Genomic DNA, 288,358 nt, shown 5'->3' with positions numbered 1-288,358 from the left:
AAAGGAGTTAGAAAGGCACCACTAACATTAAATCACTCAACTATTAATAAAATTCATTATGAGTGTTATAGGCTATTTTGTCTCATCAGATCAATCAACCTACTAATGGGATCATTCACATCCTGTTCCCCCTTTACATTATCATTGCACAAATCCCTATGCATGAATCTCTCATCCCTTAGAGTTTCTACCCTAATCTTCATCATCTGAATTAGTTTTAGGACCAACACACACTAGCCTCTTTCTAGACAACGTTCACCTATAGGCTACTCCACTCTAGCTTGTGTTGATCACCTACAGGTTGCTCCCCTTTTCACTTGCATTGGTTCTATAAATTTGGGAAAAGGAGAGGGAATCCCAAAGTCTCTATTTTTAGAAGCTTCCAGGATCTGTTGTAACCATTTATCTCAGATAAAACTTTCGAATCCTATCCTATCCTACCTTGGAGTTTCCATCCCTTATCTTTATATCTCATCCTCCCATCAAGAGTGGATCTCAATTCCAAGATTAGTAAAAGGATAAGAAATCCCAACTTACCTCACTGCTCTATATATTTATAACCTTCCATATGCAAGAGGTTGGATTTTGGAGAGTTATTATACCCTTATGTTGTTGTTGTAAGGTTTACCCTTTCATTCCTTTAGGGTGATTGGAGTTACACTTTGTGATAAAGGAAGGAAAATTCCACAATGTGGAGGAGCTCTTCTATAAGATCAACACCTATTTATTGTTATAACTCACTTCTATATCAATAGAAAGATTTATTTTGTTTTCCTATATATGATGTTGTTATTTCATATATTTCAAGATCATGTTGATCTGTTGAATGAAGTAGATAGATGATGCTACATAGATCTCGTAGTTTCTTGGCTTGTATTGCTTGGTTGTGTAGGTTCTAATTTTGGCCGCTGGAGCTAGGATTGGAGAATTCAAGCCAAAGAAGGAGCGAAACATATGACATATTCTGAGTAGGTTTCATCCCCTCATCTACTTACTCTAAGGAAAATATTGGGTCCTTTGTCATTATATTATTCTAAGTTAGCCACCAAGATTATGGGAGATATTTCTATCCGCGGTCATAAATCCCACATAACAAATTGGTGACTCCACTGGGGACGGTGTATTCCCTTGGTGTTTTCTTTGTCTATTTTGTTTGATTTATCTCTTTCATAAACCTTTTCTTCTTTAATAAGCAAAGAACAGAGCTAGGAAGTGATTGCATTGAGTCTTATTTGCAATTTTTTTCTCGGAATCCTCTTTCCCAGGATTAATGCACCCTCTGTTTTGATGACAGAGTGTTACACCCCACCTGGGCCCTCTTTGTGCCTACATTTCAAATCACTGGTGCCTCTTTTGCATTTGCGTTGATCCATGTTTTTGCACAAAATTTTCCTTGTTTGCTTAATGTTGCTTTGATAAGCCTACTTCTAGCCGACCTTCCCCGAGTCTTGAGTGTCTTGTGGTCTCTCTAAACCCTCCATTTGGTTTGCATTTGTGTTTTATTGCCTTTGGTAAGAATTGGTTTCAATTTTTCTTTGTTCTAATCATTAGGTTGCTTGCAAACATGTTTTGTTTGATCATTGATTGCTTGGGTAAATTGTTGATCTAGTCCTCATTTTGAAAAGAGAATTTGAATAAGTGATGAGACTTTGCATCTTAGTTTTCCTCATTTTAAAAAATAAAGTGGTGAAAAGAAAAAATATTGCATTTGCATTTAGGGTTTTTGCATCTATATTCATTTAGGAACAATTGCATGAAAAGGGAATTGCATCGAGCATCTTCTTTGCTGCATTTTTATGTTGCATATTTTTTGTCTCTTCCCTTCGTTAGCTAGATGAGCCGGATTTAAACAGGAACGCAACAAATTACAGAGATAACCATAAACACAAATATGCAGCAGAAATAATACTTCATTTCATTAATGTAAAATACTGAAATATGCTTACAAACAGTAATGGAAATAAACCAACTAGGGCGATGGTAGCTTACCTCTGAGAAGAGATGTGGTGGCTACATGCCTTTGAACTGTTAAAAACTGTGTTACAATGAGGCTCGAAGGCCAATTTATTGTTGAGAAACAACGGAAAACCCTTAACATCCAAAACGTAACCCTAGAATATGAAACGCCAAATTGTGGGCCCCGTTTGGGTAAATTGCTACATCAATTTCCCGAGGTTGTAACTTTGGCATACGATCTCCGTTTGACGCGTACAATAGCTCGTTAGAAAGATCTATCTCAGAACTACCACTTTGGGACCCAACCCATATTATGCCAGATTTCCCAAAAAACGTCGTTTAGGGCCTCAAAACGGCTCCGGAAGTTCACGACCTGAAAAACTGCTAAAAATAGTAAATTGTGCTACAATTTAGGAAACTGAAAATGCTGAAAGAGACAGTTGTGGGGGTCCAAATGGGATAGGTGGGTGGCCACCAACATCCACCTGGATCATTCCTCCCCCCTTAGGAAGCAATGGTCCCCATTGCATTGAGTTCCTCCTTGAGATGAGGAAGCTTTTGCTGATCTGGGTCTCTGATGAGCTGTTCTGCAATCTCTGATGTGTCCAGAAATGGTGGGAATGGTGGGAAGCATGGTCGACGATGGTCTCTATTGAACACTCGGTGCAAGCGAAGGAATGGAGGAATGTTGTGCTTCAAAGCATTGTTTCCCGTAGCCTTGGTATTGGTGTAAGGACCATGTCGAAGTGGTCTAAGTTTCTGATGGGTTCTGGTAAGGCGTTCTCTTTGCAGATGCAACCAGACTTTCTTGCCCACTTGAAGCTTGTGTGGTACCCCTGTGGGTGAGGAGAAGTTGTTCCTGTGTTCTGTCATGACTGTATTCCTTTGCTACTGCTTCTGCGTAGAGGAACCCTTTGCAGGGGTCATGGATGTAGCAATGATCTTCCCCTTACTTTGGGAGTGAACCAAATAGATGAATTTCCTGGTCTGTGATATGAGCTTGCTGCCTTTCTTGGTAGTGATCAAAGAGGTGGCGATAGGTGGGGCTACCTCCGGTATCCTGTGTAATGAATTATCCAAAGAAATAATGATAGCGCGAGGCCTTGACTCATACACAGCATGTCACCTCCACAAGTATGGCTGGCCTAATAGTACATTGCAAACATCCAGAGGTGTAACATCACACAATACCTCGTCTGTGAAGGGCTTGATGTTGTACGGAAGGCGGCACTACTGGCGAACTTTGAGATCTCGTCCTTCATGAAGCCACCCGATATTGTATAGTTGCGGGTGTGGTGTAGTCGGTAGGCCCAACCCCTTCACGACCTCTACTGAAACGAGGTTCTTTTGGCTACCACTGTCGACAATGAATTGTAGTGGCGAGCCCTTCACCCACATCTGTGAGTGGAAAAGATGCTCCCCCTCCTCTGGATATTCAAGCTCATTTTTCTGGATCTTGGCGGTGGCAATAGTGGCACTGGGATCCACATCAATGATCTGCTTCCCTTTTGCATTCCCCTTGTCCGGTTCTGGCTCAGGGTCGGAACATGCATCTGATTCGGAAGCCTTCAACTCGGCCACCAGTGACTGCTTGGTCCGACACTCACTTGTGTTATGAGTGGGACTCTTACAGAACTCACACCACTTTCCTGTGTCCTTCTTTGGCTTCATGGTGTTGTTCTTTTCTGGCGGCTTCGAGGGGTTGTCTTAGGTCACCCCGCCTTGGCTTTGTCCTTTGGGCTTCGGATTTGTAGACCCAAAGTCTCGTTTCTTCTGTCTGAACTTTTGCTCGATTTTGTTAAGATATGGTATGTTCTATGCTTATAACAGTTTACTTCTTTTTCTTATTATATTCCACCGATTAGCAATCACATGTACATAAAGTAAAGTGCATATAGAACATTAAACGATCTATAGAAAACAAGCCAAGACAAGAGACACAAGATGTGGCGGCTAGCCAGGGACAAACCCCACAATGTGTGGGGAAACCCTTTGACCAAATCTTCTTTTATCTTCAATAATTCAGCAGAGAGAAATAGTACAATAAATTTGATTCATATCAGCAGTAGAAAACCCTAGATCAGTAGCATCAGCATTAGTGGCTTCATTATCAAACTAGGGCAGACCATATCTCACAAACCGACAGTCAGATTGACTTCATTCCACCACCAAAAGTTTCAGCTTCCAGAGGAGGTTCAGATGAACCTACAGCGCAGTTCAGATAAGGAGATCTTCTAGGCCACGCAAGTCAATCTTTACTTCTGCAGTTGCAGCTTTAGTTTCAGCAGTTTCCGGCTTCAAACTAGGGCAGTCGATATCTTGCAAACCGTTCGTCGGATTGACTTCATTCCACCACCAAAAGTTGTGGCTTTCAAAGGAGGTTCAGATGAACCTACAGCGCAGTTCCAAAGAGGAGATCTTCTAGGCCACGCAAGTCAATCTTTACTTCTGCAGTTGCAGCTTCAAATTCAACAGCTTCCGACTTCACATGTGTGAGAGAGAGACCCATTTCAGTGCAGTAGAGAAGAGACTCATATCTGCGCAGTAGAGAGAGAGAGGGATGTGATGAGATGAGTGAGTCTAAATGAGGAAAAGTCCTCTTATATTTATACACAACGTTGGTGGGTGAATAGATGCGACTGTTGGGCTTCTGAGCCTACATGAGTTGTAGGTCGGCTTGATAATAATTCCATAATCAAAATAAATTCATATCTCCATGAATACTTATCGGAATTGGATGATCTTTATATCAATCCTACACCTTTCGACGAGAGGAATCTAATAAAAATATTATTAGCCATGAATAAGATGACCCACATGAAGTTTTTCCCTGGTTTCCAATTTTAACACCCTCTCAACCATGGAGATAATTTTAATTTTATTGCTATTATCTTTATCTTTTACTTTTATTTTTTTATTTATTCATTTTGAGTTATTTGTTTGTTTATTTATTTATTAGTATTATTATTATATATATTTTTTAATTTAATTAATTAATTAATTAATTAAATTATTTCTATTTTTATTATTTATATGTTTATTATTTTACTTTATTTATTTAATTATTTATTAATTGGTTTGTTTCTATTTATTTTTTTTTATTTATTTATATTTATATTTCTATTATATATATATATATATATATATATATATATATATATATATATATATATATATATATATATTAATTTATTTATTTTTATTTTATTTATTTATTTATTCATTTATTTTTATTTTTATGTTTATTTTTATTTATTTATTTTTATTTTTATTTATTTATTTATTTTTTACTTATTTTTTTATTTCTAATTTTTCTATCCATTATTTTTTATTAACTCTAACTAACTTTTATTTGTTATTTATAATTATTCAACTTATCCCCCTTTTTCTAGCTAATTGGTAATTTTTAATTAACAAACTATACCCCTTTTTAACTAACCTTAAACACCATTTAAATTAATTTTTATATATTCTTATTGGTCTCCTAATATAACTAATTTTGACTCTGGTCCTATAGTCAAAAGTAGCCGTTAGTCGTGATAGTCGTTGGAGGCTCTGCTCAAACTATTTAACATGCTAAGCTAGATCTGTCTCTTCAACTTGTCCTGACGATGAACCACACTAGTTGGTTCGAAACGCGTTGACAAATGTTTTATCTTGTGATTTACGCCGAAGAATTTCTCTTAAAAATGGAGAAATTCATCTGCAATTTGTCTATCGGTCGTTACTATTCATCCATCAAATGCACTGCCTTGTACAACCTGACCCTTGCCTTGCTCTGCTCTATTTTGCCTGTTCTGCTTTGTCTTGTTCTGCCCTGCACTGATTTGTATTGTTTTGTTCTGTCCTGCTCTGCTCTTGCATTGTTCTGTTCTACTCTGCTTTTGTCCAAATTATGAAGAAGAAGAAATGATCGAGGATGTATCATACTGACTCAAAGTCAGTCTCAGAGTATGTACCACTGGTCCCAGACCAGTCTCAACCAACCCAAAGTCAGCGTCATAGTGAGTACAACTCCAATGGTCCCAGACCAATATCATCTTCCACTGACTCAAAGTCAGTCTCAGAGTATGTATCACTGATCCCAGACCAGTCTCAACTGACCCGAAGTCAGTGTCATAGTATGGTACAACTCCTACCACTGGTCCCAGACCAGTATCATTGATCCCAGATCAATGGAGGTCATCCTAGCGTAGGGAGTACGGTAGTTACAACGATGCGTCCATTGGTACTACTATGGTCCCTAACTTCATTTCCCTGTTCATTGATCAGATGAGAGGTACTTCCCATGAGTCCCAGACTGCATGGGTAGAATACCTCGACAGGAGAACACATCAATCCTGTCCTCACAGGAAAACACATCAATCCTGCTACAATTGCCATGGAGAACACATCAATCTAGGCCTCATAGGAGAACACATCAATCCTGCTACAATCGCCATGGAGAACACATCAATCCAGGCCTCACAGGAGAACTAATCATCCTGCTACACAGGAGATCGAATCATCCTGTTCCACAAGAGAGCGAATCATCTTGTCCCACAAGAGAGCGAATCATCTTGTTCTAGTGTGCACCACCAGGGGAGGGTGAGTCACCCTGTGGTTGTATGTTGCTCCAGTAATAACCGCAAGCCCTCAGAGCTCCCAGAGCTCAATGTATGCAACATGCAGGACCCTTGTACAAGGGTTTCTTACCGACTCCAAGTTGTTTGGGAAAATCACAGATTAGATCTTTCCTCGGGGCTTTGACAAGGTGTATCAACCTGTACATCATCTTAATGCGATGGAGCCTCCTTGCTCATCAACTTACCATATCCAAGATGATTTCTATCTGCTGGAGCAATTGACGAATACGGGATTCCTCAATAATCGAATCCCACCTCTGGTTTTTATAGAGAATCACAGTGGTATCCAATGTAAATCCAAACAGCTCACTGAAGAGCTTTCGCAACCAGACTACCTCACACGAGGTTATGCTAGCAACAATATATCCTGCTTCGGCGGTGCTCAAAGCCACCGACTTCTACTTCCTGCTCATCCAGGATATCGAAGAAGATCCCAAGGTGAAACAGCACCCGGAAGTGCTCTTACGGTCCACCACACTGCCTGCCCAATCAACATCAGTATATCCAAGTAGTCTCACATCTCTGGCAATGTATCTTAATCCATGAGAGATTGTGTCCTGAAGACATCTCAGAAGATTGCTAGCATCAATCCAGTGAGGCTCAACCAAATATGAGCTCACAATGCTAACTGCAAAAAATATGTTTGGACAGAGGTTCACCAAGAACATCAATGCGAATGAGTTTATGAAACTCAGAGGCATTTCCCAATTCTGGTCCGACATCACTACCATATAACTTCTAAAAGTTAAGATCCTCGAGGTAGTCACAGGCTTGCAGTCCATTATACCAAATCTTTCCAATATCTTTAACACATATTTCCCTTGAGATAGGAAAATTTCCCTTGGCTTTTGCCATACTTCAAGTCCTAGGAAGTAGTGCATCAGTCTTAGGTCTTTCATTTCAAATTCAGAGGCCAGCTCCCTCTTACATTTGTGAATGAGAGGGTCTACACCTGTTAGAAAGAGGTCATCCACATACAATACCAGTATGAGAGGCTTGTCATATTCAACCTTAAAGTAAAGGTTAGGATCGGCTTCACACCTAGTGAATCCCAGCTTCATCAAGTAGCTATCGATCCTCTCATACCATGCTCGGGGTGCTTGCTTCAACCCACAGAGAGCTTTCTTCAACCTGTATACATGAGATTTTCGATCATAAATCTCAAATCCTTCGGGTTTCTCCACGTAGACCTCTTCTTTGATCGAGCCATGTAAGAACACAGTCTTGACATCCATCTGATGTAGGTTCCATCCTTGTGAAGCGGAAAGGGCTATGATCGAGCGGATGGTCGTATATCTGGCAACATGTGCAAATATCTCATCATAGTCTATACCTTCCTTTTGGGAGAAACCTCGAGCAACAAAACGAGCCTTATAATTTTCCGTGCTTCCATCTGCTGCATGCTTTATCTTGTAAAGCCATTTTGAAGTAATAATTGTCTTGTCCAGGGTCTGGGAACTACTTCCCAGACATCATTCTCCATAATAGACTCATATTCTACGGTCATAGCATCCTTCCATACTTAATGATTGACAGCATCTGAGAATGACGAAGGCTCATTTTGTATGATCGTGCTCATGATGGCCAGGTATCCTTGATACCTATTAAGTTTCTTACTTTGACGGAAGGTTCCTCAAGGTGCAGCATGTCCTTTAGCATCATCAAGTATCCCCCTAAGCCATGAAGGCCTCTTCCTAGAAGAGGAAGGCTCATGTGGATGAGAATCTATCAGATCCATGGGTTCTTCTACATCAGGCATTGATTCATCATCCTTTTCTTTCGGTTCCCTAGTGTTGGCTTCTTGAGAGCTCCTCAAAGTCGAAAGATTGTTCACCTTGCGGTGAACTTTTCTTTAGGAGTCTTGGAACCCAATGCTTGATGAGGGCATCAATTTTGTACATATACAATGGTGATTGTAGTTTCAGCCCATAGAAACATCAGAAGTCTTTGATCATGTAGCATGGCCCAGACAGCTTCCATCATCGTGCGGTTCTTCCTTCCCACCACACCATTCTGCGCAGGAGTATGTGGTGTAGTAGTCTCCCTCTTAATGCCAACCTCAGGTATGCCTGAGTGAACCAATTGTAATATATTAGAGGTCTTGCTTTGGCTTGAGGGGAATGGTCCCCTTTTGAGCTTTCCTTCAGCACATCCTGGACATACACCTTCATTCTCTATTCAGAATTCGGGCATCCCTATCACCATTTGTCTTACACCGAGTATAGATTTATAATGAAGGGGGGAAACCTCTAATGCCAAAGTTCGGACTGAAGAGATGTGTCATAAGACATGACACCTAGCAGACTTATCGACCTGATATAATGAATCAACACTAAACCCAAGAATAAAGGCATCTTTAACATTATTTTTCCATATACATACCTTGCCATCGTTGAAGGTTACCTTGTAGCCTTTGTCTTTCGTTCCCGAGATGGACACTAGGTTCTTTTTGAGGTCAGGTGCATTTAATACATCCTAGAATTTCTGGCCTTCTTGAATGCTTGTCCTCTTCCTTGATTCCCAGATCTCCTCTTACCTTTGCTGTTGAATTTGTCATTCCTTTGATTGCCATCAGAGGGATTTTGATCATCGTCCTAGAGTGAGTCCTTTCTATCAGGGCACCTTGCATAGTGACTTGCTTTATCGCAAATGTAACATCGTCATTTTATTCTAGCCTTAGGTCCAGCCTTTCCTTTTGATTTAGTCCCGGAATTATTTCTTTTCTTTGCATGAAAAGAAGAGGCAACAGGAGGACCTTTAGGCATGGGCATTTCTTACACTTCTTCCCTTGTTTCTTTTTGAATGCATCTAGCCATTAATTCCTCGAAACCAGGAATTACATTATATTTTAGAAGACTAGTCCTGAACACATACCATTCAGATGGTAATCCTTCAAGAGTTGTGAGTGCCATTTCTCTATCAGTAATAGTTTCTCCAATAGATAGGAGATCGTTCTCGATCTCGGTGATTCTTAAGAAGTATGCTTGCATACTTTCATCTTTACCCTTCTTGATTTCCCTCAGCTTATTTCTAAGAAACAAAACTTGATTTGCATCATTAACTTTAAATAAACTCACCAGTCTGTCGTAGATTTCCTTGGAGGTGTCTAGATCAGAGTGTAGGCCACCAAGCGCTTGTCAATAGAGTCCCGGATGATCTTCTTTGTTTTGACTTCTCCATTTTTCCATTTGTTCCAGGCAGCAGCAGATGCATTTGATGAAGGCTCAAAAATATTGCCTCTTACATGGTCCAGCACTCCTTGATCTTCAAGGGTTAGATCGATAGACATCTTTCGTCCATGATAGTCAGCTTTCTCACGGAGCTTGTCTTTGGCAAGAAAGAGTGTTGAGGACCCCATAGTTCTTTTAGGATAGCCTTGCCAATCTTCTCTTCAATGATTGCTCTTGCTCTTGCTCGGGCTTTGTCTTCACCTCAGCTCCGATACCATGTTAAGATATGGTATGTTTTATGCTTATAACAGTTTACTTCTTTTTCTTATTATATTCCACCGATTAGCAATCACATGTACATAAAGTAAAGTGCAGATAGAACATTAAACGATCGACATAAAACAAGCCAAGACAAGAGACACAAGATGTGGAAGCTAGCCAGGGACAAACCCCACAATGTGTGGGGAAACCCTTTGATCAAATCTTCTTTTATCTTCAATAATTCAGCAGAGAGAAATAGTACAATAAATCTTATTCATATTAGCAGTAGAAAACCCTAGATCAGTAGCATCAACATTAGCAACTTCATTATCAAACTAGGGCAGACCATATCTCACAAACCGACAGTCGGATTGACTTCATTCCACCACCAAAAGTTTCGGCTTCCAGAGGAGGTTCAGATGAACCTACAGCGTAGTTCAGATGAGGAGATCTTCTAGGCCACACAAGTCAATCTTTACTTCTGCAGTTGCAGCTTCAGTTTCAGCAGTTTCCGGCTTCAAACTAGGGCAGTCGATATCTTGCAAACCGTTCGTTGGATTGACTTCATTCCACCACCAAAAGTTGCGGCTTTCAAAGGAGGTTCAGATGAACCTACAACGCAGTTCCAAAGAGGAGATCTTCTAGGCCATGCAAGTCAATCTTTACTTCTGCAGTTGCAGCTTCAAATTCAACAGCTTCCGGCTTCACATGTGTGAGAGAGAGAGACCCATTTCAGCGCAGTAGAGAAGAGACTCATATCTGCGCAGTAGAGAGAGAGAGAGATGTGATGAGATGAGTGAGTCTAAATGAGGAAAAGTCCTCTTATATTTATACACAACGTTGGTGGGTGAATAGATGCGACTGTTGGGCTTATGAGCCTACATGAGTTGTAGGTCGGCTTGATAATAATTCCATAATCAAAATAAATTCATATCTCCATGAATACTTATCGGAATTGGATGATCTTTATATCAATCCTACACCTCTCGATGAGAGGAATCTAATAAAAATATTATTAGCCATGAATAAGATGACCCACATGAAGTTTTTCCCTGGTTTCCAATTTTAACATGACAGCATATCGGTATGTTGTGCTGAGTGAGGAGATGTTCAAGAACTCCATCTCTTCCTGGATGTATCTGTGTAGGCAGCCGCGATATTTGAGTACCAGATTCAACTTAGAATCTTTGATACCCAGCTGTGTGTGAAGGGTATGGAAAAGATTGGTGAACTCCGGCACGTCTTGGTCCCGCCCCTGCCGCAGTGTGGTCCATCTGATGTATTTGTCCTCATAGCTTTTGACAGGGTAGTACTGCGCCTTGACAACATCCCGGAATGAATCCCAAGTGGGTGCGGTTGAAAATAATGAGCCTGTGCTTTCATCCTTTTGCTCGCAGTACGTTTCCCACCATTCCTTAATGTGGGGGGCTGCTTTGAGAAGAGCAAAAACAATCTTTTCCCAACTTGAAAATTCATGAACAGAAAAATAACCCTCTAGCAGATTTAACCATTTATCTACGGCATCTGCATCTATTTGACCCTCAAATATGGGGATTTCAAAATTAACTCGTAGCTTAAATGGTGTGGTATTTCCAGTGTAGCTGTTGGAAGCCGATGCATCGCCTCTGGGCAGTCGCTGAAGGATCTGTGCAAAGTTGTCCATCATCGCATTCCGTTGTCGCTTGAGGGCTTCTTCAAGCAATATTTTGATAGGATCTCCTGCCCCCTCGTCTTTATTCTCATCCGCCATGGGAGGCTGTTGGGATTTGTGAGTCTGGTCTTGCAAAGGTTCGACCAGATCAAGCCCTAACTCCTTATATCCTGACCTCGTTGGGGACATGCAAAGAAAAACAGAGGAAAAGCAGACTGCTCTGATACCACTGATCCGAATTTAAACAGGAATGCAACAAATTACAAAGATAACCATAAACACAGATATGCAGCGGAAATAATACTTCATTTCAATAATGTAAAATACTGAAATATGCTTACAAACAGTAATGGAAATAAACCAACTAGGGAAATCGTAGCTTATCTCTGAGAAGAGATGTGGTGGCTACATGCCTCTAAACTTTTAAAAACTGTGTTACAATGAGGCTCGAAGGCCTATTTATTGTTGAGAAACAATGGAAAACCCTTAACATTCAAAAACCTAACCCTAGAAGATGAAATGCCAAATTGTGGGCCCCGTTTGGGTAAATTGTTACATCAATTTCCGGGGTCGTAACTTTGGCATACGATCTCCGTTTGACGCGTACAATAGCTCATTAGAAAGATCTATCCGAGCACTACCACTTTGGCTCCAAAAAAACGTCATTTAGGGCCTCAAAATGGCTCTGGAAGTTCAGGACCCAAAAAACTGCTAAAAATAGTAAATTGTGCTACAATTTAGGAAAATGAAAATGCTGAAAGAGACAGTTGTGGGGGCCCAAATGGGATAGGTGGGTGGCCACCAACATCCACCTGGATCATTCCTCCCCCCTTAGGAAGCAATGGTCCCCATTGCATTGAGTTCCTCCCTGAGATGAGGAAGCTTTTGCTGATCTGGGTCTCTGGTGAGCTGTTCTGCAATCTCTGATGTGTCCAGAAATGGTGGGAAGCATGGTCGACGATGGTCTACATTGAACACTCGGTGCAAGCGAAGGAATGGAGGAATGTTGTGCTTCAAAGCATTGTTTCCCGTAGCCTTGGTACTGGTGTAAGGACCATGTCGGAGTGGTCTAAGTTTCTGATGGGTTCTGGTAAGGCGTTCTCTCTGCAGATGCAACCAGACTTTGTTGCCCACTTGAAGCTTGTGTGGTACCCCTGTGGGTGAGGAGAAGTTGTTCTTGTGTTCTGTCATGACCGTATTCCTTTGTTTCTTCTGCTGTGTAGAGGAACCGTTTGCAGGGGTCATGGATGTAGCAATGATCTTCCCCTTACTTTGGGAGTGAACCAAATAGATGAATTTCCTGGTCTGTGATATGAGCTTGCTGCCTTTCTTGGTAGTGATCAAAGAGGTGGCGATAGGTGGGGCTACCTCCGGTATCCTGTGTAATGAATTATCCAAAGAAATAATGACAGTGCGAGGCCTTGACTCATACACAACATGTCGCCTCCACAAGTATGGCTGGCCTAATAGTACATCGCAAACATCCAGAGGTGTAACATCACAAAATACCTCATCTGTGAAGGGCTTGATGCTGTACGGAAGGCGGCACTGCTGGCGAACTTTGAGATCTCGTCCTTCATGAAGCCACCCGATACTGTACGGCTGCGGGTGTGGTGTAGTCGGTAGGCCCAACCGCTTCACAACCTTTGCTGAAACGAGGTACTTTTGGCTGCCACTGTCAACAATGAATTATAGTGGCGAGCCCTTCACCCACATCTGTGAGTGGAAAAGATGCTCCCCCTCTTCTGGATATTCGAGCTCATTTTTCTAGATCTTGGCGGTGGCAATAGTGGCACTGGGATCCGCATCAATGATCTGCTTCCCTTTTCCATTCCCCTTGTTGGGTTCTGGCGCAGGGTCAGAACATGCATCTGATTCAGAAGCCTTCAACTCAGTCACCAGTGACTGCTTGGTCCGACACTCACTTGTGTTATGAGTGGGACTCTTACGGAGCTCACACCAGTTTCCTGTGTCCTTCTTCGGCTTCATGGTGTTTTTATTTTCTTGCGGCTTCGAGGGGTTGTCTTGGGTCACCCCGCCTTGGCTTTGTCCTTTGGGATTCGGATTTGCAGATCCAAAGTCTCATTTCTTCTGTTTGAACTTTTGCTCAATTTTGACAACGTATCGGTGTGCTGTGCCGAGTGAGGAGACGTTCAAGAACTCCATCTCTTCCTGGATGTATCTGTGCAGGCATCCATGGTATTTGAGTACCAGATTCAACTCAGAATCTTTGATACCCAACTGTGTGCGAAGGGTATGGAAAATATTGGTGAACTCCGGCTTGTCTTGGTCCTGCCCCTACCGCAATGTGGTCCATCTGATGTATTTTTCCTCATAGATTTTGACCGGGTAGTACTGCACCTTAACACCATCTCGGAATGAAACCCAAATGGGTGCGGCTGAAAATAATGAGCCTGTGCTTTCATCCTTTTGCTCGCAGTAGGTTTCCCACCAGTCCTTGATGTGGGGGGCTGCTTTGAGAAGAGCGAAAACAATATTTTTGCGACTTGAAAATTCATGAACAGAAAAATAACCCTCTACTAGATTTAACCATTTATCTATGACATCTGCGTCTGTTTGACCCTCGAATATGGGGATTTCAAAATTAACTTGTACCTTAAATGGTGTGGCGTTTCCAGAGTAGTTGTTGGAAGTTGATGCGTCGCCTCTGGGCAGCCGCTGAAGGATCTGCGCAAAGTTGTCCATCATCAGATTCCGTTGTCGCTCGAGGGCTTCTTCGAGCAATATTTTGATAGGATCTCCTGCCCCCTCGTCTTTCTTCTCATCCGCCATGGGAGGCCCTCTGGATTTACGAGGCTGGTCTTGCAAAGGTTCGACCAGTTCAAGCCTAACTCCTTATATCCCGACCTCGTTGGGGACATGCAAAGAAAAACAGAGGAAAAGCAGACCGCTCTGATACCACTGATCCGGATTTAAACAGGAATGCAACAAATTACAGAGATAACCATAAACACAGATATGCAGCAGAAATAATACTTCATTTCATTAATGTAAAATACTGAAATATGCTTACAAACAGTAATGGAAACAAACTAGCTAGGGCGATGGTAGCTTATCTCTGAGAAGAGATGTGGTGGCAACGTGCCTCTGAACTATTAAAAACTATGTTACAATGAGGCTGGAAGGCCTATTTATTGTTGATAAACAATAGAAAACCCTTAACATTCCAAAACCTAACCCTAGAAGATGAAACACCAAATTGTGGGCCCCGTTTGGGTAAATTGGTACATCAATTTCCCGGGGTCATATCTTTGGCATACGATCTCCGTTTGATGCATACAATAGCTCGTTAGAAAGATCTATCTGAGCACTACCACATTGTGAGGCAACATGGGTCCATGGATTGCCCCAAATTTCCCAAAAAACGTCGTTTAGGGCCTCAAAACGGCTCCGGAAGTTCAGGACCCGAAAAACTGCTAAAAATAGTAAATTGTACTACAATTTAGGAAACTGAAAATGCTAAAAGAGACAGATGTGGGGGTCCAAATGGGATAGTTGGGTGGCCACCAACATCCACCTGGATCACTAGATTTTCATTGAAGAGAAAGATTCAATTTCCCCATGCTAGATTTGAATTTTAGGGAATTCAGGTGAATTCGTGGTGAGCCACAAAACTGAAACTTAATTCAAGATCAACTTAAAATTTACTAAATCAACCTAAGGAGAATATGTAACATTAACACAAATACATAGAGGTATAGGCTAGAGATGTGTTTTGGTGTCATTAAATGCAGTAGTTGTCATTGTTTTCCAGCGTTACATCCCAAGGGTGAAATCTCGTTCCATGTATGTGAGTGTATAGGATCATACTCCACGTACCTTTGGGTATATTGGTGGCGCTCCATGCACATAAATTATATGGGAATGCTCTCATCAAACGATTACGCATTAGACAATACTACTACAGACTGCACTCCCATGTACCGTCGAGTATATTTTGGGAGTGCTCAATAGGTTTCTATCCATACATAAGTAACCAAGTTTGTTTCCTTATATACCATGATACATCGAACACAACATTCAGGGAGATTGGATACCGTACGTTAAGTCCTTGGTTCTCCAAGGTATTGCTTGGTAATCCTTTATGCCTAGATTACCTTTTTTTTTATTTATTTCTTTTTGTGTTAATAAAATTTACTATCCAATGTGGAACAACAAGATCCCCCACTCCGTCATTTGTGTGGAATGAAAAATAAGCCTCTTCCATAAGAGGCTACTCTTGGCTGTCATCAAAATCATAAAAGAATGTAAACTACCAAATCAGGAAACTCAGGAACTACTTCTGGTCTTCCTCGTGAATATGATCAACCATAATCATTTGTCCCCTTGAGTACCGAACCCGAGGTTACATCTACTCTTTTCAGTGAAAATGACACAAATGATACTGAATTACCTCGAATTTTATTGCCTGAGGTTATAGAATCTAACCTTCCTGATTCATAAACTTTATTCCTGAGGTCATCGAACCTCAGGAGCCTTAGTAATCTTTACCTGTTACTTCATTTATTCCACATTCTCTTCATTGGTCTAAGAAATATGGACCTACTATATATCTCTGCCCCGACGGTGAACCGCTTCCACCTGGACTTGAGAGTATCGAAGATATCCTGCAAGAAGAGCCTCATACTTCTACTCATTTGGAGTGGATTTTCCCCTATCCAAACCATCCTCTTCTTCCTCCTCCATCTCCTATACAAAATCCTTTTCCTAGTTCTTTTGACTCACTCACAAATTTCACGTGATAACCTACATTGGGATTATCGGCCATGACTAGAACTGATATGGCTTCCCAGCCTGCATCTACCACTATGTTTGAGACACCAAATTTCACTTCCACATATATGTTTTCAACATCACTAGAGGCACATTTGTATGGTGGCCCGTATGTTCCACCAGGTTATCAGTTCTTATTTGGTACCTTCTCTGGTGCATCTTCCAATTTATGGACATCCTGCATGTCTTCCACTTTGGTAATTCTATCTAGGGCTGCTCTTATGAGTGTTTCTCAGCCTACTCCTTCTCCTCCTCCTACACCAAGAATTGAACAACATGCTAGCCCTTATGTTAGTGGGAAAGGTCCTTTTCAACAACCTAACTATCCTTATGTTGGGTACCCTTTGCATGGGGGGTAGTTGCCTCCATCATCCCCTCCCCCTTTGGTGGGGGGAAACATATTATTGGTATACCTAAAATTGGTAACCAACCTTATTATGGTCCTCCTTACCTTGGGATGGCTCCTAGTGTTTGGAAGCCTACTTTACCCATTCAACCTACTTCGATGTTGGGCAACCTTGCCAATATGATTCATCAATTATAAAAATTCTATCGCTGCTAGGATGCGCAAGCAAGCTCGACCATGAGGTCCGGAGGGGCTCGACTGGTGGGCTCCAGTATTGTAGTAATAATGCTACAACTCCTGGAGCTTCCTATCTCTAGTTTTATCAACCCGGTAGTTCGTAACAAACTTGGAAGCGACAGTGCTGTATGCACAAGTACTAGCTCTTGTCGCAGCTGTCACTTGGTCAGCTGGCACAAGTCCGCTAGGGCTCAAGCCAACTTCTATATGTTCTCAGAAGAAGCTTTCTAAATGATGGACGAAGGCTATCTCAAAGGAAATTAACTTACTTTGCAATAATGAACTGAAAGCCAACAAAACAGGGAAACCCTAGTAAACCCTAATTTGACTAGTCTAATCTCTATGATGCAATGGTGGGAGTGCAAACTTCTAGAAATGATGCCATTACTTCTAGTGATATGAGATGCGTGGATTTAAGCTACTTCCACTGAAAAGAACATTGTTTTTGTATTTTTTCTTAAGTGGTTGGAGTTATTATGATTTTGTTTCTTATTAGGGTTTGACCGTGCAGGGGTAGTTTGAAGGGAAAGAAAGCGTGGGAAAGGTCAGGAGGGCTAGGAGAGGTTCCAGAGGACCCAAAGAATCATTCCACAGAAGTCCACAATGTTCAGATGCTTGGCAACCAAGGTTACAAGTTTCTACAGGATGTCTGCAGGGGATCCTATAGGAAGCTCGGGATTTCTACAGGAAGTCTGCTAACTTCTACAGGATGTTCTGTGGTTGGAGTTTTGGGTGATGGAGAAGTGGAGGAGTTGTATGGGTGGATAGGTAGGATGGAAAGGGGGCTTATGATGGCTCAGGGACAGAGATATGAGATGAGGAAAGAATGGGTAAAGTTGGTTGGTGGATAGGAGGGTGGAAGCAATGAAAGGTCAAAGAGATGGAGCTACGTGAACAGTAGAAGTGTTGGAAGGCAAACGATCTGAACAGAGGTTGGGTAGGTGACTTTAGGCACGGTTGAGAAGAAGAAGAAGATAACAGAGTGATGCAATGCAGTGTAAAGGAAACAAATCTGCACAAAACCGAGAATTCATCAACCTATCCTAACTGTGTTATTAAATCAACGAACAACAATGTATACTTCAGAGAAAAATCGTGCATGGAGTTGGAATGAAGAAGTACTGCTCAAGATCAGAATGCATGGATGGATATACAATTGAAATGACTGTGTTGCAGCTTGAATGAAAGTATAAGACTGCGTTTTTTTGGTGGCTGGTATGGTATACACCCCCAATCTCTAAACAGAGATGGCAGTGAGTGCACTGTCAGCCCTTTTCTTGGAGCTCGAATGAATGATGATCCTCTTACTCTAATCTAAGCAACTAAAAGCACTTGAACTGTAAACTAATCCTACTCAATCACATAAAACAAATCAAATCAGCAGACTGTAATTTCTAAATGCATGTCAAAACAGAGGAATAAAGTGCTGAAAAGAAAGATAAGTAACAATACAAGGAAGAGGAGGTCTATTGCTCTTAGGTTGGGCCCTAACCTGAGAGCTATAGCTCCCTTAAAAACTCAGAATTGAATCCAAAGCTGCCTGTCTTTATTGAATAATCATGAGTCTAATAACATGCCAATACTGGCTTACAAAGAGAAAAAACCGAGCTGTAGCTCGTGCTTAGAAATTGCAACAGTAGTTCAAAAGTTCAAAAATCTCCTATCAAAGGCCACGGCCTTAATATTTATACATGATGAGGATCAAGCTGGCTTCCTCAATTAATGGAGCTCGGTTGTCCAACTAAAAGTAAACTGCTGTAGACTGCTGTTCCTGTAGAATCCGTTGGCTGCCTTTAAGCTCGGTGGGGAAAGCTGTTGGAGCTCAGAGTTAGGGTGGAGATCACGAGGGAGGTCATTTAAGGCTGTAGACAACCTCCCTATAAACCTGCAATGCCACCTTTGCTGTCTCCTTGTCTCCTTCTGCGTGGTCTTTGCTCCCTTTAATGCCAAAAAACCTAAAATCATCATGTATTAGCCACATAGATATAATTCCTGCCCTTCTTCCTACAAATAACACGAATATACCAAGAAATGAATGCATAAGTGATAAAAGATGAAGGGTTGAGCAAGGTCAGTAGGCCAAATGAGCCCAAATTGTTACCAAAAATTGGGGTTCATCATCACCCCCCAGCTAAAATATTTGCTCATCCTTGAGCAATTTCGCCCCAGCTCCTTGTCCTTGGACGAGAACTAGGCTCCGGAATACACTCTTTCTTCCCTACTCTTGGTGGCTCTGCCTGTTCTGCCCTTGGTGGCGATGAGGGTGCCGCTCCTTCCCTCTTCTCTGTTTCCTTGACCTTGAGCCGGGCTTTTGAAGCCGATTGGTCTATCCTTCTTTTCCAAGTAGTTGCTTTTGGGCTCCCCTTCTCGTAGGTGACCGATATCTTCGAGGGGGACCTCTCACTGGGTGAAGTAGGGGCATCCCCTGTAGTGACTTGGCTGCTGGATGGGGGCTGTGGCTTGCCCGTCTTTATTCTCGAACTTCAGAGTATAGAGGGGTCTCCCTCTTTCTCTTTTCTTTTGGCTTAGGTGGCGTGTTGAGGGCGAACATCACAGCTGCTGCCTCCCTTTCACGAATATCAGCTTTCTTCTCCTTGGGTTTCTCCTTTCCAGGGCTTCCTGTAGAAGACCCTGTTTTAGCCAATTTCGGGCTTCCTGTAGAAGACCCTGTTTTGGTAATTTTCGGGCTTCCTGTAGAAGCCCCTTTTTCAATAATTTTCGGGCTTCCTGTAGAAGACCCTTTTTCTGTTTTTGGGCTTCCTGTAGAAGCATGTTTCTGCTTTCTTGTAGACACAGGTGTCGCCACCTTGGCTTGCTTTGCTGCATGGGTTTTGCTTTTTGGTTTGGTTGCGGGTGCTGATGAGGTACTTTTGCTGATGTGGACCTTCTCAGCTTTGTCCGTTCTGCTCTGCAACCTTTTCTCTCTTGCTGACAAGATGGGTGTGTCACCTTTTTCTTCAGCATCCTTTTTCTCGTGCTTCCTCCTTTTTTCTTTCTTCTACACTGTGGTCGGGGTCTTCTTGCCTGTTTCTTTCTTTCCCGCGGCCACTGCTTCTTTTTCCTCACTGCTGGAGGAACCAGTTTCTTCAGTCAACATCCTTATGTCTCCATCTCTTGTCAAATTTCTGAATGCTTCCCATGAGAGGGGAACCTTATATGAATGAAGTGCATCCTCCACGAGAAGTTTGATCAATCCATGGTGGGCTACCTAATCTGGTATGCCTTCTTTTAACTTTGTGGCACACTCAATTAGAGATTGTAGAAAGAAATAAGGAATGCTCAGTTTGTTTTCTATAGGAAGATCAATATGGTGTCTCAATTCAGTGAGCAACCTGAAGTGATACGCGTATACGATGCTAAAATGACCTTCATAGGTTATATACTTCATGATTTGCAGGCTAACTTCATTCCATGGTGGCAGCAAGCTGGTTCTTCGCACCCCATTTTTGTCCTCCGTGAATTCCTCCTCAGGTGGAAAGAATTCTTTCTTTTCCTGCTGGCTCAACTTCCTTTCTTCCTTATCCCATGGCAAACCCATTGGAAGTTCAGTAATTCGACTGATATATTGTGGGGTGAGCTTGAGGCTTAGGCCCCTGAAGTTCATGGTGGCCAGTGTTTTGGATTTCGACCTCAAGGCTTGTAAACATTCTTCTGCCACTTCGTCGTCATGACCCTGCAACTTGTCACAAAAAGGATATCCATTATGCCCGTGTGAAGAGCTCCACCACCTCCTGGTTTTCTCTTAATTTTGATGAATCAGTGGGTTCCCGTCTAATAAACCCACCCGGCATGATAAAAACTGTTGCTAGAGGTGGCGAATGTGGAAGAAGTTTAGCTTATTGGGACAGAGCGTAGAATTATGCTTCCGTCGTGCAAATAATCCACAAAACTTATCCTTGAGGACCTTAACACAGTTTAATTCACTGACATCCTGTAGAACGACAGTCTATGCACAACAGATAAAACTTGCAACAACTTTCTACGACCAGACTGTAGACGACGATCCTGCCACCTTTAAAAACCAATTGCATGGAGAGTTCAGGGTTACCTTTTTATCTGCCACCTTTTTACGTGAGGAACCTGCCTTCCTGTAGAAACAGCTTTCCTGTAGGAGCAGTGCGTGATTCCTGGGGAAGACTGCAGTTGGTCTGCGCTCTCGATGGTGCTTCACAGTCGTTCTGATAGCCAAAGGCTCGGAGTTTCGAACTGTAGAGGGATCCGAATGTTCAGTCGAGGTTCAAACGGCAAATGATAAATGCATGCGACCAATCTAGTCGATTAGATTTGAATCGGCGGAATCCGTGGCGCGGGGGTGAGTTGTCCCCGCCGGACCATTGGATGACGTCGTTCCATCATTTTTCTGCGAGTTCACTTACTACCGCATCATCCCTCCAGCAGATCCGCCACTGTTTCTTCTGCTAAATCCGTTTTTTCCAACGGGGATTGTTCTCATGTGTGTGCTGATCATTCCTTTTGTCACGGCTGCCACCCAAACATCTGACGGGACCATTAACCGGTCGACGTGGCCAGTCAACTGGCCATACAGCTGCTCAACCCATTCACTTTACACTTTGGAAACAATTCAAAGTAAAATTCATGCGATCTGACGGAAGAAAGGGTCGAGACACTTACCTGCGCGGCTGCAACACGATTGTTTCGGGTTTTGGACGATGATGAATGGATCTATCTGTTGCTGGTGAATTTGCACAGGCCCGGAGGTTCACGTTTACAGGCTGCCAACGATGGAGTTGATGCTTGGCTACATGCGTCCGCGTTCATTGCATATGGCCAGCGCTGTGAATAGTATACACTCTAGTGGGCTTAACTGTTACAGGACTCCCGTGGGATGTCTTGTAACAGTTCTTCCTCCTTGGGTGCATGCTGCACGACGAAGGATCTGGCCTCCCGATCACGCTCCCAGGGCTTCTGGATGACTAGGATGGATATGGTATGAGATCTCAACGTTTTTTCATTTAAAATTTGCTTTTTCTTGATAACTCATCAATCTGCTTTGCTGGTGCAGGTAACTTCGTTGCATGTCGACAAGGATGGAAGGACGAGGTGACAACAATGTGCAAGGGGATAACAATAGCTTGCATTCGTCCAAACCAATCCTTAGTCGTTAGATCTCCTCATAAGATGGATTCTGGGTCGTCCTGAACTTCTATAGGAAGTTTCCTATAGAAATACAGAGCTTCCTGTAGAAAGGTTGCGTTTCCTGTAGAAAATCTGCATCTTCCTGTAGAAAATCTGCGTCTTCCTGTAGAAAATCTGCGTCTTCTTGTAGAAGACTCAAGCTGTGATAAAATTGCACATACCTTGGAGAAAATGAGTATTCTTGGAGGAGGTGCTGGTGAGGTCTCCTGACAGCATGATAAGGATCCTTGGCTTTGAGTTGAGAGGCTTCCTCTCCTCCATAGAACACCTGCAACTTGCATGCAATTTTACATTATGAATTTGCTAACCTTGTTTTTTTTTTTTATGTTTTTTTCTTTTTTTTAAAAGATAACAGGGGCGCCTCAATGAGGTTTTCACCCTTGCCATCTTCCCTGAGCGCCTCAAAGAGGTTTTCACTCAAGGATCTTTTTCCAATCTCTTTTTTTTTTTTTTTTGAAAGACAATAGGGGCACCTCAATGAGGTTTTCACCCCTACCACCTGCCTTGGGCGCCTCAGAGAGGTTTTCACCCAAGGATCTTTATTATTATTATTATTATTATTATTATTATTTAGATCTTTCAGGGTATGCCCAAAGGAGAGGCAGAACCCTTCTCTATGACCAGTACTGGTTTCTCCATAGTTTTGATGAACTCTTGTCTTGAGAGAGGCTTCCTGTAGATCTTCAATCGATGCCCATTGACAAGCATGGGGATGGCTTCCTCATCAATGGTCCGAATAAGAACAGATCCATTGTCATGACATTTTTCCACTGCATACGGTCCTAGCCATCTGGTTCTCAGCTTCCCCTTGAAATCTTTGTATCTGGAGTCATACAACAAGGCCCAATCTCCCGGCTGAAATTGCTTGTCATGGAGATGTTGATCATGCCACACCTTTCTCTGAAGTTGAACCACTTCTGAGTGAAGGAGGGCCTGCATCCGGTGCTCGTCCAGTCCATTCAGCTGCAATAACCTTTCTTGTTGTGCATGGCTGAGATCTAGATCTAGCTGAGCTGCCATCCTCAAGGTGTTGTATTCAAATTCAATGGACAACAAAGCTTTCTTCCGATAGACCAACTCATAAGGTGTGAAGACGGTGGTGGTCTTCCAGGTGGTGTTGTAAGCCCATGTGGCCTCAACCAGGCGATCTGCCCAGTCCTTTCTGCTGCTGCTCACCACCTTAGTCAAGATCCCTTCTAATGCTCTATTGGTGACTTCCACCTGCCCATTTTCTTGAGGGTGATAGGGGGTGGAAGTCCTATGCTTGATCTTGTGGTGAGCTAGTAAGTCTTCAACCAGGTTGGATGTGAACTGGCTCCCTTTATTGGTGACTAGCTCTCTTGGGTAGCGAAACTTGTAGAAGATGTTTTCTCTTAAGAACTCGGCCACCTTTTCTTCTGTTGCTGCTTTGATTGCTTTAGTCTCTGCCCACTTTGTCAGGTAGTCAGTACACACAATGATGTAAGACCTTTGCCTCAAAGGAGGGTTGATTGGACCCACAAAGTCCATGCCCCACTTCTCAAATGGCTCAAGAGTCACTTGAGGTTGGAGAGGCATCTCATCCCTTTGAGTCGGTTTCCCCATTCTTTGGCATTGGTCGCATTGGCTGATATATCTTCTGACATCTTGATGAAGTGTGGGCCAATAGTAGCCTGCCTGCAGGATCTTGAAGGCAGTCCTCTTTGCTGCAAAATGTCCTCCACAAGGCCCATCATGACAGGTGAGGAGGATATCAAGGACTTCCTCCTCCCTTACACAACGCCTTAAGATCTGATCGGGGCCAAGCTTGAACAGATTGCCCCCGATCCAAGTAAATGAGGCACTTTTTCTGATGATTCTTCTCTTCTCTCTTGAAGATAGGTGCAGAGGGAACTGTGCTGAAACAAGGTAGTTTGCTATATCAACAAACCATGGAGAGAGTGCTGAGATAGCAAACAGATGTTCATCATGCATCTGGTCATCCACTGTTCCATCCTCATCTGCAAACAAATCCAATCTAGATAAAAAGTCAGCAACAACATTTTCTTTACCTGGTTTGTCAACAATGGTCAAATCAAACTGCTGCAACAAAAGTAACCATCTAATAATACAAGCATTAACATCTGGTTTATTCATTAAATATCTAATTGCAGCATGGTCAGTATGTACAAATGTTTGATAGCCAGTGATATAATGTCAGAACTTGTTCAGTGCATGGACCACAGCCAAAAACTCTTTCTCAGTTACAGTGTAATTCAGTTCAGCTTTGGACAAGTTTTTACTAACAAAGTAAATGGCATATGGAAGTTTTTGTTCAACTCGTCCTAAAGTTGCACCTATGGCTTTGTTCGAGGCATCAGTGTGGATGTGGAAAGGTAGGGCCCAGTTTTGACCTCTCAGGATTGAGGCTGACACCAACTTGTCCTTTAATTCATTCAAAGCCCTCTGACAATCATCAGTCCACTTAAACTCCACATCTTTTGTCAACAGGCCAAACAATGGCGAGGCTAGCTTGCTGAAGTCCTTAATGAATCTCCTGTAATACCCTGCTAATCCTAAGAAACTCCGAACATCCCTTACCTTTTGAGGAGGTGGAACCTTCTTGATGAGATCAATTTTGTTAGGATCCACCTGTAACCCTTGGCAAGAAATGGTATGGCCTAGCACGGTCCCTTCAGTTATCAGGAATTCACATTTTTGAGGACTAAGGGACAGGTTCATCTCAATGCATTTGGTTAGGACTTTTCCCAGATTGGACAATGCTTCCTGGAAATTGGCCCCATAAGGAGTGAATTCATCCATATATATTTCCACTGCATCATGGACCAGCTCCGAGAAGATGCTCAAGACAGCTCTCTGGAAGGTAGCAGGAGCATTGCATAGCCCAAAGGGAAGAAATCGGTAGGCAAAGGTACCCCAAGGGCAAGTGAAGGTGGTCTTATCTTGGTCTTTCGGGCTGATTTGAATCTGGTTGTACCCGCTAAACCCATCCAGGAAAGAGAAGAACTTCTTTCCTGCCAGTCCATCCAACACTTGATCTATGAAAGGTAGAGGGAAATGGTCTTTCTTGGTAGCTTTGTTCAGTTCTCGGTAGTCCACACAGATTCTCCACTTCCCATTCTTCTTGGGAACCAACACCAGAGGGGACACCCATTCACTATCTGAGATGGGGTAAATGAATCCGGCATCCAACAGTTTTTGCAATTCTTCCTTGACAATGTCCTTAAGGGCTGGATTCATTCTCCTCTGAGGTTGCCTAACTGGTTTACAACCCTCTTTGATGTATATGTGATGGGTACAGACCGAGGGATGGACTCCTTTCATCTCCTTATAGCTCCAAGCAAAAGCATCTAGGTGACTGGCCAACAGGCTACACAGCTCCTTTTCCTGGGAAGGAGATAGGGAGGAGCTGATCTTTAACGTTCTCTCAGGGTCGAACTCCACACTTTTGACTTTGGGAGTGACAGGGTTGGTCGTACAAAGATCCACTAAGGTGCTGGCTTGGGCATCCTCCACCAATTTTTCTAAGGATAGTGCACTAGAAGGTGGATTCTAGATCAAGGTCTCAACCAAGTCATCCTCGGTTGGGGGGTCTCTTCTGGTGGTATCTAGGGTGCACAAAGGTGCTGAGTACACTTCATCCTCTTCTCCTTCCTCCAACCAAAGTGGTAAGTCATGCTCTAAGGAAGGTTGGGCAGGAGGATATAGGACTAGCTGCTTGGACATAGGACCATTTTTGATGGTCATATTTCCTGCACGACAACTTATGTAAGCATCTGCAGTGGCTAACCAAGGCCTTCCCAAAATAAGAGGATATCCAGTAAGCTTTGCCTTGGGTTGCAGAACCAAGAAATCTGCATGGTATTCCCAAGAGTCGACAGAGACCAAGACATCCTCCACAATCCCTTCAGGAGTCACAGTGGAGCGATCTGCAAGTTGCAGAACTGTCAAGGTCTTCCTCAAGGAACCCTGAAGATTGAGTTTGAGCATGGTATCCCTGGTCATCACATTAATGGCAGCCCCCAAATCAATCAAAGTGTGGGGTATGATGATGCCATTAATTTGGACATCTACTACAGGACTCCCAGGATCTAGATACTTTGGGCAGATGACTTGTCCTAACATAAGGTCAGACAGTTGTCCTAAGACATTGATGATTGAAGCATCTCTCTTTCGCCTGCCTGGGTGTTTGAAACACTTTTCCTTAACCAGTTTGTTGTATATTGGCACATCCTTGATGGCTTGGAGAAGTGGTATTTTTACACACAACTGCTTGAGCTCACCCAGAAGCTCATCCTCCTCTGGGCTGGGTTGTGTGGTGGCTGTTAGTCTCTCAGGAAAGGGTGGAATAGCCTTTGGTTCACTTTCCTGTTTATCTTCCTCATCCTCTGGGGGAGGAGGTTGGCGATCTGGAAGAGTCTTTACAGATCGAAGATTGATCTCATGGATCTCCACAGCATAAGTAGGGCATGATGTTTCCCCAGTGTATACCTGCTGGGCCTGTCTATTGTTGGGGTTCGGGTTCGGTTGAGCAGGTATTTGAGGTTGCCTTGGAGGAGCAGGAGGTAATGGTTGAGGTTGAACTGGTGGTGGATGCAAAATGGCAGGAAGAGTGTTGTATTGGGGCCTCCACCCCGACTGAGGTGGATTCCACTGAGGTTGTGGCTGGGCATGTGAATGATAGGAATGAGTAGTGGGTTGAGTAGGGTACTGAGGTGGGTAAGACCATGGAGGAGGCATGGACCAAGAAGGATGAGCAGGGGGACCCCAGGAAGGCATAGGAGTCGATTGGTTGGGGCTGTAATAAGCTTGAGGTGCCCCTTGCATCCCCTGCTGGTAAGGTCTAGGTCCTTGTGGCCTCCTTTGGTTGAGGTAATAGAGAGGTTCAGTGGGAGCTTTTGTCCCTTGGTACATGGCTTTAAATCCAGGTAAGGTTGGACATTGGTTTGTAGGATGGTCCTCCTCACAAACGAAACACACTTCAACCGAATGCAATGGACATTCATTCTTAGGGTGTCCCCTGGTACATCTAGGGCAGAAGATAGCCAAGGCTCTCTCCGCTTCTTCCTTCTTCTGCTGGATCCTGAATGTGTCCAGCTGCATGGCAATGGTCTGTCTCACCTCACTCTTAAGATCTTCCAATTGATTTGCAAACTCATGTTTGGAGAAAGGGACACCAGTTGAGAGGAGGTTTCCTCTACCTCGTTTCCGAGCTGCCCTGGAGTGGTTTCTAAACACAGTCTTGATGTCCTCATAAGGCAGTTGGTAAATGTCCCCCCCAGCTAACATGTGAAGGGTATCTAAGAGGTCTTCAGGGACTCCTTGGAGCAGGACCAACTTGAGGGATTCATGGTCAAGTGTGCACCTGGCCCGCTTATAGCTAAGTTGGAACCTCTCCTCATAATCCTCTAAGGACTCATCATTTCCCATGGTCATCCGAAAGATTTCTCCCTTGGTTTCCTTGGACCTACAGTAATCCCTGTACTTGGTATTGAAAGCTTGCTGCATCTGAGCCCAAGTGGTGATACTATTCCCAGGTAAGCCCATGAACCAGCGTAATGCTGCATCCTTAAGAGTGGAAGGGAAGAGTTTTAGCTTCTGCTCATCTTCAGTATAGTCATAGGTTCTACAAAGGACAACAAACTCAAACAGGAAGGTATCAGGATCTTCAGTAGTCAGTCCATGGAAGTGAGGTAAAGCGGAGGGGCTAATGTTCTTCATTTTCATCTCTCCATTGGTCTCTCGGATGGGGAAGGCACCTTCTATTCTCTCATCTTCTTTTCTATTGTCAGCCATAGCTCCAGATGGGATGGTCTCTAATTCTTCTTCTACTATAGGATCTTCGTATATCTCAGGAGGTTCACCTATAGGTTCTTCTGGATCACTGTCACCGAAGAAGAGAGAAGGGTGACTCAGTGATGTGGTGGGGGTGTTGGGTAAGAATTTGCCTGTTTTATCTCGATTCCTACGATGCATGAAATGGAAAGAATTTTTTGATTGCTTTTGTTTTTTCTGTGGTACCTGCAAAACTGAAACAGATTGATCTACAACTAACTATAAAGATGCAGAATTAAATTGAAAGTAGGAAAGAACTAATCTACTTTTCTCAAATGAAATTGCTAGAATGGAAATGCTAGTCTACGCTTGCAGAAATGAAATGGCAGAATTGAAATGCTAATCTATGAAAGCAGGAAATGCTAGTGTATGAAAGCAGGAAATGCTAATATATGAAAGCAGGAAATGCTAATCTATGAAAGCAGGAAATGTCTATGATACTTTTGCAGAATGGAAATGAAATAAACTACTTAGCAGAAGGCAAGAGTAAGGAAATAGAAGAAAAGCAACAATTACTAATACTCTGATGCTTCCCCAGCAACGGCGCCAAAAAGATGGTGGGGTCCAGTATTGTAGCAATAATGCGACAACTCCTGGAGCTTCCTATCTCTAATTTTATCAACCCGGTAGTTCGTAACAAACTTGGAAGTGACAGTGCTGTATGCACAAGTACTAGCTCTTGTCGCAGCTGTCACTTGGTTAGCTGGCACAAGTCCGCTAGGGCTCAAGCCAACTTCTATATGTTCTCAGAAGAAGCTTTCTAAATGATGGATGAAGGCTATCTCAAAGGAAATTAACTTACTTTGCAATAATGAACTGAAAGCCAACAAAACAGGGAAACCCTAGTAAACCCTAATCTGACTAGTCTAATCTCTATGATGCAATGGTGGGAGTGAAAACTTCTAGAAATATGCCATTACTTCTAGTGATATGAGATGCATGGATTTAAGCAACTTCCACTGAAAAGAACATTGTTTTTGTATTTTTGCTTAAGTGGTTGGAGTTATTATGATTTTGTTTCTTATTAGGGTTTGACCGTGCAGGGGTAGTTCGAAGGGAAAGAAAGCTTGGGAAAGGTCAGGAGGGCTAGGAGAGGTTCCAGAGGACCCAAAGCATCATTCCACAGAAGTCCACAACGTTCAGATGCTTGGCAACCGAGGTTACAGGTTTCTACAGGATGTCTGCAGGGGATCCTATAGGAAGCTCGGGATTTCTACAGGAAGTCTGCTAACTTCTACAGGATGTTCTGTGGTTGGAGTTTTGGGTGATGGAGGAGTGGAGGAGTTGTATGGGTGGATAGGTAGGATGGAAAGGGGGCTTATGATGGCTCACGGACAGAGATATGAGATGAGGAAAGAATGGGTAAAGTTGGTTGGTGGATAGGAGGGTGGAAGCAATGAAAGGTCAAAGAGATCGAGCTACGTGAACAGTAGAAGTGTTGGAAGGCAAACGATCTGAACAGAGGTTGGGTAGGTGACTTTAGGTGCGGTTGAGAAGAAGAAGAAGATAACACAGTGATGCAATGCAGTGTAAAGGAAACAAATCTGCACAAAACTGAGAATTCATCAACTTATCCTAACTGTGTTATTAAATCAACGAACAACAATGTATACTTCAGAGAAAAATCGTGCATGGAGTTAGAATGAAGAGGTACTGCTCAAGATCAGAATGCATGGATGGATCTACAATTGAAATGACTGTGTTGCGGCTTGAATGAAAGTATAAGACTGCGGTTTTTTGGTGGCTGGTACGGTCTACACCCCCAATCTCTAAACAGAGATGGCAGTGAGTGCACTGTCAGCCCTTTTCTTGGAGCTCGAATGAATGATGATCCTCTTACTCTAATCTAAGCAACTAAAAGCACTTGAACTGTAAACTAATCCTACTCAGTCACATAAAAGAAATCAAATCAGCAGACTGTAATTTCTAAATGCATGTCAAAACAGAGGAATAAAGTGCTGAAAAGAAAGACAAGTAACAATACAAGGAAGAGGAGGTCTATTGCTCTTAGGTTGGGCCCTAACCTGAGAGCTATAGCTCCCTTACAAACTCAGAATTGAATCCAAAGCTGCTTGTCTTTATTGAATAATCATGAGTCTAATAACATGCCAATACTCGCTTACAAAGAGCAAAAACCGAGCTGTAGCTCGTGCTTAGAAATTGCAACAGTAGTTCAAAAGTTCAAAAAGCTCCTATCAAAGGCCACGACCTTAATATTTATACATGATGAGGATCAAGCTGGCTTCCTCAATTAATGGAGCTCGGCTGTCCAACTAAAAGTAAACTGCTGTAGACTGTTGTTCCTGTAGAATCTATTGGCTGCCTTTAAGCTCGGTGGGGAAAGTTGTTGGAGCTCGGAGTTAGGGTGGAGATCACGAGGGAGGTCATTTAAGGCTGTAGACAACCTCCCTATAAACCTGCAATGCCACCTTTGATGTCTCCTTGTCTCCTTCTGCGTGGTCTTTGCTCCCTTTAATGCCAAAAAACCTGAAATCATCATGTATTAGCCACATAGATATAATGCCTGCCCTTCTTCCTACAAATAACACGAATATACCAAGAAATGAATGCATAAGTGATAAAAGACGAAGGGTTGAGCAAGGTCAGTAGGCCAAATGAGCCCAAATTGTTACCAAAAATTGGGGCTCATCATCGACCATAAGGTCCGTCAGGGTGCGTAGCACGCTCGACTAATAAGGCCGCCATCGGCTCGACTGTTAAGGAGACTAAACCCCGACTTTGAAACAGAGGGTTCATTGTTTGTTTCCCAATCTGTGCCATCTTCATCTCAAATTTCTATTCCTCAATATGTACCTGAATAAGCTCAAATTCATGTAACTCAACCTATATTGGTTGCAATCGCATCTCAACCCATTCGTTCAATATCTAATACCTCTCAGGTCCCACTTACTTAGCCTTTACAAGTTCTTGTACAAGGTATTCCTCAAATTCCAGTAGGACAGACTACGTATGACATGACATAGTCTCAATCGAACCCTCTTTATCATGGGACAATGCAAACTCACATCAGGCAACAGTATAGACCTTATCAGTTTATTTCTCAGGTGCCTTTTAAGGACAAAATATTCATGGTTACTTTGGGCCTGGTAAACAAGGTCACTTGTATTCTGGCTATCAGAATCCTCTTTATTTTGGTACCCAGGTTCCTTATTACTAGAGCCTTCCTTATCCAGGAATGCAAGTGCATGTTGCCCAAGCTATTCCTTCATATTCAGGTAATCCTCCACCAGACTTTGATCACCAATTTCCTTTTATGGCCACTCTTGATTTCCCAGATTTGAATCTCCTCACCAATGACCCCATCTCTCATTTTCCTTGGTGGCTGGTTATTCCTACCAAATTTCCTTTTGATATCCATAAATTCAATCGGAATCTAGGAGAAGACCCATCAACGCATGTCATGACATATCATCTATGGTGTTCATTGAACTCCCTTAATGATGATTCTATTCAAATTCATATTTTCCAAAGAACACTTACGGGTACCGTTGCTAAATGGTATATTGAGTTACCTAGACTTTCACTCCATGATTTCAGCTCCTTAGCCATAACCTTCCTCATGCATTGCTAGTTTCCCATCAAATATGAAATTGGAATGTAAATGTTAACCAACTTTAAACAATCTGATTCCACTCACATTTTAGATCACATTCATGAGTGGAGGAGTTCTTGCTGGTTGATCAAAACTTATGTTCCCAATCAATATATCATGAAATGGTTTACCAAATCTCTGTTGGCACCCATAACAAAATATGTGGCCAAAAGTGGAGTTGTGACTAAAGAGCAAGTAATTTCGCGCGCACAATATTTGGATTTAGTTTATACCAAATTTGGCACGCTCTATGATAAGATACCAAACATTCCTAGACCTTTGAATATTGTTCCTCCTCCTCTTGGTAAAGAATCTCATGATGCTGATGGCTTTCTTGGTTCTACCAGCTTGCAGGTGGAGAGTAAATCATATGGTATTTCCCCACTCATATCTACTCAAAACCTTCAATCTCATCCTTCTACGACTTCTGCTTCTAAGATAAATGTTGTTTCATCCAATAAAGGAAAGTCTTAACAACAACTTGGAAGCAAGAAGAAAGGAAAAGTTAAGAAAAAAAAGATCCCTCTTTGGAGGATAAACAAAAAAATCAGTCTTCTGATGAGAAATGAAAGCACGATATCCTTGCTTGATTTGCAACGAGGAATAATTTACATGTTATTATCCTCATGGCATTGAAGTGAATCAATTTCGTAAGTCCCCCACTTCTCCTGCAATATTGACTGACCCATTTCCTAATCAAGAGACTCATATGGTTTCTTGGGACCCATCTTCCTCTAACACAGTTTTGATGCTTTCATCTTCAAATCCGAGATCTAATGTTTTGGTAGCTACTCGGAATAAGGATTATGGTAATGTGGATCCACCGAACAGTCGTGCTATTGATCAAACTTCCAGTTTGACACCATCCTCATTAGATCCTACTCTACCATTGATTCCTACTAAATCGACTATTAAACCTCCAAAGGGTGTTATTCATAAGTCAGCTTTCAACCCTTGTGCAAGAGCCACTTAGAATTATAATGTAGTTGAAGACTTGGCTCAGTCTCCATTGGCTATGTCATCTATTGAGGTGTTGTAAAGAAGATCTACCGAAAGGAAGGCTTTACTTTCAGCTATGAGGTGTGTGGACCCATCGGATTCGAATCTTGGTGTTCTCTCTCATGAAAAATTTACCCCTCAGCTTCCAACTCAGTTAGCTTTTATAATTCAAGTCGTCATTCGTGGTAATAATATTCATCGTTATATCATGTTGGAGGGAGCCTCGACTTGTCCATGTATATTGGAAGGAAATTGGTTCTCCTCAACTGAGTTATTCACTTACTCCATTGAAAGCCTTTGACGAGAGAACATACAAACATTATGGGATTTTAAACTCCTTGCATGTTGAATTAGGGGGAAAAACTATCCATAGAAGTCAAAGTTATTAATGAGCCTCTTGATTACAATATTCTATTAAGACATACTTGGGTTTACGCCATGGTTGTTTTCATCTCGACTTACTTTGTATGATCACCTTTCCTCATAAAGGTGAGACTATAGCCATAGATCAACTCACCTTTATTTCCTTTGATTCACATGATACTCGAAGTGTCCCTCTTGTAGGGGAAGCTCTACAGTCATATCAACATGTTGGAGTTGGATTGTTGAAGGATTATTCACTCATGGGAACATTTTCACTCCCTTCTCCTCTCCTTCCTGAAAAATCATCCTCAGTAGCCTATATCAACATGATATCATCTTCTACAATCCTGGTCGATCCATGGATTGTACCAGATGAAACTTACATCCAAATTTTTGGCTACCGAATTCCGCTAAGCCCCATTGAGCTTAATTTACGAAGCCATTTATTCGACTTGTGCGGTTTCTTCCTTACGATTGGATTATGGCATGCCTTTGATCCATTCTCGTGTGTATTCCATACCAATGAAAGCATCATGGAAATCATGATTTTGGACGATGCACCATGTGATGAACATCAACATCGTTCATCCTTACCCGATTCCATTTAGGATAATCTCATAGATGTATACTTACCTAATTTTTTCTAGCCTTGTATGAATCTTGTTATCGTTGTTGGTCCTTTTGCAAGATGGAGTATCAACTTTCTGACATGTAACCCTCACTTCATTGGGGGGGATGGTTATATTATTGTCGCGGTTGACTACTTTACTAAATGGGCCAAGGCGATGCCTACATTTAACAACACTGGTAAAACTTATGCATACTTCTTTTTCAACCATGTTATTGCACGTTTTGGTGTTCCACAAGAAATGGTTATGGATCACGGAAAATATTTATGGAACCATATGATGACTGAACTAATTGCTAAGCTGGGAAATTCCCATGAATGTTCCACTCCCTACTATCCTTAAGCTAATCGACAGACCGATTCCATCAACAAAGTTATTAATACGATGCTTCAACACAGGGTAGGGGTCCAAAAATTTGATTAACATTTTCACATTTACGGTGCTTTGTGGGCATACTGAACTTTATTTGGGACTACTAATGGATTCACACCCTTTTAGTTGGTATATGGTCTGGAAGCTATCCTCCCAATTGAATGAAAAATTCCATCATTGAAACTAGCTATCAAAATTCTTCCTACAAATTTTGTAGAGGAGGAGCGTCTTTTACATCTGACTCGTTTAGATGAAACTCGGCGTGATGTTGTTATAGCTAATGAATCTCATAAAATACGCATTAAGGCATAGTATGAAAAAAGTGTCAAGCCTCATGTCTTCTCAGAAGGATACCTTATTCTTTTGTATGAATAGGAGTATGATAAGTTAGGTTCAGGGAAGTCTCAACCTATGTGGTTAGGTCCATACATTATCAAGTGAGTCCTTGCAAAAGGGACCTATGAGTTAGTATATTTTGATGGAATTCCCCTAGTGCAACCTAGAAATGGGTTGTACCTCAAAAAATACCATGCTTGATCTCAATTGTAGTTTTGACTATGTACGTACTATTTATAGGTGTGTTGAGTGTGTTTGTAGTGTGTATTTTCATATTTTTACATGGTTTATATTGATTCCATTTTTACGTTTGGTTTGTAGATGTTGATATCTCTTGAAACTTTTATCAGTTATGCTGATGGTGCCAGTCATAGTACTCAGAAGTTATCTTCTGCAACATGGGCTATCTTTTCTCCAAATGGCGAGTTAGTGAGTTTGCAAGGGATTTGTATTGGTCACTCCACCAACAACATCATTGAGTATAGTGCAGTGGTCGAGCTACTGTTTGATGCTATTGCACTTGGTATCCACCGTTTAGTCGTCATACTTGACTCACAACTCATAGTACTACAACTTGCTAGTGTCTTTTTCAGTTAGAAATTCCACCATATGATGCACGGTTTCAATATTTCGCCTTCTATAAAGACATTTCAATTTCATACAATATGAACACATTTCTAGAAAACTAAACACATTGATAGATGCCCTAGATAATCATGTTTTAGAGAGACAATTGCAACAAATGTAACTAATTTTCAACTCACATCACATGATATTGAAAATATAATGGAAAACCAAAAACTATATGTGTGTGCGTGTGTGTGTGTGTGTTTGTGTGTATATTAAGTTTGGTTTTACAAAAACTTGTGACCAAGACACATATGGCATGCATCACCCATATAGAAAACTACATGCAAAGATCTATGTAGACAAATCAAAGGTGCTCATGACAGAATGACACTGCACAAACCATCTTGCATAGTAGTCAACCAATACGACTAGGCACTCTTATGGTGTATCGTTGTCGTCACAATGAAATTTGGTCAATCAATATCTCATCAATTATGTATCTCAGCCGTTCCAGGTGGCGATCTACCTTTGATAGGACCTCTGTTACGTCAGGATCTCGTAGCATATCATGTCATACCGCAATCAACCGTAATGGTTTTACTGCCTCCTCCTATTGTCGTTCCTCTGCACGATGGAGATATGAAGCACCAATAGGTCGAAATGGTCCCACATTTACATGAAACATCAATGGTTTAGTCTCGGAAACATTGAAAAACACAAGAAAATTGTAAAACTTTCAAAACTTAAAAGGTCAAAATTTCTTACCTGAAGCACTCCATTCCTCACCCTCAGGAAACATGAGCTCAAAGTCATTGCGAAAATCCATGTCTGTGTAAGGATAGTCATTGATCATAATAAATTATCTATGCAACCATCCAAATAAGGTGGTGAAAATCTTATCGTTGATGGCCCTGCATGTTGGGACATGTGATCTATCCACCTCCTCATCCATGGCACCCTCGGATCAATAGGCTCAAGTGTGATCTACTGAGGTTGAAACAATGGAAATCATTCTAGTGCAAAGGAAACTAAGACCACACTATATCCAAAGTTCTTTAGTTTTCCCTCCTTTTCCTTAGAAATTTTTTCTTTCATGTTGACTAGAACTCTCTCACTCCAATTGAAGAGTGTTGGATAGAGACACTCCAATCCATATTTCATGTATGATCTGCTTTCCACATGCAATGTTGAGCTACCTGCCAATCTTGTGATAGTGAATAAGATCAATCTCAAATGTAACGGGGTCACATATTTTATGTTGATCTTTCCAACCTTACTTGGTTGGGCTCGAGGTCTACAATTGGTGGCAATGTAATATTTCATTTTCTCCCCACCACTTCTTCCACCTAGGAGAGATATGGGGTACCCCTCATAGACAGACATGTCAAAAAGTAGATATCCTCTACCTTTATCTCGAGCATATGTTCCCCAAACCTAAATCTTGTGCCTGAACATCCCACGAATGAACAAGGTATTTCAACAATTCCATCTATTTCCTCATACCTGGAAGCAAGAAGAATTTCAATAATCCACAACTCTTTAGTGCTTGAATGGTAGTAGCAGGATCATTTTCTGCATTTAAATCTTTTTCCTCATGTTATCTATCTCTCCATATGAAAGCCATTTTATGCTGATGAACCCTTGAAACATCAACAAGAGATTCATTAGAATCCTTTTCACGCAAAAAACTTAACAAATTTTGAGGAAAAACTACTAAAAAAACTTAAGGTTTGCGCCCAACGCACCCCAAAAGAGTAAACTAGAGCATTGCACCCCTTCCTAAAGTGCATAACTGCTTAGGTGCAATGCACGTTTTGACCCTCTCAGCTTGCGTTGGTCCTAGGGTGAAATTTTGGAAACCTAGGGACCTCAAAAAGTTATAAATTTTGAATGAAATCATAAAATGGAACCACTAAAATAAATATAAGGGTTTTAGCTCCTACCTGGAAATGAAGGTACTAAAAATCATCCACTGGATTGGCCGCAATTATCTGCATAATATCGAGGGAAAAGTTACTCAAAACTCTCACTGTTGAAGGTAAATGTGAAATGGTAAAGATGAATAATCATTTCTGAGTATATATGGTCATATTTTTCATCATTTATTCATATTTAATGTTTTGACCTAGTCGTGATTCATTTTTACTATGAAACAGGTATGTTTAATCCTTTATGTGTTGTTTTGAGCAGGTCAACAACTGTTAACGGATTTTGTTGTTATTTAAACAAGTTATTTTGATAGAAGAGTACACTTTTATCTCTTTTTTCTTACTCTTTAAACCTACGAAAAAGGAACCCCTTGGATTACTCTTTCATCTCTCTTTAGACTCCCAAAACATGAAAATATTTCCAAGCACTTGTCTTTTTGAGCTCATAAAAGCAAATGAAAATACTTCTACTCAGTACAATTTTAACCCCTTTCCAGACCAAGATAGACTAACTATGAAAAATGAATACCTTAGTCGAACATGGTTAAGAGGTTCTCTTGGGTATTTTTTCTACCTTTTCTGACCTAAGGGACTCCCTACAAAAAGGGACATTTGGAGTTTTCTTTTTGGCCTCCTTTTCAAAATCTCTAAACATGAAAAAGAAGTCAAGTTTTACCTTCGTTGCACTCATAAAAACATCAAACGATAATGAAATTATAAAATAGGACAAGACCGAACCACTCCTTCTTATGGTTAATTAAATATAATCAAAGGGATTCATCCGAAGGATGGACTTACAAATTAAGCATATGTTATTCTCCTCAATCTTGTTAAAAAATAAAGAGGTAATGACCAGTATGGTTGGAGAAATTGGGAAAACAAGGTACTCTATTTGTTAATGGCAGTAAGTCGCTCTTGAACACGACACTCTTCCACTTCTTTTCCGTGGACTTTTGGTAGGGTAATCTGTTTGTCTTTCAGTTCATCATCCCTTCACAGAACCTCCATTTTCGTTTTGGTTCCATGTTGCCAACTCCATTTCAGTGTCTTCGATGTGTTCAAGAGAAGTCATTCAACTTATATCCATTACAGTACTCTTAAGTATTCATTCCATGTTTTCCTTTCCTGATCTAGTTCCATATCAACATCATTCTAATCATTCTGTCTCAATCATCATACCTGTTTCGTGTCGTTGATGGGGGATACATCAAGGCCCTCCTTCTATGGGTCAGTTCCTGTCGACATCAGCACATTATCCAGGAAGTTGACTTAGAAACACCCATCAATACCTTGGTGCTTGCATACATCAATGGCAAGTTTCCTTGCTATTGGTGACAAGTTTACATCATTGGCCTTTGACTAAAAAACTCTGTGTGGTGTTCGACATCAACTCATTTATTCACACCATACGTATTGTACTTGAGTACCTTAAGAGCCATTAACATAATCGGTGGTTTCTCTTATGTCTTTTAACGACTTACATCATTTGTCCATAATCATATGGTGTATACCATGTTCGACTTCATTTCATTGACTCACATAGTTAGACTCGTACGTTGGTTGGTCATGTGAACAAGATAGAAGACCCCAGATCTAGTTTCCCCCATCTAGGCTGCGATTTCAGGATTATATAGAAATCACTATATATGATGGCTATGATCACACTAGAAGTCTTCCATTCATGTTCCACCATTAGTCATCTATGGACATGGATTTTTATAATTTTACATGTTTTGTTTTCTTATGTGCTGAGTATGGGTATGCCTCCCTCAACAAAAGGATGTCATGATGTAAATGTATTGTAACAGAAGACAATCTTGCCGATTGTTCTTGATCTTGAATTTCCACAAGGTAAAGCACTTCAGTCATCAGTCATCATCTCTAAATTTTCACTTTAGGTGGTACTTTATTATAGGATATTTTATCTCATCTGATCAATCAACCTCCTAATGGGATCATTTACATCCTATTCCCCCTTTACATAATTATTACACAAAGCCCTATGCATGAGTATCTATTCCCCTAAAGTTTCTTCCCTACATCATCATTTGAGCTAGTTTTATGACAAATTTAGCTTGGCCTCTTGCTAGACAACATTCACCTACATGTTTCTCCACTATGGCTTATGTTGATCACCTACAGGTTGCTCCCCTTTGCACCAGCGTTGGTTCTATAAATTCAGGAAAAAGAGAGAGAATCCCAAAGTCTCTATTTCCAAAAGCTTCCGAGATTTTTTGTAACCATTTACCTCAGATAAAACTTATTAATCCCATCCTATCCTACCTTGGATTTTCAACCCCTTATCCTTAGATATCATCCTCCCATCAATAGTGGATTTCAATCCCAAGATTGGTAAAAGGATAAGAACTCCCAACTTACCTCACTCCTCTATATATTTACAACTGTTCTTATGCAAGGGGTTGACTTTTAGAGAGTTATTATACTTATGCTATTTTTGTAAGATTTATCTTTCACACATTTAAAATAATTGGAGGTACATATTGTGACAAAGGAAGGACAAATCAAAAACTTGGAGGAGCTCTTCTACAAGATCAACACCTATTTATGGTTGTAACTCTCTCCATTTATATACTTACAAACAGTCTTTCTTTTTCCTATATGTGATGTCGTTATTTCATTTATTTCAATACCATGTTGATTTTTTGAATGAATTAGATAAATGATGCTACCTAAGTCCCATAGTTTCTTGGCTTGCGTTGTTTGATTGTATAATTTCTAATTTTGGTAGCTGGAGCTAGGATTGGAGAATTTAAGCCAAAGAAGTAGTGAATTCATCCCCTCATCTACTTACTTTAAGGAAAATATTGGGTCCTTTGTCATTCTATTGTTCTAGGTTAGCCACTAGACCTACGGGAGATATTTCTATCTGCAGTCATAAATCTTGCATAACAATGAGCACTCCATATGTGAGGGTTTTGAGCCTTAGAGACCCAAAGATTACAAACTAGAAGGATAACCTTTGACAAGAGGTACCCAATGCTATACAAAAATAAACTATGTGAGCCAATTAGAAGCAAATCCAATGTAGAGAATAATACAAAATGAAAAATTAGAATTTCTTAAAAAAAATACAAACTAAAAAACTGTAGAAATCTGGGAATGATTTTGAGTAGTCTATTGAAGAGGCATAATGACAACCTACAAACAATTTTTCAAAGTCAACCTCACACTTATCACCTAAATATTTGAGCCAAATTTGTAGGGGAATATTGATAACAATCCTAAATGAACTAGGCACACAGTGTTTGAAAATATTATAGGCAAAGGGAGTAGCTCCTAAATCGAAAAACTATAGAAGCCTCATTGAAAACTATGATACAAATTGATTTGTACTTCAGCCAACAACAAAAATACTCCACAAGAAGAAAAGTGCAACTAGAGAATAATCAATTTGAATTACACATATGATGCATTCTGCACATTTCATTAAATATATGATTAGAAAACTATAGTGGGTAGAGGTAGGTGAAGGGTTACATAGATGTAGGGTCATGTATAGGTGGGGTAGACTGGTAAATTATATTTACCTTTATCTCCTAGAGATAGAAGTTATAAATACAATATACAAATATTCAAATTTTCACCTAAAATATTCTCCTTAATAACCTTGCAACCTGTATTTCATCCAAATTCTAAACTCTAGATATTTGTCACTTTTGCAACTAGTACCATCACACTCATTCCATCTAGGCATCATTGTTTGAATTTTTATTGCATGTAAAAGTAAATACAGACACTTCAAAGAAGAAAGGAAATAAGGATCATAGAATGTACTCAATTCAACATTACTACATAGATAATCAGGTTCAACAAACAAAAAACATAGACTTCAATAATAATGTTACACAAAGGCATTCTTTGAAAGAAATAAGAAAACATTATATTCAACAGACCAAAAAATGATGCAGTTTCAGAAATTGTGGGGTAAAGTTAGTGCAGCTCGAAAAATTTAAAGTTGGATACCCAGGCATCTCCTCTAACCCTCAAATTTTGTGTTGTTGGATCTAGAAAATCATTTGTAACTTGAAAAAAGAAGGCCATGAAAAAATCATTACAACGGTGTCCCTAGTTTCTTCTACATGGAATCTAGAAACAATATGACCATTGTCTTGCATAAAATAAATACCACTACAAAAACCCAAATGAATATCATATGGAATGATATTTATTATTCCTATATCTAGATATATTATATCTACTGTGTCCATGGTTAGCTTATCATATTGTATTTTTAATCTCTCATCAAATTATTTAAACAATAACTTTGTGTGTGTGAAGAATGAATGTGCCAATTTACCCATTGAAGGACACAAGATAAGTAAACTGAAAATATGAGTCCTAAACATAGTTATATTTTTAGAATTTTCTTCTACATAAATATTATTTGAAAAAAAAATCCTTACCTCATTGTAGATTTCGAGATAAGAAACTCAAAGTAAAAACTCTTTACTAGGTGTCTGTCACAATTAAATCACTCATGTTCAATAATGTTGTACACATATGGAAATGGATACATTTTATGAAAACATATAAATTAGTAATTACCCTTGAAGATAAAACAAAATTATTGTAGAAATTCCCACTGTAGATCAACAGATTATGCAATATACTAAAACACAATACAAGATCTACTTCTACAACACTTTGCGGAAGCTCAATCGAATTGAGCAAGATCAAGAGACACATATAACTGTGAATGAGAAATCAATCACACATAACACAAAATAAATAACCTGGGGAAAGCCTCAGCCTAAAACCCCAATCTCTGTATTATCATACAAGTGGAAATCTTGTTCAAGTTACAAAAAGAATCAGCTCTCAAGCTATCCTGCTCTCTCTGCAATCAAACAATACAGCTCACAGACTGAATAGACATAGTATATGTCCTCCTCAAGCCCTCCAAGCCTCCTATTTCCTTGCGCAATTTTTCTTGGGGTCCAGTGAAGCCACATGTGTGAATTGGCCTCATCACACTCACTAAACATGAAGAAGTAACTACGCAATCCTCAAGGAAAGAATTCCTTCTGCATGCAAGGAATATTCACAATGGAATATTCTAGCAACTGATAGTACACTGCCCCTCCATCTGATCTCAACTGGGTCTTTGTCTGAACTGACATGCATGAGTTATTTATGAGAGAATATTCAGTTATCTGAAGTGCAACAGTTACATGCATGCAAGCATTAACTGACTGAACTTACATTAATTCAACAAATTGTTTGAATTAATCTAACTAGACTTGACTCAGTTAACTAAGTCAACTAATTACAACTCAATATTACAACTCATCCTTATCTCTTTAACTAATGGATAAATTCCTCAATTAATGTAGAAACTCTTGCATGTCCCCACATAGACTTCATGTTTGATTTTCCTTAACTAATTAACTCAAGATGAATTAATTAATTATTTTACAAACAACTGCTAAGATCAATTCGAATTTTACATCACTATTTTAGTTTAGGGGTAGACTAAAATAGGAAGGTATCCCGAAATGCTATTTATAGAATGCTATTTTTAGCACTTCCATTTTTCATTCCTTATAGCGATGTTCAACACTGGTTGAATTGATATTTATAGTAGTGCTATTTTTAGCATTTCTTGTTGCTATTTTCAAAACTCCCTCTCAACAAGAAAGGGATTATCAGTAACCCAAATCCTGTCTCTGTGGAACCCAAACTTGCATTTTGACAATGCCTTAGTCAAAATATCTTGTTAAGTTTAGGTATGTTCTATGCTAGAGCAATTTATTTAAATTTTCACAGTTAGCAATCACATCAGCATTACGATAAACTGTAGATAGAACATAAATATAATATGCAGAAGACAAGCCAAGAAAAGAGGACACAAGATATGGTGCAAGCCAGGGACAAACCCCACAATGTGTGGGGAAACCCTTTGATCAAATCTTCTTTTATCTTCAAAGTTCAGTAGAGAAAGAGAGAGAGAGAGAGAGAGAGTACAATTACAATAGAAGTCAACACTTTGACTTGTCTAGATCTAAGCATAGATCATCTTCTATAACAATGAGATCAGTTGAAGACATTCTGCTTCAACTGATTCTCCAAGGTGACTCCTTCACCTATCATCGTGTTGCATCTCGTCCATTTGCAACACTTGACCGTGTAGCACCATCATGCTGCATCTTGCATCATCATGTTGTTCATGATCTCATACATCATGTTTTCCATGTGATACATCATATTGCCCATACATCATGCTGCCCATGAGCTGCCCATGCTCCATGCATCATTGCGCTGCCCATGCACATGATTACATTTACCATGATGCTCATGATATCATACATCATGCTGCTCATACTACCTATATGCATCATGCTGCTCATACATATAAGTCCATATCACACTGTCAATAGGCTTCCATTAATACATTGACAATTTCATTGCTTTGGCCCAGAATGTAAGATGCGTTCTAGCTACATAAATCTTTCCATTGTGATAGCGTAGTTCTCATGATAGCGTTTGTATGCATGAGTTTCCATGAATCTGTGTGGAGTTCCTTTATCTCCACAGAAAGGTCTTTATGACTTTGTATATGGTCTACATATCTTCATGTAGCTGTGCGTAGAATCCTCATCATGTATAGGTTTCCATGACTGTGTGGACAACATACATGAATGTGTTCCAATGCCTGCGGCTTTATCTTTTCCACTTGACTGCGGCTATATCTTTTCCACTTGACTGCAGCTAAGACTGTGTGGATAGCGTACACGAACAGAACTGCGTTCCTATGCATATGACTGCATTTACAGTATATGACTACGTTCCATTGTGTTCCTTACCTTGCTGCCTTGACTGTGTTGCCTCTTGACTTCCATACACAGCGTATACCCTTGACCTGCATGGTATATCACCAAGACTTCCCAGCATATCATGACTGTCCAGCATATCATGACTATCTAGCGTTTCATATCATATGACCTGCATGGTATATCACCATGACTTTCCAACGTATCATGACTGTCCAGCGAATTCCTAACCAGCGTATATATATAACCATGAACAGCGTAGTGTATAGAGTTTCCCGTGTGTGCTCTGCGTATAGAGTTTATATGTGTATATGTGCTCTGTGTCGTATAGTAGGGCCTTTCCTTTGGCTACGTATGAGGTCTTCTTTATTGCGGCCAGATCTCAATAGCTAGGGTAACGTACAATAGCTAGGACATCACCAGTGTATCACTCATGGTGTCTCTTCCTTTTCCAAAAACCTAGACGTGGAGAGGAGGAGTGTGTTTCTCTTGATGTCTCACTCCTCCTCCCAAAACCCAAGACGTGGAGAGGAGGAGATCACTCAAGAGTTATGTGTAAATGATATCAAATCCTCATATATTTATACCACAACGAGGATGATGAATAGACACGTCGGTTGGGCTTCTAGAGCCTACATAAGAGCTGGTCGGCTTGATAATAATTACATAAACAAAATAAATTCATATCTCCATAAATACTTATCGGAATCGGATGATCTTTGGATCAATCCTACACCTCTCGAAGAGAGGGATCTAATAAAATTATCAGCTGCCATAAATAATCTGACCCACATGGAGTTTTGCCCTAGTTTCCAATTTAACACTCCCTCTCAACTAGGGGGAACTCCATCTGCTGATCCATATGTTCGACTGTACTATCTCTGCCATCAGTGCCCTGCAATGCTCTGCTCATCTTTTCTCAGCTCTGCTGGCTCTGCTCTACTCTACTCAGCTCTGCTGGCTTTGCTTAGCTCTGCTGGCTCTGCTAGCTCTGCTCTGCTCAGCTCTGTTGGCTCTGCTAGCTCTGCTCTGCTTTGCTCAGCTCTGCTGGCTCTGCTCTGCTCTGCTCAGCTCTGTTGGCTCTGCTAGCTCTGCTCTGCTCAGCTCTGTTGGCTCTGCTAGCTCTGCTCTGCTGGCTCAGCTCTGCTCTGCTCTTCTCAGCTCTACTCAGCACTGCTGGTTCTGCTAGCTCTACTCTGCTCAGCTCTGCTGGCTCTGCTAGCTCTACTCTACTGGCTCTGCTAGCTCTACTCTGCTGGCTCTGCTGAACTATGAAGAAGAAGAATTGATCGAGAATGTCTCATAACATTCTCCACTGACCCGAAGTTAGACTCAGAGTGCATACCAATGGTTCCAGACCAGTCTCAACTGAACCAAAGTCAGCGTCATAGTATGTACCACTCTCACTGGTTCCAGACTAGTCCTGCACCGACACAATTTCAGTCTCAGAGTATGTACCACTGGTCCCAGACCAGTCTCAGCCGACCCGAAGTCAACGTCATAGTATGTACAACTCCTACCACTGGTCCCAGACCAGTACTATTGATCCCAGATCAATGGAGGACATCCTAGCGTAGGGAGTACGGTAGATACAACGATGCGTCCATCGGTATTACTATGGTCCCCGACTTCATTTCCCTGCTCATTGATCAGATGAGAGGTACTTCCCATGAGTCCCAGACTGCATGGGTAGGATGCCTCGACAGGAGAACTTAATCAATCCTGTCCTCATAGGAGAACACATCAATCCTGCTACAATCGCCATGGAGAACACATCAATCCAGGTCGCCATGGAGAACACATCAATCCAGGCCTCACAGGAGAACACATCAATCCTGCTACACAGGATAGAAAATCATCCTGTTCCACAAGAGAGCGAATCATCTTGTCCCACAAGAGAGCGAATTATCTTGTTCCAGTGCGCACCACCAGGGGAGGGCGAGTCACCCTATGGTCGTATGTTGCTCCAGTAGATTCTGTAAGCCCCGCAGAGCTCCTAGAGCTCAATGTATGCAACATGCAGGACCCTTTTACAAAGGTCTCTTGATGACTCCAAGTCATTCGGGAAAATCACAAATTTGATCTTTCCCTCGGGGCTTTAGCGACTTGTATATCATCTCAGTGCGATGGGGCCTCCTTGCTCATCAACTTTCCATATCCCAGATAAGGCAGTATCTGATGTCTGTCCGCTGGAGGAGTTGTCGAATACAGGATTCCTAAGAAATTCCGCAACCATGCAGCTTCATACAAGATCATACTCGTAGCCATGTATTCGGTCTTGGCGGTGCTTATAGTGACCGACTTCTGCTTCCTGCATCGAAGCAGAATCCAAAGAGAACCAACACTGAAAAGTGCTCTAGTGATCCTCCACATTTCCTACCCACTCATCATTCGAATAATCATGTGGTTTCATATTTTCGGCAGTGTATCTCAATTCATGAGAGATTGTGCCCCTGAAGATATCTCAGAAGATTCTTGGTACCAATCCAGTGAGGCTCAACCAAATATGAGCTCACCATGCTAACTGCAACACATATGTTCAAACGGAGGTTCTCCAAGAACATCAATGCGAATGAGTTTATGAAACTCAAAGGCATTTCCCAAATCTGGTCCGACATCATTACCATATAACTTCTGAAAGTTAATATCCTCTAGGCAGTCACAAGCTTGCAGCTTATCTTCCCACATTCAGACTCCAACTCCCTCTGTCTTCTATAAATGAGAGGGTCTGCACCTGTCAGACATAGGTGCCGGTACGAGAGGTTTATCATCCACAACCTTCGAGAAATGGTTTGGATTGGTTTCACTCCTAGTGAATCTCAGCTGCATAGACAGCTATCAATCCTCTCATACTATGCCCGAGGTGTTTTTCTTCCACCTATATACATGAGATTCCTTGATCATGATTCTCAAACTCCTTGGGTTGTTCCAAACCTGTGAACCTGCTGCATGAGGGGAATGGTCCCCTTATAATATTTTCCTTCGGTACATTTCAGACATGTACCTTCATGCTTCTTTTTTGAATTCAGGCATCCTAGTCACCATTTGACTCACAGACCTCCGGAGCTGAGTCAATGGACATGGTCCCTAATGGACTTCCTGCAACTTGATACAACCCTGAACTCAAAAACATCTTTAAAAGATCTATTTTCAAACACGTACCTTTTCATCGATAAGTGCCACCCTGTAACCTTTGACTTCCATTTCCGAGATGGACACCAGGTTCGATCAGGTACATAAAAGAGATTTTGGGGTTCCTTGCTTTCGTGGAAGAGTATACCATTTCCTTGATGACCTGCATTACTAGTCAGTCTTTTGATCATTGAAGATGTGCCAAGAATGATTGTTATCTTCATCAAGAGATGTGTCTCTGCCATTCCGACACTCCTTCGCATAACGGTCGAACTTATTTCAACAAGGCATCTGCCTTTCCTTCCACCCTTAGATCCAAACTTCCCAATGAAGTGATCTTAAGATGGACCATCAGAATCTTCTGCTGCACCATTCTGATAACATTCTCTGCTTTGACTTCACCCTAGGTGAATTATGAGGAACCCATTGATCCTTTTGTCTTGTCCCAACTGTCTTCGGTGATTTCTCTTTCACTCTTGCTTGGGCATTGTCTTCACCTCTGCTCTGATACCATGTTAAGTTTAGGTATGTTCTATGCTAGAGAAATTTATTTAAATTTTCACAGTTAGCAATCACATCAGCATTACGATAAGCTGCAGATAGAACATAAATATAATATGCAGAAGACAAGAGGACACAAGATATGGCACAAGCCACGGACAAACCCCACAATGTGTGGGGAAACCATTTGATCAAATCTTCTTTTATCTTCAAAGTTTAGCAGAGAAAGAGAGAGAGAGAGAGAGAGAGAGAGAGAGAGAGAGAGAGAGAGAGTACAATTACAATAGAAGTCAACACTTTGACTTGTCTAGATCTAAGCATAGATCATCTTCTATAACAATGAGATCAGTTGAAGACATTCTTCTTCAACTAATTCTCCAAGGTGACTCCTTCACCTATCATTGTGATGCATCTCGTCCATTTGCAACACTTGACCATGTAGCACCATCATGCAGCATCCTGCATCATCATGATGTTCATGATCTCATACATCATGCTGCCCATGTGCTACATCATACTGCCCATACATCATGCTGCCCATGCTCCATGCATCATTGTGTTGCCCATGCACATGATTACATTTACCATGATGCTCATGATATCATACATCATGCTGCTCATACTACCCATATGCATCATGCTGCTCATACATATAAGTCCATATCACATTTTCAACAGGCTTCCATTAATACATTGACAATTTCATTGCTTTGGCCCAGAATGTAAGATGCGTTCTGGCTACATAAATATTTCCATTGTGACAGCGTAGTTCTCATGATAGCGTTTGTATGCATGAGTTTCCATGAATCCGTGTGGAGTTCCTTTATCTCCACAGAAAGGTCTTTATGACTTTGTATATGGTCTACATATCTTCATGTAGCTGTGCGTGGACAACATACATGAATGTGTTCCAATGCCTGCGGCTTTATCTTTTCCACTTGACTGCGGCTATATCTTTTCCACTTGACTGCGGCTATGACTGTGTGGATAGCGTACACGAACAGAACTGCGTTCCTATGCATATGACTGCATTTACAGTATATGACTGCGTTCCATTGTGTTCCTTACCTTGCTGCCTTGACTGCGTTGCCTCTTGACTTCCATACACATCGTATACCCTTGACCTGCATGGTATATAACCAAGACTTCCCAGCATATCATGACTATCCAGCATATCATGACTATCTAGCATTTCATATCATATGACCTACGTGGTATATCACCATGACTTTCGAACGTATCATGACTGTCCAGCGAATTCCTAACCAGCGTATATATATAACCATGAACAGCGTAGTGTATAGAGTTTCCCGTGTGTGCTCTGCGTATATAGTTTATATGTGTTCTGCGTATATGTGCTCTGCGTCGTATAGTAGGGCCTTTCCTTTGGCTATGTATGAGGTCTTCTTTATTGCGGCTAGATCTCAGCAACTAGGGTAACGTACAGCAGCTAGGACATCACCAGTGTATCACTCATGGTGTCTCTTCCTTTTCCAAAAACCTAGACATGGAGAGGAGGAGTGTGTTTCTCTTGATGTCTCACTCCTCCTCCCAAAACCCAAGACGTGGAGAGGAGGAGATCACTCAAGAGTTGTGTGTAAATGATATCAAATCCTCATCTATTTATACCACAACGAGGATGATGAATAGACACGTCGGTTGGGCTTCTAGAGCCTACATAAGAGCTGATCGGCTTGATAATAATTACATAAACAAAATAAATTCATATCTCCATAAATAATTATCGGAATCGGATGATCTTTGGATCAATCCTACACCTCTCGACGAGAGGGATCCAATAAAATTATCAGCTGCCATAAATAAGCTGACCCACATGGAGTTTTGCCCTAGTTTCCAATTTAACATATCTGCATCCTATTCCTGGTCGAAACATACAACAACAACATGATCCTCTTGACCACACAGTCTCGAAGATGGTGATACCAGATATCAATGTGCTTGGACTTGTCATGAAAAACTGGATCCTCAGAGAGTTTGATACAACTCTGGTTATCACAGTAGATCACTGTAGGATCCATCCTCTGACCAAACAATCCCACTAGAATCTTCCGCATCCATATTGTTACACAGTAATTTGCCACCGTCCCTGTTACCCCTTCTCCCGCACATTGGAGGACTTATTCCGGGACCTGTGAGAAGTGACATAACCTGAAAACACTTGCATTGTATCCCCTTGAGTATGTACTTCATATGCCCTGAAGACACCTTCTACAAAATACCCATAAAAATAGCCCTTTTTCCATTGGTGCGAGTTCAGTGTGCGAAGCCGCCAGAGAAGAAATAGGAGGGGCAAGGTGATTCAATTGGGAGCATAATCTAACCAGAGAGATTCTTCTCGCTCTCGAGAGGAACTTTAGTTGCTCGACCCCTGGGAGAGGAAGGCAGGGCTCGACTAACAGGAGAGGAATTATATATGTAATTACGCTTCATGATGAGATCTGATCTGACCTTACACTATCACCTTGGCGGAGGTTTTTCTTCCTTGATGCTTATTGGGTGGGGGTGGTGGTCGAGGAATCTGAGCAGCTATCCGAGCAGCTAAGAGCAATCCAACCTCAGCAAAGAGGGCAAGCCCATCACTCTCTAACAAAACAGCTCAGCGAAGAGGCAGCCGAGAAGATATGTTCTTGTGAACCCGTGCCAATGGAAAAAGGGCTATTTTTATGGGTATTTTGCAGAAGGTGTCTTCAGGGCATATGAAGTACATACTCAAGGGGATACAATGCAAGTGTTTTCAGGTTATGTCACTTCTCACAGGTCCCAGAATAAGTCCTCCAATGTGCGGGAGAAGGGGTAACAGGGACGGTGACAAATTACTATGTAACACATATGGCCTCACATGAAACCTGACTAGCAGCCATGTATTCAGCCTCTGCTGAGATAAGTGCAACTGATCTATGTTTCATGTTGTACTAGGAAATTGCAGCGGAACCAAGGTTGAAGATTCCTCCAGAAGTGCTCTTCTGGTCTGATGGACTCCCTGCCCAATCCGCATCTGTGAAGCCCTAAAGCTTCACTCCCTCTGTCCATCTGTACCACAATCCAAACTTAGATGTGCCTCTGAGGCATCTCAGCACATGCTTCGCTGCCTTCCAAAACAGCTTGGTATGCTGAACCATAGCTTGACTCAGCCGGTTCACCGCAAATCATAAGTTGGGTCGTGTGTTTACCAGATACATAAGTGAACCCACTAGCTACCGATAAACAATAGTAGCTACTACCTCACCTGAAGTAGCATCTTCCTTCCTCCAGTTCCCAGCTAGAGGAGTCTGCATGGGCTTGCACTTCTTCATGTGAAACTGCATGAGTATCTCATTGGCATACTTGCCTTGAGACACAAATACTTCACCATCTTTCTGCCACACCTCCATGTCTAGAAAGTAGTGCATAAGGCCCATGTCATTCATCTCGAACTCTCTTGTAAGGTCCTCCTTGCAAGACTGTATCAGCTAATCATCACCTGTCAAAATCAGATCATCGACATAAAGAACAATGATCAATGGTTTACCTTCTACCATGATGTGGTAAAGGTTTGGATCTGCTTCACTCTTGGTGAAGCCCAAACTAGTGAAATAGCTGTCAATCCTGGTGTACCAAGCACGAGGTGCTTTCTTCAGCCCATACAAAGCCCTCTTGAGTTGGCACACATGCGACTCATGATTGAAGGTCTCGAAACCCTCTGGCTGCTCAATGTACACCTCCTCCTCAATCTTACCATTGAGGAATGTTGTCTTCACATCCATCAGGTGGATCTTCCACCCCATCTGAGCTGATAGTGCCAACATCAATCTAATCGATGAGTACCTTACTATGGGAACAAAAGTCTCATCGTAGTCGATCCCATCGACCTGTGAGAAACCCCAGGTAACAAACCTTGCCTTATGTTTCTCAACACTGCCATCAGCTGCTTGCTTTACCTTGTAAATCCATCTGGAACTCACCACTGACTTGCTCTGAGGCCTTGGGACAACATCCCACACACTGTTTCGAATGATAGAGTCATACTCCTATACCATTGCATCAACCCAAACTGGTTGTTGCACTGCCTCCTCGAATGAAGAAGGTTCGGTATATACACACTCCCCATCCAGGGCCATGTACCCAGTGTACCACTCGGGTGACCTCCTCTGTCTGCGCTGAGAAGCTGGATGTCCCACATTCTCCCACGCATCTAGCATCAACCTGTCAGCTTCCCTTGAGCATTTCTTCCCATCTCTGGAAGTATCAGCATGAGTCGATGTCTCCACTCCCGAATCCTCTGCATGCGGCTGCTCCACATCAATCTGAAGCTCGTCCTCCATAAGAACTGAAAGTTCCTCCTCTGCATGCAACTTGAGCTCCCTCTCAAGTGACACTTGCATGGATTTTTTCTTATCAAACTTCAGATCCCGACGTACCACAGTCCTTTGAGTGGAAGGCAGGTACACCTGATAGTTGTGGGGTGTATCCGTGTACCCCACAAGTATTCCCAACTCAACTGTTGGGTCTAGCTTCTTCCTAGCATCTTTGGTCACATGACAGTAAATAGATGATCCAAAGATTCAGAAGTGACTTACATCAGGTCACTTCCTAGAATAGGCCTCCATAGGTGTCTTCATTCCCAGTATACGGTGCGGGCTTCTGTTCTGCAAGTATACTGTTGTATTGCATGCCTCAGCCCACAAATGCAGTGGTAGGCTTTGGTCATGCAACATTGCTTGAGCTGCTCCCATAATCGATCTATTCTTCCTTTCAGCCACCCCATTCTGTTGTGGGTTATGGGGTGCCATCAATTCCCGTTTAATACCTTCTGCAGTGCAGAAGTCTTTAAACTATTGGGAGACATACTCTCCACCATTGTCGCTATGCAAGGCTTTTATTTTCTTTCCAGATTCTTTCTCTGCCAAGGCTTTAAACTCACAAAACCTCAAGAAGGTCTGATCCTTCTTTTGCATAAATTAGATCCAGCATCTACGAGAAAAATCATCAATAAAAATAACATAGTACCTTTTTTTAGTGGCGGAGGCTGTAGAGAAGGGTCCACAAACATCTAAGTGAACTCGCTCGAGCATTGATCCAACTCTACTGTCTAGATCCAGAAAGTAATATTTTCATACTTACCAAAGGTACAACCTTTGCATGTAGTCATCGGCTCAATTTTTCCCTTGGGTAATCCAGTAGAAATCGGTTGCATGATCTTCACGGCTCCATGGTGCAAGTGGCCCAGACTTCTATGCCATAGCTCGCCAACATCTTGGATCTACACCATCTCAGATTTGGAACTCAATGCATCACAGTTGTCTACCTCCATATTGTAGAGATTCTTTACTCGAATCCCAATTCTCTTTGTCTTTCCAGGACCGATATGCCTCAGGAATACCTTTCCTTTACTAAAGACTACATCATAGCCTTTATCTTCTAGAATAGTGACAGACACAAGATTATTCTTCAGACCTGGTACATACTTTACATCAGTCAACGTGAGGGGAGCTCTGTGCTCCCTGTGAAACACAACCAGACCTTCACCTGAAACATGGTACTTTCCATCATTGCCCATCTCAATCCGCATCTAAAGATCCTTCTCCTCCAAGGTACTGAAAAGATTCTTGTCACCTGACATGTGGAATGAAGCTCCACTATCCAGGTACCACATACATCCCACCATGGATGAAACCATGCATGCGATAAGTGAGAAATCCAAATCAAATTGTGAGGTCAGTGCCTCACCATCATATCCCTTCGAGGAACCCTTATTGGATTTCTTGTGTGGACAATTCGTAGCATAATGGCCCACTTCATGACAATGAAAACATCGCACTTTCGATTTGTCAATCTTCTTCCCACCATGGGAAGAATCAGATTTGGGATGGGACACCTTCCCTTTCCCTTTCCTCTCCTTACTCGCTAAGGCTAGATTTTCCTCATCATCTTGCTTAGATGAGGATCCATCTCTGGTGCTTCTTCTTATTTCCTCCTACATCAGATCTAACCAAATTCTTTCCTAATCTGGCAGTTTTTCTCTTCCATTAACTGAGTCTTGGTAGCTATGCCAGCTCTTAGGAAAATCGAGTAGTGCAAGCCTCACCATGTCATCATCAGCGGTCGTGATCCTTACACTTCCAAGCTCATCCCTGCGGGTGGTGATCTTTTTTAGATATGTAGAGATCGTGTCGCCCTTTTCACACTTGATCTTACGAAGCTTGTCTTTCAACACCAGCTTCCTCTGATCGCTACTATTCTAATATAAATCTTTCAATGTTTTCCACATCGAAAACAGTGTCTCCTTCCCATGGAGGCTCGAGACAATGTGGTCTTGACCTCTCTCCAGGAGGATTCTTCGTGCTCTAGCCACACATTTCTTCCATTTCGCCAGTTGAGTAGCATCAATCGGCTTGGGGACTTCTCGATCAATGAAGTCCTTTAGACGGTTATCCTCTAATACTACCTCCACGTGATCCTTCCAAGCTATATAATTCAAGCTACCATCAAGGGCATACTCGAGTCTTAAATCACTGAACGCCATAGGTGAAATTGAGATGTGATAAGAACTAAATTTCTATATTCATGAACCAAAAACTTCGAACTTCTCCTTCTTTTATATTGTTCTTCGTCTTGATCACCTTTGTTCCGATACCATGTAGAAATTTCCACTGTAGATCACTAGATTATGCAATATACTAAAACACAATACAAGATCTACTTCTACAACACTTTGCGGAAGCTTAATCGAATTGAGCAAGATCAAGAGAACACATATAACTGAGAATGAGAAATCAATCACACATAACACAGAAGAAATAACCCAGGGAAAGCCTCAGCCTAAAACCCCAATCTTTGTATTATCATACAAGTGGAAATCTTGTTCAAGTTACAAAAAGAATCAGCTCTCAAGCTATCCTACTCTCTCTGCAATCAAACAATACAGCTCACAGACTGAATAGACATAGTATATGTCCTCCTCAAGCCCTCCAAGCCTCCTATTTCCTTGCACAATTTTTCTTGGGGTCCAGTGAAGCCACATGTATGAATTGGCCTCATCACACTCACAAAACCTGAAGAAGTAACTGCGCAATCCTCAAGGAAAGAATTCCTTCTGCATGAAAGGAATATTCACAATGGAATATTCTAGCAACTGATAGTACACTGCCCCTCCATCTGATCTCAACTGGGTCTCTGTCTGAACTGACATGCATGAGTTATTTATGAGAGAATATTTAGTTATCTGAAGTGTAGCAATTCCATGCATGCAAGCATTAACTAACTGAACTTACATTAATTCAACAAACTGTTTGAATTAATCTAACTAGACTTGACTCAGTTAACTAAGTCAACTAATTACAACTCAATATTACAACTCATCCTTATCTCTTTAACTGATGGATAAATTCCTCAATTAATGGAGAAACTGTTGCATGTCCCCACATAGACTTCATGTTTTATTTTCCTTAACTAATTAACTCAGGATGAATTAATTAATTATTTTACAAACAATTGCTAAGATCAAATTCGAATTTTACTTCACTATTTTAGTTTAGGGACTGACTAAAATAGAAAGGTATCCCAAAATTCTATTTATAGAATGTTATTTTTAGCACTTCCATTTTTCATTCCTTATAGCTATGTTCAACACTGGTTGAACTACTATTTATCGCAGTGCTATTTTTAACAATTCTATTTTTAGCATTTCTTGTTGCTATTTTCAACAATTATGACTAGATATTTTTTTGCATCATATAAAAAAATCCTATAAATATATAATACATTCTTTGTCATAGAATAGTATATAACGACATATAATTCCCCACTTAGAATAATATCGTCCCATGTTTCAACCTTATACATATCATTTCCAAAATTCAACCTCTATGTCATGCATGCACAAGAAGATATCCCATCAGGTCACTTCTATGATATCAATCTATTCGTATATACTATAAATTACAAAAAACCCAACCTACTCTCAACCCAAACCACATGTTGAAACTTTTATCATTCTTGAATGTTAAAATAATTATTACTTGAAAATATGCTTACTACATTGAGAGGAGAATGACTACAATTAAATTATGCAATACCATGTCTAAGGAGGAAACTGATAACACTACATAGATCTCACAAGTTTAATATAGATCACATTTAGAAGGTACAAAATCTGCAGGAGATGCAAGGACTTCAAAAACATTTACAAGAGAATAAACCTCAGAAGTTTACAAAGAAATGGTACAAGAAAAATGACATCATTTGCATAAAAATATTTTCAAGTTTTACAAAGGTAAAAGTACTCATATTTATGCTTGAGTCTATGATGCATGTGTCGAGGATCTGGGACTATGCTTATCACCATTAATCCTTGTACCACCATACTGCACATCACATATCGGTCCTAAGTGACATATCATTTCTCATAGGGCCTATGAGAACCATTTAAATCTCAAACTATGCTTGAGGTTAATTGATCCAACTATCCCTAGACAAAGTACATATGGGAATCTTTATATACATTTTAGCAATTTTTTTTCCAGTCACTGTGACCTCGTTTCCCACAAATAATAACCAATTTGTGAATTTCTTTCACTATTATTGTCTTCTTATATTTTTATATTTTACTTTTCCTTTGCTAAAGAATTTGTTTCTTCATATTTTTCATCATCAAAGATGCCATGTCCTTCTCCCAAAATTCCTTTCCTTCATTGTCTGCATCATCTGAATCACAATTTCCTTTTCCATAAGAGCTCAAATTGACATCTATAAAAAAATTGATGGGATATTTCTTAGTGCAAACACAACTAGAGGGTTTTTAGACTACGGAAAGAGAGAAAATCAAATAGATTAGATCAAACAATAAAGGATAATACATCTCCAAATATTTTGATTCTTTATAAATTGAAATACCAATCAAGAGGGAGATTAAAGTACCATACAACCCATAGAAAAATGTAGCCACAAATAAAAAAAAAAAATAGAATAGGTCCAACTTCCAAATAGTAAACACCATGATGCATTACCTCTATTCATCTATGTGCTTATGGCCCAAAGCATGTTATACAATTATGTACATCTTGAACATATGACCACGCAGGATTCTTGAGAACAAAACATCAGAGGAAGCCTTGAGGGGCGATAATCCACAAGCATATTATTTTCATATTATTGGTTGCTCACTTTATACTCATTTTATCGATGAGAAGATAACTAATTCTAAGCCCTCTAGTATTAATATATGATATTAGAGAAGCCAAGGGATTGTGTTTGGACATAACGAAATAAGGGTAACAATAAGCTAGTCATTGGAATCCCTAGAACTGGGATATAAAGTGGTTAAGTTGGTAGAAAAGAAACAAGAGTCTCTTGAGATTGGTGCACAAAAATAAGCTACGAGGTGGTAAGGCAAAGGCTATTAAGTTAGAAAGGTCTCCAAGATTGATACCCATGGGAATGAAATCTCATAGAGTGAGGGTCCTTACATTATGGATGGTTGTAAATTCCACCCAACTGCATACCTTTCTAGGAGTAAAATTCCATGAGGATTTTCTTTCATTCTAAAGGTGAAAGGGAGATCATTAGCACGAAATATGAGAAAGTTAGAAATGACACTTTCGACTTCACCAAGTTCATAACCACGGTCACCCAAAATAGTTGAGAAACTCAAAAAAGGGAGCTTTTTGTAGATTTTAAATTTGAAAATGAAAACTTTGATTATAATAAAAGACCTCCCAATTGCTAAAGAAGCTACAAAAACGAATGGGGTCATAAAAAAGAACCTCCATATTTTCTTGCACTACACTTGTGGCTGCTCTTTCCTTCAAGACACCATGCCATTCATTTATGCTAGGTGTAGTGTTGGCTTGTAGGGGCCTGACCCAAGTTTAGAGGTGATTTAGCCTAATGAAGCTTAGTACTACTGCCCCTTTCAGCAACAGTCCGTGGAGCGCGGACTGAGGTCTCACCCAAAGTAGTATGGGAGGGTGCTAGAACTAGGTTTCCACACCCCGGAGATGTTTGATGTTTTCAAATGGTCTGTGGTTCATCCCTGTGTGCACGTCACTACGTGCACCTGCTCGCACTTCGCAAACTAAGATGTTGCCTTTGCGAAACCTTACTCGGGTGCTGAACAATGTTATTACCCAATTCCTTACTATTAACCCGATATTAGTCGATCACTTAGCTTATCAGTATGTGTCTAGTTATATTTACCAGTGTTCAACATTCATATAAGGGCACACGATAAACAAAACAATATAATTAAACAGGAAATAGCACAAGAACAAATACACAAGATTCGGAATCAAACTTATCTTTATTATTCTTTCTCTTCTGTTATAGTCTCTATTCCACCCTGCGCACTCAGCTATGGACTCTACTAGGCCTCTGCACACTTAGCTGCATAGCCTCTTCCTACTACTATGACCTAAGAGACACTTAGACACTTTCTATTTGCTCGCTATCTTCTAGATTCAGTTTTTCCTTCTCTCTTCGTTGTCTTTTTCACTTAGAGCTTCACTCTATTTATAAAATCCCATGGTCCACGGACCATAGGTAGGCCAAAATTACATTCAAAACTTAGGGTGGACAACCCTATGACTCTAACATACACTTTGCACTCTGCGCCTGCAATTCGCGGAGTCTTTACAACAATAATACTCAAAACTTGGGCTTTGAGCCCCAAAACATGCTATGGGGGGATTCAATGCCCAATAGGCCCCCAACACAAACATCATGACTCGCCCTCAAGTCACTTTGTTGGTGCGGTGATCTTGGCATAGAGTCCCTCCAGATGGTCTCGAACGACCTGAATGTTGGTAGTGCACTGAGCTACTGCCTGCTGAACCTACTGCATTCTTGCTTCTAAACCCTTAGTTTCCGGCATGTTGTGCCGCATCTATGCATGCATTCCTTGAATTTGTGCAAGATTTCCTTCAATATCCGCCATAATTATGAAGGCTTCATCAGTGCATGACTGTACACACACTTTTAGAACTGCTTGTTGGTGGTACACTGCATCCACCTTCTCTTTTAAAGCCTTGGCCTGTTGCATCCTTGCAAGTCACTGAGTAAGGACTACTATCTGCTTAGTCCCTCTAATGTTGTCATATTGTTGCTGGAACTTGCGTGGCTCAGTATCCAGCCGCTAAATGTTGGGGTCCTCCTGTAGTGTAGTGAGGACCTCCAACACCTGCTCCAAAATGTTGGTACAGTCATGTTGGCATTATGATTCAGGTGTTGTCCTTGATGGCAAACCCTTTCAGGTGATAAATCAAGAAGGACGCAGGAAATATGTTCAGCCAGTGCGTCCCCGCAGGTATACCATACAGAACCCGCGTCCAGGGACGCAGGCCAGCCGTTCAGGAGGTGCGTCCGCCCAGTGCACACATTTCAAGGCAGAGAAAAGCACGTGGGGGTTTCTTGTGTGGTATCTAGCCGACGGTTTTGTGTTTCTATGGTGTCGGCTCGTGGTTTTGTTCCATGTTTTGGGGTGAAGCTTGCCTATATAAAGCAAAGGAGTTCATTTGGATTATGAAATCATCTTGGTTGAATATCTTTTGGTGAGATCTAGTCCAGATCTATGAAGGCGAATCTTCTAATGGACTGTGATCGCTATGGCGCATGATCAGATCTGTGGATCTGAGTGTTTGGGTTTGTTCTGAAGTCCTCATATCTTTTATATCTGAAGGGACGCAGGTTCAGTGAAGGGAAAGTGCGCCGGGACGCAGTACAGTAAAGGCTCAGGTGCGTCTCTGAGGCAAAGGACGCGGCGCGACTGTGTTATTGGGTGCGTCTCTGAAGCAAAAGACGCGGCGCGATAGTGTTTCTGGGTGCGCTGGTCGCAGCAAAGCATAGAGGAACAGTGCGTCGGCACGCAGAACTGTGGAAGGTAGACTGCGTCCAGTCGCAGGTCACAGAAAGAAAATATGCGTCCCTGCCTTGAGATGATCTGTTAACTGTATATTTCTATTCGTAAGGTGTTCTGGGTTATTTCTGTAATTACTGATCTGATATCTGTAGTGGACTGTATCTGTTGTATACTTGTTGATCATTTATGAAAAGAAGTAGGGGGTTGTAGCTCCCTTCCAGGAGAGACTGGAAAACGAGAGAGAGTTGTAGCTCTCTGCAGGTTGCAGCCTGCGTGCTGGTAAAAGACTGCACCAGTACAAAATCATTGTAAAAAGAATTTCTTGAAAGAAGATAGAGACATATTGCAGCAGGTGGTTTTTCTCCCGCATTGGGTTTCCACCTTACATCTTGTGTTCTTTGGTGTGACTGTCTATTTTCTTTATTCATGCTCATTGTTTTATGGTACTGATATGCAAGAATATTTCAAAAGATCAAATAAGGAAGATTTGGTAAATTGCTAGATAATACTGATTCACCCCCCCTCTCAGTATTATTTCCAACAATTGGTATCAGAGCAGGTCCTTCAGAAAAGCTTGATCGCTTGAAGGTAGATCGTTCATCATGAGCAACTACGAGAGAGAAGCATCAATCAGGCCACCCGTCTTCGATGGGACAAACTTCAATTATTGGAAGGTAAGAGTTACTGCATATCTTCAATCTCTTGGTACAGAAGTTTGGAACATTGTAGAATCAGGCTATGCCTTTCCTTCAGCTACTCCTACAGATCCAGCTGAGAAAAAGCAGTATGAAACAAATGCAAAAGCAGTCAGTACTCTATTAGGAAGTATATCTCAAACAGAGTTCATGAAGGTCATGCACTTCAAATCAGCAAAAGAGATATGGGACAAAATGATCACTAGCTATGAAGGAGATGAACAGGTAAAAGAAGCTAAACTTCAAACTCTCAGGATTCAATATGAGACTCTCAAGATGTATAATGATGAAAGTGTGGCTAATTATTTTCTTCGGGTAGATGAGATTGTTAATTGTATGAAAAATTTGGGTGAAGAAATAAAAGAGACTATAGTAGTTCAAAAGATTCTAAGATCTTTATCCCCCAAGTTTGAATCTAAAGTATCTGCAGTAGAAGAAAAGGAAAATCTCCGTGTTCTCACTATGTCTCAGCTGCATGGAATTCTAACTGCTTATGAAATGAGAAAGGGAGGTCCATCAGACAGAAGGGAAGCTGCTTTTAAAGCATCAGGCAAAGAAGATCACTATGAAGCAAGTCATGTTCCAGAAGAAGAGGAAGAAGAATCAAATTTTGTCAGAAATCTTCAAAGAGGTTCTGGAAGGTTCAGAGGTAAGCTACCTTTCAAATGTTTTGCTTGTGGAAGAGTAGGTCATTATGCTGCAAAATGCTCTTATAAGGATAAAGGAAAGGAACCAGTTAGATGGAACAAGAAACAAAGTGCAAATAAGAAAAGCTACTACACCCATGAAGATAGTGATGGCTTATCAAACAGTGATGAAGATGAACAAGGTAACAAATATAGATTGTTAATGGCATTTGAAGATGATGATTATGAGGATGCTGTAGATGTGGATAACCTTTATGATGAAATTACTAGACTCAAGAGATGTATAGAAGAAAAGAACATGATTATTGATACTCTACAATTTCAGATTGATGAAAAGGAAAAACATCTTGAAAAATTAGAAGGTGAAATTGTTGGTCTTAGAAAAGAAATTGAGAAAACAAAAACTATTAATCTCAAGTTTGTCAAAGGATCTGAAACGTTGAATGAGATTATCAGTGTGCAGCGGTCTCCACTAAATAAGACAGGTCTGGGCTATAATGGAGAAACTTCTCAAGCCTCCACTTCAAAAAGTTATCTTGATGCAGCAAGAAGAAATGAGCAAGAGCACAAGGAAGATCATCAGGTAAAGCAGGGACAAACGTCAAACAGAAACTATCAGGGGCAATCCAGCTTAAGGGTGAACAAAAGCCACAACCAGCCACAGGTAAAATCTTCCCAATTTGGTTCAAGAATAGATGAAAATAGAAATTACAATCAGTTGGCTGGTAGATTCAATAATCGCAGAAACTTCTTCAATGGACAATGCTTTTCTTGCCATAACTTTGGTCACAAAGCAGCTCAATGTGTTGCGTATAAAACAATCATGACTAGGGAAGCTCAAAAGCAAAGAAGTATGACAGGGATTACAAAAAGGACCTATAACAATTTTTCAGCTCTTGAAAATGAAGTTGAATGCTCTATTTGCAATAATTTTGGACATGAAGATTTTGAATGCAGAAGCAGGTTTCCGGAAAGAAAGGTACAAGAACAAAAAAGGGAACAAACCTCAGGTACCAAAACATGGAAAATAAAGGAACCTCAAACAGAAAGATGTGGGATAGCATTCTATGCAGAAGGACAAGAAAATCTATGGTACATTGACAGTGGATGTTCAAAGCATATGACAGGTGATAAAGAAAAACTTGAATCTTATTCTAATTTAGAAAAGGGAAAGAAAGTCTCTTTTGGAAATGATACTCCTGCAACTATAAAAGGAAAAGGTATTGCTCCTTTAAAAGAAGATGTTAAGGCTGGAAATGTTTTGTTTGTTGATGGACTAAAGCATAATCTTCTAAGTGTAAGCCAGATGTGTGATCAAAGAACCGAGGTTATATTCAGATCAAATGGGTGTCTTGTTCGTGATCTTGATACAGGTAAAACAGTTCTCAAAGGTAAAAGAACTCCAAATAATCTATACATATTTGATGAAGGACAACAACAATGCTATCTAAGCAAGGATGAAGAGCACTGGTTATGGCATCGAAGGTTGGGACATCTAAGCTTCTCACAAATAAGGAAAGCTTGCAAATATCAGGCAGTTCGCGATCTTCCAGATATCAAAATTCCTGACAACACCATATGCAGATCATGTCAGTTTGGAAAACAAACCAGAACTAACTTTCCAGAGAAAGAAGGATCAGCCAGCATGCCTCTTGAGCTAGTACATACAGATGTATGTGGACCATTCAGAAAAAGAACACCTAGAGGAGAGGAATACTTGATATTATTTATTGACGATTTCTCCAGGTTTGTTTGGTTAGGTCTTATGAAGCACAAAGATGAAGCATTCGAAAAATTCAAAACCTTCAAAGCCTTGGCTGAAAATGAATCAGGTCACAAAATTAAGTGCCTCAGATCTGACAGAGGTGGGGAATTTACTTCAAATGAATTTTTCGATTTCTGTGATGAACATGGGATAAGGAGAGAATTTTCTACAGCTAGAACTCCTCAGCAAAATGGAGTAGTGGAAAGAATGAACAGAACAATCCAGCAAATGGCTCGTGCTATGCTTGATGAATCAGGAACTCCTGCAACCTTCTGGGGTGAAGCTGCACATGCGGCAGTTATTATTCTCAACAAGACAAATGTCCGAGTGAACAGCACTCAAACTCCTCATGAGCTCTGGAGTGGTAAAACTCCTTCGGTAAAGCACTTCAAAATCTTTGGGAGCAAATGCTATATCAAGAATACTGAGGAGCAGCTTGGCAAACTTGATCCTAGAGCAGATGAAGGAATTCTTCTTGGCTACTCTCCACATAGCAAAGCATACAAATGCTACAATAAAAGACTTGGCAGAATTGTTGACAGCATTGATGTAGTGGTTGATGAGAAGGGATACATTCCTAGGCAAATACATCGTGAAGACATTGAAGAAGATGAAAGCTACCCTCAAAGACAGAATGATGAAGAAGAAGAACCGCAAGAACAATCTCAAGAAGGACCTCACGAAGAAGCAGAAGAAAGAACAAGAATAGAAGAAAAGACTCCATCCAGATATGTTCAAAAGAACCATCCAGAATCTCAGATCATGGGACAAAAAGAAGCAGGTATACAAACTAGAAGAACAGTTGCAGAAGCTTCAAGTTATTTGGCATTACTCTCCTCTACTGAACCACAAAATGTGAAAGAGGCATGCAAAGATGAATGTTGGGTGAAAGCAATGGATGAAGAACTTGAGCAAATCGAAAAGAACAACACTTGGGAGCTGGTTCCTAGACCAAAGGATAAGAATGTTATCGGAACAAAATGGGTTTTCAAAAATAAATTGAATGAAAATGGAGAAGTAATTAGAAACAAAGCCAGACTTGTTTGTAAAGGGTATGCGCAGCAAGAAGGAATAGAATTTGAAGAAACTTTTGCTCCTGTTGCAAGACTTGAGGCCATCCGAATGTTCCTTGCTCTCTCAAGTTTTCAGAACTTCAAAGTATTTCAAATGGATGTGAAATCAGCCTTTTTGAATGGAGACTTGGAAGAAGAAGTGTACATTGAACAGCCAGATGGGTTCATTCTTGGAAATGATCCAAATCTTGTATGCCGATTGAAAAAGGCTCTCTATGGTCTCAAACAAGCTCCAAGGGCTTGGTACTACCGGTTGGACAAATATCTTCATCAACAAGGTTTCTTAAAAGGTTCAGCAGATAGTAATCTGTATATAAAAGTTGAAAATGACAAATTACTAATACTTGTTGTGTATGTAGATGACATTATTTTTGGCAGCAATGAAGAAGCTATGAGTCAAAGCTTTGCCTCAGTCATGCAGAAAGAATTTGAAATGTCCTTGCTAGGAGAACTGACATATTTCCTTGGTTTGCAAATCCAACAGAAGGAAGGAGGAATCTTTTTATCTCAAACCAAGTATCTCAAGCAGATTTTGAAGAAATATGGCATGGAAGATGCAAAACCAGTATGTACACCCATGGTCACAGGATGTAGTCTCAGTGCAAATGATGAATCTGCAGCAGTACATCAACCAACCTACAGATCTATGATTGGAAGTTTACTATATTTGACAGGTACCCGACCAGACATCATGCATGCAGTTGGAATAGTTGGAAGATTTCAGGCAAATCCGAAGGAGACTCATCTTCAAGCAGTGAAGAGAATTTTCAAATATCTTCAAGGGACTCAAAATTATGGCTTATGGTATCCTAGAGATACAGATCTTACTCTTCATGCCTATACAGATGCAGATTGGGCCGGAAGCGTGGATGACAGGAAAAGCACAAGTGGTGGTGCATTCTTTATGGGTCCCAGACTGGTCTCTTGGTTCAGCAAGAAACAGAGTTCAATTGCCTTGTCTACAGCTGAAGCAGAATATGTTGCTGCTGCATCTTGTTGCACCCAACTCCTTTGGATGATGCAGAATTTGCAGGATTATCAAATCACTTGTACTCCTCCAATCCCTATCTTATGTGACAACACAAGTGCAATCAGCATCTCAAAGAATCCGGTTATGCATTCAAAAACCAAGCACATACCAATCAAGTACCATTTTCTCCGGGAACAAGTACTTGAACAGAAGGTCAAGTTGGAGTATGTTCCTTCTAAGGAACAAGTTGCTGATATTTTCACCAAACCGTTGCCCAGGGACACTTTTGAATACCTCAGGCAAAAGCTGGGGGTTGTTGATGCATCATCTTACTATTGATCATCTTCCTAGTGGTGGTATAGGCTCAGGGGGAGCACATAATGCATTGTTGGCATTATGGAAAAGGAGATCTTGGAAATAGCTGTAATATGTCTCTATCTCCTTCATGATGGATTTCTGGTTACAGATCTGGAGATGCATGAGCATAGGGGGAGCATACCCTTTGCCCTTGATGTCAAAGGGGGAGAATGAAGCTGAAGATTATGTGGTTGCCATCAAGTCCAAAGGGGGAGATTGTTGGCATTATGATTCAGGTGTTGTCCTTGATGGCAAACCCTTTCAGGTGATAAATCAAGAAGGACGCAGGAAATATGTTCAGCCAGTGCGTCCCCGCAGGTATACCATACAGAACCCGCGTCCAGGGACGCAGGCCAGCCGTTCAGGAGGTGCGTCCGCCCAGTGCACACATTTCAAGGCAGAGAAAAGCACGTGGGGGTTTCTTGTGTGGTATCTAGCCGACGGTTTTGTGTTTCTATGGTGTCGGCTCGTGGTTTTGTTCCATGTTTTGGGGTGAAGCTTGCCTATATAAAGCAAAGGAGTTCATTTGGATTATGAAATCATCTTGGTTGAATATCTTTTGGTGAGATCTAGTCCAGATCTATGAAGGCGAATCTTCTAATGGACTGTGATCGCTATGGCGCATGATCAGATCTGTGGATCTGAGTGTTTGGGTTTGTTCTGAAGTCCTCATATCTTTTATATCTGAAGGGACGCAGGTTCAGTGAAGGGAAAGTGCGCCGGGACGCAGTACAGTAAAGGCTCAGGTGCGTCTCTGAGGCAAAGGACGCGGCGCGACTGTGTTATTGGGTGCGTCTCTGAAGCAAAAGACGCGGCGCGATAGTGTTTCTGGGTGCGCCGGTCGCAGCAAAGCATAGAGGAACAGTGCGTTGGCACGCAGAACTGTGGAAGGTAGACTGCGTCCAGTCGCAGGTCACAGAAAGAAAATATGCGTCCCTGCCTTGAGATGATCTGTTAACTGTATATTTCTATTCGTAAGGTGTTCTGGGTTATTTCTGTAATTACTGATCTGATATCTGTAGTGGACTGTATCTGTTGTATACTTGTTGATCATTTATGAAAAGAAGTAGGGGGTTGTAGCTCCCTTCCAGGAGAGACTGGAAAACGAGAGAGAGTTGTAGCTCTCTGCAGGTTGCAGCCTGCGTGCTGGTAAAAGACTGCACCAGTACAAAATCATTGTAAAAAGAATTTCTTGAAAGAAGATAGAGACATATTGCAGCAGGTGGTTTTTCTCCCGCATTGGGTTTCCACCTTACATCTTGTGTTCTTTGGTGTGACTGTCTATTTTCTTTATTCATGCTCATTGTTTTATGGTACTGATATGCAAGAATATTTCAAAAGATCAAATAAGGAAGATTTGGTAAATTGCTAGATAATACTGATTCACCCCCCCTCTCAGTATTATTTCCAACAAGTCACGGGCTGCACCTCCAATCTCTTCCATCCCTACTACAATAGCACTACCGTGCTGATCTCTGACCTCTGGGGGAGTGGAAGGTTATGCCTTCAACTGCAGCTCGACAATCTAGAGATTCAGCTCTAGCTCCACTCTTGTTGTTTCCTCGCGCGTGTTTCAGACTCCACTTGCCAAAAAATGGATCTGCACTTCTGTTAGTAGGTTCGCTGCAATGGACAACTCTGGACACATTGGCAAGCGTCATCAACTGTGTGTACCATCTGTTGGTTATGCGACACTAACTCATCACACTGCAAGCTATGTTATTCTATATTAATCTTCTACTCGCTCAGAACCTGGATTGCACGACACTCTCTGGCGCGAAGTTCTGCTATTATCCCATCCTGTAGCTGATAAAGTGTGTCGCAGGGAAGGGCAACCAAGTTAAGGCCAATGCCTTTCATTGTATTCAGCATCATCCGATCCATTGTGCTCTCCGAGACTAGCGCTCCCTTTGGCAAGGTTATCATATTGGCCATCTTCGCACTTGCTGCTGACGTGCCTACTGCGATGTGGGTAGACAAGGTACCCTCTTGTGGGGGCCACACCTGTAACTCCTATAGCTGCGCCCTTAGGGCCCCCAACATAGTTTGTTTCTCCGTCATAAATTCCTGGAGCACTTCACTGGTGACATCGCAAACCGTCTTGCCGAGGTCATGGATATCACCTTCAGTTAACATGATTGGGTCAATGGCCAGCTTTGAAGCCTTGACCTTCTTTTTGGGACCCGATCTTTTTATGATGCGCGACTGTTTGAGCTGTGTAGAGGCAATACTTGGGTCTGCGCTCTCCTCTGCAAGTTTCGTGTCCTCTACCTCCTGTCCTATAGACCCTGCTTGGCCCCCCTTTTCCTACATTGTTGTGGCCTCTACTGTCTGCACTACTGCTGCTGCTTCAACGACCTTCTTCTGCTCCATGGCTGCCTGTGCTGCATTGCATACTGCCCTGACCTCAGCTGCCGCTTGTTTGTTCTGCCTTCTCTCGACCAGTTGCGTGACGCACAGCTTGGCATCATCCTTCCTTTTTTGCATTGTCGTCTTCTCCAACTCTACCAAATCTGGGGTGTGCCACTCAGGAGGCCACGTCTCTAACACTGTAAAGATCGCTTCGTCAGCGGCTATGAATGGGAGCTTTATCCACTGCTGCACTGGATCTTTTCGCGCCCCGATGTAGATATTGTGCATGTCCACCTTAAAGTCTGCAAAACTTTGTAGGCTATTATGCACCGTGGGGGACAAGCATGGTCTTCTATTAATCCACATTCGGATGCTCGTCTCCATGAGCACCCAAATTTTTTTTATGTTGCGAATCCGTTTCACGTCCTTGGTGGCCTAGAGCGAAGCGTACTTCGCGGCCTCTGGTAAGTCTCGGTCGATGCTCAAGAACTGGCTATCCTTCGGTAGTTCTCTTACTACCAGCATGATGGATAAGAGCAACCACGTGTAGTGGAAGATCTTACCTTGTTCTTGGGCCTCCTGGCAGTTGAGAAAAAGTTCTTCGCAGAGGAATTTGGCCCAGTTGAACTGAACCCCCTCCACGCACTGCTTGGCCAGCACAACCACCAGCGCTGGTACCTCATCAGCACGGCATTTTCTCATTACTTTGTTAGCTAGGAGTTGGGTGGCTATGCGCACCCCCTTATCCTTGATGCTAGAGATGACGTAACCCCTCTTCTTTTTCTCCAGCTTATACTTGGCCTTCATGGCCTCTACGAGGGCCAGATCGCTGCTTTTTCTGGCTATTGTTGTGGGGTCCATTCCTTTACAGGAAAGCCGAGAAATCTGGTGAATGAGGTCTGTCATGATGGGAATAGGCTCCTCTAGCCATAGATACCCATCATGTACCAGGCACAGTAGCTACCTAATGATGAAAATGTAGATGATCACGCAGTGGAAATGTGGTATCCATAGCAGATGAAGCAACCCAACCTTTTCCACACTGCGCAGCCATTTTTTCGGTTCTAACGTTATCGTCGGCCCCTCCATATTCTGTTTCATCAAGTTCGTCGTTTCTAAGTGTGGGAACTTCACACTATCCGCGTGGTCCCAGTATTCAAATTTCAGGGTGGGCATGCATCCTAGGATCGCACCCTCAAAGGTTATTCCATCGAGGAGGAGAAAGGTCTGGAGTGCACTCTTTGTTGCATCCAGATCCTTTGGTATTTTGGTTTTCCCTTTCGCGGAGGGACATACTCGGGTAATTTTGCTGCAAAGCGCAATGATTGGATGTCCTCATCCACATCTTTTTCTTCTTCTGCAGTAACAATTAGGGCCTCCAAATCTTCCTCCTCCTCCTCTGTTTTAATTGTAACTGATTTCCCCTTCTCTTCCATGGATAATTTGTGCTGCGGATTCCTTGGGGACATGCGTACTGGTCCCATTGCCTACTTATCTTTCTTTGGTATCGACGTCCGAGGTGATTTAGGGATTTCTATCATAGCCCCCGTACCTTCAGGAACATCGTAGACCATGGGGTTCTGCACGGCCTTGACGGTGGTTCCTTGTTCAATGCCCAACCCATCCTTAGTGGCCATCATCCTTTCTGCACTATATGTGGTCATTCACGAACTTAAAGGCTCTATTATCGCTCAGCTCTCAACACTTTGTTCTCTGTTCAACAACTTAAATATTAATTAACCAAGTGTTGTCTGCTGGCTAGTTCTTGGAGTTTTATAGCGCATTTCAAATTGAAATTCAACCGTTCCCGCCAATTACGGGCCATCAATGCTTTCTTGGTGACAGATTTTCCGAAATCCTACTCATAACTCTTGTCTTAAATTCCCACCACCCACTCCATTTGGCCTCAAATTGGACATCTCGTCATGAACTGTGACACCAACGGTCACTTCCCGACTTATCCTCACAGTAGCGCATCCCCCCCTACACGGGCGCGAACCTTATGACACGCTATTCCCGCACATACCTATCCAAGTGCGCAGTTCCCAAGTAGGATAATTTATAGTCTCGTACTTTGTTTCAGGTGCCTGGAGTGTTAAGACTATTCTTCCTACAACTAGTCAAGTGGTCGCACCACCTGTGCAAGCCTCCATCTCTCCCCCCCCCCCCCCCCCGCATATAGTCCGCAGAAAATCCTCATTTGTCCTCATGGCAGTCAGCACTGCGCACTCTACTATATGTAGTGCGCTCCCCTGATTACTGTGTTTGGTGATATGTGGTCCTAGCCATGGCAACAGACTAATTAATTCTCGACGATAGTCTTCTAATTCATTAGTATGATCATCCACACCTTGCCTTGCCATCCTTGGTTTATCGATGAGACATGCTTACTTGATCTCGTTTTCCAGCCTCTTGACCTCTACGTCCATCAAAATGCTTTTCTTCCTTAGTCGTACCCAGTCCTTTTCAAGTTTGTGAAGTCTAAGGTTCCCTTGCTAAATGGCTTCCTGAAGCCTTATATGTTCTACTTCGCATCGCTGTGTGATTTCGTCATCTTGGGCATCGCGTACTATCACACCTGAGTGTGCTATTATGTGTGGATTCATCTTTGCATGCTCCTCAGAGATTATAGTCCTTACTTCATTTCGCCATCTTGGAATTGTTTGTGGTCATGGTTTTGCACTTGGTCCTATAGGCCCATCGAACTGCTGGTACGCGTAGGTCCCAGTCGATGTGTTTCACATGGTGGACACTGTTTACCAGTTCACACACCTTGTCAAAGGCTTCCCCATCTATGACATTTGGCGCATTAGGTTGTATCATGCTTCGTCATTCGCGCACTTGTATTGGCTGCTTTTGCTTGTTGTTCTTGTCTCCTATCAAGAGAGCAGCGTGCGTTCGTGTAGGTTGCGAACCATACGCCTGTACCCATCTACAAAGGTGGGCGCAGGCTATTTCGTCCATCCTGCCTAGCTTCCATCCTCCTCTGAGGCTTCCCAAATTGTAAGCACATCATCTTTCTTCATCTGCGCCAATCCTAAAAGCTTCGTTGATGCGTACCCCACCATCTTGGGAGCGTAGTGCATAGTGCCCATTTCAGAGCGTCAAAACGCTACTGTTCCAGCACTTCTTTTTCAAATTTGTCCAGGAATTCATCCACCGCTGTCAATCGTCATATCTGGGCAGATCCCTTATCTCCGTGGTTACACAGCATAGTGATCTTATCATTGTGTTTCAATTAAGCGTTGTTACTTCGTGCAGCCGATTATACCATCGCTCTATTTCTTCATCCGAATCTGAAGTGCAGGAGCTTTCGCATTCCCATGAAATCCTACCATCTGCAGTCAAATTCACCTAATCCTGTTCAGACGTAGTTAGCTTGTAAATGAAATCGAGATTATCATCACTATCATCGTCGTGCACCGGTTTAGTGTATCCCGCTCCCTCAGCCGGATCTAGCGGTACCACTATGCGTAGTGACTTTTTCTCAAAGATCATTTTGCGCTTCTTCAGATTTATGACTCCATTCATATCAGTGGCCCAGTCTATGCCTAGTAGTGCAGGATAGGGATTGCTATCATCGAAAATCTCTCTATCACTTTGAAATCTGCCAATGTGCTCACACCTTCAATATCCACCATTACCCCTTGCAATCTCCTCATGGATCTTCTGCTAGTTTGCCATTCGCAATTGAATAGGGGACCATTGCAACGTGGGCCTACCCATACGCTCCCATGTTTGCTTTGGAAGCACATTCATGTCCAATCCTAGATCTAGAATTACTTGATCCATTTCATATTCCACGATTTGCGCAATCAATCTCATTTCCCTTCCTATTCGCAATGCATGCTTTCCACATTTCTGGGCCACGTGTGGTTCTCCTAATCCCGCACACCTAGTGATAAGTTCCTGTAGTCCTTTTACCGCCTTGCTGTCACGCAATAGTTTCATACATGTCTCCAGAAAGGTAGTGAGCATTGAAGGATGTTGATCCTTACTACCTGTAGTGGAAGCCTCCATGAAGCTCTTCCTAGATTCCATGGATGTCTCCTTCACGTGCTCCAAATCAAATTCAAGTTCCTTCGTAGGAGCTTTGTGAATCCATGCACTTTCTTCTGGCTGCTTACCTTTATCATCTCTGTTTGCGATACCACTTCTGAGCACTATGTTTACATTCGGGTCTTCTTCACGTGGCTCAGACCTCATCATTTGCAAATTCTGAGTCGGGGGAGGCTGGAGTACCCATTTTTCGTGCAGCCTTGCTATTAAGGTAGGGCAGTCTTCTGCCTCATGATCAAACTGAGTACAATACAAACATGATGTTCTTTTTAGATTCATACAGTCGCGGGAATAGTGTCCGAGCCATCCACAATTGTGGCAAATTAGTTGTCCGCGACCCCTTCCTGGTCCCATTCCACCTCCTCCTCACTCGCGCCCCTGAAATCTAGTGTGCACCATTCTTGCATTTGGATCGAGGGCTCACATCTCAGTCTTTACCCTACATGCAGGAGTCTGATCCATCATTAATTCGTAGCTTCTGCAGGTGTGTTGATCATGGCCTACCGACTTGTAGAAATTTCAAAACAATTGTTGGGATGTCTGGGTATACTTTTGCAATAGATGACAATTATCCATAGCGTGTTTTCCTACTATCTGACAAATCGCACACCATAATGCAGGCGTCGCACTGGGTCTTGCTTATGCCTCAGGTCTTAATGGCATCGACCCTCCTCCCTCCAAGTAATTCGTGAATACTAGAGAGTGGTACTTGCCATGCCCTGCCCTTTGCATTTTATGCACCATACCTCCTCGTGCACCTCTAGCTTAGGTGTCCTATCCTGTTTCAAACTCTGCATTCCCAGACACAAATTTTACAACTGCGCGTGGATTTGTTGGACTCCTAGACTAGGAACTTGTATAGGGGTCTCATGCAATCTCATTGCCATCTCCAAGGCTTTAGCCTGGGTGGAAAGCTTTTTGTTGGGTAGCAGAGGGCCCACGTAAGGGTTTTTGGGCTCAAAGCCCACAATTTTAGGGTAAAAGGATGGTAAAGACTCTGTGAAGTGCACAGAGGGCGAATTCTAATGATTCAAGTCAAAGGGTATTCCACCCAAGAATAATGTAAAATAATAGGAAGTGAGTCAATCTGCCCATGGTCCACGGACCATGGGAATGTATAAATAGAGCAAGGCTCTATGGCTAGAAGTCAGTTTGGAGTTAAGTTTTTGTTTGGATCTGGATGCTTATGGGTTTGTGAAGGCAATATTCTCTGCGTCTATAAGTCCGAGTCAAGGGTGTTGGTAAAGAGATAGAGGCTCTGCAGCTGTGTGCGCAGAGGCTTGGTAGAGTCTGCAGTTGTGTGCACAGGGATTATCTGGTTGTATTGACAGAAGATATTAATAAAGATAAGTTGTTTTCTGAAATATTGTGGATCTATTGTGTTCTGGTTTATGCATTTGTTATATGAGTTTATATCTTTAAAACATGATTGCATGCATTGGGTTTTATTGCTTAATGTTTTCTTAAAGACGATAACAAGAAGATCAGATCTATAATAATTTCCTTGATAAGAAAGTACAGTTGTAGTCCAATAGCAGTACAGAAGTGGAGCAAGGCCACAGAACGGTTCGTGACCCCCTCCAGACCACATCAAGACATCCTTAGGGTGTGGAAACCTGGTTCTAGCACCCTCCCCTACTACCTCAAGTGAGACCTTAGTCCGCGTTCTATGGGCTATTGTCGAAAGGGTCGGTAGTTGCAGGATTTGTTTTTGCTAAAAACTCTTCCAAACCTAGGTCAGGGCCCAATAAGCCAACAAATGGTTCCGCTGTCAGGACTAGGATCTGCCTAAGGGATGTATGATGTCGGAATGCTAGAACCCTACAAAGAAAGAGCTTGAAGACTGGTTGGATCAGAAGCTTCACAAGTTCGTGGTACAGGAAAACAGAAATCCGCGGATCCCTGAGGAAAGGTGGCTGGATCGCTACATATACACAGAAATCCATGAGATCTTCTTCACGTCTTTCTCAACAGAGTTGTACGAGTGGATCACAAGGCTAGTTGACAGCGTGGGAAGGTGCAGAATTGATCAACCAATAGTGTGGACTCCTGAGTTGGTGCGCAGGCTAGAGGCATATAAAGATAAAATCGCACAGGCAGTAGATCACTGGTTGGATCAGATAATAGGAGGGTTTATCACTGAATTCACGATAGACACAATTTTGAGTTAGAGCGAAGCAGAGAGGCGATTTCTCCATGGACCGGGGGGTATGTACATCAAATAATTGAATACTTGGATTAAAATGTTGTTATGCGAAAAACGGGTTATGCGCATCCATTAATGTCTGGGGTAACAAGGAGCAGAATAGGATATCGTGGGATCAAAGGATTAGAAAATAGTCCTCTGATTTCACTTTCGTGAGAAAGCGAGGAGGAGCTCGCAGGGTTTTCTTTAAGAAGCGCAGTCCGACTGATCAATCAAGACATTCCACTGATATCACTACCATCCATGCCACCACCTACTTCACCTACATCAAACCCATCTGTACCTACCCCACCGCCGCCACCACCAAGGGTTGGGATGGTAGGTGCGATCAAGTTGCCGGTACTTAGAGGCATAGGAAATGAGGAACCAGATCAGTTCTGGTTCGTGGTAAAGGTTGTATGGGAAGCCCAAGGAGTAACAGATGAGAACATCAAGAAGGCTTCTCTGGTTAGCGCGCTACAGGACCATGCATTGACGTGGTATATAAAGTACTTGAGCGATCACCCGAATGCGGGAATAGCGGCAATCCAGGATGCATTGAATAAAGAATTCAGTCAGCCTAAATCAGAAACGCAGTCGATCATCGGGTTCAAGGAAATTGCGATGCTACCTGGTGAAACCCCATGGGATCTAGATCAGAGATTGAAGAATACAATCTGTGAGGTTAACATGATGCTGGAAGATGCGCAAAACTACGCGTGGTTTGTGGCATCTTTGACACCACACCTGAGGACGGCGCTATCACAGCAAAAGATCTCAACCCAAGCTGAAGCATTAGAGATAGCAATGAGGTTGCATGAAACTCCAATTCAGGATCCAGGGTTGGGAGTTCAACAAATCCACACACAACTACAAAACCTATGCTTAGAAATGCAAAGATTGAAACAAGATAAAGCACCTCGTTCAGAAGCGCGCGTAGAGGTATGGTGCATAAAATGTAATGGCTAGGGCCATGATAAAGATCACTATCCGATACTCACGAACTATCTGGTAGGAGGGAGACCAATGCCATTGCGACCAGCGACACGAGTAGGGTTGAGTGTGGAGCCCGTGCTCTAGTGTGCAATTTGTCAGGTGGGAGGAAAGCACAACATAGATAACTGCCATCTATTACCGAAACTGATACAACCCCCTCAACAGCTATTTTGTAATTTTTGTAGATCGATGGGCCATTACAAACGCAATGCTGAAGTTATGAGTTGCTAATGGAACAGACACCATCTTATAGGATGCAAACTGAGGTGCAAGGTCAGGATCCAGCTGCAGCGACAGCATGGGGCGGATTTCAGGGACACAAATGTGGACAAGGAGGAATGGGACCTGGATGAGGCTGAGGACAATTAATCTGCTACAATTATGGAGGACCTGGGAACTATGCACGGGATTGCACGAACTCGAACAAAACATGTTGCTCGTACTGTTACCAATTCGATAATGGAGTAGTAGATTTCCCCACACTAATTGCACACATGCAGGAAAAAGGGGTGCTTCTGGCTACTCCCACTCAGAACGTCTAGATGATGTAGGAGGAACCGCGCGAGGAGGATCCTAATGTGAACATGATGCTCAAAAGTGGTGTAACTACAGGAGAAGCTAAGGGGAAGCAACCTAAGGAGGATGCATGGGTTCGCAAGGCCCCTATGAAGTAACCCAAATTTGATTTGGAGCGCACGAAGGAAACATTTATGGAAGCTAAGAAGGGCTTCACGGAGATTTATAATTCAGGTAGCAAGGATCAAGCTGAGCTGGAGATGGATACTTCCATGGTAACTACCCTTTTAGAAACATGCATGAAGTTACTACAGGACACTAAGGCAATGAAGGGATTGCAAGAGCTGATAACTAGGTGCACAAGGTTGGACGAACCACACATGGTCTAGAAACTAGGAAAGCATGTTTTGCACACTGAGCGGGAAGTGTGGTTGACTACCCAGATTGGGGATTATGAGATGGATTAGGTTGTTATGGATTTGGGGTCCGATGTGAATGTCCTACCTAAACAGACATGAGAGCGCATGGGTAGGCCCGCACTACAATGGTCTCCTATCCAATTACGGATGGCAAACCAACAAAAGATCCTGCCTATGGGGAGACTGCAAGGAGTCACAGTGGATATTGAAGGTGCAAGTACACAGACTAATTTTAAGGTAATAGAAATTGTGGATGATAGTAATACTTACCCTGCGTTATTAGGGATAGACTAGGCCATGGACATGAATGGGGTTATTAACCTAAAAAGTCGAAAAATGATATTCGAGAAAAAGTCTCTCTGTGTAGTGGCCCACTGGATCCAGTTGACGGGGCGCACTATACTGAGCCTATGCGCGATGAGGACAGTGAAGACGAATTGGACTGCATCTACCAGATCACAGCACAAGATCAAGATCAGGTGAACCCAACAGCGGATGGGGGAATCTCAGGGGAACATGATAATTCCTACACATCGGACTCCGATGAAGAGATTGAGTGATGGCAGAATCGATTACATGAGGTCACAATGCTAAATTGTAATAGGATGGTTAGATCATTACGCTGCATAACAATAGAAGCAAGGGAGTTACTCATAGACACAATGCACATGGAGGAACTGGTAGACTGCTGCGAAATGACAATTCTGGAGCAGAAGCAGCCAGGTGCACATCTGGGGCCGCTGGGTGAATCAACGGCACAAGGGTGGAGGACATGCCAACAGAGTGGGAGAACATGTCACGGATGTAGAAGGCAAATGCACGTAGGCATTGGAGGACAAAGTGGGGGTAGTGTCCTTCAGTGGCATAGGACACAGGTGTGTAGGGTGCACACGCCGAATTGGCTAAGAGTGAAGAATCTAAAGATGCCACAGCAAGGAATTCTGCCAGCTGATCGTGACAAAGCCAGTACAAAAACTGGGGGGAGCAGGACCAGCGTCCGTCTGATATGACCACCCAATAAGAATATGCGGATACCAGGGGTTCGATGGGCCTCTAAACTCGGCAGCAAAAGGAGAGGGACAAAGGTAATAGAAGTAACTCCTCAGACCGCAAAACCCGCAGTTCACGAGGTCTTGGGCAAAGAAATTCGGTGGTTGCAGGAAGCTATTCAGCATGGCACCAGTAGGCTCCATGCAATAGAGGAAGAGTGGGATGACTGAGGAGGAAAAGTGCGATGTTGGAGGAAGATATGAGAAAAATAAAAGCTAGTGTCGCACAAGCAGGCAACACGAATCTTCAAATAAGGGAACTAGGCAATGCAGTCTAGCTTGGCACTAGGACGAGCAACGACCCTGCTATCATGGTTGCGACCACACCAATGAAGAAGTGTACCATCTGCAATAGTGCCCGATGGGATAACGGAGACAAAGGCATGCGAAAGGTGCCTGCAGCACGGGCTAGCAGGGACGAGGAAATCTCGCACCTAGGGTGTGACCACCTAATTAGCTATGGAGCGCATAGTCTCAACACCCAAAGCAGCTGAAAGGAGGCACGAGACTATAAACAAGTCTATAGGAGGCCTGCGCAGAAAAAGGATTCCATGTAGGGCCAGTCGATCCGCAAAATTGTGGTCAAACCAAAAGTGTTGCGCTGCGACGTGGAAAGGTTGGGAGGTGACCATTGAAATCACTATTCATGAAAAGAGGTTCGAGTTACGACAGAGAGGAGCGAGCGGCGGGTCATTAAGAAAGGAACCCCGAGCTAGATATTGAAGGATCTACCACTCAAAAGATATGAATAAATTGAAACAGGAGGGAAGGGTTTTTTTCAAATATATGCATTCATCTAAAAACCCTTGTATAACACTGGGATATTTGAGATTTGAGCTAGTACAGATCAACAGGCCTCCCATGAGTACCATGGCTAGAACCCAGGCACAGTTCATGGAAGAGCTGCATCCAACCCAGGAGGAGCCAGAAGAAGTGGCTGCGGCCCCCGAGGTTCCAAAGTCCCCACGCACACAGCGGCCCCGAAAAAACAAGTAGATAATGGGGCCAGTTAGGGTATCACCAAGATTCAGCAAAAGGTTAGTAGCCGAGAAGGGCAAAGCAATCACCACCGAACCCAACAAGGACGACGAAGACTTGTAAGCCCTGATCACTCAAATTGAAGCACAGGATGAGGATGAAGAAGAGTGCATTCGAAATACCTCCATTAGCCCCACATGTCTCTCCATGGAATGACATGGCAAAGATACCGAAGGACCTGGATGCTGTGAAGAGTACGCTACAAACCCCACTTCTTCCGGATGAGATAAGGTTTGACTGTTTGTTGCTAGGTTGAGTACCGAGTATCAAGTTCAAATATTACAATCTAGCGGACAACAACAAGTTCCCCCAATTGGCCACAAACAAATTACTACCGCGAAAATGGTTACTAGGCATGGAAAAGGTGGGCCTACTTCATTTGAGGTGGATACCCCACTATCACCGTGTGACCATCACCATTTTTGTGATTTGACAGTTACTTTGTCTGGTACATGATGGGTATCTCTGGTTGGAAGAGCCAATTCCGATCACAGCCAATTTAGTACACCGGATTACTCACCTGTCGATTAAAGGAAGTGACCCCACATACATAGCCGGAACAAGTAGCGATATCAGTCTTGCAGATACAATGATGGCTAAATATAAGCTGGAAAAAGGAAAGCGTGGGTATGTAATAGTGAGCATCAACGACCGAGGGGTGCGAGTCACCACCCAGCTACTAGCCAGTAAACTCATGAGAAAATGTTGCGCAGATGAGGTGCCAGCCCCTGTTATTGCGCTTACAGAGCAGTGTGCAGAAGGAGTCCAATTCAACTGGGCGTAGTTCTTATGCGATGAATTTCTAACAAATTGTAAGGAAGCACAAGAAAAAGGTAAGACTTTCCATTATGCATGGTTGCTACTATCAATCCTTCTGGTTGCAGGAGAATTGCTGCAGGGTAGCCAGTTTCCCAGCATTGAGCACACCCTACCTGAAGCAGTGCGGTTTACTTCGCTCTGGGCTATGAAGGATGCCATGAGGGTCTGGGAGATCAAGGTATTTTGGATATTCATGGAAGAGTATCCGGAAATGTATCACTCGCAGACCATAGATGTCCCCAATAGTCTACAACAGGTTGCTAACCACGGCCTAGTTCAAAGCAAACATGCACAACTTATATATCCGGGCGCAGAAGGATCCAAAGCGAACATGGGTCAAGCTACCGTTCATTGTCACATACGATGAAATTTACAAGGTATTGGAAGCATGGCCTCCAGAATGGCACACCCCAGATATGGCCGCATTAGAAAGGATGGCAGCACAGTAGTGAAAGAAGGAAATCCAGCTACGACTCACTAAACTGGCGGAAAGGACACATCAGGGACAAAAGGCCACTTCGCTGCAAGAGGTGACCCAGGAAGTACTTGTCGACAAAATCATGAAGGATCAGGGAATGTCCTCGGAACAGGACATGCAGAAGGAATCAGAGACACAGGAACACATAGACTTTACCACAAACTCGCCCCAAGGCAAAAGGCCGCGCAGTAAGGAATTGCCACATGCACGCAAGAAGTAAAAAACAACAAAGACCTTGGAGAAAGAATTTCTTGACAACAACAAATCAGCGCACAATGTCACTGCTGAGAGGAGCTGATGACGGAATAGACAATTGTGTTGGGGGAGTTCAAAGCGCGGCTGCAGGCATTACAGGGGTGACCCTATGGAGGGATGTTACCAAACCTCGCAGATGATATAACCATAGCTGTGCATATAGTGCGTAATCACACAATGAACACTTTAGTGCTTCCAGTAGGCACTTCCCTAGCCGAAGCCGAGGGGGATATGCAAATTTGGGAGTTGAATTTGATCGCTCTGCCTCACAAAACCCTCTACCAACTGCAGGATAAGATAACCGCTGAGCTGCGTGCTAGGGAAGGCCACGCCCTCCAAATCTTAACGGAGCATAAGGCAAATTTGGAGCAGGTCAGCTTACAGTGTGATGACTTGGTTATCCGCAACCAGGAGGTGGAACAGGCTATGGTGGACGCTTGCAACAAGGTACTAGAGTTGGTTGTCCCAACGGAACTTCCAATAACTGATAAGATCCATCACATGGCGGCAGGATTCTGTATAGCTTGGGAGGAGGCCGCGAAAGCTCAGTGGGAATTAAATTTGTAGATTGTGAAGCTACGACTGCAGACGCAACCACCCACACCCCAGAAGCTCGCGAGCAGTGATGTAGTGAGATTCAAGCAGGATTGGAAGTCATAAAGTGTGCCGTCCAAGATTGCTCAAGATTGTTGGATAAGTCCCTCCTTACACTCACATCCCTATAGGACAACCCAACGCTACAACAGGTAGAAGTTGAAGCACGAGAGTTATAACAAGCGTATGACAAAGTCCGGGGGACTGTGCAAATGGTCGCCATAACACAACGACTAGCCAAAATGAGGGAGGCCCAGGGCCTCAAGGCACAAGTTGACGCCGCTCGGCAGAAGGAGGCAGTACTTAAAGAATGCATCCAGCCTTGGCTTGATGAAGCCTTCGCGGTCTCCACCAACATTGAGGGAAAGTTAGCACACATGCAGGAAACATTGGAACTCAAGCAAGCAACAAAATCTGATGATGATGCATCAGTGGCTCACGTAGAATGGATAAAGCAGGTGGAGAAAGATTTTGTTGTGAGGGTAAGCGAAGCCCAGAGTTTGTTGAATGACCTCCGCGTGAAGATTGTTGCACCAACCGAGTGACTTGGGACAAGTCACATTGATTGTGTTGGGGGCGTGTTGGGTAGTGGAGGGCCCGCGTAAGGGTTTTTGGGCTCAAAGCCCATAGTTTTGGGGTAAAAGGATGGTAAAGACTCGACGATGTGCACAGAGGGTGAATTGTAATGAGTCAAGTCAAAGGGTTGTCCACCCGAGAATAATGTAAAATAATAGGAATTGAGTTGGCCTGCCCATGGTCCATGGACCATGGGAATGTATAAATAGAGCAAGGCTCTATGGCTAGAAGTCAGTTTGGAGTTGAGTTTTTGTTTGGATCTGGATGCTTATGGGTTTGTGAAGGAAATATTCTCTGCATTTGTAAGTCCAAGTCAAGGGTGTTGGTAGAGAGATAAAGGCTCTACAGCTGTGTGTGCAAAGGCCTGGTAGAGTCCGCAGCTGTGCGCGCAAACCCTTGCAGCTGAGTGCACAGTGCGGATCTGGTTGTATTGATGGAAGATATTAATAAAGATAAGTTGTTTTCTAAAATATCATGGATCTATTGTGTTCTGGTTTATGCATCTGTTATATGATTTTATATCTTTAAAACATGATTGTGCGCACTCGGTTTTATTGTTAAATGTTTGCTTAAAGACTATAACAAGAAGATAAGATCTATAATAATTTTCTTAATAAGAAAGTACACCTGCAGTCTGATAGTAGTACAGAAGTGGAGCGAGGCCATAGAACAGTTTACGACCCCCTCTAGACCACATCAAGACATCCCCAGGGTGTGGAAACCTGGTTCTAGCACCCTCCCCTGCTACCTTGGGTGAGACCTCAGTCCACACTCTACAAGATATTGCCGAAAGCCCCAGTAGCTGCGGGATTTGTTTGGCTAAAAACTCTTTTGAACCCGGGTCAGGGCCCAATAAGCCAACACTTTTGTTGTGACAGTGTCGTCCTTAAATGCGGTGTTAATTACACAACAAAACATGTGCGGTGTTGTCCATTTGTTAAGTCATGTTGGCTTCACGAATCATACTATTTAGTCTCTGGTCCAAATCCCAGGGGGTCTTTCTCGGGAGCATCGCGATCTTCTTAAACCCGATAATTGATTGTGTCTCCGACTTTGGCCTGCTAAATTACCTGTTCAACACGGCCTGGATTTCTACGATTCCTGCGTTTGGATGGTCATTAGAATTATTAATATACCATGTGAATGTGCGATCCTGCAACACGCTAACGTAGCCTTTTTTATATTATCATCCACGACTCCTTGTGCTTGCCGTACTGCTCTTACCATGAACCAGGATTGATATGGATCTTCATTCCCTACTCCTCTGAACACGATAGTTTGATTGCACTTGCCATACTGAACTGTGGTGGTGGCGGAAGTGGGGTGGGTGGAGATGGAGGTGAAGATGGTGAAACAGGTGGCGGTGTAGGTGGAGGTGGTAAGCATGGAATTTGCTGCCTTATCAAACTAACCGCGCTTCTCGGAGAAACTTTTGTGAGTTCTTCCTCACTTTCCCGCGAGGGTGAAATTAAAGGACTAATTTCTAACTCTTCACTACTTTCATTTCTATAGATCTTCCCACTTCACGTTGTCCCAAACATTAATTTATTTGCATAGCCCTCTTTTCACACAATAGCATCTTAATCCAAGTATTTAGAGATTTAATATACTTACCTTGCGGTCCTTTAAGGAAGCATCATTCCACTTCACTATAGCTGATGGTCGTATCTACCGTGAACTCAGTGATAAATCCTCCTATAATTCGATCAAGCCAATGATCCAAAACCCACGCAATATTATCTTCTAATGCTTCTAACCTGCACACTAATTCCAGAGTCCACACGATTGGTTTGTTGAGACTACACCTTCCTTGATTGTTTGCTGGCTTCGCGATCCACAGATACAACTCAGAGGAAAAGGATGCAAATAAAATTTCATAGATTTCCATACATGGAAAATTTTAGGGGCTAATCTTCGCCCAATGGGCTAATTTTCCATCATTTTCCACAAAATAGATTCGCCAATTTCCAATTTTTATAAAAGACGATTCGCCCAAATTTTAGAATATAAAATTATTTTACCTTAAAAATCGCCAACATTGTATAGAGACTATATGTAAAATCATTATAAATTTTAATAATTTTACAAATATATCAATAAAGATTTTATAGTTTGCATATTAGGAATTAGTGAGATTCGCCAATGTTTTTAAACTTCAAGAAAAATTTCCATCCTTAAAATTTTCCTTGGACCATATATAAGTAGCACTCCAACCACTGTTCCTTTGATACTTGTGGATTCCTATTTTCCTGCGCTGTGAACTAGTGAATCTTTTTGTCCAACCACCCTTCAATTTCCTTCTTCGTCAGATTCTAGTGACACGACATCAGACTTCCATTATGCAGATCCCAGTCTCATCAATGGAACCATTTGTTGGCTTGTAGGGTCCTGACCTAGGTTCAGAGGTGATTTAGCCAAACAAATCCCGGTACTACTGGCCCTTTTGGTAACAGTCCATGGAGCGCGGAATGAGGTCTCACACGAAGTATTATGGGAGGGTGCTAGAACCAAGTTTTTGCACCCTGGAGATGTCTAATGTTCTCAAGTGGTCCGCGGTTCATCCCTACGTGCATGTCACTACACGCACCTACCCACACCTCGCAGCCTAATATGCTGCCTTCACGCAACCTTATTCGGGGGCCAAATAATGTTATTACAGAATTCCTTACTATTAACCTGATATTAGTCGATCACTTAGCTTATCAGTTATTTAGTTATATTTACTAGTGTTCAGCATTCATATAAGGGCGCACGATAAATAAAATAAGATAATTAAATAGGAAATAGCACAAGAACAGACACACAAGATTTGGAATCAAACTTCTCTTTATTATTCTTTCTCTTCGGTTACAGACTCTATTCCACCTTGCGAACTCAACTGCAGGGGTCTGCGCACTCAGTTGCAGACTCTACTATGCCTCTGTGCACTCAACTGCAGAGCCTCTTCCTACTAATCTTCTAGGCTCCATTTGGTTTTTCCTTCTCTCTTCGTTGTCTTTTTCACTTAGCACTTCGCTCTATTTATACAATCCCATGGTCCGCGGACCATGCGTAGGCCGACATTATATTCAAAACTTAGGGTGGAAAACCTTATGACTCTAACATACACTTTGCACTCTGTGCCCACAATTCACGGAGTCTTTACAAAAATAATGCTCAAAACTTGGGCTTTGAGCCCCAAAACATGCTGTGGGGGGATTCCATGCCCAACATGTAGGCTTTCTTAAGAAAAATAATAAGCTCAGTCCTAGCAGTAATTCTCCGCTCATTGACATCAACGATATAACCAACATGATGCAACATAAGTTAAAGGAAGTTATGGAGATGCAAGGAAAGAGAACTCATCATCATTCAAGCTCCTCTTGCACGAGTGGAATAGGGAAAACATTACACTTAGAAATATGAACAATGTACTAGATAGATACAATATGTCCAAATCATCCTCAAACATGCAATACGAGATCTAATACTCCATCTATGCCATAAACATGTCTACCATAGAGTTGGAAAGCGTTCTCACCCACATCGACTACATAATTAATGACCTCTTCAGAGTTCTTATCCCTTGGGGTAGCAATGTTGAACAACCTTTGTACTCTCTCTACATGATAAGACCAATGCATGCCATTACATGTACAAAGAAAAGGATGCAACATTCATTGAATCCATGTCCTTTTACGAGAATATACATGACTGCAACATATACATTTATAGATACAGATCAAGTCAAAATAAATAAATTACTTTTTACTGGATATTCTTATGGTTGAAAGTATTGTTGGGTTTAATTTCTGGGAAGATATATTAGTTGGGTCACCATTCCAAAATCACATGATTAACCTTTTCTTGATATATAAATATAAATTCAAATCAAAATCTAGTGATTTTATTCTACTGGGTATACATATATACAAACTGGTTGTAAATATACACACTTTAAAATATCCATTTCTAAGTTTCCATGAGTGCTTGCATTTGTTGTCATTATTGATGTGCACCTAGATTAATGGATTTGTTGTCTACTCAAATAATTTTATTTAATATTCTTAAACATTTTTAATCACCTAATGTGTCTTTCTATATTAATAATTTTAAAACTAAGCCTAATGAAACATCAAAGGAAGCCTTCAATGGTGAAAAGCCACAAGCATATTATTTTCGTATTATTGGTTGTCCACTTTATACTAATGTTCCCAATAAGAAGAGATCTAATTCTAATCCCTATAGTATCAATATATGATAACATAGCAACCAAGGAATCGCGTCTCGACATAACTAAATAGAGGTAACAATAAGTTAGGTAGTGGAATCCCTAGAACTAGGATGGAAAGTGGTTAAGTTAGTAGTGAAGTAGTAAGAGTCTCTTGAGACTGGTGCATAAAAGTAAACTATAAGGTGTTAAAGGAGAGACTATTAAGATAACATGTTCTCTGGGATTGATATCCATGGGAATGAAATTTTGCAAAGGGAGGGTCTTTACATTATGCATGGTTGTACATTCCACCCAACTGCATACCTTTATAGGAGTAAAATTCCATGAGGATTTTCTTTCATTCTAAAGGTGAAAGATAGGGAGATCACCATCATGACAGATGAGAAAATTAGAAATGATACTTTCAACTCTAAGTTTTGCACCACGTTCATAGCCATGGTTACACAAAATAGAAGATGGAGACAAACTCATAAAAGGGAGGTTTATGTAGCTTTTAATCCATCTCTTCATCAATACAGAGCATCTCACTACAAATCTAATGTCTAGATGTGATAACATGAGATAGATAATATCATCTGGTAAGAAACTCAGTCAATGTTTTACAAAATCCATTGGGGATAAAAGGAAAAAAAGGCACTTCACACAACTGTTTTATCCATAAGCCATGACAAAGGGAGATATCATAATGGAAATACCTTATTTTCAAGATATCAAAAACATAAGCATAAAGAATTTAACATCTATTTAGGAATCAAAATATTAGCCTCAAGAGATAAGATTACTTAACCTATTTATTCCATTTCCTTTGAGTTCTTTTAAATATAGCAATGCATTCTGAAGTATTATAGAGAAATAACACTCTAAGAAAGGTCAAGAAAAGAGACATACCAACACTGCATTGTACAACTCGGGTCAAGAAAGAAGACAATAACTTCATCCTAGTTAATTTATTTCATGCGAAATATTTTAAATGACAATCTTGAATAAAGTATTTGATAATGTGTCTTAAAGTATTCTACAACAATAACAACAGAAGAAATTTGAGGAAAAGATATAGGTTGACACTACCTTGTAGTTTTTCAAAGATAGGAAGGTTGGACCCAAGTCCTAAACCCCTTAAATCCTTAATCGATAAAGGCACTGGAATGAGAGATAGAAATCTAATAGAAATATTAAAAGAAGTAATGTAGAACCAATGTCACATAATTTCAGTTATTTTTCTAAGTTTCATTCATTATAAATCCATGACACCTCCCACTTTAAGTCACAAAATAAACATAAATACATTTTGAAACTGTTAGTGCTATGTGTAAAGTAGGTCTTGGATCACACACAAATTGTGAACTATTTCAAAAAAATAACACAAAGAATATGAAAATAATATATATGGTAAAATTAGGAATTTCATATGATATTTGAGGAATTTATCCTCATATTTTGGAAACATATTTAAATTTGACAATGAAAACATCGATTATAATAAAAGAACCTCCTTATTTCTAAATAAGCTACAAAAACAAATGGGGAAAATGTTATCGAAATTGAAATGTTTATCCATGAGAAACCATGCATGTTTGATAAGAATGCTTCAAATCGAGAAGAGACATGAAATATTTAAGAAAACAAATACTTCACACCTTGCACTAAAAATGGCATTGAAATCATTTTATACAAGAGAAATAAATCTTACCCCATAGAAGTTGCTAACTCACCTAGAAAATTAGTTGACTCTAATCTTGAGAATCAACGCAGAGTAATAAGGAACATAAATAAAAACCCTAAATACCTAAATAGACATGTTCTGTCTTGAGGGAAAGCTCCATGATAAGTCTATATAAGTTTTCCTCATCAATTAAAAACCCTCATATTGAACCCTGAAAGGAGAACAGGTCAAAAAACCATTGGATTCAAAATTTAAGAAAATCAACAGGAAAACCCTGAATAATTATTGGATAGTAAAGATAGTTGTGAATGGATCTTATAAAAACCCTAAGAGACTCTTACAACAATTCATCACATGAATAATATTTGCTTGTGTCCAAGGCTAGCCTCCATCCGGAATTGACCGAGATTTTTCTTCAACTAACAACATATTCACTGAAACTTCTACATGGTTTTCCAGTTAAAATCCTTATAATGAAAATTTTGGAATGGGTCGAAAACAACAAAAAAAATCTTAATAAATAAAATTTGAATACACAAATTTAACTCTACTGAAATTACACAAAAAAAAAATCCTCATCAGAGGCAAATCTTAGATTTCATTCTTCATGACGAGGAGGGAAAGTCTTGGGTGATTGAAATGTTGGATGCTATTGATATCTACATATCATCACTAATTGTTCTCAAATATAGGGATTTGGATAAAGAGAAAGAGGTTCGATGTGAGGGGTTTGGGCGTGTTGATTCCTGGTCCACCACAGGGTCTAAAGATGGTGTGCTCGATGTGTGGTTTTGCACAAGATATGTTAAATATATGTGCGTGAAGCCTACAATAAGGGTTTTGATATGTTTTATGAGGAGAATTATTTGTGCATAGTTGTTTACTTAGGAAACACGATAATTTTTTATTTTTAATTTATATGAAATAAACAAAGTGAATAGATGGAGGTACCTTGTAATTCAACTATTCTAGACATTGGGTTTCATTGCTACTTCTCTTCTTGATGCAGATGCCACTATCATGTTATAGTAGGGTTTGACCCTGATTGCTCTGAGAAAGTCAAAGTGGGTAGAAAAGGCTATACTTCCCAAATGGGTTTCTCTATTTCCTTACCAATGTATTCGATGAACAAAGAATCTATCTCCTTGCACGTGTTGACCAAAATCTCCACGTAGTGTTTGATCCTGTCCATCTATGGTAGAGAATAGGATTTTGAACAAGGAGGAGGAGGCAGATTCCTTCGTCCAGGAGAAAATATGGGTTTGGAACCTTCACGCCCACCTGCAGGAGGAGGTGGATTCCCTTGTCCAAGTAGCGGAGGAGGATCACCCCCTTCGGGAGGGAGGGGAAGAGAGAGCTACTCCGAATTAGAGGGAGTAATAGACATGTACGGAGGGAAACCAGGGACTAAAAAGCGACATAACTAAAAATAATAATTTAATATAAAAGAAAGAGTTCAGAAATACGAAAATTCTAAGATGAAATAAATAATTACATTTTAAATAAATAAATGTCTTAAAACACCCTCTATGTAGTAGTGCAAGTATTTATAAAATTTTAATAATTATAAATAAAATTTATTTATTTATAATAAAGAAATTATATAACAAATGAAAAACTATATATACTTTTAAACTTAATCCATAATTTTTTTTTTCATATATCTATATATATATATATATATATAATTTGAATATAGAAACTTAACTCCACCTAAGTTATACAAAAACAAAACTCCTTAGAAGAGGAAAATCTTTGATTTCATTCTTCATGACAAGGAGGGAAAGTATCATATCATTGAAATGTTGGATGATATTGATATCTACATCTCAAAACAATGTTTTCCCAAATCTAGGGATTTGGATAAAGAGAAAGGGGTTTGATGCAAAGGGTTTATGCATGTTGATTCTTGGTCCATCATAGGGTCTGAAGATGGTATGGTTGTTGTGTGGTTTCGAATAGGATATGTTGAATATATGTATGTGAAGCCTGCAAGAAGTGTTTTGATATGTTTTATGAGGAGGTTGCTTTGTGGATAGAGGTTGGCTTAGGCAACCAAGAAAATTTTCAATTTATATGAAAGAAACAAAGAGAATAGATGAAGGCACCTTAGAAGTCAGCCATTCTAGACATTAGTCTTCATCAATACTACTATTCTTGATGTAGATGCCACTATAATGTTTTACATAGGGCCTAACCCTGATTGATCTGAGAAAAACAAAGAAGGCATAAAAGGATCTCTTGCCCACATGGGTTTCTCTATTTCTTTACATATATATTCGATGAAAAAAGACTCTAGCTCCTTTCATGTGCTGACCAAAATCGCCACGCAATCTTTGATCCCTTCCATCCATGGCAGAGAATAGGATTTTAAACAAGGAGGAGGAGGTGGATACCTTCTTCCAGTAAAAAATCTAGGTTTGGAACCCTCAGGCCAACCTGCAGGAGGAGGTGGATGCCCTCATCCAAGCAACAATAGAGAATAGGATTTTAAACAAGCAGGAGGAGGTGGATACTTTCTTCCCATAAAAAATCTAGGTTTGGAACCTTCAGGCCGACCTGTAGGACGAGTTGGATGCCCTCGTCCAAGCAACAGAGGAGGAACACCCCCTCCAAGAGGGATGGTGAAAATTAGAGGGAGTAATAGACATGGGCGAAGGGAAACCGAGGACCGAAAAGCGACATATTTAAAAATAATAATTTAATATAAAATAAATAGTTAAGAAAAAATGAAAATTTTAAGATGAGAGGTATAATTTCGTCTTAAATAAATGTATTAAAATCTCCCTTTATGTAGTAGTGCAAGTTTATAAAATTTATAAATTTTTAACAATTATAAATAAATTTTATTTATTTATTTATAGTAAAGAAATTATATAACAAATGAAAAACCATATATACTTTTAAACTTAATTCACAATATAAATATAAATATAAATATAAATATATATATATATATATATATATATATATATATATATATATATATATATATATATATATATATATATATATATATATATATATATATATATATATATATTTCCAAATATTTTCTAAACTTCCAAAACAATTCATCATTTAAATTTACTACTAACACAACATCGTGGCATATTAAAACATATTCAATTCTCGATACATAAATAGTTAATAATAATTATATTCAATTTTCTAATTAAAAAATCAATTTTTAATTATGTCCATAAATATGTTTCTTTTCTTTTTAACTAGAATGAGAATTTTGTATTTATATGAAAGTTTGCACATGGATCATAACAAATACATCAGGCAGTAGAAGACTATATCTTTAAAAAAAATCCATGAACCCTCTTATTAAGTGAAACTACCAATTTTTCAGTAGGGACTCCAAATTGGACAATAAAAATCAAAAAATAAAATTTATGTGTCTCACTATAACAAATTCATAATGCAATCCTTCATAAATATGCAATCTGAATCCATTTAGATCTAAGGAATATGAGAGATCATAATTCATCCATTGATTTTTAAATCTCCCAATCTTAATTTACATCCTTCATTAGCACATAAGTTTGCATAATTATTGAGATCGCGGAGAACAAGGAAATATGTTCTTGAAGAAAACCCTTTCGCTTCTTTTCTAATTCTTTTCATAAGACTTTCTAATATTTTGTCCCTCGAAGAGTAGCCCTCTACCAAATGATGAATAAGGAGAGAGCATCCCAAAACAATAAGAGAAACTACTTGATTTTTTTTTACTAAATAAATTCCTTGGAAGAGAGCATGAGCTTCAGCTTGGTTGTGTTTCATGCATCCTAAGCCCCATGAATACTTTGCAACTTTAATTTCCTCAAGGCCATAGAGAACCCCTCCCCCTCCAGCCGCCCCTAGATTCATTTTTGAAGCCCCATCAAAATTGAGGGCCAATCCTTCTTACCATTGATTCCAAGATCATAATTCCGCCTCTCTCAATCTTAACTTCAAAATTAAATAATAAATTTTGTTAGCTCATTCCATAGTTGAAGGTTGTCTATCTAAAGTAGCAAATTTTGAACACCATTTCCTTTCAAGCGTGTTTAATACTTTTTTTGAGGAGTCATTGACAAAATGTAAAGCCCCAAAACTAGAGTACAAAATAATGTATTTCATGTCTGTAGAGTGTGGAAAGTTTCTAAATTATTGAAGACTACATTGTTTATGGTTATCCATACCTTCCAACAAATGAATTTTGCAAGTGGTATCCAATAATTTTAAAAAATATTTTTGAGAGATACTCCCAACACAATTTTATGACCATGATGTAAAATACTACTAAAGGAAGTTGGTCATTTTGAATGGTTTGAAAGAAGTGAAAACACATACAACCAGACCACTTTTCTATAGGAACACTCTAGAACAATTTGTTGGATACACTAGTAGAAAATGAGAAATTAGTGATTAGGTGACTAAAAAGGTTAGTCACCGTAGCTTTTTCAAATGAATTGCTACCAAAAATAAGGAATCTTATGTGACCCAACAAAAAATGACTAATTTAGTCTCGGGTTAAAATATATGACTAGATAATAAGTAACACAACTAAAAATGACTAACGTGAATGGCTAATTTAGTTTAAGAACAAAAATATGACTACCTAACAAGTACTACAATAATATGAATTATTTGTTTATGTTATTCATTTTAATTGTGCATGGAAATTTCAAGATGATGGATGAAAATCTATGTGAAGAGAACCTAGTCAATAATATTTGCCTAAAAAAAAAACTTGAGAGTGTGCTTGGGTTTGTAAAATAAACACATATCAAAACATTAAAAAGACAAAAGTGTCCCTATATTTTTAGCATAAACACATATCAAAACCTTCACGACAATAAATTTAACCTCTATTTCTAAGGGCCCTTATGACCACTTCAAGGTACTATGCAAATTTTAATGTTATTGATGCAAATATAATTCATAACCTCTGGTCACTATATAAATTCAACCCTAATTCAAGAAGCCTACATAACCATTAGAAGATGATGGACACTTTTTTAAAATAACACATATAAATAAATTTAAGTTTATATAATGTGAACACATAGTATAACCTCTTGGTGCCATGAATTCAAATCTAGGGTCATTTACCGTTATGGGAACTCAAGGTGTTGGGAAAAGATCCACTTGAATATAACCTCATCCACTCCAAGACAAAATTTTATATTGAACTTAGTACAAGGATATCAATGCAATAAGTTCACTACCAAGTGATAAACCAAATTTAGTTTGTAGTATCTAAATTGCAAGAAGACAGATACCAGGCTATGCAAGTCAAACACCTTCCACTCTATTGACAAAATCCAAATAAAAAGAGCTGACACGTAGTAGGTTTCTTAAGGTCCCAAGGTGGATTTCCATTTACTCGATATTCAAATGAAAATAAAGTTAAAAACGTGAGCAAGGGAGGGATTTTCTAATGTCCTTGGTTTCTATTTACTTGGCTTTCAAATGAAAATAAAGTAAAAAATGTGAGTGAGGGAGGGATTTTCTAATGTTCCTAGTGCCCACTTCTGCTACTGATATCTATTTACATTTGAGGCGGTCCCTAGAAACACAAGAAGTCATAAGTAAAGAGATAGAAAATGATTTTTTGTTAAACTTGGTGGTAGGAAGTCATCAATGGACCCTTATAGGAAGCCCAAAACCCAAGTCCATCACAATGATAATGGAGATGTTAACCCCAACTCCACAGGTATTCTCATTCTCATTCTTCTAGTTATCATGTATCTTTTATTTATTTCTACATATGTTTTCTTCTATTGGTAAGGCCTCCTAGCTTGGCATTTGATTAAGTAGAGAAGTTGTGCGTGAAGAGGGATATATCAGTCACACCCATTATCATTCCCTTCATGTTTCTTTTAGGGTAATGATAAGTGAATGTCATAGTAACTACCATGTTCTTCCTTTTATGGGTGTGTATCAACAGTTTTTTTAAGCATGAAAGAACTCAAACAAATAAATTTTCATAAATGATAGACTAGGTCACATCATGATCCACCCCCGTAAAATGTCCAAATACTCTAAAAATACTCCCAACTATCAGTAACTAATAATTCAGATGATCCAGGTGGATGTTGGTGGCCACCCACCTATCCCACTTGGACCCCCACAACTATCTCTTTCAATTTTTTAGTTTCCATAATTGTAGCACAATTTACTATTTTTAGTAGTTTTTTGGGTCTTGAACTTTCGAAGCCGTTTTGAGGCCCTAAACGACATTTTATGGGAAATCTGCGAGCAACATGGGTCCGTGGACCGATGTTGCTCTTCCCAAAGTTCTAGTGCTTGGATAGATCTTTCGAACGAGCTATTGTACGCGTTAAACGAAGATTGGGTGCCAAAGTTACAACCTCGGGAAGTTTATGTGCCAACTTACCCAAAACGGGGCCCACAATTTGGCGTTTCATCTTCTAGTGTTAGGTTTTGGGATGTTAAGGGTTTTCCATTGTTTCTCAACAATAAATAGGCCTTCGAGCCTCACTGTAACACAGTTCAGGGGCATGTAGTCGCCAAATCTCTTCTCAGAGATAAGCTACCATCGCCCTAACTAGTTTATTTCCATTGTTGTTTGTAAGCATATTTCAGTATTTTACATTAATGAAATCTGGATTTAAACAGGAATGAAACAACTCATAGATATAACCATAAACACAGAGAAACAACAAACATAATACTTCATTTCATTAATGTATAATACTGGAATATGCTTACAAACAACAATGGAAATAAACCAGCTAGGGCAATGGTAGCTTATCTCTGAGAAGAGATGTGGTGGAAACATGCCTCTGAACTGTGTTACAATGAGGTTCGAAGGACTATTTATTGTTGAGAAACAATGGAAAACCATTAACATCCCAAAACCTAACCCTAGAAGATGAAACGCCAAATTGTGGGCACCGTTTTGGTAAGTTGGTACATCAACTTCACGGGGTCGTAACTTTGGCACCGAATCTTTGTTTGACGTGTACAATAGCTCATTAGAAATATCTATCTGAGAACTACAACTTTGGGAAGAGAAACATCGGTCCATGGACCCATTTTGCTCCAAGATTTCCCAAAAAACGTCAGTTAGGGCCTCAAAACAGCTCTGGAAGTTCAAGACCCTAAAAATTGCTAAAAATAGTAAATTGTGCTATAATTACGGAAACTGAAAAACTGAAAGAGACAGTTGTGGGTGTCCAAGTGGGATAGGTGGGTGGCCACCAACATCCACCTGGATCATTCCTCCCCCCCTTAGGAAGCAATGGTCCACATTGCATTGAGTTCCTCCATCTGCTGAACTTGGTCCCTGGTGAGCTATTTTGCAATCTCGAACGTGTCCAATAATGGTGGGAAGCATGGTCAAGGGCGGTACACATTAAACACTTGGTGCAATAGAAGGAATGGGGGAATGTTATGCTCCAAAGAATTGTTTCCCGTAACCTTGGTATGGGTGTAAGGACCATGTCGGAGTGGTCGAAGCTTCTGATGGGCTCTTGTAAGGTGTTCTTTCTGCAGATGCAACCAGACTTTGTTGCCCACCTGAAGCTTGTGTGGTACACTTGTGGGTGAGGAGAAGTTGTTCCTATGTTCTGTCATGACCGTATCCCTTTGTTGTTGTTGTTGCGTGGAGGAACCCTTCGTGGGGGTCATGGATGTGGTGACGATCTTCCCCTTACTTTGGGAGCGAACCAGACAGAAAATGAATTTCCTAGTCTGGGAGATGAGCTTGTTGCCTTTCTTGGTAGTGATCAAAGAGGTGGAAATAGGTGGGGCTACCTCTGGTATCCTGTATAATGAATTACATAAAGAAATAATGACAGCACGAGGCCTTGACTCATACACAGCATGTCACCTCCACAAGTATGGCTGGCCTAATAGTACATCACAAACATCTAGAGGTGTAACATCACACAATACCTCATCTATGAAGGGTTTGATGCTGTAAGGAAGGCGGCACGACTGGTGAACTCAGAGATCTCATCCTTGGTGAAGCCACCTGATACTGTACGGATGTGGGTGTGGTGTAGTCGGTAGGCCTAACCGCTTCATGACCTCTACTGAAATGAGGTTCTTTTGGCTCCCACTATTAACAATGAATTGCAATGGCGAACCCTTAACCCACATCTGTGAGTGGAAAAGGCGCTCCCCCTCCTCTGGATCTTCGAGTTCATTCTTTTGGATCTCAGCTGTGGCAATAGTGGCACTGGGCTCCGCATCAATGATCTGCTTCCCTTTGCCATTCCCCTTGTCGGGTTCTGACTCAGGGTCGGAACATGCATCTGATTCTGAAGCCTTCAACTCAGCCACCAGCAACTTCTTGGTCAGACACTCACTTGTGCTGTGAGTGGGACTCTTATGGAACTCACACCACTTTCCTGTGTCTTTCTTTGACTTCATGGTGTTGTTATTTTCTTGTGGCTTCGACAGGTTTTCTTGGGTCACCCTGCCTTGGCTTTGTCCTTTGGTCTTTGGATTCACAGATCCAAAGTCTCTCTTCTTCTTTTTGAACTTTTTCTCAATTTTGACAGCGTATCGGTATGTTGTGCTGAGCGAGGAGATGTTCAGGAACTCCATCTCTTCCTGGATGTATCTATGTAGGTAGCTGTGGTATTTGAGTACTAGATGCAACTCAGAATATTTGATACCTAGCTGTGTGCGAAGGGTATGAAAAATGCTTGTGAACTCCAACACATCTTGGTCTCGTCCCTACCGCAGCATGGTCCACTTTATGTATTTGTCCTCATAGTTTTTGACAGGGTAGTACTGCTCCTTGATGGCATCTCAGAAGGAATTCCAAGTGGGTGTGGCTAAAAATAGTGAGCCTGTACTTTCATCCTTCTGCTCACAGTGGGTTTCCCACCAGTCCTTGACGTGGGTGGCTGCTTTGAGAAGAGAAAAAACAATCTTTTCCCGACTCGAAAATTCATGAACAGAAAAATACCCATCTAGCAGATTTAACCATTTATCTACAACATCTGCATCTATCTGACCCTCGAATATGGGGATTTCAAAATTAACTTGTACCTTAAACGGTGTGGCATTTCCAGAGCAGCTCTTGGAAGTCGATGCATCATCCCTAGGTAGCCGCTGAAGGATCTAGGTAAAGTTGTCCATCATCACATTCCTTTGTCGCTCGAGGGCTTCTTCGAGCAATATTTTGATAGGATCTCCTGCCCCCTCGTCTTTCTTTTCATCTGCCATGGGAGGCCATCGGGATTTGTGAGGCTAGTCTTGCAAAGGTTTGACAAGTTCAAGCCCTAACTCCTTATATCCCGACCTCATTGGGGACATGCAAAGAAAAACAAAGAAAAAGCAGACCGCTCTGATACCACTGATCCGGATTTAAACAAGAATGCAACAAATCACATAGATAACCATAAACAAAGAGATACAACGGACATAATACTTCATTTCATTAATGTAAAACACTGAAATATGCTTACAAACAACAATGGAAATAAACCAGCTAGGGCGATGGTATCTTATCTCTGAGAAGATATGTGGTGGCTACATGCCTCTGAACTGTGTTAAAATGAGGCTTGAAGGCCTATTTATTGTTGAGAAACAATGGAAAACCCTTAACATCCCAAAACCTAACCCTAGAAGATGAAACACCAAATTGTGGGCCCCGTTTTGGGTAAGTTGGCACATCAACTTCCCGGGGTTGTAACTTTAACACCCGATCTTCGTTTGACGTGTATAATAGCTCGTTAGAAAGATCTATCCAAGCACTAAAATTTTGGTAGGGGAAACATCAGTCCATGGACCCATGTTGCTCCTATATTTCCCAAAAAACTTCGTTTAGGGCCTCAAAACGGCTCTGGAAGTTGAGGGCCTAAAAAACTACTAAAAATAGTAAATTGTGCTACAATTACGGAAACTGAAAAAACTGAAAGAGACAGTTGTGGGGGTCCAAGTGGGATAGGTGGGTGGCCACCAACATCCACATGGATCATCAGATTTATTGGATAAGAAACTATGATGTTTTGAAGTCATAAGAGCCTATTCAAACCCAAGGTATATTCGTCTTTCTATTTTCCTTTCCCCTCCCCTCGATGGCTTTGTGTCTCTTGCAACACATGTGAGAAAACACATAGGAAACATCACTACAGTAACTAATAATAAATGGGAAACACCCACAATAGATAAGATGGGTTCCCTCTATTGTGTGCCTATAAGGCCACATAAATCATCCAATAGGAAAGTAAGTGGGAGTGGGAAATGGTCTCTAGATCCGATTGACTCCCATTGGTAGACCAAATTCTCACCACACCTCTCGAGGAAGTAGGATTTTAGTTTCCATCTAGATGGAGGAGGGATGCGATGTGGGAATCGATCCTCATATTCTTCGTCTTCCAACAACAACAAAAAACAACAAAGGAAGTAGAAGAAGTAGAGGAAGAATGACCAATGCATTCCACCTATATTCTGTCTTTGATGGAATTGTTTCATATTTTAGTAGCCCATCTAACATTTTCCATGTACAATACTGGAACCCCATGCACCATGGAGACTCTGTTTCTGTTTATGCAATCCAAAGTATAATTGGGTTTGAGGTTATTTGATTATATGTCATTGGGGTTCAATATTATTTTTTATAGTATGTGTGGTTGTTTGGGGAAGCCCAGGTTTGACAGTCATGATCACATTGCAAATTGCTTTGGATCGAATACATACACACATATTAAATAACTGAATTCTTAATGATCTTTAAACCCAATAACTTTGATCAAAATCGTCTAATATAAGATAAGGGGTCCCATGGATCAGGAAGGGATCAAAGGATGTTACACACACATGTGTATTATTTTATCTCATTTTTTCATGGCCCCTCGGTGTTGGGGGAAAACTTGATTTTTTTTAGTTGAAACTAAATTTGACACCAATTTTGTTGGGCCATTTCTGGTTTTGTACTTCTACAACCACATTTTGCTCATAAATCTATATTTCTTTTCTCTTTCCATGTTGGGAACAATTCTGCCCTTTTTGTAAAATTGGGTTAATTTTTTATAACTATGTCATCAGGTATTTTGGGGTAGTTTCAATGATTTCTAATCCAATCACACAAGTGAAATGCAATACTAGTATTTAGTTTGATGGATGGGTGTTTTTGTTCACACAACAATAAAAATAATGATGATGTTAGAGCCTAACTAGATACTAAATTAATGTATTGAAAATACCTTTCCTTATTTTTTCTTACATTGGGATTAATTCTTATCTTTTGTAAAATAATAATAATACGTTAATGTTAAGCTCGCAACATAGACATACAACATGTTGAAGTATTAGACACTTTTATTTGGGGGAAATCAATGTTAAGGTCGCCTAGCCAGACACCAAATTGGTGTACGAGACACTTTTGTTTGTGGGACAAGGGACCCATCTGTGCAACAAACCTTTATTTGTTTTCTTTTCATATGTTGAGAACATATCTTCCTTTTTTGTAAAATTGGTCTAGTTTTCCAAAGTCATGTTGCTAGGTATTTTGGGGTAGTTTCAATGATCACTAATCCAATTACACAAGTCATGTCTGGTTAACAAAAAATCCACCAAATAAATAAACGTAAAATGGTACTATAACTTTATTTTATTTTTCATTTTGATTTTGTGATGGTGATGTTCTTTTTGATGTACTTTAAACAAGACTTTTAAAGATTTAGATTCTGTTTAGGAAAGCTCATGGTGTCAAACTCCATACTTATTAGCGAAGCACACAACAATTAAATTTGAATGCAGATCAATAAAAACAAAGAAGTGCCATCGAAATGAGATATAACTCTAGAAATGGATAATTGCTACATTTTTTTTGCTAATGCAAGAGTCGGTCCTTTTTCATTATATCGTAAAAACAAATTACATAAAGTACATACATTCCCAAAGGAGATGTGGGCCATAAAGTTATCGAGCCTCACAAAGCCTTGGGGGCCGAGCCAAAGGCCCACACTCTGGGCCACGGGCCCACAAAACATAACATAGTGACCTCCAAAATTCAATCTTTCGCCAAGACCATTCGATCCGCCTCCAGAGATCTGATGGACGAGGAACTATTTTAGAAAGCTAACAAGCAAACTCTTTAAGCTTTGAATCAGACCTGATGAGGAAATAGATACCGCACTAAAATGATTTCGGGTCCGCCTAGGGGATAACCCTCGAGCATGTAATCCGCCTGAAATCCACCGATCCTAACCTTGCTGAGTAACATGAACGTAATTAACAACGCGCCCGGACCCGAAGTCAAATAAAGCCATCGTTTAAGTTAATTTCGAGTCCGCCTGGCATGGTAACCTCCTTGCAATTTTCCATGCGAAATCCCTAGGATTGCCTCAAATTTGCCTAACTGCCAGCACATTAACCAAGTGCCTGGCATAGCTAATTCAAAGGTAAATTTTAGAGAATTTTGTTTTCATAAAAAGACTTGTTCTTTATATTGACTCCCGCCCAATAACTTTGGGTTTGTAGAGTTTTGGGTATAGATTCCCGCCCGAAGACCAGATATCCTGTCTGCATAATTCCATGCATTGCTTCACCATAAAGATCAAAATTCCCCTATTTCCTTTAGTCTACATCCTTCTAGTTTCCCCTGCTTTGATAGAATTCCCTGTCCGCGTTCGCCTGTCTGAGACACTCTTCCCTCAATCTGCCTTGGGGGGTCTCTTTCCAATCATATATTTTATTGCTCTTAGCACAGAGTACACCTTCATTAGCTAATATGTCTGCTAATTTGTTGGTTGTTCGGTGCACATGAGTAAAACTAAGGGTTCTCATGTTCTGCAGGTGGGATTGAATCCGTTGATAAACTTGTAGAAGCTGCCAATGTCTCGAGACTTTATCTGGAGCTGAGCCATAACAAATTTTCTTGACCGAATTAATAATCAATTCGGAATCAACTTCAATTATGGTATTATGAAGATTTGAGTCCCTCAATATTTCAAGGCATTTCTCAAGGGCCATGAGCTCTGCCATATTGTTAGTGGCTTTTCCCAAATGACTATGAAATATGGTTTTTATGAAACCCTTTTCATCTCTTATTACTCCTCCATACCTTGCCATACCCGTGTTTCCTTTTGAGGCCCCATCTATATTCGATTTCATAAAACGCTGAGGGGGAGGTTGCCAAAAATCCTTATCAGTTATTATATGACTTACATTCATGTTTTTTCCCTGTGGGACAAGCCCTTGAAGACCCAAATGCAGTAGTATCTGCACATCCGAATCTTTTGGTTGGTCCTCAGGGGGGGTTTTAATGAGGGTCCCAACTGTCTCATTGAGTTGTCTTAAAATATGAGCCATGATGTTCTGGGGAGAACCTTTCCTGTTCTTGAATATTCTGTTATTGCATTCTTTCCAGACATCCCAAATTAGAAAGCCCGGAATTAAAGCCCAAGCTTTGTTGATTATTTCATTGTCAGAGAAATTTTTCCTCCACTTCTTCAAAGTACTGGTAATGCTACCCATGTCCCTGTCTGTTTGTCTAAATATTGAAGCTACCCAGTTCCACAAGGTGGATGTGAATGGGCAGAAGTTGAGTAGGTGCTCCATAATTTCTTCTTGTAATTCACATCACTAGCATCTTGATCTAGGTCCGGGTGTGAAGAAGGACCCTTCCAAGACCTTTTACTTTCATGATGTGATAAAATTGCTTTTAAAAGAACATTAACAAATGTAGCTGCAGACTATAAGGAAGAGGAATATAAGAATCATCAGCACATGAAAACAAAAGCCGTTGATAACGGAGTTCGTCTAGGAGGGACAACGTCTCCGGGCCCCGTGTTAAGATGGTGTAGGCCGCTGCATTATGTGTCATTAATAAAGATGATGTACACAGAGATGATGTCTCAATCATACAAGGAAGAATGCCCTCACGCAGGAGTGGCTCTAAGAGATGTTCCATAGCTAGAACTCTTAATCAAAAGACTCCTATCACTATGACACAAAACAAGCATGGTGTGCATCCCGCCAACATGGCACAAAAGGGATGTCAAAGCAAAACACATGCATGACGACAACAAGAGTATCCCAACAACATACAACAAAGGATCTCAAAGCATAACATAAAGAGTTATGACATAAAGTACATCACATAGAAAGATTCCGCATAACATAAAGTAAGCAATCATGACAACATGAAATAAATAAGATCTCGCATCAATCATCAATCATGGATCTGTACAACATAATGTAGAAATAAGAAGTACATGAACACATCATGTACCTCACCACTAAGTGCCATCTAAAGCAAAGGCTATCAAAGTGCTAAATCTTGTTGAAACATCGATCTCATGGCATCGATCGCTAGAAGAACATTGTTCGCACATGAAGATGAACATCTGCACTGGCACTTAGAAAAGTGACTGAAAGAAGAAATGAGAGAAAGACAAATCTGAATACACCATCATATTTATGGCGTCGAGCAGTGCTGAAACAACTGTCCAAAATCTGAATTCTGAGAATTTGAGAATTCGGAGCTCAAGGAATCTTTTAGATTCCCTTGAGATTCCTCAAAGATTTTGTTTTAGGGATGACCTGAAAATCCGTTGCTCAGATGTCAAATTCGATTTCACCATTAGGATCCCTGCAGAAAACCATGAAAAATAAATATAAACTTGACCATATTCTAACAAAGTGAAATTTTACCTTCGTGGGAAAATTTCATGGCTCATGGTTCCGCTCCCTGTTTTCGCTGAAATCATAGTTCTGCATGCATTCTGGAAATGACTGGAAGATGCAGAACTCAAATTGAAAAACAGATAGGGCCATCGTGTTCGTGGCGACGAGAGGTGTAAAATCTATATAAAATTTGTCAATTTTTGAGAAGTTGAAAATTTTACCCTCCTCAAAATTCATGATTCCCGCATTAAAAAAATTATTAAACTGCGTCAATTTACGTGCCGCGCCTGTCTCGGAATTCGTGTAGTCCTTTTCCTCCCTGGTTCTGGCGGAAACTGAATTCTTAAATAATATTCCTGATGAAATTACATACGTGGCCGCCTACCCGAGGGTGGCGGGCCGCACCCATCACCACACCATACACAACCGCATTGAAATTTTGGATCTGCGTTGATTTGAGGGGTTGGTCGTTGGGTGGCGGGACCACCTATCCGGCCACCTACCCGCACCCCGCGCCCGTTCCCAATGGTTAACGGCTGTTATATGCCGGCGCCCAAAATTTATGTGGCTATACATATGTATACGGTGGCCCATAGTTGGTTACATTAAACGGTTGGCTTTATATTATATATAGTTTTGTTTTAATTCGTGCCAACGTTTATACCAACATTTTGGGTTTTGACTTTAATATATATATAAACCTTTTAACTAACACCCTTCCACGTGAATGTCACGTTGGTTTCTTAATGGAGTTTTTTTGTTATAACATTTTAATATAACAAAAATGATTTTTATTATATTGTTTGATTTTGGTTAATATACATATGGTTGGATGTGGAAATATATATGTTTTTTTTGTTATAGTTTTGTTTAATATATATTTGGGTTTGGTTATATAGTTAAAGTATTAATTATATAAAAACTATAACTAAATGTTGTTTGTCTCTTGTGTAGGTTTAGTAGGTTATTGGGAAAGCCAAGTGTCGAGACTTAGAAAGACTTGAATGTTGTCATGTGGGTCTCACGTGCCGACTGAGATGCCATGTGGCGCACTCTGGGCCCCACTTTTCCTCTGTCATGCCAAAACTTTGAAGAGCTCTATCTGTTGCATATGAGCTCAAATTGAGGAACCGTTCGCGCCACTGCAATCAAGAAGACGAGCCCTACGCTCTGGTCCTAGGTTGAAGTCATTTTGATGACTTTGATTTTTGAGCATCCCTGAGTCCTCCTTGTCCTATGTGTGTTCCTGAAGATCCACCTGGATCACATCTAGATGGGCTGGATACCCGTCTTTTCCTTAGGTTTTCCCAGGTCCGAATTTTTTTATGCTGCACTAACCACATGAACAATTTGATTTTCATCCAGCTTTGGTTTTGCCATAGGTCTTTTCATACACAGTCAAGGATTGGATAGTCAAGTCCAAGGGCTATGCGCTTGGCCTCTTTGAGGTTAAAGTTGCCTTCATTGTTTTTGCCCCATCTCAGTTGATTTCAGAATCTTTCTCTGTTCCAAGATGGCTGTTAAAGCTTCTGCCTATGCCTTCAACAGGGAGTCGTCACTGTATACCAGGTTCTTCCATATTCTCCATTTTCCCTCGCTTCTTTCCTGATCCCAGAAGTCATTTACCCTGAGTAACCCTTTGTTATCAACATCGTTCTTGAGGTTGGCGAATTCTTCTCTTAATAGTTTAGGTTCCTGTTGGCAATTATCTTCCCAAAATGAAACAAGGTTTCCAGCTCTTATTTCCCAGAAACTGTGTTTCTGAAAAATGGCTCTATTCTCCCAAGCTTTGTTCCAAATGTGGGAGCCTTTGATGTGCCCAAACATTATAATGTGATCCCTTTCTTGCCAATTGTTAGCATATTTTTGTTTCCAAATTTTGGCCCAAGGTGAAGCCGAATCGTTTAGCCATCTCCACCATAGTTTTGCCCCTAAAACTTTGTTAAGTATTTCAGGGTCATCAAGTCCCAAACTTCCATGTGTCTTAGGTTTACAGATCTTTTCCTAGGGTACCAAAGCCCACTTTTGTTTCTCATCCCCTTTGCCCCAAAGAAAATCTCTTTGGATATTTCTGCATTGTTGCATAACTCCCTTAGGAACTAGAAGGGCTAAAAACATAAATATGGGAACAATTTGAAGGAAAACTTTTGTGAGCACTAGTCATCTTGCTAAATTCAAAGACCTATTTGTCCATTTCCAGATTTTGTCCTGGAGCTTATTAGTCATAGGCTCCCAAACTTCCTTGCTCAGAGGTTTGTCTGTTAGAGGTACTCCCAAATATTTGGAGGGTAGCATATCTCTCTGAAAGCCTAGAATTCTAGAAATATGTCTCTGAATAGCAATGTCAGTATTAAAAAAGAATATCTTTGATTTGGAAAGGCTTACCTCTGTACCCGCAGCCTTTGCAAAGTCATTCAGGATTTGTTTGTAGGCTAGAGCTTCCTTGACCGTGGGTGTACCCTGCAGCATGGTATCGTCCACAAATTGTTGATGGGTCAAAGCCTCTCCATTCATGGTAAGTTTGAGACCCTGGATTTGGCCTTCTGCTTTGGCAAATTTGATAGCATTTCCAAGCCCTTCCATCATGAGAATAAAGAGGAAGGGTGAGAGTGGATCTCCTTGTCTAAGACCTCTCGAAGGTTTGAAGGTTGTGGATGGTGAACCATTTAACAGGATTGAAAAACTAGAGGTAGTTACAAGGGCCATTACCCATCTTATCCAGTTATGGTCGAAGCCATAAGCTATTAGAACTTCCCTGATGTAAGCCCAGCTTAGCTTATCATAAGCCTTTTCTAGGTCAAGTTGTATAATCATTCCTGCTTGCCTATTGTTCTTAAGTGAGTGAACCACCTCATGAACTTGAATGATATTGTTGAGAATTTGCTTGCCTTCCACATATCCACTTTTCTCCTCAGACATGAGAATTGGAAGAAGGGGCTTAAACTTGCTGGCAATTATTTTGGAAATAATTTTGTACACCACATTGCATAATGCTATTGGTTTAAGTTTGTCTAGTGTCATAGCATTAACCTGCTTTGGAATCAAGGATATGAAAGAGGTATTGAGCACCTTCAAAATAGTTTTGTTTTTCCTTGAGTCCTCCACCACATCGATGATATCGTGCTTGACTATTCCCCAACATGCTTTAAAGAAGTCAACATTAAAGCCATATGGACCTGGCGCTTTTCCTTTTTGCATCTCTTTGATGACTCCGCTGACCTCCTCTTCATTCACTGGTCTGTTTAGATTATAATTATCTTCTCTTGTCACAAGCTTAGGAATGTGCTTTGTAAATTCATTGATGAATTGAGATCTGTCTAAAAGAGGTTCCTCAGCTATGCCTTGGAAATGTTGAACCAGAACAACTTCTATTTCTTTGTGGGTATTGAGTTGATTTCCTTGAGAATCTTTGATTTTTGAAATCTTGTTATGAGACCTGTGATCCATGGTAGATTTGTGAAAAAACCGAGTATTCCTTTCTCCTTCTTTTAACCATAGTACCCTTGATTTCTGTTTCTAGAATATCTCCTCTTGCTTGCATAATCCTTCCCATTCTTGTTGATGATGGTCAGCTTGTTCCTTTCTCTCCTCGTTGAAGCCATCTGTGATGAGGATCTGGTTAATTTCTTGTAGTTTCCATTCAACTATTTTTTTGGCTTCAAAAATGTTGCCAAACTCATTCTTATTCCAATCTTTAAGCCTTAGTTTGATGTATTTCAATCTTTTATGCAGGAAGAAAATTTTAGTGCCTTGAACTTACATATCCTCTGTCCACCATTTTTCAATATTGCTAATAAAGTCAGGATGGGTAAGCCAAATGTTTTCAAACCTGAAAGGTTTGTTTCTTGGAGTTCCTATAAAGGACGCTTCAAGTTGAACATGCCAGTGATACGAGCCACCAAAAGGGAGTATCGTAGCTGACAAGTCAGGGCCTGTAAGGATGAGGTTCTATGAGATAATAAATCTGTCCAGTTTTGAGGCCACTTGAGACTCTCCTCCCATTTTATTATTCCAGGTGAAGATACCATTACTTGTCTTTGTATCTACTAGCCTCATGTTGTTTATGAAATTCTGAAATGATATGGAATCTCTTCCTAGTGATCCGATTCCACTTTTTTTTTTTTTTTTTTTTTTTTTTTTTTTTCTGATAAGGACCTGATCATGTTAAAGTCCCCTCCCAGAATCCAGGGGATACTCGAATGCCTGTTTCTTAATTCCTCCAGTGAGGTAAGAAGCCTGAGTTTGTCTTCAAGCTTTTGTGGACCATAAATATTTGTAATCAAATAAACTTCCTTGTCCCCCAAAGGTTGGATGACCATTGATAAATAGTTCCTGGATGCTTCAACATAAAGGATTCCTAGTTTCTGAGGGTTCCAAAGTTTGAGGATTCCTCCTACTGTTTTATCTGCTTTAACTTCTAGATATTCATATTTAATCAACCATTTGCTGTGTATTTCTCTTATTTTTTCTATTGAACATTTTGTTTCTTGAATAATTATCATATTTGGTTTTTCTGCTTTCATTCTATTGCTGATATTTCTTTGTTTCCTTTTGCTTCCTATAGCCCTAATATTCCATGTTGTAAGCTTTATTAAGAAAGATTTTTAAAGGAGTAACTAGTTAGGTCTTTCATCTTACCTGAGTCGATCATGAGTTTTCCACATTCAATCAGCAACTCATTCTTTTTTTTTCTTCCTCTTTTCCTTCCTAGATTCTTGGGAGCTTGTCCTCCTATTGCCTCCATAGTTTTAACCCCTTCATTGTCTTGACTACCATAGACTCTTTTGATCCCTGCACCCTTTGCCTACGTTCTCCAGAGAAAGAGCTATTGTACTCTATTAAATTCATCTTGAGGTAGCAAATCCACTCCTTTGGTTGTTCCTTCCTCCAGGAACTTTTCTAGATCGAGATGCTCCCTTTATAGTATGAACTGCAGTTCATGATCCTCCGTACCCACTTCTCTTGTGGTCATCTCTTGGTCCCTATCAATTTCCATAGTGCTTGGCTGATCCTCCTTTTGCTGGCTCTTATCAGGTCTATCCTCCATGCTCCCATCTTTTTCATTCTCTACTGGATTGTCCTTAATTACTTGATTCATTCTTTCATCCCCCTCTTCTTCTTCTAATATCTTGAACCTATTATGACTAGGTTGTTTTTCCTCATAGCTTTTTTATTTTATTTGTTCTCCCTGCTTTTCCTCTGCCCCCGACCTTGGTAAAGCTTTTAGTCTCTTTACCTGAGGTTGCGTTGATGTTGCACTTCATTTTACTTAAAGGGCAGTCTCTGAAGAGGTGCCCGTGTTCATGGCATTGCCAACATCTGAAGGGTACATGCTCATAGTCCACTGCCTATACCCATTCTTCATCATATATTTCTAAAATTATTTCATCTGGTAAAGCCCCAGAAAGGTCCATTTCCATGCATATTCTGGCAAAGGAGGTATATTTTCCTCGCAAAGTGGCTTCGGATATTTTTAAAAAATGCCCTAGTTTATTACCTATGGCTTTTAACGATTCTAGCAGCCAGTAACTAGAGGTAGGGTATATAGTCTTACCCTCACCAGAACTATGTAAATATTTCTCTCTCCAGAACAAAGTTCATTACCCATGGCCTCATATAGAGGCCTGCAGCCACATAGAAGTAAGGACCTCCTTCAAACACCCTATCTTTATCCACTAGGTTCGTAAACACAACTATGAAGAAACCCTTGGATCCAAGGTGTAGCTCTATTTCTCCCTTAGGTTTCCAATGGTTCTTTATCCATGCGTGTAGTGCCTTCTCCATTGGCTAGAACCCCATGAATTTACATATCATTGCATAAGTCGCCATGTGCTCTCTGTGCACTTGTAGCGCTGGAGCACTTAACACCACACGGGGTGTGATGGATGCCTTAGGTTTACATGGTCCTGTCCTACTGCTGGGGTCAGCCTTCTGACTGTCTACTCTTGTATGCATCTCTCTTCTGACTTCCTCCTGTGTTTTTGCCTGCCTCTGTGCTTTGTTGTTTTCTTGTTTTCCTCTATCTGTACCCCTGTTTCCGCTTCCATGGGCTTCTTGAAGCGGTTTGATACAACATGACTATAGGAGGGAGTGGAGCTGCCCCCTTCTCGCCCCTCCATGGCGCCCAACTCTTAAATCCTACAACAAACCCTAGTTTCGCGTGTTTTCAGAGCTCTCTCCTACCAGCTAATTGATGTCAAGTTCCACTAGGTAGTCCAGATAACTGCTACATTAATATTAAGATGATAGCATTTTGTTTTTATAATTACAATGGTATCACTTTCTTTCTCTAATTATTACCTAGAACCATCCCATTTTGGCCATAGCACTTACGAAAGTCTTGGAAATTATTCCCCAAAATATGCAGTATGAAAGGAACTGCACTACGAATTGAATTGGGCTGGTTGATAACCAAATTGGAACCATTTGCAGTGAACTACTAGCACCTTACCACGAGACCATGACACCAACCCACACACAACCCTTAATTTAACAATAGTAATACTCTAAAATGATTCATCTATTGGGCCCAAAACTTAAATCCCAAAAGGATTTATTACAATAATGGTGCATGCAATGCTTCAATAGTTTTTAGTTAGGCTTTTTACCTCCCCACCTTGAGGCTTAATCTCACTAGTGTAAAAAATTACTTCTAAATGCCCTACCATAGAATACTGTGTTTCTCTAAAACCCATCAATATGGGAGGATGTCAGGCTAATGTTGTCTACTTATATGAGTAGGTATTGGCATCTTCTCTCTTATCAGAAATATTACCATGGCCCTTAAATAAGGATCATAAGGATATTATCCCCATGTTAGAAATCAAAGGTCCACTTCCCTACTAGTAAATTGAAAAGTAAAAATCCTTGAATCAAGACAATACCTTTCAATACAAGCCTTGTCAAGAAGGGATGTACAGGATGTATGGGATGTATATATGAAGTAGACTCTATTTGATTAGATATGCAAAAGCAATAACACAAAGAAGAAAGAATCAATGACAAAATGATGCAGCGTTCCAGAAATGTAGAAAACTAATTGAGAAAATACCATGATACCCCACAAGTTCCTTCTCTTCTGATACACATCTTATCTCTAGTGAAAAATTCAAAATTATGATATCATAGTCTTTCTATTCATAGAAATCTATTGTTTGCATAAAATCTATTCATCTTCTCTATTGACACAAAGACCCTTTATTCATTTACCACAATGGTTTTCATTGATGTGATCTCTGATTCCCATCAAAATAGCCTCCTCTCAGTTGTTGGTCTCTCCAACGCTCACTCCCAATATAATTTGGAAACAACAATCAAAATGGTGAAAGAAGAGGAAATTTGGGCAATTAGCTAGCCATACCATATATTTCCTATGAATAGGAACCTTATTTGTAGGTAATGTACCAGTTTCCCAAGAACTATTAGACTACTATGATCCTGATTGAGACCACCAAGCTCATGTAGATTGTTCTAATGGACTTTAGGTCCTCTGTATCTACCCGGGAGGGCAATGAGATGGGTGCCTACAGGCCTGATAGGGTAAGTCTTGCCACTCTAGTAACCCTAGGTTGTGCAGTTGTGATGGGTTTGATCAACGTAACATGGACTGCTTTGCTAAGGGATAGATGGGATATTGTTTTTACAAAGGATGAGAGTGTCCTAGCCTTATCAGTGGTAGTTATCTCCATCATGGGCCTATGTGAGTTGGGGAATAACCCTCAGACAATAGGTTGTGGTGTATTGAGAGGTAGCACAAGGCCCACTATAAGGGTCCATATCAACTGGATTCCTTTTACTTCTGTGGCACTATTGTCACCATGGCTCTGGCATTTTTATAAGATTTGATTTGGGGGTTTGTGGTATGGCTTGCTAGTTTCCCAAATTTCTTGTTCTCTTTCTATTTTGTTTGTTGTTTTGAAGACACATTGGGAGTTTGAGGCATTGAGAACCCATAAGCTAGTTGGAGGCTATGTAGATGGTTTTTTACATATGACATCAAGAAAAGTCAATGACGTGGATGAGGAAGAATAACTTCTATCAACACAATAGTTCAGCAACCCTTGCTACAAACCATAGATTCTTTATAATGCCATGAAAATAATTTCAAATTTGCACCAGAGATGAAGTTGCATATCAGAAGAGGAGCTTGTGTGGTACCATAGTATTTAGTTGATCTCTTTTATAATGGTAATTTTACATGTCTTTGACTTCCAATTGGGGGATGGTATCCAAAGGAGTCTTTGTTTATGGGACATTTCAATGTCTCCTACACAAAAAGAGAAGATACTCAATCTTGTTCCCTCACATAAGATGTCAACATGAAGTTTATGTCCCCTTAACCCAAATTAGATTTTAGAGAAGAAAAGTCTTGCATAGTAGGAGATCTAGTCTTTAATATGAAGGAAAATGGTCTTAATCCAATCCATTATAAGTCTTCCTTCCCATTGGTGAAGAAGCATTTTTTTTAGTAGTGGAATTTGATGAGGGTTTTGGCATTTTTCATGTTTATGATTTGATGTTGCATGTATATTTTTTAAGCGTGATTGGGCATTGGGTACTTAATAAGTATGGATGAAGTTTGAGCAATTATTTACACATTAAAATAAAAATTAAATTCATTTGATTTAAACCAACCTAAAATAATACAATTTTCAATGTATATTTTTATTTAATTGGCCAAAATATATATTGTTAATCAATTATCCAAACTAAAAATAATATCGTTGTCAATGTGTATGTTTAGTTCATTGGCAAAAAATATATTATTAATTAATTAGCCAAATATTGGCATCTAATAAGCACAAGTCAATGTTTGAGTCCTAAGATAAAAAAATGATATAGTATTTATGTCATGGTATTGTCTCTACCGATTTATAGGTACAACCTCTTAATTAACTGGAAAATTATGTTTCTCCATTGGGAGTATCTATCATGAAATATTTGAATATAAAATTGTAAGAAAATTATATATTACAGAGCAATGGAACACATAAAATATTGCATAAATATAAACACAGAAAACGCATAAGACAAGAGAGACACAAATATACATGGTTCACCCAGTTTGGGCTATGTCCACGGAGAAACAACCAGTCCTTCTTTTTATATTATCCAGTAAACTGAAGAGATACAACCTACAATAGATCTGCTGTAACTCCCTCTTCGCTCTCAATATCCTCTCTCTTCCTCACTCAGAATACAGATCTACATAGATGCAATACAATTTGCTCATATATAGTGAGGGGTTGCCTTCTAGGGAAAAAAATCCTAAATTAAACATAACTTCTACCGTCAGATCTCTGCCTAATGAACGACCCAGATTGACTACGAAATTACAACATTTTACAAGGCAATTTTACATATATTCTTAGCTTCGAGGGCGACCCCCTGGACCCTCCGTGGACCCCCCTTACAGTGAATATTTTATGGGCGGTGTTGCCGCCCCATTTCGAATTGGGGTCCAAGGCAGCGATACCTTTGAGTACAAAAGATAATCAGGCTCCACACCCAACAATCTCCCACTTGGAGACTGATTATAGCAGCTCCACTGCTGCTTCATTTGCTCGACAATGAATCCACTTTGGACCTGTGTGTTTCTCATCTTCTTCATCATACTTGAAGACCAATTGAAACTGAGCAAATTCTTAGTTCCTCCCTGGTTACAACTTTTGTTAACATATTTGCAGGATTCTGGCTAGTGTGTATCTTTTCTAGCTTCAACTGTCCATCATCCAATGCTAACCATATGAAATGGTACTTGAGATGTATATGCTTAGTCTTGGAATGAAATGCAGAGTTCTTTGCAAGATGTATGGCACTCTGGCTATCACTGTATAACCTGCCCAACTCCTGCTTCTTACCCAATTCATACAGAAACCTTTTCAACCAAATCATTTCTTTACTAGCCTCTGTAGTAGCAACATACTCTGCTTCTGTTGTTGAGAGTGCAACAACACTTTGCAGTTTTAAGACCCAACTGACAGTTGTTCCACCTATAGCAAACACATACCTTGTTGTGCTCCTCCTGTTATCTCTATCACCCGCCATATCTGCATCATCATATCCCTGTAGAGCAATGTTTGCTTGATTTGTGGTACCTCTCAAATACCTGAGAATCCACTTCACCACCATCCAATGTTATTTTCCTAGATTGTTCATGTACCTGCTTACAACTCCCACTGCATGTGTAATATTAGGCCTTGTGCAGACCATTGCATACATTAAGCTTCCAATTGCTGATGCATATGGAACTTTAGACATATGAGCCATTTCTTCCTGAGTCTTGGGACACTCGTCCTTACTTAATTTGAAATGGCTAGCCAAAGGTATATTAACTGGTTTTGCATTCTGCATATTAAACCTTTTCAACACCTTTTCTATGTAATCACTTTGAGACAATGTTAATTTGCGATTCTTCCTATATCTAGTTATTCTCATACCAAGGATTTGTTTTTCATCACCTAACTCCTTCATTGCAAATGAGTTTGCCAATTTTCTTTTGAGCCCATTTATTTCTTGCATGTTAGAACCTGAAACAAGCATGTCATCTACTTACAATAACAATATAATAAAGCTGCCATCATTTTGCCTTTTGAGATAAACACAATGATCAGAGTGACATCTAGTATAACCTTGTTCAAACATAAACCTGTCAAATTTTAGATACCATTGCCTTGGAGCCTGTTTTAAGCCATACAAGCTCTTCTTCAACCTGCACACTAGTTTCTCCTTCCCTTTTACATGATATCCTTGTGGCTGCTACATATATATCTCTTCCTCCAAATCCCCATGGAGAAAGGTTGTCTTTACATCTAACTTCTCATGATGCAAATCTTCAACTGCTACTAGACTTAAAATAGTTCTGATTGAAGTCATTTTAACAATAGGAGAAAATATTTCGTCAAAGTCTATACCCCTTTTCTATGCAAACCCTTTCACCACAAGTCTAGTTTTATACCTTTTTCTACCTCCATCTTCTTCCTTGAACTTGTAAACCGATTTATTCTGCAATGCTGTTTTACCCACAGGCAACCTGACTAAGTCCCAAGTCTGGTTATGTGCTAAGGAGTCCATCTCTTCTTTCATGGCTTGCTCCCACATCTTCCTGGTTTCTACCTGTACTGCTTATTCATAACATTCTGGCTCACCAGAATTAGTCAACAATACATAATATAATGAAGGAGAGTATCGTTCAAGGGATCTACTTATCCTGGTAGATCTTCTAACACCACTTTCAGGTCTTTGAGGTTCTTTTTGCTATTGTGGTTGTTGTTCTGGTTGTTGATCATTATGATTTTCAAGCACCATCACTTTTTCTGTGATCTCGTCAAGCACTGTGTATTTTATATTTTCTTTTTCCTGTTTCTTTTCCTACAGCCGATCCTTATACAAAAAATTTTCATTGAATATGACATCTTTGCTCCTAATTATTTTGTGTTTTTCATAATCATAAAAGTGATAACCAAAATCATTAACACCATATCCAATAAAGGTACATTTCTTTGATTTTGCCTCAAGCTTCGTTTTATTTTGTTTATTAATGTGGACAAAGGCTTCACAACCAAAAGTCTTTAAAAAAGAGTAGTTTACCTTTTTACATGTCCATGCCTCCTATGGAATACCACCATCCAAGGAACTTGAAGGCCCTCTATTTATTAGATAAACAACAGTATCTACAGCATCTGCCCAAAATTGTAAAGGAAATCCTGCATGCAATCTCATGTACCTTGCACGCTCCATGATTGTCTTGTTCATCCTTTCTGACACACCATTTTCTTGTGGTGTTCCTGGAACTGTCTTCTCTCTATGAATTCCATTCTCTAAACAATACCTATCAAACTCTTTGCTGCAATATTCACCCCTATTGTCTGATCTGAGACACTTCAACTTTTTTCTTGTCTTATTTTCAACCAAAGCTTTCCATTTCTTGAAAATATCAAATACATCAGATTTATTTTGAATAAAATAAATCCAGTTTTTTCTGGTTGCATCATCAATAAAAGTAACATAATAACAAGAGCCACCAAGAGATGATCCCTGAGCAGGTCGCCATACATATGTATGCACAAGCTCTAATTTTTCACTTTTCTTTTCTTTCCCAACTCTAAGGAATCTGACTCTCTTTTGTTTTCCATAAACATAATTCTCACAGAATTTTAAATCAACATGCTTCAAACGTGGCAACAAATTTCTTGAGTGAAAAATCTGCATCCCCTTCTCACTCATGTGCCCGAGCTTATGATGCCACAATGTTGTATCTTCTCCCGTAGAGGTTAAAGCATTAACAAAATTAGAAATACCATTGCATAAATACAATGTACCAATCTTTCCTCTTTTCGCTATTACCAGGGATCCTTTAGTGACCTTCCAGGTTTTATCTGTGAAAGTAGTTACATAACCTTCACCTCCCAACTGCCCTGTTGAAATCAAATTTTTCTTCAAATCTAGAACATGCCTTACCTCCTTCAATAGCCATTGATTTCCATTTTGCTGTTTTATGAAAACTGTACCCATTCCAATGATTTTACAGGGTTTATCATCACCCAATCGAACTTGTCCAAAATCTCCTTGAACATAATCATAAAAATGTTTCCTATCAGGTGTGGCATGGAATGAGGCCCCTGAATCTACCACCCAGGCATCAATAATATTTTCTAATGAAAGAATCAAAGCATCTTGCAACACATCACCTGTTACATTCGCTTCATGATTAGTTTCTTGCTGCACATCTCCTTCTTTTCCCTTTCGAGGCTTGTAGTCTTTCTTCAGGTGTCCTTTCTTCCTATGTTTCTAGCACACTATCCCCAATCTAGACTTGGATCTACCTTTTCTTGACTTAATTCGATATCCAGGCCTCTTTCCTCTTTCCATTTTTCTTCCCCTAGTCTCCGCAGTTAAAGCATTACTTGATGTCTCACTGGAGCTTTTCCGTTGCATTTCCTCGTTAAGGATTGCACCGAAAACATCATCAAAATTTAAAGTACTAGATCCAGAGACAGACTTACTAATGGCCATAACTAAACCATTCAACTTTCTAGCAATGAGCACAGAAATAACAGATCCCTAACTTCATCATCAAAAGTTACCCCTACAGAACTTAACTGACTGGTAATTATATTAAATTCATTTAAATGATCAGAAACATATCCACCTTCTGACATCTTCATATTAAATAAACGTTTCATAAGAAATACCTTATTTGAGGCCGAGGGTTTTTCATATAGTTTGGCCAATGTCGACATTAAACCCTCTGTTGTCATTTCCTTTGAAATATTAAATGCTACCAACGCCGCTAGGAATAGCCGTATTGTTCCTAGTGCCTTTCTGTCGAGAATATCCCATTCTGTATCTGTCATACTTGTCGACTTCTTTGTCTTTCTGCTGAATGGTTGGTACAGATCTCTCTGATACAGATAATCTTCCATCTGCATCTTCCGCAGCTGGTAGTTTTGGCCGTTGAATTTTTCAACCCTAAACCTACCATCTTCTGCCATTGCTCCCACTTGAACCAAGAACCCTTCTCTCCTGTGAGTTTATTAGCCAAATAAACCTTCGGGTCTGATACTAGTTGTTAGAAAATTATATATTACAGAGCAATGGAACACATAAAATATTGCAGAAATATAAATATAGAAAACAAGTAAAACAAGAGAGACACAAATATACGTGGTTCACCCAGTTTGGGCTACGTCCACGGAGAAACAACCAATCCTTCTTTTTATATTATCTTGTAAATTGAAGAGATACAACCTATAACAAATCCACCGTAACTCCCTGTTCACTCTCAATCTCCTCTCTCTTCCTCACATAGAATATAGATCTACATAGACCCAATACAATTCCCTCATATATAGTGAGGGGTTGTCTTCTAGGGCAAAAAACCCTAAATTAAACATAACTTCTACTGTTAGATCTCCACCTAATGAATGGCCCATATTGACTATGAAATTACAACATTTTACAAGGCAATTTTACATCTATTCTTAGCTTCGGGGGCACTGCCCCCGATCCACCCACCAGGGGGGGCTCCTGAATGGTCGCAGCCACCCTCCCCTGGACCCCCCCCTACAGCTAATATTTTACGGCCAGCGTTGCCGCCCCATTTCGAACTGGGGTCCAATGTAGTGATACCTTTGAGTACAGAAGATAATCAGGCTCCACACCCAACAAAAACAAGGGCAGAGTTCTCATTTAAAAGAACAATTTTGAGCAAACCAAAAGGATTTCATCTAAACATGGCTACAATGTTTTTTAATTTAAGCATTTATGAAGTGTCTACTATGGAGAGCTAAGGGATGCCATATGTGATTAATTGAATGAATTTCCACAAAGATAAAGCCAAAATTGCATTATGTATTCATTTATTATAGAAGTTATAATCTTGTAACATCCCAAGTTTGTTTGGTTGTCATGACATCCATGATTTTTGGAATAATATTATGAAATACAGGTTTTTAGATAGTACAATTATTTTAGAAGATCCCCTATATGTAAGGAGGTTATACGAAAAGTACCAAATATCTCTAGAGTATTTCTTTTGGAAGGGTTTCATTGTAAATTTAGACTATTCTTTAATTATTGATTGGAAATTTAAATGAGAAAGTGTTATATATATTTATATATATCATAATTACTATGAATATTTACACTTTTAGTTGAAAATTAATAGCATTTACAAGGATTCAAAGTAATGTAGTGTTTAATCTCCATAGCTTTTGAGTAGCTTGAGTAATTGTTTTATCTTTAGAACAAACATTATATTGTATAATCTGATTTAACAGGTCATTAGTGGAAGCTTCTTTAAATTAGAAAATTAGTCAATTATAATGAATTTATGGCAACTACCATTTGTGAGGAAGGAAAACTGTCGATAATACAAGATTAGGAGGTGGAGCAATATTAACCATATATTATCCCACTTCAATTTGGTTATGGAGTGCTCCACTTATGGAAATATTTACTTAGTTGTAGTGAATCATGTAATAATGTTGGCTTATATGTACATTTTCTTAGCTCCAGTCCACTTGCTTGGTTGTAATGGGTCTCTTCAGTGTCATTTGGGTTGATGTTGGGACAAATGGGCTATGGAATAATATACTTATAAAACTTAAGTGTCCTAGCCTTCATAGCAGAAGGTATGTCTATTAGGGGACTTTATGAGCTGAGAAATTACACACAAATAAGGTCCCTCTTCACATACCATTTTCTATGGTATCGACATCATATTGTGTGGCTAGCTAATTTCCCAAATTTCTTCTGCTTTCGCCATTTTGTTTTTTTTTCCAGGATAGATTGGGAGTGAGGTTTGGAGAGAACAATAGATAAGTTGAGTCTATTCAGATGGGAATCATAGATCGCATCAAGGAAAACAATTGAGGTAGATGAAGAAAGGGTTCTTGTGTCAACAAAGCAGATGAATAACTTCTATGAAAACAATTGATTCCTATGAATAGAAAGACTATGATATCACAAATTTTCAATTAGAAATAGAGATAAGATGTGTATTAGAAGTGAAGGAACTTGTGGGGTAGCATGGTATCTTCTTAATTAATTGTCTACTTTTTTGGCATCTTGCATCATTTTTCTATTGATTTCTTATTGCTTGTGTTATTCTTTTTGCATCTGCAATCAAAGAGAGTCTACTTCATACATACATCCCTTGCTTACCTTCTTGAAAAGGCTTAGTACTGAAAGGTCTTGTCTTGATTCAGAGGTTTTTCCTTTTTAATTTACTGCTAGGGAAGTGGTCCTTTGATTTCTAAGAAGGGGATAATATCCTTCTAATCCTTATTTCAAGGCCATGGAAATGTTTCTCACAAGAGAGAATATGCCAATACCTAAGTTGACAACATCATCTTGACATCCTCCCATCCTAATGGGTTTTAGAGAAAAATAGTCTTCTATGGTAGGGAATTTAGAAGTAAATTTTCACAATAGTAAGCATAAGCCTCAAGGTGGGGAGGTGAAAATCCTAAATAAAATCTATTGAAACCTTCCATGCACCATTCTTGTAATAAATCTATTTGGTATTTAGACTCTACGCCCTACAAATGAATCATTGGAGAGTATTACCATTGTTTAATTAAAAGTTGTGTGTGGGTTGGGGTCATGGTATTGTGGTAAGGTACTAGTAGTTCACTACAAATAGCTATAATTCGATTATCAACTAGCCTACTTCAATTCGTAGTGCAGTTCCTTTATCACTGCATATGTTTTTGGGAATAATTTCCGAACGTTTTGTAAGTGCATTGGAAAAAATGGGATGATTATAGGAAATGATTAGAGAAATAAAGTGATACTATATGATTTAAAAAAAGAAAATGATAAAATCCTAATATTAATGTAGCAATTATCCATTTATGGAGTTATATTTGGTTTCAATGATAATTCTTTGTTTTTTTCTCTTTTGCATTCAAATTTAATTATTGTGTGTCTAGCTAATAAGTATGGATTTCGACACCCTGAGATTTCCCAAATAGAATCTAAATATTTGAAAATCACGTTTGAAGTACAACAAAGAGAAAATAACCAACAAAAAACAAAATGAAAAATAAAATAAAATTATAGTACCATTTTACGTTTGTTTATTTGGTGACCTTTTCATTAATCAGACATGACTTGTGTAATTGGATTAGTTATCACTAAAACCACCCCAAAATAAATAACACCATGATTGTGGAAAAACTAGACCAATTTTACAAAGAGGGTAGATCAATTCTCAACATATGAAAAGAAAACAAATAAATGTTTGTTGCATAGATGGGTCCCTTGTCCTACAAACAAAAGTGTCTCATACACCAATTTGGTGTCTGGATAGGCTATGACCTTAACATTATTGTCCCACAAACAAAAGTGTCTCATACTTCAATTTTTTGTATAGCTATGTTGTGAGCTTAACATTAAAGTATTATTATTGTATTACAAAAATACCAATATAGTGTCTAGTAGCTTCTGAAGACCATAAGACGAAAGAGAGTCATAGAGTTTGGTGGTGACTTTCTAAGTGTTTTGGTATATATTTATGAATAAAAGTTAATATTGATTATATAGAACACATTAGATTTCAGAAGAACATGACATTGGCACACTACTTGAATGGACTCCTTATTGGAGCAATGGTTACAATGGGAGTGACCCTTTTTGTGCTCCTTGTGTTCTTATCGATTTGATTTTTTTGTAAGAAAGGAGTCAAAGAGGAAAAGGAATATATAAATATGGAGCAACTACCCAAGAACCAAATAGGTATAGACCTTGCAAATTGAAAGTGATATATAAATTTATAGATATATCAACAAAATTGTTCTCTTTGATCATTTTTTATGTTCTAGGAAATATTTAAGGAGTGATCTTTAGGAATCGATGACTTCTTTGGAAACCTTCCAAACACTAGATTGTGATAGGTGAAAATTCCTCTTTCAAAACACAACTTGTTACATTCCATGGAGATTTTCCATACACATCTGAGGATATTATAAAAAAAAAGATAGAGATGCTTCATGGCATTGACATCATTGGTTCTAGGGGATTTGGAATTATGCGCAAGGTCGTGACGGACAATAACATCTTATTTGTAGTGAAGAAAATTGATAAGTGTGATGTAGCATCCAATCAGATATTTGAGAGGGAGATGGATATTTTAGGAAGCATTAAACACAAGAATATTTTTAATTTGTAGGGTTATTGTAAATATCCATCAGCTAAAAGTCTTATCTATGCTCTCTTTCTCATGGGGAGCTTAGATGAATTTCTCCATGGTTAGTACTTTGAAAATTAGATAAATATTTTTATTGATGTTGTAGTTTTCAACCATGATGTATGCCTGCTTATAAGGTTTTTGATTTTATTCATACTGCAAACAACCTACTCCACATTTAAACTGGATGGCCTGATTAAATATAGCACTTGAAGCAAGCAAAGGCTTGGCTTACTTGCAACATGACTATGACCCTAGAATTTTCCACTATGACATAATGTCTAGCAATATACTCATTGATGAAAGGTTGGAGGCACATGTATCAGACTTTGGTCTTGCAAATCTCTTGGAAGATGGAAAAGCACATGTTACCACCATTGTTGCAGGCACACTTGGATACTTAGCTTTAGGTATTATGGCCTTCCTTTTGCACATGAGGTTAAGTTTATTAATATTTATTATGTGCATTAGAACACTTACTTTTATAATCTAATGTCAAAATAGAGTACTTGAAAAGTGATAGAGAAACATTGAAATCAAATGTGTACAACTTTGGAGTAGTATTTCTAAAATTGCTTAGTGGAATAAGACCAATTGATCCTTCCTTTATGAATGAGGGAGTGAATTTGGTACGATGGGTGCGTATAAATCCATATATTTCCTTTCATTTTGAAATGTGAAGTTATGTTTCCCATGAATTTAATTATATATGCACAATAATTCTCTATTGTAGTTCCTTATCTTAAATCTTCCTTGATACTTGATATTTTCTTGGTCTGCAAACTACCTGTGGAGTACAACCTGTTATGCAGTTTTCTGATGGCCATTTCCACTTGAATTTATAAGTTTAAGATTGTGTTGAAATGTAACTAGTATTGATCTTCATATTTTTTCTTGAGTCATGACTTGATGTAATTATTGATGTATTTGTCAAAAGAAAAGAAAAGAAAATTTATTTGTAAAAGGAATATTATTTTATTGAAATGAGTTTCTTTCCCATTATGATGAGGTCGTAGGTCAAAGCACCCATTGTGTGCTCTAATGGTCTTGTTGTCAGGTCAAGGATCAAGGTCATGATGCCCTTGGAGGGACCATGTAGCAAGAAGGAAAAAAAATGATGTATTATGTCATGTTTAGAAGCCTCCAAGTGATGAGTCGGCCAAACCTCTTCAAGTTGGCCTAGAGAGGCCTAATTTTCTCTCGTGGAGGAATATAAAAAGAATAGACTCACCTAATTTGATACACACATCAATCAACAAGTTATCCTTGATCCTTACAAAGAAGAGAGAGGTCTGATCTAGTGAAATTGTGTGGGAAGAGGAGAAAATTCTTAGGAGCCAACAAATTTATGGAAGGAAGCGAAGTTATGTCTTTGTTGCTCACATGTGTAAGTTTGAAAGGAGAACTAGGATTTCCTCAGTCTAGTTTTTAAACAGATTTATTTTGGGGTTTGGCTGGATCATCACTCGGGGTTTGTTCAAGATCAAGGTTAAGGTTTTGGAAGTCTTAATTGAAATTCTATAAGAAGAGAATTTTTCAGGTTTTCCTCTCTAGGAGAGGTTTTGGCCATGGCTAGCAGTCTACATATGGTGTTCTCGTGTTTGTATTGTAATCTTCTTATTGGCATTTGTCTTTATGATAAAACATAACTAAATGATAATAACAATGTCACAATAAAATTTCATGGATTAAAGAGAAATCAGATTTAAAATAAACCTTACTATTATTCCCTAGATTTTTCAACATATTATCATAGCTAGGGATTTGATCAGAGGGCAGAAAGATGGTTAGGTTGGCTTAGTCTCTTCACAAGAAAATCAAATATTGTAGACTGAATTTGTGAGAGGAAAAAGATCATTTTTCTGGGCACATTTTCTAGACCTATTTTAGAGATCATGTCACAGTATTCAATGCAAGAGAAACATTATTGGAAGGGTTTATAAGCCCTGATATAAGGAACCTAAAGGCTAATATAATAGTCCTCTCAAACTTTCACCTCTTAACAAGCCAATGATAAGAATATCAAAGTTTTTTGGGCTTTCCTATTAGCCCTAATATTTATCACAAGGCCACATATCTACTTCAACCGAGTGAGGTCATAAGAAGGTAATTTATGAAGGATGATACCCTTACCAAGCATCCCTCTGAAAGTCACACTCTTTGGTATAGGAGCAAAGTTCAAAAGTGGCATCACAAGATCTAAAAAATATGAGCATTTTTTCATCTCTGGCATGTATATTACAGTTTGTAAATTCATTACAGTTTTGAAAGTTACCAAGACTTCTAAAATAAAATAAAATTGGAGCATTGTCTTAGGCATAAATGTCTCATTAATATCCCTAAAAATATAGTCAATAAAGGAATCAAAATTCTCACTCTACATGTGTGGATAAGGAGATCTGAGACAAAATTAATTAAGGATTCTAGTCAGAAGGTTTGAAACAAATTCTCATACCCTTCTTCTATGCATTCAAAGAAAGTTCTAAGCACGGTTTGCAAAGTAAAATATGAATTGAAGAAGCCAAATTATAAAGTCTCAAGTCTATCATTTAAAATAAATCAAAATTGTGAGCATGTTTGTAAAGGAGCCGAAAACACTATTTGAAAGAAGATAAATGTGTGCATAAACGATAAGCTTCTGAGAATACATATAAGATGAACCAAATTGTGAAGTGGTATGAGATCCTCTAAGGTATGAAGGAACTATGGATGCACACACACACACACACACACACACACACACACACACACACACACACACACACACACACACACACACACACACACACACACACACACACATATAATCTAAGTCAACAAAATTTAGTAAGTTGACCTACAACAAAAAGGTACATTCATTTATCATTAAATCATACGATGACATTATTTCAAGAATATATATCTATATCTATATATATATATATATATATATATATATATATATATATATATATATATATATATATATATATATATATATATATATATATATATATATATATAGATATATAATCTAAGTCAAAAAAGTTTAGTAAGTCAACCTACAACAAAAAGGTGCATTCATTTATCATTAAATCATACTATGGCATTATTTTGAGAATCAATTTTGAGTATGGGCCTATATTAAAATGTTTGTATAGACATAAGTGAGAAAGTCACATATCGACTAGACATATAAGCTATATAATGTAAGTAGTTCCATATTGACAACAAGGATTCCTCCTTGGAGTTAGTGAAGTTATGACAAGAAATATTCAAATTTGACATTTTTTTGAGGAAGACTTTATAGTAGCAGTCAGCTTTGTGTGACTTGTACAATAAAAAAATTGCTAACAAAAAAGCATCAGTATTATTAGAAGGAATAATAGTAAAGAGGTAGTGAGAAGGGTCATTAGATCTCTCTGAAGAAGGGTTATGATCAAAAGATTATCATTTCATTAGTAGTTGACATCAAGATAAGTTTTGTTGACATTCATTATCGACATATTGGAAACTTCTAGACATTCTTCGGTAAATGATATACCATTGCAAACAATTCTCTATATTTGTGCATCACTGATAAAGAGTAGTAGCATACTGATCCTGAACCAAGAAAAGGGAAGCAGATAAATGCAGTAAAGAATCTCTTAAGTTGATGTACACCTTGAGGAAAAATGATGAAGCAACCATGGCATCTAGAATAACAAATCACTAGAACAAATGCTTGTAACATTAAGGTATGTATGACATGTGTTATTAATGATCCAACATAAAAATTGTAGGGTAGGTTGAGTATATTAATCTAGGATTTGTCGTTAAATTTTTTAACATTGGTAGAACCATAGTCATTTGGAAACCCCAACTTTATTCCCTCATAGAAACCCTAACCCTTGTATTTAGGGTTTGTATGCAATGTAGGACTCATAACTAAGCATGACAAATTTGTCTACGGTTGGCACCTTAAAAGCCTAGGAATACATCCTCTACATCTCATGGTAATCCTAGATTGACATATTGACATCATGATTTTATTATTGAATATTTTTTTTGGGTGTACTTGTCAATAAATGTTGTAGGTAAATGAAGCAAAGAAATAAGGATGAGTAGAGCCTCTATTTTGGTAAGTGTGATGGAAGGAGGGAACTGTAAGGACCCTTAGATCCTTGGGCACTCTAATAGATTCATGATGTAATTGTGCAACTATGGATGCTTGGAAGAGTTAATAACAACATATGGAAGAATTCATGAACCTGATATAGCATTCAGCTAACAAATTTGTTGCAAGCCGATCATAAGGATCATTTATGGATCCTCCTTCGTGATGTCATGAAATTAGTTCTTCATCTTGGGAAGAATGACCATGATTATATCACTGTTATTTTCTACTCTCTCTATCTTTGGAGCAAGCCTTTTAAGAAGCTTGATGGTTTAGTTGCAACATGATGGATCTCATCCTAGAAACGATGAGTAGGGCTAGATGATTGACTAAGATATGTTCCACTAAAGACTGTGATGAATATTGAAGGAATACCATGATGTTGATGAAGACATGATATACTTTTAGGTTCTACATGTTCTTGCTATATGAAGAAGATTCAATTTAAGAAGGATATGATGACTCCGTTGGGTTGTTTCTTTGGTACTTAGTATGAGCAGCTTATATACTCCACAAGAAAATATATGATATTAGGTTGCATATGATTTAATAATCATGTTCAAGAGGGATACATGTTCGAGCTCAATGATGATTAGTTTGTGAAAAAGGGCCATCATAAAGAGGCAACTTTAATTTGATGTTCATTTTAATTTTTGAACTCATATGTTTGGGTTGAAACAAGGCTACCAAAAGAGGGTTGTAGAATATCACTTAAAAAATAGTACTCATGTGATTGGATGGAAGATCCTGAAAGAAGCATGAATTGAAATAGGCATTTGTATGAAGGATAGATATATGTGGACTAAACTATCAATTTCTAAGAAAGAAAAAGGATGACATAACTGCTAGTTCGACACTATGGTTTGCTGAAGAGAAGTGATGTGGAAGATGGCCTATGCCTTACAAAGGAGTTATGAAAAATACAGGCTCCATGATGAAGTTGAAGTTTATAACATGATGATGTTATATTCAGGGGAACCTGTGAGGTTCAAAGAAATTTTTTCATATGTGATGATAACGATAGAGCCCTGAGAGCTGCGATCATAGTAGTTTATGATTGACACTTCTCCCTAGTTGAGAGGGAGCTCCTCCCTGGTTGAGAGAGAGTGAAGGGTATAGTTCTTAGCTTCATGTGTCATGAACTAGACCAAGATTAACAACCACAAGTCTTAGTGAAGGACATGAGGAGATAATGGCATCCAAAGGGTTGGGTAAGCATCTAAGATAGATAATACTTGAGTATTCCGAATTAGAGATAGGGAATAGTCAGGTGAATGATACTATTTGAGGATGGGGTAGGGAATCCAATAGGTAAGAGTAGTCAAAGAGGAAATTCATTGAGGATGTGTAAATCCAAGACATTATTAGTCCTATAGGGACATACCTCGTGAACATCCAAATGGGGTATGTTCCTTGAGAGGTAGTGTGGTGTCCCATGTAAAACTTCCCAACATTCTTATGTGATCTATTGAGAGATAGAGCATGTTATTCAATGCCTTGCTATGTTGACAATGCTAGTTGTATATTGATAATAATGTTGATTCTTAAGATGGATTACCTATATGAATCTTCTTATGAGAATAATTCAATGGATGTATTTTCCTTGTACTTGTAGTCAATTATGAATACCTCCATAGTTAAGAGGGAGTGTTGAAATGTAACTAAAGTCGGTATTCATAAGTTTTCTTGAGTCACGAATTGATGTAATTATTTATGTACTTTTTGAAAGAAAATAAATGAAAATTTATTTGTAAAAAAAAATATTTTATTGAAATGGGTTTCTTGCCTAGTATGTTGTGGTCCTAGGTAAAATAACCCATTGTGTGCTCTAGGGGTCTTATTGCCAAGTCAAGAGTCAATATCATGATGTACTAGCCTTTGGAGGGCCCATTTAACAAGAAGGAAAAATATTTAATGTAATATTGTTGAAATGGCAACAAGAAAATTCTGATTTAATTTTCCCTTGAAACAAATTAGGAGAAAATTGTAACTCCATATAATAAGACAACAAGAATGAGTTAAATAAGTTAGTTTCACTTAGTTGTCTCATTCAGTTCAAGTTGAGGGCCTAAATTGAGTTATGTAGAGTGGTTCCTAAATTTTAAGAGCCTAGGTTGAGTTTCATTTGAGTTGTAATAATTTAATTCAGTTAAACTGAGTTAATGTGAGTTAAAATAGTTCCAACAGTTGGAGGAACTAGTAGGAGGTCTAGTAGTGAGGTGCAACTTAAGTGTTAAACTAGTTTTTTTTCCGAGGAAAAAAGCTTAACTTTTTATTAAGAAACCATAAAAAGTTTTGTACAAAATGTTCAAGAGCCAAGCTGTCAGCTCAAACGTACACTAACTGCTCAACCCTCAGGGAGCTGTACTGCTGTTAAGAAACCAGTTAAAGTCTTCCTCACGGGAGGATGTAAAGACGTAAGTTCAAAAAATTACATGAAGATACCTGGGGCCTCCTTCGACGAAGGATAACCGACCCCAACCAAACCAGAAAGTATGTCTGTAACCGATAGTATATATAACAAAAAATAAACAGAGTCTGTAAACTGTATTCTAGAGCCGGATATTAAGACTAGAAAGAAAAATATATACAAAAACCCAAAACTGTAGAAAAATCTCTGAATAAAAAGCTTTCAAAACCGGAGAAGAACTGCTGTGGTCAAAAATGCTGAGCATATGGAGGCTGATCTGATCTGTAAGACTGCCCCTCTCTGGTCTCTTCTATCGCCCAGCTGCCCGGATCCTGTTGTAGACCAGCCTTAGATAGCTGATCTGCTTCTTCATTCCTGTCCCTGTAGATATGACATATAGTAAACCTGTTAAAAAGTGACTTCAAATAATAAATTTCTTCAAGAATTGTCTTCAAAGTCTGATTTTGACAAGAAGCAGTTTCATTGACCCAGTTTATGACGTTGAGTGAATCCCCAAAAATCTGTATAGAGTTGATATTTCGGTGATGAAGCCAACATAAAAGGTATCGTAAGGCCGATAGTTCAGCATAGTTGTTTGTTCCATAACCCAACCCAACAGAAGCTTTTAAAGAATGTTCCGGATTTATGTGTATGCACAAGCCTGCACCAGCCCTGTTGTTTTGGGATGCCCCATCAAAAAAGCCACAGGGAATGCCCTCCTGTATGGTGATATGTCTTTGTTTTTTATTGGTTTTTTTTTCTTCAGGTGGTGGCAAGGCAGAATATATAGCAGTGATATTAGTAGCAATTACAGAAGAGGGTGTATCCTTATCTTGGAATAAGCTTTTGTTTCTAGCAAGCCATACACCCCAACAGAAAATAAGGGGTAAGTTCCTCAGATTCCCTTCCGGATAGGTCTGCCACCATTTCCTCCAAGCATTCTCCATATGATCTTGCCCCCACTGAGCTTTAAACTTGAGAAAGCCAGTGACCTCCTCCCAGATCTTCCTTGTGAAAACACAATTGATAAAAAGATGATTGATGGTTTCCTCGTCTGATTTACACAAAGGGCATCGACCTGGTCCCGCTAAAAACCTTTTCTGCAAGGTATCCCAAGTTGGAACCTTCCTTTTTAAAATGCACCAGAGAAATAGTCTGGACTTGGCAGGGCATTTAAGTTTCCATATATCTTTGGCCCACCATTCCGGATCTCCCCAGCCTTTCTTACCCATTAGAAAAGAATAGCCCTCTTTTGGAGTATATACCCCAGATTTGCTTTGAGCCCACATCAGGCAATCAGGTTCCTCTTTGATCCTGACATTGGATCGTTGTAGTTCTTTGATGAAACCCTCCCATTCACGCTTCCATCTTACATTTAGCCCTAATTCTTCATCATCCTTCCAAGCTTGCCCCCAGATAGTAGACTGTCCTACTCTTTCCACCTGATTTAAAGATATAATACCTTTAGAGTCAAGATGTCGAAGAAAGCCTGGGGATAAAGCAAAAGCTTCATTGCATCCAACCCAAGGATCTCTACCAATCCGGATCTGTCTACCATCTCCCACCTTCCAGGCTAATCCTTGCTCGATCACGAAGAATGCGTCCATCGTGGCCTTCCATATAGCTGAAGAATTTTTAACCTTCTTATTTTGACTCCGGATCCATTCTTCCAACGGCATTGGGTCAATATACTTCCTTTTCACTACTCTTGTCCACAGGTTTTCCATGGTTATTAGTCTCCATCCAGATTTTGCTGCTAAAGAATTGCTGAACTCGGGGAGTCTTTTTATCCCCCACCCTCCCCATTCTTTTGGTTTTGCCACTTTATCCCATGCCACCCATGGTAATCCCGCAGTATCCTTTGTTCCCGCCCATAGAAATCTGCAGCATACTCTTCTGTTTTTTTCCATGACTCCCTTTGGTATCCAGGTAAGGGCGGCCCAATACACTGGGATGGCTAATAAGACTGATTTAATAAGAGTCAACCTACCAGCTCTGGACAGCCATCTAAAACTCCAATGTGATATTCTGGATTCTATCTTTGCAATGAGCCAATTCCAATCTTCTTTTTTATATGCAACAGGCTTTAACCAAAAACCCAGATATTTGAAGGGAACTTCCAGAGATTGACTGGGGAAAGGAAAGAGATCAGCCATTTGATTTCTTTCCCTTCTATCAAAATCTGCCATACAAGCTTGTGACTTCCCAGAATTAATCTGCATTCCAGTTGCTTTTAGAAACATATCAAAGATGCATTTTAACTCCTTTAGTTCACAGCTATTACCATTGGTGAAAATTAAGATATCATCAACGAAAAGAAGGTGAGTGATAAAGAGATTGATTGCTACCTCGATACCTTTTACCTTTTCCTCCCTCCTGGCTTTGTGAATCAGTCTGCTGAGCCCTTCTGCCACAAGGAGGAACAAGAGAGGAGATAATGGACAGCCTTGTCTGAGGCCTCTCTGGCTGTTAAAGAAAGAGGAGGCTGCACCATTAACCAGAACAACAAAGCTGACATTTGTGATGCACCCCATGATCCAACTGACAAAGGGGTAGCTAAAGCCCACATGTGTTAGCAGCATCCTTAGATAAAGCCAGCTAATCCTGTCATATGCTTTGGATAGGTCGATTTTGAGAACCGCTCCCTTCTTTTTCTTCGTTTGTACACTGTGAATAAACTCCTGGGCTACTCCTATAGCTTCGTGGATCTGTCTACCATCCAGAAACCCAAACTGTTCCATAGATATATTTCTTGAGAGGATTGGTGCAATTCTGAGAGTAATAACCTTTGAAATAATCTTGTAAATGCAGTTACATAGAGAAATTGGTCTAAAGTCTTCAAAACTTTCCGGCTCAGCCTTCTTAGGAATAAGAGCAATAAAAGTTGAATTAAAAGGTCTATAGACAAACCCTTTCAGCCTAGATTCATCTACCACTTCAGATAACTCAGCTCCAATTTGTTCAAAAAAGTGTAGAAACAGTTCTATTGTCCAGCCATCAAGGCCTGGGCTTTTATCTTTTCCCATTAGCTTCATAGCTGTTTCGATCTCCTCCTTGGTAACCGGATTTGTAAGGTCTTCTGCTTCATCTTCCTCTATGAATCTAGGAAAGCTTTGCACAGTACTAAAGACTTCTGCAATAGTTTCCTCTTCCTGGTCTGCAAAAATGTTTTGAAAATGTCTTTTTCCCAAGCCTGAAAGCTCGGGAAAGGAGCTGACTTCTCTTCCTTCTTCATCTTTAAGACGCCAAATAGTGTTTAAGGATTTCCTTCCTTTTGCATAATTGTGAAAAAATCTAGTGTTCTCATCCCTAGATTTTAGCCAAGTTGCCCTACTCTTCATCCTCCACTCTTCTTCCCTTTCCAATAGTATTTTATTTTGCTGCTTCTCCAAATGAAGGATTCTGTCCTTTGAAGCTTGGGTGGAGTATCCATCTAACTCCATACTCTCCATCTGCTTCAATTCCTCCCTTATACTGATTATCTCCGCATTTTGTTTCAATTTTCTGTCCTTTGCCCATGAAATTGTGGCTTTCTTCAGTCTTTTTAAATTCTCCATGAACAAAAAACTTTTATCCTCACCTGCATTGTGAACAGGGTGTATCCAAGTATCTATAAACAACTTGCAGAAGGAGGAATCTTGGAGCCATGCGGGATTGAACTTAAAAGGGGCAGGAGGTTTGTGAGGAGGAGAAGATATGTCTAAGAAGATCGGGAAATGATCCGAGTTCCCAATTTCCTCAACCCACTGTCTGATCAAAGGAGCTTTTGCAGATAAAGACTCCGTTAACAGAAAACGGTCTATTCTTTTTGCAATTCGGTCTTCTCCTATCCTTTGATTCCTCCAAGTCGGCTTAATCTTGAGCGGGGAGGGATCAATTAAATCATACTCCGAGATGAGGTTATAGAAAAAGTCAGTAAGGGGGTCTTCTCTCGCAGATGGACCCCAAGCTTCAGCTCTGCCCATTGAAAAATTTAGATCACCTCCGATAATCATCAAAGGTGATTTCATAATAGATTTAGACATCAAATCTTCCCAGAAAGACTCCCTGCCCTGACAAGGCCCGTAGATATTTACTAAGGTGATGGGAAAAGCGAAATCTGGAGATGTCATCTCCATGCCCATCACATTTTTCATCCCCCAATGGTTGTTGACTTTTACCTGCCCTTCTTTGTAACCAATTGCAATGCCCCCCGAATGACCAGAGGCATCCAATGCAATGAAAACCCACCCAGGCAGAAGGGATTTAAGCATAGATTCAATCTCAGAGGCCTTCCCCAGGGTTTCTTGCAAAAATATAACATCTAAATTGGAATTAGATATCCAATCTTTCAAGGCCATTTTTTTAGGTTTGCTGGCCAAACCTCTGCAATTCCAAGATGTCAGGATCATTTGATAAAACCCTCATGGGGTTGAGCTGCTCTAAGAACCCCAGGAATAGAATATTGTTTACCGTCTGCAACATCCAATTTTGCTTTTAGCTTTGCCTTGGATATATCAGATTTTCGTCCTCGTTTGTTTTTGGAACAGATCAGTGAAAGGGACGGTCCCAATCCACCTACAGACCTTTGATCCTCATGATTCCCTCCCAGGGATCTCAGGTTATAAGGGCAAGAAGGCCGCGTTACAGGGATTGAAAGAGGAGGCCAATTATCTTCACAATTTAAATCCAGAGACGGTAAGGCTACAACTATAGTTTCCACATTCGGGCAAGACATTGGAAATTCCCTATTATCAACATTATTATTTTCTTGCTCTTGGAATGATGAGGATGCATTATTTATTTTTTCAGAATTTTGCTCAGGAGAAAAAAGAGAGGAGATATGGGACCCTGAGCACATACCCTTTGCCGTATCGTCGAGTATGGTTTGATTTGCCTTGTCTTTCTCAGCGACCCCTTCCACAGCTTCCGCTCCTTTAGCTCTGTCCTCCACAACCACCACCGGGTGCATGACCTCTGCCTCAGCTTCCTCCTGAAGATGTTCACCTTCGGCCTCTGTACCCTGCACAACCTCCTCTGTCTCCATATTTTTTGGATCTTGCGTCTCCGGCAAACCGAGATCCGTCGACATCTGAACATCTGCTTGTACATTTCCCCTGTGAGCTGTAGTCCTTCGGAAATGTCTCCTTCTTCGCATCTGAGGGCAATCTTTTGCCAAGTGCCCATACTCGTGGCACCTATGGCATCTAAATGGCAAGTATTCGTAGTCCAATATCTGTTCATATACATAATCATTGAATTGTAGGTTAATTTTTTGTGCCAATCCTCCGCTCGGACTGAGCAAGACTAGTATGCGCGCTATTGCCCTGTTTTTCAATGTCAGGAAGGTCATATCTTCTTCCATGAATACCCCCAACCTATTACCAATTGATTTGAAGACTTCCTCAGTCCACAGAAAGGATGGAAGGCCTGGAGCACGCACCCAGACCGGAAATTCATCCGTTCTCTCCTTGATTGCATCAAATAGAGGGGTCCATTTCTTCATCAGAACTGGAATGTTCCCTATGTGCCAGTTTCGTTGAAGAACCCATTCTGCCGATTCTCTATCCTCAAATCTTAACTTAAACCATCCCTTTGCCAATACTAGGGCTTCAAACTGTAAAGTTCTATCTGTTACAAAGCATTTCTCACCCCAGTATTGAAGAAAATCAGAGGTAAATTTCTTACCTCTAGCTCTGTCGACCAAAGTACAATCCGCCACAGCTAGGGCTTCTACCATAGACACCTCCATCCCCAGGACCAGATTGCCCGCTATCGCCTGAGATCCAATGGGTCTTTGAGGTTTTCTTTTCGCTCCTTTATATCTTGATTCTTCCTCCGACCGTCTTATTCCTTCTCGACCATCATTCCTTTCAGATGTTAACTGTGCTGTGCCCAAAAGAGGATCTGTCTCCAACTGTGATGGGTGTTTATCCAAAGGACCCGAGGCGTCCTTCCCAGAGGGATCGAAACCCGACTCCAGACCATCAGTACCTGCCTGTTCCCCCGCTGAAAAAACTCCGGGATCGCTTGCTGCACCACCTATTTGGAATTGGGGTTCTCTTGGGAGAGTAACCCTCGTAAACGAGGGAAAAAATCCTGGAACCCTAGGTTGTTCGAAACCAGCAGAGAGCCCTAAAAGATTAATGTCTTCTAAACCCTTGGATGCTGAAAACCGGGTTATCTGAGATTTACCCTTTGGATCTGTAGTCAAACCTTCCACATTCACCTCGCCCGACGCAGTTTCTTTCGCTATTTGGTTGTGGTCGCCCGATGAACCAGCATTGTGAACCACACTGCCCGAATCCTTTCCATGAGATAAGAACTGAAGAGTTTCCACCTGTGGCACAGTCTCCAGACTTGGCAATTCGAAAGACCCAAAGTAATGTTCCACGTTCTGCGCAGTTATATCCTTCCCCCACATGGAGAGGATGTCTTCTACTTCTGGGTCCAGTGCTAAAACATTGGCGGGGTTAACCATGGTTCGAACCGTTCCAATGATACACAACCATCGACAAAGCACTGTAGGTTACCTTCATGGGAGCTTGGTGGTTGGAAACGGCACCCAGGCGGAAAAGAGTGACAGTAAAAAAGGTTAGGTTACAAAATAAACTAAATGCACAAACCAAAGCACCGATAACCTACACCTGCCCGTCGTCTATGTTGAAAAATGGTCCCTCGCGACGACAGCTGTGCAGTGTTACTGACCCGCTCTACCTAACCAAGACCTGTGCGCAATTCCGTCATCTGCCCAGGAATCGAAACCCTGACCTGCTCCATCGTTGTCGCCTGTTTCTGCTTCGCAAGATGCCTCGAGAACAGAAAAAATTTAACCAAGTGTTAAACTAGTTAACTGACAAATCAGCCATAATTAACTCATGCATGCATGAAATTCAATTTACCCAGTTTATATTGGAGTTCAAGGGCAATGTACTATCAATTGAATAATTTTTTGAGTTGTATAGGTGGTGCATGCAATCAGAGAGGGGCCTATAGGGATTGTGCAATTCAGGATGGGGATTTTCATAATTAATAGGGGGCTAATTCCCAAGGAAAAACACAACGAAATAGCGACCTGGGTAGGACCGTATTTGGTTAAGTATTGACCATAACTTGTCTAGGAAGCAGCGAGATAGATTATACTTGTGCAGAGATTGTTCATGTTGAAAAAGTATTGTATTTCTTCTCTATTTTTGGATCTAATGAAATATACATATAGGAAGGGGTTTTAAGTAGCTATCTTTCCCTTTAGATAGATCTCTGAGCATATGTGATTGAATCTTATCTCATGTTTATGTTGTGATTTCTTGATCGATTAATTATTTCCGCTAATGGGTAGAATAGATTCAAGTCTTTTGTTTTAGCATATTACATAAGAAATTTGAATCTACAAGGAATTTATACATGGTCTCAAAGCTAGAATCACAATAGAAAAGAGAATTAAAAGTTTGTGTAGGAGGTTTGAATTACAGGATCAGTGTTGCAAGTTTTCTCTGGGGTTGAGAAGATGACTTCCATTAGACTCAGGCTCGAGTATGATTTGGAAGGAACCAAAAATTTTGTAGCATGGAAGATCCGTAATGAGGCAGTATTAGATGATAACGAGCTAGTAGATTACATCAAAACATATGTAGCTAAACACCTAGTAGTTGATTCCCAAGATCTCACTTAGTGGAAGAAGGATGTGGCTAAAGTAAGGAGGATCATATTGGAGGGAGTTCGATATCATACTGTATCGAATCTTAACGGGAAATAAATTTCATTCTTGATGTGGAAAACAATGACAAACTTATTTGAGAATAATATGACCACAAGAATTTGACACCCAAGGACAAGCTTTGGAGTATCAAGATGCAAAAGAATGACACAATTCTATAGTAACTGAGAAATTCTATACAATGTCGTGATGAACATTGTGAGATCTGTGTGACTATCCCTGAAGAAGATTTAGTAGCTCTAGCTCTATTTGGTCTTCCCAAGAGATGACATAGTTATTAGGATTCTTTTGACAGTATTGGACCCGCCAACATGTTAGGGGATCTCCCCGATAAGAAGTCCCAAATAGACCTTAGACCGTTTGGTGTAGGAGTTCGAGCAGTGGGTCATACGATATTTCCTTGACTGTGGTTGTGTACAGAGGCAAGTAAGATGTCCCTGTTGGTAGCAAGGGTGTGACGTATGTAGCAAGTCAAGGAAGGTGCATGAACGGTTCTATAACATTGAGGGTGATGTGAGTGTGCCCCTTGGAAACCTATGAAAGCACATGGCTAAGAAGGGAACACATGAGAAAAGATGCATCACAAAATAGAAAGAAAGTAAGATAACAATCCAAAGTGATGGTTAAACCAACAACACATTTCAGTAAGATTCATACATACTTATACAGAAAATTCCATAAGCAAACATAAACATATATCATTAGAGTAAACAAGTTAGCTGAAATACAATAACAATATATGCATGAAACATGTTGGCTCTATTATATTAAGAAGTGAAAGTTCCAATCATACAATACAACCATGAACAACCACTAGTCCTGATAGCGAAACGTTATAGTCACTACCGCCTGCTCCTACAAAGAGATGTACTAGCTATGTACTGTGGAGAAGCCAAGGCTCATTACAATACTCTCCAAGCTTTCTCTAAGATACTCCTATCAGAAGCTTGGCTAACGAAAAGCTTATACAATGAGTTATGAGGGACTATATATAACAAAGGGCAGGGTGACCCTTGACATTCCCCTTTGTGACTATTCATCTACCCTCATGACTCTTCAACTACTCGATGACTATTACATTCAACTATCAATACTTGAAATTCCACTTGATGTGATGTTACATACAATCTACACATGTACTCATGTGAGACAAAATAGACTTGAACAAGTCATCCAAGACATCACTAACACTTGGACAGTTGTGGTAAGACCAACTCTTTGACATCCTTACGATGATCGATGGTGGAAAACTGATGCTAAGCTTAGTCGTTTGTGATGGTGTTCGTGCGCTCAATGGTGACATCCTGCTGAAAGAAAACTCTTTCCTCTATTGCATCCGGGTACACTGATATGGCCCCTCTATCCTACTCATTTGATAGCATGCACATCATCATCTTGAGTGTAGTTGGACCAACAATATACTGATGCATAGTGTCTGTGCTTATCTCCAACTGTGTGTTGGTGACCATATGCATCAAATTGTCGAAATACATGTTCAACTCCAGTAGGACTTGCTTCTTGTCTTCGCCTCAGTGAGTGTGCCAAATGGGTGGGATCACATGTGTGCACACAATGAAATCCATGCTCTTGAATACCCTTGCATGCAATCAACAACATTTTTCAACTTGTCTACTCCATGCCAGCTGTTGGATGGGTCCATAACCTATATGGGTGCAGTTTCATCACTTTGTATATGTTGCGCCTCCTGTTGTGCCTGTTCCCACTGAAAATACTTCTATTGTCTATGCAACACCTATTACTCCTCTATTTCTCTCTCTACCTTTGCGCTGTCGCCTGATAGTCTTAATCTCCAAAGCTGCTTTCATCACAAGTGGATCTGCTTGAGCTTGTTGGAAATAATACTGAGAGGGGGGGGGGGGTGAATCAGTATTATCAGATCAATAAAATTTTTTCAATGCTCAGAAACATATACGCTACTTCAGTTAAGTGAACCAGCGTGTACACGCTACTGTGTCTAAAGAAACCAACGTATAACCATAAATCTTATAATTCAGTTAGTTTATCTTCAGTTAAATGCATCAGGACATTGTTCATCATATTAAGAGTAAACAGATGCAGTATAACAGAATAGATCATCACACAAAAGCCAAAAACATGAACACCATGATATAAGGTGGAAACCCAATGTGGGTGAAAACCACCTGCTGCAAGTCGTCTCTATCTTTCTTTAATAAGAACTTCAGTTTACAATCTTTTGTACTGGTGCAGCCTTATACCAGTACACAGGCTACAACCTGCAGAAGGCTTCAACCTTCTCTCATTCTCCAAACTTCTTTGGAAGGGAGCTCCAACCCCCTTTGCTCTTGTACTAGCTAAGATACTAGTACGTAGGTGCTGGCCTACAATCTTCTTTCCTTCAGGTACCACTTTTCATCAATTTTCAGACTGGATACTCCTGAAGCACAACATTACAATCTAAAGACCATAATTCATTCAACTTTCATAGCAAATTACAAAACAACCAACAATCACTGAACCACTGAAACCCTGTCAAACCCAGTCACCAGAACACAGAGCAGACTACAAAACTCTACAATAACAGTCAGACCCAGCTGCAACCCAAAAATCAAGCTCCAAAAGATATACGCTACTTCAATGAAGGCGACCCGTGTATACACGCGGTTTTACTGAAGACAACCTGCGTACAGATCTAAAAATAATTTTTCATAACTTGCAGCTGTACCAGACATCAATTATACCCAGAACATAACATTGCGCCAGTATGCAGATCTAGAAATACGCATGATCAACTATATAAAGATCATTTCAAACCATTTTATCCCTATCTCTCCTTAGATCTTGTTCTCCATCAACCAATGAGATCTCTCCTTAGCTCAGATCAAGAAATACATCATCAACCAATAACCTGCATACTAGATCTAATACTTCATCAGATATTCAAGACACTTCAGATACACTTGCCTAATGATTTCCTTCTCCTTATACAGCCTTAGGCCTTGTTCAATACCAAGGGCCAAAACCATAGAAATCCAATACCATCATCTTCAAAACTAGGGATCAACACGTCCGTCGAGACACCAAGGTCCAAAGCCATAGGCACAACTTCCAAGGAATAACTGCCGTGGACCAAAGATAAGTTTTCCACATACACGCGCTTTTACTGAAGCCAACCAGCGTGTACACGCGACTTGGTATATAGCGAACCTGCGTATATGCGACTTGGTATATAGTGAACCTGCTTGTATACGCGACTTGGTATATAGTGAACCAGCGTGTATATATTTTTCTTCATACTTGTAGACTGATCATCAATTCCTTGCTGCTATCCTTCTGCACTATGATTTGTTATCAGTGTGATTTTCCATCAAGGACAATACTTGTCTCATAATGCCAACAATCTCCCCCTTTGGACTTGATGGCAACAACACCAAATCGAATCACTCTCCCCCTTTGTCATCAAGAGCAAAGGGCTGTGCTCCCCGTGAGTACATGCTGATATCTTTTGCTTGGCTGTGCTGAAACATGCTCCCCCTGACTGTAGGCAAGATCTGCAAAAGATGTTCTTCAAAAGAACCAAGACTTATACACCATAAGGGACCTCCCTATCACCAAAAGACTCAATCCATATTCCCAACCAAGAGGGGATACATCAGAAACAACCAATTATATTACATCATTCATCCCAGGCATAGTGGGGAAACCAACATAGGCCGTTACATGACCTTGACACCATAAAAGAGATATTACAAGAAAAATACATGACATAGAGACAACAGATCTAGACCAAGACTTATGAAGATCACAAGCAGCATCTGATAAACATCTTTTTAGATCAGCAACCAAGATTTCCTTCTGAGCTCCTTCTCCTGAAACCAACAACAGTTGTGTACTAGAACCAAAAGTATCTAAATGCCAACAATGCTTTATGAGATTTTAAGCTGCTCCCCCTGAACCTGTGCCTACTGCATTCTGGCATACCCATCTCAGACCTTCTCCAACCAGAGTCTGCCCTTGCTGTTCAAAACTCCATATACGCGACTTCTCCTGCATAAAACAACGTATGCACGCGGATATGCTTTCTGCAACACACGTACACCATACACGCTACTTTCCCAGCATAGATCGGCGTATATACGTGGATATCCCTTACGTAACTTGCATATACCAACTTTTCTGTAGAACAGACAAGCTTCAACAGCAGGATGAAGCATCAACTACTCCTAGCTTTTGTCTGAGATATTCAAAAGTTTCCCTGGGCAGTGGTTTTGTGAGAATGTCAGCAACTTGTTCCTTAGAAGGAACATACTCCAACTGGACCTTCTGCTCAAGCACTTGTTCCCGAAGAAAATGGTACTTGATTTGTATGTGCTTGGTCTTTGAGTGCATGACTGGATTCTTTGAAATGCTGATTGCACTTGTATTATCACATAAGATAGAGACTGGTGAAGTGCAGGTGATTTGAAAATCCTGCAAGGTCTGCATCATCCAAAGAAGTTGTGTGCAACAAGATGCCACAGCCACATATTCTGCTTCAGCTGTAGATAAGGCAATCGAGCTCTGTTTCTTGCTGAACCAAGATACTAATCTGGAGCCCATAAAGAATGCACCACCACTTGTGCTCTTCCTATCATCCACGCTTTCGGCCCAATCTGCATCTGTATAAGCATGAAGTGTGAGATTTGTATCTCTAGGATACCATAAGCCATAATTTTGTGTCCCTTGAAGATACTTGAAAATTCTCTTCACTGCCTGAAGATGAGTCTCCTTCGGATTTGCTTGAAATCTTCCAACTATTCCGACTGCATGCATGATGTCTGGTCGGGTACCTGTCAAATAAAGAAAACTCCCAATCATGGATCTATAAGTTGGTTGATGAACTGCTGCTGATTCATCATTTGCACTGAGGCTGCATCATGTAACCATGGGTGTACATACTGGCTTTGACTCTTCCATGCCATAGTTCTTCAAGATCTGCTTGAGGTACTTGGTTTGAGACAAGAAGATGCCTCCTTCATTTTGTTGGATTTGCAATCCATGGAAGTATGTCAATTCTCCAAGTAGTGACATTTCAAATTCTTTCTGTATAACCAAGGCAAAGTTTTGACTCATAGTCTCTTCATTGCTGCCAAAGATAATATCATCTACATAAACAACAAGTATTAGCAATTTGTTATTTTCAACTTTTATATAGAGATTGCTATCTGCTGATCCTTTTGAAAAGCCTTGTTGGTGAAGATATTTGTCCAACCGATAGTACCAAGCCCTTGGAGCTTGTTTGAGACCATAGAGAGCCTTTTTCAATATGCATACAAGGTTTGGATCATTCTCAAGAATGAAACCATCTGGCTATTCAATATATACTTCTTCTTCTAAGTCTCCATTCAGAAAGGCTGATTTCACGTCCATTTGAAATACCTTGAAGTTTTGAAAGCTTGAGAGAGCAAGGAACATTCGGATGGCCTCAAGTCTTGCTACAGGAGCAAAGGTCTCTTCAAAATCTATCCCTTCTTGCTGCGCATACCCTTTACAAACAAGTCTGGCCTTGTTTCTAATTACTTCTCCATTTTCATTCAATTTATTCTTGAAGACCCATTTTGTCCCTATGACATTCTTATCTTTTGGTCTAGGAACCAGTTCCCAAGTGTTGTTCTTTTCGATCTGCTCAAGTTCTTCATCCATTTCTTTGACCCAACATTCATCCTTGCATGCCTCTTTCACATTTTGTGGTTCAGTGGAAGAGAGTAATTCCAAATAGCTTGAAGCTTCTGCAATTCTTCTTCTTGTTTGTATTCCTACTTCTTTCTGCCCCACAATCTGAGATTCTGGATGATTCTTCTGAACATATCTGGATGGAGTCTTCTCTTCTATTCTTGTTTGCTCCTCTGGTTCTTCTTGAGGTTCTTCTTCTTCTTGAGGTTCTTCTTCATCATTCTGCCTTTGAGGGTAGCCTTCATCTTCTTCAATGTCTTCATGATGAACTTGCCTAGGAATATATCCCTTCTCATCAACCACTACATCAACGCTGTCAACAATTCTGCCAAGTCTTTTGTTGTAGCACTTGTATGCTTTGCTATGTAGAGAATAACCAAGAAGAATGCCTTCATCTGCTCTTGGTTCAAGTTTTCCAAGTTGCTCATCAGTATTCTTAATATAACATTTGCTCCCAAAGGTTTTGAAATGCTTCACCGAAGGAGTCTCACCACTCCAGAGCTCATGAGGTGTTTGAGTGCTGTTTACTCGGACATTTGTTTTGTTAAGAATAATAACCGCAGCATGTGCAGCCTCACCCCAGAAAGTTGCGGGAGTACCTGATTCATCAAGCATAGCACGAGCCATTTGTTGGATAGTTCTATTCATTCTTTCCACAACCCCATTTTGCTGAGGAGTTCTAGCTGTAGAGAATTCTCTTCTTATCCCATGTTCTTCACAGAAATCGAAAAATTCGTTTGAGGTAAACTCCCCACCTCTGTCAGATCTGAGGCACTTAATTTTGTGTCCTGATTCATTTTCAACCAAGGCTTTGAAGGATTTGAATTTTTCGAATGCTTCATCCTTGTGCTTCATAAGTCCTAACCAGACAAACCTGGAGAAAACGTCAATGAATAATATCAAATATTCTTCTCCTTGAGGTGTCCTTTTCCTAACTGGACCACATACATCTGTATGGACTAGCTCAAGAGGTATGCTGGCTGATCCTTCCTTCTCTGGAAAGTTAGTTCTGGTTTGCTTTCCAAACTGACAAGATTTGCATATAGTGTTTTCTGGAATTTTGATATCTGGAAGACCACGAACTGCCTGATATTTGCATGCTTTCCTTATTTTTGAAAAGCTTAGATGCCCCAACCTTCGATGCCATAGCCAGTGTTCATCATCCTTGCTCAAATAGCATTGTTGTGGTCCTTCTTCAAATATGTATAGATTATTTGGAGTCCTTCTTCCTTTGATCACTGTTTTACCTGTGTCAAGGTCACGAACACAACATCCATTTGATCTAAATATTACTTCTGTTCCTTGATTGCACATCTGACTGACACTCAGAAGATTATGCTTCAATCCATCAACATACAAAACATTTCCAGCTTTGACCTTCTCTTTCAATGGAGCAACACCTTTTCCTTTTATGGCTGCAGAGATATCGTTTCCAAAAGAAACTTTCTTCCCCTTTTCTAATGCGGTATATGACTCAAGCTTTTCTTTGTCCCCTGTCATATGCTTCGAACATCCGCTGTCAATGTACCATAGACTTTCTTGACCTTCTGCATAAAAGGCTATCCCACATCTTTCTGGTTGCGGTTCCTTTATTCTCCATGTTCTGAAATTTGAGGTTTGTTCCTTATGAGTTGTCTTTCGGAACCTGCTCCTGCATTCAGAGTCTTCATGACCAAAGTTATTACAAATAGAGCATTCAACTTCATTTTCAAGAACCGAAAAGTTGTTATAAGTCATTTTCATGGTTCCAATCATTCTCCCTTGCTTTTGAGCTTCTCTAGTCATGATTGTCTTGTAGGCAACACTTTGAGCTGCTTTGTGACCGAAGTTATGGCAAGAAAAGCATTGGCCATTAAAGAAACTTCTGCGATAATCAGATCTATCATCCAACCGATTATAGCTTCTATTCACATTCATTCTTGGAGCAAACTGGGAAGATTTTACCTGAGGCTGATTGTAGCTTTTGTTTGTCCTTAAGGCAGTTTGTCCCCGAATTTCTTGATGGTCTTTATTTGTTCTTGAGGTAAACTGTCCCTGATTCACCTGATGACTTTTATTTGGCCTTTGCTCGCTTCTCCTTGCTGCATCAAGATAGCTTTTAGAGGTAGAGGCTTGAGATGTTTCTCCATTATATCCAAGACCTGTCTTGATCAGAGGAGATCGCTGCACATTGATAATCTCATCCAAGGTTTCAGATCCTTTAACAAATTTAAGATTAATCGCTTTTGTTTTCTCAATCTCCTTTCTAAGACAAAAAATCTCACATTCCAATTTTTCAAGATGTTTTTCCTTTTCAGCTAGTTGACATTGTAGAGAATCAATAATAGCACTCTTCTCTTCTAAGCAAACTTTGAGATCTTTCATTTCTTCACAAAAGCCTTCTACATCTATAGCATCCATATAGTCATCATCTTCAAAAGCCATTAAAAGTTTATATCTATTACCCTGTTCATCTTCATCACTATTTGAAAGACCATCACTATCTTCATGAGTGTAATAGCTTTTCTTCTTTTCATTTTGTTTCTTGTTCCATTTAACAGGTTCCTTTCCCTTGTCATTCTTATTTTTGTGAGGAAATCTGGCAGCATAATGACCTACTCTTCCACAAGTAAAGCATTTAAAAGGTAACTTACCTTTGAACCTTCCAGAACCCCTTTGAAGATTTCTGACAAAATTTGATTCCTCTTCTTCATCTTCTGGCACGTGACTTGCTTCATAATAATCTTCTTTGCCTGAAGCCTTGAAGGCAGCTTCTCTTCTGTCTGATGGACCTCCCTTTCTCATTTCATAAGCGGTTAGAATTCCGTGAAGCTGAGACATAGTAAGAATTTGCAGATTTTCCTTTTCTTCTATGGCAGACACTTTAGATTCAAACTTGGGGGACAAAGATCTTAGAACCTTTTCAACCACAATAGCCTCTTTTATTTCTTCACCCAAGTTTTTCATGCAATTAACAATCTCATCTACCTGTTGAGGGCCCCGAAGTCGGGTCAACAACAAGGGGGATACCCACTCGGTCCGGAACCTGGTTGGCGGCTCCTTGCCCGTTTGGAGTAGCGGGCTCGACTGGGGATAACGGGACCAGCTTCCCGATGCATGGGATGTGTATGTGCGTGTGTGTGGAATTTTGGTTAGGTTACTTCTAAGAAACGTTCTAAAGACTACTGTAAATCTATCTTACAAACTTGAGCCTAAATTACTATAATCAAATGAAAACAACACACAGAATTTACATTAACCCGGGACGTTTCTTTTATCATGCGATCTAGAAAGATTTCTAATAGCAGTTGGTAATAAAGATCATTCAACTGATATCATAATATAAATCAATAAAGATAAACCATTCTGCATAAGAAGTTAGACAGAGCGGTTGTGAACAACACATCGCATAATCAAATCATTCGCATATTAAACATGAATAGACAAATCCACCGTACAGAAGCGCCAAATGATAACTTATATATTCATACACTAACATGCAAACAATATCAGCTGTATATCACTTTAAGAATACAAGCAGAAATTAATCAAGAGATAAAAGTACCATTAATGACTAATTCTTACTCATAGACTTCAAACAATAACGATCTACCTCTACTTGCTTCTAACGTCTACCAAGAGTACAGAAGTGCAACATCAGTAGCAGACATAAGAATGCAAACATAAATAAATCACGATCCTTCCATTCATCAAAACCTCCTCTGAGGGTGCAGAAGTGCATGTTCTGAGGACAAGTTTTTGACAAATATCTGGACCCTTCTCCAATGCAATGAGAAGGGTTGAAATACTACTATCTAATCCTAATAATAGTATTATTACAAAATTTTAGGATACGGCTCTCAAATGACTGTCCTTTTTCTAATTCAGTAAAACAAAAAGAAAAACAACTTTCTAAATTGAAATTACTTCTTAATCTGGTCCCTGAAATTGCAGTTATCAAGCATGGGCTTGAGAAGAGTCGGTTGGCCGACTTCCGTGCTTAGTTGGGCTGCGAAAACAGCGTCCATAAGAGCTGGCACTATTTTCTCGGCTGCGTTCATGATGCACCTTACCATCATGCATTGGCTGTGAGGCTTAACTAAGTAAGTCCAGTAACTTTCCCAGTTTAACCTAGCCAATGCCTGAATTGTCTTCCCGCTTGCCTCTGCTTTCTGCTTCCATTCTGCCTCCAGCTGTAACGCACTTGGTAAGTATCCCGGGGTGGATTCTGAAATCAAATTAGCTTTGTGCAAATTTTCATTTACACAATTGATAAGTATGGTCGCCTGTGTTGCTGCTGACTCTGCTGCCTGCTCCGCCTGTGTTATTTGCTCGTCCCATTTGTTGAAGAGCAAGTCTTTGTGATTTTCATTAATCTTAGGCGCCCCTACTCTTTTCCCTTCCTCGTCATTTTGCCAAGCTAGATATTCTGTTACTCTTTTGTTGGCCTGGTCATAGTCATTCCGTAGTTCCACTACTTGGCTGGTGATCTTGTCGCTCAGCTCACAAAAATCCCTCCACTGTGATATTCTACGTACCATGTCCTCCTGTTGCTGTGACAGTTGGTTGTTCAAGCTGATGGACTCTGAAATAAATTCTGTCAGCTTGGGTTCATCCTTGTGCATTTCTTGCACCGTCTACAGTTGCCTTTCCTTTTCTTCAATATTTCTTTGGTGGCTCAGCTGCATCTGGCGAAAATCTTCTTGTAGTTTTTCAAGCTGCTTGGAAGCTTCAGCGTTTATATTGGCTTGTTGCAACTGTTGTTGCAGCAGTTGTATTTGACTCTCGCGTTCTTTTAGAAGTTGCTGAACTTCAGAGGCCTTGTCGATGGTCGCAGAAGCATATGCTCCTGCAATCTGAGACAACTTAGTGAGGTTTTCAGTTGGATTGCTATTCGGGTCTTTCCACAAGACATCTAGGTGTTCAACATCTTGAGCTAGTGCATCCGCATGCTTTCTTTTCTTTCTTTGTCTTCTTACCACTGCCCTGTGCTGTGGGCTGTAGAATACGTCTAGTGGAGGGATCTCTTCTATGCTAAGTAGAAGTTCTGAGGATGGGGCGATAGGAAGATGCTCCATCTCTGTGGTGCTACTGACGATGGTTGAGAGGACCTCTTGCGCCACCTGCGTGTTGTCCATAGGTGTTTTCGGGACCTGACCTTCAAGATTAATCAGTTCATTGAAGGTCTCCCATTCTTTATCTAATTCTACTGTAATAAGAGGTGCTTCGGTGACGGGGGGAGGAACTTCTCTTGATGACGAGGCGGCAACTTGCTGTTGAGCCATCGAACTTGACTGAGCTGTGTCCTTGATTGTTTCTTCGTTTCTTTCTTCTTTGTGGACAGACCCTTCAAGATCTGGAGATATTTCTTGCACGGCACTGGAATCAGATTTGGAGGCACCGGAGTGTTCACTGAGGCTGACGCTCGGAGTCGGTTCTCTGGTAGCTATTCGCAGTCCTTCCAGTGGAATGCAAGATAGCCTTCTTTCTCTATAAGAGGTGAATTTCCGGAAGTCGTCCGGGGATAGCCTCGATCGTGCTTCCTGCAAAACTTCTTCGAGCGAGTTCTTTCCCTGAAAAAGATCGTCAAACAGATCTTTTTGCCCAGAGAACACACTTATCCTGACGCTAGTTGTAAATTCCTGGGCCACTTTATTTGGGTCGAATGGCCTTGGTGGGAGTTTAAATAGTTTGAGACACGTCACATTCTCCACCTCGCCCAAAGCGTGCCCTACATCAAATAAAGATAATACCCCACACGTGACTGGGAATGGAGGCCAAATGGCCTTCTTTTTGTTTTTTAGGTCTTTGGTTAAACCACCTTCAGAACAAGTCTGGTAAGCGATTTCTCGGGCCAATAATTTATCTGGGACATATAAGGGTAGGACGTGCAGGGGTACTGTGGTTTCGAAAACTCGGATATAGGTAAACCACTCTTCCCCAAACCATCTTGCGATGGAGGTGATATCAATTTGTGCCTCAGGAGAGCATCTTGGGGGATCTTTACCGTATATTATCCTATGCATGGGTAATATAAGACCATGGCAAATCTGATAAAAATGGGGGGCAAACTGGGAATCCCACAGAATTTTATGATAGACATGAATGGGCAATGGGTCCTGGGTAGTGCATTGCCAACCCATGGTAGGGAACTTGGATACAAGACAGGTAGAATCCATTATATAGGCAGACAAATAAAAAGGCGGATAGACTCTTTGGGAGTGGGATCTTTTAGAACGGTAGTGGAGGATCGCCTTATACAGAGTGTCAGAAAGGATTTTGGCCCAATCTACTATCTCAGAGTTAGTTGCAGCATCAATTAGGGGTAACCAGTCGGTTGGAAATTTATTGATATCTGGCTTACCGAATATTCTACATAGCATAGCCGCAGCGAAACAATATGGAGAAGTAAGAGAACCAGTGCTATACATACAGTTCTTATCCTTCTTCAACGGTTCATCTCTTTTCGACCACTCCTTAGTAGTATCTGATAGGTTGGGATTCTCTGCTACGAACTTTGTAACGAACTCTGCACTGTAGGTCGTCTGCGGCTCAGGTAAATGATACATGAGCCTTAGGTCTTGAGCTGCAAACACTGCTACAATCCCATGTCCTTGGGATCTGAACTGTCTCTGGTGCAACTCCGCATCATCTAGTATCCATTTGATCATATCTGTGTATGGCAGGATCTTTGGCCTCGCTGCAATTCTATGGAGGAAAGAACATGCCAGGTCTTCCAGAGATGCTTCTGATGAACGCGATGCATCTGCGACAGCCGGAGTTGCTTTGATTATTCTCGGATTCTCTTCCTCCAATATCCTATACATGCCTTCCCAAGTTGAGATACCCGCATCCTTATTGCATGCAGTGTCTGTGTAGAGGGGCGCCATCTCTTTGGTCTTTTCCCTTGTCTCTGAGCTCTGAGCTTTGTTCTTTTTCCCCATCTCGCTTAGCGTTTCTATTTGGTTTTGCCTTCGAGCTTTGCTCCTGCAAGTTAAGAGTGAAATGGAAAGATCGATCAGAAAGGTGATGGGAAGGCGTTAAATGCAAGAGATAGATTAGATACGCCACCTTACGTGAAGCAAAATCCGCATTAAGGCACGCGTCTTTATGCCACTTAATAACTGACAACCAATTCATTACTAACATTGAATGCGCATAATTCCCAAGTCAGTTTATGGTAAGTGGATTTTCTTTGGGTGGCGTGCCCGAAAGAGTCGTATCAAGGTGCTTTTATGATTTGCCAACGCATCTTTTCATATCGCGCGATCGCAAACGGCAGTGATCGCAACATCGCAGATCGGCATATCGCAGATCGCAACAATTCAATGTTCGCCAACGTACCTTGCCTGGTTTCTGCGATATGCGATCGTGCGATCGCAACATCGCAGATCGGCGGGTTTATAAGTTTTTCTTTATGGAGGCTAGTGCATTGCGATGTGATGTTGTTTTCTAGAGAGGAACGAAGGTGTTTTTATCTTTTTAGAGATGCACTCTTAGAGATTTGCTTTTATGAACATAGGTTTTAGGCTTAAATCGTCTAAGGACCTTTTTCTACGTTTTATGCTTGTAATTTCAAAAAGAAATCTTTTGTTTTTTTTAAAGATTAACTAAGGGTCCCCAATTCAATCTATCATCATGACTGATATTAGGCTGAATAAGGGGGGGGGGTTGTTGCTGGCCACAACAATTGGCGATTCACTTGGGAGAACCAGTTATCTCTGCTCTTTTTCTATTGATGTTTTCGGACTTTTCTAAAAAAAAAATTTCTCAGGGAATTCGAACTTTATTATAAAAAGATAAGAACAAACAATACTTCAAAGCATCAATGATGTTTTGTTTTATCCCCATCTTATTTCAATTACTTGCATTCCCAGGTTGTTTTCCGAGTTTAGATCAGTTACTACTTGGTCTTGTAAGACATAAAAATAAAGAGTTCTCTTATGTATCAACCCCTTTTTAAAGAATGCCCTTTAGTCGCAGGTAGAGCCACTGCTGCCAGCAGGCGTCCATAGCCTCGACAGGGTTACCTATTATCCAGGAATGATCCTTTGTCCTGCTTTGGGTTTTTTAACAACTTTTTTCAAAAGAAATATACCTTTCTTGATGCTGTTTCCTTTTTTATTCTCTAAAGAACAATGTCTTGGTTTGGTGGCCAACTTATGACACAGTCATTCACTGGATTTATACTTTCGCTGAACAAGCTGGCTCGTGATGAGACCCCTTGCCTTTTGATCGCAACAATCTTGAGTCGTTGCCCTGTTTTGGTAGACAGTTTTGGCAAAGTCAGCGAGTTATAATATCTGTGATCATGATAAGTCGGCTCGTGATGAGACCTCTTATTCTTTGAGATATAGCATCTTTCTAGGTCATTTCTCTGAACGTTGCGTTTTCCTTTAGCAGGGAGGAAGTCAAATTCTCTTTCCTTAAGAAAGTTCTGGACGACAATGATAGGGTTGCTTTTGATAATGGCTGTTCTTTACAGAGAATCTTTATTCTAATATTGATACCTTTCATTGTGCTGATCTAAAAACGAATTCCTTACTGAGATAACTTTCTTTGAGAATTTTCTGGGTTTAAAATTTAACATCATCTCTGGGTTAAAGATCTATTGATAATAAAGGCCAGACTCTCCCAGGATTATCCGTTCATAAGAGCCGAAATTCCAAAATCTTTAAGAGAGACAAGGTTTCTTTGGCAACCGTCAAATACTGTTTTAGCCAGAACAAACTTTATTTTGGATAGGAAATTGTTATCTAGGGTCATGTAGAGAATACGACTGACCTTGCCTATCTTTATTTGAAGCAAGCTAATATCCTATCTAAATTACCACTACTCCTACTCTAATTATGTACAGGAAATAGCTAAGAAAAATGGTATTTCCAGTGGAACCAATGATTCATTATTATTCCTAGCCGCATAGATTTCCTAAGCATAAAAAAATGAATCGAATTCCCCATGGGTAGGACTTGTTGTTTAGGGGATAAGGAATCATGAATCCAGTTGGAATCTTGTTTGATTTTATTTTCCTGTGATAGGTTTCTTCCAACTGAATACCTATCGGATCACAGAAATTGGGATGAATTTCTTTTGTGAATGGGCGATCTTTCGATGGAAAGGACAGAAAGCCAATCCGTGAGGTATGTTCTTCGATTTTGGTGGCTTGTGACCCGTCGATCGTTAATTCTGAGTTTTTAGCGATCTCGTTTGAAATGAAAGTTTTTATACATAAATCGCCAAAATCTAATCTATCAAAATTTTGGAGTTTTAAAAAGAAATTCGATTTCGTACATAAAGAACATAAGTGAGAAAGAAAATATTGGGTAGCTGTATATACAGTGGGGTCGCATGTCTGGGAGTTATCTGTAACTTTCTGTTTTTCACAAGAACTGGCCGGGTTCTGTGAATCAGGATTTGAATGATGATTGCGATCAGGGATGGAGATCTCCTCTGGATATGAATCGTAGATAGGAGCATCGTCGTGGATAGTAAAATCATCCAAATGGGATTTTGCTTTGAGATGAGGGTTAGATGGGATTGCTACTGATTTGAGATGTTTCTTATGATCTGACCCTAATTGGATTACTTGTGATAATTTGACACTATCACAGTTATTAAAGCAATTATCTCGAAAGACTTTACTATTTTCCCTATGATCCTCTTTTTCATTATGTGTTTTTAGACAAGGTAGATGAGGTAGCTCTTGTTCGATATAAGTCGTAGGCTTTGATATGATGGTCTCTTTACTTTGAAAACCCAGCGATGTCTTGTTTGAATAACCCTCTGATGGAATAGACTTGACATTATGAGGGAGAAGAACGTTGTCACTGAAAACATCAGGGTAAAGAGAAAAGTGTGGTTCCGGAGCAATATATTTAAAAACATTAAACAAATCTCGTTCATCAGATTCACAATAAGTATCAGGCCTTAGATCATACCTTCTTTTGTCGATATCTTTCGAAAGAGAAAGAGTGGATGGATCTAACCTTGGCATCAGCATATGTTGATTTGAAAAAATACTGTTTGACTTTATTTCAAAGTCGTCTTCTGGTGTCAGGGCGCTTTCCTCTCCAGTACTTTCGCCTTCGTCTTTTGGTGTCAGAGCATGCAGAACTCCTAGGCTAAATTCTGTTTGGTCAGGTACGGGGGGTAGGGAAACCTCATCATAATCCGAGGATTCTTCATCTGTGAGCTCATCCTCAAGATCATATTGTAGGCATTTAAGATGAAATCGTATATTGAAATCCCTCACGGGTTCGTCTTGTTTTCGCAGATAGTCGATTTCATCATACACCTGGTCGTATTCATAGCAATCAAATTCCAAGATGAAAGCTTTAACGAGTTGGTCCCAGCTGTGGACTGATGCAGCTGGGAGGTTCCTGCACCATCTCCTAGCTTCTGCTGTGAACGTGAGAGTAAAAATCCTGCACAGAACGCCTTCGTCAATTTTCTGAATATCAGCACTAGAGACTCTATGAATGAACTGTAAGGCGTGATGAAATGCAGAATAATTATTCTCACCATTAAATTTTACCTGAGATAATAGTCTTACCACGTCCGGTGGAGTGTTGGAAGATGTAGGAACCTGGATGCAACTCCAAATGGGAATTCTGTGAGTAGACATCCTTTTCCAGGACTTGTAGTTTTAAACATATCCCAACAGAAAATATGCTCAGGCCCTCCTTCTAGCGCCAGAAATGTTGAGGGCCCCGAAGTCGGGTCAACAACAAGAGGGATACCCACCCGGTCCGGAACCTGGTTGGCGGCTCCTTGCCCGTTTGGAGTAGCAGGTCCGACTGGGGATAACGGGACCAGCTTCCCAATGCATGGGATGTGTATGTGTGTGTGTGTGGAATTTTGGTTAGGTTACTTCTAAGAAACGTTCTAAAGACTACTGTAAATCTATCTTACAAACTTGAGCCTAAATTACTATAATCAAATGAAAACAACACACAGAATTTACATTAACCCGGGATGTTTCTTTTATCATGCGATCTAGAAAGATTTCTAACAGCAGCTGGTAATAAAGATCATTCAACTGATATCAGAATATAAATCAATAAAGATAAACCATTCTGCATAAGAAGTTAGACAGAGCGGTTGTGAACAACACATCGCATAATCAAATCATTCGCATATTAAACATGAATAGACAAATCCACTGTACAGAAGTGCCAAATGATAACTTATATATTCATACACTAACATGCAAACAATATCAGCTGTATATCGCTTTAAGAATACAAGCATAAATTAATCAAGAGATAAAAGTACCATTAATGACTAATTCTTACTCATAGACTTCAAACAATAACGATCTACCTCTACTTGCTTCTAACGTCTACCAAGAGTACATAAGTGAAACATGAGTAGCAGACATAAGAATGCAAACATAAATAAATCACGATCCTTCCATTCATCAAAACCTCCTCTGAGGGTGCAGAAGTGCATGTTCCGAGGACAAGTTTTTGACAAATATCTGGACCCTTCTCCAATGCAATGAGAAGGGTTGAAATACTACTATCTAATCCTAATAATAGTATTATTACAAAATTTTAGGATACGGCTCTCAAATGACCGTCCTTTTTCTAATTCAGTAAAACAAAAAGAAAAACAACTTTCTAAATTGAAATTACTTCTTAATCTGGTCCCTGAAATTGTAGTTATCAAGCATGGGCTTGAGAAGAGTCGGTTGGCCGACTTCCGTGCTTAGTTGGGCTGTGAAAACAGCGTCCATAAGAGCTGGCGCTATTTTCTCGGCTGCGTTCATGATGCACCTTACCATCATGCATTGGCTGTGAGGCTTAACTAAGTAAGTCCAGTAACTTTCCCAAATTAACTTAGCCAATGCCTGAATTGTCTTCCCGCTTGCCTCTGCTTTCTGCTTCCATTCTGCCTCCAGCTGTAACGCACTTGGTAAGTATCTCGGGGTGGATTCTGAAATCAAATTAACTTTGTGCAAATTTTCATTTACAAAATCAATAAGTATGGTCGCCTGTGTTGCTGCTGACTCTACTGCCTGCTCCGCCTGTGTTATTTGCTCGTCCCATTTGTTGAAGAGCAAGTCTTTGTGATTTTCATTAATCTTAGGCACCCCTACTCTTTTCCCTTCCTCATCATTTTGCCAAGCCAGATATTCTGTTACTCTTTTGTTGGCCTGGTCATAGTCATTCCGTAGTTCCACTACTTGGCTGGTGATCTTGTCGCTCAGCTCACAAAAATCCCTCCACTGTGATATTCTACGTACCATGTCCTCCTGTTGCTGTGACAGTTGGTTGTTCAAGCTGATGGACTCTGAAATAAATTCTGTCAGCTTGGGTTCATCCTTGTGCATTTCTTGCACCGTCTGCAGTTGCTTTTCCTTTTCTTCAATATTTCTTTGGTGGCTCAGCTGCATCTGGCGAAAATCTTCTTGTAGTTTTTCAAGCTGCTTGGAAGCTTCAGCGTTTATATTGGCTTGTTGCAACTGTTGTTGCAGCAATTGTATTTGACTCTCGCGTTCTTTTAGAAGTTGCTGAACTTTAGAGGCCTTGTCGATGGTCGCAGAAGCATATGCTCCTGCAATCTGAGACAACTTAGTGAGGTTTTCAGTTGGATTGCTATTCGGGTCTTTCCACAAGACATCTAGGTGTTCAGCATCTTGAGCTAGTGCATCCGCAAGCTTTCTTTTCTTTCTTTGTCTTCTTACCACTGCCCTGTGCTGTGGGCTGTAGAATACGTCTAGTGGAGGGATCTCTTCTATGCTAAGTAGAAGTTCTGAGGATGGAGCGATAGGAAGATGCTCCATCTCTGTGGTGCTACTGACGATGGTTGAGAGGACCTCTTGCGCCACCTGCGTGTTGTCCACAGGTGTTTTCGGGACCTGACCTTCAAGATTAATCAGTTCATTGAAGGTCTCCCATTCTTTATCTAATTCTACTACAACAAGAGGTGCTTCGGTGACGGGGGGAGGAACTTCTCTTGATGACGAGGCGGCAACTTGCTGTTGAGCCATCGAACTTGACTGAGCTGTGTCCTTGATTGTTTCTTCGTCTCTTTCTTCTTTGTGGACAGACCCTTTAAGATCTGGAGATATTTCTTGCACGACACTGGAATCAGATTTGGAGCCACCGGAGTGTTCACTGAGGCTGACGCTCGGAGTCGGTTCTCTGGTAGCTATTCGCAGTCATTCCAGTGGAATGCAAGATAGCCTTCTTTCTCTATAAGAGGTGAATTTCTGGAAGTCGTCCGGGGATAGCCTCGATCGTGCTTCCTGCAAAACTTCTTCGAGCGAGTTCTTTCCCTGAAAAAGATCGTCAAACAGATCTTTTTGCCCAGAGAACACACTTATCCTAACGCTAGTTGTAAATTCCTGGGCCACTTTATTTGGGTCGAATGGCCTTGGTGGGAGTTTAAATAGTTTGAGACACGTCACATTCTCCACCTCGCCCAAAGCGTGCCCTACATCGAATAAAGAGAAGACCCCACACATGACTGGGAATGGAGGCCAAATGGCCTTTTTTTTTTTTTTTAGGTCTTTGGTTAAACCACCTTCAGAACAAGTCTGATAAGCGATTTCTCGGGCCAATAATTTATTTGGGACATATAAGGGTAGGACGTGCGGGGGTACTGTGCTTCCGAAAACTCGGATATAGGTAAACCACTCTTCCCCAAACCATCTTGCGATGGAGGTGATATCAATTTGTGCCTCAGGAGATCATCTTGGGGGATCTTTACCGTATATTATCCTATGCATGGGTAATATTAGACCATGGAAAATCTGATAAAAATGGGGGGCAAACTGGGAATCCCACAGAATTTTATGATAGACATGAATGGGCAATGGGTCCTGGGTAGTCCATTGCCAACCCATGGTAGGGAACTTGGATACAAGACAGGTAGAATCCATTATATAGGCAGACAAATAAAAAGGCGGATAGACTCTTTGGGAGTGGGATCTTTTAGAACGGTAGTGGAGGATCGCCTTATACAGAGTGTCAGAAAGGATTTTGTCCCAATCTACTATCTCAGAGTTAGTTGCAGCATCAATTAGGGGTAACCAGTCGGTTGGAAATTTATTGATATCTGGCTTACCGAATATTCTACATAGCATAGCCGCAGCGAAACAATATGGAGAAGTAAGAGAACCAGTGCTATACATACAGTTCTTATCCTTCTTCAATGGTTCATCTCTTTTCGACCACTCCTTAGTAGTATCTGATAGGTCGAGATTCTCTGCTACGAACTTTGTAATGAACTCTGCACTGTAGGTCGTCTGCGGCTCAGGTAAATGATACATGAGCCTTAGGTCTTGAGCTGCAAACGCTGCCACGATCCCATGTCCTTGGGCTCTGAACTGTCTCTGGTGCAACTCCGCATCATCTAGTATCCATTTGATCATATCTGTGTATGGCAGGATCTTTGGCCTCGCTGCAATTCTATGGAGGAAAGAACATGCCAGGTCTTCCAGAGATTCTTCTGATGAACGCGATGCATCTGCGACAGCCGGAGTTGCTTTGATTATTCTCAGATTCTCTTCCTCCAATATCCTATACATGCCTTCCCAAGTTGAGATACCCGCATCCTTATTGCATGCGGTGTCTTTGTAGAGGGGTGCCATCTCTTTGGTCTTTTCCCTTGTGTCTGAGCTCTGAGCTTTGTTCTTTTTCCCCATCTCGCTTAGCGTTTCTATTTGGTTTTGCCTTCGAGCTTTGCTCCTGCAAGTTAAGAGCGAAATGGAAAGATCGATCAGAAAGGTGATGGGAAGGCGTTAAATGCAAGAGATAGATTAGATACGCCACCTTACGTGAAGCAAAATCCGCATTAAGGCACGCGTCTTTATGCCACTTAATAACTGACAACCAATTCATTACTAACATTGAATGCGCATAATTCCCAAGTCAGTTTATGGTAAGTGGATTTTCTTTGGGTGGCGTGCCCAAAAGAGTCGTATCAAGGTGCTTTTATGATTTGCCAACGCATCTTTTCATATCATGCAATCGCAAACGGTAATGATCGCAACATCGCAGATCGGCATATCGCAGATCGCAACAATTCAATGTTCGCCAACGTACCTTGCCTGGTTTCTGCGATATGCGATCGTGCGATCGCAACATCGCAGATCGGCGGGTTTATAAGTTTTTCTTTATGGAGGCTAGTGCATTGCGATGTGATGTTGTTTTCTAGAGAGGAACGAAGGTGTTTTTATCTTTTTAGAGATGCACTCTTAGAGATTTGCTTTTATGAACATAGGTTTTAGGCTTAAATCGTCTAAGGACCTTTTTCTACGTTTTATGCTTGTAATTTCAAAAAGAAATCTTTTGTTTTTTTTAAAGATTAACTAAGGTTCCCCAATTCAATCTATCATCATGACTGATATTAGGCTGAATAAGGGGGGGGGTTGTTGCTGGCCACAACACTACCCTAAGGAAATAGTTAGCCACACTTTCATCATTATACATTCTGAGAGTCTCATACTTAATCCTGAGAGTTTGAAGTTTAGCACGCTTTACCTGTTCGTCTCCTTCATAGCTCGTGACAATTTTGTCCCATATTTCTTTTGCAGATTTATAGTGCATTACCTTCATGAATTCTGATTGAGATATACATCCCAATAGAGTATTGATTGCTTTCGCATTTGTTTCATATTTCTTTTTCTCGGATGCATCTGTAGGAGTAGCTGAAGGAAAAGTGTAGCCTGTCTCTACGATGTCCCAAACTTCTGTACCAAGAGATTGAAGATAGGCAGTAACTCTTACCTTCCAATAATTGAAGTTTGTCCCATCAAAAACCGGTGGCCTGATTGATGCTTCTCTCTCGTAGTTGCTCATGATGAACGATCTACCTTCAAGCGATCAAGCTTCTCTGAAGAACCTGGCTCTGATACCAATTGTTGGAAATAATACTGAGAGGGGGGGGGGTGAATCAGTATTATCAGATCAACAAAACTTTTTCAATGCTCAGAAACATATACGCTACTTCAGTTAAGTGAACCAGCGTGTACACGCTACTGTGTCTAAAGAAACCAGCGTATAACCATAAATCTTATAATTCAGTTAGTTTATCTTTAGTTAAATGCATCAGGACATTGTTCATCATATTAAGAGTAAACAGATGCAGTATAACAGAACAGATCATCACACAAAAGCCACACACATGAACACCATGATATAAGGTGGAAACCCAATGTGGGTGAAAACCACTTGCTACAAGTCGTCTCTATCTTTCTTTAATAAGAACTTCAGTTTACAATCTTTTGTACTGGTGCAGCCTTATACCAGTACGCAGGCTACAACCTGCAGAAGGCTTCAACCTTCTCTCGTTCTCCAAACTTCTTTGGAAGGGAGCTCCAACCCCCTTTGCTCTTGTACTAGCTAAGATACTAGTACGTAGGTGCTGGCCTACAATCTTCTTTCCTTCAGGTACCACTTTTCATCAATTTTCAGTCTGGATACTCCTGAAGCACAACATTACAATCTGAAGACCACAATTCATTCAACTTTCATAGCAGATTACAAAACAACCAACAATCACTGAACCACTGAAACCCTGTCAAACCCAGTCACCAGAACACAGAGCAGACTACAGAACTCTGCAATAACAGTCAGACCCAGCTGCAACCCAAAAATCAAGCTCCAAAAGATATACGATACTTCAATGAAGGCAACCCGCGTATACACGCGGTTTTAGCGAAGACAACCTGCGTACAGATCTAAAAATATTTTTTCATAACTTGCAGCTGTACCAGACATCAGTTATACCCAGAACATAACATTGCGCCAGTATGCAGATCTAGAAATACGCATAATCAACTATATAAAGATAGTTCATTTCAAACCATTTGATCCCGATCTCTCCTTAGATCTTGTTCTCCATCAACCGATGAGATCTCTCCTTAGCTCAGATCAAGCAATACATCATCAACCAATAACCTGCATACTAGATCTAATACTTCATCAGATATTCAAGACACTTCAGATACACTTGCCTAATGATTTCCTTCTCCTTATATAGCCTTAGGCCTTGTTCAATACCAAGGGCCAAAACCATAGAAATCCAATACCATCATCTTCAAAACTAGGGATCAACACGTCCGTCGAGACACCAAGGTCCAAAACCATAGGCACAACTTCCAAGGAATAACCGTCGTGGACCAAAGATAAGTTTTCCACATACACGCGCTTTTACTGAAGCCAACCAGCGTGTACACGCGACTTGGTATATAGCGAACCTGCGTATACGCGACTTGGTATATAGTGAACCTGCTTGTATACGCGACTTGGTATATAGTGAACCAGCGTGTATATATTTTTCTTCATACTTGTAGACTGATCATCAATTCCTTGCTGCTATCCTTCTGCACTATGATTTGTTATCAGTGTGATTTGCCATCAAGGACAATACTTGTCTCATAATGCCAACAATCTCCCCCTTTGGACTTGATGGCAACAACACCAAATCGAATCACTCTCCCCCTTTGTCATCAAGAGCAAAGGGCTGTGCTCCCCCTGAGTACATGCTGATATCTTTTGCTTGGCTGTGCTGAAACATGCTCCCCCTGACTATAGGCAAGATCTGCAAAAGATGTTCTTCAAAAGAACCAAGACTTATACACCATAAGGGACCTCCCTATCACCAAAAGACTCAATCCATATTCCCAACCAAGAGGGGATACATCAGAAACAACCAATTATATTGCATCATTCATCCCAGGCATAGTGGGGAAACCAACATAGGCCGTTACATGACCTTGACACCATAAAAGAGATATTACAAGAAAAATACATGACATAGAGACAACAGATCTAGACCAAGACTTATGAAGATCACAAGCAGCATCTGATAAACATCTTTTTAGATCAGCAACCAAGATTTCCTTCTGAGCTCCTTCTCTTGAAACCAACAACAGTTGTGTACTAGAACCAAAAGCATCTAAATGCCAACAATGCTTTATGAGATTTTAAGCTGCTCCCCCTGAACCTGTGCCTGCTGCATTCTGGCATACCCATCTCAGACCTTCTCCAACCAGAGTCTGCCCTTGCTGTTCAGAACTCCATATACGCGACTTCTCCTGCATAAAACAACGTATGCACGCGGATATGCTTTCTGCAACACGCGTACACCATACATGCTACTTTCCCAGCATAGATCAGTGTATATACGCGGATATCCCTTACGTAACTTGCGTATACCAACTTTTATGTAGAACAGACAAGCTTCAACAGCAGGATGAAGCATCAACTACTCCCAGCTTTTGTCTGAGATATTCAAAAGTTTCCCTGGGCAGTGGTTTTGTGAGAATGTCAGCAACTTGTTCCTTAGAAGGAACATACTCCAACTTGACCTTCTGCTCAAGCACTTGTTCCCGAAGAAAATGGTACTTGATTGGTATGTGCTTGGTCTTTGAGTGCATGACTGGATTCTTTGAAATGCTGATTGCACTTGTATTATCACATAAGATAGAGACTGGTGAAGTGCAGGTGATTTGAAAATCCTGCAAGGTCTGCATCATCCAAAGAAGTTGTGTGCAACAAGATGCCGCAGCCACATATTCTGCTTCAGCTGTAGATAAGGCAATCGAGCTCTGTTTCTTGCTGAACCAAGATACTAATCTGGAGCCCATAAAGAATGCACCACCACTTGTGCTCTTCCTATCATCCACGCTTCCGGCCCAATCTGCATCTGTATAAGCATGAAGTGTGAGATCTGTATCTCTAGGATACCATAAGCCATAATTTTGTGTCCCTTGAATATACTTGAAAATTCTCTTCACTGCCTGAAGATGAGTCTCCTTCGGATTTGCTTGAAATCTTCCAACTATTCCGACTGCATGCATGATGTCTGGTCGGGTACCTATCAAATAAAGCAAACTCCCAATCATGGATCTATAAGTTGGTTGATGAACTACTGCTGATTCATCATTTTCACTGAGGCTGCATCATGTAACCATGGGTGTACATACTGGCTTTGACTCTTCCATGCCATAGTTCTTCAAGATCTGCTTGAGGTACTTGGTTTGAGACAAGAAGATGCCTCCTTCATTTTGTTGGATTTGCAATCCAAGGAAGTATGTAAATTCTCCAAGTAGTGACATTTCAAATTCTTTCTGCATAACCAAGGCAAAGTTTTGACTCATAGTCTCTTCATTGCTGCCAAAGATAATATCATCTACATAAACAACAAGTATTAGCAATTTGTTATTTTCAACTTTTATATAGAGATTGCTATCTGCTGATCCTTTTGAAAAGCCTTGTTGGTGAAGATATTTGTCCAACCGATAGTACCAAGCCCTTGGAGCTTGTATGAGACCATAGAGAGCCTTTTTCAATCTGCATACAAGGTTTGGATCATTCCCAAGAATGAAACCATCTGGCTGTTCAATATATACTTCTTCTTCTAAGTCTCCATTCAGAAAGGCTGATTTCACGTCCATTTGAAATACCTTGAAGTTTTGAAAGCTTGAGAGAGCAAGGAACATTCGGATGGCCTCAAGTCTTGCTATAGGAGCAAAGGTCTCTTCAAAATCTATCCCTTCTTGCTGCGCATACCCTTTACAAACAAGTCTGGCCTTGTTTCTAATTACTTCTCCATTTTCATTCAATTTATTCTTGAAGACCCATTTTGTCCCTATGACATTCTTATCTTTTGGTCTAGGAACCAGTTCCCAAGTGTTGTTCTTTTCGATCTGCTCAAGTTCTTCATCCATTGCTTTGACCCAAAATTCATCCTTGCATGCCTCTTTCACATTTTGTGGTTCAGTGGAAGAGAGTAATGCCAAATAGCTTGAAGCTTCTGCAATTCTTCTTCTTGTTTGTATTCTTGCTTCTTTCTGCCCCACAATCTGAGATTCTGGATGATTCTTCTGAACATATCTGGATGGAGTCTTCTCTTCTATTCTTGTTTGCTCCTCTGGTTCTTCTTGAGGTTCTTCTTCATCATTCTGCCTTTGAGGGTAGCCTTCATCTTCTTCAATGTCTTCATGATGAACTTGCCTAGGAATATATCCCTTCTCATCAACCACTACATCAATGCTGTCAACAATTCTGCCAAGTCTTTTGTTGTAGCACTTGTATGCTTTTCTATGTGGAGAATAACCAAGAAGAATGCCTTCATCTGCTCTTGGTTCAAGTTTTCCAAGTTGCTCATCAGTATTCTTAATATAACATTTGCTCCCAAACATTTTGAAATGCTTCACCGAAGGAGTCTCACCACTCCAGAGCTCATGAGGTGTTTGAGTGCTGTTTACTCGGACATTTGTTTTGTTAAGAACAATAACCGCAGCATGTGCAGCCTCACCCCAGAAAGTTGCGGGAGTACCTAATTCATCAAGCATAGCATGAGCCATTTGTTGGATTGTTCTGTTCATTCTTTCCACAACCCCATTTTGCTGAGGAGTTCTAGCTGTAGAGAATTCTCTTCTTTTCCCATGTTCTTCACAAAAATCGAAAAATTCGTTTGAGGTAAACTCCCCACCTCTGTCAGATCTGAGGCACTTAATTTTGTGTCCTGATTCATTTTCAACCAAGGCTTTGAAGGATTTGAATTTTTCGAATGCTTCATCCTTGTGCTTCATAAGCCCTAACCAGACAAACCTGGAGAAATCGTCAATGAATAATATCAAATATTCTTCTCCTCGAGGTGTCCTTTTCCTAAATGGACCACATACATCTGTATGGACTAGCTCAAGAGGTATGCTGGCTGATCCTTCCTTCTCTGGAAAGTTAGTTCTGGTTTGCTTTCCAAACTGACAAGATTTGCATATAGTGTTGTCTGGAATTTTGATATCTGGAAGACCACGAACTGCCTGATATTTGCATGCTTTCCTTATTTGTGAAAAGCTTAGATGCCCCAACCTTCGATGCCATAGCCAGTGTTCATCATCCTTGCTCAAACAACATTGTTGTGGTCCTTCTTCAAATATGTATAGATTATTTGGAGTCCTTCTTCCTTTGATCACTGTTTTACCTGTGTCAAGGTCACGAACACAACATCCATTTGATCTAAATATTACTTCTGTACTTTGATCGCACATCTGACTGACACTCAGAAGATTATGGTTCAATCCATCAACATACAAAACATTTCCAGCTTTGACCTTCTCTTTCAATGGAGCAACACCTTTTCCTTTTATGGCTGCAGAGATATCGTTTCCAAAAGAAACTTTCTTCCCCTTTTCTAATGCGGTATATGACTCAAGCTTTTCTTTGTCCCCTGTCATATGCTTCGAACATCCGCTGTCAATGTACCATAGACTTTCTTGACCTTCTGCATAAAAGGCTATCCCACATCTTTCTGGTTGCGGTTCCTTTATTCTCCATGTTCTGAAATTTGAGGTTTGCTCCTTATGAGTTGTCTTCCGGAACCTGCTCCTACATTCAGAGTCTTCATGACCAAAGTTATTACAAATAGAGCATTCAACTTCATTTTCAAGAACCGAAAAGTTGTTATAAGTCCTTTTCATGGTTCCAGTCATTCTCCCTTGCTTTTGAGCTTCTCTAGTCATGATTGTCTTGTAGGCAACACATTGAGCTGCTTTGTGACCGAAGTTATGGCAAGAAAAGCATTGGCCATTAAAGAAACTTCTGCGATAATCAGATCTATCATCCAACCGATTATAGCTTCTATTCACATTCATTCTTGGAGCAAATTGGGAAGATTTTACCTGAGGCTGATTGTAGCTTTTGTTTGTCCTTAAGGCAGTTTGTCCCCGAATTTCTTGATGGTCTTTATTTGTTCTTGAGGTAAACTGTCCCTGATTCACCTGATAACTTTTATTTGGCCTTTGCTCGCTTCTCCTTGCTTCATCAAGATAGCTTTTAGAGGTAGAGGCTTGAGATGTTTCTCCATTATATCCAAGACCTGTCTTGATCAGAGGAGATCGCTGCACATTGATAATCTCATCCAAGGTTTCAGATCCTTTAACAAATTTAAGATTAATCGCTTTTGTTTTCTCAATCTCCTTTCTAAGACAAACAATCTCACATTCCAATTTTTCAAGATGTTTTTCCTTTTCAGCTAGTTGACATTGTATAGAATCAATAATAGCACTCTTCTCTTCTAAGCAAACTTTGAGATCTTTCATTTCTTCACAAAAGCCTTCTACATCTATAGCATCCATATAGTCATCATCTTCAAAAGCCATTAAAAGTTTATATCTATTACCCTGTTCATCTTCATCACTATTTGAAAGACCATCACTATCTTCATGAGTGTAATAGCTTTTCTTCTTTTCATTTTGTTTCTTGTTCCATTTAACAGGTTCCTTTCCCTTGTCATTCTTATTTTTGTGAGGACATCTGGCAGCATAATGACCTACTCTTCCACAAGTAAAGCATTTAAAAGGTAACTTACCTTTGAACCTTCCAGAACCCCTTTGAAGATTTCTGACAAAATTTGATTCCTCTTCTTCATCTTCTGGCACGTGACTTGCTTCATAATAATCTTCTTTGCCTGAAGCCTTGAAGGCAGCTTCTCTTCTGTCTGATGGACCTCCCTTTCTCATTTCATAAGTGGTTAGAATTCCGTGAAGCTGAGACATAGTAAGAATTTGCAGATTTTCCTTTTCTTCTATGGCAGACACTTTAGATTCAAACTTGGGGGACAAAGATCTTAGAACCTTTTCAACCACAATAGCCTCTTTTATTTCTTCACCCAAGTTTTTCATGCAATTAACAATCTCATCTACCCTAAGGAAATAGTTAGCCACACTTTCATCATTATACATTCTGAGAGTCTCATACTTAATCCTGAGAGTTTGAAGTTTAGCACGCTTTACCTGTTCGTCTCCTTCATAGCTCGTGACAATTTTGTCCCATATTTCTTTTGCATATTTATAGTGCATTACCTTCATGAATTCTGATTGAGATATACATCCCAATAGAGTATTGACTGCTTTCGCATTTGTTTCATATTTCTTTTTCTCGGCTGCATCTGTAGGAGTAGCTGAAGGAAAAGTGTATCCTGTCTCTGCGATGTCCCAAACTTCTGTACCAAGAGATTGAAGATAGGCAGTAACTCTTACCTTCCAATAATTGAAGTTTGTCCCATCAAAAACCGGTGGTCTGATTGATGCTTCTCTCTCGTAGTTTCTCATGATGAACGATCTACCTTCAAGCGATCAAGCTTCTCTGAAGAACCTGGCTCTGATACCAATTGTTGGAAATAATACTGAGAGGGGGGGGGGGGGTGAATCAGTATTATCAGATCAATAAAACTTTTTCAATGCTCAGAAACATATACGCTACTTCAGTTAAGTGAACCAGCGTGTACACGCTACTGTGTCTAAAGAAACCAGCGTATAACCATAAATCTTATAATTCAGTTAGTTTATCTTCAGTTAAATGCATCAGGACATTGTTTATCATATTAAGAGTAAACAGATGCAGTATAACAAAACAGATCATCACACAAAAGCCACACACATGAACACCATGATATAAGGTGGAAACCCAATGTGGGTGAAAACCACCTGCTGCAAGTCGTCTCTATCTTTGTTTAATAAGAACTTAAGTTTACAATCTTTTGTACTAGTGCAGCCTTATACTAGTACGCAGGCTACAACCTGCAGAAGGCTTCAACCTTCTCTCGTTCTCCAAACTTCTTTGGAAGGGAGCTCCAACCCCCTTTGCTCTTGTACTAGCTAAGATACTAGTACGTAGGTGCTGGCCTACAATCTTCTTTCCTTCAGGTACCACTTTTCATCAATTTTCAGACTGGATACTCCTGAAGCACAACATTACAATCTGAAGACCACAATTCATTCAACTTTCATAGCAGATTACAAAACAACCAACAATCACTGAACCACTGAAACCCTGTCAAACCCAGTCACCAGAACACAGAGCAGACTACAGAACTCTGCAATAACAGTCAGACCCAGCTGCAACCCAAAAATCAAGCTCCAAAAGATATACGCTACTTCAATGAAGGCAACCCGCGTATACACGCGGTTTTACCAAAGACAACCTGCGTACAGATCTAAAAATATTTTTTCATAACTTGCAGCTGTACCAGACATCAGTTATACCCAGAACATAACATTGCGCCAGTATGCAGATCTAGAAATACGCATAATCAACTATATAAAGATAGTTCGTTTCAAACCATTTGATCCCGATCTCTCCTTAGATCTTGTTCTCCATCAACCAATGAGATCTCTCCTTACCTCAAATCAAGCAATACATCATCAACCAATAACCTGCATACTAGATCTAATACTTCATCAGATATTCAAGACACTTCAGATACACTTGCCTAATTATTTCCTTCTCCTTATATAGCCTTAGGCCTTGTTCAATACCAAGGGCCAAAACCATAGAAATCCAATACCATCATCTTCAAAACTAGGGATCAACACGTCCGTCGAGACACCAAGGTCCAAAACCATAGGCACAACTTCCAAGGAATAAACGCCATGGACCAAAGATAAGTTTTCCACATACACGCGCTTTTACTGAAGCCAACCAGCGTGTACACGCGACTTGGTATATAGCGAACCTGCGTATACGCGACTTGGTATATAGTGAACCTGCTTGTATACGCGACTTGGTATATAGTGAACCAGCGTGTATATATTTTTCTTCATACTTGTAGACTGATCATCAATTCCTTGCTGCTATCCTTCTGCACTATGATTTGTTATCAGTGTGATTTTCCATCAAGGACAATACTAGTCTCATAATGCCAACAGAGCTTGCAGTTTTGTTTTGCCTCGGCGCTATCAACAACCTTCCTCTTGCATTTTTCGCATGCAGGTGTGCTACCTTCTGCTATTATTGATGGTGCTACTCGCCATTTCATCTTGATATCCTTGTCCATGAACAACTTTATCTCTTCATAGATAGGCAAGTTCATAGACACTTGATCGACTGCATCCCTAGTTGTGCTTTGAATGGTGTCTTTGAATCTTCTCTCCTCGAAGCCATTGTACCTGTGCTGTTGAGAGGTAGACGAACACCTATGATACTTGGAGACATAGAAACACTCATGACAAGCAATCTATCAGTAGAAATCCAAAACAAACTAGAGGACTGACATGCAACATACCTGTGTGACTGGCTGTGAAGATTACACAATTTTCACCGAGAAGATGGGAAACTGACTCCCAAAACTGTGCAAGGCATAGTCTGGGCTATCGGGAGGTTGAATAACTGCTGGAACTACACAATGCACAATCTAGATTGGCCTGCTGAGGGATGAAACTACACAATGCACAATTTTAGTCAGTAGTGACATGCAAACCAGCAAACTACATTACACAGTTTTTGGGGCCAGCAAGGCACTGCCTCTCAGAATTGCACAATGCAAAGTCTGGAGGTTAGTGCTAGGCTAGAATTATGTAATTTATGGAGGGAAGGTAGAGGCTTCACTTCAAAAAATGTGCAATTCTAGCCGGGAAAGGCAAGATCCGGGCCAAGGCAGTCCAAACCCACTAACAGGCGACTGAAAGCATGATAAGTCTGAATGCATATTGATATTGAGTGTAAACAAGAGTGAATGATCATGCATGCAAACAACAAGTGAAGTATTCAGAAAATGGGAAAATATGCATGTGTGTGAAATGGGTCACCGGAACGACGACTGTTAGTGAAAAAACAATGTCATGCATGTGATAGCAGTGAGATGTGAATGAAAACTAAAACGATGCTTCTAGAAGATAGCATACATCAAAGAGACAACAAGTGCTCATTGAAATCAAGTAGACAACACTCACAAAAAGCGAAACACAAAAAGCGACAGAAATGCAGTGCAAGACATGAAAATAAGACTTACCCTGAAACAACTAAGCTGAAAGTGCTGAAGACTCCTGGATGCAATGTGGGATGTCAGAGCTACAACGTCAATGTAAGGAATGAGATTTGTAGTGTCTGGTTGATCATTTTTTATAAGGTCGAGGTTATGATGTGAATGTCACAAATCTAGGAAAAAGTGACACTTGGCAAGTGGTTTTTGAAATGAGCTTTGCATGTAACCTCCAACTGCTAAAAATAGATCCCTAGATCTAGGGATGCCTTTTGCATGCTGGCTTTTACTATTTTGGGAAGAGTAGCCCGTGCATGCAAATCAATTTTTCTTGGTTCTAGAGGGAATTGATCAACTTGAAGGCACATGCAACAACCTGCTTGACTGGGAGAGGGATTTGCGCAATTTCTGAGAGGAACTGGGCTGGCTGTCCCATAGGGATTAAGCAATTTTTGGGAGGAGTAGGTGACTGCTGCCCAGAATAGTGCAATTTCTAGGTTGAGCTACAGTGCTGGCTAGATTGTACAGTTTTTCCAAGGAAGCCTATCTGACTGCTCTATGTAATTTTGGAGCTCAACAACCTACCCAACTGATTTTTTCAATTTCTGGGCTGAGCTGCAGTGTTCAGCCATATTGCGCAGTTTTTCCAAGGAATTCTGTCTGACTACTCTACACAATTTTTGAGCCCAGTAGGCTGTCCAACAAATTTGCGCAATTTTTTGGGGGAAGGATGGTTCCCCTCCATAATTGTGCAATTTTATAAGGGATCTACTCAGCTAGCAACTAGCCCAAGTCAAGAATGGCAACCTTTGAGGGGAGAGAATAAAATTAACATGCACAAGCTGGAAAGATGTTGAAAATCTAATGAAGCCTATGTACTTCACAGTGCAAGACATGCTGCTAAGGATGGTTGTTAGGGAGGCTCTAAAATGAAGCTAAGGAAAAATTTTGGAGGGTGGTTGCAGCAGCTACAACACTTGGCGACACACCGGTAGAACTCCAGCTCTCTAAATGGACCTTGTTCATAAAAAACAATTCTAACACCTCTAGAAGTATTGTTCAGTTCTTTGTTCGTCTTGGTTTCTACACTTGTTTGATCGTAAGATGTAGCATCTACCAAGATCTTGGTCGATTGAAAGACATTCTAAGCCAAGAAAACACAGTTGTTTTGATTTGGATGATGGGTATATTTGTGCACTAGATTTATGGTCGTCAGAGATTTAGTTTCATCTATGGTGTTGCTCTGCTGCCAACAAGCCTAGATAGTACCCTGACAGAGTCACACAGGAACAAAGACATCGCTCCACTGCTAGTGAGCCTGGTTAGTACCCCAACGGATTTACTTGCATCAGCTCTCTGCGCAGGAAGCCTTTATCTTCTTTCACCTTATTCATTTTTCATTTTTTTCAATTTTTTTACACATTTTAATTTTTCATAACTCTGCATAGTACTTATTCATTTTAGAGGCAGAGGAGGGATCCCTACTTATTGAGAGTCAAAGAGGTTGTTCCTTCAGAGAACTAGTTTATATATACCTATGACGTGCTTGTTAACATTTCCCCCTCATCTTACTCTACTTGACTAAGCTAAAAAGGATTAACCCAAAAAAAAACCGAATAGAGTAGGTGATACGAATTAGCGTGCAAGCATTGTGTTTTCACCAAGGTTCACTTTGAACAATATGTATTTTCCATCAGTGTATCATGGACTGAAGATAACAAGTTCTTCATATAGAGGCAAGATGACAAATAACCAAGTATTGATAACTGCACAAGTCCTCTTATACTTTACCCGACTTGTTTCAAGAGTCGTGAACGGTCTCATGCGAAACTAACCTATGTATGAAAACAAGCATACAGAAAACAAAACAAAACAAAATAAGAAGTAAATGCATAAGAAAAGTGAATAAGAAAACAAGCATGCAAGAAAACAAACATGCAAAGTAAGAAGCAAACATGTAGGAAAACAAACAAACATGCAAATTAAGAAGCAAACATGCATGCAAGCAAATAAACCAAAAGAAAACACTACTCCTACTCCTAAACGTACGGTGCATGGGTTTGCTCACGTGAACTGATACTTCCAATGCAGCCACTGGCGCATTGGTCGACCTGTGTTGGTGAAGCCATGGTTCACGAATAGTACAACTCTGTGAACCAACAAACATGAAAGATATAATGATGAAGACAAACACACTCTAGGTTTAAGTGCATCCACATAAAAGAAATGAATGAAAGCACATGACATGCGCTCTATGGACTTTCCATGGTGTTGTGCTACACTGCATGCATATGTTGAGTGTATTCATTCTCTTGACTATGACACGCAAGAAAATGTGAGAAAGGTAGACCACTTACGTTGTGCAAGTGTGCTTTCTGTGTAAGATTCCTCCAATGCATGAGCAATGGGATCGTGTAGCTCGAGTGGAGGAAGCTAAATATGGGTGTTTGGTTGATCTTCAGTGCAAAGCAGAGAGTGATGAGGAGCCTTGTGTGTTTCAAAATTTTCCTCATCAGAAGTGAAACCAACCTCAGGACAATGAGAACCTGAAGTTCCTCGACAGTCTGTGGGGTTTCGACTTCATTGACAGATAGATCATAGTAGACTAGTGTCTTAGATAGATTAATAATGATTGAATCAACATCGTGATCATATGAATAAGTAGAGAGATCATGACAACAAAGATTAGAAAATTCAGGATGATTGTCGACATCCTCATGATTTGATGAATTGTGTAGGGAGGTAGATGAGAAGCAAGTATGTTCACCCTCTATGTTTTTAGAAATGACATATGACAGATTGGACAAATTTTTAGAGGAAGATGTCTCCTCTCCACAATGTGATGAGAGACTATCATCTGATGTGTCATGTGAATGATCAGAAGTAGAAACATCTAGAAATGAGTTTTGACACGGGAAATCAATAGTGGTAGAATCGCAATTGATGTTAGGATAGAGCGGGTGAGGCACGGATGGAAGGGATTTATCCTTCATCGCAAGTTCTTCTTTAGATTCCTGCACACACTCATCAGGAATGATGGTGTAGGTGATCCAAAATGGATCCAAGAACTCTCTAAGTCTTCAAAATTGCTTAAAAGATCAAAATAATCGCATGAGAAAATCTTCATAAAATAGAAAAAAAAACTATCAGGACACAAAAACACCAAGAAACAGTGGAAAACAAGCTTATCGTTGGTCAAAGGAGTGATGCACAGTAGCCGTCAGATCTGGCCGATCAACGGTCCAGATATGGTCGGAAAATCACAATCGGCAATGGCAAGTGAAGGCTATCGGTGGAGACCACATGGGATACATGACAGTGATTAGCAGGGTCAACAAGGACCGTCGATCAAGTGCGCAGATCGATGGCCCACGTTGCATCGCAACATCGCGTTGGCAAACCACAATAGAGCACTCACCAAATGGGCTGGGGTTATCACGATATGCGATTGCGATCAATCACATCACGATATCACAATCGGAAAACACAATGTAGTAGACACATACATATATACATATGTGTGATGTGATAGCCGGATCAGATGGAAATATAAACACTATTTTATAAGATTTGAGATCCGCCAAATGGAATTTTTAATGTACTTTCGCATGAAGGGAGCACCGATGTGATGAAAACCAAACCCGAAATGGTTTTGGAATTAAAATGAATAATATTTCAAATCTACCCAAAGCCATTTTTACAGGATTTTTAGTGTTTTTATGTATTTTCAAAATGTAAAGGAAATCCACGAAACAGGTGGGATTTCGGGAGGAATAAAGCGGTAAGTGGTTTGGGCCAGGCTCTGCCCGAACCCATACATTGGATGCCACGTGCCGAGGCTAAGGAGAGAGAAAACCACCCTCATCGAGTGGTTGACCCCCGTACGAAAGGGCCACTCGAAATGAACCACAACCGTTGGATCTAGATCTCCTAGATCAATGGTGGAGATGCGAAATCAACCTAAAGGCAGATTCGATAGAAATATAAAGTGGATTTATGAAAGTTTGAAGTTCGAAAGATGGTGTTGTGGTAGATTTTCCTGAGTTTGAATGCATTTCTCTGTGTAACTAGAGAATGGCTATTTCAGGGATTTCAATGGCCAGTTGGACTCTTCCATTGTAGAACAGGTGGCCACCTCCCCTAAAAATGTTAACAATGATTATTTAACGCCTAGAAGGGGGATTTGAGCAAACAGAGGCTGGGAGCCAGAAAACCTGAGAAGAGGAAATGAACATACAACACAGATTGGCTTTAAAGCCACAAAAGATAGAAGACAGGACAGGCAGTGCTGAGACAGAGATCAACAGAGACAGAGAGTCAGTAAGGAGAGTCTGTGTACTCAAAGAGACTTGGGGGATCCAAGTAAAAGCCTTATTGTTTTGTATCTATTGTGTGAGTCTCAATTTGAGCTCACTGTTGTAAAACTCTTCTTCTGAAGACATAATAGAGAGGCCACCACTGAAGGCTAGACCAGGAGATGTAGCCTAGGAGTTTTGGGTGAACTCCATATTAAACTTGTTGTGTTTGTGTGTGTTGTCTATTATGTTTCTTTAAATGCTTCATTGTCTATGTATTTTTCAATCTTATCGATCCATTTCACAAAGTAACATAGGCATATCCATGCAAATGAGTTTGTAATACCTTAATAAATGTCTTAGATATCATTTACATATCAATTGGTATTAGAGCTTTAGGTTTGCTAAGGTTGGACAAGCTTGTGTTGGATTGTTGAATGCTAACTAGGTCAAAGCTCCAATTAGGTGAAGGTGAACTGGTTGAGACTAACCCAGAAATAGGAAGAGTCTATCCTAGGAGGAAAATGGTAGAAGAAATTCCCTCATAATCAGACTCTCAGTTCATGGACAGTTTCATGACCATGAGAGCCATGGTAGAAGAGATGTATCGAGAATTTAAGAAAAGTAGAGGTGAAAATACTTCAACATCCAAACAAGACAAAGGAATAGAAGAACCTCTTCTAGATGGCCATTTTGAAGGAAAAGGGAAAGGAGAAAAGCCTCTTCTAACAACACCTCTTTCTAGCCCTTTGATTAAATTAGATGTAAAATTTGATTTGCCAATATATGATGGATAATTAAATGTAGAAAATCTAGATAACTAGATTAGACAAATTGATGTATATTGCAGAGTGCAGGACATTGATTCAAAAAGGAGAAAGATTCAGCTAGCCAGTCTACGCCTTGGAGGAACTGCCCTAGTATGGAGGGAAGACAGGACCCAAGCTAGTTTGAGGAAGCATGGTAAAATTCTTTCTACTCGGAGTGAATTTGTTTCTGCCGTTAAAAAAAAAATTCGATCCACTAGCTTATATGCAGCAAGCCATGATTTGTTGGCAAACTCTTCACCAGTTAAAGGGGCAAAGTGCACAAAGATATACCTAGGAATTTAGAAAAAGAGCTTTAATTCTAGGCATTTATTTAGACTCACCTAAAACTTTGCTGAAGTATATAGGTGGTCTATACAACTATTTGAGGCACACCATTCTCATGTTTAACCCTACTAGCATAGATGAGGTATCAGTTCAGGCTACACATCTAGAGGCTAGAGGCAAGAATGTGAACCCAGAGATTGGGGGATCATCAAAACCCACTGTAAGAAAGAAAAAGGAAAAGAGGAAGCAGAAATAGAAAGAGAGGAAGGCAAACACTGTACAGAAAGAAAAACCTTCATGCAATCACTGCAAGAAGGTTGGACATGATGATGAGCATTGCTGGTCTTTGCATCTGGAGCTGAAACCCAAGAAGTTCAATGGCAAGAAGAAGAACATTGCTGCTGCTATTCAGAAAGACTTGGGGTCAGACTGAGGTGATGAAACAACAATCACAGCCGCAGGTATAAAAGGTAAAAATTCTGAAGCATCTACTAGTAATTCTGCACAATCTATTGATAATGAAGAAAATGAGAGGAAAATACATGAGCTTTTTCATATGAGAGTTATTTCCAAGCATCAAAAGATTGATACTTTATTTGATAGTGGTTCACAAGTAAACTTTATTTCTGAAGTAATTGTAAAGAAGTTGGGACTACTAACCACACCTCACAAAAGCCATATCCATTAGGTTGGGTATGTGATAAAACAAAGCTACAAGTGACTAGAAATTGTAAACTTAGGTTTGCTTTTGGGTCAGCATTTCTAGATGAGGTTGAGTTAGACATAGTTCCTCTGGATATATGTGGTATTACTTTAGGAAATCCTTACTTGTATGATATAAAAGCCATTTTCTATAGAGCTGAAAATAAGTATCAACTTACAAAAGATGGAATAGAATATACTGTAAGAGATCATCAACTCAAAAATAACAACACTCTCATAAACTCAGGGTAGATGAAAAGAATTGTAAATTCATGCAAGAAATTTTTACTAATGTCTGTAAAAGAAAAGCAACCTGATAAAACCAATGTATTTGAGGGATGTGATGCTAAACAGAAAGCTGATTTAGAAAAGCTTGTTTCAGAATATGATATCCTATTTCAAGAACCTAAAGGTCTGCCACCCAAAAGGGAAATTTTAGATGATATTCATTTGCAACAAGATGCTCCATTGCCTAACTTCAGAATATATAGGATATCCACTTAGAGAATGCAAAGATCAAGAAGCAGGTATAGGAGCTACTCGAGAAAGGGTTCATAAAGCCAAGCACATCACCATGTGGATCTCCAATCGTGTTGGTGAGAAAGAAAGATGGTTCATGGAGGATGTGAATTGATTACAGAGTGCTAAATAAAATAACAATTAAGCATCGTTATCCCCTTCCTTGCATTGATGATCTATTGGATCAGTTGAAAGAATTTGTTTACTTTTCCAAGTTGGACTTGCATAGTGGCTACCATCAGGTCAGAGTTGCAGAGCAAGATGCATGGAAGACTGCTTTCAAAACGAAGCAAGGGTTGTATGAATGGGTAGTTATGCCTTTTGGCTTAACTAATTCTCCTGCCACATTCATGAGAGTTATGAATGATGTACTCCAACCTTTTATTGATGATTTTGTAATTGTATATTTAGATGACATTCTTGTTTTTAGTAAAATGTGGGAAGAATATTTGAAGCATGTAAAGCAGACTCTAGATGTTTTGAAAAAAGAAAATCTCTATGTTAAGTTATCAAAATGTGAATTTGGCAAAACATCTTTGAATTATTTGGGTGATATTGTAGGGGGTGGTGAATTGAAGATAGATCCCTCTAAGGTCGAAGTCATTGTGAATTGGCTTAAACCCAAATATGCTATAGAAGTTAGGAGCTTCCTAGGGGTAGCAAAATATTGGAGAAAGTTTATTGCTAACTTTTCCTTAATTGCAGCTCCCTTACATGTTTTGAAAGGATTGAACAAGGTGTTTTAGTGGGGAGGCAAACATCAGAAAGCCTTCAACACCTTGAAAGAAAAGATTAGTGAAACAACAGTACTAGCATTCCAGATCTTCAAAGACCATTTGAGATTGAAACAGATGCCAGTGACTATGCCATGGGAGCAGCGTTGATGCAACATGGTAAACCCATATGTTATCATTCTGAGACATTTAATTCTATAGTAGTTAATTATCCCACATATGATAAAGAATTGTATGCATTAGTGCAGAGTGTGAAAAATTAGAAACATTACCTATTGGGCAAAGAAATAGTTATACATAATGATCATCAACCACTTCAATATTTACACTCACAAACTAATTTGCAGGAGTCATGACACTATAGGTGGATGGGTTTTCTACAATAGTTTCATCTAGTCATCATATATAAGAAAGGCATACACAATAAAGTTGCAGATATGTTTTTTAGAATCTGAACTCGGATATTCCACAGTTTTCATCTTTGCTTTGTCAACGTTTTGAGTCTAGACCAAGACTCATCATCAGGACTTGTTTTACAAAGGAGAGAGACAGTAGTGATAAATAAGGTTAGGTTGAGATGTCCAGTCTGAGAGCCGACTAGCCTAATGATTTGAATATAATCACCATAACAATATTCTGCACCTGCGTATTTCAAGGCGAATCACAGAAATCTACAATCCATTATCTTTCCTTTGTATTTTAACCCTTGTCTTTTCGAGATTACGTATCTTCTTACATGTTTCCCCTCCATACAAGGTCAAGATAATGGATTGTAGATTTCTGTGATTCGCCTTGAAATACGTAGGTGTAGAATTTTGTTATGGCGATTATATTCAAATCATTATGCTGGTCGGCTCTCAGACTGGACATCTCAACCTAACCTTATTTATCACTACTATCTCTCTCCTTTGTAAAGCAAGTCCTGATGATGAGTCTTGGTCTAGACTCGAAACGTCGACAAAGCAAACATGAAAACTATGGAATATCCGAGTTCAGATTCTAAAAAACCAAACCACAGAAATCTACGATCCATTATGCAGATATGTTGTCTAGACCAATCATAAATGCATCTACTATACTTAAGCATAATTCAGTATTGCATGAAAGCTACATTGAACAAGATGCTCAAGATGTATATGCAACTTTAAGTCATGGCAAACAAGTAGAAGAATTGGATTATCATATTAAGGACCAACTCTTGTATCATTTGGGAAAGCTATGCATTCCACAAACTGAAAGAGTTAATATAATATGAGAAGCACATACTTCTCTAATATTAGGTCATTTTGGTGTAGGTAAAACAGTTGCACAACTGCAAAGATTCTGCTATTGGCCAAGAATGCTTGAAACAGTTTCTAAATATATTAAAGGGTGTACCATGTGTGCTAAAAGTAAGCCTAGCAATAGAAAACTAGGCTTGTACACTCTACTTCCAGTTCCTTCTCATCCTTGGGAAAGTGTTTCCATGGACTTTGTTGGGGGACTGCCAACATCTAGAAAAGATAATGACTATTTATATGTTATTGTGGATAGGTTCAAGAAAATGTGTATTTTAATACCTTGTAACAAGTAGATTACAACTGAACAAACAGTAAAGTTGTTCTTTGAGCATGTTTGGGTGCATTTTGGGTTACCCACTTCCATAGTATCTGATTGAGATTCTCGATTTGTTGGGAAGTTTTGGTCAAGTCTGTGGGTATTGATGGACACCAGACTGAAGAAGAGCACAACATTTTACCCACAAACAGATGGCCAAACAGAGGTGGTCAACAGGACAGTGATCCAGTTGCTCGGGGGCTATTGCAGCAAGCATCCCAAGCCTTGGGATGATCATTTATGTTATGTGCAACATGCTTACAACCATGTTAAACATTCTTCTACACAAAGATCTCTTTTTGAGACTTGTTTTGGGTTTACACCATGATCTCCCTTGGATTTTGTCTTTAGTAAAGACATAGTAATTGATGGACATAGTGATGTGGACAAAGAAACCAAGTTCATTGAATAGATCCAAGAAATTCACCAGATAGTGTAGGAACAATTGGAAAAGAGCTAAGAAAAGTACAAGGCAAGGCATGATAAGCATTGAATTGAGCATAGCTTCCAAGTTGGTGATCAAGTCTGGCTGTACATCAACAAAGATAGAATGCAAGTTGAAGGTAAGAAGCTGAAGCCAATAAGGTATGGGCCTTTAAATATACTTGAGAAAATTGGTGAGAATGCTTTTTGCCTTGATTTTCCAGCTTACATGCACATCTATTCAGTGGTTAACGCAAAAAAACTTGAGACTATTTGAACCTTCATTGATTGAAGATCCAAAAGAGAAAGTCAGTTGCCTTCTATTGATGATCTGTTGCCTAAATATCTCAATGAGTTATAGAAAGATACAGTTCTGGATAGGAAGGTGAGAACTAAGTGTAGAGGGAATGTTGAGTACCTCATAATTGGACTCAAAGGTTCAAAACCAAGTAGTGCAAAATGGATAGAGATTGGGCAAGTGAGGAAGCTATATCCTCACTTGATTGATGCTTACAAACCAAATTTTGGTGGTCCAAAAGCTTTTTCAATGGGAAGACGTGATCCAAAATGGATCCAAGAACTCTCTAAGTTTTCAAAATCACTTAAAACAACAGAAAACACTATTGGGACCCAAAAACACCAAGAAATAGTGGAAACCAGGCTTATCGGTGGTCAAAGGAGTAATGCACAGTAGCTGTCAGATCTGGTCGATCAATGGTCCAGATCTGGTCAGCAAATCACAATCGGCAGTGGCAAGTGAAGGCTATCGGTGAAGACCACACGGGATATGCAATAGCGATCAGTGGGGTCAACGAGGATCGTTGATCAAGTGCGCAGATCGACAGCCCATGTTGCATCACAACATCGTGTCGGCAAACCACAATAGAGCGCTCACCAAATGGGCCGAGGTTATCGTAATATGCAATTGTGATAAATCGCATCACGATATCGCAATCGGAAAACAAAATGAAGCGGGGACATACATATGTACATATGTGCGATGCAATAGCCAGACCTGATGGAAATATAAACACTATTTTATAAGATTTGATATCCCCCAAATGGCATTTTTAATGTATTTTTGCATGTTTTTTTTTTAAACGAAACCTGAAGGGGAGCACCGATCCGATGAAAACCAGACCCGAAAGCGTTGGGGAATGAAAATGAATAATATTTCAAATCTGCCCATAGCCATTTTTATGGGATTTTTAGTGTTTTTACATATTTTCAAAATGAAAAGGAAATCCACAAAACAAGTGGGATTTCGGGAGGAATAAAGCAGTAAGTGGTTTGGGCTGGGCTCTGCCCGATCCCATACATTGGATGCCACGTGTGAAGGTTGAGGAGAGAGAAAACCACCCTCATCGGGCAGTTAACCCTCATACGAAAGGGCCGCCAGAAATGAACCACAATCATTGGATCTAGATCTCCCAGATCAACGGTGGAGATGCAAAGTCAACCTAAAGGCAGATCCGATAGAAATATAAGGTGAATTTATGAATGTTTGAAGTCTGAAAGACTGTGTTGTGGTGGATTTTCCCGAGTTTGAAGGCATTTCTCTGTGTAACCAGAGAATGGCTGTTTAAGGGATTTCAACAGCCAGTTGGACTCTTCCGTTGCAGAATAGGTGGCCACCTCCCCTAAAAATGTTAGAAATGATTATTTAATGCCCAGAAGGGGGATTCGAGTGGACAGAGGCTAGGAGGCAGAAAGCCCGAGAAGAGGAAATGAATAGACAACACAGATTGGCTTTAAAGCCACATAAGATAGAAGATAGGACATGCAGTGCTGAGACAGAGATCAACAGAGACAGAGAGTTAGTAAGGAGAATCCGTGTACTCAAAGAGACCTAGGGGATCTGTTATATCTCCAAATATCAGCCTTGGTATTTGTGATGCTTGGTTTATGGCCTAGGGCATCCCCTCCTTCCAAACTTGGTCCAAATATTTTAAAAACAGTGTTTTACTCCCTGTATGCTACTTTTCCCTGTGATAAAAGCGTGTACACATGGGTTAGTCAATACCCAACCAGCTTATATGTGTTAAAAAACTTAAAAAAATTAAATTTCCTTAACTATGGGTGGAGTTCACGGGTTTTACCTATTGATTACCTCCTAGTTCTCGTGGCCCAACTGTTTCCCAACTAAAAAACTAATTGGGAGAAGTATAAATAGACTTCTAAGAGAAGGCCTTAAGGAGGAGAGAAGAGATAGAATTAATATACTGAGATTATCCCTTCACCAAGTTTGAAGTATCCCTGTGCTTCAAGCACTTCCCCAAGTTCAGGAAACCCTTGTTTCCTTGAGTGTTGATATTCTCCCACTTGCTTGAGATATCATGGTATTGGTTATGGAAGGAGGTTGTTGAAGACTAGGACTGGATAGATCTGGAGGACGGTTCCGCTTGGAGCCAGAAGAAGAAGATTCAGGTGAACTCTTTTTGTATCTATTATAGCTTTCTACAATAAAAAGAAACACTATCATGTTTTTGAGATTGACTTTATTTGTGCATCAGATGTTGTTGTTGTAATTCATGTATGAATGATTATTTTGATGTATAGCTAACCATTTTTTTATATGATATAAGTTGATTTCATTAAAATGCTTTATTATATGCTGCTATGTATGTTTGAATTGGTTGATTTGTAGATTCTAAGATCATTAGGAGTTGCAGAGGGTCCGAACCCTGCTGGAACTACCCAAACGAAGGACATCTAGGTATGATCGTTATCACATAGTTTGTTTATATAAGCATGTTGTCTGAGTTGTATGCGTGTTTCTTACTGTGGATTGGTTTTTTTCTGTTGGGGTTCCAACCCAAAACCCTAGGGTACTTAGTCCAGTAACAGAATTGGTGACTCCGCTGGGGATAACAATCTTGTTATTCCTAGTTTGGGTTGTTCAATGTCAATTAGGGCTCAGTTCTTGGTTTGCTTGCTGTGATAGTATTTCTCGCTCCTGTAGGAACTCAGACCTCAAGTTTGATCTTTTTGATCAAGCCTTGTTTTTTATTTTTCTTGCAAAAGTTAGTATACGCATCTTTGTCTGTTTACAGTAGCGTACACACGTTTGTTTCTGTGAAGTGAAACTGCATATACGTGAGTTTCTTTTGTCAAAAGTGTATGTACACACACCTATGCTGGAACACAGTCGCGTATACCATTTTTTTCATGCATTTTCCAAATCTCTCTACCCAGAAAGATTTGTTTCTTAGCTTGTTTGGTTTCTAAGTGGTCAGTTTCTGTCTTTACAATTTAATTATTCAGTGAGCTTACTGTTTTGAATTCTCTTCTGCTTTGAAAAGTTTTGGCCTAGGTTTGCTTTCGAGTGAGTTTTATGATTTGTGTTTGAACACACAAGACTTCTTATAGAGGTTCTTGATTGTTCTAGTCTTCTAGAACATAAGATTGTTTTCAATCTTTGTGTCAAGCTTGATTATTGGTCTAGTTGCTTTGATTTTTGTCGTTTCGTGGCCTTACACCTTTTCTTTCTTTTTGAAAGTTTCTTTTCGATGAATTAGAAAGTGTTTCTTTCCTACCTTCTTGGTCAGTTTCTCAAAGATCTTTTGCTACTTTTGGATCATTTAGTGCAAGTTGAAACCATTTTTTTTTAAGTTTTCATTTGTGTTGAATTGGTAACTTACAAAGTTTCCTCGAGATTTCCTTGCTTGTTTGGAGGAAAATTTGTATTTGAAACTTGCATTCTTTTCAAGCACTTAAGTTGTCTTATTAAAAGTTATAAACAATTGCCTTCGTTTCTTTTTAGACTAATCTACAATCTTACATTATCATGTAAACCTTGCACTAGGGGAGTTTTGCATTATTAAAGCATCAATAGTCTTATTAGTTTTTGTGAGTGTGAAGTCTGCTGTAAGAATATAAAAGGAAAAAGTTTTTTCTTTATAGAAGTTTCTTAGAACCCAAGTAGAAATTGCTTTTCATCGAAGAAAAAACAAGTGCATTTCATATAAGTTAGTTTTTCATTAATTTCTTTTGCATCATACAAACGCCATTGGTTTCATTTCCATATTGTCCCTTCGACTTAAAAGAATAGCCACTTAAAATCAAGCGCTTAATAAAATAAACTAGAACTTTTTGTATTGTCATCAGAATACGCTAACAAGTTTTAGGTTTATTTAGGGCCTTGGATTAGGCAAGAGGAGAGTAAAATCTCTAAGGCCACTCTAAATTGTAAAACATAGAAGTCTGATTAAAGAGCGAAATCCAATAGTGTTAGGGAGATCAGGAAAGCTCTGTGACTGGGAGTTAAGCACAAGGGTTCATGAAGATAAGGATGAGAGATACCCCCTCTCTTACTTGTTAGATCCTACCTCAGGACTGTTTTGCCTGGCTTCTGATATGAGTTGGTGTCTTTAGTTTCCTATCCTAGGGATCTACATAGGTGGTTGCGAAGGGGAATCCTGTGGCACCTAAGGTTGACGTTGCATCACGTTCAACAGTACTTCTGGAGGGCACCCTTGTGAAGCTTGGGGGTTTGCATCGTGTTGAGGGCCCCGAAATCGGGTCAACAACAAGGGGGATACCCACCCGGTCGGGAACCTGGTTGGCGGCTCCATGCCATTTTGGTGTAGCGGGTCCGATTGGGGGTAATGGGACCAGTTTCCCAACGTGAGGGGTGTGTGTGTGTGTAGAGTTTGATGGTATTGATCTAGGGGTATTTTAAGCTAATTTAATTCTAACTTCTAAACTAACTCTATGCTATTGTAATCTAATGAAAAACAATACATCTAATCTACGCTAACCCGGGGTATTTTTCTTCTATTATGCGATCTAAAAAGATTTCGAACAATAGCTGGTAATAAAGATCATTCAGCTATCATAAGAATAGAAATCCATTAAGATAAACCATTCTGCATAAAAGGTTAGGCAAAACAGTTGTGAACAACATATTGCATAATTAGTTATTCATATGTCAAGAACAAATAAATGACTCCACCGTACAGAAGTGCCAAATGGTAATACACACATTCATACATTAACATATAAAGAACTCAGCTGCATATCACTTTAGGAATATAAGCAGAAATTAGTCAAGAGATAAAAGTACCATTTATGACTGATTTCACTAATAAACTTCAAGCAATAACGATTTATTTCTACTTGTTCTAATATCTGATAAGAGTACAGAAGTGCAACATCAGTAACAGACATTAAAATGCAAACATAAATAAATCTCAATCCATCCATTCATCAAAAACCCCCTCGGAGGGTGCAAAAGTGCATGTTCTGAGGACAAGTTTTTTGACAGATTTCCGGACCCTTCTCCAAATGCCATGAGAAGGGTTAAATACTACTAACTAATTAATCTTAATTACAAAAATTTAGGGAACGGCTTCAAATGACCGCCCTTTTACTAAAAGCAAATTTATTTCTAAAAATCAAATCTAATTTCTAACCGTTTCTGTATCTGCTCCTTAGTGCTGTAAGCAATGCGTTGTTCGCCGTGAAAGAGTCAGCAGGTTGTCCTTTCCTTTTGTTCGAGCTTGAAAATTAGAAATAACAAGAGCTGACACCTCTTTCTGACAGACTAGAACATATTTTCGAAAACCTTTCTCTAGCTGGGTGTATTCGCTGTGCGTACACTTAGTACAACCCAGGTTCCTTTCGAATTGATTTTCCTGTTGCTATTTCGGTTTCCGGTCGTGTGAATGACTCAATGAGTTAGGAGTCGCGTTGTATGGACAATCCCCTGTATCGAGAATTGCTTCCGTTCTTTGTTCCAGGCTTTTCTGGAGCGTCCTCCTTCTTTTGCGTTTCTCTTTTTGCTTTACCCAGTCTAAGCTTCAAGATCTTTTGCAAACATGCTGCTTTTGTGTGCCTTTGACTCTGAGTCTTAGATAGTTTATTTTCATCAGTGCCTGTTGGGTGATACCCTGGAATCCGCGGTCCTGCTGCATGCGGCATCCATTTGCGGAGGCATCTTCTCTCTGTTACCCCATTGGCGCTTTCCTCTTTTCCTTAGATTTTTCCTGCATATAGATTTATATCAGTTACATGTCTTGCAGTTTACGCAAAGAAGAAGAGAAATGACAAAAAGATTGACATGAAAGCATTAAGTTCTAATGAATGCGTAATTCTAACACTCATCATGATTTGACTCTTCGAAAAACGCGATACAATCATTCTTGGATACTCAAGCATGCGATCATTAATTTCCCTTAAGGTGCGCGCTCAATCTTGGGTTTACCGTTTATGTCGGAGAATTCTTGCGATGAGTCCTTTCTGCGATTGGAATCGCAGTATCGAGGACTACGACGTCATTAAGTGTTATCGCAAATTGCCAATATCGCAGATCGCAGTTTTGTATGATCGCAGATCGCAAGGTTTTCACTTTATCACTCTGTGCTGCTTATGCGACATTGCGACGTGCGACGTCGCATATCGGCCGTCGGCGATTCCTTAGGTTTTCCCTTTTTGAGCGCTTTTAATGCACGCGATGCGATGGGTTCTCGCGTCGCTCTTTTTCAGTGTATTTATGTGCTTTGGGAAAACGCTTCTCTCTACCTTTGCGACGCGATATAGCTCTTAGGGAGTTAATACAAAATATTTTTTAAACAAAATATTTTTTGGATTTTTGGTTAAGGGTCCCCCTTTGCTTGATGTTATTACTAATATCAAACAAAGAGGGGGGTTGTTGGTGACCACAACAATGGCGATTCACTGTGAAGAACCAGTTATCTCTGCTTTTCTATTGACCGTTCACTTCCGAAACAACAAAATTTTTATATGTCTAAATTTTGTTATGGACAGATAGAGTAGATTACCCCTCACCTTGTCAACGATACTTTGTCTCAACCTTTTTTATATCCCAATTGCTTGCTTCCTCAGGCTTTTTCTTGCATTCGCACCAGACATTACTTGGTCTTGATTAAAGATAAAATAAGGTCTTCTCTGCGTACTGGCTTAAAAGTATGCTCATTTGTCGTAGGTAGAGCCTCTGCTGCCCGCAAGCGTCCATAGCCTCGACAGGGTTACCATGTTATCCAGCAATGATCCTTTTTCCTGCTTGAGGTTACTCTCAATATTCCAGAGAAAAATCCTTTTTGACACTTTTTCCTTTTTTTATTTTTATTTTTTATTATTCTCTAAAGAACAATGTCTTGGTTTGGTGGCCAAATTATGACACAGTCATTCACTTGATTTACACTTTTGCTGAACAAGCCGGCTCGTGATGAGACCTCTTGTCTTTTGATTGCAACAATCTTAAGTCGTTGCCCTGTTTTGATAGACAGTATTGGCAAAGTCAGCAAGTTATAATATCTGTGATCATGATAAGCCGACTCGTGATGAGACCTCTTATTCTTTGAGATATAGTGTTTTCCTTGGATTGTTTCTCTGAATGCTGCAATTTCCTTTTAGCAGGGAGGAAGTCATTGTTTTTCCTTAAGAAAGCTCTGGACGACAATAATAGAGTTTTTGAAAACAACAGTTTTGCAGAGAATACTTATTTTATTATTGATGATACCTTTCATTGTGCTGACACAAAACAATTCTTTACCAAAGGTTGCTTTTGTCAAAGTTTTTTAGAGGTTGAAACTAGCATCGTAATCAAGGTGAAGTTAACTCTATTTGTCAATAATAAATTTCAGATTTTTCAAAAATTTTGCTATTTGTATAAGCGAAATCAAAATCTGATAGAGAATTGGCGTGCTCTTTCATGAAGCCTTTTAAAGGATCATTTACAACCGGTTTTATTCATAAAAAAGAGAAAAACAAAACAAAATAAAAACTAAAAATTAAATCTATCCTACAAAAATTAGAAGATTTCTCTTCTATGGAAAATACATTTTGAGAATTTGTCCATTCACAGGCAGAGAATCTCTCCTGCCTGTTAAATCCTGCAACACAAAAGTCGATGGGCCTATGACCTCTACAATCTGAAAAGGACCAAGTCACAGCTTCTGGAATTTCGTATGTTTGCTCTTTTCTTCATGAGCCTTATCCCATTTTAAAACTAAATCTCCCATCTGAAATTTTTTTCTGGTCATTATGTTTGAGTCAAAAGAGGATTTTATTAGCACTTGGTGGTGAGCATGGGTTTCCTTAGCTTGTTCTCGTCGTTCTTCTAGTTTGGTTATTTCCATTTGTCTTAATTGTAAGGAGGAAGTAGGTACTTCATCAATGTATTGCACTAAAGACAAAGAGGGAATGACTAGGTGAGTCGGAAGAACCGCTTCTCTCCCATAAACTAAATTAAAGGGAGAAGTGCCGATAGAAGCTTTCTTTGTAATTCTATCTGCCCATAAGGCATTTACCAGCGTTTTGTGCCAATTCTTTTGGTTTTGGTCGACTGTCTTTTTAATAATCCTGATTAGGTTCTTGTTTGTTGATTTGGCCAACCCGTTACCTTGCGGATAGTAGTTGGCAGAATACTTCAGTTCGAACCCTCTTTTGAGCGCAAACTCAGTCATTGCATTTCCAGAAAAATATGATGCATTATCAAACATTAAGGTCGTTGGCAATCCAAACCTAGTGATGATAAACTGATCTATGAATTCAATAATGTTTTCAGAATTAGCTGTCTTGAGAGGAACTGCTTCTACCCATTTGGTAAAATAGTTAGTTGCCGTGAGGATATACCTATGCTGTTTAGAAGAGTGAGGAATGATCTCACCTATTATGTCCAGGCCCCATTGACTGAACGGTTGCTCAATGTTAACCGGCTGCAGTAGCATGGATGACTTCTTTTGTTTCCGTGCAGCAGTCTGGCAGACTTGGCATTTCCTTACGTAGTTGTATGAGTCTTTGAACAGCGTGGGCCAGTAATATCATGCATGCAAGATTTTATGGGCGGTGGCTTCTCCAGCATAGTGTCCACCTGCTAGTCCATCGTGAAGTTCCTGCAAAACCTTTTCGGCTTCAGTTTTCTCAAGACATCTAAGAAGCACATAATCGTAATTTCTTTTAAACAGAACATCATTTATGAGCTGGTATTGTTTAGCTTTCAATCTCAGGGCTCTCTTCTTGGTGTGATCTAGGTGAGATGGAGCATACCCGTTCTTAAGAAAATAAATGGTGTCAGCATATAATGATTCTGCGTCGTTTAGGCTTACCTCATACGTGTGTACCTCTTCAGATGAGTTTTCAGGAATTTGCGATGCTCCAGCTAACATCTTGCAGAAGCCTTGACCTCTCACGATGTGTGCTGGCTTGATCTCAAGATCATATTCTTGTAAGGCGGTGATCCAATTCGCTCTCTTTTCGCCCACGTCCTTCTGTATCAGGAGGTTTCTTACCGCTGGGAACGGTACTATGACTTTGGTATGGGTTTTTAGCAAGAAAGGTCTGAAATATTTGATTGCTTTGAAAACAACATATGCCTGTTTCTCTACGTCTGAGTAATTAAGTTCAGCACCTTGTAAGTTCGAGCTAAAGAATACGATTGGAGCTTCTACCTTTTCTTGATTCGCTTGAGTTAAAATCGCATCATAAGATTTCTCTGAGGCAAACGTGTATAAGATAAAAGGTTCTGAAAAATTTGGGGTTGCTAAAGATGGAGCGTTGATGATGGCTTGTTTGATCAAGTTGAATGCTTCATGCTCGTCTAGACCCCATTTAAAGTTTGAATTCTTTTTTATCATTTTTTGTAAAGGAGAAATAATACGTGAAAAATCCGGGACAAACCTTTTTACAAAATTGATCTGTCCCAGGAAAGATTGCATGGTCTTTTTGTTATGGGGCATGGATATCTCGGAAATTTCTTTGATTCTGTCAGGTTCAATGTGAATACCAGATTTTGACACTATGAATCCTAGCAATTTCCCTTCACTTAATGTGAAAAAAGATTTCTTCGGGTTAAGTGAGATCCCATACCTTAAACATCTTTGAAAGATTTGCTTCAAATCTTTGAGATGGTTGCTTCGTTTTTTGGAGTACACTGTTATGTCATCCAGGTAAATCACTACTGATTTATTGACTAACCCTTTAAACGCGATGTCTATGGCTCTCTGAAAGGTAGCTCCAGCATTGATCAGACCAAATGGCATCTTCCGATATGCATAAGTGCCCCATTTGGTTCGGAACGTAGTTTTTAACTGATCATCGGGATGCACCAGTACTTGATTGTATCCTGAAAATCCATCCAGGAAAGACATTAATTCTGAGCCTGCTACTGCCTGTAATATTTGTTCAATAGGTGGGAGGGGAAAGTTATCTTTCTGACATGCTTTGTTGAGATTTCGGAAATCAATACAGATTCTAATGTCTCCGTTTTTCTTCCTAACGGGTACCATATTGGATACCCATTTGGAATGCCTGACGGGGAAAATTATTCTGGCTCTCAACAACTTATTAAGCTCAGTTTTTATCTGATTTTCTAAGTTAGGGTGTATTTTTCTGAGCTTCTGCTGGACAGGTTTTTCATTGTCAATCATAGGGATAGTGTGTTGAATGATAGAAGTGTTGTAAGTCTTCAGCTCATCGTAATTCCAGGCAAAAACGTTTTTGTACTGTCTCAGAAGACGGATATATGCTGATTTCTCTTCAGGGGCTAGGCCGTGGCCTAGGTTAACGTTTTGTGGCTTCTGATCGGTCCCTAGGTTTACTAATTCATAGTTCAGGGTAGAACTGTAAAGTTTAGCATTGGCGGACCTTTTAAACCGACTTTTCAAATCATATAAATCTTCTAACTTGACCACTGATTTCGGTATAGCATTGTCAGTGCCATTTTGTTGTATTTGGTGATCATGATGGCCTTCGTCGATTATCTGATTTGAGTAGGATCCTTCAGAAGTAAGGAAATTTACGATGTCAGGATCGTCGTTGAATACTCTCCAATTGGTGATGTTGTCAGGGATGGATGGTCTAAAGATTAATTCTATTGAAAACCTATCAGGACTAAAATCTTCGGAAGGAATAAGTCTAGAGGCTACGTTAGCTAACAGGTATGCGCTCGCGTTTTGAACTCTTGGAATTGACGAGATGTTGAATGCTATGAAATGTGTAGTGAGATCTTGAACTAACGATTAATAGTGTTTTAAATGACTTGACAGGCAATGTATGGTGTTACGTACCTGTTTTACGACGATCTCAGAATCTCCAAAGACTTGAAGATACTTAACGTTCAATCCGATTGCTTTGTATAGGCCTTGAACCAAGGCTTCGTACTCTGCTGTGTTGTTCGTGCAATTGAACTCAAGTCTGCATGTGAGCATAATTTTGTTCCCGTCTGGGCTAATCATAACGCATCCTGCTCCTGCTCCCTCATTGGATTTAGACCCGTCAAAATATAATTTCCAAAATAAAGATGTATTTACAGAATTATCTAAAAAACTAAAACATTTTGAGTCATCAGTTTGGGAGAAATTTTCAACTTGGGATAAAACTGAATTCTCTAAGTAAGGTGAAATATGAGCATTGAAATTGCCGAGGAAAGAATCTACTGCGTAATTGCCTACAATGCTGCTATTGTATGTTATGGCTTCATTTTCTCCTTCCAGTTCTGTCACTATGTATTTTTGGTGCAACTCTCGTTCAACCTTTATCTGATTTGGTTTACCATTGTATGGTAACCACATGTGCGACCAGTCAGTTGAGAAATATCCGTGGAGTTTCTCCGACCAATCCCTGCTAAGAATCAAACCATAAAACTCAGGGATATCAGCTACTAGAATGTCGATAACCTGACACACTTTTGGGTTAGACAACAATCTTATGGTCACCTGGTTAAGTTCACCAATCACTTCAACTTGGGATCGATCAAGTTGAACTATACGTACTGCGGATTTTTGAGGTTTCACATTCAATTTGGCACATATTGACCTGGGTAAAATATTCGTTGAAGCACCAGAATCGACCAAGCAATTGTGCACGTTTTTATTGAAGATTTCATATGTGAGAAGAAAAGGAGGAGTATGAGATCTTGATCTTCCTCCAATCAAGGCGATGTCATTTGGATCAATATTATTGATCGCGTTGGTTGGAGGCCTTCCCAGATTGTGGGAAGCTACAGCTATAGGTAAAGATGTAGTAGGCACAACATGCAATTCCTTCATCATTATTTTTTGCTGGTGTTTCAATTTACTCAATTCATAAAGAGTGATGTTAGCCCTAGTCTTCTTCATGTCATCAATGATGTTATACTCCATTTCATCCGACACTATCAGTGTTCTTGATGGAGGTGCTTGATCAGATTGGACTGGGCTAAACTGGGTCGCTTTAGCAGTTTTCTTTTTTGTTGCGACATTATCTTTTGTTGCAGGGCTTGCGCCCTTTTTTTTTGGGTAGTTTGGGGAGGATCAAGTTGATTTTTGCTTCTCATGCTAACCGGAAATGCTTCTTGATCCTCTTCTTGTGGGAGGATGAAATCCCACATTCCTTGTAGTTCTACAACTTCTTCATCGTCGGTCTGCCCTTCAGTGGTATTCTCTTCTTCTTCTTCTTCAGATTCAACGTTTGAGACAGCGTTGGGTGGCTTCGTCTCCATGGGAGGGTTTCTTTTAAAAGTCCTGAAAGGCTTTCTTGAAGATGTTTCTGCCATTTGTTTTCTTATATCAATCATCTCATTGGACATGGCCTTTAATACTTTTTGTAATCCTTCCATATCGAAAGGATCTTTCGTTTGCTTCTTCTTGGTGTCTTCTTTGAAAGAGATCTTCTTAGATTTACGTTCTTCAATTGCAGATCTCTTTTCAAGGGCTACTACATGTTTTTCAACTGCTAACGCCTCTGTTAAGTTTTCAACTAAGGTTGTCTTGCTTGCCCTATCTACGAAGATAGCCAAGTTAGATGGTAAGGCCGTGATGTACCATTCACATCTTACTTCCTCGCTGGGTTGTGAAGCAGCGGGGATTTTGTTGAGGATCTTATTGAACCGTAAGTTAAAATCTTTAATGGGTTCTCTAGCCTCAGCCTTAAGATTAGATAGGTCATTGATCAATGTCGCCGTGGATCTGTCATCACCAAACTTGGTGAGGAACTGACTTTGAAAAATGTCCCATCTTGTGATGGATCCGGAAGGTAACGAAAAGTACCACGACCCGGCTGTTCCTTGCATTGTATAAGGGAAAAGCCGGACAACAGCGTCTTCGTTAGTAACTCCGTTGAGATTAACAGAAAGCATGAAATTATTGATATGTTCTTCGGCTAGCATGCCTGCTTCTGGATTGAATTTAGGCAGCCATTTCTCAGGATGGGCCGGTATAGGGCTCAGGGGTGGAGGCATTAAAACCACCCCAGGATTGTTCCATGGAGACTGGGCCATCGTTGAGCTGCTAGTCAATGGAAGTGCAGAAGATGATCTCTGATGCTGAGAAGATGAAGATATTAAGGTCTTTGATGTTTGAAGAGGAAGGGTTGTGGAAGATGAGTGAGTGATCTGGGGTGAAGATGTGGGTGGCTGACTTCGCGGTGAGGGAGTTGAAATGGACGAGGTAGATGAAAGAGTCTCTCTGTCAGACTCTGGAAGTGCTTTCCTTGCTCTTTTCCTAGTGGGGAGAGGGATTTCAGTTGGCTGGATGCCAAACTTTTCACTCTTCAATCTGGTCAGGGGATGAGCAGGATTGTACTGCGAAGTCACGCTGCCTTTAGATTTATCAGACCTCTGAGTAAAGATAGAGAATCCCTGGAGTTTACGAATCAAAGTTTGAAGTTTAGGGGGATCAATGATAAGTTGGTCTGATATATTAGAGTGTGTAGCAGCGGTGGATGCTCGAGTGACTTCTAGCTCCGAGTTTAATCATACCGGAGAAGTCGGGGGAGTTGGTGAGGGTGATTTGCTCTCAGAATGGTATTTAGATTTTGATTTATGCGCCATTCATAGCTCGTGCCCTCCTTCTAGCGCCAAATATGTTGAGGGCCCCGAAATCGGGTCAACAACAAGGGGGATATCCACCCGGTCAGGAACCTGGTTGGCGGCTCCGTGCCCGTTTGGTGTAGCGGGTCCGACTGGGGGTAATGGGACCAGTTTCCCAATGTGAGGGGTGTGTGTGTGTGTAGAGTTTGATGGTATTGATCTAGGGGTATTTTAAGCTAATTTAATTCTAACTTCTAAACTAACTCTATGCTATTGTAATCTAGTGAAAAACAATACATCTAATCTATGCTAACCCGGGGTATTTTTCTTCTATTATGCGATCTAAAAAGATTTTGAACAATAGCTAGTAATAAAGATCGTTCATCTATCATAAGAATTAGAAATCCATTAAGATAAATCATTCTGCATAAAAAGTTAGGCAAAACAGTTGTGAACAACATATCGCATAATTAGTTATTCATATGTCAAGCACAAATAAATGACTCCACCGTACAGAAGTGCCAAATGGTAATACACACATTCATACATTAACATATAAAGAACTCAGCTGCATATCACTTTAGGAATATAAGCAGAAATTAGTCAAGAGATAAAAGTACCATTTATGACATATTTCACTAATAAACTTCAAGCAATAACGATTTATTTCTACTTGTTCTAATATCTGCTAAGACTACAGAAGTGCAACATCAGTAACATACATTAAAATGCAAACATAAATAAATCTCAATCCATCCATTCATCAAAAGCCCCCTCCGAGGGTGCAAAAGTGCATGTTCTGAGGACAAGTTTTTTGACAGATTTCCGGACCCTTCTCCAAATGCCATGAGAAGGGTTAAATACTACTAACTAATTAATCTTAATTACACAAATTTAGGGAATGGCTTCAAATGACCGCCCTTTTACTAAAAGCAAATTTATTTCTAAAAATCAAATCTAATTTCTAACCGTTTCTGTATCTGCTCCTTAGTGCTGTAAGCAATGCACTGTTCGCCGTGAAAGAGTCAGATGGTTGTCCTTTCCTTTTGTTTGAGCTTGAAAATTAGAAATAACAAGAGCTAGCACCTCTTTCTGACAGACTAGAAGATATTTTCGAAAACCTTTCTCTAGCTGGGTGTATTCGCTGTGCGTACACTTAGTACAACCCAGGTTCCTTTCGAACTGATTTTGTTGTTGCTATTTTGGTTTCCGGTCGTGCGAATGACTCAATGAGTTAGGAGTCGCATTGTATGGACAATCCGCTGTATCGAGAATTGCTTCCGTTCTTTGTTCCAGGCTTTTCTGGAGCGTCCTCCTTCTTTTGCGTTTCTCTTTTTGCTTTGCCCAGTCTGAGCTTCAAGATCTTTTGCAAACACGCTGCTTTTGTGCGCCTTTGACTCTGAGTCTTAGATAGTCTATTTTCATCAGCGCCTGTTGGGTGATACTCTGGAATCCGCGGTCCTGCTGCATGCGGCATCCATTTGCGGAGGCATCTTCTCTCTGTTACCCCATTGGCGCTTTCCTCTTTTCCTTAGATGTTTCCTGCATATAGATTTATATCAGTTACATGTCTTGCAGTTTACGCAAAGAAGAAGAGAAATGACGAAAAGATTGACATGAAAGCATTAAGTTCTAATGAATGCGTAATTCTGACACTCATCATGATTTGAATCTTCGAAAAACGCGATACAATCATTCTTGGATACTCAAGCATGCGATCATTAATTTCCCTTAAGGTGCGCGCTCAATCTTGGGTTTACTGTTTATGTCAGAAAATTCTTGCGATGAGTCCTTTCTGCGATTGGAATCGCAGTATCGAGGACTACGACGTCATTAAGTGTTATCACAAATTGCCAATATCGCAGATCGCAGTTTTGTATGATCGCAGATCGCAAGATCGCAAGGTTTTCGCTTTATCACTCTGTGCTGCTTATGCGACATTGCGACGTGCGACGTCGCATATCGGCCGTTGGTGATTCCTTAGGTTTTCCCTTTTTGAGCGCTTTTAATGCACGCGATGCGATGGGTTCTCGCATCGCTCTTTTTCAGTGTATTTATGCGCTTTGGGAAAACGCTTCTCTCTACCTTTGCGACGCGATATAGCTCTTAGGGAGTTAATACAAAAGATTTTTTAAACAAAATATTTTTTGGATTTTTGGTTAAGGGTCCCCCTTTGCTTGATGTTATTACTAATATCAAACAAAGAGGGGGGTTGTTGGTGACCACAACACACCGACAAAGGCTATTGTCTGGAGGTCAGCGTTGTTATGCTCCTATACCAATAGGTGTCATATTTCATGATTGACTTGATGAGCTATGTAATATGTTCATACCTTTCCTTGTTGCAAAGGTTTTCCATATTGTCAAAAAATAAAAAAATTTAAAAAATGTAAAGAGGGTATACCCTAAAAGAAAAATCAAAGGGTAAAAAGAATAAGATGGTCAAAAAAGTGAAAGAAAATGAACCCCACCAAAAAGAAAAACCAAGGAAAGTGTGCAAGCCTAAATGCCACTACTTTTTACTCTTGTACAATAAACAATTGTGTGCAGCTTGTTAACTTATGCCACAATTGATGAATAGTCAAACAACTTAAGCTTGGCTAGTTCATATTTGAATTTCATGTTTTAGAAGTAGAGAATAAAATCTGACCAAACTGTTTAATCTTGGCAGATAAGTAGATAGGTAGAGTGAATAAAAAGAGCTCAACAGTTTAATCTGATCCCTTGGATGAAATAAGGCTAGACTTAGATAGATATCTACATGTAAAAGAAAAGAAAGTGTGATAAGGGTTTTCCAGTTTAAGTGCACCCTAATAAAGAAGTAAAAATGCTAGGATAAAGTAGGTAGGGTAAGTAGATGATGGTTGCAGAATAAATGTGTGGTGAATGGTTAAGTTTAATGCTTAAATATTTTGCTTTCATCACTTGGAAAAAGCACAACTCACATTGGAGACAACACATCAAGGAGACAAAGTCAAAATAATTAACTTCCTTACTCCATTTTTCTCAAAAAATTCACTAATTTCCCCAAGTGCTAAAGGTACCTATAAACAAGTTAGGGGGGCTCAAAGCATTTCTCTAACTTTTGGAGGGACCGGACCCTCAGCCCAATGATTTGAAATACCTACAGCACTTAAATCCCCTTCATCAATATTCACCCCTTCATAAAGTCACTCATTCCCTTTATAAAGCTTTTCTATCTACATGAAATCCTCATATATCATTAGCCTAAGGTATAAGTGTTGTATGATGAGATGCATTTTTAGAAAACATTAAACTTAGTGCTTTCCCATTCATTTGTTCATATTAACCACTAATGTTATTATTATGTGAATTCCCGAATAAAACAACTTTACCCTCTCCCGTATTATTATATTATACAAAACCCAAAATTTTTACATATCCTACCCCTTTGGTTAAAATATAACCATAGTTTGTTTTAAAATAGGATTAATGAGTTAATCAGTAACCCATTAAGAACCTCGACCCTCCGCTCCAATAAACATGATTAATTAACTCTCATGGTTAATTAATAACCTCAATAGCCAATCCCACCGCCCCCGATGCGATTAATTAATCCTTAAATGTATCAGGCCCGCCTCCATTATATCCCCATCACTTCAAAGCCCTGATAGCCATCCGATCAATGCGCCCAGATCCAACGGCTTTCATGCATATCGCACGACCCTTTGCGACCACACGTTAGCGCGTGATCGCAAAGCAGTTTTTGTACAGTGCCTCTGCCACGCGTCGAGTAATCTATGGAATCGCTGGCTCGAGGCTAAATACCACCCTTCCCCATAAGCGGTGTGATAGAAACCACTTACCACCTTCTACTAAACGACAAAATGTCTCATCATTCATCCTTTCACCCGCCAATACCAACCATTTACCCGTTTAAACACAAAAACCCCAGTGTTGCTCATTTTCACCTAATTGTGCAGTAAAACCCTTTGTAACCCAGCTGTGCCACCTGAAGCCTCTGTTAACCAATTTGAGCATGATTTACCTCCTGAAAATCATTTTGGACTCATTCCATAGACCTCTCCAGCTCAAATGAAACCTTTTCAACCTCCCCTGCAAACCAATGATTTCTTAACAATTTGTTTTGTTTTACAAGTGATCAGAAGACCACATCCTTGGATAAACAGTCTTAATACTAGTCATAAGACCTGTTTACTCCAAGATTGTTATCAAATCTATTCAAACAGAGATAGAAGATAAAACATACAGTAAAAAGACAAGCAGAGGAAACATGAAATTAAACGATTTACTGTTGAAATAGACAGTAAAAACCTAAAATATACAGTGAAGGTAAAAGGACACAGTAAAGAACAGTCAAAGTGTATCAGGATTAAAGAGTATTAGATTGAAGACCAAGTCAATTAAATCAGCTAGCATGAAGATAAACAGCAGGGAAGACAGTTACAAAACAGAGTATACAAATTCATGTCAAAGTAAAGACAATTGAAAAAACAAAGCGATAAAAGTAAAAAGTAAACAGTAAATAGTAAAAGTAAACATGAAGACATTAAGGGTTAAAAAAGATGAAAACACTTTCACCAGCTATAATGAAGTTTATCCAAAGTAAAAGTGAAAAACAGTTGAAAGGAATTTAAGGTTAAAAGATGAAATCAGAATAGAAATGGTACATTCTTCAGAAATTTCTTGTTTAAGTCATAGTTTTGCAGAAACTATTGTGGCCACTCCAAGAAGTATTTTGAGAAACTGGAGGAGGTTTTTGTTCCAAAAAGTCTCATCTACAAAAATATCTCTCACTTTTTACACAGGTATTACCAAGAGGGAGATAAGTGCATGTCTTCACAACCTATTTTTCAGTTTGTGCAAAGTCCTGTTTTTGACATCTTTTTGCAGAGAATATTATGAATAGCTGGAGATGAATTTTGGGAAACCGAGAGAGGTTTATCTCAAAAAAATTCCTATCCACAAAAACCTCTTTCACTTTTTACATATCTATTACGGATTGAGATATACAAGCGTATCATTGGACCCTGAGTTTGCAGAATTTCTGGGGCAGTATGCACGAAGGAAGGATGCAGTTAGTGACTGGGATGCCTCATCATCAACTAAGAGTTGCTACCAAATTCGACTTTCTCTTCTTTGTAACCATAAAACCATAAACATAGTGCCAAATAGATTCATTAGTTTGGAATGTCCTTTATTAAAGTTCTATTAATGTAAACAGTTGGAGATAATTGTGAAACTAATCTTGATATTTTTTCAAGATATTTCAGTTTACAATTAGTATAAATACTTCTCCATTTGAAGTATTTTGTGTGGATTCTTAGACATTGTTGTAATACTGATTATTTTGGAATAAAGTGCTATTGGACCAACTTTTGTATAGCTTGCTGGATAAAAAATTGATGCAAAGGACTTTCCACAGATTTCTTGAATCAAACACCAGATCAATAAGGCATCTATACCTTATGTTTTAAAGTTTTCCTCATTTATTATATCATCTATGTTTCATATCTAAATGATAAGCGAAAAAGAGTAATTCAGAATATGCTTGATTGAACTCTGTTTTCAATTATTATTCTCTATGTTTTCTTCTGAATTATGATAAACAATGAAATCTTAATTGCTCCTGTTTTCTAGTTCGTCCATTTTGATTATTTAGTAAAGAATACTTAACTACTCTTTATTAGTAATAATTCAAGTTCCCTCTTTAAATAGGCTGAAGGATTCTTAGCTACCCTTCACCCATTTTAAGCCCATCCCATCTATTCCAAGTTGTTATTTGTACCCTGTTTGACCATCTGGCCCTGTGAAACCATCTTTTGTTAAGAAACCAAATCCAGTTAAGCCATCTTTCTTTGACTCCATTAGCCCAATAGCCTAAACTACTCAGTCCTACCCGTCTACTATTGAATCTCACCACCCAAACTCAAACAAAACTCCTAAACCTCACAACTAGCCTAATATCTTTCAAAACCAAGCTAAATCATAAATAGAGAACCCTCTCTGGATACAAATTGGCTAGATTCTGTATCTAAAAGTTGGTTTGTGGTTACCTCAGACCCCTTTCCTCTTCCTACCAACTTCAAGGAAAATCTAAGTGATAACAAGCGTAACTACCTCTAATACCTTCGCTAGTAGACCTGGGGTGTAATTACCCAAGTCTATTTTCGGAAGGCCCTTATTATTAACTTTCTTGTATTTTCGTGTTTGGTCCTAATCACCCAGAGTAGAAATACTTGGAAGTTGTTTGATTGCTGATCTCTTTAGGGACATTTTTAGTGTGTGTTCTGTGCTCCTAGTCAGCCTAGCTTTCAATTTTCTTGAGTCTTTAAGTAGATCTTATAAAAATAATTCAAATTGGTTGTCCAAACATCTCAACGGTCCCGTAGACTTCGTGGGCTTTCACCTGCGAGTCCAGAGCCTTATCCTAGAAGGCGTAGGAGCAATTCTATCAGTGGTTTTCAACCAGTCATAGCAGGTGCATCGAAGATTGATCCTCCTCTTGGGGGCATTAATTGACAAGATAGACCTGGTACTACTACAGAGTTAGAGAGGAACACACCAGTTCTTTCTCGAGTACTCTTCCAGTCAGAAGAAAAAATTGAAGTAGAAGAGATTTCAGAGTCGGTTGCGGCTCCGAATTCTCCTCTCCCTCCTGATCATCCAGACTTATTGTTATACATTGGAACTCCGACTCACAGGCCTTGAAGCCCAGGTCCACACACATTTATCCCTTCGATGACCACTGCTAGAAGCATGGCGTCCACTACGAGTGTTGCGAGCATGAAGACTCCCATATCGGTGCAAGGGGGAGGAACTATTTCCATCCCTTCTAACACTCCCGAAACATCCATATTTGGGTCCAATTCCATTCCATCGACGAGTGGAAGTTCTCAGGCTAATGCATCCAGATTTGGATTTTTCCCTTTTGGAATGCCCTCTCAAGGTATTCCTTCAGTTCCATTGAATGTACCATGAACCGCCTCCACGTCCATGATGAGTGGATCAACTTCTTTTCAGGGTTTCCCATTTGGAAGTGGTCATATACCACATTCCAATCCGACAGTAGGGTCTATGCCTTTTCCTTTTAGAAGTCAAGGCAGTGATCCCTTTAAGAGTTAAACAAACTGTGCAGTTAGTGGTTTAGGAGCTAGGAATCAGTTTTTCGGCCAACAAGGGAATGTGCCGTATTCCTCGGTTACTTCATTTCATAGTTTTCCACCCTTAGCTAATGCTTGGAACCCTTATTAGGGGTTGTCATCTCCTTACAATACTTTGTTAGGGGGTAGCTTTACTAGTTACGGAGGATTTTCGGCTGGAGTTGGTCAAACTCTGAATTTTGCTAGACCACAAGGATCACCCTTTGGTGCAGTAGGTTCTATAAGTTACTTTAAGCAACCTGGTGCCTTTCAAAATCTAGGTCATTCTTTTCAGACTTTTGGGAACTCCACCCAATCTGGGTGGAATCCCCAAGGTCCCCCACGACTTCCTTTTCTGGCCACACTTAATCTTCTAGACTTAACTAAGTTGACAAACAATCCAATTAGATACAATTTGGCTTGGCCTCCGGCCCCAAACAAACTTCCATCAGAGATTCCAAAATTCGAAGGGAAGAATGGTGAAGACCCATGCGACCATGTAACCACGTTCCTTTTATGGTGCTCATCCAACTCCCTGATCGATGATTCGATCAGGTTGAGGTTATTTCATCGCACCTTAACTGGGAATGTGACTAAGTGGTATATATAGTTTCCAGGGGGAACCTTTACTTCTTTCGCTGATTTGGATAACATTTTTTTAAACCATTTTCAGTTGCCTGTCCGTTATGAAGTCGGAACTGAGCTTCTGGCTAATTTTCATCAAGACACGGCTACTCACTTTTCGAATCATATCCAAGAATGGAGATGGAGAAAAAGGCTTATCAAAGCCGAAATTCCACCAGAATTCTGTCTCGAATGGTTTCTAAAATCATTACAACCTGAGATCTCCAAGGATGTTTCTCTTTCTAGTGTTTATTCGGAAGAGCAGGCTATCTTTCGTTCTCAGCAATTAGAACTGATATATTCTTAGCCTGGGACTCTTCAGAAAATCTTACTTGATGCTCCTAGATCCATGGTTGATGTAGCCAAACCAAAGCCAATCCCTCACGCTGATGGTATAGTTGGATCAGTTGATGCAAATACGGTGAACCTTTTGAACCAATTGTAGCAGTTGTCTCTACAAGGTGCTTCTTCCAACCAGGCCGCAGTGTCTACTCCTTCACCTTCCCAACCTTCTTCCATAAACACTGTTTAGGCCTCTAACCCCAAAGGAAATAAACAATCCGATGGGAAGCAAAAGGGACAAGGTAAAAAGAAGAATCAGGAAGGGAAGGGTAATGCGAACAAGCCTAGCAACGGTGTTGGTGAGGGTAGAAAAGATTCTAAGAAAAAGGTTAAATTTCCATGCAAGTTATGCAGTGGAGATCATTTGACACATATATGCCCGAAAATTCTAGATGCTTAGTGCTTGTTAGTGCAACAAGGGTCTTCTAGCTCCCAAGCTATCTTAACTAACTCTTTCCCCCAAGGGCAGCAGTTTCTTGCTGGCGTGAACTCAAACCCTGGTACCTCTACAGGGGGAAACCAAGAAGGGGACAATTCCTCAAATGTTTTCATGAAGAGTTCTCATGTCAATGTGGCTACGCGAGCACGTGATTACGGTGAAATAGAAACATCTAAGGATAAATTTGTTCCCGGAACTATGGACCCACTTCATATTGAGCGACCCTCTATCGAGTCTATACCTCGGATACCGAAAGGTTCTGCTAAGCACGCAACTATTAACCCTAATGCTAGGGCGACCCAGAACTACTTGATTGTAGAAGATATGGCTCAAAGTCCTTGCGCTATGTCTGCTTTAGAGGTACTCCAGTTGTGTCCTGATCAACAAAGTGCTTTGATTTTAGCGATCGGGGTAGTAGATCCAAAAAATTCTTTAGTGCTCACTTTTGACATGCTCAATGTCAAAGAGAGACTTCCTCACCATATGGCTTTTCAAATAAAGTCTACTTACAGGAAAACTAATATTTTTCGAACAATTATAGATGAGGGAGCTTCCACATGCGTAATGTCTATGTCATTTTGGAAGGCCATTGAATCGCCTTTAGTCGCTCCTTCACCCACTCTCTTGACAACATTTGATGGACATTCTCATAGGCCACATGGGATTATCCTGGCCTTTCCTATATGTGTTGGAGGAAAGGTCATTAATATCGAAGTAGAAATCATTGATGCCAACCTGGATTACAATCTCCTATTAGGAAGGAATTGGATTTATGAAATGGATGCTATAGTGTCATATTTATTCCGCATCCTCTATTTTGCTCATGAGGGGAGAATTGTTAAAATTGATCAATTGGATTATTCTCTAAGTGACCCTTGTGAAACTTCGGATTCTATGGTTCCATTGGTCGATAACCCCCATCAACCTATCGAGAATTTAGGAGTTGGGATGTACTCTTCATTGATGGGTATATTTGATCTCCCCACTCCTATAGCTAGAATCAATGCCATTTCATCTTCCAAGGAGTCTTCATGGGAAGAGTTCTTTCAAACTCGTTATTTTTTAGAGCCTTGGACCTTACCTTCATCTGCAACCACATTAGATGAAGGGCAGGATAGCGGAATAGCATTCCTTATGTCTGCAACAAAGCTTAGATATCAATCGATCATTAACTCTACAAACAACCATCCTACTCCTTTTTCAGAGGAGGAGTTAGATGGTGATGTGGCTCTAGCTTGGACACTTGACTCTACTTCTGCTATGGATTGCTTAGATACAGTTTTACCATCCGAGGAAGCAATTTTAGAAGCAATGACTGGTGTAGATCGATCGTGGGAAGATTTACACCATCGTTCATATTTTCTTCCTCCATTGCAGGAAGTTGAATCTAGGTTCTCCAATCTACTTACTAGTGATGTTTGTACAATTTCAAACCCTTTGGCTCCAGCACACATACGTGCTGAAGGTAATATGTCAGTTATTTCAAAAACCTTACCAATAAACATCTCTAGGATCCCTAATGTGATAGAAAATGTCTTCATCAGGGCTAAGTGTTCCCCTGAAGAGATTCAAATTTGCACCGATCTCTTTAAAGAGTTTCGGGATGTATTTGCTTGGTCTTATGAAGAAATACCTAGTATTGATCCATCCATCATTCAGCATGAGATCAAGACATATGAAAACACCAAGCCGATTCATCAAAAGCTTCAGCCAGTCAATCCTATGAAAGCAGCAGCTATTAAAGCTGAAGTAGAAAAGCTGCTCAAGGTAGGTTTTATATACCCCGTTCCTCTAACGGAGTGGGTTTCTAATCCAGTCCCAGTTGATAAAAAACAAGAAACGATCCGAGTGTGCATTGACTTTAGGGATTTGAACAAGGCTTGTCTAAAAGACAATTACCCCACACCATTTATCGATTAGATAGTTGATGAATATGAGAGTAATGAGATTTTCTCATTCATGGACGGTTTCTCCAGTTATAATCAAATATCTATCCATCTAGAAGACTAGTATAAGACAACTTTCATTTGTTCCTGGGGTACCTTTGCATACAAAAAGCTGCCTTTTGGTCTTGAAAATGTTGGAGCTACGTTTTAGCAAGCTATGTCTTATTCTTTCCACGACATCAAGCATGTCATTGAAGCATACTTGGATGATTTAGCTACTCGTTCTCGAAAGAGAATCAATCATCCCAGTCACCTTTAGTTAGTTTTTGAGAGATGTTGATTTTACAAGATCCGGTTGAATCCAAATAAGTGCATTTTTGCAGTTACATTTGGTCGGTTGTTAGGGTTCATTATATCAACTGAAGGGATTCGAGTTGATACTTCCAAGGTTGAGGCAATAATTCAGTTTCCTCCCTCGTCTTCAATCCAAAAGCTTCAAAATCTCCAAGGAAAAACAAATTTCTTGAGACGGTTTATAGCAAACTATGGTGAGATAACTAAAGGATTTATGTGTTTGCTGAAGAAATGAGTTCTATTTTTATGGGACGACTTTGCACAATGATCTTTTGATGCCTTGAAGTAAGCGTTGATCTCTGCCCCACTTTTGAGTCTGCTGGATTATGGTAGAGATTTCTTTTTATATCTTGCAGTGGAAGAATTAACCATAGGTATGGTTCTGGTTCAGGAAGATGATGCTCTCACGGAGCATTTGATTTACTACTTGAGTTGAGGCTTGGTAGGCCCCGAACTACACTATTCTCTGGTTGAGAAATTGGCCTTGGTAGCTGTTCATGCTGTCCAACGGTCATCATTATATTTTGCTACACAAAACATTCGTCTTAGCAGCAGTCAATCCTTTCCAATTTGTCCTTAGTTGGTGAGTGATTTGGGGCAAATACAACCAATGGATTGTTATTTTACGAGAATTCGATCTCGAGTTCTTGTCAGCCAAGTCTAAGAAGTCATTTGCTTTTGCAGAATTAATTTTCGACCTGCCTTGTGAAGAAGATATTGTTTATGAGGAAAGTTTCCCAGATGAACATCTATTCCTCATCTCTTCACAAGATCCCTGGTATGGAGACATTATCATCTATCTCCAGACTTCGAAGTTCCCCCTTGCTTTCTCCAAGGATGGACATCGAAAATTACGTCACCTTGCTAAGAACTATGTCATCATTGGTGATATATTATATCGCCGAGGGGTTGATTCAATCCTTAGGCGTTGTTTAACTTTAGAGGAAGCAGAGTTTGTGCTCAATGATTGCCATAGTGGAGCTTGTGGTGGTCATCTATCAGGGCTTGCAACAACCCAAAAAATCTTGGGTGCCGGCTAAATTTGGCCTTCGATTTTCAAAGATTGTATTGAAGCAGTCAAACATTTCCACCCTTGTCAAGTCTATACTCGGAAGATGTGCGCGCATCTAGCTCCTCTTTTTCCTATTGTCACTGTCGGTACTTTTACAAAGTGGGGCATTGACTTTACTACTTGTAATCCACCTTCAATGTTAAATCACAAGTACATTATAGTGGCTGTAGACTACTTTATGAAGTGGGCTGAAGCTATGCCTACTTATAAAAATGATAGTGAGACAGCAGCATTGTTCCTCTTCAATCAGATTATTTCACATTTTGGTATCCCGAGAGAGATTATTACTGATCATGGTAGTCATTTCTAGAACCAACTGATGACCGAATTGGCTCTTAAGTTAGGCTTCCGGCAGCAGCATTTGTCTCTGTATTATCCTCAGGCCAATGGGTAAGTCGAAGCCATGAATAAGTCCCTCAAGATGATCCTACAAAGGACAATTGAAAAAAATCACTCCAATTGGCACATCATGTTGTCTCCGGCTCTTTCGGCATACCGAACCTCGGTAAAGACTACCACCGGTTTTACACCTTTTCAGTTAGTTTATGAGCTTGAATCTATTTTTCCTATTGAATGTAAAATTCCATCCCTTAAGCTAGTTGTTGAGCTTCTTCCAGAGACCTCTAGTCTCGAAGAGCGCCTCGTTCATTTGGAACATCTCGATGAGCAGCGTCGAGATGTCGCCATAATAAATGAGGCCCATAAGAAAAGGGTTAAAACTCAGTATGATAAAGTTTTCTGTCCTTGAGTCTCTTCTAAAGGCGACCTTGTCTTGGTCTACGACCAAGATAAAGACGCCTTGGGGGCAGGAAAATTCAAGTCGATGTGGTATGGTCCCTTTATAGTGAAACGAGTTTTAGGAAAATGGGCTTATGAATTAGTCGATTTTGAAGGGAACGAATTGGAAGAGCCCCGAAATGGGCCCTACCTCAAGAAGTATTTTTCTTAGGTTACAACCGAGCAATGGCTTCTTTGTATATTTTGTATTTTTGTACATATTTTATTGGCGATTTTTGTGATATGAACACTTTTTTGATCTGCTTTGGCAGGTGTTAATGGATGACTTGGTCTATTTTAGATTCACCGATAGTGATAGTTGGCACACTTAGAATCTCGCTTCCCCAACTTGGGTGATTTATGATCCATTTGGTCAGTTGATGGTGTCAAGGGGTGATCTGATATTCACCCTATGAGTGACATCAGTTAAATATTTATTAAACAAAGGTATTACAGACTCATGTGCTGGTGTGTGTTCTATGTTATTGAAGCAACGGATCAATCAGATTACCAACACACAAATAGTAAAATGGAAAGATATCAGAGACATACAGTAAGCAAACATAAAGACATAAGAAATTTTAATAAGGATTTCCCCCTATTCTCTAGGGCTATGGCCCCGGTCCAGATTTCAGTGGTGGCCTTATTTTATTATGCCTTTAAGTAGAGAAATTACAATACAGGGACTCAATGTGAGTTTCCTTGAAGTAGGTTTGCTTGGCATGGTGGTTTCTTGGATTCCCCAAGCCACTGGAGTACACAGACTCTTCTTCTTCCTACCAAATCTGTGACCTTCTGGTCTGCAGTGGAAAGAACAAAATGTGATGCTTAGTGCAAATAGATTCCTCTATGGGATGGCTTGAATCTTCAAGCTCTCTGGTGCTCAATGTTGCCACTAGTCAGCTCGGCCCTCTGTCTCTTCTACTTTGCTTTACTATTCTCTGTGTTCAGTCCTCCTCTCTGGGTTCACTATTCCACTTCGTCTCTCGACTTCTGTCTAACTCAACTGATTGTCTTCTTTCTCTATTCACGGCTTTAGCCATTCGAACCCTACGCCTGTTCAGTTCCTCTTCCGCCTCTGTCGATCCACCTTCTGCAGTTGAACTTGGAGTTCCCTGTTTGGTGTCATCATGAACGCTCAGGGAGTGGCCACTTGTCCTCCTCTAAACGGTGCTAGCCTGCTTCATCGGTTCATTTCTTCAGTTACATCGTGGATGCGTTCTTCCTCCACCGTGGCAGTCAAACGAATTCCAAATCCTTCTAAAACATGGCTTAATTCCCTGTCAATTCCACTTCCTCTTATTGGGCATGATCTCAGCCGTTTGATCTGGGGCCTCCAGATCCGATGCCATACGCACGTTTTGCACGGTTGACTTGCTCAACCGATAGTGTGTGATCAACGACAGTTTTCTCTTTCTCCGCCTGCCATGTGTCAATCGATGTATGGAATCAGTCCGCTCTCGTCCAAAACCTCTTATCGTTTAAGGGTGCCCCAATCAATACTGTTGGCTTTCCAGAGCGCGGGTCACGCCATTGTGTTTTAGTGCTTTTCCCTTTTTCTACCCGCGGTCCTCCGATTCCCCCACCCAACCGAGTGCTCGGGCTTTTCCTTCACGGCCCTGTTCTCCTAGCGCTGCACTCTAATTGCGCATCAAATTCCACCTCCTTTTCCCATTTCGGGGCTCGCAAGGGCTACTTTGGCCTCCTGAGCGGTTTACATGGGCCTCGGTCAGTGCGCTTTGACCGAGGTCCTCATCATTCCACGTTGGCTACCATTGCCACTGGTTCAGGGGTGTTTTTGATCGCTATTTTGGATTTCTTTAGATATTTGTTCGACCTGATACAGTCATGGTTCTTTGACAGTCTTCTATGGATCCAATTCGGATCACAACCTTCCCACTGAAAAAGCTTTTGCACCACCAAAAGTTGGTTTTCAAGCATCGACTAAGTGAGGATACTGTTTCTTCACTTGTCCAATCTCAATCCACTTTGCGCTGCTCGACTTTGAACATTTGACCCCATTTCTAAGGTACTCAACATCTCCCCTGTGCGTTGTCCTCACCTTCCTGTCCAACACTGTGTCTTCCTGCAACTCATTGAGGTATTCAGGTAGCAGGTCATTAATAGAAGGCAATTGACTTTGCTCTTTAGGGTCCTCAATCATTGAAGGTTCAAACAATCTCAAGCAATCTGCATTTACAACTGAGTAGATGTGCATGTAAGCTGGTAGATCAAGGCGAAAAGCATTTTCACCAATCTTCTCAAGTATCCTAAAAGGTCCATACCTGATATACTTTAGCTTTTTACCTTCACCTTGCATCCTTTCCTTGCTAATATATAGCCAGACTTGGTCTCCAACTTGAAAACTATGCTCCATCCAATGCTTATCATCCCTAGCCTTGTACTTGGCCTGGCTCTTTTCCAACTATTCCTGTACTGCCTGGTGGATCTCTTGGATCTGTTCAATGAACCTAGTTGCCTTGTCCACATCACTGTGTCCATCAACCATGGTATCTTTACCAAAGACAAAATCCAAAGGAGACCTTGGTGTGAAACCAAAGCAGGTCTCAAAAGGAGATCTCTGTGTAGAAGAGTGTTTGGCTTTGTTGTAAGGATGCTGCACATAACACAAGTGTTCATCCCAAAGCTTAGGATGTTTGCTGCAATATCCTATCAGTAACTGGATCACTGTCCTATTTATTACTTCTGTCTAGCCATCTATTTGTGGATGAAAAGCTATGCTTTTCTTCAACTTGGTGTCCATTAGTTCCCACAGACTTGACCAAAACTTCCCCACAAATCGGGTGTCTCGATCAGATACAATGGAAGTGGGTAATCCAAAATGAACCCATACATGTTCAAAGAACAATTTTGTAGTCTATTCAGCTGTGATCTGTTTACTACAAGGTATTAAAATACACATTTTGCTGAACCTATCCACAACAACATATAGATAATCATGACCTTTCCTAGATTTAGGTAGTCCTCCAACAAAATCCATGGAAACACTTTCCCAAGGGTGAGAAGGAACTGGTAATGGAGTGCACAAGCCTATTTTTCTATTGCTGGGCTTGCTTTTAGCACACATGGCACACCCTCTTACATATCTAGAAACTGTCTCATTCATTTTCGGCCAATAGCAGAATCTTTGCAGCTGTGCAACTGTTTTAATTACCCCAAAGTGACCTGATACCAGAGAAGTGTGTGCTTCCCTAATTATCTTTATCCTCTCAGTTTGTGGAATGCAAAGTTTCCCACAATGGTATAAGAGTTGGTCCTTTATATGATAGTCCAATTCTTCTACTCTTTTTCCTTGACTCAAAGTTGCATATACATCCTTAAAGTCCATATCCTGAGCATACTATTCTATCTATCTTTCATGTAGCACAAAATTATGCTTAAGTATGGTAGATGCATTTATAATGGGTCTATATAACATGTCTGCAACCTTGTTATGTATGCCCTTTTTATATCTGATGACTAAGTGAAACTGTTGTAGAAACCCCATCCATCTGTAATGTCTTGATTGCTGCAACTTAGTTTGGGAGTGTAGATATTGAAGTGGCTGATGATCAATATGTATTACTGTCTCTTTGCCCATTAAGTAATGTTTCCACTTTTTCACTCTTTGAACTAATGCGTACAATTCTTTATCATATGTAGGATAGTTAACTACTACAGGATTAAAAGTCTCAGAATGATAACATATGGGTTTACTGTGCTATGTCAACACTGCTCCCATGGCATAGTCATTGGCATCAGTTTAGATCTCAAATGGTCTTTGTAGATCTGGCAGTGCTAGTACAGGTGTTGTACTAATTTTTTTATTTCAAGGTGTCGAAGGCTTTCTGATGTTTGCCTCCTGACTGAAACACCTTATTCAATCTTGTTAAAGCATGTAAGGGAGCTGCAATTGAGGAGAAGTTAGAAATGAACTTCCTCCAATATTGTGCTGCTCCTAAGAAGCTTCTCACTTCTGTAACACACCTGGGTTTAGGCCAGTTCACAATGACTTCCACTTTAGAGGGATTTATTTTCAATTCACCTCCGCCTACTATATGACCCAAGTAGTTTAGAGATGTTTTTCCAAATTCAAATTTTGAGAGTTTAACATAAAGTTTTTCTCTTTTCAAAACACCTAATGTCTTCTTAACATGCTTTAAATGTTCTTCCCACGTTTTACTAAAAATTAGAATGTCATCCAGATACACAATAACAAAATCATCAAGAAAAGGTCTGAGTATATCATTCATTAATCTCATGAAAAAAGCAGGAGCATTAGTTAAGCAAAAAGGCATAACCAGCCATTCATATAATCCCTGCTTTGTTTTGAAAGTAGTTTTCCATGCACCTTGCTCTGCAACTCTGACCTGATGGTATTTGGTGAAATAAAAAACTTCTTTCAATTGATTTAAAAGATCATCTATGCGAGGAAGGGGATAACGATTTTTGATTGTTATCTTATTCAGTGCTCGGTAATCAATGCACATTCTCCAAGAGCCCTATTTCTTTCTCACCAAAATGATTGGTGATCCACATGCTGATGTGCTAGGCTTGATGAAGCCCTTCTTGAGCAACTCCTGCACCTGATTCTTGATTTCAGCATTCTCTAAAGTAGAAAACCTGTACATCCCAATGTTAGGCAATGGAACATCTTGCTGCAAAATAATATCATGTACTATTCCCTTTTTGGGTGGCAGACCTTTAGGTTCTTGAAACAAAACATCATACTCTGAAACAACCTTTTCTATATCAGCTTGTTGTTCAGCATTACAACCCTCAAATACATTGGTTTTATCAGGTTTATTTTCCTTTACAACCACCAGTAAGAATTGTTTGCATGAATTTATCATTCTTTTCATCTGTCTTGAGTTTATGAGAGTATAATTATTCTTGAGCTTATGAGCTCTAACAAAGTATTAGGTTCCATCTTTAACAAGTAGATACTTGTTCTCATCTCTATAGAAAATAGCCTTTCTATCATACAAGTAAGGACTTCCTAAAATAATTCCACATATATCAAAAGGAATTATGTCTAACTCAACCTCATCTACAAATGTTGACCCAAAAGAAAACTTGAGTTTGCACTGTCTAGTCACTTGTAGTTGTGCTTTATCATTCAACCATCCTAATGGGTATGGTTTCTTGTGAGGTGTAGTTGCTAATCCCAATTTCTTTACAATTGCTTCAGAAATCAAATTTACTTGTGAGCCACTATAAAAAAAAGCATCAATATTTTTATTTTTGGAAATAACTCGAATATGGAAAAGCTCATGTCTTTTTCTCTCATTTTTTTCATCAATAACAGATTGAGCAGAATTACTAGTAGATGCTTCAGAATTCTTACCTTTTATATCTGTGGCTGCTATAGTTGTTTAATCTCCCGAGTTTGAATCCAAATCTCGCTGAGTAGCTGTAGCTGTCTTCTTCTTCTTTCCCTCGGACTTCTTAGGTCTCAGATCTGGATGCAGAATCCAACAATGCTCATCATCATGCCCTTCCTTTTTATAGTGAGTGCATGAAGCTTTGGCTTTCTGTGCAGTGTTAGCCTTCCTTTCTTTCCACTTCTGTTTCCTTTTCTCCTTGCTCTCGCTTATAGTGGGTTGGGATGGTACCCCAACTTCTGGATTGCCATTCTTTCCTCTAGCTTCTAGATGAGTAGCTTATACATATACCTCATCTATACTAGTGGGATTAAACATGAGGATGGTATGCCTCATGTAGTTGTGTAGACCACCAATGGACTTCAAAAGAGTCTCTGGTGAATCTAATGAGATGCCCAACATCAATTCTATCTTTTTGAACTCTTGAGTATACCCTTGCACACTTTTCCCCTTCAACTGTCGAAGAGTTTGCCAACTCATCATGGCTTGTTGCATGTAGGCCAATGGATAGAACTACTTTTTGATTGCAGAAACAAATTCACTCCAGACAGAGATGGTCTTGCCATGTATTTTCATATCAACTTGGGTTCTGCCTTCCCACCAAACCAAGGCAGTGCCTCCTAGGCGTAGGCTTGCCAGCTGAATCTTACTCTTGTCTAAGTTTATGTTCTGTACCCTGCAATACACATCAATTTGTCTAATCCAATTTTCCAACTTTTTAGCACTTAGCTCTCCATCATATATAGGCAAATCAAATTTAACATCTAGCTTAATCAAAGATGCTTTCTTATTATGCATAGGGCTATTAGGAGATGTGAGAAAGCTTTCCTCTTCCCCTTTCCTTTGGAGTGGTCATGGAAGTGAGACTCATCTTCTTATTTTTCTTGTTTAGAGCCTGATGCATCTTCCACCTTTTGCTTTATAAAGTCTTTGTACATTTCTTCAACCATAGACTTTATAGCTAGGAAACTCTTTATGAATTGAGGGTCTGGCCCTACATAACCTTCCTCTGACATTGTCTTTCACGGATAGACTCTCCCAATTTCAGGATTAGTTTCCACCAACTCTCCTTCTCCTAATTTGAGCTTTGATCTTGTGAGCATTCACAGCTAAACCAACACAAGCTTGTCTAACCTTACAGCATAGAGCTCTGATACCACTTGATTTGATATTCACCCTATGAGTGACATCAGTTAAAGATTTATTAAACAAAGGTATTACAGACTCATGTGATGGTGTGTGTTCTGTGCTATTGAAGCAACAGATTCATCAGATTGCCAATACACAGACAATAAAATGGAAAGACAACAGAGAAATATAGTAAGCAAACAAAAAGACACAAGAAATTTTAATAAGGAGTTCACCCTATTCTCCAGGGCTAAGTCTTTGGTCCAGCTTTTAGTGGTGGCCTTATTTTATTGTGCCTTTAAGCAGAGAAATTACAATAGAGGGACTCAATTTGAGTTCTCCTAAAGCAGGTTTGCTTGGCAGGGTGGTTTCTTGGATTCCCCAAGCCACTGGAGTACACCGACTCTTCTTCTTCCTACCAACTCTATGACCTTCTGGTCTACAGTGGAAAGAACCAAATGTGATGCTCAGTCCGGATAGATTCCTCTATGGGATGGCTTGAATCTTCAAGCTCTTTGGTGCTTGATGTTGTCACTCGTCAGCTCGACCCTCTGTCTCTTCTACTTTGCTTTACTATTCTCTGTGTTCAGTCCTCCTCTATGGGTTCATTGTTCCACTTCGTCTCTCTACTTTTGTCTAACTCAACTGACTATCTTCTTCCTCTGTTCATGGCTTTAGCCATTTGAACCCTATGATTGTTTGGTTCCTCTTCTGCCTCTTTCAATCCACCTTCTGCAGCTGCACTTGGAGTTCCCTGTTTGGCGGCATCATGAACACTCAGGGAGTGGCCACTTGTCCCCCTCTAAACAGCGCCAAACTACTTCGTCAGTTTGTTTCTTCAGTTACGTTGTGGATGCGTTCTTCCTCCACCGTGGCGGTCAAACGGATTCCAAATCCTTCTAAAAAATGACTTAATTCCCTGTCAATTCCACTTCCTACCATCGGGCACGATCTCAGCCATCCGATTTGGGCCCTCCAGATCCGATGCCATATGCATGTTTTGCGCGGTTGACTTGCTCAACCGATAGCATCTGATCAAGGGAATTTTTCTCTCACCTCCGCTTGCCATGCATCGATCAATGTATGTAATAGCTCCACTCTCGTCCAAAACCTCTTATCGTTTAAGGGCACCCCGATCAATACCACCGATTTTCCAGAGCGCGGGTCCCGCCCGTGATCCTTCGGTTCCCCCACGCAATCGAGTGCTCGGTCATTTCCTTCGTGGCCCTATTTGCCTAGCGATGTGTGATTAGTGCTAAGCGCTAATCACGCATCAAATTCCACCTCCTTTTCCCATTCTGGGGCTCCCAGGGGCTACTTTGGCCTCCTACGCGGTCTCCATGGGCCTCGGTCAGCGCGCTTTGACCAAGGTCCTTGTCGTTCCACGTTGGCTGCCATTGCCACTGGTTCAGGGGTGTTTTTGATCACTATTTTGGATTTCTTTAGAGATTTGTTCGACCTGATACACTCATGGTTCTTTGACAGTCTTCTATGGATCCAATTCAGATCAAGGGGAGTATGTATTGGTTTTGCTTCAAACAATATTGCCGAATATAATACCATTATTAATTTACTATCCGAAGCTATTTCTTATGGAATTGATTCATTGGTAGTGTATCTTGACTCACAGCTGGTAGTGTCACAATTAAATAACATTTATTGGGTTTAGGATCCTTATTTATATCGCCAATTTTTGAGAGTGAGCGTGTTGCAATGGTCATTTGTTTATATTACTTTTTTGCACATTCCATGATCTGAAAATTCATTAGTAGATTCTATCGCTAATCAAGCATTAGATTGGCATATCAATCATTCATCAAGATAAAAACAAACATAAAAAATTTGGAACTATATATATATATATATATATATATATATATATATATATATATCATAAAACTACCCGTGTGTACATAAAGTGTTCAAAAATAATATACAAAATCGGGACTAAATGCCCATAATCATGTCCAGTCTATCTATTGACCCAGCTCAGGATGAGCGGCTAAGAAGGTGACTACTGCATTGGCCACATGCCGAAGTATGTGGACCTAGTCTCGTGGTACTCCTACCACGTGGCGCTGCATCTCCTTAGGTAGGTCCTCTATGGCCACCATCAGTACCTGGTGAGTCAATCTCACCAAGTTTCTTTGGACTGCATATAAGACCCTCTCTGTCTCAGCAACTACCTTTTTGACACCTCTTCCGCGACACCTGTGCCATGGAAATCAATCTGGTCTTACAAACCCACATCTCGAACATGATCATTATGTCAGTATTTTAATCCCACCAAAAATATTTCTAAGTTCATTTTCATATTTAAAAAACATAAAAAAAACACTTAAAAATTGATAAAAACTTAAAAAAATTGTTACCTATCTCTCCCCATGCTGCGTTTGGTGGCAGCACCAAGTCTGGATCTCCTCGGAAATCCATACTAGCATAGGTATAGTCATCCACATCGATGATTTGTTGTTCCCACCAGGCGAAGAAATCATCATCAAAAGTAGTCCTCGGCATGTCCTCGCCTCCAAGGCATTTCATCAAATCATGCCACCTACCCATCCGAGGATCTCGGGGGCTATTGATAGAGACTGATACCTTGGGACGTAACCCAGGCACCTTATCGAAGAAGGAGCATAAAATAGTCCCATATCTGAAATTTTTGGTTTTCCCTTTCTGAATAGAGGACAATTGCCTCTTCATATTGGTAAGAAGAGGTGTACACCACTCAAAAACAGTGGTGAGGCACTCCACGACTGTTATAGACATTTTTGTGCCTTACAGCCTCGAGCATTAAATGTCCATAATCTAAGGGATCCAAAGTCTCTAAACATGTTGTTCCTACCCCTAGAGGAACAAGGCCAACTAACCACAACAATTCACAGAAGTTCTCCACCTGAAAACACTCAAAAACAAGCCAATTCTGGATCATGTCAACTGCTCCACTGAGCATCTGCGCTGAATGTCAATTGCTCCACTGTCTACCTGCGTTGAATGTCAACTCCAACAAAGGCTACCTGCGCTGGGCGAGTTTGGACATGTGGCAGAGTCATTCCTCAAGGTGTCAATGCCCACGAAGCTTCCAAAATGACACTTGCATCAAGGAATTCGACTGGTGATGAGTAAGAGGTTCCAAATCTCCAAGTGGAAGCAAGAACCTCCAAGTGGACTCAAGAACTGAGAGAGGGAGAGGACACTAGTCACTTCTCAAGCTGACTCATCCTCTCTCCAATATCCCTATATATAGATCTCTCCTCTATGAGATCAGGGAGGCTGGAATTTGGTAATTGTAAAGAATTGTTGTTGGTTTGTGGCTAGAAACATTGGGTGTGTAATGCTTTGAAGGGAGCTGAAGAAGGAATTCCATTCTGCTGGGAAGGAGATGCTGGATTGGAGCCCCATGGGTTGTATCTCTTCCTGAACCCTGTTACTTTCAATAAAGCTATCTTGATTCTTTCCTATATGCTGGTGTATTTTGTATGATTGCATTTGTATATTTGATTTACTTCTAATCCTGAATCATTTATGAATATGTATATTTGCCTTTGTATGGTGTTCTTCTCTTGCCGCAAGTAGCTGTTCTCTTGTCACAGGTAGCTGTTCTCTTGTGATCTCGTGGGATTCAAGTAGCTGTTCTCTTGATCAAGCGAGGAGGCAAGTAGCTGTGGACATACAAAGGGAAGAGGATCTAGATCGAGGGACAGCCGGAAGACAAAGGTAAGTCTGCCGATCTCCCCTCTTTCACATTTCATAAAGGAAGAAATCGTAATAGCTGTATTCGTTTGTTGCTAAGGCGCTGTCACACCTTTGGTGGATAGGATTGTCCTGCATAGGCATTTTTCCCCACAACAAATTGGTGACTCCACTGGGGAAGAACTTGTTTATTCATTTCATTTGTGTTTCCGTCATTTGTTTACTTCATAGACTTGACATCAACTATTGAACTGCATCTTTCCCGGATGCAAAGTAAAAGTTGCTGCTTTGATCTAGTTTGTTGGACTTGTCTATGATCTAAAATAGATCCACAAATGATTTGATGATCCTTGTGATAGTCTTTAGTACCCTATCAAAGTATCCCTCTGTTTATACCTTGCTTGTGTTTCTGATTTGGCCTGAAACAGTTGATTTTTGAGCATTTTGTGACCCAGAAACCAAGGTAAACGAGAGTTTCTCTCTTCAGCGCAGGCACTGTGAAGGCAGTCTGCATTTCAACGCAGGTCCCAAAGGGGCTACCTGCACTGAATTTCAAACTGACAGTGTTAGACCTGCGCTGCACCAGTGTGGCCTTGTGCAGTTGGGGTTCTTTGTCCTCTGTTGCCCTGTTTTGATCTCTGTTTTTGCAGCCTTTAACCAGCATAGGTACCAGTCTAATAAACCTTTTCTTTGCTTGAATTCTGCCTCATTTTTGTACAAAAATATTGTGAATGTTTTTATGTGTTTGTGGCGTCATTTACAGTCTTCCTTTGCATGAGTAAAGTGATCATCCTGTAGCCTTTGATTCAGATCTGATTGATAGTGATCTTAGAAGAGAGTTCATTGGCTGTTTGTTCAGATTGATTATAGTTTTACTTTTGCTTATTGGTTTGAATTTGTCTCTTTCAAAGTGTCAAAAAAAGTCTTTATTTCGAAAATCGCAAAGTGATTGTAATCTCTTCTACCCTTGTTGATTTCGAAGAAAGTGAACTTGTTTGTATTGATCATCTTAAAAGCAAATTCAATGTTGTGCAAAAAGCTTTCTTTGTAGGCATTTATACTAAGAAAGTGGAAAACAAACACCTGCATTGTGCATTTTGCATTTGATAGTTTGCATGTTGGATTTAAGGAAAGTGCATTAGAGTGTGCTGATTGCTCTTTGAGAAAAGATAGCGTTATTCTTTTCCCTTAGTAGCTAGGATTTTCAAAGTTGAAAGATAATAAAGCTTGCTTATCATCTTAGACTGCATTTAGGAATTTGTATCATACATCTCGTGGTGAACCTTGAAAGGAAAACTTTAAAAAGATCAACCTAAAATAAACTGAATGAACCTAACAACGCTTTGTAACATAATGCACAACATAGAGGTCTAGGCTAGAGACGTGTTCCGGCGTCGTTAAACATAGTGACTGTCGATCTCGAAGAAGGTGGGTGATTCCTCCTGAGAGACGGTGGCGCTAATAAGGATTTGTGCTCCCATGTACCGTCGCGTATATATTGGGAGACCCCTATAGGCATATATCTTTTATCCTTAGGAAGCCGTGTCGGCCGCCCTACTGATCGCAATGCAGTGAACACAACATTCACGACGATCGACCACCCGTACCGTAAAAAGTATTCTGTGGTTTTGCGAAAAGTTTGGCACACCCTCTGCCTAGATCTCCAGAGCAGTTTCTTTTGGCCTTTTTGAGACTCTATAACAGAAAAAGTCCATCCGAGCATTTGTCACTTCGGGCTCGTTAAAACATCGAAGGAGACTAGAGTCATCTTTAGCTTTTTCTCGACTCTTTAAAAGTGAAAAATCAAGTTGTGTCTGAAGCGTCTAATAAAATTCATTCAGTTCGGAAACACCAATTTCCCCTTTTTGTATTTTGGTTGATCGAGTAATCCAAAATCGTGGAATAAATTCAATTGAAACCCCGTCGTTCGCGGAGGCTTACGAGTCAACCGTCTTTATCTCCGGAATCGAAAATAGTACGGACAAAGTGAACTCGTTTAACCGGTTCAAAATCTCCTATCAAAGTTAGAACAAGTGTTCCAACTACATCTGAGGTTCCGGTTACTCCAAACATTTCTGGAAACCCTGCCTTTATAGAAGAAGTTCAACAGCCACAGAGAGACAGTAATACTGATCCTAGTCTGGGGGAAAATACTTGTGTAACTGAACCAGTTCCATCTGTAACCGGTCCAGAGAGTTTTGTTCCTCAAACAACTGTCGCTGTCGAAACAACCCCTTCTTCGGCACCAGAAATATTTTACGGACCTGACGGTCTTCCTCTTCCACCTGGTTTGATTGCGATAGAGGAAATTGTAGAGGATCCGCAAGCAAGTACTCCAACCCATTTTGGAGTCGGGGTCACTCTATTTCCTTCATCAGAAGTTAATCCACCACAAGTGGAAGTTCCTGTAGAATCGCTAGGCAATCTATTGGATAGACTTAAAATGTCTGAGCAACTGTCAACATCTAGGACTGTGTCAAACGACAGAGCGACAGCAGAAGCCCCTGCTGTCACTCCGACAATGTTTGCTGGCATACCATCTGTCCCGACTAGCTCACAACAGCTAGAAGGAATCCACCAAGGGACTATTTCGACAGTATGGTCTGTTCCAGTTTGTTCATCCGGAATAATATCCGGCAACTCTTATGTTGAGACTCGCCAGATTGATCCATTTGGAGGTCAATTTGCGCAATCCAGTCCCCAAGGACAATCAATCCCCTTGAGTTCCGGATTGCTACCGTATGGGGGGCAGTATGCCCTTTCATTACCCCCTCCGGGAGGGTATCCATACGGGAGTTCACAATAGTATTCAGGTTATACTGGAATTACATCAAGTGGTTGGGTACCTATGCTACCTCAACAACCAAGGGTTGTATATTCTATTCAACAGTGTGTACCTATGACGAACATCCCAACCACACCGGCTATTGTAACAATGTCATAAGTTCAAGCGATGCCTGTAGCATGTCAACCTCAGATTTCTCAGGTTGTAATGCAACAGCCCCTTGACCATGGGTCACAACCTCAATCGCCAACTGGTGGGGTGACACAGGTCCAAACGGGTACAATTACCCCACACCTTGGTCCAACGGTTAGCATAGCGCAACAGAACATGGCTTCACAACCGTGGCTAGTGCAATACCAACAACCACAATTCCAGCAAGTGTACCAAGGTTCTGAGCAGCAGATCTTTGCGAACAATGGACAACTGTATATTCAAAACGGTCAAAACCAACCGCTTTACACTGGTCAAGTCCACCAACCGTATCAGTCATACCAACATCAATTACATTATGCTGGTATGCCAAGGCCCACTGCTCAAGTGATTCCATCGTACCCTGGTTATGCTTCGCCTAACCTGAATCAACAGTTACCATCCGTGGCAACTTTAGAGTTACCCGATTTACACCAGTTAACCAACGATATGATTGCTTACGCCCCTTGGTGGCCAGCGATTCCTCACAAACTTCCATGTGACATTCCTAAATTCAATGGAAATCCAGGTGAAGACCCATCAAATCATGTGATGACTTTTCATCTGTCGTGTTCGTCGAACACCCTGAACGATGATTCAATAAGGCTTCGCCTTTTTCAGAGGACATTGACCGGTACAACGGCTAAATGGTATATTGAATTACCTAGAGCCTCTTTCGACAATTTTAGTTCCCTAGCCACGACTTTCTTAACCCATTTTCAATTACCAATAAGGTATGAAACAGGAACAGAAATATTAACCAACTTCAAACAGACAACTGCCACTCATATATCTGATCATATACATGAATGGCGCCGTCGTCGTAGGATGGTGAAAACATACGTTCCTGATCAGCTATTAGCTGAATGGTTTATAAAGTCATTACTTCCTGCTATAATGGAAGATGTGGCGAAGGGGGGAGTCGTAACAGAGGAACAAGTTATTGCTCGTGCACAATATCTAGACTTGGTTTATACTCAGTCTGGCACGCTCTATGACAAAATACCCGACGCCCCTAGACTGGAATTGTCAATTCCTCCTCCTCCTAAATCCAATAGTGACTCTCATGCCTGTGATGGCGTGATTGGCACGGCAAACACGAAATCGATAAAGGCTTCGTCTAAGAAAGCTCGTAAGAATTTAGATCAAAATGCAAAAGAAGAAATTCTTGCTTCGGAAGTAAATGTCGTATCAGCAAATAAAGGCAAAGAAACCAATCAACCAGGAAGCAAGAAGAAACAAAACAAAGGGAAGAAGAAGAAACAGGGTGAGTCATCTCCTGGAAAAACTTCTTCAAACCCTCCTGGGAAAGGGAAACAAAATTATCCATGTCAAATATGTGATGATGAGGATCATTACATAAGGAATTGTCCATTCAAAGCTGAGTTGAAGAGGTTCTTTAAAAGTTCGCAAACCTCAGCTGTGTTAACTGATCCATTTCCCAACCTAGGTCAAAATCTGGTTGATAGTGGAAATTCTTCCCCGTCACAAGTGCTTATGTTGTCGGTTTCAAAACAGCAGAATGATGCTTTGATTTTGACAAGGAACAAAGATTATGGAAATCCGCAGCTGTCGAACGACAAAGGTAAAGATCAACCAAGTAGTTCGACAACAACTTCGACAGAAGTTATACTGCCCATCATTCCTGAATTAACAATAAAACCGCCAAAGGGAGTAGTACACAAGTCGACAGTTAATCCTCGCGCCAGAGCGGCGCAACATTATAACATAGTGGAAGATTTGGCCCAATCGCCATCCGCTATGTTGACTCTTGAAGTATTACAAAATTTCCCATCCCAAAGGCAGGCATTGTTATCGGCTATTGGCGGGGTTGATCCTAAAGATTCCAATCTTGTATCCTTTGATCACAAAGGATACGATCCTCAGTTACCAGCTCAACTAGCTTTCCTTATTCAAGTGAAAGCCCTCAACAAAACTGTTCACAGAACAATTATTGATGAGGGAGCATCTACATGTATTATGTCGATGAGTTGCTGGAAAACATTAGGATCTCCAAACTTGTCACGATATTCGACGACATTAAAAGCTTTCGACGGAAGGACTTATACCCCGTACGGTATCCTTAATAACTTGAAAGTTGAACTGGGAGGAAAAACAATGGAAATTGATGTTGAGGTCATCGATGGGAATCTTGACTACAACATTCTACTGGGAAGACCATGGATATATGCCATGGCAGCTGTCGTGTCGACTTATTTTAGGAAGATCGCATTCCCGTTTGAAGGAGGGATTACGGTCGTCGACCAACAGAACTTCCTCCCTAATGGTTCACAAGTTACAGGAAGCATTCCCATGATCCATGGAAGCAACCATTCGCTTCAAGATATCGGAGTAGGCCTGCTGAAAGACCCCACATTAATGGGAACTTTCGCACTTCCACCTCCATTCTATGTAGGGGAAGTAGCATTCGTAAGAGCCTGCAACATGATATCTTCCACGAAGGTTGCAAAAGACGATGTCGACATGGATCATGCAATGGTTTTGCCCCCAAGCCCTTTAGAAATATTGTAGCAATCAATGTTTCAAGCATGGGAGGCGAACCCAAATCAACGCTCGTCAAGCATTTGGGTAGATAGGTCTAGAGAATATGGTACCCCATTAGATCCTTGGTCGAAAGTACATGGGACTGACGAAGGAATCCTACAATCAATGTTGATTAAGGGGGCACCATGGAATGATCACCACCATCGTTCCCTTCTTCCTGAATATGAAGAAGATACTCAACATGACCTTTATCACCCTTCAGTTTTTGAATTCCTATCAAATACTGTAAATACGGTGGATTCCGAGCGAAACTTATCCAATATTGAAGAGACTATAGCCATAAATATCTCGACTAAAACAAATGTTGTAGAGAATATTTATGTCGACAAAGGTTTTTCCCCTTCAGAACTGGAAATATATAACGCTCTTTTTCGCGAGTTCAGAGATGTCTTTGCTTGGTCATATGATGAAATGCCATGCATAGACTCGAGTATCATTGAACATGAAATTAAAATGTATCCTGATGTCAAACCAGTAAGACAACGGCTTCGGCAGGTGCACCCCAAGAAAGCCGCTGCCATTAAGGCGGAAGTTGAAAAACTCCTCCATGCTGGATTCATCTACCCGGTTCCTCTAACCGATTGGGTATCGAATATTGTCCCTGTTATGAAAAAACAAGGGACGATTAGAGTGTGTGTCGATTATAGGGATGTAAACCAAGCTTGTCCAAAGGACAACTACCCTACACCCTTCATCGACCAGATAATTGATGAATGCGCCGGATGTGAAATCTTTTCATTTAAATAATCAAATAAATATCCGCCCACAGGACCAGTCAAAGACTGCATTTATTTATCCGTGGGGCACATTCGCTTATCGAAAATTAGCCTTTGGTTTAAAGAACGCAGGGGCGACGTTTCAGAGCGCAATGAATTATGCCTTCCATGACATCAAGAACATCGTTCAACCTTATCTCGACGACCTTCCGACTCATTCGCGAAAGCGGACTGATCATCCGCAGCATTTAAGGGCGATATTTCTACGTTGCCGACACTACAAGATAAGACTCAATCCACACAAATGTGTTTTTTGCATCGGTTCTGGTCGTTTACTTGGGTTTGTAGTCTCTAAGGATGGGATTCGTCTCGACCCTTGCAAGGTTCAGGCAATCATTAATTTGCCTCCACCTTCAAATTTGCTTCAGATTCAGAAACTCCAAGGGAAAGCAAAATTTCTGAGGAGGTTCATTCCAAATCACGCAGAACTTGCAAAAGGTTATACTCGTCTTTTGAAAAAGGACGTACCTTTCGTCTGGGACCAGGTGGCGCAAGATTCCTTTGATGCTATGAAAGATTGTCTAGTAAAAGCATCATTAATGTACGCCCTGAACTATCAAAAAGATTTTAACCTGTATCTGGCTGCAGCGGATATGACCATTGCGATGGTTTTAGTTCAAGAAATCGATGGAATAGAACATACTATATATTACTTAAGTAAAAACTTAAATTATACAGAAAGTAAATATTCTTATGTTGAAAAACTAGCGCTTGGAGCTGTTCAAGCGATTCAAAGATTTCGACATTATGTCCTCTTTCGAAAAACTACCATTTTGTCAGATTGCAACCCCATGACTTATATACTGTCGCGACAGTTGCTAGGGGGCAAATATTCAAAATGGATAGCGATCCTTCAAGAGTTTGATCTGGAATTTGTAAAATCCAAATCAAAGAAAGCTCTAGTTTTCGCAGAATTATTGTGCGATCTCCCATCGTCGTCCAACGATGAAACATTAGAAGAGTCAATCGTGGACAAAAGTTTGTTTCTGATATCTACAAGCAATGAGTGGTATGGAGATATCATAGTTTATCTCCAAACCCAAAAATTCAGGCCTAACACCTCTCACTCTGAACAGAAACGTATACGATACCAAGCAAAAGACTACATGATCGTCGGTGATACACTTTACCGTCGTGGTATCGATACAGTTCTGAGGAGGTGCCTTACCCATGAGGAGGCCGAAAAAGCCCTGAATGAGTGTCATTCATGCGCGTTTGGGGGGCATCAATCTGGATATGCAACAGCACAAAAGATCTTACGAGCAGGATACTTCTGGCCAACCATGTTCAAAGATTGCATAATCGCAGTCAGAAGTTGCCATGCTTGTCAAATTTTTGATAGCAAAACCAGAAGACCGCCCGCACCTTTACAGCCAATAGTTGCTATTGGGCCTTTCGCCAAATGGGGCATCGATTTCATGCAATGTAACCCCACCTCGACCGGGGGGGCATGGGTATATTATAGTCGCTGTTGACTATTTTAGCAAATGGGCCGAGGCGATGCCTACATTGGATAACACTGGTGAAACAACTGCCCTTTTCTTTTTCAATCATGTAGTCGCCAGGTTCGGCGTACCACAGGCTATAGTTACAGATCATGGATCGCATTTTCGCAATCACATGATGGTCGAATTAGCTGCCAAGATAGGGCTATCTCACGACAGCTCTACCCCGTATTATCCGCAAGCCAACAGACAAGTTGAAGCAATCAACAAGGTCCTGAAGCGTATGTTGCAAAGGATGATCGAGGTTCATAAAAGAAGGTGGCACCTAATCCTGTACTCAGCCTTATGGGCTTACCTAACGTCGGTAAAGAACACAACCGGGTTCACACCTTTTCAACTGGTGTGTGGCCTGGAAGCAGTCTTGCCAATCCAGTGTGAAATTTCGTCGCTTAAACTCGCAATTTATCTCCTCCCTGGAACTTCGGAAGAAGAGGCTCGTTTCTTGGAATTAATCCAATTGGATGAAACCCGTCGTGATGCCGCTTTGGCTAACGAAGCCCATAAGAAACGAGTCAAGGCGCAGTTCGACAAAAATGTCAAACCCCGTGTCTTCTCAGAAGGTGATTTTGTCTTGCTTTATGACCAAGAATCCGATAAATTGGGAGCAGGTAAATTCAATTCCTTATGGATGGGCCCCTATATTGTTAAAAAGGTATTAGCAAAAGGAGCCTACGAGTTAATGGATTATGACGGAATTCTGCTGGCGCAGCCCCGCAACGGGTTGTACCTCAAGCGTTACTATGCTTAAATAGTAACCTGCATGCTTTTGTTGTATTTTTTTTTGGCTAAAGTATTTGTTCTGGTTGAGTGATCCACCTTTTCATTTGTTGCAGATGTCGAACCTTCTGGAGACATGTGTTGGATATGCCGACGGAGTGAATCGTAATTCGCGGAACCTATCCTCCACAGCCTGGGCCATTTTTGATCCAAGCGGCGAGTTAGTAAGTTTCAGAGGTGTGTGTATTGGGCAAGCAAAGAATAACATCGTTGAGTATAGCGCGTTGATAGAACTACTCTCTGATGCCATCACCCGTGGCATACGCCGACTAATTGTCAGGCTAGACTCACAGCTCGTAATACTACAACTCAATGGTATATATTCCGTTCGCAGTCCAGCTATTTATCGCATGTTCCTAAGGGTTAAGATTTTGGAAAGATAATTTGATTCAATTCAATACCAGCATATTTCCAGAAACTTAAACACATTAACCTACTCATTAGCAAATTATGTGTTAGATAGACATTTGCGACATTTATAAAAAGAGACATCACCAATGATTGTACATATGGATCATATAACTCCACCAGAATAAAACTCGAAAATCAAAATATATATAAGCTGTTTATCGTTCATACATAATGTTCTGTAACCAAGACAAAATCGGTCATATGACCCAAAAACTCAAAAATGCTGGGGGGAACCCTAGCCTAGTGATGCTCATGATAGCACGTCACGGCCTGTGCAATTATGCGCAAGAGACGAGTCCATCGTCTAGGCACACCAGTAGTATGTCGCTGCAACTGTAAAGGTAACTCGTCAATCCTCACATTGGGAATGCCGAGAGTAAGACTCTCAACCTGCTCCTGCACAGCTGTAAGAGTCTCTTCCACATCAAGATCGCGGAGAATAACCCTCCCAGCAGTCTCCCCTGCTGGGGCAGCAACTGGCGCTTTCAGGCGAGCTGCTGGATGAAAAGGACCAACATCTACATGCACACATGAGTTTGATTAAAGTCTTGATAGAATAAAGCACAAGGACATTATAAATAAGAACAGTAAACAATAATATGGTCAAAGATTTTACCAATAGCGCCCCACTGTTCGCCATCCGGTAGCACCAAATCTGGGTCACCTCGGAAATCCATGCCAACATATGGGTACTCAGAATAGACCATCTCCTGATGCTCGAACCACCGGAAGAAGGTATCAGTGAAAGTAATCTGAGATTGACCGGCATGCCTAGACATGTGATCAACCCATCTCTGCATGCGTGGCTCGGTAGGAGAAGGCAAGTCGAGTGCAATATACTGAGGCTGCATCAGTGGTATTTTCTCCAAGGCAAAGGCAGTCAGAATAGAACCATACCCAAAGTTCTTCAGATTCCCATCCTTTACCTTAGTCAATTGACTTTTCATCTGAGCAAGTGCTGCATCACACCAGTTGAATACTTTTGGTTGGAGACACTCCAAGGCGTGCTGCACATAAGATCTGTTGGCAACATGTAGAGATGCGCTACCAGCCATCCTACCAATAGTATACAGAATGGACCTGAGAGACCTGTCAGTGATCTCACGGATAACAACCTTGCCGTCTCTGCTCGACTGGGAACCTTCCCTGCAATACTGGCGGACATAATCTCTCACGGAGTCATTCCCCCGGGCCGAACCTGACAAAGAAATGGGGGCACCCCGCCTTGACAACCCAGTCAAGAAGTAAATGTCCTCTATGGTCAAGGGGATGGATTTTCCCCTAATCTGGAATACTTGGTTGATGGGATCCCAAGAATCAATCATATACTGCAGTAAAGAGATCTGTGCTCTCATGCTAGAGATACGGAAAAACTTCAGCAGGCCACAGTTCCGCAGCGCGTTCACCGTGACAGGGTCATGGAGGGCAATCATGTCCTCCTCTTCATGTTCTCGTTCTCGCCATGTAAGGGAAATTTTTCTCAAAGATCCCTGCAAAAAAAACAAGAGGAAGAGTAAGTTCCTGAATTTGATGAGAAACTAGCAAAATTTCATCAAAAAATTGTGCATAGAACTATTTTTCTGAGATCAGCGCAGTTGGCAAGTGTGCTACCTGCGTTGAATGTCAAACTTCCTTAAGGCAGCTTAACATTCAGCGCAGGTTTTGAATGGACTGCCTGCGCTGATGCCAGAGCACCCTAACAAAACCCCAGGGGCTCATGGGGGCAGGAAAACAGGCACAAAATGGAAAAAGGAGACCATGAAAAGAAAGAGCTAGAGTTTAGCTCCTACCTAGTCCAGACGGCGCCGAAAATCGTCCGCAGAATCTCCTGGAATCAGCTGGTGATTCAAATGAAATGGTAAAATGAGAGGTAAAAACACCTTTTAATGGCTTTTTACGTAGTTCAAAGCGAAATATTAGGGTTATAATCTCATTTTCATGCAAATATTATTCATTTCTAACAAAGTTTAATGCAGCAATTGAGAATGCAGTACTATCCTTGAAAAGAGAAAAGCTATTTATGGTAAAAATCAAAATTTTGACTATATAATCGAGCAGTTTTAGCATAAAGTTCATGCTCGTTAAAAAATAAATGCAAGATCCGAGCAGTTTTAACGCGGTCTTCATGCTCGTTAAAAAATAAATATAAGCAGTGAGCAGAGTTTCCTCCAGTGTTTAAGCTCATTTTTAACTAAAAAATGAACCTATCCCGGTAAATAACCACTGTGAATGTAATGTATTAGCCGTTAAAGCCATGGTCGTGTTTGCACCTGCCACCTCCACTTTTCATTTGGCCGATCGTTCACCTCCATATGATTGTTTACCCATTTTGAGGAACAGCTGCGAAGAGTGATTTCACCTAGCCATCCTTGTGAAACTGCCGTGATTGGAAAATTCCAACCTGTACCTGGAATCAGTTGCTATCCATGTTTATCACTCGTTCCTCAAAAGATGAGTCTTCTTTAAGCTCTTTTCAATTGAATCGTAAAATATGAAAAGATTGTCGAGTTTTGGCCTTCCAGCTCGTTAAAGGACGGGAAGAGCTATCCCTCCTATAGATTTTAATCTGTTTGGACCTGAGGGATTATTGCATAAAAAGGTCGAGCGCTTGTTTTATTCGGCTCGTTAAAATTATCGAAAACTCATCCCTTCTGTATTGTTTTATACTTTTTCGGACTTAAGGGATTAGATGACGAAAAAAGGAATTTTGGAGTTAACTTTATGTACCTTTTCAGACTCTCTAAAAATGAAAAGGACCGAGTTATCCTTGTCGTTAGACTCGTTAAAATTATTAAATAGCGACAAACTTGTCTTTAGACGAGAACGATTTTCCCTATCGCTAGGCTCGTTAAAACATAGCGATGGGCTTGCCCAAAGGGTAGGTTATAGAACAAGCATATGTTATCCTCCTCAAGCTTGACAAAAATAAAGAGGTACTGGCCAGCAATGACTGGGGAAAAATTGGGAAAAAATCAAGAAAACTTTGATGGTAGCAGGTCGCTCTTGAACATGACACTTTTCCTCCGTACCACAATCGGGTTGGGTTGTTTCATTCACCGATCACATCACCATGGTCTCGCCATACCATCCATATTTGGGGTAATGCTACCGATCCATCGCATCAGTGTCGCCATATGTTCAAGAGAAGTCGTTCTGAAAGAGTCAACCGGGTCCCATCTGTTATAGACAATTTTGTGCCTTACAGCAACAAGCATGAATTGTCAATAATCCAAGGGATCCAAAGTTCCCTAAACATGATGTTCCTACCCCTAGAGGAACAAGGTCAGCAAACCAACAGCTCTCAGATCAGTTCTCCACCTGAAAACACTCAAAAACAAGCAATCCTGAAATCAAAGCAGGTGCTCCACTAGGTTCCTGCGCTGGAACTCAGTTGCTCCATGGTGTACCTGCGTTGCAAAGCAAGTGGGACAAAGGCCACCTGCGCTGAGCGAGAAGGGACAAGTGGCACAGTGAGTCATTGCTTTGGAATCTTCCAAAAATGACACTTGGATCAGGTATTTCGCCTTGTGATGAGTCAGAGGCTCTGTTTCTCCAAGTGGAAGCAAAGTTCTCCAAGTGGACTCAAGAACTGAAGATCAACTAAAGATTAACTGAAGAGAGAGAGGACACAAGGCAGCTACACATCAGTTGCAAGCTGACTCATCCTTTCTCAATTCATCTATATATTGAGCTCTCTCCTATGAGCTCAGGAGGCTGGAATTTCGTGCAAAGTAATGATATGCTGTTGGTTTCATTATTGAGTTATTGGGTGATTGTTTGAGAGAGGTGAAGAAGAGCAATTCTTTCTGCTGGGAGGTGTTGCTAGGTTGGAGCCTGCAATGGTTGTAATACTCTCAGAACCTTTATTTCTTCATTAATAAAAGCTATTGAGGTTCTTCTATGTGCTCTTGTTTCAATTATATATTGTGATGATTGCATGTTTGGTTTACACTAATCCATGAACCAGTTATGATTGCATGCCTCTTGTAGTTTCCTTCTTTGTTATTGTGCAGGATCTCATTGTAGCTGGGCGAGCAGAAGAACAAAGAGCTAGGAGCAAGCGGCCAAAGAGAAGAGTTTGGATTCGACATTAAGCGCAAGGCAACGGTTAGTGCTTTCTCCATTCTCTTTTGCTTTCATAAAGAAGTAAACCTCCAGTAGTTTGTTTTACAGTTGTTGCTAAGGAACTGTCACCCTTAGAGTGGGATAGGGTCATCCGAGTCGGATAATTTTCCCTACAACAAACTGGCGACTCCGCTGGGGATCGTATCCATTTGATTGTGTTTGTAGTATTTTGCTTTTCATTTCCTGAACAAAAGAGTACCAAATCGAAAAGCTTTTGACTATATCAAAAGCAAAGTAGAGGGCAGCTACTCTTGCTCATCTACAAGGATCCTTGTAAGCTCTTAGTGATAGCTTTGCACCTTCTTAATCATCCCTTTGAGTGTGCTTGACTGATTGCTTCTGATTTGAGCAAAAACCGTGCATTTTTGAGAAAATTATGACCCGGAAACCGTGAAAACGCAATTCTCGTTTTCCAAAGCAGGTAGTACACAGGCTACCTGCTTTGCAACGCAGGTCCCGAAGGGACCACCTGCGCTGAGAGCCAGTTTGGCTGTGCAGAGCCTGCGTTGGCCCAAATTTGCTTAGTGCATTTGGGGCTTCCTCCTTTCTCTTGCCTGTTTTCACTTAGTTTTGCTGCTAGGTGTCAGTCTTGTGCCTGTTTTGAAACCAATATTACTTGCCATCATTTTGCCTCTGTTATATAACGAAATTGTACTTGTCCTTTGTATTTCTTACTCATTTACAATTTCCCATAACGAAAAGTAAACTAGTCATGCTTTTGGCCTCTTAGATCTAAACCTGTGTTAGGCATTTTGCTGGTCTAAAGAGTTAGCTTGTTTGCTTTCCATAGCTGATTAGTCTTTTTACTTTCGTCATTATGGTTTGATTTCATGTATTTCCAGTGATTAAACAAGTGAATCTTAAGGTGTCTTTTGATTTTGGACAAACTTGTTTGTTTTCACTTTAAATCGAAATCAAAGTTATATAACAACTTTCTTTTTGTAACCCATCAACATTAAGAAAGGGAAAAGAAAATACATGCATTGTGCATTTTGCATTTGAAAAAGTTTGCATGATGATTTAGGAGAAAGTGCATTAGTTTGTGCTGTATGAACTGTGTGAAAAGAATTTGCCTTTCTTCTCCCTCAGTAGTTAAGATTTTCATCAGTAAAAAAGAATTGAAAAAGCTTGCTTCTCATCTTAGGCTGCATTTAGGAATTTGTCATATACATCTCGTGGTGAACCTTGAAAGGAAAACTTTAAAAAGATCAACTTAAAATATACTGAATGAACCTAACAACACATTTGAAACATAACGCAAACATCTAGAGGTCTAGGTAGAGACGTGTTCCGGCGTCGTTAAACATAGTGACTGTCGATCTCTACGAAGGTGGGTGATTCCTCCTGAGAGTCGGTGGCACTAATACGGACTTGTGCTCCCACGTACCGTCGCGTATATATTGGGAGACCCCTATAGGCAATTATCCTTTATCCTTAGGAAGCCGTGTCGACCACCCTACTGATCACAATGCAGTGAACACAGCATTCACGAAGATTGACCACACGTACCGTAAAACGTATTCCGTGGTTTTGCGAAAAGTTTGGCACACCCTCTGCCTAGATCTCCAGAGCAGTTTCTTTTGGCCTTTTTCAAACTCTATAACTGAAAAAGTCCATCCGAGCATTTGTCACTTCGGGCTCGTTAAAACATCGAAGGAGACTAGAGTCATCTTTAGCTTTTTCTCGACTCTTTAAAACTGAAAAAGCAAGTTGTGTCTAAAGCTTCGTTATAAAATTTATTTTAAGCGGAATAATCATCACCCTTCCCTCGTTGATCTTCGAAGTTAGTCCACCACAAGTGGAAGTTCCTGTAGAATCGCTAAGAAATCTTTTGGATAGACTAGATATGTCTGAACAACCGTCGACATCTAGGACTGTGTCGTCTGACACAGCAGCAGCAGAACCTCCTGCTGCTACTCCAACGATGTTCGCTGGTATACCATCTGTCCCGGCGAATTGTCAACAACAAGCCGGAGTCCCATCAGGGACGACAATATGGTTAGTCCCTATTTCTTCATCCGGATTATCATCTGGTACTTCTTATGTTGAAACTCAACAAATTGATCCAATGTGTCTTCAAGGGCCAATTTGCCCTTTAAGTACTGGGTTTCCACCATGTGGAGGGCAGTATGCTCTTTCATTGTTCCCTCCTAGAGAACAACCATATGAGAGTTTACAACAAGGATCAGGTCAAACTGGAATTACATCCAGCGGTCGGGTACCAATGCTGCTTCAACAATCAGGAGTTGCATATTCAATGCAACCAGTACACCCTCTGTCGAATATTCCCACCACACCTGCTATGGCGAATGCGTTGCAAGTACAAGCGCTACCTGTTGTAATACAACAACCTCTTGTCTCAGCGGCTCAATCACAATCTTAGGGTGGTGCCTCCTTATCTGGAGCGACTCAGGCTCAAACAAGTACTGTGACTCCTCATCTTGGTCAACCATCCAGTATTGGTCAACAGCAAATGGTCCAACAACCAGAGCTGGTTCAATCTCAACAACCGCCATTCCAGCAATCATATCAAGGACCTGAGCAACAAGTCTTTGTGAGTAATGGGCAACCATGCTATAATGGTTATGCCCATCAACTTTGTCAAAGTTGTCAGCATTATGCTGGTCTGCAAAGACCCATTGCTCAGGCGATACCATCTTATCCTGGATATGCTTCGCCTAACCTGAACCAACAGTTGCCCTTTGTAGCAACTCTAGAATTGCCAGATCTAAACCGGCTGACGAATGATCCGATTGCTTATGCCCCTTGGTGGCCAGCGATTCCGCATAAACTTCCATCGGACATTCCTAAATTCAATGGAAATCCAGGTGAAGATCCATCGAATCATGTGATGACATTTCACCTATGGTGTTCATCAAACACCCTGAATGATGATTCGATAAGACTTCGCCTCTTCCAGAGGACATTGACAGGTCCAGCGGCTAAATGGTACATTGAATTGCCAAGAGCCTCTTTCGACAATTTCAGCTCCTTAGCCACGACTTTCTTAACCCATTTTCAATTACCGATAAGGTATGAAACGGGAACAGAACTCCTTACCAACTTCAAATAGACAACGGCCACTCACATATCTGATCATATACATGAGTGGCGACGTCGTCGTAGGATGGTGAAAACTTACGTTCCCGATCAGCTGTTAGCTGAATGGTTTATAAAGTCGTTACTTCCGGCTATAACGGAAGATGTGGCCAAGGGAGGAGTCGTAACAGAGGAGCAAGTCATTGCTCATGCTCAATACTTAGACTTAGTATATACTCAGTCGGGCACGCTCTACGACAAAATACCTGACGCCCCTAAACCTGAATTTTCAATTCCTCCCCCTCCTGAATCGAATACTAACTCTCACGCCAGTAATGGCGTGACTGGAAAATGCAAAATTTCTAGTCAAGATGCAAATGAGGAACTTCTTGCCTCAGAAGTAAATGCCATGTCGACCGACAAGGACAAACAACTGAAGCAACCAGGGGGCAAGAAGAAAAAGAAAAGGAAAGGGAGACCCCCGACAGGGTGTCATATATGCGATGAGGATCATTGGACAAAAGATTGTCCGCATATACCTGAGGTCAAGAAACTCTTCAAGAGTTCAAAAACCCCGGCAGTATTGACTGATCCGTTTCCTAATCCAAGACAAAATCTGGTTGCGAATCAAGATGCTTCCCGATCCCAAGTGCTTATGTTGTCCACCTCGAAACAGCAAAATAATGCTTTGACAAGGAATAAAGATTACCGGAATCCACAACGGTCGAATAACAAGGCTGATAAACAACCTAGTAGTTCGACAACAACTTTGAACGAAGTTGTGCCACCCATCGTTCCTAAGATAATAGTACACAAATCGACATTTAATCCTCGTGAAAAAATAACACAGGATTATAATATAATAGAGGACCTGGCTCAATCGTCGTCCGCTATGTCGACGCCCGAGGTAGCGCAAAATTGCACCTCCCAAGAGCAAACTTTATTATCAGCTATAGGTGGGATGGGCCCAATGGATTCCAATCTAGTGGCTTTTGATCATAATGGATATGACCCTCAGTTACCAGCTCAACAAGCTTTCCTTATTAAAGTGGAAGCCCTCAACAAAACTGTTCATCGAACAATTATTGATGAGGGGGCATCTACATGTCTTATGTCGATGAGTTGCTGGAAAAATTTAGGCTCACCACCCTTGTCGAAATCGTCAACGACGTTAAAAGCATTTGATGGACGATCATACACTCCATACGGGATTTTAAACAACTTGAAAGTTGAACTGGGGGGCAAAACAGTAGAAGTTGATGTTGAAGTGATCAATGGAAACCTCGATTATAACATCCTACTGGGAAGGCCTTGGATATATGCAATGGCTGCAGTTGTGTCGACCTACTTCAGGAGGATTGTATTTCCTTTTCAAGGAAAAATTACAATCGTCGACCAACAAACATTTCTCCCCAACAGTTCTCAAGTTACGGGAAGCAGCACAATGATCCATGAACGTAATCAATCGCTCCAAAATATTGGAGTAGGTCTCCTAAAAGACCCTGCCTTAATGGGTACTTTTGCCCTACCGCCGGCAAGTAATCTGGCGGAAGTAGCCATAGTGGAAACCTACAATATGAAATCTTCTATATCCAATGGATTCAGAAGATTCCTAAATATTTTGTCAGCATGGATCGTCGCCCTAATGGAAATACTGTAAATACAGTGGGCTTCGAGGACGGTTCTTATCTCATGTCAACCTCGTTAAAAAATGAAACAAAGAGTCACGAGGATAGTTCTTTTACTATGTCAACCTCATTAAAAAATGAAACAAATCCCCTTTTCAAAATTCAAAGGTAAACCTTCATTCCAACCAACAAGTTGAATGCAATGAAGCTTGGGGGGCACCCTCCTTTGACATGCGTTATTATGATGCTGGGGGCATGCAAAAGATCCGAGCAGTTTTAACACATAGTTCATGCTCGTTAAAAAATAAACATAAGTTGTGAGCAATCTTCCCCTAGAGTTCAAGCTCACCCAGAAAAAATGAACCGGTAAATAACCTTGGTAAATGTAACCTTTGACAGCCATATCAAAGCCCTTGGTCATGTTCTTGCAGTCTCACCTCCATCCATTCATTTGGCCAATCGTTCATCTCCATATGTTTGTTTACCCATTTTGAGGAACAGCTGCGAAGAGTGATTTCACTTAGCCATCCTTGTGACACTGCCGTGATTGGAAAATTCCAAACTGTACCTGGAATCTGCTGCTATCCCTGTTTATCACTCGTTCCTCAAAAGACGAGTCTTCTTTGAGCTCTTTTCACTGACTCGTAAAATATGAAAAGTTTGCCGAGTTTTGGCCTTCCAGCTCGTTAAAAGGACCGGAAGAGCTATCCCTCCTCTAGATTTTAATCTTTTTGGACCTGAGGGATTATTGCACAAAAAGACCGAGCGCTTGTTTTGTTCGGCTCGTTAAAGAAATCGAAAATTCATCCCTTTTGTATTGTTTTATACTTTTTCGGACTTAAGGGATTAGATGACGAAAAAGGAATTTTGGAGTTAACTTTCCGTACCTTTTCAGACTCTCTAAAAATGAAAAGGACCGAGTTTTCCTTGTTGTTAGACTCGTTAAAATGATTAAATAGCGACAAACTTGTCTTTAGACGAGAACGAGTTTCCCTATCGCTAGGCTCGTTAAAACATAGCGATGGGCTTGCCCGAAGGGCAGGTTATAGAACAAGCATATGTTATCCTCCTCAAGCTTGACAAAAATAAAGAGGTACTGGTCAGCAATGACTGGGGAAAAATTGGGAGAACCTCACAGCATTAATGGTAGCAAGTCGCTCTTGAACATGACACTTTGTCCTCCGTATCACATTGGGTTGGGTTGTTTCATTCACCGGTCTCATAACCATGGTCCTCGCCACACCATCCACAATTGGGGTAATGCTACCAATCCATCACATCAGTGTCGTTATATGTTCAAGAGATGTGGTTCTGTAAAGAGTCAACCGTGTTCCACCCACTACCATACATTATCCTTCATCCACTTCATGACCGCCACCCTGAATCATACATCACAGTTTGTTTTCACCTCATCACAATCACTAGCTCCGTTCCGTGTCACTGATGTGGGATTCATTAAGGCCCTCCTTTGACGGATCGCTCCTTGTCGACATCAGCTCATTATCCAAGGAGTTGATCTAGGAACACCCCCCTCAGTAATTTGAAGCTTGCATGCCTCAATGGCAAGTTTCTCACTTCCGGCGACAGGTATACATCAATGACCTTCGACCAGAAGATTTTGCATGGTGGTCGACGCCAAGTCCTTTATTCCCACCATGTGGATTGTACTGCCGTACCTTGAGGGTCATCATCCTTATCGGTGACTCCTCTCGCGCTTGTTAACGGTTTACATCATTGACCGGTAATCAAGCGATGTCTTTCCATGTTCGACTTCAAGAAATTCTCACATGGATCGACTTGTACATCGAGTGAAGATCGGAAGAGATTGAAGACCCCGGATCTAGTTTCATCCATCCGGGCTGCGATATATATTCAGGACATAAAGACATTTGATATGTACATCATTACAGCAGATGATCATCCTTCTCAAAGGATGATAATTTCAGCAGAGAATTATCAGTCTACAATCAGACGATCGTCTGTTCTATGTACCAAAATGTATTTATAAAGCTGAGCATGGGAATGCCCGCCTCAGCTAGATCATGAAAAATGTATGAAAAATAATGTATTGTATTGTATCTTATTACAGGACACTTCTCAGCAGATTGAATGAACTTCGGATCCTCTCAATAAAGCATTTCACCCGATAAACGACCTCATACTTTAGGGGGCATCTGTTATAGACAATTTTGTGCCTTACAGCAACAAGCATGAATTGTCAATAATCCAAGCGATCCAAAGTTCCCTAAACATGATGTTCCTACCCCTAGAGGAACAAGGTCAGCAAACCAACAGCTCTCAGATCAGTTCTCCACCTGAAAACACTCAAAAACAAGCAATCCTGAAATCAAAGCAGGTGCTCCACTAGGTTCCTGCGCTGAAACTCAGTTGCTCCATGGTGTACCTGCATTGCAAAGCAAGTGGGACAAAGGCCACCTGCGCTGAGCGAGAAGGGACAAGTGGCACAGTGAGTCATTTCTTTGGAATCTTCCAAAAATGACACTTGGATCAGGTATTTCGCCTTGTGATGAGTTAGAGGCTCTGTTTCTCCAAGTGGAAGCAAAGTTCTCCAAGTGGACTCAAGAACTGAAGATCAACTAAAGATTAACTGAAGAGAGAGAGGACACAAGGCAGCTACACATCAGTTGCAAGCTGACTCATCCTTTCTCAATTCATCTATATATTGAGCTCTCTCCTATGAGCTCAGGAGGCTTGAATTTCGTGCAAAGTAATGATATGCTGTTGGTTTCATTATTGAGTTATTGGGTGATTGTTTGAGAGAGGTGAAGAAGAGCAATTCTTTCTGCTGGGAGGTGTTGCTGGGTTGGAGCCTGCAATGGTTGTAATACTCTCAGAACCTTTATTTCTTCATTAATAAAAGCTATTGAGGTTCTTCTATGTGCTCTTGTTTCAATTATATATTGTGATGATTGCATGTTTGGTTTACACTAATCCATGAACCAGTTATGATTGCATGCCTCTTGTAGTTTCCTTCTTTGTTATTGTGTAGGATCTCATTGTAGCTGGGCGAGCAGAAGAACAAAGAGCTAGGAGCAAGCGGCCAAAGAGAAGAGTTTGGATTCGACATTAAGCGCAAGGCAACGGTTAGTGTTTTCTCCATTCTCTTTTGCTTTCATAAAGAAGTAAACCTTCAGTAGTTTGTTTTACAGTTGTTGCTAAGGAACTGTCACCCTTAGAGTGGGATAGGGTCCTCCGAGTTGGATACTTTTCCCTACAACACCATCCACTGCCATACATTATCCTTCATCCATTCATGACCGCCACCCTGAATCATATGTCGCAGATCGTTTTCACCTCCATTAAAATCATTAGCTCCGTTCCGTGTCACTGATGTGGGATTCATCAAGGCCCTCCTTTGACGGATCGCTCCTTGTCGACATCAGCTCATTATCCAAGGAGTTGATCTAGGAACAAACCCCTTCAGTACTTTGAAGCTTGCATGCCTCAATGGCAAGTTTCTCACTTCCGGCGACAGGTATACATCAATGAATTTCGACCAGAAGATTTTGCGTGGTGTTCGACGCCAAGTCCTTTATTCGCACCACGTGAATTGTACTGCAGTACCTTGAGGGTCATTATCATTATCGGTGATTCCTCTCGCGCTTGTTAACGGTTTACATCATTGACCGGTAATCAAGCGATGTCTTTCCATGTTCAACTTTAGCGCAATTCTCACGTGGATCGACTTGTACTTAGAGTGAAGATCGAACGAGTTTGAAGACCCCGGATCTAGTTTCATCCATCTGGGCTGCGATATATATTCAGGAAAAATAAAGACATTTGACATGTACATCATTGCAACAGATGATCATCCTACTCAAAGGATGATAATTTCGCCAAAATTATCAGTCTACCATCAGACGATCGTCTGTTCTATGTACAAAAAATGAATTTATAAAGCTGAGCATGGGAATGCCCGCCTCAGCTAGATCATGAAAGCAGTATGAATCATAATGTATTGTATTGTATTTTATTACAGCTCTCCTCCCAGCAGATGGATGAACTTCGGACCCTCCTGGATAGAGCATTTCACCCGATAAACAGCCTCATACTTTAGGGGGCAACTTTTATAGACATTTTTGTGCCTTACAGCCTCGAGCATGAAATGTCCATAATCTAAGGGATCCAAAGTCCCTAAACATGTTGTTCCTACCCCTAGAGGAACAAGGCCAACTAACCACAGCAATTCACAGAAGTTCTCCACCTGAAAACACTCAAAAACAAGCCAATTCTGGATCATGTCAACTGCTCCACTGAGCATCTGCGCTGAATGTCAACTGCTCCACTATCTACCTGCGTTGAATGTCAACTCCAACAAAGGCTACCTGCACTGGGCGAGTTTGGACATGTGGCAGAGTCATTCCTCAAGGTGTCAATGCCCAGGAAGATTCCAAAATGACACTTGCATCAAGGAATTCGACTGGTGATGAGTAAGAGGTTCCAAATCTCCAAGTGGAAGCAAGAAGCTCCAAGTGGACTCAAGAACTGAGAGAGGGAGAGGACACTAGTCACTTCTCAAGCTGACTCATCCTCTCTCCAATATCCCTATATATAGATCTCTCCTCTATGAGATTAGGGAGGCTGGAATTTGGTAATTGCAAAGAATTGCTGTTGGTTTGTGGCTAGAAACATTGGGTGTGTAATGCTTTGAAGGGAGCTGAAGAAGGAATTCCATTCTGCTGGGAAAGAGATGCTGGATTGGAGCCCCATGGGTTGTATCTCTTCCTGAACCCTGTTACTTTCAATAAAGCTATCTTGATTCTTTCCTATATGCTAGTGTATTTTGTATGATTGCATTAGTATATTTGATTTACTTCTAATCCTGAATCATTTATGAATATGTATATTTTCCTTTGTATGGTGTTCTTCTCTTGCCGCAAGTAGCTGTTCTCTTGTCACAGGTAGTTCTTCTCTTGTGATCTCGTGGGATTCAAGTAGCTGTTCTCTTGATCAAGCGAGGAGGCAAGTAGCTGTGGACATACAAAGGGAAGAGGATCTAGATCGAGGGACAACCAGAAGACAAAGGTAAGTCTGCCGATCTCCCCTCTTTCACATTTCATAAAGGAAGAAATCATAATAGCTGTATTCGTTTGTTGCTAAGGCGCTGTCACACCTTAGGTGGATAGGATTGTCCTGCATAGGAATTTTTCCCCACAACAACGACCAAGCTCATGGATACTCATGAAGCTTGGTGCAATGAGGCTGATCCATTTATCCTGGCTATGGTGAATAGTTTTTATGCTCTTAACCTGCAAAATAATACCCAGATACAGAATATGCGCAGAAAAGATACCCAGAACACAAATATGCGAAGAAAAGATACCCAGAACACAGAATAGCAATGATTTTATTATTCAAAGAGTAATGTTCACATGCCTCTTCGAGGGGGCAACCTCCAATAGAGCAGAGCTCGATTACAAAATAAGACACGATGCTCCTCGCAGGGAGTCTCTATCCTTTATATATGACTCATACATGCGATACCACGGGTCAAAACCGTGAGTTTTATTAATACCATCTATCTAATACTACGGCTACGGCCCATTTGCAACTAACTGTGGTCCCGTCATTAATTTCGGGTTAACCACTTACAAAATATATGGGCTTTATTGACTCTTTGACTATGACGTGATCCCAAGACATAAATAAGGGGGTTAGGGTGGGACCCTAACATGCCCTCCCCCTTAAGACTAGCCTTGTCCTCAAGGCTGGAGCTGCGGAAACTGCTGAAGAATAGTAGCTGGTTCCCAAGTTGCATCTTCCAGAGAGGTGTCTTTCGAGGACTTCCTTAATCATGCGGCCGTGCAGGTGCTTGTCTCTTGTGGCGAGGACCTGTTCGGGTTGAAGCCAGATTGACCCTTCGTCGTCCAGTTCAGGTAGACTTGTTTGAACTCGGCAATTGTTCCCAATTACTTTCTTGAGGCATGATACATGGAAAACTGTATGGATTTTTGTAGTAGGTGGCAAGGCCAACTTGTAAGCCACTTGTCCAATGCACTGAAGTACTTGGTAGGGTCCGTAGAATTTTGGAGATAACTTCTGACAACCCTTGTCTTTGAGTGATGTTTTCTTATATGGTTGCAGCTTCAAAAAAGACTTGGTCCCCTTCTTGAAACTGGCGCTCTGAGCGATGCTGGTCGACTTGTTGCTTCATGCGGTTTTGAGCTTGATGAAGATTCTCTCTAAGATGGGCGAGCATGGTGGCGCGGTGTTGTAGGAGTTGATCCATTGCTTGTACTTTGGAGCATCCTTGGAGATAAGAAATAGGGGAAGGCGGAAGTTGACCATATACTGCTTCATAAGGAGTCATTTTAGTAGAGGCATGATAGTTGGTGTTATACCACCATTCCGCCAGAGGTAACCACTGTACCCAAAGGTGTTGCTTTTCTGAAGTAAAACACCTGAGGTAGGTTTCTAGACATTTTTTGATGGCTTCGGTTTGACCATCCGTTTGCGGATGATAGGAAGTGCTGAGTTTTAGTTGAGTGCCATGTATCCTGAAGAGTTCTTGCCAAAAATTACTGGTGAAGATCGGGTCGCGATCAGACACAATAGAAGTGGGCATGCCATGTAGTTTGAATATCTGATCCATGAAAGTTTGCGCAACCAAAGTTGGTGTAAACGGGTGGGGTAGGGCAAAAAAATGAGCATACTTTGACAAGCGGTCCACCACCACCATGATGACTGACTTGTTCCCTGATTTTGGAAGACCTGTAATGAAATCCATGGAAACCTCCGTCCAAATTGATGTCGGAATGGGCAATGGTTGTAATGTGCCTGGTGTGTTGACGGTTTCTCCTTTGTGGCGTTGACAGACATCACATTCTGCGACAAAAGTAAGGATGTCCTTTTTCATGCCGGTCCAAAAAAATGATCTTCTGGTGCGAGCATAAGTTTTCTGAAAGCCCGAATGTCCTGCAATGGGAGATGAGTGCAATTTGGCCAATATGCAACTTTTGAGGGTTGATGTTGGTGATATTACTACTCTGTCCCAGTAGCGAAGAATATCATCCTACCAGGAGTAGCCCTTGATGGAATTTGGATCGACCTGCAATTGAGCAATGAGTTGGGATAACCCTGGGTGTGAAAACCATTCTCTGCGAGCTTCTTCAATCCATTCTGGAATGGGGAGGGAAATTGCTAGCAGAGTACTTTCTTCCTCAAATTGGCGAGATAATGCATCTGCTTCCCTATTGTCTTTCCCTTTCTTGTAAATGACCTCATAATCATATCCTAGCATTTTAGCTAGCCATTTATTTTGTTGTGGGGAAGATAGGCATTGCTCAAGAAAATATTTAAGACTGTGATGATCTGTGCGGATTTGGAAACGTCGCCCCAATAAGTAAGGGCGCCAGGTGTCAACTGCATGTAAGATGGCCATCATTTCTTTTTCATAGGTAGATTGGCCAAGGGTCGCCCTTCCTGTATTAAGACTGCCCCAATACCTGTCCCTGAAGCATCACATTCAATGACAAAAGATTTGTTGAAGTCAGGTAGTGCTAAGACAGGAGTAGAACACATGGCGTTTTTGAGGGCTGTAAATGCCTGTTGGGCTTCCTCATTCCAGAAGAAGGAATTTTTCTTTAGGAGTTGAGTGAGGGGTTTCGCTATGCGGCCATAGTTGCGGACAAATTTACGATAATAGCCGGTGAGTCCCAAAAATCCTCTTAAGCTCTTCAAGGTCTTAGGTTGAGGCCATTCTTGCATTGCCTGGATCTTTTTGGGGTCCACCTTGACACCTTCCCACCCCACAATGTGGCCCAAATACTCAACTTCTTCCATGCCAAACGAACACTTGGACAATTTGACAAATAATTTATGTTGGCGAAGCAGTTGCAAGAGTAGATATACATGGTGAAGATGTGCAACCCAAGTGCCACTATAGATGAGGATGTCATCGAAGAAGACCAGGACAAATTTCCTGAGATATGGTTTAAGAAGGTGATTCATAAGGCTCTGAAAAGTAGAAGGGGCATTACAAAGACCAAATGGCATGACCAGGAACTCATAATGGCCTTCATGAGTTCGGAACGCCGTCTTGGGAATGTCGACTTCTTTCATGCGAATTTGGTGGTAGCCTGAGCGAAGATCCAACTTAGTGAAGAATTGAGCCCCATTGAGTTTGTCCAGAAAGTTGTCAACCACCGGGATGGGAAATTTATCTTTGACTGTCAACTTATTGAGGGCCCTGAAGTCGGGACACATCCACCACTCTCCGTCTTTCTTGAGCACCATGACCACTAGGGATGAATAAGGACTAACGCTGGGACGAATGACACCTGCTTCCAAAAGTTCCTTGATTATCTTTTCTATTTCATTCTTTTGGGTGAATGGATATCTATATGGCCACACGTTTGGGGGTTGGGACCCTGGAACCAATGTGATGCTATGATCATGTTCCCCTCGCGATGGTGGAAGCTCCTTAGGCTTGTCAAAGACCTGTCGATGTTTATGTAAAATTTGTTGCATCTCAGGATGAATTTGCAGGGACTGGGTTTCAACGACCTGGATGGCATTGAATTGAGCTACCACGCCATGATTACCCTTTTTTATCAATTTTTCCATCCTATGCGAGTTGATGATCGAGGGGGCTCCCGCGTGGAGGCCACGGAGGGTATATGTGTAGTTGTTTTGCTTAAAACTCATATATAACTCCTGGAAATCCATTGTGATTGGCCCAAGAGTGCGAAGCCATTCAGCGCTGAGGACAATGTCGCATCCGCCCATGTGGATGGCAAACATGTATGTTTTCAACTGATAATCCCCCATTTGAAGTTTGACATTTTCGCAGCGGCCTTCACATTTCATTGTGCCCCCATCCGCGATTTGGACTTGGAAGTTAGAGACTGCGTGTACAAAACAATGCACTGCGTCGGCGACTTTTTGATGGATGAAATTATGGGTACTTCCACTATCAATCAAGACTACTACTGGGCGATGTTTAAGAAAACCCCTGATTTTGAGAGTTTGAGGTGAAGAAATTCCTGCCAATGCATTTAGCGAAATAACTGGTTCGTCAGATACCATCTCCTTTTGGTTGTCTTCTTCTATCGCCTCAGGTTCCTCAAGTGGTGGATCTTCCTCGGTTGAACTGTAGTCAATGGCATCTATTTGAAAAAACTTGGGCTCCTTGCATTTATGACCAGGGGAATATTTTTCATCACAGTAGTAACATAGTCCTTGCTTCCTTCTTGCGGCCATTTCCTCAGGTGACACCTTTTGGACCTTAAGTGTCTGAGTCGTGTTGTGAGCTTGTGGGGGACGACCTTTAGTGGGGAAATTGGGGCGACTGTATTGGGCTGTTATGGCACGTTCCACCTTACGAGCTACCTGGCAAGCCTCCATCCACATGGGAGGGTGGTGGAGTAGAACTTGAGCTTTGATGGCTTCTTTAAGACCACTGATGAAGCATTCCATGTAGAACTCATCTGAGAGACCCTGAGTGCAGAAGGATAAGGCTTCAAAAGCGGTGATATATTCATCCACTGTACCCATCTGTTGGAGCTTAGTGAGATGTCCCAAAAAGGAGTCTTCCTGTTCATAGCGATCTCGAAGAGCTTTGGTAAATTGGGCCCAACTCTGAAAAGGTCCACTGCGATGTTGATGCCATTCCGCCCATTACCATTGTTCATTGTCCAAGTACATGGTCCCCACCATAAGCTTAGTCCAATCATCTAGGAGACGATTCAATTTGAAATACTGGTCCATTTGTGCGAGCCATGCGGACGTGTGAGAACCGTCAAATTTCTACATATCCAACTTGGGAGGTCGCTGACTGGGTGGTGAATGGGTGTGACAGACGTGAGGAGAGTGGCTAGACTCACCCTCATGGTGTTCATGGCCATTATACGGTTCCTCGAGGGCTGGCTCCTTGCCCTTATCGAGTGCTTGCCGTACCTGGCTAGTTAGTCCGCCAATCATATTTTTGAGTTCGTTCATATCTGCTTCAATTTTGTCTAGCCTTTCATTGGCCATCGCTTGAGCTCTAGTTTCTACCATACACCAACTTGATGAAAAATTGGGACCGCCAAATTTTTTTTTCTAATAAATTGAATGGTACCACCTTGCTCAGCTCGCCGTCCTGATTCTGATGGGCTAGATCACCAATAAGCACCCCGGCAGATCTCAGACTTTTTTTTTTTTTTGGAAAACTCCTAACGGAGTTTTACTCCTTCTTTATCAATACTGCAGTCGCCAAATCCTCAAAATGTCAATGCTGCCAAAAGTCCTGCGAAAAGTAGACCCCGGTATAGGAACCCTTCTCAACAACTCCGATCTGGTGGATCTGAGAGATCTGAATGGTGGCACAACTGCTGCTGTGGATCTGATGGAGCTGCGGGACTGATGTCTGCTGCTGCGGCACGCGGATCTGGAATAGATGATGTGTGATCCCCCGATAGAAAAGGGAACTATGGTCTAGAGGAGTGTCAGGTGCTACAGATCCCAATATACATAAGGGTCTGACAGTAGTACTCGGCCCAATGTTTCAGGGCTCTAACTAAGGAGGATTGACTGTACCTTTAGCCGTACAACCCGACTACCCTATCGTACGGGCGAGTAATCTCTCCAAGTGTTGTTCTCGGTGTACTGTAGCCACAAGACGACATAAGGCTTATCTACGGCGAGGTTTCAAGGAGCCTAGGGGGCTTCCTATATACCCAGAGGATACGTGGAAGACAGTCCGTGCGCGGTTCTGTCTAATGCGCTACTACTCGAAGGGGTACCCACAGGGGGTACAAGGGAGTCCAACAGACGTGACCACCTCTTGTATTTCCTGCGTGCATGCCTCCCCAAATCCGCAGGTTTATGCGCTTAATGACATATCCCATGGTTTAAAGACGCCGGAACACGTCTCTAGCCAAAAATATTTTGCTAAAAATTGGAGATCCCACCGAGCCCTAGAAAGTGCTCTGATACCACTTGTTATGCTCTTAACCTGCAAAATAATACCCAGATACAGAATATGCGCAGAAAAGACACCCAGAACACAAATATGCGAAGAAAAGATACCCAGAACATAGAATAGCAATGATTTTATTATTCAAAGAGCAATGTTCACATGCCTCTTCAAGGGGGCAACCTCCAATAGAGCAGATCTCGATTACAAAATAAGACATGATGCTCCTCGCAGGGAGTCTCTATCCTTTATATATGACTCATACATGCGATACCACGGGTCAAAACCGTGAGTTTTATTAATACCATCTATCGAATACTATGGCAACGGCCCATTTGCAACTAACTGTGGTCCCGTCATTAATTTCGGGTTAACCACTTACAAAATATATGGGCTTTATTGACTCTTTGACTATGACATGATCCCAAGACATAAATAAGGGGGTTAGGGTGGGACCCTAACAATAGTAGAATCCTCAGGGATAAGCTCTCCACATGTTTTATTGGAATTTGACTTCTAATTTTTTCCGGATGCCCAGGACCGTATATGTGTAAGTAGTCTTCCACGTAAAGACTACTTTGTGTCTGGCCTGTCCAATGCACAACTTCTCCTTTCCGAGAGAGACTAGTGATAAAATAAATATCCTCCACCTCTATCCTCAAAGGCATATGATCAATCATAAATGCATCATCCTCGACACTCCAATAGTGGATTAGCATTTCAAGTCGACGAGTGTTGGCTTTCATGTTGGGCATTTTGAAAAATTTCAACAAGACACATCCCCTCAATGCATCTAATGCCTATTGGTCATTCATAATTTCATTATCAATTGTGGTATGTTCCCTCTCTCTCCATGTGATTGTCATCCTAAAAAAAATAAGTTTCAACCATTAGATTTTTGTATTTAAATTTCAAACCTTGTATATGTGGGTTCCTTTTACATGCAGTCGCATGTAGGGCCGTCGTATACATGAGCTAATAACATCCAACCCGTGTGTACACTGAGTTGGAATTTTTAACATAAATTCCAACGGTCAAACCTTAATAAAAAATTCTAAAAACAATCACAAAGTAATGCAAACTTGAAATGAGGGTTACCTGATGATTTTGATCCAATTTGAACAGTCCAATTCTTTGGGGGGCAAGTTAGCTCTTTTTTCTCCACAGCTTTTTCTCTCAACACAAATGACACAAATGGTGAGTCGGAAGGTCATTTTATAGCTTTGAAATTGTCAAATTTTTTCAAAACTTGATTTTTTTTCATCTCATGAATCTTTTAACTTGTGAGCTTGGATTGTCGGGAATAGGTTGTTTTTTCAGGTTATTTTGGATGCTTCTTCAAGATTTCATATCGGTTCCATGACCACCAACCCGTCATGGTAGGTATCATTTACTCATTGGAATTTAGGTTAGGGAAACCATTTTTTCCATTGCATCTTGCATACTAGACTCCATTTGTCAATACACTTGCCATAGGGTCTTTTTTCAGGGTATTTTGGATGCATCTTCGAGATTTCATATCGGTTCCATGACCGTTGACACGTCATGGCAGGTATCGTTTACTCATTGGCATTTAGGTTAGGGAAACCATTTTTTTCCATTGCATCTTGCATACTAGCCTCCATTTGTCGATACACTTGCCATAGGGTCAAATCCATCGTGTTATGGTTAGTAAACCATGTTCACTCTCCGATTTTTAAATCATGGCATGATGATAGAGTAGGCCTAGAGCTACACCTTGGCCCTATTTTCATTATTGATAGGTCACCTTGTGCTCAACGTCGATTAGTATCATGGGTCTTTGATTGAGTGGTTTCCCTTATGTTTGACATCAGCTTTCATTATCACACTTTGGGATTCATGCAGTGCCTTGGTTTCCATTTAACCCTATTGGTGGATTCCTCGCCTTTGTGTCAGCTTTCATTATTGGTTGGTTTAGAGGGTTTCTATTGTGCGCTAGCTACATCTTGTGTGCACCAAAAACATGCTTTAGTTGGGTTACTACATCTTTTTTCATTCGATTCCTTCCACATTATTGGCCTACGGGTTACACTCACACTAGATTGATGAAGGATGCCTTAATGCCTTCCTTCTTGTGAATCATTTCCTATCGACTACGACTCATTACTCCGGGGCAAAGATTTAGAGTCCATTTGGCAGTACCTTGGGGTTTGCAGTCATCAGTGGTAGATCCTTCGCTATCGACAGTGGGAAACCATTATTGTCCCCTGATTGATAGATTCTTCCAGGTGTTCAACCTTAGATCATTCATTTGGACTTGTTAGATTGTACTAGGTACCTTGAATCTCATTATCATTATCGGTGAGTAGTCTCACGTTTGTTAACAGTATACATCAATGATCGGTAATCAAACGATTTCTCACATGGTCTACTTCAGATCATTTATTCCCATTGTGTAGAAATGTATCACGACGTTCGGTGAAGACCTCGGGTTGCATCATCATTCATTGGTTCACTTGTCAGTTGCTCCTGTTGCTACTAGTTGACACCATCCACATTGTATGTTGCAGTCCTTCATAGTGACATATTATATGCTGGCATCTGAGTTGCGATGTAGTATCATCTTATTCCATCATGTTCATTTGGTAGTATTGGGATCAGTTTTTGACATCAGTGATCAACTCCATCCTTCAGCTTCATTGATCATCTTCTTATATATGTGATTTTCAGACATGTACTTGTTTGATCACGATTAGATGATCCATTATGTACTTTCAGTCTTTTATACTTCTATACATAGTGGATCCAGTTCTACTTGATATGCAAACATGCTTTACCTTCTCTGAGCATGGGTATCCCTGCCTCAGATAGCTGTTTCTTTCTGATATCTTTTTGGTGGCTTGGGAGGCTAAAATCTGGTGAAGTTCTTGTCAGTTTCAACAGGTTTCCTTTCCATATACTTAATACATTTCGGCCATCATGTACCCCTTCTGACCTCATATATTACATTTCGGCCATCATGTACCCCTTCTAACCTCATATATTAGGGGGCATCTATTACAGCTCCAAATATCACCCTTGGTATTTGTGAGGCTGAGTTTATGGCCTAGGGCAACCCATCCATCCAGACTTGGTCCAAATATTTTAAAAATAGTGTTTTACTCCCTGTACGCTACTTTTCCCTGTGATAAAAGCGTGTACGCGTAGGTTAGTCAATACCCAACCCACGTATATGTGTTAAAACACTTAAAAAAATTAAATTTCCTTAACTATGGGCAGAGTTCACAGGTTTTACCTGTTTATTACCTCCTAGTGCCCATGGCCCAACTGTTTCCCAACTAAAAAACTAATTGGGAGAAGTATAAATAGAATTATATGGGAAGGCCTTAAGGAGGAGAGAAGAGATAGAATTACTATACTGAGATTATCCCCTGACCAAGTCTAAAGTATCCCTGTGCTTCAAGCACTTCCTCAAGTTCAGGAAACCCTTGTTTCCTTGAGTGTTGATATTCTCCCACTTGCTTGAGATATCATGGTATTGGTTATGGAAGGAGGATATCGAAGACTGGGACTAAACAGATCTGGAGGATGGTTCCACTTGGAGCCGGAAGAAGAAGAATCAGGTGAACTCTTTTCGTATATATTATAGCTTTCTACAATAAAAAGAAACACTGTCGTGTTCCTAAGATTGATTTTGTTTATGCATCAGATGTTTTTGTTGTAATTCATGTATGAATGATTATTTTGATGTATAACTAACCATTTGCTTATATGAGATAAAGTTGATTTCATTAAAATGCTTTATCTATATGCTGCTATGTATGTTCGAATTGGTTGATTTGCAGTTTCGAAGATCATCAGGAGTTGTAGAGGGTTTGCTGGAACTACCCAAACGAAGGACATCCGGGTATGATCGTTATTGCATAGTTTGTTTATATAAGCATGTTGCCTGAGTTGTATGTGTGTTTCTTACTATAGATTGCTTTCGCTCTGTTGGGGTTCCAAACCAAAACCCTAGGGTACTTAGTCCCGTAACAGGATCCAAGTAAAAGCCTTATTGTTTTGTATTTGTTGTGCGAGGCTCAATTTGAGCTCACTATTGTAAAACTCTGCTTCTGAAGACATAATAGAGAGGCCACCACTGAAGGCTAGACCAAGAGATGTAGCCCAGGAGTTTTGGGTGAACTCCATATTAAACTTGCTGTGTTTATGTGTGTTGTCTATTATGTTTCTTTAACTGCTTCATTGTCTATGTATTTCGCAATCTTATCGATCCATTACACAAAGTAGCCATATCCATGCACATGAGTCTGTAATACCTTAATAAATGTCTTAGATCTCATTTACAGATCAGAAAGTTGGTTGCATAGCACCAACTCCATCGACAACTTGATCCTAATTCATAACAAGTGTGGAGTCGGGAACGAAAGAGCATAAGAAAGTACAATCTAGAGGATCAATAGAACGCGGGGACAGAGGTTGAGGGAATGAATCCATGTGACAACCAACAGAGCTAGAAGCCAAATCTGCACAGATATCTATAGTAGGTGGGTTCGGAGGATGTGACAGTCCAACAAATGTGTGTGCATGTTCTCCCACATCACTCTGCGGTGGTAGAGTTGTTCGATGAGGTGAATACAGATAATCACTTGTGATAGAAACTGCGTCTGCCTGTGATTGCGCAGCTCCATCACCGAAGTGTGCTGAGCGGGGTTCAGATGATTTCAAGAATTGTGGATTTTTGGATATGTGAAGAAGATACTCAAATATTCCATCGAGAAATTCCCAATCAATTTCATCTTTGGGAAATCGGTATGAAAGATTACAAAAGCGAGTGTGAAACTGTTCAATGGATTCATCGGGTTCTTTTCATAATTCCACAATTTCTTTGTTGAGTTCTTTACGGTTAAAGTGATTGAAAGCACGGTCTATCTCTACGACCATATGAGAAAGAGAATGAATATATTTTTCAAGTAGTGTGGTACACCAGTGCATCGGGTGCCCTCGAAGCGTGTGGACGAACAACATGCAAGTCATGTATTATTCAAAGATTCCATGTCTTTTAAATGAGCCTACAATGCTGACCGCGTGCCTAACCAAGGCTACATAGCCTCCACCATTGTATGTTTTATGTGACAAGTTATCCTAGAGCTCTTCCGAGATTTTGTAGTTGTTTCCATAAGACATACACTCTGAAAGAGAAACTCTATAGTTAGCCATGATCAATATGCATAGATTCAAAACAGATTGTGAGGACTCAACTTGCCATCTAGCACACCTTCTAGTACCAAGATTTTAACGGGGTTGGATCCGCCAACATGTAAGGGGATCTCCCCAGTAAGAAGGCCCAACTCGACCTCAGACTGTTTGGTGTAGGAGTCCTAGCAGTGGGTCATATGGTATCACCTTGACTGCAGTTACACACGGAGGCAAGTAATATGTCCCTATTTGTAGAAAAGGTGCGACATAAGCAGCAAGACAAGGAAGGTGCATGAACACTTCGAACACATAGAGGGTGATGTGAGTGTGCCCCTATGAAACCTGTGAAAGCACACGGCTAAGAAGGGAACACACGGGCAAAGTTGCATCACAATCTAGAAAGAAAGTAAGATAACAATCCAAAGTGATGGTTAAACCAACAACACATTTCAGTAAGATACATACATACTTATACAAAAAATTCCATACATGCATGCGTAAGCAAACAGATACATATATCATTAGAGTAAACAAGTTAGCTGAAATACAATAACAACATATGCATGAAATGTGCTGGCTCTATTATATTAAGAAGTGAAAGTTCCAATCATACAGTACAACCATCAAAAACCACTAGTCCCAATAGCATAACGTTACAGTCACTGCCTCCTACTCCTCCAAAGAGATGTACTAGCTCTGCATTGTGGAGAAGCCAAGGCTCGTTACAATACTCTCTAAGATTTCTCTAACATACTCCTATCGGAAGCTTGGTTGACAAAAAACCTATATAATGAGTTATGAGGGACTATATATAGCAAAGGGTGGGGTGGCCCTTGAAATTCCCCTTTGTGAATTTTCATCTACCCTCATGACTCTTCAACTACTCTCTGACTATTACATTCAACTATTGACACTTGAACTTCCACTTGACAAGATGTTACATACAATCTACACATGTACCCATGTGAGACAAAATAGGGTTGAGCAAGCCATGCAAGACATCACTAACACTCAAACAGTTGTGGTAAGACCAACTCTTCGACATCCTTATGATGATCGACGGTGGCGAACTGATTCCAAGCTTGGTCATCCATGATGGTATTTATGTGCTCAATGGTGACATCTTTCTAAAAGAAAAATCTTGCCTCCGTTGCATTTGGGTACACTGATATGGCCCCTCTGTCTTATGCATTTCATAACATGTGCATCATCATCTTGAGTTAGCTAGACTAGAAACATACTGATGCATAGTGCCTGTGCTAATCTCCAAGTGCGTGCTGGTGACCATGCGCATCAACTTGGTGAAATACATGTTCATCTACAGTCATAATTTCTTCTTGTCTTCGCCTCGGTGAGTGTGCCAAATGGGTGGGATCGCATGCATGCGCACAATGAATCCATGCTCTTGAATACCCTTGCACATGATCAAAAACACTGCTCACCTTGTCTGCTCCATGTCAGCTGCTGGATGGGTCCATAACCTGTATGGGTGTAGTTTCATCGGTCTGTGTATGTTGCACCTCCTGCTGTGCCTATTCCCATTACAACTCCTTCTATTGTTTGTGTAGATCCTATTATCCCTCTGTTTCTATCTCTACCTTCACGCTGTCACCTCATAGCCTTAGTCTCCAAATCTTCTTTCATCACAAGTGGATCTGCTTGAGCTTGCAACTTTGTTCTGCCTAGACACTGTCAACAACCTTCCTCCTGCATTTGTCGCAAGCATGTGTGATACCTTTTTCTGCTGCTGATGGTGCTTATCACCATTTCATCTTGATATCATTGTCCATGAGAATCTTGATGTATTAATAGATAGGAAAGTTCATAGACACTTGATCGATTGCATCCCTAGTTGTTCTCTGAACGGTGTCTTTGACTCTTCTCTCTTGGAAGCCATTGTACCTATGCTACTAAGAGGAAGACGAACACCTATTATACTTAAAGACATAGAAACACTCATGTCAAACAATCTATTAGTCAAAAACTAAAACAAACTGGAGGACTGACATGAAACATACCTATGTGACTGTCTGTGAAGATTGTGCAATTTTCACTAGGAGGTTGGGAGAGTGACTGTGAAAACTGCTCAAGGCACAGTCCGAGTTGTCAGGAGGATGACTTACTACTGGAACTATGCAATGCACAGTCCAAACTAGCCTGCTGAGATTTGAAATTGCAGAATGCATAATTTCAATCAGTAGTGACATGCAAACCAATAAACTGCATTGCGCAGTTTCTGGGGCCAGCAAGGCACTGCCTCCCAGAATTGTGCAATGCAAGCCAGAAGGTCAGTGCAGCAAAATTTCTCATGGGAAGGTAGAGCCTTCACTTCCAGAAATGCACATTGCTAGTTGGGAAAGGCAAGATCTGTGCCAAGGTAGCCAGACTCGCCGATGGGTGACTGAAAACATGAGAAGTCTGAATGCATGGTGATACTGAGTGTAACCAAGAGTGAATGATTACAGATGAGAAAATCAAGTGAAGGATTCAAAAAATGGGAAAACATGCATGTGCGTGAAACAGGTCACTGCAATGGTGACCCTCGGTGCAAAAACAATGTCATGCTTGCGACAATAATGAGAGATAAACAAAATCTGAAACGGTGCTTCTACAAGCTAACATACATCAAAACGACAATAATCACTCATTGAAATCAAGTAGACAACACTCACACAAAGAGAAACACAAAAAGCGACAGAAACACAACATAAGACATGAAAAGAAAACTTACCTTGAAATAGCTAACCTGAAAGTGTCGAAGACTCCTTAATGCAATGTGGGATGTCAGAGTTGGAAGGTCGATGTGAGGAATGATCTCTACAACGTTCGATTGATGAGTTTTTATAAGGTCAAGGTTATGATGCGCATGCCGCAAATCTAGGAGAAAGCGACACTTGGCCTGCTTGATAAAGAGAGGGATTTGCACAATTTCTAAGAGGAACTGGGTTGGATGTCCCAAAGGGATTGTGAAATTTTTGGGAGGAGCAGGTGACTGCTTCCTAGAATTTCAAAATTTCTAGACTGAGCTGCAGTGCTAGCGAGATTGTGCAGTTTTTCCAAGGAATTATATCCGACTGCTTTGTGTAATTTTGAAGCTCAGTAGTCTGCCCAATTTATTTTTGAAATTTTTGGGCTGAGTTGCAGTCCTGGGCCAGATTACACAGTTTTTCTAAGGAAGCCTGTTTGACTTCTCAGCACAATTTCTGAGCCCAGCAGGCTGGCCAACAGATTTGCACAATTTCTGGAGGGAAGGTTGGTTCCCCTCTAGAATTGCGCAATTTTCTGAGGGAGATGCTCAACCAACAACTAGGCTAGGTATGTAATGGCAACCTGTGAGGGGAGAGAAGCAAACTAACATGCACAGGCTAGCAAGCATTTGAGAAACCAATGAAGCCTATGTACTTGACAGTGGAAGACATGCTGCTAAGGATGGTCGCCAGGGAGGCTCCAAAATGAAGCTAAGGAAAAGTTTTGGAGTGTGGTTGTAGTAGGGAGGCTCCAAAATGAAGCTAAGGAAAAACTTTGGAGGGTGTTTGTAGCCACTATAGCAGATTCCATGAATGTTAGAGACAAACTACTGAGTTGGGAATGGTTATGGTACAATATAGTCCAGGAAGAAATAAGGAGGGATAACTGAGATGGGACCTCATCCAAAGAAGAGGAATATGACCTTGCGTTAGTAAGCAAAGGAAATAAATACAAGGGAAAGAAGTCCCAAGGCAAGGAGGGCAAGAAGAAATAATTTTCAAACATCAAGTTATTTCACTCATGAATTTGGGCACTTTTCAATGAAATGTTCACAGAAGAAGGCAAGCAAGAAGGAGCATGTAGTAGCAACAACAAGTGAAGCTATAGCTTCACAATTCGAGGTTGATTTTACTCCTATTTCACACATGGAAAGCACAGTAATAGGAAGAATGTGGTATCTCGACAGCGCTTCCTCGTACCATATGACAGGGAATAAAGATATCTTCAGTGACTTGCAGGAGAAAGATCTCAAGCGGAACATTGAGTTTGGAGAAGATGGAAGGTATAGCGTGATTGGTATTGGTACAATTACTTTCTAGGAGTTAGGCTCCCCTCTCAGACTCGAGGATGTGATGTAATGTTTGTGGCTACACTGTAATTTTTAGCAAAGGAAAGGTTTTCCTTAGACACGTCGCCACGGGACAGACGAAGAAGATCGATGTGCATGTCAAGAAACTATATGTAGTTCAGGTCAAATATGAAATCTGGTAGTTGAGAGGGAGCATAACTTACCTCTCAAAATGGAGCCTTTGAATCATCCTCAACAAGTTGTGGAGAAGCCATAATTGGAGAGGCAGAAAGGAGACATAATGGAAACATCCACTCAAGTAGATACCTTAAGCAGGGGGGAATTTCGAGCTAAGTGGGTAGAGGGAGCACATGTAGCCATACCTCCTAGTGTGAGGTGGGATGATGTGAAGAAATAGCCCCAAGAGTTGCAGAAAATTAGGCAGGGTCCATTGAGGTGTTTTTGTCTGATGGATCATTACCTTGCTATGGGGGCCCACAATATTCAGTAGCAGGAGGATCATTGTCAGTAAGAAACTAAGGATTTCATAGCAGTGTTGACAGTAGAGAAGGAGGCTCAATGGAAGAGTCAGTAGCAGCACAGTTTTCCTAGTAGACATTTGTAGATGTTACAGTAGCAACAAAAATAGAGAGAAGTGTTGCATGCAATACATTCCAAAGGTGTTGGATTAGGGTAGATGTGAATCCCTTTCTTGTTAAGAGAGACTGTTGAAAATGACAACATGAAAATCTTGATTTAATTTTCCATTGAATTAAATTAGGAGAAAATTGTAATTCCACATCATAAGACAACAAGAATGAGTTAAATAAGTTAATTTCACTTAGATGGATTAGTCAATTCGAGTTAAGGGCCTAACTTGAGTCATGTAGAGTGGTTCCTAAATTATAGGAGATTAGGTTGAGTTTAATTTGATTTGTAATAATTTAATTTATTTAAACTGAGTTAATGTCAGTTAAACTAGTTCAAACTGCTGGAGGAACTAGTAGGAGGTCTAGTAGTGGGGTGCAGCTTCAATGTTCAGCTATTTAACTAATAAATCAACCATAATTAACTCATGAATGCATGAAATTCAAGTTTCCCAGTTGAAATTGGAGTTCAACAGAAATGTACTATCAGTTGGATAATTTTCCAAGTTTTATAGGTGGTGCATGCACTCAGAGAAGGGCCTATAGGGATTGCACAATTCACGATGGGGATTTCCCTAATTAATAGGTGGCTAATTCCTAAGGAAACAATGCAAGGAAATAGGGAATTGGGTAGGCTTGTATTTGGTTAAGTATTGACCATAGCTTGTCTAGGAAGCAATGAGATAGACTATCCTTGTGCAGAGATTGTTTAGGTTGAACAAGCATTGCATTTCTTCTCTATTTTCGGACCTAATGCAATATACAAATAGTGAGGGGATTTGAGTAGCTAGTTTTCCACTTATATAAATTTATGAGCATATGTGATTGAATCTTATCTCATGTTTATGTTGTAACTTCTCAATCATTTAATTATTTCCACTGATGAGTAGAGTAGATTAAGGTCTTTTGTTTTCGTATATTACATAAGTGATTTGAATCTATAAGGAATTTCTACAAATATATCAGGTTTATAAGCCTCTAAGTGATGAGTCGGTCAACCCTCTTCAATTCAAACTAGAGAGGCCTAATCACTCATATGGAGGCCTATAAAATGAAGAAACTAACCTCATTTTATACACACATCAAAAAACAAGTTATCTCTGATTCTAACAGAGAAGAGTGAGGTCTGATCCAACGAAACTGTGTGGGAAGAGGATTGAATTCTTGGTAGGCAAACGAATTTGTGGAAGGAAGCAAAATTCTATCTTTGTTTCTCACACATGCAAGTTTGAAGGGAGAATTAAATTTTCCTTAGTTTGGTTTTTGCAGAGACCTATTTTGGGGTTTGGTCGGCTCATCACTTGAGGTTTGGTCAAGGTGTTGGAAGTCTTCATTGAAATTGTATGAGAATATATATATATATATATATATATATATATATATATATATATATATATATATATATATATATATATATATATATATATATATATATATATATATATATATATATATATATATATATATATATTTTTCAGGTTTTCCTCTATATGAGAGGTTTTGGCCCTAACTAGCAGCCTACACATGGTATTCTTGTGTTTATATTGTAATGTTCTTATTGGAATTTTCCTTGATGATAAAACATAACTAAATGATAATAATAATGTCATAAGAAAATGTCATGGATTAAAGAAAAATCAAATTCAAATAAACCTTACTATTATGCCCTATATTTTTCATCATATTGTTATTAGAGAATGTATGATCACAAATTCAAGTGAAGACACACATGAGAGAGAGTAAATTGGAGGAGATTGTTGATCCAAGATGTGCTTGTGTACCATGGGATAATATTGATACAATTATTGAAATTGTAGCTAGGTGCATAACACCAATCCATGAAGAATGGCCAATAATGAGAAGAGTAGTGCATATGCTAGAAGAAGAGATTATGCCTCCCTATTCAAGGGAGATTTGCCCAATAATGAACCGTTTAGTTCAAATTCTAGAAGAAGATACTATGTCTAGTTGCCATAGTGATTTTTATGACTCATATTATAATGAAAAATGAATTCAATTTGATTACTAGATGTAGAGATAACTCAATGTGATAATGCTTTCCATTTAAAGTGATTGCTTTCATTGAGGATGCATTGTTTGGGCCTTTAGTAGCCCCCTCTGTTTTTATTTACCCATTTGTATATAAACTATAATGAGGTATTCTAATTTATTATAACGGTAGATGATATCATTTGTGCTAAACAAAACTAAATTGTATGTGAATTATAATCAACAGTTAGTTGTATTAATGAAATTTAGATATAATATTCTATGGGTTATTCCATTTCATACCGTAAAACACTTTGAATAAATATTTACTAGATGTGTTTCCACACCTTTGAAACCTATGTTAACCTTTAACTAAAAAAAATGCATAATGTACACAGAGGAGAATCAGCTAGCAATGCATATACAAATCTTAATGAACAATTGTCATCCTTAGCTAATATCAATTGTTTCTCAAAAGAACACTCTAAAATTAGTGAAAAGATATAGTTTGGACGGAAGGAAAATGGTAAGGAATATTGAATGTTATTAGATCAAAGCCTCTATACTGATGTGGCTTCTGCCTGTGATTGATTTAGATAAGAAACTTCAATTGTCAAAACTTTTTTCAATATATCTAAAATATAAAGTGTATATTTTCAGAATTCAAACTTGAGATATTTGTCTTGGAACAAGGAGATTAAAAAATAGAGAGTGTTGCTAGCACTTCTTCTAAGGAAGTGGTGAGATTTACCTCTTGTCTCTCCTTGTAGCCTTTCAGAGTCCAGAGCATCCTTTTTCTGTAACTGTAATTAGAAAATCTAGGTATATATGACAATCAATTTCTCACTATGAGTTATTTCTAAGTCCCTCTTCCCTTGGCAGAGATATTTCAAGTCAAAGGAAAGATTATCCTCATGCAATCCCTAGAGACTAAAAGGTTGGGGTTTCTAAGGGCCATTGAACTCTTTCAAACTACTAGGGAAGGAACATTAAATTCCTTAAATAAATGTCATGACTAATATACAATAATTTAGGAGAAGCTTATCATTTAATATTTGATATCAATATGTTTTTTGTCACGTAGACTTTGTATTTGTAGGTACCTCTTTTCATATTTAGAAGCTTAACCTTTTTCTGACCATATTATTGTAGACTGATTCAAGTAGCACTTGATAGGTTAATTGTAACAACAACAAGTAAAAATTGAATTGCGTGGCACTCTGTGTTGTTAGAAAATAAGTGCAAGAGAGTCTCAAAAAAATGATAATTGAGAGGAAAAGCAACCATAAAATTTGACCATAACTGCTGTAACACTAAGAATCGAGCAACTTGTATTAACAACTAGATTAAAATCCTAGTAATATCATTCATTATCTGGAAGTCTCTTGTTGCCTCAACTGTAACAACCCTAGTTAAAAACTCATGTAAGAATGTATAAGGCTGCAAGTGATGGGACACATATTCCAAGATGAATGATGGGAAAAACATCCTAGTGGGTGTTCATTTCAGTTTATTATGGCTAAAGGAAATTGGAAAAGGCAATGGAAAAGCCTTTAGAAAGGAAAAATGGGATTTTTCGCACATATATTTATGAAAATAATTGAAATTAGGACGAAAGGAAGTTGAAAGTTTTTAGGTTGCGTGTGAGGATGAAAATGAAGGAAAAATAATGGAAATGAAGAAAATAGAGGCCTAATTGATAAAAAGGCTTCTAAGGATCAGTTCATGGACTTTTTTTCAGTTTAGTTTTGGAGCTCTCTTATTATTCTCTCTCTCTCTCTCACTCTTGGACACACATTTTTCTTGGATCACCTTCACATTGGATCAAGAAAGGAAAACAAGGTAAGAGGAAGGAAGGAGAGAGCAAGGAAGAGCATGATCAAGCAACTACAATAATATTCTTTGTAGGTATCAAATTGCATGGTTCATTTCCTTGCTAGATTTGGCATGCATGGTATTGCATGTGGTTCTTTTTCTATTATGGAATGGGTTTTGCCAAGTGTGACAGTGTTTTCAACCTAACATTGCCATTTCCAGATAGCCATGGTGTGATGGGGTTCTCATGTTTCAGTTGAGCTGGATTACCGAATGGATTTGAAGTTGAGTGAGGTGGATATCGAAATGATAAAACACATGGCTTGGTGGTCCTTGAACTAGGTTGTGGATCACAGTAAAGCCACTGGCCTAGTGACCCTCGAGCTAGATTATGGGTTGGGGTAATGCTAGGATTTTTTTTGCCTTGATGGGCCTAGGAATCCTTTCCTGTGAATGGCAGGATATACAGTAAATCCTAGAGGGTGGTTTCTCGGTTTAGGGCCTAATGATCCCTGGATCAGACTATTGATTACAGTAAATCTTGAGAGACTAGGAGACATGAAAATTCCTCATGGTGTAGGTGGAGAAAGCCTGTGGCATCCATGTTTTTTTTTGTCATGTGGTCTGGTGGAGATCATGGTAAAAATTGTTATTACATGTTCATTATGTTGGCCTAGTGATTCAGGATGGATTATGGTAAAGCTTGGTTTCTATTGATGAGGGTGAGGTGGTTTAGCCTTTGGATGCCTTGGTTGGTTCTTTTGGTGTGAGTCCCACATTCATGCTTGGAAGATGGCATGGGGGGAGATGGATAAAGAGATATTTGGTGCAACCATTCTATGGTTGGGTGGAGCATGGTACTCCCATCCTAGGTTTGGATTTTACATCATTAATATGAGGTTATTTATTTTTGTATTTCTATGAGTATTATACTGGTTTATATGTGGATCATATGGTTGTGATTTCATTGGTATTTTTGTTGCTATTGTGTTGGTTATGTATGTGTTTTATGACAGTGGCTATGTATGGTTCTCATCATGTGTTTACTTATAAATTAATGGAAAATGTATCTATGACCTAATAAAGGATAATACAAAAAATGACATGAGGGAGCAATGGTTATTAGAGATTCCCAGATAAGCATTAGATCCCTATGCTTAAATATGTTATTTACACTTGTAGATTACATATTTGTGACGTGTTTGAAGAAATTCCTATGATGGTTATTAGGGGTCCAGTTAAGGTCTTGTTCAAGTATTTACTACATCAATGTTTCTTGTTATCTTACTATTCTAGAGGTGTCATTTAGTTTTAGGCAGTGACCTCGGCTCTAGGCCTGAAAAATTGGCTCAACTCCCAGGGATGCTGGCACAATGCTGAGAAAAGTAGTCCCTAGACACTAGCATGCCTTGTCACAAGAGCATCAAGAGCCTCCTTGATGCTGGCAGGCCCATAGCATGGGAGTGTATAGAGGTCAAGCAACCTAAAAACTTAGTGGGACTCAAGGGTTGGTTACCAAAAGTGTTGGGATGGTTCTTAGGGGTCCTGTAGCTGATGTGGAAAGTTTGTATGGTGTGATTCCTCCGATTCCATTTCCTTAAGGTCATCCAGGAAGTTAAATCCAATTATAGTAGCCTCTCATCACATGTTTACTCCGTTTTACTAGTAACTTGGGTAGGTGTGGGAGGAGGGTGTTACAAAGTGGTATCAGAGTAGGTTGCACTCTCTTTGGATCATATTTGATACTACAAAGTGGTATAAGGGCATGGTTCACCCCTCAGACTAGGTGGCATGTGTGTTGGTAATGCATTCATGTCGATTGCATATGTGTTCGTTATGCTTGTAGTCCATGTGCTTGTTGCATTTGCATGGTGTTGATCATGGTTGTAGTGATGTCACCATGTGAATGTTGATGGTGTTGTTGTGGGATGTGTCGTCATGAGCGTATGATTTTATATGCATTTGTTATGCATGTATGGTAGGTTAGACATGCATTGTGATGTCATTGTATGTAATTATGTCATTAAGATGATATTGGTATGTTACGATGATAATGTATAGGATGAGATATAGCAGGAGATCTCGATCATTAAAGTGAAGTTTCAGCACTAGACTTTGGTAAGAGAAGATCATCATACAAGTATTTTATATTTGGCATGTAGGTATGTAGGTTAAGGGTTGTTATATGCATTATGGTTATGTGCATTCCTTTCATTCTATTGATGTGATGGGTACATACGTGATAGATGCTAGTTGATTAGTGTAGTCGTATGAACATGTGTCAGATAGCCATGAATGATAGTATCCTATGGTTGTATGCATTGCTATGGTTATTTTCTGTTAGATAACTTGATGATTATGTTATACATTATTCATGAGTATATTATAGGTTAACGTGTTGTTTTTATATGATAGTTAGCTTGATGATTAGGTTATATGTTGTTGATGAGCATGCTATATAACTTGTTATTTCTATATGCTAGTAACTTGATGATTAGTGGTTATTACATTAAGATATTGATGTTATATGTATCATACTAAGTTGGATTGGTCTATGTGAATGGTTAGGGTTATGACATTAAGGTATGAGTTAATATGTTGTGATATTATGTCATACTAATCTAGATGGACTGTGCATATGTGATTTTGATGCATGAATGGTAAGTGTTTATGAGTTTATGACATGAACATGTTATTAAGTGACTATTATGGATATTGTGATCTTAATTATGGATGAGTTGATATGTTGTGAAGTTATATCATGCTAATATAGATTTCTTGTGTAGACAAGATAGCCTCCCTGAGATACATTAAGGTATGATCTTGATTATGTCATCTACTTTGTGCTTGAATGTTTGATTATGTCTTCTATTTGGTGTTTGAGTGTTGGTGTCTATTATGTCATCTATCTGTTGTTGAATGTTTGATTAATCACATGATATGAGCATGTGTCTATAAGATTGCATAAATAAATGGTAGTGCTTTAAGATGGCTTTACTCACGCATATGTATTGAGATGGATGACATGTACTTGAGTGTAGTAGCTGATAGTTGTAGCAGTATGTCTCATGACTATGAGTTGACTATGAATTATGACATGATTGTTAATCTTGGTAAAGTTTGATTTCAATTTGATAGAAATGATTGTCTTGATATTTGGAACATGTGTTTGACATGTTTAAACATTGCAAGAAACATGCTTGGTATTATCATGACAAGGTAATATTTGAAGTGTTTATATAAATAACAGTTGGGTGATGTGACAATGCATAGTAAAAGTCAATTGCAGCAAGGAAAATGTCAAATAAAGGAATTGGGAAAGAATTGTTTTGGATCTATTTGGAAGCCCTAATTCCAAATGAATGAGTGATTTGCATACAGGAAGTCTTCCTAACCTTAATCTTTTCTGACATTATGTGGATATGTGCTAGATTCATGAACATGTACTTGATAGGTTTATTAGCTAGTCTCTAGTTACAGGTGGATCTATCAAGCGAGTTAGAGTCCCTTGAGAGATAGTGTGGATGTGTTCAGTTGCAAGAAACATGTTTGGCACAAGAAGGTAAGGTAATTGATGTATTGTTATGTTTATTTATGCATTCATAGTTATGTGTTTACGACAATATGATGTAGGGGATTACATGGCAAGAAATTGCAATGGAATCTTGAAGAAGGCTCAGGTTGAGATTTCCCTTGGAAGCATTGGGAACCATGGGGATTTAGTCATGGTGTCTGTTAAGAGTCTTGTGAATTCAATTCTTTGTACCTTGTTTGCACTTGATTTACAACTTTGTTTATGTCTAGTGTATGACTATACCACTTTATTCATGGTGTCGTATTGTTAATGGTTTTCATGGGTTTACTCTTGTTTTCTTCTTGTTCTTTCCTTTTAAGTTTTGAGCCTTGGGAATTGGTTGGGAAAGAGGAAAATTAATGGAGCTCAAGGAAAGCTGAATGAAACCTAATAGGTGACGTAAGGCTTGAATGAAGCTCAGTGCATTTATAAGGGCAACCAAAGGCAAGCATATAACAATTAGTTGGATTAGTTAGGTCCAGTGGTGTAAATGGACAATGGCGGGACATTCATGAGAAAAGTAATCAGGAAAGGTGAAGTAAATAGATTTGAGGCATCAGATGCCTTAGCTACATTGGGAATTTTTGTTATCAATGTTGTACATGTGTTGCACAAATAAAGGAATTTATCTTAACCTTGACCTTATGATATATAGTAGTTATGTTGTGATCATGATTGTGTCGATGTATATATATGTATAGATGTATGTATTTTTCTGACGAGATCATGATTGTTTTGTGCTAATTTTATATGTATGTATGCATGTATCTATGTATCTATGTCACTGGATGACAAGTTCATCAGGGATCATTCTTATGGAAGAATGATTACTTATGTAGGTGAAGGGCACGAAGAGGTTCTTGGCCTTACAAGGAATCAATTGGGAAGAGTAACCGTGACAAATATATGAGGTCAGTATCATGTGGTTATGAGTTGATGTTATGTGATTATATTATTTCTATGTTATGGGCAGGCTATATCGAGGGATAGATTAATGAAATGAAAGCAGTGTGGTCTACGACATGATGGGACAAGGATGAATAAGGCACTTGAAGCAAGTTTTCTTGGTAGAGACAATGTGGTTTTGGGTGTGTGGTACTATTTATGTGCATATGCCGTACATTGTTTCATATGTGATGTTGTGCACATGTGGCGTTGTGTATATATACTGTGTGTACATGTTGTTATGCAATGTTATGTACAGGGTGGTATAGATAGTTTTAAATGAATATTTCATATGCAGTGTGTTGGTGTCTAGGTATGAACAAATTATTCATCCCCCTTCCTACATTAACTTATCAATCTGGGTTCATATTCTTTTCAAGGTAACACACGAGGTATATGTAGGGGCAAGGTTACAATCTATCATCGACCAAGGGTTCGCGATTACAAAATCAAAGCATTGCTGTAACAAGGATAAAAACTAAACTGTAGAACTTAAAAAGGCATTCATATTAATCTAAATAAATCTGTAACAACAATCAAGAAATACACATAGCAATGAACAACACACATAACAGAAAAAACACACAACAATTGATCAGAAGAGTGGGCCCATCTCTCTCATCAGTGCTACGTTACTCAGAGTGAAAGATAGACCAACAAAAAGGGTTGTACTTTATTAATCTAAGAAATGTTGTTACAATATAGATCAGGGTCTCGCTAACCCCTCGTATAGGAATTACCCATATTTTATATAGTACAAAGGGAAATAACATCACTCCCCAAAACCTGGCAACTATATGCCCAAAGATATACATCAGTTCAACACAGCACTAGTGCCGAGAGAGAAAGAACAGAAATGATCCAAAACGGGTTGAGAACAACTGCAAATTGGTTATGTTGTTTCATCGTGGTCGATTAGCTACTGTGAATCGCGGAACTGCTGTGATATGCTGTGAGGTCAACGTCTGTGCTCCAAAATCTGCAGTCATAACATGTTTTAGTGGTTCACATAGGCAAAACCCTCATGACTCTACTTCATTAATTAAATATTCCAAGAGACGAAGAAAGGGGAATTACCTCACAGTTTTAGCATAGTAAATATATGTGAATGAATACAAAAAGGATGAGAAGAGGAGTGGAAATGCAGGAAAAAGATAGGCTGATTTGGTGCCCAACATCTCCCCCCAACTAGCCTTCTACATGCCCTCATGCATCTCACCACCTTCGCAGGTCTTGATTGGATAAGCTGTGGGCTTCATGAAGCTGGGTGAGATCGTATTCCTTGGCCATTTTTATTCCTGGAACCTTAAACCCTTATGAGAGACGAAATTCCTTCCACCAATCATTTGGTACATTATATGTGGGGGTGTAGTGATCTACTGGCAACCAAATGATAAGGTACTAAAATTGATTTCCCATCCATCGGACCCCACATGTTTGGATGCATGCCACATACCTTGGCACCCTACTGAGTGCTCATGAAAATTTTTGTACTCCAAACGATTCTATGTTCTGAACAGACGTGGGTGACATGATCCACCTTTTTTGGAAACTATCAAGGGCGTCATCTTGAAACGTGACTAATTGCTTGACACAAAGATGAATGCCACTTTTGTGTCTTCAGCATCTGTTCCATGTTCCCCACAATTTCTAAAAAAGTGTTGTGCTTATTGTACATAGTCACTGACCACTCATGCTGTCGTCTTACCATAAAAGGCTTTGTGACCTGATTTGACTCAAATTTATTAGAAGCCTTCTACCAACTTATATGATTGAGAGTGTAAGAGTTGAGGGCCCTTAAATGAATGTCCCCCATGTATCGTACCAGATTAAATTCTCTATCAACATGCAGGAGATACCCATGCATGTAAAGCTCACGCATCAAATGCTGAGTTGGCAAGTCATGGGCCCTCAATATCTGGAGGAAATGTACATCATACTCAATTCTCATGACTAATTTCTTTCTTGATGATTCCCAAATAGAAGAAAAGAAAATGTTCATGCAAAAATAAAGCATAACTGGAAGTAGGGGGGCGACATGCCATCACCTCCTGTGCTAAATTGAGCATTTGTTCTTTGTCGACTTTCAATTCTACCACTTTCCCTTCCAGTCACTCCACCTTGAGTTGCTGCTTTGCATACCTCAATCACATTATGTCTATGTGCTCCACATATTCGAAGATAGCCATGGCTGCTCATTCTTGCGCTCTCTTCACTTCATTCTGATATCTTGCTGTGGTGGATTTCCAGGTTTGCACTTCAGCCATCAAGGAAAACTCTCGACCTTCGAACAAATACTCGATAGGGTTTGTCTGAGTGGAAATAGAGGTTGTTGCCCCTTTGTCTACCTGTGTCTTTTCTTCAGCCATCGTGGCTTTGGGATTCTTAGCCCGCTACTTATATTTCTTCACCTGTTTCTTTAACTGGTGTACTTGCCTTCTGTTGTAGCCACCAACAACCCCCCTCCTTCTTTAGTATTAGCAATAACACTAACAAGTGGGGACCCTTAGTAAAAAATTCAAAAAAATTTATATAATTTTTCTTATATTATACTCCTTAAAAATACATTGCACGGAGAAGAGTAAAACATTTCTTTATGAGCACAATCAAAAACTGTGAAGAAGCGATGCGAAATTCATCGCATCGCATACATTAAGAAGCGCCCATAAATGAAGATCTTAAGAAAGCTCCGATGGCCGATATGCGACATCGCATATCGCAACATGGCATAAACAACACACAATAAATTAACAAAATGCAATGATCTGCGATCTCCGATCTTGTGATAAACGTGATGCTGCGATATTGCGATAAACGCGATGTTGTGATCTTGCGATAAACGCGATGACGCGATTCTATGATAAACTGATCAGGAAACTCTGCGATGACACATCTTGATAATGTGATCCGCGATGCTGCGATGTGAGTCGCAGAAATCACCCATCGCAAATTTTCCTCGTCTCAGCATTCAAGAAAAGCTGTCCCTAAACCAAAAAATTGGGTGCGCGCCTTAAAATAAATTAATGAATGTACGCCAAAGTATCCATGAAAGACAGTTTTGTGTTTTTCGAAGAGTCAGTTCACTATGGGTGTCATGATTTGATACATTCATAGAGCTTAGAGCTTTCGTGTCAAAATTTATTATCATTACTCTTTTCCTTTGCGTGAACTGCAGGAATGAAAAACAGGAAACAACATGAAGCAATGTGCAGGAAACATCTAAGGAAAAAAGGAAAGCATCAATGCTTGGAGAACAGAGAAGAGATGTCCTCATAAACGGATACTGCATGCAACAGAAACGCGGATTTCAGAGTATTACTAAACAAATGGTGATATCAATAGGCGATTCGACACTCAAGGTCAAAAGCTCACAAAAGAAGCATGTTTACAAAATTATAAAGCTTATGCCCGGTAAAGGAAAAAACGCTAAAGGCGGAAAATGCACCAGAAAGGCCCGGATCAAAGAACGGAGGCATTTTTCGATGCGCGATTAGCACCTAGTGCTAATCGCGCATCGCTAAGAAAATTGTTCAGAAAGCAAAGTCCCTAACTTGCTTAGTCATCCACGAGTCTGGAAATCGAGATAGCAAAAGCAGAAGCAATTTGAGAGAAATTTGGGTTGTTACCAAGTATATACGCAGTAAATTCACCCAGCCAGAGGATGATTCCCAAAAACATCTTCTAGTTTAATAAAAAGTGGTGCTAGCGCTTGACATTTCTATTTGTGTAGCTCAAGCAAAAGCAGAAAACGGCCAACTGACTCTTCCCAGGCGAATGTTGAATGCTCGCAACATTAAGGAGAAAATGCAGAAATAGTTAGGAATTAGATTTAATTTTTAGAAATAAGTTTGCTTAGATAAAGGGAGGTCATTTAAACCGTATCCTAAATTTATGTAATTAAGTTATTTATTTAGCAGTATTTAAACCCTTCTCATGCATTTAGAGAAGGGTCTAGAAATTTGTCAAAAACTTGTCCTCAGAACATGCACTTTTGCACCCTTAGAGGAGGTTTTGATGAATGAATGGATCAAGGTTCATTAAATGTTTGCATTTGATATCTGCTACTGATGTTGCACTTCTGTACTCTTGGTAGATATTAGAACAAGGAGAGATAAATCATTGTTGCTTAAAGCTTATGAGTAGGACCAGTTATAAATGGTACTTTTATCTCTTGACCATTTCTGCTTATATTCTTAAAGTGATATACAATTTTTAGTTGTTTATATGTTATTGCATGAATGTTTGAGTTACCATTTGGCACTTTTATACGGTGGAGCCATTTATTTATGTTTGATATATGAATAAATTATTATGCGATATGCTGTTCACAACTGTTTTGCCTAACTTTTTATGCAAAGTGGTTCATCTTAATTGATTTCCATTCTTATGATAGCTGAATGATCTTTATTACTAGTTATTATTTGAAATCTATTTAGATCGCATAATAGAAGAAATACATCCCGGGTTAGCATAGAATAGATGTGCTATTTTTATTAGATTACAATAGCATAGAATTAGATTAAATTAGCTTAGATTAGAACTCTTAGATCAACATCATCCAACTCTGCACACATACACACCCTCAGATTGGGAAATAGGTCCCATTATCCCCAGTCGGACCTGCTATACCAAACGGATAAGGAGTTGCCAACCAAGGTCTGGACCGGGCGGGTATCCCCCTTGTTGTCGACCCGATTTTCGAGCTTCAACATATTTGGCGCTAGAAGGAGGGCCTGAACTATGAATGGCACTTAAATCAAAATCTAAATACCATTATGAGAGTTAATCACCCTCATCATCTCCCCCGACTTCTCCAGTATATTTAAATCCAGAGTCAGAAGTCGCTCGAGTATCAATCGCTGCTACACACCCTGATATTTCAGACCAATCTACCATTAAACCTACTGGAGTTGAATCTCTGATTCACAAACTTCAGGGATTTTCCATTTCTCCTCAAAGGTCTGATAAATCTCAAAGCAGTGTGACTTCACAGTACAATCCTGCTCATCCCCTAACCAGGTTAAAGAGTGAAAAATTTGGCATCCAGCCATCTGAGTTGCCTCTTCCCTATAGGAAAAGAGCGAGGAAATCACCACAAGAGTCTGACAGTGAGACTCTTTCGTCTACATCGCCCATTCCAACTACCTCACCGCGAAGTCAACCACCCACACCTCCATTCCAAACCATCATCCATCCGTCTACCAGAACTCCCACAACCCCTCTTCAATCATCTATGATCATAGTATCCTCATCTTCCCAGCCACAAAGATCATCTTCTGCACTTTTCTCTACTAGCAGCTCAACGATAGCCCAGTCTCCATGGAACAACCCTGGGGCAGTTTTAATGCCTGCGCCCTTGAGTCAAATACGGCTCATCCTGAGAAATGGCTGCCCAAATTCAATCCAGAAGCAGGCATGCTAGCAGAAGAACACATAAACAATTTCATGCTTTCTATCAATCTCAACGGAGTTACTAACGAAGATGCTGTTGTTCGGCTTTTTCCCGATACACTGCAAGGGACAGCCGGGTCATGGTATTTTTCATTACCCTCCGGGTCTATCACAAGTTGGGATATCTTCCAGAATCAATTCCTTATCAAGTTTGGTGATGACAGATCAATGGCAACATTAATCAATGACCTATCCAATCTTAAGGCCGAAGTTAAAGAACCTATCAAAGATTTCGATTTACGGTTCAATAAAATTCTCAACAAAATTCCCACTGCTTCCCAACCCAGCGAAGAAGTACGATGTGAATGGTATATTACTGCTTTACCATCAAACATAGCAATCTTCGTGGATAGAGAAAATAAAACAACCTTAGTTGAAAACATGACAGAGGTGATAGCAGTAGAGAAACGCGTAATGGCCCTGGAAAACAGATCCACGATAGAGGAACACAAGTCTAAAAACGTCACTTTCAAGGAAGACTCCAAGAAGAAACAAGCAAAATACCCTGTCAATTTGGAAGGATTGCAGAAAGTATTAAAGACCATGTCTAATGAGATGGTTGACATAAATAAACAAGTAGCAGAAACTTCTTTAAAAAAAACCTACAGAGCTTTTAAAAGAGGTCCTTCAATGGATGAAAAACCACCCAATGCCATCTCCAATGCTGAAACTGAGGAAGAGGAAGAAGAAGAAAGTGCCACTGAAGGGCAGACTGATGACGAAGAAGTTGTGGAATTACAAGGAATGTGGGATTTCATCCTCCCTAAAGAAGAAGATCAAGAAGTATTTCCGGTTAGCACACGAAGCAGAAATCAGCTTGATCCTCCCAAAACTACCCCTAAGCAGAAGAGCGCAAGCCCTACAACAAAAGATAAAGTCGCAACAAAGAAAACAACCACTAAAGTGACTCAATCTAGCCCAGTCCAAGCAGATCAAACAACTCCATCAAAAACACTGATAGTGTCAGATGGAATGAAGTACAATATTATTGATGATATGAAAAAGACTAGGGCTAATATTACCCTTTATGAATTGAGCAAATTGCAGCATCAACAGAAGATAACGATGAAAGAATTACATGCCGTGCCTATTGTACCTTTGCCTACCGCTGTACTCTCTCAAGCTTCCCACAACATGGGAAGACCTCCAACTAATGCGATCAATAAGATTGATCCAAATGATATCACTTTGATTGGAGGAAGATCAAGATCTCAAACTCCCCCGTTTCTTCTCACTTATGAAATTTTCAATAAAAATGTGCACAATTGTTTGGTAGATTCCGGTGATTCATCGAATATTTTACCCAGATCAATATGTGCTAAGTTAAATGTTCAACCACAAAAATCCACAGTACGCATAGTTCAGCTTGATCGATCTCAAGTCGAAGTGATTGGTGAAATTAATCAAGTGACCATAAGATTGTCATCTAACCTGAAGGTATGTCAGGTTATTGACATTCTAGTGGCTGATATCCCATAATTCTATGGCTTAATTCTTAGCAGGGATTGGTCCGAGAAACTCCATGGATACTTTGCAACCGACTGGTCGCACATGTGGTTACCCTACAACGGTAAACCGAATCAAATAAAGTTGAACGAGAGTTACAACAGAAGTACATAGTAACGGAATTAGAGGGAGAAAATGAAGCAGTATCGTATAACAACAGTATCATAGGAAATTACTCGGTAGATTCTTTTCTCGGTAATTTCAATGCTCACACATCACCTTACTTAGAAAACTCAGTTTTGTCCCAAGTCGAAAATTTTTCCCAAACTGATAGTTCAAAGTGTGTTAATTTTGTAGATACACCTGTAAATACATCTTTGTTTTGGAAATTATATTTCGATGGCTCTAAATCTAACGAAGGAGAAGGAGCAGGATGTGTTCTGATTAGTCTAGAAGGAAACAAGACCATGCTTACGTGCAGACTTGAATTCAATTGCACAAACAATACAGCAGAATATGAGGCCTTGGTGCAAGGCCTATACAAAGCAATCGAGTTAAATGTCAAGTATCTTCAAGTCTTCGGAGACTCTGAGATTATCGTCAAACAGGTACGTAACACTATACATTGCCTATCAGGTCATTTAAAACACTATCAATCTTTAGTACAAGATCTGACTGAGCATTTCATAGCATTTAATATCTCTTCAATCCCGAGACTCCAAAACGCAAGCGCAAACCTTTTGGCTAACGTAGCCTCTAGGCTTATTCCCTCCGAAGATTTTAGTCAAGATAGATTCTCAATAGAATTAATCTTTAGACTATCCATCCCTGACAACATTACAAATTGGAGAGTATTCAATGACGATCCTGATATTGTAAATTTCCTCAATTCTGAAGGATCTTACTCCAATCAGATAATTGACGAAGACCATCACGATCGACAGATACAACAAAATAGCACTGATAATGCTATACCTAAATTGGTGGTTAAGTTAGAAGACTTATACGATTTGAAAAATCGGTTTAAAAGGTCTACCAATTCAAAGCTCTACAGTCCAAATCTGAACTACGAATTAGTAAACCTAGGAATCGATGATAAACCACAAAACGTTAATCTAGGCATCGGCCTAGTCCCTGAAGAAAAAGTAGCGTATACTCGTCTTTTGAGACAATATAAAAATGTCTTTGCCTGGAATTACGATGAGCTGAAGACGTACGACACTTCTATCATTTAGCATACTATTCCTATGATTGACAACAAAAAACCTGTCCAACAGAAACTGAGAAAGATCCACCCCAATTTAGAAAATCAGATAAAAACTGAGCTAAATAAGTTATTAAAAGCCAGAATAATTTTCCCCGTCAGACATTCCAAATGGGTCTCCAATATGGTACCCGTTAGAAAGAAAAATGGAGATATTAGAATCTGTATCAATTTTCGGAATCTTAACAAAGCCTGTCAAAAAGACAATTTTCCTCTTCCACCTATGGAACAGATATTACAGGCAGTAGCAGGCTCAGAAATGATGTCTTTCTTGGACGGATTTTCAGGATATAATCAAGTGCTGGTGCATCCCGATGATCAGTTGAAAACCACATTCAGAACTAAATGGGGTACATATGCATATCGGAAGATGCCATTTGGTTTAATTAATGTCGGCGCTACATTTCAAAGAGCCATGGACATCGCATTTAAGGGCTTAGTCAATAAATTTGTAGTAATTTATTTGGATGATATAACAGTGTACTCCAAGAAGAGAAGCGACCATCTCAAAGATTTAAAACAAATCTTTCAACGATGTTTAAGGTATGGGATTTCACTTAACCCAAATAAATTTTTTTTCACATTAAGTGAAGGAAAACTTCTAGGATTCATAGTGTTAAAATCCAGTATTCACATTGATCCTGACAGAATCAAAGAAATCTCTGAAATATCTCTACCTCATAATAAAAAAACCATGCAATCTTTCCTTGGTCAAATCAATTTTGTAAAGAGATTTGTCCCAGATTTTTCACGAATTGTGTCTCCTTTGCAAACCATGATTAAAAAGAATTCAAATTTTAGATGGGGTCAAGATGAAAATGAAGCATTCAACCCGATCAAACAAGATATTATTAATGCTCCATCTTTAGCAACCCAAAATTTTTTAGAATCTTTTGTTTTATACACATTTGCCTCAGAGAAATCATATGCTGCGATTCTAACTCAAGAGAATCAAGAAAAAGCGGAAGCTCCAATTGCGTTTTTTAGTTCAAATCTACAAGGTGTTGAACTCAATTATTCAGACGTGGAAAAACAAGCCTATGCTGCTTTCAAAGCGGTCAAATATTTCAGACCTTTCTTACTTAAAACCCATACTAAGATCATAGTACCGTTTCCAGTGGTAAGAAATCTTTTAGTACAGAAGGATATGGGTGAGAAAAGAGAAAATTGGATCACTGCTTTACAGGAATACGACCTTGAGATCAAACCAACAAACATTGTAAGAGGTCAAGGCTTCTGCAAAATGTTGGCTGGAGCATCGCAAATCTCTGTAATTTCATCCGAAGAGATACAAATGTATGAGGTAAGCCTAAACGATGCAGAATCATTGTATGCTGATATCATTTATTCTCTTAAGAATGGGTATGCTCCATCACACCTAGATCACACTAAGAAAAGAGCTCTGAGATTGAAAGCTAAACAATATCAGCTCATAAATGATATTCTTTTTAGAAAGAATTATGATTCTGTTTTTCTTAGATGTCTTGAAAAAACTGAAGCTGAAAAAGTTTTGCAGGAACTCCATGATGGACCAGCAGGCGGACACTATGCTGGAGATGCTACTGCACATAAAATTTTACGTGCAGGATATTACTGGCCTACGCTGTTCAAAGATTCACACAGTTACGTGAGGAAATGTCAAGTCTGCCAAACTACTGCTGGAAGAAAAAAGAAGTTGTCCCTGCCACTACAACTGGTAAACATCGAGCAACCATTCAGTCAGTGGGGCTTGGACATAATAGGTGAGATCGTTCCTCACTCTTCTAAGCAGCATAGATACATCCTCACGACAACAGATTATTTTACTAAATGGGTAGAAGCAGTTCCTCTCAAGACGGCTAATTCTGAAAATATTATCGAATTCATAGATCAATTTATAATCACTAGGTTTGGATTGCCAATGGCTTTAATGTTTGATAATGCATCATACTTTTCTGGAAATGCAATGACTGAGTTTGCACTTAAAAGAGGGTTCAAACTAAAATATTCGGCCAATTACTATCCGCAAAGTAATGGGTTAGCTGAGTCAACAAATAAAAACCTAATAAGGATTATTAAAAGAACAGTTGACCAGAACCAAAAGAATTGGCATAAAGCTTTGGTAAATGCTTTATGGGCAGATAGAATAACGAAAAAAGCTTCGATCGGCACTTCCCCCTTTAATTTAGTTTATGGGAAAGAAGCGGTTCTTCCAACTCACTTAGTCATTCCCTCTTTGTCTTTAATACAATACATTGATGAAGTACCTACTTCCTCCATACAACTAAGACAAATGGAAATAATTAAATTACAAGAGCAATGAGAACAAGCTAAGAAAACCAATGCTCATCATCAAAAACTAATAAAATCCTCTTTTGATTCAAACATAATGACCAGAATTTTTTTTTCAGATGGGAGATTTAGTTTTAAAATGGGATAAGGCTCATGAAGAAAAGGGCAAACATACAAAATTTCAAAAGATGTGGCTTCGTCCTTTTTAGATTGTTGAAGTCATAGGTCCATCAACGTTTGTCTTACAGGATTTAGCAGGTAGAAGGGATTCTTTGCCTGTTAATGGACAAATCCTTAAAATATATTTTCCATAGAAGATTATTCTTCTATTTTGTAGAATAGATTTATTTTTCTTTTTCTTTTTTTATAATAAAACCAGTTGTAAATGGTTACTACCGGTATTCACAAAAAGACACCAATTCTCTTTCAGATTTTGAGCTTTTCGCTTGTATAAATATAATTTTTTTTTCATAAATATGATATTTATTATTGAAAGATACAGTTAAAAACTTTAGCCTAGATATGATACTAGTTTCAACTTCAAAAAATTTGATGAAAGCAACCTTTAGCGAAGAAATTGTTTTATATCAGCACAATGAAAGGTATCAATAACAAAATAAAGATTCTCTGCAAAACTACTGTTTTCAAACTCTATTATTGTCGTCCAGAGCTTTCTTAAGGAAAACAATGATTTCCTCCCTGTTAAAGAAAATTGCAGCATTCAGAGGGACAATCCAAGAAACACTATATCTCAAAGAATAAGAGGTCTCATCATGAGCCAGCTTATCCTGATCACAGATATTATAACTTTGCTGACTTTGCCAAACACTGTCCATCAAAACAGGGCAATGGCTCAAGATTGTTGAAATCACAAGACAAGGGGTCTCATCACGAGCTAGCTTGTTCAGCAAAAGTGTAAATCAAGTGAATGACTGTGTCATAATTTGGCTACCAAACCAAGACATTGTTCTTTAAGAATAAAAAAGGAAAAAGTGTCAATGTGGATTTTTCTTTGAAGGTTGTAGATAACCTTAAGAAGGATAAAGGATCATTGCTGGGTAACAGGTAACCCTGTCGAGGCTATGGACGCCTGCTGACAGTAGAGGCTCTACCTACGACAAACGAGCATATTTTAAAGCTAGCACACAGAGAAGACTTTATTTTATCTTTACAAGACCAAGTAATGGATGATATAAATACAAGGACAAGCGTGAGGAAGCAAACAATTAGAATAGAAAGAAGTTGAAACAAAATATCATTGATAGAATAAGGCATAATGTACTCTATCTGTCCATAACAAAGTTTAGATTTATGAAAATTTTTCCGTTTTGGAAGTTTAAAAAATTCAATAGAAAAGCAGAGATAACTGGTTCTTCCAAGTGAATCGCCATTGTTGTAGCCACCAACAACCCCCTTCCTTCTTTAGTATTAGCAATAACCCTAATAAGTGGGGACCCTTAGTAAAAAATTCAAAAAATTTTATAAATCTTTTTTGTATTATACTCCTTAAAAATACATCGCACGGATAAGAGTAAAACATTTCTTTATGAGCACAATAAAAAACTGTGAAGAAGCGACGCGAAATTCATCGCATCGCATACATTAAGAAGCGCCCATAAATGAAGATCTTAAGAAAGCTCTGATGGCCGATATGTGACATCGCATATCACAACATAGCATAAACATCACACAATAACTTAACAAATTGAAACGATCTACGATCTGCGATCTTGCGATAAACGCGATGCTGCGATCTTGCAATAAACGTGATGCTGCGATCTTGTGATAAATGCGATGACGCGATTATGTGATAAACTGATCAGGAAACTCCGCGATGACACATCTTGATAATGCGATCTGCGATGCGAGTCACAGAAATCACCCATCGCAAATTTTCCTCGGTTTAGCATTTAAGAAAAGTTGTCCCTAAACCAAAAAATTGGGCGCACGCCTTAAAAGAAATTAATGAATGTACGCCAAAGTATTCATGAAGGACAGTTTTGTGTTTTTCGAAGAGTCAGTTCACTATGGGTGTCATGATTTTATACATTCGTAGAGCTTAGAGCTTTCATGTCAAAATTTATTATCATTACTCTTTTCCTTTGCATGAACTGCAGGAATGAAAAACAGGAAACAACATGAAGCAATGTGCAGGAAACATCTAAGGAAAAAAGGAAAGCGTCAATGCTCGGGGAACAGAGAAGAGATGTCCTCATAAATGGATACCGCATGCAACAGAAACATGGATTTCAGAGTATTACTGAACAGATGCTGATATCAATAGGCGATTCGACACTCAAGGTCAAAAGCTCACAAAAGCAGCATGTTTACAAAATTCTGAAGCTTATGCCCAGTAAAGGAAAAAGCGCTAAAGGCGGAAAACGCACCAGAAAGGCCCAGATCAAAGAACGGAGGCAGTTTTCGATGCGCGATTAGAGCGCATCGCTAAGAAAATTGTTCAGAAAGCAAAGTCCCTAACTTGCTTAGTCATCCACGAGTCCAGAAACCGAGATAGCAAAAGCAGAAGCAATTTGAGAGAAATTTGGGTTGTTACCAAGTATATACGCAGTAAATTCACCCAGCCAGAGGATGATTCCCAAAAAAATCTTCTAGTTTACTAAAAGGTGGTGCCAGTGCTTGACATTTCTATTTGCGTAGCTCAAGCAAAAGCAAAAAACAGCCATCCGACTCTTCCCAGGTGAATGTTGAATGCTCGCAACATTAAGGAGCAAATGCAAAAATAGTTAGGAATTAGATTCAATTTTTAGAAATAAGTTTGCTTAGATAAAGGGTGGTCATTTAAACTGTATCCTAAATTTATGTAATTAAGTTATTTAGTTAGCAATATTTAAACCCTTCTCATGCATTTAGAGAAGGGTCCAGAAATTTGTCAAAAACTTGTCCTCAGAACATGCACTTTTGCACCCTCAGAGGAGGTTTTGATGAATGAATGGATCAAGGTTTATTAAATGTTTTCATTTGATATCTGCTACTGATGTTGCACTTCTGTACTCTTGGTAGATATTAGAACAAAGAGAGATAAATCATTGTTGCTTAAAGCTTATGAGTAGGACCAGTCATAAATGGTACTTTTATCTCTTGACCATTTCTGCTTATATTCTTAAAGTGATATACATTTTTTAGTTGTTTATATGTTATTGCATGAATGTTTGAGTTACCATTTGGCACTTTTGTACAGTGGAGCCATTTATTTATGTTTGATATATGAATAACTTATTATGCGATATGTTGTTCACAACTATTTTGCCTAACTTTTTATGCAAAGTGGTTCATCTTAATTGATTTCAATTCTTATGATAGCTGAATGATCTTTATTACCATTTATTATTTGAAATCTATTTAGATCGCATAATAGAAGAAATACATCCCGGGTTAGCATAGATTAGATGTGTTGTTTTTATTAGATTACAATAGCATAGAATTAGATTAAAGTAGCTTAGATTAGAACTCTTAGATCAGCATCATCCAACTCTGCACACACACACACCCTTAGATTGGGAAACTGGTCCCATTATCCCCAGTCGGACCCGCTATACCAAATGGATAAGGAGCTGCCAACCAAGGTCCGGACCGGGCGGGTATCCCCCTTGTTGTCGACCCGATTTTTGGGGCTTCAACACCTTCTCAGCCTCTTAACCTCTGTTTTGAGCCACATTGTTTCCTTAAATTGTAGCTGATATTTCTACTTAACAGGCAGCCTCTGTTGCTCACACAACTCTATCCATTCTTGTTTGACCGCCACCTCATCTGGTAGTATAGCCAGTTCGACAAGTAGTGGATTAATATAGGGAGTATCCACAGGTTCAATCGACGGGGATGCTCTGCTTGGTCCCTCTTCCTTTGGAGAAACTGCTTCCTCATTGACCCCTACCTCGATCCGCTATGAGGCTATCTCGGTAGGTGGTGGGCTCACTTGACGGGTATCTAGTGGTGCTTTAGCTAACATTTCCCCTCCAAGTTCCCTTGTCTCAGAAACACCTGTCTTTTCCTCTCTTCTAGGTTCCGAGGAAAAGTCTCTCTGGAAATCTGCAGCCAACAGTCCTGTGGCAGCTGATCCCTTGATCGACCCATCAAAATTCAAAATATGAGGAATGGAAACATCCTCCTTTGCGCGTCGGGGAGAGTGAGACACCCTCGCCCCTCTCAAGATGGAGAAATAAGAGGGGAATTGAAAGAATTTTTTTACCTGGTCTATCTCAGCCCTGGCTGTGACCTCGAGCTCTTTCCTTCTGTCTACAACATCTCTTCTTGGGTTGAGACCCCTATCTGTGTAGTCCTCCATTCCAAGGTTGATGCTGGTTCTTGTGGAGTAGCATCAGCCTCAGGATCCAATTCCTCTATAATTTCCAGAGCCGGACCGGTTGATGGTGGTTCTTGTGTAACACCATCCTTCATATCCAACAATTCTTGAGTAGATGATGTTGTTTCTTTCAGCATGACATTGATAAAAATGAATCTTTTATCATTATGTCAACTCCATCCATTATACCTATAGCCTCTTCTTCTGTTGGCCCCATGGTTCTTTCAGCTTTGGGCTCCTCTCATCTTGGTTCATCTTCCTCCATTGGTTTCACGTTCGAGGGTGGTTCTTGTGGGACACCCCTAGTTGCAATGTTAACAAATTCTTCCACTTCAGCCTATTATGGTACCTCTTCTCTTGTTACAGTGCTGCCGATTCATTCCACTGGCTCCATAGTCGAGGCTGGTTCTTGTGGGACAACCTCGGTTGTGGTGCTGGTGACCTTTTCTATATCGGCTCCTTGCTATAGCACTTCTTCTTCCATCGGTTCTGTGGTCAAGGCTGGTTCTTGTGGAGCAGCCTCGACTATCCTTTTTGGTTCAAGCTCTTGATTTTGTTCTAGCTCCTCGGGTTCCATCTCCATTTATTCTGGTTCTTCTTGGTCTACATATCCATCCTCTACCCCAGGCTCTTCCTCCATCGCTTCTAACTCTTCTTCTCTAACAACTATAGTAGCTGCTATCTCTTCCTCTGTAGAATCCTAGAATGTTTCCCACAGGATTTGAAATCGATCGATTGCATGCATGACTAACAGTCGAACTAGCCCATGGTTGGTAATGACTGCCGCAACTTGTCGTGAACATCAAGTATGTTGCATCATCAGTTAGAGACTTTTTAATAGGAAGAAAGGCATATTCAATGAGAAAACTTCTGATTGTGGAAATTGGAGGTGAGCCAATACTCTGAAATGATATTTAAACATAGTGGCATACATCCCCTCGCAGGTTATGTATCTTATTACAAAACCCACTTTCTCACCCCATGGATGTGGTAATGAATTCTGGTCATACCCCTGGCCTTTCTGAACAACATTCTCTCCAGCTTTCAAAAATGCTTTGGGGAACTCCAGGAGGAAGGTTTTTCATGAAAACCATCTCTGTCCTTGCTAGGGTAGCCCACTGACCTTTGCAATGGATTCCTCTATAACAGGTGTTTCTAACCCCCAGACCCAAGAGCTCCCTTCCTCTAAATTGAGTGCAAATTCAATCATAATTGCTTCGTTAAACCCTGCAACCTGTTGAGATAGACATTCCACCCTGCATTTTCAAAAACCTACCACAATTTCCGATTATTTCGGACCATTGTCATATCCTCCAGCTCATGCCGCACAACCAACCCAGCCATCACTGTAGGAATGAGGTCAACGCAGTGGATATAGTCGGCTGGTAGGGGGAGAGTAACAACAATCCAAACTGACGATTGAAATAATATTAGCATGGTGGCTGTGGGGTATAAGATTGGTAACAATGATAGGCACACCTCAAAAAACACAACAAATAACGACAGGGTATGGAAATATAGATGAATGATTATGGTGATTGAATGTGGCATACTGGGAAAATGACCGATAAGGTTTTTGGCATATGATTTCAAATTCCAATGCATCGGAATCGTAATTACAAAATTGCAATATTTTTTATTTCTGTTCACATTAGATTTGGTAACGATGTGATGTAATTACAATTTTAGGTACGTCGTCATTTATTTGTGATGGGATCCCCCCAACTTAAATTTGGCCATCCGTGACTCATACCAGTCTCTTTTTGGAATATTTTAATTAAATCTATAAGAGTCAGTGAAGGCATACCTGATGACTTACCTGGTGGTGGAGTAACAACAAAATAACCGACAGAATAACAATGACAATGGAGTAACAACGTTTATGGCGTAACAACAATGGCGGAGTAACAACACCAATGGAGTAATAGCAACGGCGGAGTAACAACAACAACAGAGTAAGAACAACAAAGTAACAACACCAGCAGAGAAACAACAATGGCAGAGTAATAGCATTGGCAGAGTAACAACAACAACAGAGTAATAGCACTGGCAGAGTAACAACAACGGTGGAGTAACAACACCGGTGGAGTAACATCAATAGTGGAGTAATAGCACCGACGGAGTGACAACAATGACAGAGTAACAACACTGGCAGAGTAACATCAATGATGGAGTAACAACAACGGTGGAGTAACAGCACCGGTGGAGTAGTAACAACACTGGCAGAGTAACAACACCGACGGAGTAAGAGCAATAACGGAGTAATTGTTAGAAAATTATATATTATAGAGCAGTGGAACACATAAAATATTGTAGAAATATAAACACAGAAAACACATAAAACAAGAGAGACACAAATATACGTGGTTCACCTAGTTTGGGCTACGTCCACAGAGAAACAACCAGTCCTTTTTATATTATCTAGCAAACTGAAGAGATACAACCTACAATAGATCTGCTGTAACTCCCTCTTTGCTCTCAATCTCCTCTCTCTTCCTCACTTAGAATATAGATATACATAGACGCAATACAATTCCCTCATATATAGTGAGGGCTAAATTAAACATAACTTCTACCATCAGATCTCTGTCTAATGAATGACCGAGATTGACTACAAAATTACAAAATTCTACAAGGAAATTTTACATCTATTCTTAGCCCCGCCGAACCCCCCCTACAGCGAATAATTTACAGGCAACATTGCCGCCCCATTTCGAACTAGGGTCCAATGTGGAGATACCTTTGAATACAGAAGATAATCAGGCTCCACACCCAACAATCTCCCACTTGGAGACTGATTATAGAAACTCCACTGCTGCTTCATTTGCTAGACAATGACTCCACTTTGGACTTGGTTGTTTCTCATCTTCTTCATCATACTTGAAGACCAACTGAAACTGAGCAGATTCTCAGTTTCTCCCTGGTTACACCTTTTGTTAACATATCTGCAGGATTTTGGCTTGTGTGTATCTTTTCCATCTTCAACTGTCCATCTTCCAATGCTGACCGTATGAAATGGTACTTGAGCTGTATATGCTTAGTCTTGGAATGAAATGCAGAGTTATTTGCAAGATATATGGCACTCTGGCTGTCACTGTATAACCTGCCCAACTCTTGCTTCTTACCCAATTCATCCAGAAATCTTTGTAACCAAATCATTTCTTTACTAACCTCTATAGCAGCAACTTACTCTACTTCTGTTGTTGAGAGCACAACAACACTTTGTAGTTTTGAGACCTAACTGATAGCTATTCCACCTATAGTAAACACATACCCCGTTGTGATCCTCCTGTTATCTCTATCACCCGCCATATCTGCATCAAAATATCCCTATAGAGCAATGTTTGAACCATCAAAGCATAATGCTTGATTTGTTGTACCTCTCAAATACTTGAGAATCCACTTCACCGCCATCAATGTTCTTTTCTTGGATTGTTCATGTACCTGCTTACAACTTCCACTGCATGTGCAATATCAGGCCTTGTGTAGACCATTGCATACATTAAGCTTCCAACTGCAGATGCATATGGAAATTTAGACATATAATCCATGTCTTCTTGGGTCTTTGGGCACATCTCCTTACTAAGTTTGAAATGGCTAGAAAAAGGTGTACTAACTGGTTTTGCATTATGCATATTAAATTTTTTCAACACCTTTTGTATGTACTCATTCTGAGACAATGTTAATTTGTGATTTTTTCTATCTCTAGTTATTCTCATACCAAGGATTTTCTTTGCAGCAACCAAATCCTTCATTGCAAATGAGTTTGCCAATTTTCTATTGAGCACATTTATTTCTTGCATGTTAGACCCTACAATAAGCATGTCATCTACATAGAATAACAATATAATATAGCTACCATCATTTTGCTTTTTCAGATAAACACAATGCTCAGAGTGACATCTAGTATAACCTTGTTCAGACATAAACTTGTCAAATTTTAGATACCACTACCTTGGAGCTTGTTTTAAGCCATACAAGCTCTTCTTCAACCTGCACACTAGTTTCTCCTTCCCTTTTACCTCATATCCTTGTGGCTGCTGCATATATATCTCTTCTTCCAAATCCCCATGGAGAAAAGCTGTCTTTACATCTAAGTGCTCAAGATGAAAATCTTCAGCTGCTACTAGACTTAAAATAGTTCTGATTGAAGTCATTTTAACAACAAGAGAAAATATTTCATCAAAGTCTATACCCTTTTTCTGTGCAAACCCTTTCACCACAAGTCTAGCTTTGTACCTTTTCTTACCTCCATCTTCTTCCTTCAACTTGTAAACCCATTTATTCTGCAATGCTATTTTACTTGTAGGAAACCTAAATAACTCCCAAGTCTAGTTATGTGCTAAGGATTCCATCTCTTCTTTCATGGCTTGCTCCCACTTCTTCCTGGTTTCTACCTGCACTGCTTCTTCATAACATTCTGGTTCACTAGAATCAGTCAACAATACATAATATAATGAAGAAGAGTATCGTTCAGGGGGGCTACTTATCCTGGTAGATCTTCTAATACCACTTTCAGGTGTTTGAAGTCCTTGTTGATGTTGTGGTTGTTGTTCTAGTTGTTGATCATTATGATTTTTAGGCACCATCACTTTTCTTGTGATATCGTCAAGCACTGTGTATTCTCTGTTTTCTTTTTCTTGTTTCTTTTCCTGTAGTTGATCCTTATACAAAACCTTTTCATTGAATATTACATCTTTGCTCCTAATGATTTTGTGATTTTCATAATCATATAAGCGATAACCAAAATCATTAACACGATATCCAATAAAGGTACATTTCTTTGATTTTGCCTCAAGCTTTGTTCTATTTTCTTTATTAATGTGGACAAAGGCTTCACAACCAAAAGTCTTTAAAAAAAGAGTAGTTTACCTTTTTACCTATCCATGCCTCCTCTGGAATACCACCATCCAAGGAACTTGAAGGCCCTCTGTTTATTAGATAAACAACAGTATCTACAACATTTCCCGAAAATTGTAAAGGCAATCCTGCATGCAATCTCATGCACCTTGCACGATCCATGATTGTCCTGTTCATCCTTTCTGACACCATTTTCTTGTGGTGTTCTTGGAACTGTCTTCTCTCTACGAATTTCATTCTCTAAAAAATACCTATCAAACTCTTTTCTGCAATATTCACCTCCATTGTCTAATCTAAGACACTTCAACCTTTTTCTTGTCTCGTTTTCAACCAAAGCTTTCCATTTCTTGAAAGTATCAAATACATCATATTTATTTCGAATACAATAAATACAGGTTTTTCTAGTTGCATCATCAATAAAAGTAACATAATAACGAAAGCCACCAAGATATGATACCTGAGCAGGTCCCCATACATCTGTATGCACAAGCTCTAATTTTTCGTTCTTCTTTTCTTTCCCAACTCTAAGGAATCTGACTCTCTTTTGTTTTCCATAAAGACATTTCTCATAGAATTTTAAATCAACATGCTTCAAACCTGACAACAAATTTCTTGAGTGAAGAATCTGCATCCCCTTCTCACTCATGTGCCTGAGCCTATGATGCCACAATGTTGTATCTTCTCCTATAGAGGTTAAAACATTAACAGAATTAGAAATACCATTACATAAATATAATGTACCAACCTTTCCTCCTTTCGCTATTACTAGGGATCCTTTAGTGACCTTCCAGGTTTTATCTATGAAAGTAGTTACGCAACCTTCACCTCCCAACTGCCCTATTGAAATCGGATTTTTCTTCAGATCTGGAACATGCCTTACCTCCTTCAATAGCCATTGATTTCCATTTTCATGATTTATGATAACTGTACCCATTCCAACGATTTTACAGGTTTTATCATCACCCAATCGAACTTGTCCAAATCTCCTTGAACATAATCATGAAATTGTTTCTTATCAGGTGTGGCATGGAATGAGGCCCCTGAATCTACCACCCAGGCATCAATAATATTTTCTAATGAAAGAATCAAAGCATCTTGCAACACATCACCTGTTACATTCGCTTCATGATTAGTTTCTTTGGTGTAAATCGCATGATATTTCTTTTTTCGACACGTTTCGAACCAACCAGTGTGGTTCATCGTCAGGACAAGTTGAAAAATCAGATCTGGATTGCATGTTAAATAATCATAGTAGAATCTCCAACGACTATAATATCTGACCAGGCAATGGCTATATTGACTAACTAACAGCTATATTAACGACTATATTTGACCAGGAATCGGGTAGTAAGACCAGACTCAGGAAAATAAATAAATAAATATATAAATAAATAAAATAAAATAAACTAATTAATAAACTAATAGTTTTTTCTACTACTAAAAGGTATTAAAAATTATATTAACATACATACATACATACATATATATATATATATATATATATATATATATATATATATATATATATATATATATATATATATATATATATATATGAAAAGTATAACTCATTAATATTTTATTTTATTTTATTTATTTTTATTTTTATTTTATTTTAATTTTAATTTAATTATTTAATTAATTAATTTATTATTAATATTATTTATTTATTTTTAATCATTTCAATTATAAGGTAATAAAAATATATTAACATAGAATGATTAAAATATTAAAGTAATTATTTTTCTTTTATCAATTAAATTACAATTAATAGCATACACTAAATATAAATAACACATCTAAAAAAGAAAGGAAAAAGAGAGAGGGGGGATAACGCAGGGAAAACTCACTAATGAGAAAACCAAAACCAGCTATAAAAAGAGGGAGGGGAGGAAAATAAGAACGATTAGGAAGTGAGGGTTGGGATCCAACAACTACTGATCTTCCAACCATCCTCCCTATTGAGATTGCTCAGCCTTTTTTCGATTTCAAGGTCTTCCCTAAATTTACGGTAATGGAACTGCAAAACCCTAACAATAACACTGGCCTCCTCTATACAAACATGATGTTTGGTTTCTTCCGCATGCTCTGCTAAAGCGGAAGACTTGGTTCTCCTATGTTTAAGGTCAGCTGCGTGCTCACTAATCCTCTGATTAATGGAGTGCCCAGTTTCACCAATATAGGGGGTCCCAAAGGAACATGGAATGATATAAACCCCCTTCATGTCCTTAGGGTCTATAGAATCCTTCATTGATCTGAGGGACTTACGATTAGTGAAGGATCCTATAGACCCTAAGGACATGAAGGGGGTTTATATCATTCCATGTTCCTGTGGGACCCCCTATATTGGTGAAACTCGACGCTCAATTAATTAGAGGATTAGTGAGCACGCAGCTGACCTTAAACATAGGAGAACCATGTCTTCTGCTTTAGCAGAGCATGTGGAAAAAACCAAACATCATGTTTGTATAGAGGAGGCCAGTGTTATTGCTATGGATTCACAATTCAATCATCGTAAATTTAAGGAAGCCCTTGAAATCGAAAAAAGGCTGAGCAATCTCAATAGAGAGGATGGCTGGAAGATCAGTGGTTGTTGGATCCTAGCCCTCACTTCCTAATCGTTCTTCTTTTCCTCCCCTCCATCTTTTTATAGTTGGTTCTGTTTTTCTCATTAGTGAGTTTTCCCTGCATTATCCCCCCTCTCTCTTTTGCTTTTGTTTTTAGATGTGTTATTTACATTTAGTTTATGCTATTGATTGTAACTTAATTGATAAAAGAAAAATAATTACTTTAATATTTTAATCAATCTATGTTAATATATTTTTATTACCTTATAATTGAAATGACTATAAATAAAATAATAATAATAATAATAATATTCATAATAAATAAATTAATTAATTAAATAATTAAATTAAAATTAAAATAAAATAAAAGAAAATAAAAATAAAATAAATGAAATTAAAATAAAATATTAATGAGTTATACTTTTCACACACACACACACACACACACACACACACACACACACACACACATATATATATATATATATATATATATATATATAAATTAATATAATTATTAATACCTTTTAGTAGTATAACTAATTATTATTTTATTAATCAGTTTATTTTATTTATTTATTGTTTTCTTGAGTCCGATCCTACTAACGATTCCTGGTCAAATACAGCCGTTAGTTAGTCAATATAGCCATTGCCTGGTCAGAGATTATAGCCGTTGGAGATTCTGCTATGATTATTTAACATGCAATCTAGATCTGATTTTTCAACTTGTCCTAATGATGAACCACACTGGTTGGTTTGAAACACGTCTACAAAAGAAATATCATGTGATTTATGCCAAAAAATCTCTCATTAACTTGATATGGATCGCAAAAGCCTCAATTCAACGATTAGTTTATTGCTGCACATCTCCTTCTTTTCCCCTCCAAGAATTGCAGTCTTTCTTCAGGTGTCCTTTCTTCCTACATTTCCAGTACACTATCCCCGATCTGGACTTGGATCTACCTTTCCTTGACTTATTGCAGTATTCTAGGCTCTTTCCTCTTTCCATTTTTCTTCTTCTAGTCTCTGTAGTCAAAGCATTACTTGATGTCTCACCGGAGCTTTTCTGTCGCATTTCCTCGCTAACGATTACACTGACAACATCATCAAACTTTAAAGTACTAGATCCAAAGACAGAGTTAATAATGGCCATAACTAAACCATTCTAGCTTTTTGGCAATGAGCACAAAAATAAAAGAGCCCTAACTTCATCATCAAAATTTACCCCTGCAGAACTTAACTGACTTGTAACTATATTAAAATCATTTAAATGATCAACAACAGATCGACCTTTTGACATCTTCATATTAAATAAATGCTTCATAATAAATACCTTATTTGAGGCCGAGGGTTTTTCATATAGTTTGGCCAATGTCGACATTAAAACCTCTGTTGTCGTTTCCTTTGAAATGTTAAACACTATCGACGCCGCTAGACACAATTGTATTGGTCCAAGTGCCTTTCTGTCAAGAATATTCCATTCTGTGTCTGTCATACTCGTCGGCTATTTTGTCTTTCCACTCAATGGTAGGTACAGATCTCTCTGATATAGATAATCTTCCATCTGCATCTTCAATAGCTAGTAGTTTTGGCCGTTGAATTTTTCGACCCTAAAACTACCATCTTCTACCATTTCTCCCACTCGAACCAGGAACCCTTCTCTCCTACGAGTTTATCAACCAAATAGACCTTTGGCTCCGATACCAGTTGTTAGAAAATTATATATTACAGAGCCATGGAACACATAAAATATTGCAGAAATATAAACATAGAAAACACATAAAACAAGAGAGACACAGATATATGTGGTTCACCCAGTTTGGGCTACGTCCATGGAGAAACAGCCAATCCTTCTTTTATATTATCCAGCAAATTGAAGAGATACAACCTACAATAGATCCACTGTAACTCCCTCTTCGATCTCAATCTCCTCTCTCTTCCTCACTTAAAATACAGATGTACATAGACGCAATAAAATTCCCTCATATATAGTGAGGGGTTGCCTTCTAGGGTAAAAAACCCTAAATTAAACTTAACTTCTACCATAATATCTCCGCCTAATGAACGACCTAGATTCACTACGAAATTACAAAATTTTACAAGGAAATTTTACATCTATTCTTAGCTTCGGGGGTGCTGCCCCTGATCCCCTGCCAGAGGGGGGCTCCCAAAAGGTCGCAGTTGGCCCTCCCTGGACCCCCCCACAGGAAATAGTTTACCGGTGGCAATGTTTCGAATTGGGGTCCAATGCGACGATACCTTTGAATTCAGAAGATAATCAAGCTCCACACCCAACAGTAACAACATCGGTGGAGTAATATCAACGGCGAAGTAACAACAATGGTGGAGTAAGAGCACCAGTGGAGTAACAACAACGACTGTTACTTGGAAAATTTCTTGGTTTTTCCTCGTCATAATTCAGTTCTTATTCCTGCAAAAGACAAACAAGTAAGTAGTAATAGCATATTATTATTATAATATTATACATTTATTTATTTATTTAATAGAAGGCAGAGAGATTATTCTTTGCACCAAAAACAATCAAACCAGATGTATCAGAAAGATCTTTGATGAAAACATCCTTAGAAGTTGGACGGTGGTATAACTTCAGACAGTGTCCATTCACTAGGAAGGAAGTACAATTTTCATCTACTATAACCAGTCTGACTATTCCATTGTCGAATATAGTGTCCACTTCATAGGGTCCCATCCAACGAGTGTGAAGATTTCCTTTAAAATCTTTGAACTGGGAGTCATAAAGCAATGCCCAGTCTCATGTATGAAACACCTTATTCTTGATAAATTTATGATGCCACTTCATCCTCTACTGTTGTATAATAGTAGTTTTCTGGATAGCTACTGAAAAAATCTCACCTAATTCATTGAGTTGTTCCAGCCAGTGTTTCTGGGCCTTTGATAAGTCTAACCCCACTTCCAAAGCTGTTCTGAGTGTACTGATCTCGAACTCTACTAGAAACAATGGGGATTTCCCATAGACTAACTCAAATGGTGAAAACCCAGTTGTATTCCACCATGTCATCCTATTCACCTAAAGAGATTTTGGAAGTTTTTGCGACCAATCTCGGTGATGACTTGCTACAGTTTTTGTCAAGATATTTTCCAATACCTTGTTTGTACTTTCTACCTATCCATTCGCTTGGGGATGGTAAGGAATTGTCACTCTGTGTTTAAGCCCGTATTTTTGCATAAACCTCCCTATCATGTGGGATGTGAACTGTGCTCCTCTGTCTGAAACAATTTCTCTTGGGGTACCATATCGGGAAAAAATCTCTTTAAAAAGGAAATCTGTAACCACCTGTTATGTTGCTTTTGCAATAGCTCTAGCTTCCACGCACTTAGTAACATGATCAGTGTAGACCAAGATGTGAAATTTTTGGTGAGAAGGTGGGTTGAAAGGCCCAACGAAATTGATGGCCCACTTCTCAAAAGGTTCAAGGACTATCTAGGGTTGTAATGGAATTTCATCTGATTTCCCAAGTTGTCCCACCCAGTGACAGCTGTCACATCTTCGGACATAATCTCTAGCATCGCGAAAAATAGAAGGCCAATAGTATCCCATTTGCAACACCTTGTGGCATGTTATTTTATCTATAAAATGTCCTCCACAAGGTCCATCATGGGTGGCCTTCAATATCTCATAGATATCATCCTCTAATACACAACGCTGAATTTGTTGATCAACCCCTGTATGAAAGAGGTATCTTTCCATCCATGAATATTGGGTACTATGATGAATAATTTTCTGTTGATCCTTATATGAAAAATGACAAGGTACCTTCCCTGTAGCAAGATACATAGCAATATTTGCATACCACGAAGTGTTAGCGGAAATTGCAAAGAGATATTCATCTGGAAATCTATCTTCAATAGGTGTACCTTCAGAATTATTTTATAACCTAGACAAAATCAGCAACCACGTTGTCCTTCCCTGGTTTATCTACTATAGTAATGTCAAATTCTTGAAGTACCAAAAGATATCTTGTAATACGACCAGGCGTAACGGGTTTATTCATCAGATACCTGATAGCTGCATGATTAGTATGGACAAAGGTAGGGTACCTAGTAATGTAGTGTCGAAACTTGTTGATGGCATAGATGATAGTAAGGAATTCTTTTTCAGTCACTGTGTAGTTTAACTCAGCAGGAGCCAAGTTCTTACTAACATAGTAAATTGCATATGGTACCTTATCCACTTGCTGCCCCAAAACTGCCTGAACTACTATTTGGGAAGCATCAGCATGAATGTGGAATGGTAATGCCCAGTCTGGCCCTTTAAGGATCGAGGCGCTACAGACCAGTTCCTTGATCTTCAAAAAGGTTGCATCACAGTCATATGTCCACACAAAGTATGCATCTTTTGTCAGCAATTGAAAAAGCGGATGTGCTATTTTAGCAAAATTTTCTATAAAGCGCCTGTAATAACCAGCGCAACCGATAAAGCTACGTACTTGTGTGGGTGTTTTGGGTATTGGAAAATGCTGTATTACCTTTATCTTAGTTGGGTCCATTCAGATTCCTGTAGCAAAAAGCAAGTGTCCTAGGACTATTACTTCGTTCATCATCATATGGCATTTTTCCGTACTTAAAGAGACATGATATTGCTTGCATATTTCAAGAACTTTTTCTAGCTTCCCCAATGCTTCCTTGAATGAATCCCCATATGCCGTGAAATCATCCATGTAAATATCAACACTATCATCCATCAAATCAGAGAAAATCCCTAAAATTGCCCTCTGGAATGTTGCAGGCACATTACAGAGACCAAATGGGAGGACCTGGTATGCGAACGTTCCCCAAGGGCATGTGAAAGTGGTCTTATCCTGATCTTTAGGAGCTATCTAGATATGGTTGTACCCACTAAATCCATCTAGGAAGGAGAAAAACTTCTTCCTAGCCAACGTATCCAAGACTTGGTCAATGAATGGTAACAGAAAATGGTCTTTCTGCATTGCCTTATTTAATTCTCTGTAATCCACACATATCTGCCATTTACCGTTTTTCTTAGGGACCATTACCAATGGGGAAACCCATTGGCTGTCTGAAATGGGGTAGATAAATCCCACGTCCAACAGCTTTTGAAGCTCTTCCTTGACAATGTTTTTCAGAGCAGGGTTCATTCTCCTCTGGGGTTGCCTCATAAGACGACAGTCCTCCTTAATGTATATATGATGGGTACATAGATTAGTAGGAATCCCCTTCATATCTGAGTAGTCCCAGGTGAAGGCTTCTTTGTGTTTCTGAAGAACATCCAAGAGTTGTTTCTTCTGGGACTCTGACAGATATGGATTGATATTTAGGGTTTTTCTTGGTTCTATTTCCATGGAAATACTGTCATGGGGCACAATTGTAGGTAGCTCATCAAATCCATCTACTATTCCAATACTTTCCTATGTCTCACAGCTCAAGACGGACTCCAAGATTTGTTGATTTAAATCTGAAACAAAATAGGGATCACTAATAAAAGTAGTAATGGTGTCATCTTCCATCTCTATTTTCAGCTGGAGGGCCTGTCCAATCTTAAGAACTGGTCCTAATTCCTTATTTTCCACAAACTCTTTCCTGGGTAAATATTTCTTGCAACCTGATGGTTTTTCTGATGGGTTAGGTTTTGCGGGAGGATATAACACTAAATTCTTAGTGTTTTTTCCATTTGAAATGACCATATGTCTAGATCGACACCCAATATAAGTTTCTACAGTTGCTAGCCACGGTCTTCCAAGAATCAGGGGATGGCCTCCAGCTGGAGATTGCGTTTGCAGTACTATAAAGTCCACAAGGTAGTGCCATGAATCAACTAAAATTGTGATATCTTCTAACTTCCCTATCGATTTTACTGTAGATCAATCTACTAGCTCTAACACTGTAGGTGTGTGTTTCAAGTTATTAAGACCTAATGCATGCATAGTTTTAGCAGTGATGACATTTATGGTAGCATCAAAATCTACTAGTACATTTGGAATTTCTACCCCATTAATTTGCACGGTTAAAATTGGGTTCTCGGGATCCCCATACTTTACATGCATTTACCTTCCCATCATAAAATCTGATAGCTTCCCCATTACATGAATAGTGAGCGAGTCTCTTGATTTCTTTTTAGGCTTCTTAGCACAATATTCCCTAATATTTTTTTGCATATATAGGTACATCCCTCATAGCTTGCAACAGGGGAATCTTGACAAATAAATTATGTAACTCCCCTAACAAGTCAAACTCAGCTTGAGGGATTTGTTTACTCAAAGCCAACCTTTCTGGATAGGGCAGTTCAACTTGGTGTTTTTGAGTAACTAGTGGTTGAGGAGGTGTATGATTTTTGTTGACTCGGTTTGATTCCTCTTCAACCATTTCTGGTTCCTTTTCCTCACTGTCAATTTGTTCAATGATAACTAGTGAGGGTTGAGCATCTACTGTCCGCCCAGATCATAAATTCATCTCATAGAATTCTGTGGTAGAGATGTTGTATGAAGGTAGGTTGAGGGTGTTAGCTTGCTGAGCCCCTTTATTGTTAGGATTCAGATTAGGTTGGATGGGAAGTTGGGGACGAACAGGCTGATTACTAGGAGGCACATTAGAGGGTAACTAGATTTGCTGTTGTGGCATTGATTGGGGAAACTGCCCAGGAGGAGAAGGTCCCTGCCAGTTCAGAGCCCACGAGGAACTCGAACTAGCTTGAGGAGCCCACTACTGCCAAGGTGGAAACTAGTATTAGGGCCACATGGGTAGACAAGCCATGGACTAGGGACCCATATTAAAATTACTAAAATATTGAGATGGATCCAAAAAACATAACTTGATTTCCCATTGATGACTGAGGTTTCCATGGCTTTTTAGGTCCCATAAAGTGCAGCTACTCCATCTCTTCTCCCGTCCCTTGAAAAATCGCTTTCAGTCTTGGCAAGTATGGGCATGAACTTGTCGCATGTTTCAACTCACAGATTACACACTCCTCTATAGAGTTTAATGGGCATTCCCTCTATGGGTGTTTCTTCCTGTACGTTGGGAAAAATACAGCCATAGTTCTTTCCAATTCTAGTTGTTTCTGTTTTACCTACAGCATGTCTATCTATTCAGACAAGGTACTCAGGATATCAGTCGTCAGGCTGTCCAACAAATTTCCAATTTCTGCTTTTGTGACACCTCCACTAGATATTTTTGTTGATCGAATCCCCTGTTTATTCCTTGCAACTCCCCTTGAGCAGTGGATGCACAATTCGCAGATGGTGTCAAAGTTGTCCTTTGATATATCTCCCTTTCCGACTATATTTAACAATTCCAAAGAGTCCTCTTGAAAGGCCCGGAGAAGGATAATTTTCAAAATGTCCTTATCTAGGTCAAAGTGACCTGATCTCTACAATGTGTATTTAAAATGCCCCACACAATCTTCCATATTTTCTTCCTTTTTCTATGTAAACTTGAAAAGTTCTTCCTTAATATCCCATGATTTACAGTAATCCTGGTATTTCTCCAAGAAAGTAGTTTTCATCTCCTCCCATGTTGTGATAGTCCTTCCCCCAAGACCCATAAACCACTGCAGGGTTGTCCCTTTTAGCGTAGCAGGGAATATTTTCAATTTCTGAGCATCCGTTATATAATCATATCCCCGACACACAATGTCAAATTCAAACAAAAATGTGTCAGGGTCTTTTGAAGTAAGCCCATGGAAGCTGGGTAAAGCTGTTAAAGGAATGGGCTTTGTTGGTGCACTAGTCCCAAGATCCCCAATTGGGAAGTCAATAGTAGAGGTTGTAGGTGCCATGAATATCCTCCAATACTCACTGGGGATTTTGGCCAGCTTCGCAGGAAGGGCTCTTATCACAGAGATTTGAGTTTCCTTAACAACGCTCCCTCTATCCCTTGGTGATAGGAATGTTCCTACAAATTCTTCCTCCATGTCATAGTGGCTTGACACTTCAGACCTCCTTTCTGCAACTTCTTCTTCTATTACGAGCAATGGTACCCCTTTATCAAGTGTATTGTTTCTTGCCTCTCTAGTTGTAGGAAGGATCTGTTGTATCGAATCGGCAGGGGGTGTTGTGAACAACATTGGTTGATCTACAAATTATCCCTCGGATCTTGTCCGCACAACTGGTCTCACGGCTGCACAGGAAGATGCCTCTGATTCAGCTTTTGTAATGATTTTCTAGATATAAGTATTCCTTCCCAAATCATGTCCTCCCTTCTTTGGGGCTCTCCCTCTGCCCCTCTTATTTGGCTCTTTTTTCATACAAATTGATATGACGAAAGATGTTGATACCAAATCACAGTGCCCAAGACTTGGAGTAGGGTGTCAAAAGACCATTCCCTCTCTAGGACGAGAGATCATGTTGAAAGGAAAACAACTACGAAAAAGAAAATAGGAACCTAGGGTTCAGGGCCTGGAGCAAGGCGTCAAAAGACTCCTCCCTCCCCAATACAAGAATCCAAACAAGAAAATAACACACATGTGATAAAACCTAACACGTTAAGACCTGAAGTAGGTTGCCAAAGGACCACTCCCTCCTCAACGCAAGAGATTGGGTTTCTCAAAACTGAAATAACAAAAATACTGGAAAAATCTAAGCTCAGGGCCTAGAGCAGGGCGTCAAAGGACTCCTCCCTCCCGAGGATAAGAGATCGACACTAATAGAAACAGGAAAACAGTAAAAGCACAAAACAAAAGAAATACCTATGCTCAAGACCTGGAGTAGAGTGAGAAATCTCGTTCTCTCCCCAGGATGAGAGATTGACCCTTTGGTTGATACAGATTGTGTCTTGCACCTTGTTAGCCTCCCCGACAATGGTGCTAAAATGTTGGTGTCTAGGTATGAACAAATTATTCACCCCCTTCCTACATTAACTTATCAATCTGGGTGCGTATTCTTTTCAAGGTAACACACAAGGTATATGCAGGGGCAAGGTTACAATCTGTCATCGACCAAGGGTTCACGATTACAAAATCAAAGCATTGCTGTAATAGGGATAAAAACTAAACTACAAAACTTAAAAAGGCATTCACAGTAATCTAAAGAAATCTATAACAACAATCAAGAAATACACACAGCAATGAACAACACATATAACAGGAAAAACACACAGCACCTGATTAGAAGAGCGGGCCCAACTCTCTGATCAGGGCTACATTACTCATAGCGAAAGATAGACCAACAAAAAGGGTTGTACTTTGTTAATTTGAGAAATGTTGTTACAATATAGATCAGGGTCTGGCTAACCCTTTGTACAGGAATGACCTGTATTTTATATAGTACAAAGGGAAATAACATCTCTCCCCAAAACCTGGCAACTATATGCCCAAAGATATACATAAGTTCAACATAGCACCAACACCGAGAGAGAAAGAACAGAAATGAGATAAAACGGGTTGAGAATAGCTGAAAATTGGTTATGCTGTTTCATCGTGGTTGATCAACTGCTTTGAATAGCGAAACTGCTGCAGTATGCCATGAGGTCAACGTCTGTGCTCCAGAATCTGCGGTTATAACGTGTTTTAGTGGTTCACATAGGCAAAACCCTCATGACTCTACTTCATTAATTAAATATTCCAAGAGACGAAGAAAAGAGAATTACCTCACAGTTTTAGCATAGTAAATATATGTGAA

The 288,358-nt window shown here is 40.0% G+C and overlaps 1 pseudogene; it reads left to right on the top strand.

Annotated features, from left to right (window-relative positions):
- Window positions 1–117,494: 117,494 nt before the first annotated feature.
- On the top strand, window positions 117,495–250,252 carry LOC149226714 (LRR receptor-like serine/threonine-protein kinase FEI 1; annotated as a pseudogene).
- The last annotated feature ends 38,106 nt before the right edge of the window (window positions 250,253–288,358 follow it).

Source organism: Pinus tabuliformis, chromosome J (assembly GCF_031772625.1).
Source record: "Pinus tabuliformis cultivar Carrire ecotype Pingquan chromosome J, CPIR1, whole genome shotgun sequence".
Taxonomy (NCBI): domain Eukaryota; kingdom Viridiplantae; phylum Streptophyta; class Pinopsida; order Pinales; family Pinaceae; genus Pinus; species Pinus tabuliformis.
This window is presented reverse-complemented; position numbering and strand designations above follow the sequence as displayed.